At 37.7% G+C, this 288358-nt stretch overlaps 1 protein-coding gene across 44 annotated transcripts; it reads right to left on the bottom strand.

Annotated features, from left to right (window-relative positions):
• Positions 1-71696: 71696 nt before the first annotated feature.
• IKZF2 (IKAROS family zinc finger 2) lies at positions 71697-259537 on the bottom strand. Of its 44 annotated transcripts, none has more exons than XM_070070240.1 (9): positions 259240-259537; positions 256955-257054; positions 238676-238724; positions 237762-237869; positions 129967-130233; positions 122160-122327; positions 94837-94974; positions 85528-85671; positions 71697-79984 (listed from the first exon to the last, which is right to left on the bottom strand). In XM_070070240.1, exons 3-9 carry the CDS (start codon positions 238707-238709, stop codon positions 79260-79262), a joined length of 1584 nt encoding a protein of 527 aa, XP_069926341.1. In that variant the 5' UTR covers positions 238710-238724; positions 256955-257054; positions 259240-259537; the 3' UTR covers positions 71697-79259. The 44 variants fall into 44 exon arrangements, with proteins under 44 accessions (XP_069926341.1, XP_069926342.1, XP_051705110.1 ...); XM_070070241.1 differs by having other exon boundaries at positions 259293-259537; XM_051849150.2 differs by having other exon boundaries at positions 237762-237866; positions 259240-259536.
• Between the last annotated feature and the right edge of the window lie 28821 nt (positions 259538-288358).

Raw genomic sequence — 288358 nt, 5'->3', positions numbered from 1 at the left:
CAGACGGATGAAGTCAAATCTCAAGGGCAGGAGCCCAGGGCAGTGGCTTCTCCTCCCTTGATCTAAAGAAGTACTGAGGCTGGGGGCAGGAGGCTGACAGGAGCTAAGATATAATAGTACAAAAATGTTGGCCAGCATACAGCAGAGAGAATGCAAATAATACAACCCAATGGAAAACTCACACACGTACTACTTAGGTCAGAGAGTTAAGTGCTGCAGTCTTGAGAAATTTCCACACAAATAGGCATGTGGTATTTTCAGCTGATATTGGAAAGAACTCAAGTCCTTCACATGAAGCAATTGGGAAAGACTCCGTATACTTGGTGTCAGATGTATAAACAATAATTCAGACCTTCCTGTGATTTTTACTGACGCCTCTGAAGCAAGAGGCAGTCTCCCAGCATAACCAGGGTAGAACACAAAGAAGAGGGCTATCGAGAAAGAAGAATGCAGACCATCCAAGGTCAGAGACTAGGTATAAGAAATTAGATATTTAGAAATCTAAATCTTATTACAATACATTTTTATCCAAAATACTTCAGATTCTGTTTTCAAAGGTTATAAGCCAAAAATATCAGTATTTAAAAACTGTTAGTGTTATCTTTCAGGCTATTTTATCCAATTAGTTTTCAAAGAATGATTTATTGCCCAGAAAGATAATAAATATAACTTCTGGATTTAGGAATATGGGAAAAAAAATTCTCTCGCACCTGATCAGAAAGTGCTACTTAGCTTTTGCGAATAATTTTGAATGTCACAAAGGCGTCTCTTGTTGATGGTTTTACTCTGGGATTTTTTTTCTGAAACTGCCTTGAGCACCAAATTCAAAAAAACAGGTGTGTGTGCATTTCCTATGGGAATCTGTCATCCCCCTGGTGCTTCTCTCTTGTAAGAAATTTCTAAAAATTCAAATTTTTTCCTTCGAGTCATGCTTCAACACGCCAGCAGCAGACACCACACACCTGCTCCAGTGTCCACACATGTCACTCATCAGCAGTGGGATGAAGGCGTGAGAGGGCTGAGCGAAAGCAAGATCAGCAGCCACCTGAAAAACTGGGCATGGCCTTGATTGTTTTCTGTGTTTGCTGGCACAAAGCTACAAAATTTTAGAAAAGCTAGAACTGCAAACCAGCCTCATCACTCCTTTACAGGGAATAAGGATGAAAAACAGTTTTTATGATTTGTCAGCTTTTAGCACACTTTGGAGAATACCAAACACGTGTGCCATTGCTCCATTCTTGTTCTGATTTATTTGTACCATCTGTGGAGAAAACCACAGACTAGAAAGAAATTACCTTGACAACTTCTTTTACCTAAAGACTTGGCTGTGTTTTCTCAATGCTCTAGTCTAGACTTGTTCCGAAAACACATTTGTGGAGTTGAACTGGAAAGTTTCTCATCTGAAATTCAGAATTCTGACCTAGCTGTGGTTCATTTGTGTAATGAAAAGTAGATACTTGGATTCCTAATCAAATATAAAGAATAAATTATCATCTTTAGAATATGTACTGTCATGTAGGCACTGATTACTTTACTGTGGTAGCCTTAAGAATGGTTACTCCCACCGCCTAACGTTCAAGCCCTTATTTTCAGAAACTGTGAGGGATTTTGTAGGTGTCACCAAGTTAAGGCTCTTCTGATGGGGAGAATAGCCTGCATCATCCAGGTGTACTCAATGCCATCTAAAGGGTACTTATAAGAGGGAGGTAAGAGGGACAGCGGGAAGAAAGCAGAGACAGGTGTGAAAATATTATCCTGCAGTCTTTTGAAGATGGAGCAAGAAGTCTAGTGCTAAGGAATAAGGTGACCTCTAAAAGCTAGAAAGGTAAGGAAGTGGGTTTGCCCCTAGACCCTCCAGAAGCATGCTGCCTTGCCAGTACCTTGAGTCTAGCCTCGTGAAAGCCACGTCTGTCTTCCAGAATTTTGAGAGATTACATTTGTGTTGTTGTCACTCACTAGCTTCTTATGGCAGCAGTGGGAAACTTGTATTTGCAAGGCAAAGCTCAAAAATCTATCCAATTTTTATGAAAAAAAATCGTATCTGAAGTCTACAAAATCACAGGTCATATGATTGTGTTTTACCACACCTGTCACAACTATAAGCAAACGACTGTCCCTGATTTTTTACCCAAGGTGCTTGTATTTCAATAAGTGTGTTTATTTTAATGCTACAGGATAATTTTTAGACTTGAAAAACATTTGATATTATCAGTAGACATGAACGTATTTAAAATACTAACACAGATTCAGCACTGCTCAACTGAGAGGTTGCCAGTTAATTCTGATAACATGACTTTTTGATGAGTAAAATCTCACATTCTGTGGAAATTGAGTTTGTGTGCATGTGTGTAGTTAACTGGAAGGATTATAGGAAGCAAAAGAACCTATTTGAAGAATGTTATCTAAAATGCCAAGGCAAGTGCAACTTGATGTCATCTCCCCCCAACTAAGAAAAACAAAATAGCAGGGGCCCATGCCAGGTGAGGGGCTGAGGTGTGTGGGGGAAGGAGACAGCCCAACAAAGAGGGGCTTATAATCACTGGTGATGAAGCTGTTCAAGCACCAGCAATTTATTTAGAGCAAGCGACAAATGAGCCAGAAACCAAAGAAAACTACTATGGGTTTGAACCATCTTGCCCCTGACTTGGGAAACTACAAGACGAGTAAAGGTTCTAGGAGGAGGAGACCTATCTTGGAAGCTGAGCCAACTGGAGCAAAGTTTGTGGTATTGCTTCCAAAAGGAGGATGGCTATGTATTCACTGTGTTGAATGTGAGGGATGGTGGAAGCTGGTAACCTTGTTGGGGGAGGGGGTGCAGGGAGAGCATCTGTGATGTTCACATGCTGTATTCACCTAAAATAAGAAAAGACTTTTATATGGCTGTTTCTGAAGTCTGCTACCTTGATGGGATTTGGGGAAAGTACTGGGACTTTGAGATGCTGCAGCACAAACCCTGGGTCACTGGTTTCCCTGTATTTAGCAAGTAGAAGCTTAAGTAGGTGACTCAGGAGGTAATTCTTTGTAATGCACAAAGAGCCAAGTGCAACAGTGAATGGGTTCTGACCCATATCCATGTGGCATGGAACTGGTGAGTGAGACGCTTAGGAAAACGGTGCTTATTGTCAATTTTCCAAAATACCAAAAGCTAAAAACTCCTATCTAGATAAATAAGGTGAGAATGTTTGATTTCCTTGCTTGAAAGGACAGCATCAATTTCTCCTCAGTTGCTCCCAACATAGTCTTCTGATCATTGCACCAATGACGGGGGTTCCCTTTCTCTTGTGTACCATGTTCCTAGACACCAGATGAAAGGAAGGTGCATCATGTCAGTGTCTTGTCTCTCTCCTGTCCCACTCATGTTGTTAAACCTGCTCAATTCAGACTCCAGAGTTCTCCAGCAGTTTGTAAAATGTATTGTTCCATAGACCTCTTTAAAAATCTAATAAAAGTGTACTATCCCTCTCTAACACTATGCACATAATCGTACACCAAATGAAACAAATGTTACCAAGACTTCATGTACCTGCCTCACAAAGCCCATTTATGGAAGCCTACGCTTTTTAAAAAAAATTCTTACTATAAAATGTTGTCTCACCCTTTGTGGGGGTTACCAAGAGTTTTTTAAAAAGGGAGAGAGTGCAGTGATGCCTATGTTCCTTTTTTTGAAGATAGCTTGGATCTCCCCATGGGCTGTTGAAGAGTTAAAAAGCAAATAAACGTCAACAGTTCTGAATCCCAACATTGTTTAATGACAACCTTCCCATGTTTGCCAACTTGCTGCTTAACAACAATCCTATTGACATTGTGTAAAAAAAACTTTCCAGGTCCTCCCAGGTAAATAACCCACTCCTACCAATCACCTGGCTGCCCCAGTGGACTCTTCCATGAATACACACAGTTCATGAATCAGTCCTTTTATCAAATGTACCTTGATGTATATTGATAGGTTTTATATTTTCAAGCTACATTTAAAATACGAATTTCAGCAAAGATGATTATAAGGCAGCATTAATTTTAAGTGGAAGTCTATGACTAAAGTGAAAAAAAAATCAAGATTCCACATTTGTGAAAATTGTAAATGCTTAACATTTCTGAATCATTCTGATTTGCATGCATTTCTTCAACATGTTTGGCACATATAGCATGACCTCTTAGAGCAGGGGTGGGGAACCTTCTGTCTGCCAAGGGCCATTTAGACATTTATGACATCATTCATGGGCCAAACAAAATTGTCAACTTAAAAATTAGCCTGCTATAGACTTATTGAATTTTGAATCCTGCCTGTGGTTGCCTTGGCAGGGCCAGACCAAATGATTTCATGGGCCGTATATGGCTCGTGGGCCAGACATTTCCCATGCCTAGTTTAGAGAGGAAAGTGTCCTTTTGTTTTCATCTTCTCTTGATGTGAAGTCTCACCAAATCATGGCAATTTCAGTGATGACAGACTGGGAATAAGGAGGTGAAGGTGTGTATTTTATTAAAAGTTATGATACAATCGTGGCTTCATCATAAATAAATGGGAAAAGCCGTCGATTTTCTTAGGAAGAGAAAGAGTGACTAAGAATCAAATGAAGCAGAACTGATGAAGAAAAAGACAATTGCAGGGTGGAAGGTAGATAAACAGCATTGTGTGGTTGTGGCTGGGCTGTGAAGGTAATTTGATCGCTCTCAGGGCATCCTGGCAAGCAGCCTGGAGGAGCAGAGAACTAACCCATGGAAGCAGGGGGTGGGGAGTGGAATTTGTTGGATTGGCTAATTAGGCCCTTCCCTAACAGCCAAGAAGGAAATGGATTACCTGTGGCTGTGACTAAGAGACCTAAGGCCAACAAGCCTAGTTGCCGGCACAGGATTCTGCCTAGAAGTACAAGGAGAATTCCAACTTTCAAAGTGGTTTTTATGCATTTGGCAACGGGCAGGAATATCTGGAGTGCGGGAAACAAAAGTCAAAGAATAGTTTTCATTTTGAATGGCAAATTAGGACAAAGATTTCCCAAAGTCAAAAGTGATTTAAGGGGTTGGTGCTGTGGCTAACGGCATAGCAGGTAAAGCCACCGCCTGCAGTGCCGGCATCCCATATAGGCCCTGGTTCGAGTCCCAGCTGCTCCACTTCTGATCCAGCTCTCTGCTTTGGCCTGGGAAAGCAGTGGAAAATGGCCCAAGTCTTTGGGTTGCTGCACCCTCATTGCGAGACCCAAAAGAAACTCCTGGCTTCGGATCGGCACAGCTTCAGGGGTTGTGGCCATCTGGGGAGTGAACCAGAGGATAGAAGACCCCCCCCCCCCTGCCTCTGCCTCTCGTAACTCTGTCTTTCAAAAAAAAAAAAAAAAAACTTTAAAAAAGTGATTTAAGTAGTTAAAATGAATTTTAGGCGCCCGATTTCAGACTGGAAAGTGGCAGGTCCCCTAGGACAGGGTTTTACAAGAGGTGCCTGACTTAGAATTGTAGTAAAATGAAATTTTAGAGGGTGGACATAGTGAAGATAACAGATACGATTTCATTCTCCCACATTTTACATATGAGGGAACTCAGGTTCACAGAGCTACCACATCACCGTGTTACTCCGGATCCTAAACTTGGTAACAGATTTAATAGGCTCTTGAGTCCCTGAGAAAGTGTTGGGGGCCCTGAAAATAGAGAAATGGAGGTAGGAGGTACTACAACAGAAAGATCATTTATGAATTAACAATCATTGAAGTTACAAATTAGTAAAGACGACTGTAAATTATAATCACATTAGCATAACTTGGAACTCATTTTACTGCTCTTTCATAGTTCTGTTTAGCTTTTTCTTGAGCTAGAAACTTTATTTTTAAAATATGTCTCTTGATCACTTCTTCTCTAGTTATGCCTATAGCCAAAAACAGGAGATGGGGTGAAGGGGTTTTACCATGATAAATGTCAAGAAAATGACTTTACACTGTTCCTCTTATTTAAACAAATTCCTGGAAATGTTGTTCAACTATCTGTACCTATCACGAGTGATTTTAAAGGAAGGCTTTGAATTATTTCTACTTATAAATTGAGAGCAGATTTTCAGCTAGGCAGCATTACTCAATTCTAGTATCCTCACCAACTTTATCTAAGGAGCTGAAGGTCTAAAAGCTTGCAGTAAAAGGAAAGAACATCTTGACTGTGTGCATGGTGCTTGTGTGAAGTTTTAACTCTTCACCATTGCCAAAGCATTTTGATATATCACACAAATGTAGGGGGAATCTTCTGGGAAGTTTTCTGCTGTTTAATAAGGACTACATCTACTGAAGCTTGTAACTATTATTAGTAAAACAAAGAAAATTTGATCTTTCTAGAGGAGCCAAAAATTCTCCATTCTGTATACTTGAAGTTTACTTAACAACATTATCCCAGATATCATTCTCTTGAAATTTACAGTAATGAAACTGCCTCACAACTACTACTCTTGATATTTTGTGCTCATGGATACAGAAAGAATGATTAAGATGGACTTAAGAATGTGGATCCTGGGGCTGCCACTGTGGCACAGCGGGTTAAGGCCCTGGCCTGGAGTGCCGGCATCCCATATGAGTGCTGGTTCTAGTCCCGGCTGCTCCTCTTCCAATCCAGCTCTGTGCTGTGGCCTGGGAAAGCAGTAGAAGATGGCCCAAGTCCTTGGGCCCCTGCACTCGTGTGGGAGACTAGGAAGAAGCTCCTGGCTCCTGGCTTCGGATCAGCACAGCTCTGGGCATTGTGGCCATCTGGGGAGTGAACCAGCGGATGGAAGACCTCTCTCTGTTGTCTCTACCTCTCTCTGTAACTCTGTCTTTCAAATAAATAAAATAAAAAAGTGGATCCTAACCCAAAAAGACAAGAATGAAGCATAAAACTAGTTCTAAATCATGCTAATACATAATTATAATTTGGTGCCCTTTTTTACTTTTGTACTTTTTTCAATGGCTTATCTGCAATTGGTTTTTCTTTGCCTTGGATTAAAAGACAATACCCATATGACCATCCAAATTGATGATGCAAGGAGCCCAGATATAATTCTTCTGTTAAAAGGAATGACATTCCTTTATATGTTTTATTTTTCATAACTATATTTTATAAGGGAAATTAATTTATTGAATACCTAGGTATTTCCATAATAAAAATTAGTTGAAAATAAGACAGTTTTAGTACATTAAATAATTTTGACATAAGGAAGGAGATGAATTATGTTCTTTGAACTCCTCTGAAGAGGATTATGATAAGTAAAATGATATGGTCTTTGGTTATAAAACTTCATCCAAACATATCAAAAGAGATGGGGCATACAGAAATGCCAGTGGAGTATTTATAAACTATAAACTAAAACTATAAGAATATTTCAGAGAAAAGCATTGAAATATCACTTTTTTTAAAAAAGTCATAATTTGGATTTTCTGCAGAGTTTGAAATGGGAAACCTTGAAAGAGAGGAAGGAGTATTGTGCTGTTAAAATGCCTGTGGATATTTAAGGACTGGGCCTTGTTTCTTAGGCATGAGAAGGCAACAGCAATGACCAAACAAGTGTGGAATGCATTCTGCCAGGTTTTAGGAATACACTGATGAAGTTCCAAGCAGAGTGACTCTGCATGTCACTCCCATTTCCAAGAAACTGCCACAGCAAAGTTTCTCAGTTATGTTTCCAGCTGAATGATCAGAAAGTGTTCATCAGAGCACTAGCTTCAGAGAACTTCCACATTACTCATGGTATTTAGACCATTCTAATCCCAAATAATGCAGAGAAATCGGGAGACAATCGGAGTTCACCTTCAGTCACCGGCACTAGGAAACTTATTGGAGACAGCCAGCAAATGCCAACATCTTTTCTTTGTTCTTCTAAATTTCAAATATGCACTAATCATTTGATCATAAGCAGATTGAATCTCTTAAAACAACACAAATATTTAGGATTTCTGTTTAATTCAGTGAGTGAACTGACTCGCCTCCATCCTATAGTTTTGTGTCTATTTTATAGTTTGATACAATACGAGTTTCTTGTTCTTATGTGCTGAGGCTAGCTGCAGCATTTGTAGTCCTCTGAGGCCGTTGAACTCTTGTGCTTGATGGAAAATGATCTAATTGCAGATATTTCCACTGTACCAACAGTGAAAGAAGAAGACAAAGCCACTTAGGGTTGAGAATTTAAACTGAAATATTAGTAATCTCTAAGTATTAATAACTTTAACCTTCTATGTAGGTGATACAAGGCACATTATCTGTTAAAGTTCCCTTAATGCTACGGATAGTATCTTTCTCTAATCACTGAAAGAAGAAATATTACAAATTCATAGCGCAATGTGAATTTCAAATTTGGTAGGGAGCTGTGTTTAATCACAAACGCACAGTCCCATGAATAATGGTTTGTTGAAAGAAAGGGTGGGGGGGGGTTGAAGAGAGAACTTCCATTTGATCTTGAATAAAGTTGCATTAATGAGGATACTTGAAAAAATTTCAGGGAAAATAGAATAAAAAGATACTGTGCATTTTCCATGAACTTTTAGAAGACACGTTCTACTTAGTATTAGTTTTATGAGGAAAATATTTCATTAAATCAAATTTTATACCATTTATAAGAAATACTTTGAGATCCTCAAGAGAGCACAATGAGAAAAAGTAGTAGCCTGAATTGAGCACGTGATTATTCATTCATATAACCAGTACCCGTCGAACAAAAGGAAGGCACTAGAATGGAGGACAAGTTTCCTTTCCCTTCCCCAGACTTCAAGCTTTCAATCTCCTGAACTAAACCTCTAAAATTCTTTACTCATTTAACTAGATAAACAGTTATATAAACAGACTGGGGTGTGTGTGTGTGTGTGTGTGTGTGTGTGCTTGTTGGATGTCATTAAAGAGGTGGTGGTACAAGTGTAGGAAGAAAGCATTTGGCCAACTCCTTTGAAATCGGCAAATTCTCATTTGTTAGTTCACTCATTGACTTAATCTTTAAGTATTTATTGAAAACCAGGAATGCTCCAAGCACTGCCCTTAGTGTAACTATTCTTTTCTTTTTATTAAGATTTACTTATTTGAAAGTTATTATGGGGAGCTGCCGCCTGCGACACCAGCATCCCATATGGGCCTGGTTCGAGTCCTGGCTGCTCCACTTCTGATACAGTTCCCTGCTGGTGCAACTGGTAAAGAAGTGGAATATGGCCCAAGTTCTTGGGCCCCTGCCATCCACCTGGGAGCCCTGGATGGTGCTTCTGGCTCCTGGCTTTGGCCTGGCTCAGCCCTGGCCATAGCAGCCATTTGGGGAGTGAACCAGCTGATGGAAGGTCTCTCTCTCTCTCTTTCTCTGTAACTCTTTTAAATAAATCAATTAATAAAAAAAAGAAAGTTATATAGGGAGAGAGAGATCTTCCATCCTTCACTCTCCAAGTGGCTGCAGCAGCCAGGACTGAGCCAGGTCAAAGCCAGGAGTTTCATCTGGGCCTCCCACATAGGTGACAGGCCTAAGCACTTGGGCTATCTTCTGCTGCTTTCCCCAGACCATTAATAGGAAGCTGGATCAGAAGTGGAGCAGCCGGGATGTGAACTGGCACCCATATGGGATGCCAGCATTGCAGGTGGCAGCTTTACCCACTATGCCACAATGGTAGCCCCAGCACAGTTATTCTTTTGGATGACTAACTAGAAAGCTGAAAATGAGTTGCTGAAATTCCATGGACAAAATATCTCAAATATACCTAAATTTGGTTCACTAACAACAACAACAACAAAGTGTATGTTTAAAGGAAAATGACACTGAGTGGTGAAACGAAAATACCATCCTAAATATAGATGTCCACCTGAGGGTCTATTAGTTTAAATTAGCAATGATTAAATTGCAGCAGAAACAATCTCCTTGGCAGGCTTACAAAAAGCAAACCGTGAATAAGGAAACTTATCAACCTTTACATTTAAGCTATGTCTAAAAGCAAGACTGTTTGCTTGCACACCTCTTCCCTGTCTTCAAGAAATAAGATGGGGCCTTTAATGAAGTTATGAATCTCTGTTCCCATCCAAACTAGCAGCTTGAGTATGAAATACATATCTCAGCAGCTGACACACATTTGAAAGGAAATTTTGATGAATCTTCCCTTGTGAAGCCAGTTCTCTTTAAGAAACTAGAAGTGTGTTTTATGTGTAAGTACATAACAAATTCAATGGAAAAAAATCTCTTCAAAGATAACTAGTTCCTTCGTTTGCAAGAAGTAGGCTGTAGCCTATGTCCCTCCTTTGCTGCCCCAGCATTTTGCTAAGGGGAATATGATAAGAAGGGCACTAATGCTAGCTCAGTTACTATTTCTCAGCTTTTATGACAAAAGTGTGTTTATTTAAAAGGTAGTGTGAAGGAGAGGTCTTCTTCCACCTGCTAGTTTATTCCCCAAATGGCTGCAACAGCCAGGAATAGGCCAGGCCAAAGCCAGGTCTCCCACATGGGTGGCAGAAGCCCAAGCACTTGGGCCATCTTCTGCTTTCCCAGACGCATTAGCAGGGAGCTGGATCAGAAGCTGAGCAGCCAGGACTTGAATCTGATTTGGGATGCCTGTATTATAAGCAGCAGCTTAACTCTGTTCAAGTGTCAGCCCCCAATCTTTTCTTTTGTTTCTTTTATATACTTGAGAAAAAGGGCTCATCCACTATTTCACTCCTCTAGTACCCTATGGGCCAGGCCAAAGCCATGAGTCAAGAACTCAATCCAGGTCTTAAGGACCCAACTACCTGAGTCATTACCACTCCCTGCTAGGGTACATGTTGGTGGTAAACTGGAATCTGGAGTGGAGGCAGGCCTTAAGACCTAAGCACCCCAAAATATGAGGTGGACACCCAAGCAGCATCTTAACCTCTGTACCAAATGTCCACTTTTTTAATTCATTGGAATGGATCTGAACCTTACTCCCCATGTGGTAGGAACCCAACTTTAGTCTCTCCACAAATTTGGCCAGGCTGGGGAAGGTAAGCATAGTGAATTTCCTCCCTCTGCCATGCTATGGACTATGATGCTGTCCCACAGTGGCTGTGTCTGTATTTCATATCACCCCTTGCAGCAGAATAGAGAATTTTCCCTTTGTTTTCAGCCCTGAAACTATCACTTGCATTAGTCATGGGAGTGTGTAGCACCTTTTATTAAAGACTTGGGGACAATAAAGGAATTCACATAGTTAGCTGAATAGTGCTGCTGCTGCAAAGCTTTCCTCAAATCTCTGCTCTGTTCCCTTTATTTTAAAGAGCAGCTGTGCTCTTCATCCTTGCATAACCAAAGTCATGGCAATAGGCTGGCCTGAACAGTGGGCTATTCCTGCTATTGCCCATTAGCACTTCCAAAGGGTCACTGAAATTCAGGTCTTTACTCTTCCCTCCATTTGAGTCTTCAGGGAAGGGAATGATATTGATTCAATTCTACTGATAGGAGTTTGTTACTCCCCACATAAAGCAAAATGGCTGTTGTTCCTTTGGGTACATTTCTCTCCATTATACTAGATAGTCCTCAACATCCTTTTTTTCCTTTCCTTTCCCTGCCACAGGATCACATATGGGTAGGTTTGGAGACCAGCTATGGTTTGACCCTATTTATAATTTCAAGACTCAAATTTTGTTGGTCACACCAGGGTACTCTAATTAGGGAAGGGAAAGAAACATGTAATTTATCAATTATCTACTTTGTGCCCAGCATGATAGAGCTATGTTTACAACAACCAAGCAAAAATAGGTACTTATATTCCAAATTTTATAGGTAAGGCTACTGAAATTGGAGAAATAATTTATATAAGATCACACAGGAAATGGGAACAGGTCCAGGGACTGAACCCAGATCTTCCAGGGAGCAAAGCTAGGTGACTTTTCCATCGTATCCCAGTTCTAGGAGGAAAAGGCACTGAACTGTATTTTCCAAGTATTTGATTTCTGCCCCTAGGGAACTTGTTCTGAGACTTTCACAAACAGCCTCTCAGATTCTCCCAGCAGGTGACGAGGTCCTGTCCATTACCCAGGGACAAAGAACTTGATGACCTAAAAGTAGCCCTTCCCTATTCCAGCTAGGACAAATTCAGGCCTTCATTGTGGGGTAAAATCAATTGGTTAATTCCATAGTTGATGGAAAACTGGGTGGAAGACAGGTTTGGAGGAGGTGGGAGAGTCATTTGTTAGGAGATAGGAGGCCTCGTCTGCCGGCCAGTGGGCGTGCACCTGCCATGTCTTTAGAAAATGACTTATGCTCTGTTCTCCATTCTTGCCTTGTAGCTATCCTACTATTTGTGTGTTAGTTGGTGTAAGGTATTACATTAAACTACACATTTTTTAAGTGTACAATTCAGTAGCACTCAGTATATTCATATTCATGTACAACTATCCCTTCCATCTATTTCTAGAACTCTGTCTTCATCTCGGATAAACTCTGTACACATTAAAACACTCCACATTCCCCCTTCCCTCTAGCCTCTGGACACTGTCATTTTATTTTCCATCTCTGAATATGACTATTCTAAGTCTTTGAATAAGCAGAGTCACACAATATTTGTCCTTGTGTGACAGGCTTATTTCGCTTAGAATAATGTTCTCGAGGTCTGCCTTGCTATTTCAACAAAGTGTTCACCTCCTTGCATCTGCTCTTTGTTGCTCCTGGCTAATGGCAACATCTCCTCTAGGATGATTTGCTACATATGGTCATGTCTAGAGATACCAGAAACAGAAACTTGGAAAACATGCAAACTTACTAAGCAAGCAATACATTTATTTTCACAAATGTTGGCATTGAAGCACATCAGCAGAATTTGCAGTGACAAAACTTTTGTGTATTTTATGTATTTTGACACCAGGAGTGATTAATTAAATTTAAATGTCTCTTAAAAAAATTGATAAGGTTCATATAATAGTAGAGATATCAAGAGATTCGGATGTCCAAAAATATTATTTTTATTATGCCTTTCATTAGCTAACATTATGAACATCTCTCTGAACTATTAAGCACAATAAGATAACTAAGGGGTTAAAAATAAAGGTTTGACTGGTGCTCACAATGAATATTATTCCTAGAAAAGCGAGTCATTCCTATTAGAGAGGAGGCATTGTGATCTAATATAATGGTGAGTATATTAGGAACAATGCATTCCTGGTGAGTTAATGCTTAGAATCCAGTCACTAAAAACAAGCCAGGCTGTTGAAAAAAATTAAAATATCACATTTCATCAATTTTAAAACACGGTTCAGCCCTCCTTTAGATCTATAAAATTGAAAGGCATCATGCAAACTATAGATGAAATAGGAAAAAGAGAATAAGATGAAAAGTCTCTGTTTCTTTCCCAGGGTTGTTTGCCTATCTTTTCAAGGAAAAGTTTGCTTTTGTGTCTTGTTTTGAACAACTGGTTTATGAATCCTCTCTTTTCTACTATTAATGATGATATGAACCTAGAATTTAAATGGTGCAAAACTCTGACCTTTATTTTCATTCTTTGTTACTGGGAAGTACAGGGCACTGAAACAAACACAGCCTGGAAGTGGTGCTGCGGCGCCTTGCGCCTTCTCTGTGGAAGCCTCTGGAACCTGTCTGGGTCTGCATCTCCCCTCTACTTAGATTGCTTTGTGATCTGGAACAGACTACTGTAACCTCTTTGTGCCTCCATTTCCGTAAGGGGTAAATCATGGGGTCTGCCACACAGTGTTGCTCTGAGGGTCACGTGACTCCAGCGTAAGTAAAATACTGAGAATCATGCCTGGCACGTATGGGACATTCTCTCCGCTCTTATTTCCTCCTTAGCTCTTCCCGTTGAGCCTCACTTCTGTGGCAGTCTCTCTCCTAAGCCCCTGCGTTTCGCGATTCCCCTTTTGGGAGAACTCCCCAAATTGTATCTTTAACCTTTCCCCTTGAACACCAAGTGTCTATAACCAAATATTCTGCTCCATTAAGATGTCTCAAAATTAACAGGTCTCCAAAAGAATTAAAAAAAAAACCTTTTGTTTCTCTTCCAGTTTTTTCAATCTCTGCAAGAGGCCTTAGATAATTCTTAAGCTGCCTCTCGGTCTACCACACCACCTATCTAAGCAATCAACAAAGCCTGCCATCTCTACTTTAAAAATGTGCCCAGATCTTATGATTTCTCATAACCAGCACAGCATTTACCTTGGTTCAAGCCTTGAACTTCAAGCTTGACCACCTGGAGTAGCCTGCAATGATTTCTCAGTTTCCACCTTGCCTCCTATACTTGTGTTCTTTTATCCAGAGAAGTTCTTTGCAGCTGTGAACCGTCTTTCATGTTACTCCTTCACTCAAAGGCCCTCCAGGCACTGACCACCTTGTTCAGAGTAAATACTGAAGTCCTAGCCTGGTCCACAAAACCTGCCCTGTTCCCTCTCCCACCCCACCTTGCTCCTGCGCTTCCTCATCTTCACTCTGCTTCAGGCACTTTGTTGAAGGGCTCATGTCCCAACGTGCTCCTGCTGTCTTCTCTTTCCACAGATAACAAGATGGCTTACATCTTTATTTCCTTCAGGTCTCTGATCAAATTGGGCATTCCTTCCCTGATGGCCATGTGAAAACAGGATCCACCTCCCTCTTCACAGCACACGCTCATTCCTGCTCCACTTTCTTCTCCTTATTATACTTCTCATCAGCTGATACATTATCTATGTATTTTTCATTCTCCTTGATATTGGGGATTTCTCAGGCTGTATCCTTGAGGTCTAGGATGGTATCAGGCATGTAAGAGTGGCTCTGTAAATATTAAATGGATGAAAGAATGGGTACTTTTTGAACAATGGTTTTGTTGGAACCCTCATTTGAGGTGTCTGGAATTCCCAGTGGATTTGCATTTGTTTTATGAATCTAGAAAAAAAATTAACATTGGGCTATCAGGTCCTTTTTATTTTTAAGTCAGCAGAATACCTTTTTTCTTTTGCTGTCTTATTTTCCTCCAGAGATTTGGACACTGTTTTCTCTTACTCACTTGTTCAGAGCAAATGTCACTCTTTAGTCTGGCAAAGTGGTTGCCGAGTGATGAGGCTTTTCATCCCTTTGGGAGCTTAAAGTACCTCCTGCACAGCATGTACAGTTGCTGCTGGCTATGAGCAGAATCTGGGATTGATCAAGCGAGAATCTCCTCCCAGGGAGTGCAGACAGGGGGCCTTCAGCCTCTGGGTCAGCTCAGAGGACCTGTCAAGTCTTCCCTCCAATACTTGTGTGGATTGTTAGTACCCAGAAGCCCAATACACTGAAGGATCCAGCTAGAACTGTGCTACCACCCTGCAGAGATCTAGGCCTCCCTAGTGGTGGAGCTCATCATATCCTTTTTTCTTTTCTTTCTTTCTTTTTTTTTTTTTTTTTTTTTGGATTGGCAGAGTTAGACAGTGAGAGAGACAGAGAGAAAGGTCTTCCTTTTTCTGTTGGTTCACCCCCCAAATGGCTGCTACTGCCGGCGCACTGTGCCAATCTGAAGCCAGGAGCCAGGTGCTTCCTCCTGGTCTCCCATGCGGGTACAGGGCCCAAGCACTTGGGCCATCCTCCACTGCCTTCCCGGGCCACAGCAGAGAGCTGGACTAGAAGAGAAGCAACTGGGACAGAATCCGGCGCCCCAACCGGGACTAGAACCCGGGGTGCCGGTGCCGCAGGCGGAGGATTAGCCTAGTAAGCCTCTGCGCCAGCCCATCATATCCTTTTATAACTCAGTTTCTAGTAAAATATTATTTGAACCAAGAGAAAAATCCTTTGTGGGTTTTACTGCTATACCTGGAGCAGCAAAGAACTTGGTTTTGTCTCATTAAGGTGACTAAGCTTTTCATGCTGTAGGATCAACACAAGGATTCCCCAGTAATGTGGTTAGGAGCTCTGAAGTTAGCATGATCTGGGTTCACATCCTGACCGAGATGATTACTAGCAGAGTGAATTTGAACAAGTTATTTATCTTTTCTAAACTTCTATTTAAGTCTGTAAAATGCACTGAAACCCCATTGGTGAAAACCTTAATAAGTCACCTGACTTAGATGGTTGCTGTCATTTTTTTTAAAAGTGCCTTCCTTTCCATTACTAAATTGGTAATAGTATTCAGGAAAATACTTTACTTACAGCCTATATTTATTCCTGATTTGCAACCCATTAAAACATACAATGTGTTACACCCAAGGGAAAACAGTTTCATAATTGCTAAATTATCTTATTTTAGGGTGCCAAAACTCTAGGTTTTTTTCAAATATTTTATAAACATAAAAGGAAATAAAGTATTTGTGAAAATTCATATTTATTCATAAGTATTATAGTTTATTTTATTGATATAAAAGTGGAAAGTTAACCTCTAGGGGCAAGTATGTATATATATTTTTTTCTTATTTTTTCTAATGTATAGAGCCAAGCTAAATTCCAGGTACATAGTAGGTACATAAGAAACATTAAATTTATCATCCCAACAACAATATAAATTTTATCTAGTGGTCTGTGACAAAAATGTTAGCCCTTTAACTTTTTTAAATATTAGCACAATTTCTATTTTTAATATTCATCTGTGACATCTATCATTTCCAGTGCAGATAAAAATTGTGAGCATTTATAAGGAAACTTTTGGGGAAAAAATAAAATTTATAAGTTTATTTTGGTGCAAAGAGAATAAAATTCCTGCATAGTTTTTTTCATAACAGTTATTTTCCATGAAGCTTTTGAAGCTCCCCTTATGTTCTGTTTATCCAGATTAGTCCCTTTGAACAAAGTCTCTCCTTTGTTAAAATGTTTGCTGTGTGCCAAGGTTCAGGCCTTCATTTATTAATTGAGTCAGTAGCTATGGAGGGCCCACCATGTACCAAGTACTGCTAGATCTAAGACAGATGGGATCTCTCTCCTCAAGGGGGTTAAACTGTCAAGTGGAGAGACAGACAATAAACAAAGACAAACAACAAAAACAAGTTCCAGTTTTCATGAGTGGTAGAGGAAACTGAAGAATCATGAGTAAGGGAAGGGTATGTTCCTTTAAATGGCTGGTTGGTGGAACCCTCCCAGAGGTGGTGCCGTCCTAGCTGAAACTTGAAACGTGTATTGAAGTGGCCAGGTAGGTAAAGAGCCAAGGGAGAGCTCTGCATTGAAGGGCAGAGCCAACCCAAGGACCACAAGGCAGATCGGAGCCTGGTGTGCTCCCATACCAGCGAGTAGACAAGTGCAGTTCAGGGTATAGTGGGTGAACATTCTTTCTTGGAGGAAATGGTGGGTGGGGCAGCCTGAGAACCAGATCATACAGTGTCATGTAGTCCAAGGAATAGGGTTGACATTATTCAAAACTCGGGAGACAAAGAAGGGTTTTAAGAGTAGTAAACATAATTTTACTACCTGTGAAAAAGACAAACTTGGCAAATGAGTGCTTAATCCACTGCCCAAGGGACCAAGGGTGAACTGTGCAAGATCAGATGTGGGGATTTTGGTAACACAGGCTGAAGATGCTGGTGATTTAGACTAAGGTGGTGGTAGCAGAGATAGAGCCACCAAAGAATTCAACCATGACCGATGAGAAAGAAAAGGGGGAAAAAAATCAAAGACTCCTAGGTTTAGCATATGTCGCTCCCCCTCTTCGTGGAGGAACGACACAGGACCCTGCGCTGTTCTTTTGTCTGCTCGGCCCTTCCCGGGTTTGCTGCTGGTTCTTCCCGGGTTGGCTGCCGTCCCTCCACCTCCATGGAGGGGTGGGGGGGGGAGGCGGCCCCCCTGCCACTTTCCCCACTTCCGCGGGGGAGCAGCACACCGCCGGCCGGCTCTCTCGGGGGCTGCTCAGATGTTATCCGGATGTTCCCCTTAGATGTTCCTGGTGCATGTTGTCTCTCTCCTCCTTTATAGTCCTCTTCCACCAATCCCAACTCTGCTACCCACACGCCGAGTATGCTGCTCTCCTCCAATCAGGAGCAGGATCAGCTCCTGCAGGTTACTGGTCGAACTGGAGGCAGCTGTGTAAAAGTTGTTTACTCCTCTCCCAGCGCCATATTGTGGGAGAGCAGATGCATAGAATAAGTCTTAATTCCAGTAACTTAGTCTAGTCCGAGTTGCTCCCCACAGCATAGGTTTTGACAAGATGAAGAGTTAGCAAGAGTTCTGTTTCTAGTAGGTTAAACTTGACATGCTTAGAGTATGCAAGTAAAACTGTCAAAGACACCACTTGACTTAAGTCAAGTCTGAAGAGATGCATCTAGAAGCTATTGACATCTAAGTGGTATATACATTCACTGGGATTGGTGAAGGCAGGCTCTGGAGACCGGCAACATTTAGTGATATTATTTATTATAAGGAACTGGCAAAGAAGATGGAATGCCCAGAGAAGAAACAGGAAGAAAACCAAAAGTGCATGTTTCAGAATAATGATGAGGATGATGATTAGCAATTACTGTGAGATACTCTTCTGATCACCTCAAACTCCATTGCCTCAACTTCAAGAGGTACCCCATTTTATAGGCAGGAAAAGTGGCACAGTGGGGTAAATCAATCTATCTTCACACAGTTCATAAATGGCACATGTACAATTCAAACCCAAGCTATCTAAGTCTAGAAGCAATAGTCTTAACTGGGACATGATATTGCACCTTTGGTTTGTAAGGAAAAAAAATTAAGAGGAAGGAAAATCTATGCCCAATATCACAAAGAGTCAAAATCGGGTAACAAGAAAGTACCCATTGAATTTGTAAAATAGAAGTAGGAAATTGGAAATTTTGATAATAGGTTTTACAGTGGAACATGGGTTAAAAAGTACATGGCAGATGGAAGGGAGTTAAGTGGGCCGGAAGTAGGAAGTAGAAACCACACCCTTAGACTACTTTTGTGAGCAGTTCTATTGCAGGGCAGCAGAAGCAATGAGGCTATACCTAGAAAGGGATCTCAGACTCAAGGGAGGTGTGCTAAAGAAGCACTCTGGAGGGCAGACTTGAAGATGGAGAGAGACCTACGAGAGATTTATTGGGTGATATCTTTAAATGATACTGGTGAGAAGAGGGCATAGATAGGAAAAGCCTTTAGATCACAAAGATATTGGTGAAAGACAAGGGGAAGGAAGGAGAATTAGGTAAGTAAAACCTCTAACCATGGTGCAACTCTGAGAAAGTCTCAGCCTTATCAGAAAGATCTGTCATAAAGAGCAGCCATGGAGAAGCCCTGCAGGAGACAGCATGGCTGGGAGTTAGGAAACTTGCAGTGTTCCATCATTGGCTAGTAGTTATTTTGGAAAGCCTAACCTTACCTTAAATGCTGTGATGGATTCAAAGGTAGCTGTAGCTGGAGGCTACCACCTAATTGCACTCTTTGCAGCTGATCAGCAGAGCCTTTTATTAAAGAGATACTTGAGGGACACACCTTTCTGGCTACCACATGAGGGTTATAAGGTTTGATTGGTGCCTCTAGTGCCAACATTATTTAACAAAAGAATTTTTCCAATGTTCATTTAAAATGGTACCAGAAAGTATTTTTCTAAGGTTTTTATTTAATGAATACAAATTTCATATGTACAGCTTTTAGGAATATAGTGTTTCTTCCCCCCATTCCCCCCTCCCACGCCAACCCCCACTCCCATCCCACCTCCTCCTCCCTCTCCCATTCAATTTTTCATTAAGATTCATTTTTAATTCACAGAAAGTATTTTAATATCAAATTTGGATTCCAAGCTTCTACAACTCAATAGAAAAACAACCAAAAACCAACCTGATTAAAAAACAGTAAAAAGATTGGAATGGACATTTCTCCAAGGATTACTATATAAATGGCCAACAGTTATATGAAAAAGTACCCAACAGCACAGAACATATGAGACATTAATTCACACCTGTTGGGACAGCTATTGTAATAGTAATAATTAAAAAAAGTTGGCAAAGATGTGGAGAAATTGAAACCCTTATATACTTTTGATGGGGATATAAAATGGTACATCTTTCATGGAAAACATGTAAATTCCTCCAAAAATGATAAATACAACTACTAATGATCCATCAATGTCACTTTAGGCATTTTTCCAAAAGAACTGACATGAGGGCCTTGAAGAAATACTTCACTCCCATGTTCATCCCAGTATTATTCATAATAGCCAAGATGTATAAACAACCTCAATATCTACCAATAGATGAATGAATGAAGAAATTGGTGTGTGTATATATATATATGGTAATATTATCTAGCATTAAAAATTAGGAAATCCTGCCATTTGTGACAACATGAGCTCTGATGGCATTATGATAAATGAAACAAGACAATTATAGCAGAACAAGTACTACATGGCTCTACCTACATGAGGTATTTGAAACAGTCAAAACCCATAAAAGCGGAGAGTAGAATAGTGGTTGCCAGGGGCTAGAGAGAGGAGAAAAATGGGAAATTATCTAATGGGTATGAAAAAGTTCTAGACATTTACTTCCCAACTCTGTGTTCATAGTTAACAGGACAATGTTGTACATTTTCAAATGTTAAAAGGGCAGATCTCAAGTTAAGTGATCTACAATCAGGTGTAAAAGATATCTGGACACTCAAGTTTGAGTAAACGAAGGTTCATAAATATAGATAATAAATAAATATAGATATCTTACTTTGAGGCCACCTGAGTGCACATGGCCCTGTAACATAGGTTGTTAGAAGGAAAATTGTGAAGTATAGCATGTCTCAAAACTTTGTGTGATTTGGCCAGATTTTTGAGATGTGACAATCAAATATTGACTTGAAATGCTTCCTGTGAGTATTAAATTTATCCAATGAGCTCAAAACAGTAAGTAAGTAAATGTCATGAAAGCTGTTTTTAAATAAAGAAAACTAGAAACACTTTTTGGCACCAAAATATTAAACCAGTCAACAAATACAAGTCAAAAGTATTGAGAAACTACTTTGTGTAAAGACACTAGGTTTGTTGCTGACATAATGGGATACAAGGTCAACTACATAGGTTGCATAAAAGGGGATTTGTGGTGTTGTGATTTGGCTGAAAGACCAACTAAACATGCTTTGGATGGTTATCAATCCCATCACCCCAGTTAGAATAAATCCCCACAGATTACCAAAAGGAAATAGACAAGATTTTTCTATAGTCGATACAAGCATATACTCATTTTTGTGTCAATATACTGTGTATGAAAAATAATTTATCCCCCTTCAGAGTTAATGGGCTTCCCATTTTAAGTTGAATAATTATTGAGAAGTCCATTACTTAGAGGGTTTCTTGGTGAAATTATTGTAATAATTGGAGGCTGCATTAAGACAATAATATAGAAGCATACAGAAACATTCATACCTATTTCCTGTTCCTATTAGGCAGGTAATACCACATGATTAATAATACTTGTTATGTATGGTAGTGAATGATTCCAAAGCAATAGAAATCACATAGGGATAGGAAGAAGGACTTGGGACTTTGCTTATCTGATAAAAATAGTATTGTTGGTAATTTAGTTCTTTTCAAATCAACTTAGATGCTAATTTTGTTCAATAATCTATGGACAAATTTAGTTTGTTTCCTAACAATTTCAGAACGGATGACATACTTGAGAGTTCAGCTTATAAATGGTTATTTGTGAGGAATTTTAGAAGTAGTTTTAGTGGACAAAGACTGAACATTTAAAACTCTTGAATGTCATAGTTGCAGGCACAGAATTGTTGCCTCCATGCCCCTCAGAGAAAAACAACTTTGGAATAATGTTCCTCTATGTATTTTTTTTTAAGATGTATTTATTTGAAAGAGTTACAGAGAGAGGGAGAAAGAGAGATCTTCCATCTGCTGCTTCACTCCCCAGATGGTTGCAATGGACCAACACTGGGCCAGAGCAAAGCCAGGACCTTCATCTGGGTCTCCCACATGGGTGGCAGGGGCCCACACATGTGGGCCATCTCCTCTGCTTTTCCCAGGCCATTAGCAGGGAGCTAGATTGGAAGAGGAGTGTCTGGGACATGAACTGGCACCCATATGGGATGCGAGCATCACAGGTGGTGGCTAAACCTGTGATGCCACAATGCCGTGTGGGCTTATGTCATGGTCTAAACAACGCCATGAGTGTATCATTTTCATGAGGACCCAAGGAGTGAAATCAAAATGTTCTTATAATCAGAATTAGCGTGGCAGGGGTTGAAGGAATCTCTGGAAAACAAAATCGATTTTGTGCACTCAAGCAACAGGATTAAGTTCATGCAACAAGCTCTTTTTGTGAGAGATTTGTGCAAGCTGAAGAGAGCAGCAATAATTATGTGGAATCATTTTGTCCAGACGGCAAAGAAATCCTGCTTGTCTGGCTTCCACTCCAAACGAGTGTCAAGTTCTTTGACCTTATGAACTCCCCAGAACAACAATCAGTGGAAGCGGGGTTCTCTTTAGTTTCTCATCTATTTTTGTTTTCAAATAAGAGCAGGCAGTGTGGTTCTGTTTGTATTGGCACTAAGGATCACTCCTGAGATAGAATTTCTATATTTGATAATGGAAAAGTTAGTGTTTATTAAAGGAATTCTTCTTTCCTTACAGGTAGGTGGTACTGGGAGATGAGTCAGCCATATTGTACATGCACACCAATAGCTTTTGAAATGTCCTTCTAGATAATAAATACATTATACATGCAAGCCATTTTAGAAAAAAATGATCTAAGTTCAAATAAAACTTAAAATGACCCAAAAGAGAGAGAAGTGGAACTTTTGGAAGTGAAAAAATCAACTTAAATGTTGTTAATAATCTACCATTTTTTCTCTGAGGGAATCAATTAGTCCCAGAACTGAATAAAAGTAAGGAAAGTGATGTAACTATCTAAAACAGTAGCTCTTCAAATGTGTGATGTTACAGATCTTTTTGAAAGTTAGATAAAAGCTAGAAAGGCACACCTTCAGGAGTGGGGAAAAATAAGTTCATATACTCATGACAAAATTTATGTAGAATTTTAGGAATTTCAGAACATGCCTGAAATGACTAATGGATCCTCATCCCAAGGTTTATGAATATCAGGCACGTCTGTATATGGCAAGAGTATAATTTTTATATTTATTGTACTAAGTTTTGAAAGACTGGTGAACCCACCATCCCCAACATATCACTGAAGTCTGGTTCCTCTTAGCTAGCAAGTTGCTTGAACTCTGATGCCATCAAAACACACAAGTGGGTCCAATGAGCAGGAACTGGCTCCTCATAAGTGCTGGTTATGAAGCAAATGCTCCATCAACCCAATCTTCCTCTGAAGGTTGAGTTCTTTAAAACTTCAGCTACACAGTGCATTACAACACTCACTCGGAGAGCTCTAGGAGTTCACTTATGAGATGACACACATGATTTCAAAACTGGCTCTAGCTGGGTGGTTGTGCAGTTGCTTGTATGAAGTGATCTGTCAATTTTTGCTTTGATCTTAAGGGAAACACAGCCCCATCTTGAAATAATCTTCATCAGCTTGGATAATATTGCTTCCAAATTCAAAGATTAAAAGTACCTGGAGAAAGAACTAACCTCTTTCCTCTTGAGACATTTCCTCCAGGGCAGACCACAGGTATATTGGAAAAAGGAGGGAGGGAAAGCATATCATTTTTCTATCCATAGTATCCTAAGCTGTCAACTCAGCAGCTTTCTCAAGAACTAAACCTGCTTTTTTAAAAAAGGACAGCTTGAAAGTGTTGTGCCATTAGCTATTCTGATTCTAGTCCATGCCAGGAAGCAAAGGTTCTTATTATACCATGTTCTATTTTTGATCTAATCCGTATCAACAGCCTGAAGTCTCAGCATGGTAATGCTGGGGAAATTCTTTGATGATAATTGGAAACTGCACTGCCTTGCCCCTCGAGTGATACAACCTGACTGTCACTAGGAGTGTCATGTGGGCTGTAAAGAGACAGGGACAAGAGGGGTGGGCATCTGAAGTCTACGTGGAGGGTGCACTCGCAAGTCAGAGCCTCTTGTGAGAGTTCTGTTGGTTAGGTTGGGATAGAGAAGTAAGAAGATGTGTGTCCCTACCCTGATATTTCAGAGCCTTGTGACACGCAGGATACCATTATTCACATTCCTGGACTGCACTACCTTTACTTTTCTGTACAGACAACCTGATAACGGGAAGAAAAGTCATACTACACACAAGTCATTGCAAACAGTTAAATATAACACCAGGCGTTAAAACCTGGTACCTTCTTGTCATGATAAAGATTGTAACAAGAACAGGAAATGGCACAGCACAAATCCGTTTTCATGATAATGATCTCATGAATGTAAAGAGCATAGGAAATGGAACAAATGTAACCCATTCCATTACCACCTTCAAACGGTAACCTCCTTGTCCTAGTCACTGCCCTACTTAAGGTCCTGATTAAAGCACAAAGGAAGTCACGAGGCTGACTGTGACACTGGGGGCATAAAACAGCCCCCAATCCCTGTGTGCATGTGCGCCTGCAGAGCTTTCCTGCCTCAGAGGCTGTTGTACTTGAGAATCCTCGGAGCTGATTCCTTCACTGTGGCCTGAATAACGCAGGTCAGCCATGGGAGGGACAAAGAAAGCTAAAAACCGAAGAGGCATCTGGGAAAAGGCATTCTCCTCACCAATATCAGGAAACCCTGACCTTCCCCGAAATAGAAGCTGTAAACAAAGAAGACGGCTGAGTGCTTTTCTTCTGTCCAGTTCTCAGGGCTCCTTGGCTCACTGAAGAAAATGGAGCTTGTATCTCATGTTCTCTCTCTCCTATCTAAGGAGGTTGCAACTTGATTAGGGCCCATCTGAAAGTACAAAGGAAGGTCTCAGGGACACATGGAAGCCAGAGACGACTGAGCTCAGGCAAGCTGGGTCAGAGTTAGTACTGCGATGCTGCCTTCTTCTTTGACCTAGGCATGTGTTCCAGGAGGGTCTGTTTCGCCTGGAAAGCTCTTTAAGCGTCACTGTGTGAAATTTATAACAAATCATCTCACCCCAAGATGACTGCTTCAGATACGAGGGGGAGTCGTGAGGCAGGATGGCTGAGTTTGCCAAATAAATACTAGGAACGATGAAAGCCAGATTGCCTGGAGTACTGTGCCCACACCCTGCCTCAACCAAATGTCACTCACTCTGCCCAGCTGGCTGGTTACTCCTCACATGGCATCCAAGGAGCTGCACTATACGTTTTCTTCTACTGGGGATTTGTCCAGGCAAGCAAGACTGAGTGTACTTTTACATTTCAGACATCGTGGATATCTGTTCCTTCCAGATGATATCCCAGTTACCAAATGGCCCTGATTGGTTAATGAGAAATGCAATCGTGTTCCTTGCCCTGGTTATTTGTCAGTTGTTAAGTGATGTTAGGAGATTCCCAGGTGATTTCACATCTTAGGATTGCAATTGGTGGCCTCCTTATCAGATGCCATGCAAAATGTTTTCTGTGGGGTGCATCAATTTCCCAAGTATCCCATGCTGATTCCCAAGAAAGATTACAGTGGAGTTATCTTTTCAAAGAAAAGAAGAAAGCCCTAAATTTCAAATGCTCCAAAGTTATATTGAATGAAAAATAATTATTTGATAACAGTCTTACATGAGAAAAAAGTATACTGGAAAACTGGCTAAGTCATTTCTAATTTCTTTTGGGTTTTAACTGATTGTTTAACTAATTGTATGATTGTAGTAAATCAGAACAATGGGATATTTTACTTATTTCAAAATATTCTATAATACTTTTTATAAAGAGTCAGGATTGTCATGATTGTGATAACTAAAATAGGGGTCAGATTATTCAACAGATCTCAATTCTTTATTTTGTAACTATTGCACTTTTTTTCATTCTCAAATGACTAGCTGATGTGTATACACACCTTTGCAGCACAACTATTTTTGTTTATTTCACTATCCTAGGGGAGACCCTGTGGAAGATTAGGAAGTGAACTGACAGCAGGATGGTGGAGGCAGTGCTCACCAAGTGTGTAGCCTGGGGATAGTCTCTAGGCATTTCTGATCCTCAACATTCTCATTTATAAAGTGAGATTGGTCTGCTTGATATTCAAAATATTTTTCAGCTCTGAAGTCAAAGACATTTAGATTTCTGAAATCTATACTGCAACATAGACATCACCTGTATTCGTTATTATTGATGTTCTGTTGATTTTTGATGAACATGACACTGAATATTTTTAAAGGAGGGCATGATGTTCTCTTCCATGAATATCAGAGCTCTACGATCCCTATTTCTTGCCTATAGGTCTTTAATTTTACAAATAGGAGGTACTTTTATTTAATGTTTGCTTAGTGTCTACTTCTAAGCATCAAAATCACTAGACTAGGAAAGAGTTCATAAAGCCCCAAATGGACCTACAGTAGGGAGAAGGTGGAGAAGAATATTTCCACTAGGCCACTGCATGTATAGTCTCCAAAGTAAGGAGATTTTATTCAGCAACTGGCTGAATGAGGGGATAAAAAAAAATGTGTATACAAAGTTCTGAGTTATACTTGAGAGGAGGCCTTTGATTCCAGTTAAGCTATTAAACCCAACTTTTTGAAGAAATAAACCAACCCCTGTTCATATAATTAGAAAAACAATGTGTGTAACACTTTTCTAACTCAGAAGCATGATCCAGAACTAACATTCCTACTATAGATGAGTACTATCTGTATAAAATCCTAAAATGGCCCTAACTGGGGCAGGTGCCACTGTCTGCTACCATCTGCTCTGCTCCAGCAGTCTCTTGGGTAACTCAAGTATATTTCAAAGGCTTTCATACTGTGGAACCAGAGATAAGAAGTCTCAGCCTTCTGCAGACAATAACTACTGACCACAGCAAAGTACCATTTCCCACTTCAGAAGTGGTATCAACTGAAAAGGGAACTTCTTTGATCTTATCCCTAGTTTAGGCCATTTAAAATTACTCCACTTTGGCATCCTGTTTCCAAATTCCACAGTCATTTTGGTTGGTTGTTCATTTGAACACTCAAGGTCACCTTATTTGAAATTATTTCCCACCTAGAAAAATTAAACAGATTCAAAATACTCACCTTATGGTGTGCAGAGATAAACTGGTAACAATATCATCCCTTTTAGGAGCTTGTGACTAGCATTCTTCTCTGTGAACCAAATATCTTCAAACAATGTTTGAGACTTAAAGTTTTACTCCAACTTGGGCTCTGGTACCAAGGCTACTTTGGCTGAACTAATAAAACGCCAATCAAGTGAATATGACTTTGTTGTCAAAGCCTAGGAGGATGACAGAAAAATTAACCAAACAGTAAAACCTGTAATGTAACTACCTAATACAGAAATATCAATTAAAAGATACAAAAGAACATTTGGAAAAAGAATTTTCCCAAAGCCTGGATTTTACTTGAAAATGCCAAAACTTCAGATTCTTAAACATCTGGTAATCCTCATCAGCCCTTCAGAAAGATAGACAGAGACGGGATTAATATACTAATGTAAGCTGTGGTGTTAGAGCTATAAACAAATAGAAGGTTAATGGTTGTCACCTCAATTACAGATCTATGCACCTAGTCTAGATCAACATATTATTTATTATGAACCACCTAAAATATGTGTATTTGTTGTATATGTGCATTTGAGCTGTGGGGGAAAGTTTAAGGATTGTGCAGGGCAGTCTTCATTTGAGATTATCTGATAAAGCAAAAGTCAAATACATGTGATCCTATGTAAATGATTACATGTAATAATGAAATCCATTTTGGTTAAGGACAAGAGCACATGAGTCAAGCTGGAACCAAGGATGCTATGGATCCCTGAAAATGACCCAACAGCTCCATTTGTGTTACTATCGTGGGAAGGACTTCACAAATAAGGCAGAGTTGAAATTGAGAATCTAATCAAGTTTACAAAGAACTGTAGATTAGAGTTTGGGCAAAGCTTACAGCCAGGTCATGGAGAAGCAGGGATAAAGGCAACAATAGCAAGCTAGTACAATGGGGATGTTGACAACTCAAACCCAAGTTGGGCTCAAGTTAGGCTCTTGAGAGAGTTCCAGAAAAGAATTATATGATCCTAGCAATGGAAACTAGTGAGTAGAACTTAGGTAAACATATCTGTAGAGAAGAGGAATTTGAATATAAATGGGGAACATAAAAAAGAGTAAGAAAAAACAATAACTAGAATGCAGATGAGGAATGTTATAAACACTATGGACTGGCAAAATGTAGTGTTTAAAATCTGGCACTATTAGGGAGTGGAATTTGCTGAGGTCTGACTGCCCTGAACATTCTGGGAATGGGAAAAACTGCTAGGGATGTAAAAGGCTGACTCTGTCTACAGTAAACTGAATGAAATGTCCTTCCTCTCTTTTTCCTCTTTTCTCCTTCATCATTAGAAATGGATTTTTAAATAGCATTTAAAAAGTATAACATACACAAAATTAAATGGTATGGGATGTAATCCCTTTTTTTTTTTTCTGACTCAAAGGAACTTCAATTTCTTATTAAGTTTATTATTGCCAATGTTGGCAGAGATGGGTGAGAGGGTGTACAGGAACAATATTTAACAATTGGGCATCTTTTATGTTGGGTACTATGCTTAGGGCTTTGTATATATCATCCTATACTAAATTATTACCACTTTCTATAGATATTCCAGTTAATCTTGCTTATTCACTAAAAAAATTTATCCGAAAGGTAGATAGAAGGGGGAGAGACAGAGAAATCTTCCATCTGCTGATTCACTCCCCTAATGGTTGCAGATGGGCCAGACTGGAGCCAGGAGCCTGGAACTCCATCATGGATTAAAGCACTTGGCCTATCTCCCACTGCTTTCCCAGGTGCATTAGCAGAGAGCTGGATCAGAAGTAAGGCAGCCAGGATGTGAACTAATGTTCAAATGGGGTGCCAGTGTTTAAGGCGGCATCCCAACTTGCTGTGTCAAAACACTAGCCCAAATCTTCTTTGAAATAATAAAGTCTACTGCTATTGTATTCAATATTGTATATCAGCTCAAATATTTGATGGAAGGAATGATTTAGGACAAAAATCAGTGTGAAATGGCAAAGTCACATAAGAATGGGGATATAAAAAATAAGTAAAAATTAGGATTTCAGTGGCTAGTGCTGTGACATAGTGGGCTAAAGCCTCCATCTGCAGTGTCAGCATCCTATATGGACACTGGTTCAAGTCCTGGCTGCTCCTCTTCTGGTCCAGCTCTTTGCTAATGGCCTATGAAAGCAGCAGAAGATGGCCCAAGTGCTTGGGCCCCTGTACCCATGTGGGAGACCTGGAAGAAGCTCCTGGCTGCAGATTGGTTCAGCTTTAGCTGTTGCAGCCATTTGGGGAGTGAACCAGTGGCTGAAAGACCTTTCTGTCTCTCCCTCTCTCTGTCTGTAATGCTACCTCTCAAATAAATATATAAAATCTTTAAAGAATGTTATCATAAAAATTAAAAAAAATTATGACCTCAGGGAGGCTTTTGACAAGTTTAACATTAAGACACATAGGTTCAGATCGAGACAGAGATTTTATTGTAAAGACAAGAAAATGATCCAGCAAAGGAAGAGTTCAATATTGTCATAACCATAAAGTTCTGTAGATTCACCTGGCTGTATTTCAAGATAAATATTCAGAGACAAAAATGAATATTTTAAAGAGCTTGCTGCATTTCTTAGGTATTATTGCAGTGACTTTAATCTCTTGTTTCCATGGGGTGATGAGCAAAGTTTTTGTGGATGATTAGGAATCTTGAGCAACATTAGCATAGATATGAGATAATCTTAGGCAAGACTCATATTTCTATACAATGCTGAAATCACCAGGCCTTCAGCGTAAAGAAAGTGTCTTTGGAAAGTTCACTAGTCACAAAGGAACTTTGAGTCCACAAACACTTACTGAGAATTGGTAGTATGTAGGTCACTATGTGTATGCCTAAAGGAGCAAAATCTTGAAAGCCCTGAACAAGCATTTCTTTAAGATGCTTCACATTAAGTTTGAAGACAGCTGTTCCAGAAGACAAATGTGCATGCATTACTTACTGTGTTTGCTAGCTCTTTTTGTGGTGTCTATGTAGTATATAGGATTAGAAAAGACAGTAATTCCAAGGCAGGTTAAGGGAGGAAGAAATGTTTGCTGTCTTTCACATTAGATAACAGAACGATAGTTGGCAGGTATTGTCAGGCATTGTGAGTAAAAAAAAAAAAAATTTTTTTTCAACATCTCCAATCTTTAATTTATTCTCTTTTAGGTAATAGGGCGAACTAATTTGGAATTTCTAAAATATCTAACTATGATTAAAAAGAAAAATTCAACTGGTATTACTATTTGTACAGCAGATTTTACATATTTTATATAGCAGAGTAAGTTGGTTTGGAGTATCCTCACATACCAAAAGGAAGAAATTCCCTTTTAAGGGAAGGCTGCAGAGGGTTTAACAAAGTATTCCACATTGTGTGTTAGAATCAACGAATCTGTAATACTAAAACATCCTATAGTTATCTTTTGTGACATTATGTGATATGTTGTATTGAGAATGAATAACGTATTTATAATCAATATAATTCAAAAATTCTCTCTCTCCCTCTGTATCTTTGCTTCTCAAAAAGCGGGTGGGTGGCATTTAGCTTAGCAGTGAAGATGCCCAGGTTTTACATCAGAGTACTAAGTATGATTCCCAGCTCTGTCACCTGGCTCCAGATTCCTGTTGATGAAGACTCTGGGAGGTAGCAGTGAGGTGACGGCTCAAGTAATTTGGTTCTTGTCACTCATGTAGGAGACCTGGAGTGCATTTTGGCTCCCAGTGTCACAGTCTTGGCCCAGCCTGGGCCATTATTGACCTTTGTGGAATGAACTACAGAATGGGAGTACTCGGTTTCTGTTTTTCTCTCAAATAAATGATTTAAAAAAAAAAAAAAACATCCTATTGAATACTCAACTACGAATAGTATCTCAAACAGGAATGAGTATAAAAAACTTTCCTTGAAAAGTCTGATCAGGCATTACTAACTTTGGCAGTGGAATGAAAAGTCCTCTAAGCTTTTCTTTACTACAACGCATCCCATTACTTTTTCACAATGATGATTCCCATGGTGCCTTTAGGTTTAATTGAGCTTAAATATACAATGTGCAAGCCTATAATTTATAACTTGAAAATGTAGGGAAGCAGAAGTTCACAAACTGTGGGGAGAACAGAATATCACTTGGAGTTTGGGTAACATGTTTTCCCTCAGTATTCTTTTCAAATCCATTGCCCCCTGTTGTTTTAATAATATTCCTATGAAATAGGTAAAGTTGGTCATTAAAATTGTTTAAATTTTTACTTTAGGAAATGAACTTTTTTACCTTCCCAAGGAACGCAGATATGGAATTTGAATTCAAGTTAAAACTTGTGTCACTTGATGGTCTTTCCAAGAAAGTTTCTTACCTTTCAGAGTAGACAAAGGATGAACTTCTACAAAGTGTTAAATGGATAAGAAGAAATTAATAAAGGGAACAGGGGGAGGCACTTGGCAGTTGAAGATGGTGCAGAATTATAATCCTTGGAGTTGGTTGTTCAGCATTTGTAATTTAACCACTTGCTTATGCCATAAAGAACAACATTTTCTCTTACAGTACTTTTTACACTCATTATTAGCTTTTGAAAGTATTGTATACCATCTGTCTCAAAAGGAAGCTTAACCTATCTAAATTACCATGGATCAAGCAACAAATTCCTCCTGACTCCTATCTCACTCTGTTTCCCTAAAATCACCAACTTTCTTACCTCCAAATAACATCTGCCAAATGAAAGGATTACGTAGGTGATGCCTTCTATGGCCTTGTAGTATAAATCTGTACCATCTTCTCTTTAAAAGTGATGGTCTTTATGCCAGTTGAAACAGACACTGCATTGTTAAATTATAGTAGGAGTTTTTTTTTTTTAAGTAATTTTGTTTTTTATTTATCTTGAGCAAAAAATAACCTCACATTAAATTTTTTAAAATCCAAAACTATGATGGGGCAGGCAAAGATGCTTCTCGGAATGCCCACAACCCATAGTGGAGTCCCTGGGTTCAAGTCTTGGACCTACTTCAGATCCAGTTTTCTGATAATGTGCTCCTGGAAAGCAGCAGTGATGGCTCTAGTACTTGGGTCACTGCCACCCACAGAGGTGGATTTTAGGGCTCCTGGTTTCAGCTTGGCCCTTCTCCAGCTATTGTGGGCTTTTGACAAGGGAATTAGTGAATGCAAGATATTCTCTCTCTCTCTCTCTTTTCTCTCTCTCTCTCTCCCTCCCTCTCTTCCCTCCCTCCCTCCCTCTCTCTACCCCTCACCTCCAGGCTTTCAAATAAAAGTTGTAAAGATTAAAAAAGAAACAAGAGGCAGTGTTATGTCTTAGCAATTTCTAATTTTGGGTATAAGCTTGTAACCTCTAGAGAGAGACTAAAATTTTGATTATCAACATTTGTTACTGCTTCAAAAATTTCAATTCATTTCTGAAGTTTTAATAATTATTGATACTTATATGATTAAACTTTCTTCATTTAGTTGACAGAATTTTTCAAATATTTTAAAGTAAGGTAAGGCAAATGAAAAAGTAAGTTAAACAAAATGTAAACCATAATTCAGGTTCTAAACCTCCTTTTAGAATTGCTTCATATAGCAAGGCTATATCTTAAGATTTGATGTGGTGATATCTTATATTTCTGTGACCCTCTTCAACATTATTAAAATTCTAGACAAATGATAGAAGTTCTATAGATGCCTAGTAATTTAACAAAACTGTGTGTATCACTAACTTTCTCCTTGTACTCTTAATGATTTATTTTGCTAAGGCACATTGGTGGGACATTATTTCAGTGTTTGACAATTAAAACATTTAATAATTAAATGTTGAGTTTAACACAGAAGGAGGATGCTGGAACTGGCCAATAGGAACAAGTGATTAATTCTGAAATAATGAAAGGGTGCAGTCATGGCAGCAAGTCAGTTTCAGGCTTGCAAGATATGATGAGTGGGAAATTTGTGACACCTGACTTAAAATCAATGCTACTGGAAGGTGATATAATAGCGCAAAGCTGGAAAAAAATAAGTACAGGGGGAAATCAAAGCTGACACAGTGAAACTGCATAGAAAGAAGTGGGTAGAATAATGACAATGTCGAGTAACTAATGGACCTAATGAGGCATAACGTGATGACACTAAAGATTCCTTGTCTTTGAAGCAACTGGTTAATTTAGCTAATTTGCTTACTCATCTTTTCTTCCTAATCTTTTAAGGAAACCCAGGTGGTCAATTTATTTTGTACTTTATATCATTTCTCAGAATCTTCAAAATAGCATTTAATATTGGAAAGATACTATTAGAGGAAGTAAATGTTAAAAATAAGAACTTGAACCTCTTTAAGGAAGTGATGTCCTTCTAATTCCAAAACAAAAATCCAAAGTTGTTTCTCGCAATACAAAAATATGAAGGAAAGAAAAGGAAAGTAAAAGTCCCACTTTCTTGTTCTAGTTGCAAGAGAAAAAAATGTTTAAGATAAAAGAGATTAGTATTTGAAATGTAAACTGTCTATATTGGTGCTATATCTTAAAGTAGTCCTGAATTCAATTCCTGTTTTGGTTGTAAGGAGACTTGTCAATGGCTCCCTTCACATTCTTCTGTCTTAAAAATAGTAGGCGATGGGTGCACGAGTGGCTAAATGAGAACACTAATGAAAGGCCTTCCAAAGACGTTTGGGCCCTGCCAAGAAAACTCCTTAAAGTTACAGTAGAGTTGTCTCCAGTAGCAGCCTTCTCAGAATGATTTCACTCTAGCAGATCGGCATCAGCATCTTTTGGTGAGTTACAGGGTCTCAAACAATAAGGGATGTTTTATCTCCGTGAAGCTGGTAATTTGTCCTACTTAAGCAAGGAATGCAAATTTCCTTGCAAAGCTCTCTGCTCATCAGCTCATAATTAAGGCAATAAATCTGGACTCACCACAGAGATCAGGGAAAACATCATAGTACTGTAAGTGTGGGAGGGAGGTTATCTTATCCTGCAGGAAGCAGCAGAGTTTGCAGAAGGCTGCTCACATTCTGAATGTGACGCTCTGTGTAATTATTACGCATTTAACAACTCGGCAGAAGAGGAGGAAAGCGAAGCTGAGGAGTATGTATTAACTTTAATAGTCAAATGAAACCTGAAGTTTTTGAAGACCTTTCTGACTATGAAGAATACTTAGAATTGTAAAATATGCTATGTTTATGAATTATCTTTAAGTGTGTGTCTCACATCAATTCTCATACATGAACATTTTGCAAGTAAGCACTTCGTAATGCTGCCAGGAGAAATTGGTGACCTGAAAGTACTGCACAATTAGTCAGAAATCACACATTGAGTCAATATCATTTCAAGAAAGTGCAAAGAAGGCTCAGCAAAGTGCAAAGCCTACAGTCTAGCCTTAGTGTACACAATTCTAGTGTGGATAGACAACCTGAACAACTCTAGAGATTGTGAGAAAGAACTTTGAACTCACGAAAAGTCAAACAAGTCTGTTGTCTTTTAACAAAAAATGTTAATTCCACCCAACTTGTATCACAACACACCTTCTATTCTGCTTGCAACTTTGTTTACAAATATGCCCCTTCCTCCCTCAAAATTCACATTAACTGGTATCGGTCTAAATCATGCCTCTACATGCTCTGTGTTTTCTGTTTATTTCTGAGCTCCACCCAACTTCTTCACTTTCCTCGTCACTTGGGATTTAGGAAAGTTGATTCATATAACACAGCATGCAGTTTGACTAACACTAACTTCCAGAACTGGGATAGGCATGTTTTCTATAGAAGGACCTAGAATTGCCTTTGGATTCAATGTGTTGATCCTAATACACATGACATTCAAGCTGAAAGCACTACATTTCTTTGGGGTTTATATCACTATTGAGAATGTTTCTTTTTGCTCAAAAAGTGATACATTGAGAGCCTAAATCTTCCCAGTTTTAGAGGAAACAGGACAGTCATTTACTCCAATCTGGTAATTATTCTCGAAGTGAAACTTTTTCTTTAGTTATATGTTTCAGTTTTACTGAGATCTAAAATGTGTATTTTTAACTAAGATAAAACTACTGGCCGGCGCCGCGGCTCACTAGGCTAATCCTCCGCCTAGCGGCGCCAGCACACCGGGTTCTAGTCCCGGTCGGGGCGCCGGATTCTGTCCCGGTTGCCCCTCTTCCAGGCCAGCCCTCTGCTGTGGCCAGGGAGTGCAGTGGAGGATGGCCCAGGTGCTTGGGCCCTGCACCCTATGGGAGACCAGGAAAAGCACCTGGTTCCTGGCTCCTTCCATCGGATCAGCGCGGTGCGCCGGCTGCAGGGTGCCGGCCGCGGCGGCCATTGGAGGGTGAACCAACAGCAAAAGGAAGACCTTTCTCTCTGTCTCTCTCTCTCACTGTCCACTCTGCCTGTAAAAAAAAAAAAAAAAAAAAAAAAAAAAAAAAAAAAAAAAAAAACTACTAGAATTTAAAAAAATTAGAACTGTGTCCTCTGTCTGAAAAACAAAGACAACAAATAGCCCAATAAAGCAGATGTGACTTCTTTCTGTATTTTATCTCTAGAAGTAGGTTTCTTGACCAAAGGCTCCTGTGGACTCTTACAGAATGCTAATATGTCAACAGGGAGCTATTCGGCACATGACATGGGGTAAAAGAGCAATGTGCAAGGGAAGAACACAATACATTTTAATTTCGGCTTTAGCTCTTTACTGGTCTTCAGTAGTCTGAATATTTAGACTATTTAGAACATTGGATACAGGTACAAAAACGAAGGAGATAAATCTATTCATGAATATTTGAACTCTCATCTTCTTCCAGCTGTTACCTTTAAAAACATCAATTAACACTTCTCTTTGCTGCCTTCCCTGCTATTTAATTTATCAAAAAAGTGCATAACCATTATCCTATGCATCCCCTACTACATGGAATATTTAACACTAATTTACATTTACCAATATATTCATACTCTAATTCTTGACCTTTTGGTAAAGAAAAAAAATCTATAAAATGTTATGAATATAACCTAGAAGTCACCTATACAAACTTGCTAATTTGATAAGCATCAGTGATTTGAACTATGGCAAATGTGCCCTGCCAATTTCCCGAAACAACGGCAAGCAGCATTTCATCTGGTTGATCCATTGTGACCATCTAGTGGAAAATGGGTTACATCCAGTCCAGACTGGCTTTAAACTCAACTGGAGATTGGGCAGTCAAAAGAGTGATATGGTTTTCAGAACTGAAAATATATCGAGAGGAATTGTCTTTACAACTGAAATACTGAAGGTTAAATCAGATGGATAACAGAAACAAAAGTATAATTCTGATAGAAATTGTTTACAATTGTTATAGGTTGCTAAAGGAAAAGAAAAGGAAAACAGGAAGGGGACAAAAGGCAAATAGATAAAATACCAAGATATCCTGAAGCATGTCCCTTGAGGATTTCCCAAGCTTCCTGTTTTATCCACTTCAGAGGGACAATCTACCACTTGGTGCGTCCAACTCACACCTCCATAGCCAACTCTAGATCCCTTGGTCCCAGCCGTGAATACATTCCCCTCTCATTCCTATGTGTGGCCAAAGCTGTTGCTTAAACAAACAGAGGGGCTAACTCCTGAAAATAGACACCTCCTATCCTCAGATACCACCCCCTGTCTGAACTTTCCTTCCCCATAGTCTTGTATGATATGTAATACATCACAGGAAAACAGGGAACATTCAGTTGTTATTTTAAATTTTATTTTTAATTTATTTAAGACATTGTTCCCATCCATTGATTCACTCCTCAAATGCCCACAGTGGCCATGACTGGGCCAGATCAAAGAAGGAAGCTAGCACTCAGTTTAGGTCTTCCACGTGACTTTGATTCAGGCACTTTGATGTGGATGCAGGTATCTTAACTGGTTGGTGTCTTAGGCACTAGGCTAAACTCCTGCCCCTTATTCTAAATTTAGATGCATTATTGTAAGGAATTTCATCAATGAAGTTAAGAAGAATCTGTAGGCTTTTTCTAGAGTCAATCAGTGGCTCCTCTGGCTGCCTCTTCAATGCTAATTATGACATGAAATATTTAATGCATAGGATCTTACTAGTTTAGTAGAGAAAACTAAACATACAAAATTTATGTTTATACAGTGACCTCAATTCTGTCCTTTTTTTCCTACTTTGGGGATCTCAGCTAGAAAATTGTTTTCTCTCATTTATGTTTTCCTATGAGTGTCCAGTCAGTGTACTGCTTTTTTCAGCGTGATTTGTATTTAATCCTTGCATCAAATTCTGGAATGTAAAACTTTGTCCCTAAATCGTTTGTTATGTCATGAAACAAATTCTGTAAGTAAACTTGCTTTATTAAGTTGAAACTGGTAAGGCTGGCACCGCAGCTCACTAGGCTAATCCTCCGTCTTGCGGCGCCGGCATACTGGGTTCTAGTCCCGGTCGGGGCACCGGATTCTGTCCCGGTTGCCCCTCTTCCAGGCCAGCTCTCTGCTGTGGCCAGGGAGTGCAGTGGAGGATGGCCCAAGTGCTTGGGCCCTGCACCCCATGGGAGACCAGGATAAGTACCTGGCTCCTGCCATCAGATCAGCCCGGTGTGCCGGCCGCAGCTCGCCAGCTGCAGCAGCCATTGGAGGGTGAACCAACGGCAAAGGAAGACCTTTCTCTCTCTCTCTCTCACTGTCCACTCTGCCTGTCAAAAAAAAAAAAAAAAAACTGTTTGCTCATTCACAAATTGATAAACTGGGATGAAAGGTGGGGAAGGGAAAAGAAAATACTTGAGAGCTCTGGTATAGTGTGCCTATCTGAGCTTATCAAGCCAAGATGTGGTTAAACATGTTAGTTTAAAAAAAAAAAAAGTTGAAACTGGTAAAAGGGTAGTGGGTGATACTGGCCTCCACCTTTTTCCCCATGCTCTTGTCTTCATGGGAGGCAGTGCACTGGGCTGCCCCAATGGCTGCTGATACATGTCCAGGAGCTACAGATAACAATGGAGCTCAGAGCTTCTTTAAAATCCCATAATCAAAACTCCAAGACAAGAAGCTTGCGGTGAACAAATAGTTTTATTCTGCCTCTAAATCAGGCCTCATCACTTGCCACTCCCTGTCCTGGTGCTCATCTTTCTTCAGATACTGACGCAGTTGGGGAAGATCTGGAATATGCGTGTGTCCTTTAAGAGTGGTGATGCACAGGCCATGGCTAGTGCAAAGGAGAACAATTTTTCTTTCTGACCAATTCAGGAAAAAATAAAATTGTTCTCAGGCTGCTTTAAAATACTCAATAAGAGAATAGCTTCATTTGTGAGAGTAGATACGTTTATTCAACCAAAATTATTCATTTAACATTGGTGGAAAAAAATGGAACCATTGGTTTGTTGCAAACATGCCAAAGTTTGTGGAAATATGGGGCAATTTTTAAACTGCATCCTGAAAACAGGCTCTCTATCACATGGAAAATTTGGGAAAATCGTAATTCTGAGTCAAGGGTTACTCATAACTAACCTGGAACCTTACCATTTTTAAGTCATTCAAAACCTAGAACAATTGGTATTACAGTTTCTATGAAGACACTGAGGACTCAAAGCTTCAACCGTGAACCATCTAAGAAGAGTAAGAACTGAAGATGCAAATCCAACATTTGGTTTTTAGAATGAGGGGCAATGTCAATGTGCATACATGAGGGAGATGAGAATGCACTATCACAAAACAGGAAAGATTAAGTTTGGATTAAACCCTCAATGATTATCTAATTCAACCTCCCATGTATTACAGACAAGCAATTGGATCAATTCCACAGTTTCCCAAAGGGTTTGGTTACAAATGCTTGGGAGTCAGACTTTGGTTTGATTACTGCTCCAGCATTTGCCAGCTTGGTACAGTATGTATGTTAACTATACCTCCTGTGCCAGTTTCTTGACCTACAACAACTTCGATGGTTGTACTCAGGGATGTTGCAAGGAATAAATGAATCTACTCCTACATATGAACCACTTGAAGCATTATTTACAATTGAAATGCACTTGATAAATGATAAACCAATTTCACCAACTAAATCCACATTAGGTATTCAACACTTCCCTCATGACTTTTAGAATAATACAAAGAATATACAGATATATCCTGTTAATATGACATTCCTGAAATAAATAGCTTCCTTACAAATTTCAGAATTAAAAAATGTTCCATTTTGGTGCTTGTCTGATCTTTAAGTGGGTCTTTAGTGTGAACTTGGACCAGACATGAAAACATTCAGTGCCTCAACATGTTGGACAAGCATTTCAGGTCTCACTAAGCCTTGAGGAATGGAAAAAAGGAAATGAAATGGCTCCCTCATTCACAGACAACCCCTCCCCTCCCTGCTCACAACTCCGACAACTCAGCACCTTGAAGGGAAGGGGAGCGGGCTCACAAGGAAAGGACAAGAAACCTAAGACTCTTTTGCAACTCGGCTTTCTTCTCAGATTTTCTCTTACTGTGAATATCTTCCTAGCTTTCTTTCTCTAGCTCTTTGCCTATCCATCAAGGTCAGACTCCACCGGAAAATTTCCCAAGGTTCCCAGCCAATTGCCATCTCTTTTTCTATAAATGATCTGGAGCCCGTTGTCTCTATCCTATTCACTTGGATTTTGATCCTGAGTCACACTCTATAAACTCCTCTGCTGCTTTGCTGTTATGTTCCCTGCATTTATATTTTTCTTTTACAACTAGGTAGAAAGCAACTTGCAGTTCCTGGAAAGTATCTTTTTTTTTTTTTTTTTTTTTTAATTAAGCGGTTGACCAAAGAAAAGGAACAGGCAATGCAGAAAAAGAAAGTCAACATTATAACTCAGAAGAATTCTCCAGAACAACTCAAATACCAGCTTTGCTTCAAAGCCCCACCTAAAAACCAAGCAGGACTAAAAGGGCCAAAGCAAAGCCATACTAAAGCTCAGTAAATATTTAGCTTGTCTCAGACTATTGCAATAGATTCCTACTAATCTCTTTGCCTCCAATCTTTCCTGTCCAATCCATTCTCCAGGCAACTGGTCAAATGATCTTAACCCATGTAAGACACTAAGTAATCAGTTGTTAAACTGAATTTATTAAACATATTTTATGCAAGGCAAAACCGTCAGCTTGGCTGTTAAATAATTATTTCATTATGCATATCATTTCTTATTCTATTCCATGAGTGAGAAGGCACAATTTTGGATATTTAAAAAGTAAGAAATTCAGAAAGCAAGGTGTTGTTACAATATATGCATGTGGTTTCTCAGTTTGTAAGGGTGACTGGAAATGAGAGCATGTTCTTTGTTCATTGCTCTGTCATCAACCGTGACCAAATAATCTTTATATACAACTTGTGAGTTGAGTATTGATTGTTTTACTGGAATGCTACTGATGTTAGAAATTGTAACTCAGGAAATACACATTATAGATTCATTCATTTATTCGTTCATTTATTCAATAAGCATCCAGTGCTTACTACATTCCATGTACGAGCACTGATAAAATACATCACAAGTAAAACAAGAAAGACTGGGATGTTATGATAATCTTTTTGTTAACCATGAAAGAATAAATGCTTATGGGTGAAATCATACCTCTGAATCAGTCAGGGTACAAGCAGGAAACAGATGGCATATTCAAATTAGGAAATTGTGAGAAGAGTTTAATGTCTGTTTTACAAACTGGGTGGAAGGGAATGTCAGGCCAGTGCAGTATACCAGTGAGAAAACAAGGAGCGATGGTGAAAGGGTTGTTTCTGTAACCTTTGAAACCTCAGGAGGATGTAGCTGGAGAAATGTGTATCCCCCTTACTGCCCATACTCCCATCTCTGTCTACTTGGAAGTCCAAGAGTGAGGAAATCTACCAATGCAATCCATGTACTAACATCGGATACACTGCAGAGCTGTGCAGAGAAGAGCAAGACAGATCCAATTGTTTCAACAGCATCCCATGAAAACTTCTACATATCTGCACACTCAACATGGGTCAGGCAAGCTACACAAACTCATAACGAAGGAGTGATTATAAGTACATCTTAAAAACGGCTCAATAATTTTCTACTCGGATTCCCAAGGCAAGGTGTCTGAGAAGCTGTCAATGTTGATAGTCAAGAAGTAGAAAATTAACAAAGCAAGAAAAAGATGGATTTGAAGGTGGTTTGGCTGTGTAAAACTTTTAACTTCAATCATATATATTAATTGCTTACTATTTATACCCAAGTACTATGTAGCACAATAATGATTAACTTTACAGTACTAACTTTGCAGTGTTAATTTTACTGTATTAGCTCAGTTCAAATTTGGACAGGTTTTGTAGGCTTTGACTCTTGGAGCATGCTCTTCCCTCTTTTATCTCAGGGAATATTATTTGCTTCCATGATATTCTGCACAATTGTGTACTCTCCGAAGACTCAGGAATTAAAAAATTGTGGCCAATCTTCCAGAAATTATATATGACTGATTTAGTAGTGCTTAGAGCCAAACTGAAGCTCAGGATTGGGTTATCAACTAATTTCAGCCATGATAAAAAGCAAGGAAAAGTGCATGCCAGCCCCTTTATAGCTCTTAAGTCATGGCACTCAGTATGCAGTGACCTGCCACCAGGAGGATCAGATGGGAGGAGGCTGTGCTATCTTTAGCAAATGTATCCTGATCACCAAGACCACATTCCATTTTGCACTTGAACTAATACTTGACTGTAGCATAAAACTTGAGACAAGCTAACCTTCCACCAAATCACCAATGATTAAGGTGATCAGCATGTGTTCATGCTCCATATTTAAACTTTTAGTCATGATAGGGAGATTTTATTATTTTTTATGCATTCTCCTGGAGAACTGATTTAAAAATTATCTATTGCCTTGATAGATAAGACAGTAAATAGAATCTACAAATTCTATATCCTTTGCATTGCAGGACAGAGAATTCCTGAAATGTCCTAAACATTGTTCCAAAAAATGTTTAATTGTATCAAAAACCCATCAGTGAACCTGATACTACTAATAAGGTAGGCACAATGTGGTATTCTCTTAAAGCATTAATTAAAAGTTATGTTCTTTTTCATCCCAGAAAAGAGTTGAGTGATTTTGCCTTGCTTCTGAATAAGGATCTATAATTCAGAAATTTAGTGGTATTAGTATATACTGGAATATAGGTCCAACTTCATGGCATTACAAAATATCCAGCACTTGAAAGATTCTGTTGGGGATTTATCTCCTTGGGTCTCAGGACACACCTGAGTTATTGTTTTTTTTTTAATGCAGGACTTTCCTGGTGACATAAGGGGAGAAGGGGTGGTGTTAAGTCCCAATATGGATCAAAACATACTGAAGAGGAGAAAGGCTAATTGTTTGCCTTCAGCCTCGTATGCTGATGTGTTACTTGACCCTTAGTCAATTTGCCATTCACTGTTGTACACACAGGATTGCTAAATTAATCACTGAAATGTTCACTGGCATTAATTGAACATCCATGGTAAACAAATTGTCATTAAGATACTTTTAAGAGTATCTACTATACAACACTTTAAGATACTTTTAAGAGTATCTACTATACAACACTTATACGTATAGCTACCTTACATAGCTTGCCAATTTTCTACATAGTTGAATCCATCAGGCTATTTAACTCTTAGAACAACTAAGTCAGCTCAAAGATAACACTATGTGGATGGGGCAATGAGATGGAGGGAAGTAAAGCACGTGTAAGAAGAGGAACTGCTTTTGAGACCAAGTCCAATTCTGAAGCTCTTATCCTTTTCACTATTTAGTAAGACTTAGCAACGCCTTCCAGCCTTCCTGGTATGGTTGTTTTGTTTCTCCATGGAGATTTCTTCCATTATCTGTACACATAAACCTACAGTTTATCCCTGATTCTTCTCCTGCCCTCTTTTCCTTTTGAAACATCTGACTCAGAGTGACTTTCTGGAAGCAGCAACAAACTGAGCTGAACAAAGCATAAATATGAGGAAATGTCACAAAATTCATGGAAAATAGAATTGTTTGGATGCAAAATATTATTGGAATACATGCAGGTTCTCCTCATGATATACTTCCCAGAAACTTTTCGACGAGACCTCATTCTATTGTACACTGGGGCTTAGGACAAAGACCTATGGGATGTGGCTAGTAGATTATGGCAGGGGAATGTCACATTTTGGAGGTTAATGATGATCATGGATATGTCTTTTATCTGTTTTAAGAAATGTTAGAGTGTCTGGCTATCTAAATTTTCCACGAATTATGGTAAAAGAAAACCTGTTTTGCTTTTTCCTCCTCAGAGTTTAATTTAATCTACTGAGATGCACTCTGTAACTAAACCTTTTGAGAGGACCATCAGGAGTTAACAATTAGGATTTCTCCTTTCCAAGGCTCACTCTGGCACCCGTGCCTTAGAGTTCATCACTTCCAAATTCCGCAAGAATCTTGTTCCTACATGTTTGACCTGCATCTCTGGAATCTTCAGTTTCTTCTTCATCCCTCTTTAATTTTTTTCTATGCTTTCAGACTTAACCCAAAAGCCTTTAGTTCACTCAGCTGTCCCCTCTGGCTACCATCTCATTTCTCCCAATTCCATTTCCTAGCCTTCTAAAAAGTGGTCTAAACTCACTGCAGTTATCTCTTTGTTTCATACCACTTTCCTTCAGACTCTGACATTCTGACTTCCAAACCACTACACTTCCATGGATATTCACTTTCTCTTAGCCAAGCACATTAGATTTGCTTTAGTCCTCATTCTAAATGGCTCTGCGTCATGTAACTGCACACTTCTTGAAATGGTTCATTTTTGGCTTGGTCTCTTCTTACAGCTTTCAGTAGATTCTCTTCCTTTTTTCATTTGTTCACTTTTATTTTATTTTTGGGTTTCCATGGAGTAGTAATTTAATGAGTTTATTAATCATTTTAACACCCTTATTGTGATAAAATTGACATAAAATGAACATATTTAAAGTGTACAATTTGAGGTTTTGATATATTTATAGAACTATGAAAGTATCACTACAATCAAGATAGTAAACATGTCCATTACCCCCAGAAGTTTGCTCAAGACCCTTTGTAATCACTCTTTGATTCTTAATTTGTCACTATAGATTAGTTTTCACTTTCTAGAAGTTCTATGAGTAAATGAAATGATACCATATTCACTCTTACGGTCTGTTTTTTCCACTCAGCATAATGATTTTGAGAATCATCATGCTGTTTTGTGTATCAATAGTTCATTCCTTTTATTGCCTGAGGATAAATTCATTGTGTAACTGTAGTATGATTTGTCCAGATATTCAATAGTATCTACCTTTGCATTTCCAGTTTTTGATTATTATACATAAAGTTTCTATGAACATGTATGGGCACTTTTCCCATGAATAAGTGCTTTCATATTTGTTGGGTAGAATGCATATTTTTATATGGTAATATATTTACCTTTTTCTTATTTGAGATTTATTGATTTCTGTGAGAGGCACAGCAACAGAGAGAGAGGGAGAAACAGAGAGAGTGAGATCTTCCATTCACTGGTTTACTCCCTAAATGGCCCCAATAGCCAGGGCTGGACCAGGCCAAAGCCAGAGGTCAGGAACTTCATTCAAGTCTCCCACTTGTGTGGCAAGGACCCCATCACTTGGGCTGTCATTCACTGCTTTTCTAGGTGCATTAGCAGGAAGCTGGGTCAGAAACAGAGCAGCTGGGACTAGAGAGAGCACTCTGACGTAGGATGCTGGCATTGCACACAATGGCTTAATCTGCTGTATCCCAACATTAGACTCATGCCATTTACCTTTTAAAAAGACTGGCAAACTGCTTTTCATAGTGGTGAATATTTTACAATCCCACCAGCAAATTTATGAGAATTTCAGTTGTTCCAAATCCTTGCAAACACTTAATATTATCAATATATAAATTTTAGCCATTCTGATGAATATGTAGAGGCATCTCACTGTGGTTTTATTTTGCATTTCTCTTATAACTAGTGATGTTGAATACCTCATGTCAGGATTTGCCATCTGTATACTTTCTTTGATGAAATATCTTCAAATTGTGCCAGATTTCTTTTTAAAAACATTGTTTGAGAGTTATTTATTTACTCTGGATATAAATAGTCAAAAAATGATTTTCAAATATTTTTCTCCAATCTGTGACTTTCTTTTGTTTTTCAAAAATTTAAAATTTTAATGAAATCTAATTTTTGATGCCTCAGTTGTTGATGTTGTTATCTAAGAAATGCTTGCCTAATTCAAGATGATAAAAATGTTTCCATTTAGAAATTAGAAATGGCATTTTGTAAATACTAAAAAACTGCTTCCTATCCTTCCTTCGCTAAACTTCACCTTTCAAAAATTAAGTGACTCACTTGGCTCTTTTGTCCATTAAAAAACGTTAGGGTTAGGGTTGTAAAGTTTTAAGCTTTATATTTTGGCTTGCAATCTATTTTATTTAACTTTCATACATGATCTGAGGTATAAATCAACATTCCTTTGTGGCATATGTCTCTCCAGTTGTTGTAGCATTGTTTGTTGAAAGACTATACTTTCTCCATTGAACTGTCCTTGTGACTTTGTCAAAAATCTGTTGTCCATGTGTGTCTGGATTTCTTCCTTCTGTTCCAGTGGTGTATTTATTATTAATACCCGTGTTACACTGTCTTCACTGACTGTAGCTTTGTATATTTGGAAATCAGGTGGTGTAAGTTCTGCAAATTTTTTTTTAAATAAATTTTCCAAGTATGATTATTCCTGTTGACTGGAGTTTTCTCCTAAATGTGATTGGCATTAGTGACTTCTGAAACTTACAATTTCTCTAGAGAATTTTATGCTAAAGGCTCTAACAAAAGGAGAACCAGTAGTCTCAGCTTCTCCTTTGAGTCCCAGGACTGTAGCTCTGCTCACACACAGAAAACTGTACTTGGAAATCTCATTTCTTCAAGCACTGAACTTTCCTGAACTTCTCTTGTGAACTCCCTATGAGCTTTTCCCTCTCAACTTTATGATGTCAGCCCCTGTGCTGTTCTCTGATGCCCAGACTTGAAATTTCATCTTTGAATTAGTTCTGTTCTCCTTCTCTGAGCTAACAAATTGCCATATCCTGGCCATTTTCTTCTCTATTCAAAACACCTGTCATGGATGTTCTCTCCGGCCTCACTGTTAAGTTCATACCATTATTTTCTCATGCCTGAGAGGCTGACTGAAAGCCCAACTGTATCCCACTTGCAGAGTCTCCCTGCCTCAAGCCATTTCTGAAATTTAGCAAATTTACACTCCAGTCAAACTCTAGCCCCAAAATTTTCTTTTCTGGCTGTATTTCCCCCTCTCTCTCTTCTTAGAACTTGTTCCAGTCTGGCTGTTTTTCCCCCTACTCTTATAAGTATACAAATCTGGCTAGTCTTTAAAAAAATAATTTCTATATAGAGATATTTTGTTACAGTTACTTGAAGATGTCATAGAAAGGCTGTGAAATCCATGCAGCATCAAGCAATGTTATTTCCAATCTTACTAGCCTATTTAAACTGTATTTCCTAAGTTTTTAGTGGACTTCAAGGCACTTAACCATTTGATTCTGAATTATTTTTATTTAAATATATCTCAACCTATAGTCATTCAAAGACTTATACGGGTTAAAATAAAAAATGTCTAGTGAAGATTAATTTTCTCCATGTCTCTAAGATAAATGTACCAGTTAGACTAGTGTCCTAAAGGTGGACAAAAAAAGGACAAATTCCCATGACATGAAAAGAAACTAGAAGAATTTTCAGAAGTGACAGGCTACTAAAGATCCCCCTTCTTCAATTTAAAGTACAACAAGCTCAATTAGCTGTTAGAATTCCCAGGTCTAATTGAGACTCCTGCGAAAGTCACACTATTAAAAATCAAGCTATAAAAGTTTACTTATGTTTTCCAGGAGAGATAAGAAGTAAAACATTGTATTTGCTAATAAGTACAAATTTCCTTTAAAGAAAGTGTTATTTGAATATCAAGTGTTTTGGTACTAAAAGAAACTCTGGAACCTTGCCAGCACTTATGGCTACTTACAGTGCCTGCTTATGAATACAGGAGGACATGAACTATGAAACGGGATCTTCTCCTGGATTTCAAGAATGTAGTAGTTTCCTGAACATGGAACCATTATAGAATGCCATAGGTAGGGTGGATAGCACAGCTCATCATTATGGCATGCACTTATTTCTTTCAGGCAGCTATTTATCATTTTTTTTTTTTTTGCATTAGTACCTACAGAAATAGCTTCTAGATCTTAAGTATATAATAACTATCTACAAATTGAATTCAATAATACTCTTTTGCCTATGTTGATAATACTGGCATGGTTAAAGGATCACTTTAAAGAATCAGATTCCTCATTTGGAAGAAGAAACTAAAAAAAATTAAAAGAACAAATATGTTGGGGGCCGGTGCCATGGCTCACTTGGTTAATCCTCTGCCTTGTAGTGCCGGCATCCCATATGGGTGTTGGGTTCTAGTCCTGGTTGCTCCTCTTCCAGTCCAGCTCGCTGCTGTGGCCCAGAAGGGCAGTGGAGGATGGCCTGGGTGTTTGGGTGCCTGCACCCGCCTGGGAGACCAGGAAGAAACACCTGGCTCCTGGCTTCAGATCGGCACAGCTCTGGCCGTGGCAGCCATTTGGGGGTTGAACCAAGGGAGGAAAGACCTTTCTCCCTCTCTCTCTCTCTCACTGTGTATAACTCTACCTGTCCAAAAAAAAAAAAAAAAAAAAATGCCTCTAGGATTTAATCTTTTTCAAGTTGAAACAACAGGGAAGATCTGAATCAGAGTACAGTACCCATGAGGCAATTTGCTGATGTGTAAAATATACATAGTTTTAAACACTGGTAAAAATAAAAACAAACTGAAATAAAAAATAAGTTCCAAAACCCCTTGTATTTAATAGAATGATTTTCTTCGCAGGACTTCAAGTTCTTTTGGAAAGACTCCCGTATTTTCAAGGACATGCAGGTTCAGGGACCTGAGTGTGTGTGGGGTAAAGGTGTCATAAACCAGAACATGATGTTTACAACACTGGGCCCTGTGCAATTGCACACAGTTCAACTTAATAGTTGTTTCAAAATATAGGAGAATTGAATTTCCTAGGATTCTCACAAAACACAAGAAGGTTAGCTTATTTTTCGTTTTCTCATTTCATGTGTAAGGAGCAAGGGTCAAAAAGGGATAGTGCTACAGCTAGCCCCACACAGCAAGCTAAAACAAACCTAGTAGTTACCTTGGCTGACTGCTCAAGACCTACATTGCATCAACTTTCACCTGCTCAGGAAAGAGCAGGAAAGTGCAATGCTTTGTTTGTATGGAAACACAAGAATTCATGTAAGCCAAACCAAATAACCTAGATGAGAAGATGATTCAGTTTATTAGGAACTGGGCAAATAGGAAAGAAAAGAAGTCCTACAAATTCTACTCCACAGAAAATCTAACATACACAGAACAATCAACAGGAAATTCTAATAGTTAATAAAAATATATTTGGTGATGTACGGTAGGAAAAGTGAAAGTTGGAAAGGAGATAATTCGAAATTTCTCAAATCACATGCAATGTGATTTTTGAGAATTTTGGAAAGACTTTTTTGTACTTGATGAGATTTGTACAGACTTTAAAAGGAAGGGAGAGGGACATGGGAGAGCAAACTTGTCTATTTCAGCGTGTTTTCCCAACTCAGTCCTCACTGCTCATCTGAAAACAAGAAGTAGAGCGGGTCAGGAAAGGGGTTATGGTTAACACTGCAAGATGAAAGATAAGCAGCCAGGCAGTTAGGAGCCAAAGCATTTTATCTAGAAGAGCAGGTCTGGCCTTGTTTCCATCTTGATAAGGATTAGATTGGAGAGCTTGTTTGTCTATAGACTAGGATGAGGAGTGGTGGAGGGGCTGAAGAAAGGGGACAGGCTGAGCTAGGGAGCTGTGGCAAACCACTAATGTAGTGATAATTCCCTCTTTTGTGTTCCACGTCTACCTGAACTTGAAGTTGCTAGACTTGTCTATTTAGTTAATATGGCTTCGTTTCTTTCTCACATGCTGAGGTAAATATCTCGAAAGTTGAGATGACCTGAGCAGGCTTATTATCCCAGTCTAAAATTTGAAGACATTTGAATTTAAGTTCCTCTTTACATGGTGCATTTATCCTTATTCTGAAGCATATGCACAATGCATTTCTTTCTCTTTAACCTACCCTTGATTTTAAGTTTATTATTACAGAAACTTCAACGTTCATACTACTCGGATTTGATGATATAAATAGCTCAGAAGTTACATTGACAATATTTAAAACTGACAAACTCTAAGGCCACAACTGTTGTTCTGATATGAGCCATGGTTGCAAAAACATCTGGTTTTCCTGGGATTTCACTTTGTATTACTTTTAGAATTTCAGTCTATAATAGTAGCAAAAATCAGAAATCCAAAATGAAAAAGGTCATCTATTTTTTTAAATGAGACTTTATATTTATTTGTTGTTAAATGGAATGTTTTTAATTGTAGTGGACGCATGCTGCTCAGGCCATTAATTGCTCAAGCAGAATTTACTGAATATTATTAGTACAGGAGGGATGTAATCTATAAACCTGTTGGGGTTGACTATACTATAGGAGATAAACCAGAGCATTTTTAATCTAAATGATTAGACACTAAAACAAATTTGTATTACTGGCAGGTGGGAAGAGAGCAACATATCCTTACCTACCTTGGCTACTTAACATGTTTTCTGGTACCTTGAGTCTTCCCAGTGGTCTTGAGGCAACCCCTAGGGATACTTAGCTCTGCACACTGCCCTCAGCAGAAGTATCCAGAATGCTCTGCTAGGAGAGTTCTCTTTCTAGAATCCTCATTTTTTTTTTTTTTTCTTTTTTTAACTTTTATTTAATGAATATAAATTTCCAAAATACAGAATATTGATTACAATGGCTTCCCCCCCATAACGTCCCTCCAACCCACAACCCTCCCCTTATCCACTCCCTCTCCCCTTCCATTCATATCAAGGTTCATTTTCGATTCTCTTTATATACAGAAGATCAGTTTAACATACATTAAGTGAAGATTTCAACAGTTTTCTCCCACACAGAAACATAAAGTGAAAAACACTGTTTGAGTACTAGTTATAGCATAAGATCTCAATGTACAGCACACTAAGGACAAAGATCCGACATGAGGAGTAAGTGCACAGTGACTCCTGTTGTTGACTTAACAAATTGACACTCTTGTTTATGGCATCAGTAATCACCCTAGGCTCTTGTCATGAGTTGCCAAGGCTATGGAAGCCCCCTGAGTTCACCGACTCTGATCATTTTTAGACAAGGCCATAGTCAAAGTGGAAGTTCTCTCCTCCTTTCAGAGAAAGGTACCTCCTTCTTTGATGACCCATTCTTTCCACTGGGATCTCACTCACAGAGATCTTTCATTTAGGCTTTTTTTTTTCCCCCCAGAGTGTCTTGGCTTTCCATGCCTGAAATACTCTCATGGGCATTTCGGCCGGATCCGCATGCCTTAAGGACTGATTATGAGGCCAGAGTGCTGTTAGGACATTTGCCATTCTATGGGTCTGCTGTGTATCTCACTTCCCATGTTGGATCATTCTCTCCCTTTTTGATTCTATCAGCTAGTATTTGCAGACACTATTCTTGTTTATGTGATCCCTTTGGTTCTTAGTCCTATCATTATGATCAATTGTGAACAGAAATTGATCACTGGGACTAGTGAGATGGCATTGGTACATGCCACCTCGATGGGATTGAATTCGAATCCCCTGGTATGTTTCTAACTCTACTGTTTGAAGTAAGTCAGCTTGAGGATGTCCTGAATTGCACATCTCTTCCCTCTCTTATTCCCACTCTTATATTTAACAGCAATCACTAGCAATCAGGGAAATGCAAATCAAAACCACAATGAGGTTCCACCTCACCCCAGTTAGAATGGCTCACATTCAGAAATCTACCAACAATAGATGCTGGAGAGGATGTGGGGAAAAAGGAACACTAACCCACTGTTGGTGGGAATGCAAACTGGTTAAGCCACTATGGAAGTCAGTCTGGAGATTCCTCAGAAACCTGAAGATAAACCTACCGTTCGACCCAGCCATCCCACTCCTTGGAATTTACCAAAAGGAAATGAAATTGGCAAACAAAAAAGCAGTCTGCACATTAATGTTTATTGCAGCTCAATTCACAATAGCTAAGACCTGGAACCAACCCAAATGCCCATCAACAGTAGACTGGATAAAGAAATTATGGGACATGTACTCTATAGAATACTATACAGCAGTCAAAAACAACGAAACCCAGTCATTTGCAACAAGATGGAGGAATTTGGAAAACATCATGCTGAGTGAATTAAGCCAGTCCCAAAGGGACAAATATCATATGTTCTCCCTGATCGGTGACAACTAACTGAGCACCAAAGGGGAAACTTGTTGAAGCGAAATGGACACTATGAGAAACAGTGACTTGATCAGCTCTTGTCCTGACGGTTGATGTACAATGTAATACTTTATCCATTTTAGTATTTTTTTTGTTCTAGTACCATTGGTTGAACTCTGTAATTAACACAGAATTATTCTTAGGTGTTTAAATTTTAACTGAAAAGTGATCCCTGTTAGGAATTTGGAAAACATTATGTTGAGCGAAATAAGCCAATCCCAAAGGGACAAATACCACTTGTTCTCCTTGATAGGTGACAACTAACAGCACCAAAAAGGAAACCTGTTAAAGTGAAATGAACACTATGAGAAATGGTGACTTGATCAGCCCTCACCCTGACTCTTGATGAGCAGCTTAATATGTTATCCCTCTTAGTATTTTTTTTGTTTGTTCTATTTAATACTTTTGGTTGAATACTGTAATCAATACACAATTCTTCTTAAGTGCTGAAACTTAACTGAAAAGTGATTGCTGTTAGAATCCTCATTTTTAAAAATTACTTTTACTTATTTGAAAGGAGAAGTGGTGGGGGAGGCAGGAAGAGAGAGAAAGGAAAGAGCTCTCCCACCTGCCCCATCCGCTAGTTCACTCCTGAAATGCCTGCAACAGCTGGGGCTGGACCAGGTGGAAGTCTGGAGCTGGGAACTCCATCAAGGTCTCTTACATGGGGGATAGGGACCAACTATTTGAGTCATCACCTGCTGCCTCCCAGGGTGTATGTCGACAGGAAACTGGAATTGGGAGTCAAGCCACGACTGACACTGTGCACTCCATTCTAAGTGGCATCTTAACTGCTGTGGCAAATGCCCACCCCAATCCTCATTTTTAATTCTTCTGTGTTCTACTCTGAGCAGAGTTGTGCTAGTGCTGAAAGTCTATGAGACCTGAAGAAATTTACATGATAACAAAGGAGAGGTCATTTATTGGATGCCTCCAGGTAACAAATGCTCTGAAAAACATTCTGTGTACAATATTTCTCCATTGTTTATAAACACCCTCTAGCTCTTATGTCCTTACTCTGCTTCCTTTCATCACAAGTTTTACAAAAGAATAATTATCATTTGCTATTCTATATCCTGACCTCCAGGTTTATTTTTTTCTTATAAAAATGTTTTCAGTATATTTAGCTTAGAAATACATAACAATTCAAATTTTAAAAGGGCCAGCATGTGGAGCAGTAGATTAAGCTGTGCCTTGTGACATCAGCATCCCATATTGGAGTGTGGGGAGTGGAGTCCTGGCTTCTGATCCAGCTCCTTACTACTGACCCTGGGAGAAGGCCGAAGATGGCACAAGTACTTAGGCCATTGCCACCCACATGGGAGTCCTGGATGGAGTCCCTAGCGCCCGGTTTTGCAGCCATTTGGATGTGAACTGGAGGATGAAAAATCTTGCTCTCTGTCACCCTTTCAAACAAAAATAAATTAAAAATTAACCATCTAACCATCTAGACATATTTTTTGGTATATATCTTTCTGAAAATTGTCATGCATATCCAGCATACATACATTTTGCTTATTCACATGTAGAATCACTTTATTAATGTGATTTATAACTTTTCTAATAATCCATTAATATTTTCTCAATATTAAATAGTTAACATTATTTTTCACAGTTGCATGGAATCACATTGAATGAAAATAAAAGGAGTCTTCAAAAAGTTCTTGAAAAATGAAAATGTTTACAGTGGCACAAAAAATTCTAAAACCCATGCATGCTCGGGACCTACACAAGGATCATGGGCAATGCATATTATGAAAAAAATTACACCTGGTTTCCAAAATTATACCACAATAAATTTTTTTTTGACAGGCAGAGTGGACAGTGAGAGAGAGAGAGAGAGAGAGAGAGAGAGAAAGGTCTTCCTTTACCATTGGTTCACCCTCCAATGGCCACTGCAGCCGGTGCACCGCACTGATCCGAAGCCAGGAGCCAGGTGCTACTCCTGGTCTCCCATGCGGGTACAGGACCCAAGGACCTGGGCCATCCTCCACTGCACTCCCTGGCCACAGCAGAGAGCTGGACTGGAAAAGGAGCAACTGGGACAGAATCCGGCGCCCTGACCGGGACTAGAACCCGGTGTACCGGCGCCGCAGGTGGAGGATTAGCCTAGTGAGCCGCGGAGCTGGCCTCACAATAAACTTTGTAAGCTGTTTCCCACAGCCTTTTTTTTTTTTGACAGGCAGAGTTAGTGAGAGAGAGAGGGAGAGAGAAAGGTCTTCCTTCCGTTGGTTCACCCCCAAAATGGCCACAATGGCCCGGCATGCTGCGCTGATCCGAAGCCAGGAGCCAGGTGCTTCTCCTGGTCTCGCATGAGGGTGCAGGGCCCAAGCACTTGGGCCATCCTCCACTGCACTGTCGGGCCACAGCAGAGAGCTGGACTGGAAGAGGAGCAACGGGGACAGAATCCGGCACCCCAACCAGGACTAGAACATAGGGTACCAGCGCCGCAGGCAGAGGATTAGCCTAGTGAGCTTTGGCGCTGGCTCTCACAGACTTTTAAAATGTTGATTATCGTTTGTTTATTTCAAAGGCAGAGTAACAAAGATATTTTGAATCAGCTGGTTCATTCACCAAATGTCTGTAACAGCCAGGGCTAGGCCAGACTAAAGCCAGGAGCCCAGAATTCCATCTGGGTCTCCCACATCGATATCAGGAACACTATGTGTACTTGAGCCATCATCTGCTGCCTCCCAGAGTATGTGCCAGAAGGAAGCTGGGGGCCGGCGCTATGGCACAGTGGGTGAAAGCCTCGCCTGCAGTGCTGGCATCCTAAATGGGTGCCGGTTCAAGTCCAGGCTGCTCCACTTCTGATCTAGCTCCCTGCTAATGTGCCTGGGAAAAGAGTGGAATATGGCCCAAATCATGGTCCACTGCACCCATGTTGGAGACCCAGAAGAAGCTCCTGGCTTCAGATTGGCTCAATTCCAGCCAATGCAGACATTTGGGAAGTGAAGCAGTGGATGGAAGACCTCTCTTTCTGTCTCTACCTCTCTCTGTAACTCTTTCAAATAAAATAAAATAAATATTTAAAAAAAGAAAAATGAAGCTGGACTGGAAACAGAGGCAAGATTCAACTCGGGCATTCTGATGTGGGATGTAGAGGTCCAAACCAGTGGGTTAACATGCTGCACCACAACACTTGTCCAATCCAGGAATTTTTAAAGAACTCTTGCACAAGTTTTTTTTTTAATCTTACCATTGAGTATCTTGATTATTTTTATCTGTTAATTTAATACCCGGCTTGTTCTTTCTATGTCTAGGTACTGTTATGAATACTTAATAGAATTTACTCATTTAATTCTTACAAAATTCAATGAGCCTGCAACCTTATTAACAATGGGAATCCTGTCATTGTCTCTATTTTACAGATAAAGAAATTGAGGCACAGAAAAGTTAAGTACAAGTTCACAGAATGAGTAAGTGGCAGATCTGAGATTCCAACTCAGGCTGACTGGCTCTCTCAGGAGTATACTTTTAACTACTGAGAGATAATAGTTAAGAAAAACAATTGTGTATCAAATGTCCTCATTTGTTACTGCTTCCCTGGACAAAGACCTAGAGTGAAAATGCTGGCTTTTTAAATGCATTGGCGATTGCCCTCTAAAAACATTGTGCTTTTCTTTTCCACAAACTGTATATTCCCAGGCTTTAGAAGATACTGTTATAATTTAAAATGAAATCTCATGCTATTAAACTTTGCTTTCTCATTCACAATCCTCTTAGTCTGCAGGATTTTTAGTCCTCATCTTCCCTGACCATGGCATTGCATTGCATCTGATGACACTCGACCAAGCCCTCCTCTTGCAGCTCTCTCCTGTTGTGGTGTGGTATTACCCTCTGCTACTTCCTTCTAGCTTGTATTAACCTTCCACCCTGTTACCTTCCCTGTACTTCTTTCTTACCTCCTGTTTGATTTTGGAGATTCTTACTTCTTCACTTTATTTGCTTCTCATGTTACAGTCTTCCTAGGAAATCCAATTCATTCTCATGACTTTAACCCCAATTTAAATTCTCATGCTCCATATATCTTTTATCTCCTCCAAGCAATTTCTCCCAAATTCTACACTTACATATGTAACTGTCTATTAGATATCATGACCAGAGAGACACTCCAAGCTTTGCAAAACAGAATATTTTCAAAATTTAACTTGCCATCACCCCACTCCCACCCCGAATTTGACGGCACCAAACACCTAATGCAAAAGTCCTTCTAGATATGGGGGATGACCAACAGCTGCAGTTCTGAATCAGACAGATATGGGCTTGAATCTTAGCTATGTGACTTAAACTCTGGATGGTCTTGGGAAGGATGTTTAATTCTCCAAACTCTAGTTTTGCTCTCTGTAATGGAACTACTTTGCAAGACTGTTGCGAAGAAGTAGGATACTGTTTGGTCCTTTTTGGAGTACCTGACATACCCAAAGCATTCAGTATGAGTACTGCCCTTATAGGGTTGATGTTTCATCTCAATCCAGTTTTTCAATCCAGTTGTTTCTAACTCTGTGACTTCATTCCCACAGTCCCTTTTCTATCCTGCTGATAGTGTCTAAGGGCCATCTCATATATGCTTCTGTGGTTGCAATTTTCTCTAACTCAATCAATGGCCCTTGACCTTTTTTCCTGGTACCAATACCCAGGAAGGATGACGTTCACATGGGGACTTACTCCTTCAGCATACTCCATGTTAAGTATAATTTCATAAACCACTACCACTGTGAAATATATTGGAATGAATGTAACATTAGTAAAAAGATAAATGAGTCTGCTGCAATCTTTTAAGTACATTTGGATATGGTGTTTTAGTGACTGCTTAAGCATTTCCATGTGCCACTGTACAATGATTGAAAAGCTTCACGTTAATTAGCTTTCTTTGCTACTTCTCTTACTCCACTTTAATTCCAACCTCCATACTATTGACAAAGACATCACTATGTGCCCAGAATTTTCTGTGGAACAAAATTCAAGCTCCTTTATCTGGCATTCAAGGCTTTCCAGAAATGCCTTTTCAGCTTTTTCAGGCTTTTCTCTTGTTATATTCCACCTTGCATATGACCCTCAGAAGGGGAAATAATGGTATTTTCCACCTCTATTCCTCATCTCTCCTCATCCCTCATCCTACTACAGTCTACCCAAGTCTCCAGTTACTGTCCTGAAAGTGCTCCCAATTCTGGGCACCCATGACCTAGCTACTGCTAAACCATGGGGACTGCTCATTAAGAAGAAATGAACATTTTGAATGTTCCCTTTCTTCCGAATTCTTTGGCTGCTTTTTTAATCTCATCTCTTGGCTCCCACAGTCCCTTCTACCCATTCTTCAATACTCTGGCCCTAGGACTCTTTCCTAAGCCGTTTTCTTTGTCCTCTTTACAGTCTAACAACTCTTTGGGAGATGTATTCTCTTTATGGTTTCCCTTACTATCCAATTGCAGATGCCAAACAATTCTCTATTACTAAGCCTTATTTCTTTCCTGATTCTTACATATACATTTTCTCATGGGATTTTCCCACTTAATGGTCTTGTGACATAAGTACAGTATTTCCAGAAAGCAATTCATCACCCCCCCACTATGTTTCCCAACCTTTTCTTCATTACAGTTACATAATTCTATACATGGTACAAGTTGCCCAATTTCTTTACCCAGAATATAGGAGATATAATTGGTCTTTCTCACTATTTTTTGATCTCCACATTGTATCTAGTTACCAAATCATGATTATACTCCTAAAATCTATTATATCTCCAATTCCATTCCCATCAACTCAGTCCAGGCTGCAATCACTTACCTAAATTAATTAATCTCTCTTGAGTTTTGCTCCTTAACAATCCATCCTCCTCCACACTCAACTAGATTGCCTCAAATCTGATAATATAATCCCTGAATTTTAAAACCTTCCAAAGATAAATTCAAGGAATCCCCATGATTCACAAGGCTTTCCAAGATCCGGGTCTGTCCCTTTTCCTCACATACCTACCAGCCCAGGTGATTAAATATGTGCTCTCTCAACACCCCACAGCCAGGCTACCATGAACTGTTTTCAGTTCCTCGGGTCTCTCTTTCTGGTCTCTCTTTGCCCCGTACTGCATGCTGTGTTCTCCTACTCCCTTTCTTTGCCTTGCTTACTCCTACTTCAGAATTCCTATTCTCTAGGATTGATTATGTTTGCACTGCAGATTTTAAGGTCCCAGTACTTTCTAGGTCATAACATGTATCATGTTTCTTTATTAGAAGCCCTCTTTCCCCATATGACTGCTAATAACTAAAGTAGATCAAATCCAAGAATCCATGAAATATATATATTTTAACTTAATTCATTCAAATGCAAAATCATTCATCATTTTTTTAAAAAAATGTAAGCTATGGCCTTTAATTTGGATATGGGTCCCTTGGCTAAAGAGCCATAGAGTCTATCTTTATCATAATGGCCCTTCAGTAATTTCTCATTTCATTTTCTTTGAAGTGGAATGAAAATTTAACAACATTTGTAATCCAATGTGAATGTAGAATTTTATGGATTAAGGATTTTTTTTAGTCTTTCCCTACTGAATTTTCTCTACCTAATTTGATAGAAAAGTCTTTAGCAATTCTCCTTTATTGTGTTTCCAAAACATTCAACTTAATTTAAAAAAAAAATTTTCCATTTTGCACTGTATTTTTATTTCAATGAGTTATATCAGCACTATCGAATTATATTACATGATTAATAAGTCAACTGACATAAATAGTTTGGGAATAAATAAAACTAATTCCCAAATTAATTGATAAGTGAAAAAAATAGCTCTGCCACATGGGTATTCTTGTCATATTTAAATTTAGTAATTGAGACTAGAAAGATTAAATCATTTACATAACATTTAAAAAGCAAATAACTCTTGGAGTCTCCTTGGTTTGCGTACTTCAAAGCCCATGCCCTCTTTCAACTCTATTTTGTCTACTTCAATCAGCTTGTAACATAAGACCTTGCCTAGAAATGGATGGAAAATACTTCCTGGCCCCAATCAATTCTTTCCACTTTCCAAGTGTTTGTGAATATTAATGTTCTCTTTGCTTGATTTTTAAAAAATAGACTCATAAATAAATAGCAAGCAAGAGGGGCAGGCAAAGAATGCTTAGGGAAAAGAACAGAAACCTGAACAATAAGGATGATTATGTGGTCTAAACCAGAGGCATATGGAGGTTGAGGTGGGAAAGAGATTGTAAAGCAAACCAAACCCAAGGCTATAGATTTACCTATGGCATTACTTAAACTGTAGAATGGAAACATTTGTATAAATTATCCATGCTATTTCTTCCCCTCCATGGAGGATGCTGCATTTCCATATGTGGTTTGGGAAGACTTGCTGGAGAAGATTGATCCCAAGTGGTATCTTGAATGGTAAGAAAAATGTAACAGTATGTGGAAAAAGAGATCTAATTTGCAGGCTAAAAAGCCAGTGAAACTGACAGAACCTGAGGGAAAAAAAGATAGGCTAATCTCTACAATGAATAGAAAAAAGAAAAGCCATTTTAATGTTTAGTGAGCAGTAGAGAATCTCCATAGAATCATGAGAGGAAGGGCAGAACATCTTATTAATGATTTTGTTGGACTTCCAACTCCAAATCACAAAGGTGCATTTATCTTTAATTTCCTTCAAATCAGATTTGCCTATTATTTATTTTAGTTTTTCAGATACTGTATCTTTTTAAAAAATATTTGCTTAACTTTGGATTTTTTTCTAAGAGATTATTTCTTTGAGTGGCAGACTTAGAGAGATAGAAATCTTTCATCTGCTGGTTCACTCCCCCAGATGGCCACAACACACAGTCCTGGGCCAAGCCAAAGCCAGAAGATTCGTCCAGGTCTCCCACATGGGTGGCAGGGACCCAAGCACTTGGGTCATCTTCCTCTGCATTTCCCAGGCCATTAGCAGGGAGCTAGATTGAAAGTGAAACAGTTGGAAGGTGAACTGGCTCCCATATAGGATGCCAGTGTTGCAGGCAGTGGCTTATCTTGCAGTGCCATAATGCTGGCCCCAAGAGTTGGATTTTTAAAAAAGACATTTATTTAAAGGGGGAAGGATGGAAAGAGAGAGAGAGAGAGAGAGATCGATCAAACATCTGGTTCACTCCCTAAATGTCCACAATTAGCCAATACCAACCAGGCTGAAACCAGGGGCCTAGAAATCAGTCGAGTTTCCTGACAGGGCCAGCATGGCTCCAAGAACTTGAGCCATCATCTGCTTCCCAGGATGCACACTCTCAGGAAGCTGGATTGCAATTGGAGCAGCTGGGAATCAAATGAGGTGCTCCGACATCAGATGCAGAGTGTCCCAAGCAGCGACTTCATGGATGCACGTGCTTGCCCCAGACAAGGTTATCTTATGCAAACTTTCTTAGTTCTCAGACTAGTAACTTTATATTTTAGAAAATTCACACAAAAATCACTTATCCAATTTTCTAAATCCTTACTGGTTTTCCCTCATTTTACTTAATGCAGAGGTTCAAGAACTTTTTGTGTTTTATCACAAATTAATTCTCTTCCACATTATCTCATTAAAACATGTCCAGGATATACCATCATCCTTCCTCTACTTTTTGTTTGATGGCAAAGTTAAAAAGCCCTGTGGCTACTTTCCTTAACATTATTATCTCTATAGCTATTTCTCAACTTTTTTTTTTACTATTTATTAATTTTCCTTATCCTACGAGCAGAAAGGGGGAGCAGTGATCTCTCTCTTCCAAAATATATAGTCATCTCAATAATATTACTGCAAATTTCTTTTCTCCTAAAGCCAAATTGGCTATCTCTACTGAAAATTATAAACACAATACTAAATAAAACAAAAAAATTATTTATCTCATTTTAATATCTTCATGTTTGAATTTTGGATCTATTATTTGTGAACCTCCATAGCTTTAGGTAAGCCATTAAATCCTTATACTTAAATTTCCCATTACTCCATCGGGAAAAGGGGGCTGACAGTAGCATCTTCACCATAACATTTTGAAGATGAAATAAAAAATGTGGAAATCACCATACTGAGTACCATATAACAAGGATACAAAAGGTAGCTGTGATCATTATTATAGCATAGTAGTATTTACAAAGTTGAGTGTAAGTATCATGACAGAACATAGATCTGCTACTGAAGCCCTGAAACACATACAGTCCAAGTTGAGATGTGCTGTAAACATAAAATCCATACTGGAATTCAAAGACTTAGTATGAAAACTGAAGAAGGGAAGGTATTTCATTAAGTTTTTACAGGCTTACATGTTAAAATGATACATATTTTTAAAATTTATTTTCACTTATTCGAAAGGCGTTGTGACAGAGTGGCATAGACATGGAGAGATCCTCACCATGCAGGTTCAGTCCCCCAAATAACTCAACAGCCAGGACTGGGCCAGGGCTCAACCAGGAGCCTGACACTCCATCTGGGTCTCCCACATAGGTGGCAGGGACCCAAGAACTTGGGCCATCATCTACTGCCTCCCTGGCATATTTAGCTGCAAGCTGGATTGGAAGTGGAGTAGCTGGGACTTGAACTGAAGCCATCTGACATGAGATGTGGGGATCTTAACTGCTGAGCCAAACACCAATCAATCCTGATAATGATTTAGATATATAGGATTAAACAAATATAAAGTTATATTTGTTTGTATTTAATATTTAAATACTATTAGAAAATGTTTTAATTACAAATACTGCTCATATTTGTGGTATGCATTACATTTCTACTCTCCAGCCCTGCTACACATAACAGTTCCATGGTCTTAGTTTTACTTCTAATACACTTTTTCTCTGTGAAATGTTGTCATCCAATACTAACCTAAATTCTTATGTAGGCATTTAAAATATTTTAAAATCTTTTATTATAGGACTTATAGAAGAGGATTATAAGATTTTTCAATGATCCATCAATATATTATAACTTGACATAAAACATTATACCATATTTGCAAGAGATCCTCCTTATGCATCCTGTCAAAGTAATGATAAAGATTTATTTGAACATCAGATACTTATATATCCAGTTTACTTATATGTGAGTGAGTATCTGAAGACCTTGATGGTAATAAATGGGAAAACTTAGTTAATTTTACTACAAGGCATGAAGGTTAGCAGAAGATCAGTAATAGATTGTGGTTAAAAAGTGGTCCCAGTGAAGCCTGTGTAAGTAAAGGAGACGGTCTAAAAGCTGTGTGGGGACACGGTTCTATAACTGTACATCCTGTTTCTTCGTGTGACCTTGAGCGTGTTCTGACTATGATGAAACCCTGGTTTCCAGTCATGTGATTAACTAGTTGTGAAGATAAAAGACCATATATATAAATTCACCAAAAGTCTCATGTCAGGGGCTCAGCTTCCATCCTTGTAAATTGAGATAATCGCCCATAAGCTATAGCTCAAAAAAGATGGTAAATGCATAGAACATTCAATTAAGTGAAAACATATCCTTTTAACACGTATATATGCCAAGTTGATAAAGAGAATAACTTCAAATACCAGCCTGTCCTGTATACCACAACGAAAAACAAGAAACAGCTCATTCATGACAGAAGAGACCCCAAGGAATAGATTCCTTCCACCCCCGTCAAAGTTCCGGAGCGCTCTCTGGAATTAGCAGTGCCTTAATTGGCGGAAGTGTGGGTTCTGCTCAGGTTCTCTCAGGTTCTGCTCTTGGTCTCTTTATTAAACATTAAAATTCAAAGAACTGAATATTGAGATATATTTCTCCTAAAACATCTTACTGTAACATGATTTCAACTAACTTTCTGCCTTTCTGAAAACTCCTCAGTAAAATTCCCAAATCCTCCTTAAATATTATGCTTCCTATGAGAGTATTCCCGGCATTCAACCTTTTCTTTTATTACTATTATTATTATTATTTTTACCATGAGCCTGCAGCCAAACTGCATCTCTGTTTTTACTTTGGCAATAGCTTTTCTTGACAGTCATTTTTATACCAATCCTATTCCTTCTGTACTGTGCATCCATTGATTGAACTTTTTTTTGAACTTTAATTCCATGAGTTTGACTCTAAATTTTCTTTACACTTTTCCTAAAACATACCACTAAATCTTGTTTAAATATATTGAATGTGAGTGTACACACATATATACGTATCACTTAAGCCCGGATCTCCATCTTGGTACAGAGCTTGTGTCTCCAGTTTTCTATTAGACACATCCACTTGAATGTCACATTGATATTTCACGTTCAGCTGTTCATTGTATCATTTTTCCACCTCTTAAGTGTGTTTCTCCCTTGTACTTTTGATGGTAGTAAATGACACCACCATGCATCTGCCTGTCCCAGTCATATTCTAGGATATCATTTTTAATTAACCTCTCTTCCTTACCACTTACATACATTCCAGCACATTCTACCTTTTAAAAATCTTTCCTTGAATACAACCAATCATATTTATTCTGTTTCTATTTCTGTCATTGTCTCTCTCTGGCTTCCTTTTCTATCTCTCTATCTTCTTCAGGACTTTATAGATGTTTTCTCTCTGCTTAGAGTACATTTTCCATTTTCATCTCTCTCCTTTCCCTCTTTGCCAAATTTATTGCCATGTATCTTTTTGGACTTTACCTATCAAATCTACCTGGATATATTTTCTTCAAGGCTACATTAGGTTTTCCTTTCCATGTGTTTTCATAGCATATTACTTTTATATATGTAACAATATCATATTTTATCGCACCTAACTCTTTCCTTCCACATTGTAAGATTTAATTTCTTTGAGTACAAGAATTGTGTCCTACTCAACATCATGTTGAAAGCACCCACATTAGCACATTGGAAGTACTAAGTGAGTGAACTCCCTATGGAATTGGATTGCAAGCAGCTAAATTTAAATGATATTTTTCAGTGCACAAAGGAAGAGATAGTATAGAAAAAAAAGGAGCAGAGCTCCTGGTCTCCCCATCTTTCCAAATAGACTTAAATTTAATGTTGGCAACTATTTCAGCTACATGTTTACCCTGTTAAAATCTCTGCCTAGAGGGTGAACTCTGTAGACATTTGCTTAAATTTCTCCAAGGACACAAAGTGACATTGCCAAAAATAGCTCAATGAATAAAGTTCAGAGGACCAGAATCCTAGAATGAAAACATATGCTGTTCCCTATTTGTTGTCTTTTTATTTCCCTCTTCCTCGAGGACAATATACCAAGTAGCTATTTCAGGGTTCTCCAAAGAAAAAATAAGAAATACACTTCACATCTTGAAATGGTAGCATTTCATTCCTTTCACCTTGGATTTACATTAAAATTAGTTTAAATTTAGGTTTAAATTTGGGTTTTAGAAGGTGTATATTCTCTCATAACTTCTAGATACTTTGTTTAGGACTACTCAATAAAATGATCAATGATATCTTTCCATACTTAGATCCATTATGCATTTATCAAAATACCTCAGTGCTTCGTGAATTAGGTGTTGCTACATATAAATCAGGCCTGCTTTGTACATAGTAATAAATGAGGGGGGTAAGTCATTCACTCTTACTGTCACTCAGACAGTCAGTGACATAGCTCTCCTTGTTTCTCCTTGTAATAAAACATTAGTTTTATTGTGGAGTTCTACCACTGCAGTCTGGACAAATGGAATGAATTCATACCTGACAGACCAAAACAAATGTAGAAGGGCAAAGCAGGTACTTGGACAAGTCTCCTAGATGACTGCAATTGCATTTTACATTCTAAAAGAGTGAAATAAGTCTTAATTAAAGATAAGGAGAAAAAGGTTTTACTTCTGAGAAATACAAGTGCTTTTTATAAGCCAGCCTCCAAAGAACTAAAGAACAGAAAGAAGATAAATATAAACCAGAGAGTCTACAGATTTAAAATGCAACAAATGAAAACATTATAATAGTGTTCATTAACCCTGTGGTTTATTGTTATGTGTGACCTCTGCTCTCCAATAGCAGGCTGACAGATTGCTACTACTAACACATGAGACTTGGATGTGCTGAGTTACTTTTGGACACTAGTATTACCAAAAGCTACTTATATAATTCCATGTGGTGACTAACGATTGTACTTGGGTTATACACACATTGCAAATGTGGCTGGCAAGGTCTACTCATATTTTAATATAAGTCATATAATCATGGAACAGAATACTTAAACCCCTCACTATCTTGTTAGTATCTGGGAGTTCTTAATCGCTTTTAAAAATACTGAGAAAATCTTGCCATGTTTTATGTGAGTCAGATATAGGAGCATAATATAACTAATTTAAGTATAGAGTATTCTAACATACTTATGGCAGATTGCTCATTTTAAAAACCCACATCATTAAGATAATCCATGCTGATGGAATGATCTCTTAGTAAATTTTTACCTAGCCCCCAAGTCATCACACCATATCAAACTATTGTGAAGTGGCATCACAATAAATTAAAATTCAAAAATTGTTAGCAAAAATGAGCATTTGATTAAACTCAAGAGAAATCATATTAAATATGATAGCGGGTCTCTCAACTATATTGCAATAAACTTGGTAACCTAGAAGAAATGGAAAAATTTGTGGACACATAAATCTTACCGACTGAATAATGAGAAAATAGAATACCTAAACAGATCAATATCAAGCCAAGATTAAATCAATAATAAAAAACTTTCTGATCCAAGAAAAGCCCAGAACCAGATGGCTTTCCTTTGCTGAATTCTTCACAACTTTTAAAGAATTAACACCAATCCTTTTTTCCTCCAAAGATTCATTCATTTATTTATTTGGAAGGCAGAATTACAGACATGGAGCGAGAGACAGACCTTCCACATGCTGGTTCACCCCCCTAAATGGCCACACTGTCTAAGGATGGGCCAAGCTGAAATCAGCAGCTTTTTCTATGTCTCCCATGTGAGTGGCAGAGACCAAAGCACCTGTGCCATCTGCTGCATTCCCAGGCTTGTTAGTAGGAAGCTGGATAGGAAGTGGAGCAATATGGACTCCAATCAGCACCCACAGGATACAAGCAGTGGCTTAACCTGCTGTGCCACAACAGCAGCAATCTTAAATTATTTCAAAGAAGTAGAAGATTAAACAACTGGGAATTCTTCCAAATTCATTCTATGAGACCAATATTACCCTGATACCAAACCAGGCAAGGACACAACATCAAAAGAAAGCTACAGGACAATATCCTTGATGAACACAGATGCAACAATCATCAACAAAATACTAGCAAACTGAATCCAACAGCACATTAAAAGATCATTCTCCATGACCAAGTGGGATTCATCCCAGGGATGCAGGATGCAAATCAACAAATGTGATATAGAGCATCAACACAATGAAGGACAAAACCATATGATTATCTCAATAGACACAGAAAAGGCATTAGATCATTATCCCTTTTGATTAAAACATTTATATACATAAAGCTCTGAAGATTCCGCCAAAAAGCGATTAGAACTAATAATAAAGAGTATTAATTACAGGATATGAAGTTACCATACAAAAATTAGTAGTGTTGTTATACACCAATAGTGAATTATCTGAAAAAGAAATCAAGAAACCAATCTCATATCCAACATATAAAAGGAAAATACTTGGGAATAAAACTAACCAAAAATGTGAAAGAACTCTACAATGAAAACTATAAATCACTGATAAAAGAAATTGAAGAGAACACAAAGAAATGGGAAGGCATCTCACATTCAGGGATTGAAAGAATCAATATCATTAAAATGTGCATTCTATCCTACACAGTGTACAGATTCAGTGTAATCTCTATCAAAATCACAGTGACATTTTTCATACAACTCGAGAAAAAAAGACTATAAAAATTTGCATGGAACCACAAAAGACTCCAAATAGCCAAAGTGATCTTAAGCAAAAAGAACAAAGCAGGAGGCATTACACTACCTGGCTTTAAAATATATCACAAAACTATAGTAATAGCATGGTATTGGCATAAAAACAGATCCATAGACCAATGAAATAGAATAGACCGTGGAAGTAAAACTCTTGCATCTACAGCCAAATGATTTTTGACAAAGGTGCTAAGAAGATGCTTGGGAAAAGAATAGCCTTGTTAGTAATTGGTGCTGGAAAATTTGTGCATGTGCATTTAGGAGACTGAATCTACACTCCTATTTCTCACCATTTACAAAAATCAGCTCAAAGTTAACCTAAACGTGAGACCTGAAACTTCAGAAATATTAAGGGGAAACACATCAGGACATTGAAATGTGTAAGAATTTTCCAGATCGGACCCCAAAAGCTCAGGAAATAAAAGCAATAATAGACAAATGGATTTCATCAAACTAAAGAGCTTTTGCATAGCAAAGGAAACAAAGTGAAGAGACAACCTGAAGAATGAGAGAACATACTTGCAAGATATACATCTGACAAGGTGTTAATATCCAGAATATATAAAGAACTGAAGGAACTCAGTAACAAATAGAAAAACACTCCACAAATAATGCGATTAAAACATGGGCACTAGATCCAAACAGATGTTTTTAGATGAAGACATAAAAATGGCCAACAGGTATATGAAAAAAAAGCTCAGTATCACTAATCATCAGAGAAATCTAAATCAAAACAATAATGAGATGTTACCTGACTGCAGTAAGATCTGTTATTGTCAAAAATACCAAAGATAACAAGCATTGGCAAGAAGGTGGAGAAAAAGAAATCCTTGCACGCTGTTGGTGAGGATGTAAATTAGAATAGCCATTAGGGAAGAGAGCAGAGAGGTTCTCCAATCCAGCAGTCCCACTCCTGGTTATATATCCAAGAGAAATGAAAGCCATATGTGATCCTATGTTTATTGCAGCACTCTTCAGAATAACCAGGCTAGGATTTTTTGGATGTTTTCATTGAAAAGATATGTTTGATTACATATTTATGTGATTGGACATTATATAATGCATGCATGCAATGAAGAACTACATAGTACCCAATACATATATACAATTTTATGTGAAATTTAAAAAAAATAAACACAAAATGTTTATAATTAAGGTAGAGAGGATGTTCTTCGGCATATTATATGCAGATGATTTGGGGTGCATTTTAGAATTTTAACTTAAGAAAACATAGCATAGGACAGATTTATAGTATGATATCATCATTTTGAAAGAATTAGGCAATGACCCACTTCATATCTCATCCAAAAAATTCAGCATGAATAAGATGTTATTTTCTCTTATGTCTGCTGCAGAGCTTTTTCATGTTTGTTATGTGATCAAGTGATCATAATCCTACCTATTATAATACTTTTCAAAACATTACAGAAGGGGCAGACATGTGACCCAGCAGTGAGGATATCTGTGTGCCTTAGAGAACTTGGGTTCAATACCCAGCTCTGGCTTCTGACTCCAGAATACCAAGTGAAGACCCTGGGAGACAGCGGTGGTGGGCTCAGGTAATTGGATTCTTCCACCCACTTGGGAGACGTGGATTAAGTTCCTGATTCTTATCATTAACCTGGCCCCGTCCAGTCCTGGCTATTGTGGGCATTTGCAGAGTGAACCAGCAGATGGGAGTGCTCTGTGTGTGTGTGTCTCTCTCTGGAATAAATAAGTAGATAAATTCTGAAAAATTACACGAGAAAGCAGAAGATTCTGGGCTTAAACTTGAAGCTTGGAAATGTATAGTGTGACAGTATAGCTGAAGTACTATTTGTTGGAATGACTAAAAAGTAACTTGGCAGGGCTGGTGCTGTGGCTTAGCGGGTAAAGCGGCCACCTGCAGTGCCGGCATCCCATATGGGCACTAGTTCGATCCCAGCTGCTCTCTGCTATGGCTTGGGAAAGCAGTAGAAGATGGTCCAAGTCTTTGGGCCCCTGCACCGCCATGGGAGGCCTGGAAGAAACTCCTGGCTCCTGGCTTAGGATCGGCATAGCTCCAGCCATTGCAGCCAATTGGGAAGTAAAGCAGTGGATGGAAGGCTTCTCTCTCTCTCTCTCTCTCTCTCTCTCTCTCTCTCTCTCCTCTCTCTCTCTCTCTCTCTGCCTCTCTTCCTCTTTCTCTCTCTCTGTAACTCTGACTTTCAAATAAATAAATCTTAAAAAAAAAAAGTAACTTGGCTAGGAGTTTGGAAAAACGTGGGTCAGTTGCTGTCCTAGTTTCCTCCCCTCCCCCACCTTGAATGTTATCAAAAGATAGTTATATATGTGTATGTTACAATCTGATGCAAATAAATAAAGAGAAGCAGAGTGGGATGGAGGGACAAAGGATAGATTGAAGGCCAAAAAATTAGGTTACTTACTCACATTGTAGATGTTAGACAAGGAGAACTCGATGATGGGTGTAACTACAGCAACCCATTCCTGAAGACGGGGAAACTTGTCAGATCAAAGCCGAGAAATTCCAAATGGGAGCACATGCTTTGTTCCTAAGGGCAGAGAACATGAGGTGGATTTTATGGTGAATATATCGTTCACTTCACAATGGATAGTTAGGATTGGAGTGAAACTTGGAACTGCTTTATCCTGCAGAATGAAGAGTAAAATAATAGATAGGTTTTAACACCTAAGAAGCATAGGCACCATCCCCACACTGCTCACTGAATTTGGAATATACAATAAAATACCAGCTCGATCATTGAAAACACTTGGGTGTCATGGCTAGAGCTTCTAGTACTGATGAATTCACATATTCATGATGAATCAGCTCGAAGATTTTAAACGGAGTCAGAAAACAAAGTAGAATTAGTAAACATTGCATCCTGCAATGCAAAGGAAAGTGAATAGGGGCATGTGTATAGAGTGATTTAAAAGATGAAAAATTCCATCCATTGCAAAAAAAAATGTAATAAGCCCCCAAACCTTATAACTATAGAAGGAGTCTCTGGAGACCAATTCAGGGTAATTTCTCCATTTCCAAAATTTCTGTGGCAAAATTTTCATTTTGGGTTATTTTTTATTTACTACTTAACACTATATTTCACAGCCCTCCCAAATGTGCCAATGAGATCACCTAAGATCATTCTGTTTAAAATTTTAAGTAATCAAAACACTTTTTAAATTATGTCTGCTTAAATATTTTTATATACTACTTTGTAATATTTACCCTTTGTGTTTGTGAACCAAGTTTGCTGAGAAAAACTGGTTTAGAAAATAAAACTTACCTTGGAATACTCGGAATTAGAGTCCAGGTTTACCTTGTTCACTGATTTGGGATGCTTGTGAACCAAATCACACTCAAGTTGAGCCTTTTCTTCTTGCCAATGATTTGAAAATAAGACAAATTTGAGAGGAAATTAAAGCCAACAACAAATGTACTCATTTGTAAAGTACTTGTAAAAAGGGGGATGGTTAAAACTCATATACATTCTGACTGCATTAAATTATGAGTAATTGACAGGTTGTATTTTAATCAGAATTGTGAGAGAGTGATGAAGAAAGATAGAAAAGGTGAAACAGTTTACTCAGAGAAGGTTGATGTGAAGAAGGAAAGATGAGGAGGAAAGAGACAGGATCCAGAAACAAACGTAGATTAATTATACAATGAGAAAAGCCAGGGAAAAGAAGGAAATAATAGGAAAGGAAGTGGAGGGAAGACAACTCCTAACTTCCAGACTGAACATTCCATTCCCAATGATATTTTATCACTCTGTCAAATGTTCCAGGTCTCAGCATCTCTGCTTTTGAATTGAGAATGATAGAGTTGGAGGTTCTGACTGTGGGTCGAGTCTTTGAAGCTTTTATGGCCGCAAGATCTGAATCAAATCTTTGGCCCAAATACATATTAATATAATATGGACTCTGTTCCCATTTCCTTAAGTTCTCCTGCTTTCCAATCATATGATATCACTAAGCGCTACCAAAGGAGACCACTGATTTTGGTCCCAGCTCCATCTGTTTATGGTAAAAGGACACCAGTGACTCTTCCCCAGTGGAGCTCAACACTCTTAACCTTCTTTTTATCTTCGTTTCTTCGTGGAGCACTTAGAAAATCTTACTTCTTAAGACATTCCGATCAGTCTGAAAATCAGGTTCATACAGCTCTACTAGTTTTTAGAACAAATAACTCATGACTAACATGGGTAGTATCTCTTTTTACTGTTTGGGGGGACTTGTCCATTGCTTGACAAATCTCATGTGAAGAACCAGTTGGTCTGAGCCAAGACATAGTCCAGGATTATAAAGCAGCAGTAAAGACAAGAAGAAAAAGACTAAAATATAAAGCATATTCTTAGTTTGTAGGATCTCTTTCCACTTTACTCATTTGTATAATCACCTTTATCTTTTTTTGTGAATTTCTCCCATGTGCACGTTAGACAAGTTTACATAGAAGTACCTTCCTCAGATATTGTGCTAAACAGAGAAAAGTAGAAAAATTCAGTTCATCAGTTGTTAATCTTGTTGGAACCTCTAGTGAGAACAAAAATCATACTGGTAACTTTCAGTGGGGTTATTTACTAAAAGTGAGGTTTTTGGGGGAAGTTTTATGGGTTGATCTCAGAACCCTCTATAGCAGGAGGTAGATGTGCTAAAAGAAATTCCTTCATTGAGTAGTTTAAACCACAAGAAATGTCCTTTGGCTTGAGCACCTTTAAATCATAAAATATTTCAATTATTTATATTCTTCTGACATAGTTGCCAAAGAAATAGTCCATTTAAAAAAAAGGTTTATGTTGATCTCATAATCCAGAATTTGCTATTTCTTGTTTATCTTGAAGGGATCCTTCATCAACTTAATACCAGATAGGAAATTAGTCAGTTCTTCTTCTTTTTGCCTTGTTATTTCCCTCATTTGCATCCTCTCCCCCCAAATTAGCTTAGTATTTTGAATTATGAAACAGTCAAGGAGGTTACTTTTTCATTTACATTTGTAATATTTTTCATTTTGTAGCAATAGGAAGTGAAAATATTAGGGAATGTGATAAATAGCCATTAAGTTCTGTAAATACATGTTGATGAAGTCCAGCTCTAACAGCTGTCTCACATGTGATGGTGGACTTTGTTCTGACACAGGAGTTAAACAGAGAATAAGCTTTTTAAGTGAGTTTGCAATTATATGTGACCTTTCACATTTTTGGTTATAAAGATGTTTGCAAGAGAACAAACTTCTCATGGCAAAAGGTAAGACTACTTTTAAAATCTGAGGAATGAGAAGTGTGTGGCTTGTGTGGTGGTAGCACATTGTGGTTGGACAATCTGTGACTTAATCCTTAATGATCTGTTGGTCTGACTGCTAAGAAATGCTTCCCAGTGTGATATCAGCCATTACTGGGACCACTTTTACAAGTGTGCACTGTGGAACAAGTCACAGTGTTCTCTCCTCAGGTCTCATAGGCTATGACTTTCCATACCTCTTACAATTGTCTGACGGGGACAATTATCTGAAGAGCAGAGCAGTCATCTTTAACAAGTCATGGAATACTTTTTTCTCTGTTCTGGTGGACTACGTAGCAATGAGGGAGACAGCTCAGATCGCGTGTTAAATCTGCAACCGGAACTATGATGCATCCCCACCGGGGATGGGAACTGAGATGAGCCTGCTACTGGTCCATGGGTTAGTGTTTTGTATTTGGAAAACGTGTTTGCGTACAGAATTTTCACCAGAAAGTTTTTATAGCAAATATTTTATGTCAGAAGTTTATTTTATTGGTAAAATATTAAATAATATACAGAATTAAAAACTGCACTTACACTTCTGAGAAGAAATAAATCTTGGACAAATTATATGCTTGTTCCTGAGATTCCCTAAATTTATTCCAGTAGCTGTGCACTCAGACAGTACAAACCTTTATAATATAATCCTTTTCACAAAGTATTACAAAGTTTCTGCAGCTTCTTTAGTTTATACACACATACAGACACACACTCACACATGCATATACAACACTCATACACATACACAGTACCCACATACATGCACAAAACATGTATGTGTGCATATTAAAAACAAAGAAAATACAAGTCCCATATTTTAGTCTGCAGTGATAAAACTGTTTAGCGGAGGTCTCCAAATCAGTATATAGCAGAGTGACTTGTCACACGGCTGCAAAGACTGTTTCAATATTTCCATAGTAAACCTCATTTTCTGAGGTATAGTATTTGAGCCTTAAAAAAACTACATTACACTGAGTGAACCTGACATACAAGGTCTGGAATTTTAATTTTACATATATATTTATATATATTTCTGTTTAAACAATAGTTTTTATTTCCCCAAATTATTAGTTTGAAAAAAAATGAGGTTTACTGGTTTGACCTATTTTTTTTTTTTTGCTTCTAAAACTCAAAACATCCTAGAAACTGTCAAGCAATTAGTCTTTAAAATAGTCTAATTACCTTTGGTATTGTTAAAGAAAAATATTCTAAAATGGCCAAGACACATACTATACAAATGCAGTAACTGCCTTTAAAAGAAATGCCAAAGAAATGTTCTCTTTTAACAAAATGTGTATTTACATTACAGCAGTTTTACTACAGGAGTACAGGTATAGAAAAGGAAATCCAGCACACTACATATAAATATGTATGATACGAAAAATACTTTTTAACTTAAATTTGTATGAAAACAGGACAGTTCCAAATATTTTAAAAAAATTTTTCTTCAATAAGTGATGTGTTTAAAATTGAGCTAAGTGCTTTGCTTTTATTTAAGTTCACTTTCAAAAAGAGAATGAAATAAAAATATTAAATATTAGGTTAATTTAGAGCTCTGGTCGAAAGGCCTAAGAAAATTCAGTCTGTAAGAATTTCAACTTTAGGACACATTGCTCAGGCAAAAGTTTACTAATTTCAATGGAAATGTAGCCTAAATAGATGCCATGAGATTAGAACAGTGGTTTCCATATCTGATCTTTTGACTGGGGAGTGTTTTTCACTTTGCTTCTTGTATCCTTTAACACACATCCTATGATCTGAAAGAGTTTCCTTTTGTCATTAGCTAAAGAGTAGGTCAGAAAAGAAAAAAAAAATCACCATAGTTTTAAGACTTTAAGGGGGGTATTGCACTTGTACAGAAAGAAAATAGTATCTTTTAAACTTAATAGTAGAAACAATCACTCTGGGGTTGCAAATAACAAATGGTCTAAAAGGTCCAACTATTAAGAGCAAATAGGTGGCCTGGAGACCCCCTCCAAACCTGGAATAATTTACAGTAATGTTAAAGCATTTTTCTCCAGTGGGGAGAAAATTAAGACTCTTTGCTTTACAACTTTAACGTCTTTTAAAATACTTCCAAAAAAAGATCATCTAATCACTCATGCCAAACATTTTCAGAAGAAAGCCAAACCAGAATGCAAATCCCACAAAAAGGAAGGCAAAAATACCATAATAGGTTCATATAACCTCTGGATTCATAATTTAGTACCTAATGTTGGAAAGTGAAAGTCACGTGTGGGTTATATAGCTTATTATTTTTAATCCAACCACTTCTCTTTTTAATATAAAATTACACTTGAGTATAAAAATATGTCAGCAGATTACACAGCCAACAACAATCACAAACAAAAAATTAAGACATAAGAAATGAATGAATTGGAAATTAGAGTTGACCTAACCTTCAAACTAGTGGGAGGAGGTGAGATAAAGACATCCAGAGACATTTATGAGAGACTGACAGAAGAGAGAGAGGTAGGGGCAGAATTTACAAAATTTAGGAAGCGACAACAGAGAGATTTGTTTACATACAAGGGGAAGTGACCTTTGTTCAAAATCTGAGAGTGCCTGACAAATTTTTTCTAATCACTGTTTCAGAATTTGAACTACTTAAAAAAAGCCCAAGAATATACAACAAAAACCAAAACCCAGATTTTTTCCCTTGTTACAGTGTATTCATTTTGTAAAAAATCCATTTCTAGGAAATTAAAGTCCTGATAAGTGCATAGTAGGGGATTCAGTGACCTCCACCCGTTCAAGAAGCTTTTCTTACTGTATGTCACTTGAGGTAAGCTGAGGGCCCTGTTCACGGCACACTGGCTTATTTGTACCTATATGAAGTTATATGCTGCGCTTTATGTGGCTTAGCAGAGGGCCTCTGAATTTTATATTTTATTCACAATAAAAAGGATATCTTAAAAAACTAGTCATTCATGTACCACTCTTGAGTATGGGACAAGGGTTAATTCACAACCAATTTATACAGAAAATTTACAAATGCAATGTTATGGGAGAAAAACCCCAACAACAGAATTATGAACTTATTTCTAAGAGTGCACGTGAAAAATATTCACAAACTTACAGTACAGCAAGATAAAACTAAAAAGCTAGAAATAGAATGTTACATAAAAACATTATGGAGATTCCAAAATTTTAGGTTTCTGCAATAATGTAAAAATATTCAAGGTATCATTTTTGGCCTAGCAATACACTATGATAGAAACACTAGCATATCACAGCTTCTTGGTCACAGGACATTTGCTTTGTAGAACAAGCAGCTCATTTTTAAAAAAGCTGTCATATCCTAACACATCCATCGCAAGTAATACACAATCATGGTACGAAACCATGTGAGATTTTGCTTTGGAGAATAGCAATGTGATATGACTGTTCATTTTGTTTTGTTCAAGGATTATTGTTTTTTTTTACATTGTTCCATGAAACATTAATAGATTACATGATAGAGGTTCCAGGACTAGAAAAACACTAGTCTGGAGATGAAAATCCCAGACAATACTGTATTTTATTGACCAAAAATTCCACTAATAAATCCTTGTGTGATACAGAACTTATTTTTCCTTAAAACAAAATGAAAATATGTACCATAATTAAGTTCACAGCTAAAATTTCACTGTACCTTATATTTTACCTGCATTTTCTTGTAATGGTATTCAGAAATACTATCAAACTTAAAAAGGTATTAAAATCTGGTTTCAAGATTTCCTTTGAACAGCCAAGCTGAAAGTTTCTGTATTGGAAATCGCTTTAACAGTTTTGCCATAAGAACACCAAGATGAGTTCTATAGTACTCAATTTTAAGTGATTTTTAAAAATACACAATAAAAGTGTTGTAGAGCTACAACAGCTAACCAACACTCTCAATGCATTTTAAAAAGGCACCAATATAAAAACTTTTTATACGTATTTAATACATTAAATCCAAGATTTTAAGAGACCAGTTACTGTATATTTTAATTATTTTGCAGAAACTGGAGAATTAAAAATATTCTAACATAACTTTCATATATACAAGCTTCAATTTCACCCCTGGCCCCACACTTTTTTTTTTTTTCTTTTGGATTTGGGGAATTTTGTTTTAGAATAATCTTCATATACTTAGTACTTATAATATATAAAATATAAATGAAAATGAGCACGAATGTTACTTATCCCTTTCTGTAAAATGACTAATCCAAAGTTAAAAAAAAAATAAAAAAGAGGAACCAGTACATCTTCCAGTGTCAGTGCTGACCTAAAATTAATGGTACAGTTTTTTGTTTGCATTTTTGCTGCCTCTTCTGCTCTTTTTCCACCATAAGAAATCATTTCAGAGAAAAGATGAAATAAGTTTTGGAAAAAAAAATTAAAACTTGATTTTCATTGAAATACTTTGATGGAAATTTTATTAAGCATTTATAAAATACCATAAAGATCTGATGGTTTGTGAGGTATACAGCTGAGGCACAAAAACACAAACAAAAAATTATCAAGATCACTAAAATAGTCTTGTATTTCTCTATTTGCCAACAAGTAAAACTATTCTATATTTTCTTCCTAGTCCACAAGGAATTTATATTTCTTTAAATTTATATCAATCAGTTTTTAATCTTTGTTTCCATTGTTTCATTTTGTTCTAGAAGTAAATAACAATACCCAAGGTTTAGTAGTTGCCACTAGTCCTAAAGGCATACCAGTAACTTCCTTAATATTTCTTAATACAGCCTGGTAAAGTGAACCCACCTAAATGCTCAGGCATTAACTACAATTTTAACTCTTACAACATAGCTGATCACTCTAATTGCTTTAAGAGAATGTATGTGACACACAGACACATAAACTATGATTCACACATATAACTGCCTGTAGATATGTAGGAGAATAACTTCCTACTTTGTAGCCAAATCTAATACTAGTCTCTCATTCTTCAATTTTGTCCCCCTAGAAAATTCCTAATGGAATGTTTCTTCAACTTGAAATCCTTGTCAGTCTGCCTACTAGTCACTTACACTGTTTTGAAAAGCCCAGTTAAATTTTTTTTTTTTTTTTTTTTTTTACAACGGATTAATTACTATTAGAGGCAACATGCCTCTCCAACACAAGCTGGAGATAAAATTCTGGGCAAAATTAGGGCAAAACAATGTGATGAAATTTAATTTTTTTTTTTCTTTTTGCCAGACTAGAAAATATACTGAGTAACCCATTTTCATGTTTCTCAAATACTTCCTGTAATGTGAAATCTCACCTAGATAAACTGGGCATACAACTGTTATGTAAAAGTTGATTTATTTGGTGTCTGACCCTCACATTTATTTTTAGGTTTACCATGTTGCATATTTCCTTTTGTGAAGCAAGAAAATACAGCCATCCAGAGTTTCTCAGAAAGCACTATGTCCACAAAAATTCTTTTTAACCTAGAAATTTGAATCGACCTTGTCCCAATTTTCCTTACCACACTTCTTTCTATTCCTCAAGTCATGAAGCTTAGAAAATACAAGTATACACTTGTAGCAAATATACTTTCATAACTATTAACTCTTTCCAGTAAAATAAATTTCTCAAAAAGATGAAATCAGAGAAAAGGAGAGTGCATTAGTACTGTCTTCACTTGGGAACTACACAACTTTTAGGGCCACCTAAATTCAGTTTCATCCCAGGGCAGGTAGGTACATGATTGTTCATATACTGAAAACAAAATTAAACAGGCAGAAAATTCAAAGATGCTGCCAGCAGAAATTCACACACAGCCAACATTATGAACATACTGACTAGCACTCATATGTTTCCCTAAACTGCTATAAAACATAAAATCATAAATGTTAGAATTATTTACCTTATCCAAAAGGAAAAAAAAATAGCATTCTAATTATTACTGGGGAGACGTTCAGGGAGGTGGGGGAAAAGGAGTCTCAAAACCGTGTTTTACCTTTGAATCAATTGTGTGTTCACAATGCACCAAGGCATTCAGGGGGAAAAAAAAAGGAACAGTTGACATTCTATACACCTCTGTTTTGGTGCATTCTCTTAAATTTGAAAGAAGAGTCTGGAGATTTCTCCAACAGTAATTACAATCAGGACTAGTAAAAGAGAGCTGCATTGTAACCATTTTTACCTAGTTCAGGCTGTGTTAGTGCTTAAAAGTTGTGTAAATAAGCAAATGGTAAACTAGAAAAATGAGTTAAGAGCAGTTTTTGGGGCCTAACTTGCTTCTCTTTCCACTATTCCCTGTTCTTATGACACTGGAGTAAGAAACATCATTTTAGCATTCTATTTAGTGGTCTGTTAGAGCAGTTTTTAACTATTCCACAGAATTCCTGTATTCACAGATAGTTATCAAATAACTCATTGATGGCCAGGCCTGTCCTTCCAAACACAAGTACTGCCTTCCAAGTGTGTTCCCCAAAATTACTCGAATCAGTATCAATCAGTTCTGCCCTCCTCTAATGATGCTGGACTGCAAAGAAAACACAAAGCACCCATGGAAACGAAGTTAAAAGCTGTACATGAAATATGACAACATATATCATGTATGGATTGAGGAAAGGGAAATTTGGTATTAAGGTACTGAGTATTCATTTCTGACAAGGACTTATAGAGCTGAATATTTTTAAAACAGAAAAACTAGGACCTTTGCTTCGGGGTTCTGCCAAGTTCTAGAGTTGATGAAAGGTGAAAGAACTTTGTTGTGTGTCTGTCTGATCTGTTGTCCACTTTACAGGTTACAAAGAAGTTCCCTTGCTTTTGCAGCAGCAGTAGTAAATATTATTATTGAAGAAATACTAGCATAAATAGCCCTAGTTCAATGACCTTGGAAGGGTTCAAGTCACCACATTCAGGTCAAATTAGCAATTGCTCTGAGGAGATTTGGAAAGAAACAGCCTACAGCAAGATTTTTAAGATCTTCCACTCCAAGAGTAAAAGATGAACGAACTATGGAGAGAACACTGGGTGGTCACAGCTTGAAAAAAACAGTGAAAAGAGAAATACCAGAAAAGGGATTTCTAAGTGGGTTTCTCCCCCACCCCACCCCTACTGTTAACCTAATTACATTTTTCTGCTGACTGGTTAACACTGATTAAATGCTGATAAAGTGACAATTGTAAGCACACTTTAAGAAACAAACACATATACTATGCTGCCATCACATCACAATTTTTTAAACTCCCCAATTTATGAAAAGTAGAGTCCCTTCTGGAAATTATTGACTGTCTCTTATTCACTCTTAGACCATATGTTATTCTGAAAACTACATAAAAATACTATTCGTTAAAGGTGTTAAAAGTAAGGCTGCCAGGGTGTCTATAAAATGCCAGTCATCAAAACTATGGAAAACAGTGCTTAAGTTTAGAAAAATAAGATCAGAGGACCTCAGATATGTTGTAGGTGTAACTACCTGTAGTTTAAAAGTTTTGCTGTATGGTACAATGTAAAACATACTGAATTATAAATTCCATAGGGTAAGTAAACATAGAACCCACAAGAACTCAATGCATTCTAGGAGTTATCACTGAAAAATAACAACAACATGTCTGTGTTCCATGATTTCTAAAGAACAAAAAAATCGGTTTACATTTTGAAACAAATTCTTTGCAGAGTATAGTTACTTATACCATTTTAAACTGCCAAAGTTCTATCCAGAAAACTCCTTGCCTCCAATCATAATCCTTGGATATCAGTGGCAAATTAGAATCTCTTAGGTAAATCTATCTGCATCAAATGATTTTGTTTCAAAGCATGATATGCCTTACATCTGTGTGTGGCAGAAATGAACTGCTTTAAATTCCCACCAAATAAACAAGCCAAGATATCAAGAAACAATATTCCCATCCCTTCTCTCTTCTGTTTCTTCCTTACTTTAATTAGGCAGAGCAAATGACATTGTGTCCACAAAATAAAATTATTGACAGTAATAATCTTTCTTAAAAAAGGTATGTCAACATCGGAGGGGAGGTGGGATTGTAAGTGCAGTATTTCTTCATGTGCAGTTCTTTACTTCATAGGGGTCCCTTTGGAATGAAAAGGCCTAGTGGAATGTGTGCTCCCCTCGAACAATGTGTGATGAAAACTCATAACGGTCCTGGCTTCTGTAGCCACAGATGTTGCATTCCAGTGGGTCCCGGTAGCCATGGCAACCCATGTGAATGGTGTACATGACATGGTCTAGGAAAAGAACTCGGCAGTGCTCGCACTTGAAGGCCCTGATCTGTTCTCCTTCTCCATTGAAGACCTTGTAGATGTCCTTCAGAGAGCCCTTAGGAACCTTGGTGGTGTCCAAAGCCTTGACATCCTCCTTCATGTAAGCTGGGCTTTGTTTCCTCTTGGGATTTAAGGCAGGGTTTCCTTGGTAGGACTGGTGGTCATCATGGCTGCTTTCTGAGTCAGTAGAATCCAGGCAGCTATTGCTGGGAGAGGCCTCTCTTTCCTGGGGTCGACTCTTTGGTCTGATGAGAGAGATAGGGCCATCCATGTTGTTTTCATGACTATCAGAGGTTTCCCTGCTAATGGGTCTTTCTATCCTATTTGGATGATAGACCTGAGAATAAGCTGAGCTTATAACCGGGGCCACCTCAGCGATTGTGCTTGGCGGGTGCTGCATCAGAGGGTGAAGGGCCTCAGCTCCAAGGTAGGTGATTGCATTGTTGATGGCTTGGTCCATCATATGAGACTGCATCAGCTCAGCCTCCTTCTCATATGTTAAGTTCATATCAAAATGAATATCTGGGTAACTGAATCGCATGAGCTTTTCCCCTAAAATGGAGAGGGAGAGATAATAGAACAATATTTAGTGATGGGCTAAAAAATATGAAAAAGTATAAAGTTAATCACCTCAATTCTATAATAAAACACATTTTACTCTTCAGATCAAGTATTTGTACTCTTTATTTCTACTGAGACTCAAAGATACTCTTAACATGAAAGGATTAGTAAGAAAAAGTTCATAAAGTATTATTGTTACAATGCCATCACAAGAATGCATCCAGTGTGAAAGGTGTGAGTTTGTCTTATTTTCATTTTCTACTAAAATTCTCATTTGAATAGAGCTCAGGACCATAGGAAAAGGAATAAATACAGGTGGAAATAAATCAGAAACTGTTTTTTTTTTTCATATTTCAGACACAGTGACTAAGTTTCAAAAATCATAAAAGCAAGGGAGGTCTGGTTATAACTTATTGTCCCTTCATTGTATATAGGCTGAATTTGGCAAATTTAGCTTCTATTTTGGAAGAAAATCATAGAACTGATATATGTTATTCTGTATAAATTTTAAAAGTTGGTATTAAATTACCTTTAAAAAATTCTATCACTTGATAAAATGAATGAAATACCAAACTATTTAAAAATAGTACTCATTTCCAAAAAGACTTGCTCATAAACTTGGAAAGTCATATGTTTTGGTTTTTACTGCTTACTCATTTCCACCATATATCATTCTTATTCAGAAATGCTGGTATTGTTAGTTTTCCATATTTTTTCTTGACTGAAGTATGTTTGTAGTTTTTCCTTTAATATTTACTTCAATAAACGTAATTTTGCTTTAACATAATTCCTGAATATTAACAATAAAAGAGTTTTGGTTTAAAATAGGAAGAGGTAATTTTAATTTTTCTCCAGATATGGTCATATCTAGACAAAATATTTCATTTTTAAAAATTCTGCCACCAAACCAATGTGATCCAATTATTTACCCTGCTAAAATGTTACAGATAAATGCTTCTTAAATGCTTCTTCAAAGATTCATGGAAAGTGTGTATTATGCAGAAAAAAACTATGCATAGCTGTCAAAATAATTTTCCATAAACTTGCTGAAGCCCACATGGACTTGTTATAAATGTTTAGTATGTTGTGGTGGTGGAAAGCACATTTGGATAGTTAGTATTATTTCAGATTTACAGAAATGGTCTTAATATGAGATCGGCATAATGACTGGAATAATGACAACTGAAGAAAATAATGGTGAGAATTATCTCATGGTACCCAATTTACAATATTGCAGTGTCAAGAATTTTAAAGTTAAGCTAAATAAACCTGATCTATATTTTCTAAAAGCTCACAGTTTAACAAAATGACAGCAACTTAAGAATCATTTAGAATATAGTGTTATATGTGCTATGGGATCAACTAAGAGCAATATTTAACTCACACTCAGGGAGTGAAGAAAGACTGCTTGAGGAAGTGGTATCACGAATAAGAATGTGATGGTAAACATCACCCAAGTAAAGAAATATGGAATTGGAACAGGCGGGAGAAAGGCTTGGAGGCAAAATAGGATGACTTATGAGTAAGGAATTACTGTATTTCAATACAGGATAGAGTAGAAACAAATGAGAAAGGAGAGTCCAATAACACAGAACAAAATTAAGACAATGCTCCATTTTACAGCTAAGGAATTTTATTCTGAGAGTAACAAGGATTGAAAAGATTAAATAGGGAGGTACCCTGTTATTCATTTGCAAGAGGGTTTAGGAAGTCTTTGGCTGTAGAGGTCATGGTGGCCAGAACTAACTGTAGTGGTAGTAGAGAAAAGTTGATGAAATGTAGAGAAACTTAGAACATAGAGTTGCTAGGCTTGATGATTATCTAGATACACAGATGAGAAAGAGAAAGAAGCATAAAGTCCTGGCTTCTGATCTTCAAAACTTAGTGGAAGACAATGAGATAGAAAAGATGATAAATTCAGACTGGGGACACAATGAGTAATTGCCGTGTCCAGTAAATACTTAGTGTGTCAAACTCAGGAGAGAGATCTGGGCTTATGATATAGATGTAAGAATCAGCAGTTGATAGAAAACAACTCCTGAAGCTGTGGAAATAGATTTCACCTAGGCACAAGTGAAATATGAAGAAGAGAGGGTCAAAAATACAACGTGGAAAGCATTCTTATGCCGACTCACAGACCAGAGCAAGTAGGATGCTTGCACTAAGCACCATGTTTAGAAAGCCCTGGACTTGCTCTTCATGGAATAAGTAGTTTGTAGGGCCAAGGGAACAGGCTGATACTCTGGGTTCTAAGACCCCTAGAATCCCTTCACCATATGGCTCTGAGCCTCATTCCAGAATCTGAACAGTCTTATCCCTGGGGTCCATCTTCCTGAGTATCAACTGTGCTACTGGTGAGCACATAAATAAGCCTGGAGTGCAGCCAAGATACTACTCTTTGTGTACTGTATGTGGGGTGCAATGTAAAAAGGACTTGGATATGCAGGCCTACACATATATGTGAGAGGCCCTTTTCTGTAATGGACAGAAACAGGAACTGGGCCTAAGAGATATCTGTAGGTCAGAGTCTGCATGGAATTTGAGGAATTCTATATTTATTTAAATTTAGCCTTAAGGTGGGATGGTAGAACATAGGTTTTCCAGCTTGATTTATAATAATAAAATATTTAGGCATATGAATGGGAAATAAGGCCATTAAGACTGAGAAGGAGATGTCAGAGAAGCTGGAAGAAATGCAAGAGAGATCAATGCCATACAAACCAAGGAAGGAATGTGTTTCAAAAAGAAATGACCATTCGGTAGAGGCAAATTCTCTCTAGGAGTTTTGTAAGATATATGTAAAAAAATGTCCATGGGACTTGGCGCTACAAAACCTAGTGGTGATCCCATGAGGATAGTTTCAGTGGGGCATGGGAAATGAATAGAAAGAAGAAATCTTTAAACAATTCCATCTTTGAGAAGAAAGAAAGATGTGGTAGTGGCTAGAAGGAGATCTAGATTTGAGAAAAGGTTTTTTTTTTTTTTTAATTAGGAGAGTTTATCACATAAAATGCCAATAGGAAAATGATAATAGAGGGTAGAAGTTAAAAAAATAAGTGAGGAAGAGGAAAAGTAATAATGTGAAGTCTTTGGGAGGCCAGGAGAGGAAGCTTCCAGGGTAAAAAAGCAAAAATTGACCTTAATCAGTAAAGGGATACTCTTTCATTGAAAGAAGGAAAAAATGAACAAAGTTATTTGTTTGAATACACACAGATTGGCGATATTCCATTGAAATGATTAGTTTGATTGAAAGTTGGATATAAGATCAAGAAGGAATGAGATACCATGTTTGTGCAAAGTAGAGAAAGGCTAAAATGGTCGTTGGGGGAGTAAGAGAGAAGATTGTATAGGGTTGGGTTAAAGGGGCACTTCTATATAGCATGGATGGGTCACCTGGTATTTGAGTTCAATTATTTGTATTAACTTATAAGGCCATGGATTTTCTCCAGAGTTACTAGCAACTGAGATATAAATATGGAAAAAAAAAAAAGCTTAGTTTGCCTGATGAGAAAGAAGGGGTTTCACTACTGACAGGCAGTAAGACAAGAGTCAGGAATATCAACAAGAGAATGGCAGAAGTGATAAGCCATGGAATCTAAGCCAGAGGAACAGCCAAATATATCTGTAAAATGTTCGGGGATCATTGGCCTGAGGAGTTGGTAATGTCAAACAGTATTTAAGGGACATGTGAAAAGGAATTTATGATGAGTGTGGAATGATGATTTTCTTTTGTTTTGTTTTGAAAGCATTCATTGGAGTAGTTATTGTTTATTTTGATTCTATTCTAGTAACATATTATAAAGAAAAAATTCTCTCAGATTCTTTTTTTAAAAAGTCATTATTTTAGAACCATACTGTAGTTTTCTAAAACTTTGTCCCTGTTTTGTAAGGAATTCAAGAAAATCAAATTGAGAATAGCCTCTGTAAATCATAGGAAACATGAAAAAAAGTAACAAAGAGATTTTATGAATTTAGTTAGATTTATACAATACATATACATCCATAGTCATCTTTAAAAATGAACTATATTTTTCTTTTTTTAATGGCTATCCATAAACAGGAAGAAATAGGGACATAAAAATGTTCTGCTAGGGTTGAAGGGTAGGCCTTTGAGGCTCACCTCAGGGGCCTTAAACTGACTTTGTATGAACTATGATCATTAGAGTCCTCTTCTAGCTTTCTTTCATTGAATTCTCAACAAATTCCTCCAGCTAGTCTGAAAGTGATAATTTTGGTGATTAGTTAGTTCATCAGCTTTAGTCTGAAAGAACATTTTCTCTGTTTTTTGTATTAAAAATGTTTTATTATCCTTTCATCCCTGAAATAACCCAAGAAAATATTTTCTACTAATCATCATTCAATCAGGATATCCCATAATGCTTTCTGATACTAGAATGTGAGAAGTTTTATATATTTTTTTCTGATACTTCTTGTCATATATTGTCTGTAAGAACAGATATTACATACACAATGAATGAAATTCTTTAATGGTTTTCTTTCTATTGAATCTTTGTTATTCATACATGGCTTTAAAAAAAGATACTTGCTGTATCCTCAAAGACACTTCATAACTTACAGCACACATTCAAAATGATGCCAACATGGGTCTATCAAAGGGCATCTAAGGGTTTGGAAATGAAAAAAGAAAGTTTAAATATATGATATTTAATCTACTAAACATCATAAACTGGATGCAAAAACAAAGATCAAAATAGAAAATAGAGTCCCAACTATGAAACATCTTGAATATAGGATTCTACAGTATTTTTTTTCTTTTTAAGATTTGTTTTATTTATTTGAAAGGCAGAGTTAGAAAGAGGGAGAGAGAGAAGGAGAGGAGAGAGAGAGAGAGTGCCATCTGCTAGTTCACTCCCCAAATGGTAGCAATAGCCAGGCTGAGCTAGGCTGATGCCAGAAGCCAGGAGCTTCTTCTGGATCCCTACATGGGTGCAGGGGCTCAAGTACTTTTGGACTGTCTTCCATAGCTGGATCAGAAGTGGAGCAGCTGGGATTTGGACTGGTACCTATATGGGTGCCGGCACTGCACGCAGTTGCTTAACCTCTATGCCACAGCACTTGTCCCTCTATATTAGTTTTTTAAACAGAATTTAAAACAATTTTTCTTAATTCTAGAACAAATACTAAAAGAATATCATGTAAAGAAAACAGTTAAAAATTTGGCACTAATGCAAATTTAAAAACAGATACAAAACTGACCCAATAGGGTTGGCCAATTCCCCTATGCATTATTATTTTTAAAATAAATTACACTTAGTTTTTACATGCTATTTCATTTTGTATAACATTACATTTTAAGATGGTGACTTAATTACTGCCAGTCTTTATTTTTAAAGATGTGCTCGTGCCTAAGGGTATGTGTGTGTGTGTGTGAGTGTGTGTATGTGCAAGTGTACACATATGAGATGAGTATTTTATGAGCTAAAATACATCATATATATTTCTAATACATGGGAAGTTAATGTTTTCCAAATAAAATGACCTTGTAAAGAGACAAAAGCATCTGTAACGCTTACCCACAAACTTTTGTGGAGTGGAGCTTTTACGTTTTCCCATATTCCCTGTGAGCTTCTCCATGACAGCAGGTCTCTCAAAAGGCACCAGAGAAATATTGTTGTCCATAATAGGCTCTTGTTCCTTACAATCTTCCATAGGAGGTACTATATAAAACCACATAAAAATGCATTCTGATAATGTCTTCAACATTTTGTAAGATACAAAGTTGGATTTGCCATCTAAATACAGGTTATAAAAACATTATCCAGTATGCTTGAATAAACTAAGTAGAAAGAGTAAACTTTGGTGTAAAAGGATATTCTGATTTTACATATACACATGGGATCTGTTTTTATCTGAATCTCTCTCAGATCAATGATTTAAATCATTGCCACTTTTGGTGGCAACACATTCATCTGATTTCTCATCTTATTCCTCTGTAAGTGTTTTTAACATTGATTAAAATCAATAATACTTTAGCACTTCATTATTTCCAAGGCTTTTGGAGTTCAGTTTTTTGAAAACAAGTAAATCTTGTTTTGGAGGAAAACTTAAACACAGACTAGCACCACAATAGTTAAGCATTTTTTCCACTCCCACTTTTTTCTGCAGCAGATTTTCTATTTGATGAGCTGTTAGCTCTATTGGCAGTGCTTAAATACCTGCGTAAAGCAGCCTTCATAAGGAGATCCAATTTTGAACATGTCTATGCATAGTAAACTGTGGCAGCTTTATGATCGTAATTTATTTTAAAACAGTTCTTCAGTAGAATACAAGAATCTATTTCCAAATTGGCACACTGGCTCACTAAACAACTGCTTTAATTCATCTGACATAAACTCTCCAATGCTGCTCTTTCTTTATCTCATTTGTTTAAGTTCTATGGGATAATACGTTAGCCTTTAGATACCAACATTAGATACTGACATTCACATAGACAAAGAATTTTTAAAAGTTGCTTTTGAGTAGAAATACTTTCTTAGGATGTTTAGAGATAGGGTAATATCTCAGAAAGATCAGATCAGCAAATTAAAACCAATGCTTGTTCACAAGAAACCTAGTTTATTAGTTTTGATTGCTGTTGCTTTCTCCAGTTGTACTTGTGCCAGTACTGTTTGGAAATCTAAAGACTTGATGTTGGATATCTTCACTTGTTCAGCAGGCACTGTAAAATGATGGACTCTAATCCATTGATTTCTATAAGACAGTCCCACTGTGTAAAATAGAATATACTCTCATTTAAGGGGAACCTGCAGACGGACATTAGAATAAAATGGAAAGCAAGAGATGAAGGTTAAGAAAATCAAGTACACAATTCAGGTGATGAATTTAATAGCAAATGCAGGCTGCTGATTCTGAAGAAAGGAAAAACAGCAGCAAAATTATTTCCTAATTTGGAGTTGTTTAAAGGAATCAACATTCAATCTAAGTGTTTGCTAAAGTAGTGAATGAGTCAAAAAAAATTTAACATCTAATTTTAATAAGAGGTCCTCTGCCTATGAATAGCAAAGGATTCCACAACTTCTGAGTATTAAATTTGGAGAAACAAATTCTAAGATGAGATTTAGTAACACTTAGGTTATTTTCTGCACTGATATAATTCACGATATATCCAAGTGTGAAAAGTATGTCCCAAGATACATAAAGCTTTATATTCTCTTTTAAAAAACTAGAAATAATACTTAACAGAAAAGGATTTCAAAAGAAAAGAATTTTAAAAAAATGAAGAATGGCCATAGTATTCAGATAAGAGAGACTGTGGGAGATAGAATGGTAGAAATGATGTGGTGGGAAACTGGGTACTTGGATGCAGATTATAGTCAAAACTAACTTTTCTTTTGCACAGTAGATTCACAGGCATTTACTATATTATTAAAGATAACTATACAATTACAAAACAGTCCATGCATTGGCCAAAGATCAAGACCCAAAGTGAGAATTTGGAAACAAATAGTTCTAAAGTTTACTTAAAAAAAAAAGAAAGAAAACTGGTTAACAGGATTTACCCCCTCTCCTTGAATATGCTAATTAGTTCTCAAATGAGTAGTTAAAACTTGGCAGTTTTTGCTCTAAGTACCACCCTGAATTTTCATATTTGCACACATTTAAAACTCAAAACGAAACCTGGGTGTGGGAACTGTCTCACGCCACATCCACCTCAATTCAGATGATCTGTCCCAAGTTCAATGAAGCTCATGTGAACTGAAAACAATAGGTCTGGCAGAGTTTTGTCTGACTTTTTTCCAACAACTCTTTACATGCTAAAAAATCTTGTTTCTACCATACTGGCGATAACTACTTACACATACTAGATGCTAACTACTGTTTTAAAGATTTGCATGTCATAATTTGTTTAACTCTTTCAACAACCCCATGAAATATGTGCCACTACCATTTTTACATTTCATATGGGGAAACAAAGACCCAGACATTTTAAGTAATTTCCTCATGGTTTACATCTAGCTAATAGAGATGTCGTTAGTAAGAGGTCTACCTCCAAAGCCTGGGCTCTTAGCTCTTAACCACTATGCTATCCTATTATTTGTATTTTTAGCACTGCCTTTTAATACACCAGTTTGACATATCTGTAAGATCTATCATTGGGGAAAAGACCTGATTTTATCCACCCCCCAACTATGTAACTAATTTTTTTTTTTTTTTGCTTTGATGGATCTGAGTTCTACTCATAGAACTGTTTCTGAATAAATAGTGCTTAAAACACAAAATTTTGTTAGATATCTCAATACTGCACTAATCACCTCGTGAAGCATTTACCTATGCTAGAGACACAGCAATGTGCTGGCTTCACTTGTTTGAGCAAATTTCGTTAGTGAACATCTTACTTGATCTTATTTTTGAAGTTGTCACCAGGACAAAAATATATTTATATTTGCCTTATATCCTTATCTTATATTAGGAAATCATAAAAGCATAAGAGTATTCCTAACATATCATTTTTTAAACCAAATAATCCATACAAAATTCAAATACTAAGAAGAAAAAGTAAGGGAAATGGAGTGGGTTTGCCCTCTGGACAGGAGAGGCCAGGGTACCCCCATACACATGTGCAACGGGAGAGAAAATGGAGGAATCTGGAAAACATCATGCTGAGTGAATTAAGCCAGTCCCAAAGGGACAAATATCATATGTTCCCCCTGATCGGTGACAACTAACCAAGCACCAAAAAAGAAACCTGCTGAAGTGAAATGGACATTATGAGAAACAATGACTTGATCAGCCCTCGCCCTGACTGTCGAGTAACAACTTAATACTTTATCCCTTTTAGTATTTTTTTTTGTTCTATTTAATACTATTGGTTGAACTCTTTAAAAAAATTACAAAAACAAAGACCTTTTCACTTTTCTTGACTTCTGCTGAAATTTTCTCTGATTTCTGTGAAATCACTCTTCTTGTTACTACCTCCTTTAAACTCACATTCATGACTCCCCCCATCACCAATTCTGGGGTGCTTTTGCTCTTGCAAATGTCTCACTATACACTTAGTCATGTTGAATTCTGCTATGGTTTGGATATAATTTATTCCTCCAAGGTTCATGTACTGTAAGCTTGGTAGTCAATTTAATGGTATTGAAAGGTGGGTAGAACCTTGGAGAGGTAGGGCCTAGTAGAAGGTTGATTTAGTTACTGAGGTCATAGCCCTCAGGAGAGACTTGATGCCAGTCTGGCAGAGTGGGTAGTCTTGCAGGAACAGATTAATTCCTGAAAGAGTAGATTGTTATAAAAGAATGAACCTGGTCTTTCCCTACTCTCTTGTTTACCTTCATGCCAAGTGACATCTCCTATCTCCCCAAGCTCACTTGTGCTGCTGCCATGTGTTACTATCCACCACGAAGATCTTACCAGAAGCCATTGCCACTGCCATGCTCCTTGGCCTCCAAAGCCATGAGTCTAAATAAGCCTCTTTTCCTTATAAAGTAACAGCCTCAGGTATTTTGCTATAACAACACAAAATAGACCAGGACACCTTCTAAAAACCCATTACTTCAGGCTATTATGTATATATTGATGCCTCCCACATTTTTTATTTCCTTCCCAGAACCCTCTCAAGAACTTGAGCTTTGTATATTCAGCTTCCTTCTAGACAGTTTTTATTGGCTGGCTTACAGGCACAAAGAGATAATGTGTTCAAAAACTGAAATTGTCATTTTCCTCCACAAACTTTCTTCTATTATCTTTCTTATCATTCTATTATCTTTCTTATCTTCTATTATCTTTCTTCACTTATCTAACCTTTCTGAATGTTCCAGGCTACTTAACCCACCTTGATCACTGTGACAATCTCCTACTTGGTCTACTTGCCTCTTGACTTCTCTGATCCACTTCCCATATTTCCAGCAACAAAATGTAAATCTAATCTTGTCTTTTTAGAACAAAGTACAAAATTCTTTGCTTAGCACAACAGGTTTTTGATATTCTGTCCAGAGTCTATTTCTCTAGTATTATCACCTTTTGGTTTCTCTCATCCTTACCATCTGGGCTCCAAGGACACAAAGGTATTTTATTATCCTTAATTGTCCATGCTGTTTTAGCTGTCTATTTCTTCCAAAGTTCATGAAAAAATGGAATTGAAATATAAGTTTATTTTGGTGCAAAAGTTTTTAAAATTCATGCATAAATTTTTCATAATATGCATTTCCATAAACTTTTTGAAGACTCCCCATAATAGCTTGCTGTTTTTGCCTTTCAAAAACAGCTCCAATGTAACTTTTCCTGGAAACGCTTCTTGGACAACCAGTCTGATTTGTACTGCTTATTATGCGCAGTTTCAATGTTTAGACTTCTGGGTTATTTCTTCAAATAGGTAGTAAATAACCTTAAGGATTATGTTTTGACTTTGTGTCTCTAGTACCTTTTGTGATGCAAGACAGATGTAATATTCAGCCGAGGTTTAATGAATGACATAACGAAGTCAATGTTTTCACCCAATGGAAATGAATCAAAAACCTTACTAGAAAGTTGGCAAGTTCCCAATTATGCCTCTATTTGTTTGATAAAGAATCACCCTTTCCTGAATAATTTAAACCATAAGCCTAAGAACTTGTCTCAAAGTTGGCTGTTTTACTGATTCACACTTTCATTTTTGTCTTTAGGCAAGGAAGAAAAACGTAATTGCATAATTTGGTTTTAAAATTTTTTCTTTAAGATGAACAGGCTTGGAAAATGAGCATAAAGATAACATTCAAATAAGAATCTGCCACAAAGCCCAGTTCATTGTGATCTTCATTTCCAAAACTGTAAGTCATGAAATTCTTGCCTTTTCCTCAAACCCAATCAAGATTTATAAAATGTTTTATTCAACCTCCTAAATATGTCTTCAGTATGGCATCCTGTTATCTTCTCTTGCCACTGGCTTGTCATCATTTCCTTGGAATTATCACTTCCAGTGTCTCCTCACATCCCACTCCCTACCTCAGGCAGGTACCTATCCCATACTCTACACTGGTGACATTTTTCTTTAGAAGACACAATTTTTTTTCCTTCAGTGGTTCCCCATCAGTTACATTATTAATTGCAAACACTGTACACTGGGTGAGCACAAAAGGTTCTGCCTTTGTACTACAACTTATTTCAGCCTCATCCCTTCTATTCCTCAATGTCTAGAAATCTTGATGTTTTATGTCTCCAAACCTATTCTCTGCCTGGAATTTACATGCTCTGTGTCCTGTTCCATCTATGCAATTTTCTTCAAAAAAAAATTTTTTTTTATTTGAGAAGCAGAAAGAAGGAAAGCGCAGCAGACAGGCAGAGCTCACATTTGCTGGCTCACTCCCTAAATGCTCACAACAGCCTGGGCTGGGCCAGACCAAAACAGGGAGCCAGGAAATCCAAAGAGTATTCCTATATGGGGATCAGGAACCCAACAACTTATTACTGCTCCCTTCCAGGGTCTGCATTAGTAGGAAGCTGGAGTCAGGAGCTAGGGTGGTCACTGAACCCACCAGGTACTATGATATGGGATGTACGCATCCTAACTGCTGGGTTAAATGCCTATTCTCAATTTATGAAATTTCTACTCAGTGCTCATAGGTGGATCAAGCACTGCTTTATACAAGAAGCTTTCTTTGACTTCTCCATACATTGTTAGGTTAGCACTACAGGGAGCTCCTAGACAGTTGTACACACATCTAAACCAGAGCTTTTGTTTCATTTGATTTGATTTTAAAAAGTACCTATTTCCTACCAGACTCTAAGTATATAAAAGAAACTGTTTCCATTTACCTTGATATTCCTAAAATGTTCCATAACTTTGACACACAGTAAGCCCTTGATAAATACTTCCTAAATGAGTAAAAGAATGACTTTCTTCACATGTGTTTTTTTTTTTTTTTTTTTTTTTTTTTTTTTTTTTTTTTTTTTTTTTAACTAGAAGAGTCAATGTGGGCAAGAAGATATTTTGGAAAAGAGACTAGGAAATATAACTATGTCACACACACAGAGTAATCCATTTCATGAAACTAATGACAACCATAATGATGGCAAACCTCATATTATCACTAGAAGAAGAGAAAAAAAATAGGTTATAGCAGGATAGGAGGCAAGGGAAGTGGGGAGAAACACATGGCTCTGTTTAGGGGACACATGCCGAGCCATGTATATGAGACAGGGCTAATGATGAACTGCAGTGGTATTTTACCCATGGATTTCTCTATGTGTCCTTTATCTCTCTTGGCCTTTATCAACTCCTACCTCATATCGTCAATTCTCCATTAAGCTTGTTAAAAGGAAAAGTGGATTAAGGATAATCTCAGGTTATTATGGCAATGAGCTAGATAAAGTACAGTATGAAATGACATTAATATAAATTTATGTAGTTAAAATAATATCTAATGTTTAAGAACAAATATTTGGGTCTAACAAATGATATCAAAACCTACTATAAAACCTACTCCTCCTTAGTTTTATTCATTGCTCTACCCCAATGTCCCAGTCTCTTTCCAACTTTTCCTCACTCTGTTCCAACAAAGGCATTGCCCATAGAAGGCCTGTTTTTGTCAAGGGGTAAGCAATCTGAGGAACCAGGAGGTAATACTGCAGCCCCAGTTCTTTGAATATATGTCTTTTTCGCCCCCTACGATACACTATTTATTTTTTTGTCAGTGTTTATAACAGGTGAGCCTGCTAACAAATAATGCTAATTAAGATTACTCATTTATAACTTAACTCTTTCATGGGAGACGCTATTGCCTATTCAGGTATGTATACAATGTAGAATTCCATAAATAACTGAGTAGAAAAATAAATTAATCAACAATATTTGCATGTTTATGATCCAAATAAATGGCAGAACTACAATGGGAGAATATAAGGAAAACTCAGCAACAATGCCATGAGGTGTCTGAGGATCTCTGGCATGTTCTCAAGCCTCCCTGGGCTCCCTGCCTTAAATAAGACACCCTTAAAAACAATTTAAACAGAAACAGTGTGTTTGGTAGGCAAATAAATCCGTAAATCCTCTAATGCTTAGAATGTAAGTAACAATTTTCCCATTGACTGTTTCTTAGTGTTTAATGCCCTAAGATGTAACAGTAAAAAGAACCATCTATTGGATATTTTTATACCCCCAACACATTTAATTCTCAGAACAAGTCCATGAGTAACAACACATTCAGACATCACATAGTCAGGCTCTGGAACCTATGCTACCCCCACAAGCCAAGGGAAAACAAGCTTGAAATACTGAATTTACTAAAACTTGAAGCACTCACAGATTTGTAGTAATATTAGTTAATAATGGCAATATAAAATAGGGTTTGGCATTTGGCTTTCAGTAAGATACTCCTTTGGATTTCTGCATCCCATATTTCAGTGATTAGGTTTGAGTCCTGGTTGTGTTCCAGATTCCAGCTTCTTGCTAATCTAACACCCTGGGAGGCAGCAGGTGATGGCTCAAGTACTTGGATCCCTGCTACTTACGTGGCAGATCCAGACTGAGTTTCTGGCTCCTGGCTTTGGGCCTGGCCTACCCCTGGCCACTGGGGACATTTTAGGGCGAACCAATGGAGGGGAGAGTGTTTTTTCTCTCTCTTTCTTTCAAATAAATACATAACTACATAAATAAATAAATAGATTCAATCAAGGAATGAATTAAGTTATAAAAACCATTCTCAACACAGGGAAAGGCTCCAATAGTTCAGGATAACAAATACTTTAAAATCAAAAATTTCAAACTTAACAAATCAACACTAACTGTCCAATGAATACAATTCTGCAGTATGTACATGAGACAGAAATCCACAAATAATCCTTGAGCTAGTTATATCTAAATTAATAAAATGAATATTTATATTTTAAAAGTGACTATAGCAAATTCTACTATTTTTATTTAACATTTTATTTGAGAAGCAAAGTGACAGAGAGGGACAAAGAGAGATCTTCCACTGGCTGTTTCTGTCCCCAAAGTGTTGCAATAGCAAGGATGGGCCAAGCCACAGCCAGGAACTCCATCTGGGTCTCCCACAAGTTGGCAGCTGGAAGTGCTACCCAGACTTGAACCAGCACTCTGATAGAGGATGTGGGCATCCCAAGTAGTGGGCTAACTCTCTGTTCCATAACACCTACCCCAAACCATACCATTTAAGAGTGGCTAAATATTTTTAAATAAAAGATATAAATGCATTAATTAAGATATTTGTGTGAATAAGATCAATTAGTATTAAATATAATTAATAACAGGATAGACAATTGTTACTTTCCTTTGTGATGCTGATTTACCAAAAATTTAGGAATGGAGAATTACTGATAAGCCTTAGGAACTGGCTTTCTATGAGTCATAGTGCATTGCAGAGATTAGGATGTTTGGGAGGAGTTTTTTTGCAGAGGGAGATGGTGTGAAATTTTGGTGTGTTCTGATTCTCACACTCGTAGAAAGTAAAATCAGTAATTTCTCAGATAAATTAAGAGATAGATTAGAGACATCTAGAATTACATCACTGATCACCTAGCAAATGCAGATGAAATAATACAAATTATCAATTCATCCTTTTAGAAAGCTAGATTTGTGCAGAACCATGTCTAACTATGTGATTAGAGAAACAAAAGAGAAGAGTCAATGGTCGATTCCTTAGGTGTATTAAGTTGGCTGCTGTTATTATGTAAATCCAAAGTCTTTACCAGAAATACTCTGGGAGCATCACAAAAACTCAGTCTAGCTTGTCTGCAGGGTATCCCAAAACTCAATTCACTTCAAATGCTTACAACGCTAAGTTAATGTGACCCGAAATCGAAGAGTGGACGGAAGCCAGGCAACCCGTAAAGAGCCAGCCAGGCAGTGCAGGCGTGCACGAAGGTCAGGACCGTCTTTTACCCACCATGGTGACTCACGACCTGGCCCGCAGCCTCCATGCTGACGTTCTGCAGATAGTTGTGGCAGCGCTCCTTGTGCTCCTCCAGTGAACTGCGCTGCTTGTAGCTCCGCCCACAGTAGTTGCACTTGTGAGGTTTGCCCACTGTGAAGAGAGATCACGGTTAGTGTGCTGTCGGCTGAATCCACACCCAGAGCAAAATGAAGAGCTAACTTTGGACAGGACGGGGAACCGGTTATATGCTTTTTAAATGCAAATCTCTTATTCTACCACACTCTGAATTAGGCAAGAAAAGAAAATAATTTGCTAAGAGATAGCAAGACTGAAGGCAGACCATTCCTCTGAAAATCTGTGAGAAATACTGAATCAAACTCATGCCCTGACTCCTAACACATTTACTGTTATATGATCATCAAAAAGTTTTGAATCAGTTTTTGACTGATTCAAAAAAATAAATCACAAATATCATAGATATCGTTCTCTTTTTTTCAAGAGATCAGGGAATTTTAGTAAAGAAAACCTAAATGCAACAACTCTAAATGTCATTGTTTAAATAAAAACAGACTATTCACAGATACCAAGAAGATTAAAAAAAATCAAGTGGTGAGAAAAAGTACAGATAAAAGCCAAAAGTTTCTCTTTACTTTCCACCTTGGTAATAACTATTCACACATGCAAAACTTTGCGGCTGATAACCATGTTCCCCCTCAGCAGCACTGCTTTTGTAATACCAAGAATTACCCTACCAGGTGCTTTGAGTCATGATTAACAATAACTACTGAAGCCATAACGTACCCATGTTTAGTTATACAATGATGACAATTCCAAGGCATCTCCTATTCAAGAAATGAATTCTTCCCTAATAACCAAGGAGCCATTATTTCAGTCTATTTATTATTATAATACCATAATGCTCATGTACCAAACTTTAAAAAATTGATTAAAAAAAGAAAAAATGGGAAGAGGCATGTTTTAATATATGGCTTTATATGGATATCATAGAGAACATTTTTTCCTAAAGATTTATTTATTTATTTGAAAGACAGAGTTACAGAGAGGCAGAGGCAGAGAGAGGTCTTCCATCTGCTGGTTCACTCCCCAAATGCCTGCAATGGCTGGAGCTGCGCTGATGCCAGGAGCCAGGAACTCTTCCAGGTCTCCCATTTGGGTTCAGGGGCCTGAGGACTTGGGTCATCTTCTACTGCTTCCCTAGGACATAGCAGAGAGCTGGATCGGAAGTGGTGCAGCTGGTTCCCAAACTGGTACCCATATGGGATGCCAGCACTGCAGGTGGCGGTTTTACCCACTAGGCCACAGCACTAGCCCCCTTTTATTTATTTAATAAATGTTTATTTTCATTTACTCGAAAGGCAGAACTACAGGGACACAGAGAGATAGTCCATTTGCGGGTTACTTCCCAAATGCTCACAATAGCCAGGGCTTGGCCAGGCCAAAGCCATGAGTTCAGAACTTCATTTGGGTTTCCCATGTGGGTACCTGGGACCCAAGCACTTGAGTCGTCAGCCTCTGCCTCCCAGGATGACTTAGCAAGAAGCTGGATCTGAATTGGAGGAGCTGAGCCTCCAATGACACATGGGATAGGGCTGTTCCAAGCAGTGGCTTAATCTACTATGAAACACACCTGGCCCAGTCTTTGGTCTGGAGTGGACACAGAACACCACAAAGCACCAGGTGGTATGTACCAAAGCTGTTGGTAGTAAAGCACAATGTGATTCAGGCCAGTGTCTCTCACAGAACTCCCATAGAAATCCTTGAGTTTTGCCCAGAGAACAGACAACTTTTTCATAACCAAAGATGGCACTCTTCAGTCCAATCACCTTATAAACAAACCCGTGTCATGACACTGTAACTGTAACATAGCAAGGTATTTAGAGCTGCCTAAAAGCTTCACGGATTAAATTTAAAAACCACCCAAACTTTAGATTGTATTTAAAATACACAAATTAAAATTACTTATTTCAGAATCACCATTTTTTGTAAACAATCTTAAAGGCTGTCTAAGATCTGTTAGTAAGCTTTAAGAATACTAAGCAGGGGCCGGTGCGGTGGCATAGTGGTAAAGCCACCGCCTGTAGTGCCGGCATCCCATATGCACCAGTTCAAGACCCAGCTGCTCCAGCTCTGCTGTGGCCTGGGAAAGCAGTAGAAGATGGCCCAAGGCCTTGGGCCCCTGCACCCGTATGGGAGACCTGGAAGAAGATCCTTGCTCCTGGTTTTGGATCAGCACAGCTCAGGCAGTTGCGGCCAACTGGGGAGTGAACCAGTGGATGGAAGTCCTCTCTGTGTCTCTCCATCTCTCTGTGTAACTCTTTCAAATAAATAATTAAAAAAAAAATACTAAGCAAAGTAGCCTCTTCCAGAACCCAGAATTTCTGGAAGTAGCTGTGACTATTGTGTACAATTTGTAATACTACATGATGGCATTAAACATAGTAGTAGATATTTTAGTAGAAAAATTTACAGTAAATAATATAAGCATATTTATATGTAATTTTATCCTAAGACATAGGGCTACGTAACAAACAATCCTTATTTGCTATAGCATTCCTCACTTTGGAGTACCTTCATACTATTTCTCTAGAAATGGTGATGAATTTACACTGAATGAGCTACTAACCAGTGAACACTTACGCAGCATTTACACTGTAGTTAAGTACCCATTGTAAGACAGTTCATTCGTCTCCAGGTCTTCCCTAGCATTAGTCCTGTCACGCTGTATGTTATGATACCTCTCTTTTCCTGTGAACACACTCTCCAATATTTTTTTCCCTTACTTCTATAAGCAATCTGTATCTTAACTTAATTGAAATGTTTTGGGTCCATTCTATTGCCCTTGGCTCATAATCCTCTACAAAGTCTCATTCACCTGATAAGGAACAAAAGGTAGTATCCTACTTTCAATTCATGTTTTCCACTACTCTAATTGTTTTATCCCAACTGCTTTCTTTCAGCTTTCTCCCATTTTGTCATCTACTTATTTTAAAATATCAGTCTCTGCTTTTCATTCTTCCCACCCTTGTTCCCAATGGGTCCAATAGGGATTTGAGTAATTGTTTTAAAAGTATAACTTCAATTTTCCCAAATCTTCATCAAAAATCTACATCAGTGACCCACATCCACAGTTGGATTCTGACATTCTTGTAACTATTCTATCTCCAAGAAACTGGCTATGGAACATCACATCTTATCCTTCTTCATAATTCATTCGATACATGCTTCTTTAAAGACACCTATGTGCCAACACTGTCATAAAACTGTAATGTAAAGTGGAAAGCAAATTTTCATGGTGCCTATCCGCAGTCTGGTAAGGAAGATAGACGTTTAATAAACACATAAGCACCATAACAGATTCTGATAGGCTTTTATAGAGCAAAACAATGGTGTCTTAGTATAACAGAGGAACCTATTTTAATTTGAGAAGGTTGGCCAGGAAGGTCTGTCTGGGGTAGGAAGTTTTAGGCTGACAACTGAAGGAAGGAAGAGCAGTCAGATAATGGGGCAGCTTTTGAAGGAGAGGCAGAGTTTCTGAGAACTGCTGTTATCTTTTTCTACTTTCTCTCATGTACTTAGATCCTTCTGAGTTTAACATTTTGCCCTTAGTACTCTTCTGAAAATGGTTTTCAAAGATCACCATCAACCTCTGCTTAATCCAATGGCTGAACTCTATCTCATGGGCCATTTCCTGAGTTCCTGATAATATTTCTTAAAACCAAGTTGGGGAGTGGGCATTTGGCTTTGTGATTAAGCTGATTTAGATGCCTGCAACCCACACTGGAGTGCCTGTGTTTGAATCCTGGCTCTGCTCTGATTCCAGCTTCCTACAACTGCACCACCTGGGAGGCAGCAAGTGATGACTCAGTTTGTTGGGTCCTGGTCATTCAAGTGGGAAATGCAGATTGAGTTCCTGGCTTCTAGCTTCAGCCTAGCACTGTCCAGGCTGATACAGGCATTTGGGAGTGAGCCAGTAAATGGGGGCTCTCCCTGTCTTTCTGCCTCTCAAATAAAAAAAAAAAAATTAAGTTCATGAAAATATTTATATTCACTCTATGTGATTGAATTTCTCTGTAAATTATGAATTCATCTGTATTTTATAAGTAAACACAAATTAAAAGTTAATGTACATTATAAAAGACCATTGTTTCTTTTATTTTTATAATAAATATTATTATACATTTTCATGAACTGAAACTCTTTCATTCTGATACTGAAACACTTTTGAAATGTCAATAGTCTGAATCACTAAACTGAGTGGACTTTTAGCAATCCTAAATCTTCCTAAGCTCTTGGTCACTCTCAAACATTTTTGTGTCTTGAATCTCCTGTTTTAGTTTCTGGGATCAGAGTTTGTGTTCTTCACTGCCTTGCCAACCTTTTCCTATCCTGTAAACATATATGTGCCTTGAGGTTCTGTTCACAGATTTGTATTCGCCCCTTTGTTCCCTTGATTAAGTCCTCATTTCTAAGAAACATCCCCATCGTGCCGGGAATAATGTCACAGGTTTATATGGTTTTGGTCACTTAAACTTCCTTTTAATAGTCTGGGTGAATCCCTTCTATATAACCATATCAAAGATACGGACATAGCTTTCTCCTCTGTGCTCTCACAGCAGCTGCTCATACTCTGCTGTTACATTACTGCTGACACATGCCTTGTAATTACACATTTGAGGCCTATTTATTTCCCTGGTTCAAATGCCGAGCTCCATAAGGACAGAAGTCATGTTTTACTCAATTTTGAGCTGATAAAGCACATGGAAGTTACTAAACATAGGAGACACTCAATATATATTTATTGAACGACTGTTCTTCAAACCCATACTTGCAACTGCCTTTTGAGTATTGCTTCATGGATATTCCCCTGCAATCCAATCTGACATTAAAGATATTCGAAACCACCCTCCTCCACAAAACTTCCTCTTTGTCTGACTGCCCTTTTGTGCTAGTAGTGTTATCACTGTTCGAACAATCCAGATTCATAACAGCACAGCCACTTTGGTCACCTCCTACCTCTATTTCACCACTTCCAAATACTTGCTAAATTCTATATAGGTAACGCTTTCACTGGTTATTACATTTATCCCTCCTTTTCATTCCTCCAACCAACGTCCATACTAGTTCAAGAACCTTCACTATCACTAATCTGGGCTAGCAAAACAGTCATCAAATAGACTTTTCTTTTCCCAAATGTAATTATTTTACTGCCCTTTTTAACAAGCTTCAGTGACTGTTAACTTCTCTTGCACAAAGTCCAGATCTCTCTACCTGGCACTCAGTACCGTATACAATCTGGCCCTGGAGCACACATCCCATTTTCTATGTGGGGTTTGAGCCAAAATTACCTGGCACTAACACTTCTGAGTATTTTTGGTTTCTGGAATGGCTTAACACAATTTCTACCACTTGATATCTTCTATATTCTTCCACTCTCAACCTCTATAACTCAGTTCCATCTAGAAGTGATTTTTCTTGCTAAAAAATTATAACTGTACTGGTATTCACACTAAGGCGCTTCTAACATTCTACCTGTATTAGCTGTGATTTTTAAATGGCATTTAAATACTCATTTTCATCTCCTATATTACAGCATACTCTCCTTAAGAAATTAGAACAATATATTATATACCATTGTAAATTCCAAAGAGGTTTGTTCACAGAAAAAGAAACTAATACATGGAGCTTTCCTTTCCTAACTCTTTAAATGGTCTTCTCAGTTTTTTCCTAAGTGATTTTCTAATTCTAAAAACAATACATCCATAAAAATACAGAAAAAAATTCACTGAAAGAAAAAAAATAATTTATAATTATGCCATGAAGAAACTAACTTTCTTTGGCATTATTATATTCTTACATTTTTTCTATGCATACAAATATAAATTTTGTTATGAATATAGGTTATTTTAGACATTGTATTGTATAATCTGCTTATTTTACCGTATCTCAAACTCTTTCCTATGGTATGAAATGGGTGTTTTTGTTCCTGCTGTTAGGTAACATTTTCCCTCCAGATTCTAGAATTATGGTAATGTGAACTAGTCTGCTTAGCATTTTAGTCCTTCTATTTTTTACTTTAATGATTATTTTCCTTTATACCATAGTTGTATATGCCTATGAAAAAAAATCAGTGTAGTCCTAAAGGCATTTAATGAAACATAGTCTCTATCCCACTCATTGCCCACCAACTCACCTGACAATTTAAACATAATTCCAAAAAGCAACCATTTTCAATTCTTCCTTTTGGTGCTTATAATCATAACATTTTAAAATAATACATATATTTTTCTTTCTTTATCAAGTTTGGAGATAATCTACTGCCTTTCTGTCCTGGTAGTTAAGGGATGAATTCCCTTAGCAAACATCATTTCCATTCTTCTTTCTGCTGCCTTTTAATAGTTACATAGTGATTTCTGATTGATAGTACAGAAATGAAAATCTCTAGTATTAATGGAAATATTAATTATAAAATACAACTTGGCTCAAGAGTGATTAATTTCCTTTTTTTGTACAACTTTTAATTTTTCCTAGAGTTAATAACTGTTGCATTTTTACTTTTGCTTATGTTTTTGTACCTAATGATACTACTCTCCTGTCGAGTTCTCCTATTTAATAATTATTTTTCTAATCACTCAGAGTACCAAACAATCTCTCGGGTCAATGCTACTTCTACTTCTCTCTTATCTTCTCATAGCCATTGGCATTTGGTGCTCCAAGTGCAACTGATGGTCCCCTGGGTTTTATATAATTGTTGTCTTGGGACTCTTCTTTGTTTCCCTAGTACCTGAATCCCATGTTCTCTTGGATATGAAATTTTTGGGTTGGAAATAGTTTTTTCTTAACATATTTTTTTAAAGATTTATGTTATTTATTTGAAAGGCAGAGTTACAGAGAGGAGAGATGGAGAGAGAGAGATCTTCCAACCACTGGTTGACTCTCCAAATGGCAGCAATGGCCCAGGCTGGGCCAGGCCGAAGCCAGCAGCCAGGAGCTTTGTCTGCATCTCCCATGTGGGTGGGAGGGGGAGGAGCCCAAGGGCTTGTGCCATCCTCCACTGCTTTCCCAGGCACATTAGCAGAAAGCTGGATTGGAAGTGGAGCATCCAGGACGTGAACCGGCGCCCATATTGCATGTGGCAGCTTAACCTGTTACACTACAATGCCAGCCCTTTACATTTTGAAAGCTGCATTCCACTTAGCTACTAATCTCCAGTTCCTCTACAAAGTATGGTGCAAGTAGCTTTATATGTGGCTTGTTTATCTGAAAGTTCTTAGTGTATCTGTTTGTCCTTGATATTTTAAAATATCTGAAATATGAGTTGCATGTCTTTAATTCACAGTTCCTTTAGCTCTCAAGAAATGTGTTTATATTTATTTTATATTTCACAAAATATATTCACACAGATAATTCATGAAATATATGCATAACATGTATACATATTACTGTATCTATAGATAGGTATAACTACTAACAATTTCTGGATGTGATATAAGGAAAGAGATTGAAACTGTTTTTGAAAATATGGATATTTAGTCATTCTAACCTCATTTGTGGAAAATATTATTCTTTCAGCCTGAAATTATCTCAGTATCTTTGTTAAAAAATCAGCTGATCATATATTTTGGGGTGTTTTTCTGGATCTTATTCCATTAATCTATCATACATTTACCCAGAGTTAGTCTTTAAATCAAGTAATAATTTAAACTCCTGACTTTGCTTTTGCAAGATTTTTGGGGATGGGGGGCAGGGCATCTAGCTTAGTGCCTAGGACAGTTGTGTTTCATGTCAGAGTGCCTGGGTTCAATTCCTGAGTTCAGCTCCTGATCCCAGTTTCCTGCCATTGCAGACCCTGGGAGGCAGCAGGTTATGGCTACAAGAGTTCAATTCCTGCCATCCACATAAGAAACCTGAACTGGGTTCCTATATCCTACCTTTGGCCTGAACCAGTCTTGGCCTTTGCGGGCATTTGGGGAATGTACTAGTGCAGAGGAGTTCTCTGTGACCACCTCTTCCACCCTCTCTGCTTAGAATTAAATAAGTTACTTAGGTAGCCTGCATTTCCAAATAAATTTTGGAATGAGTTTGCCAATTTTTACTGAAAGCCTTGATGGGATATTGATTGGTTTTTGCATTGAAATGACAGGCTGAATTTCAGGAGACTTAATACCTTAAGAGTAGTGAATCTTTTAAGTCACAATTGTGTTATATCTCTGCATTTCTTTAGGTCTTAAAAATTTCTCCCAGCAATGTTTTCTAATTTTAAATGCACAGCTCTTACACATATTTACTTAAATTTATCTCTAAGTTTTCATACATTTTTAGATGCTGTAATAAATAGCATTGCTTCCTAATTCTAATTCCAACATATATTTCTAGCACATGGAAATATACTTGATTTCTTCCTTCTCATTATGTTAAAAAGATATCTGCCCTTCCATGTTCACTGCAGCGCAGGTAGGGATGGAGTGTGTGTAGAGGTATTACACAGATGTTGGTTAAAGTAGAATAAAATTTCATAAAGGCAGAATAAGTTCAAGGTATCTGTTGTTCAACAAGGTAACTATAGTTAAAAAAATATATTCTCAAAAATCATTAAGGAAAGATTTTAAATGTTATCATCACAAAAAAAATGGTAAGTAGGTGAGCAATGAATACATTAACTAGCTCATCTTGGCCATTCCCCTATGTTCACATATATCAAAGCAACATGTAGTACATGATGAATCTGTACAATTTTTGTCAATTTAATAATTTTCAAAAACATACTTGATTTCTGTATGTTGATCTTGATCTTGCAACCATGAGGAAATTACTTATTAATTTTAGTTTTTTGGTAGATATGTTGATATTTTCTAAATAGGTGGTCATATCACCAAAAACTAAATACAGCTTTACTTACTCCTTTCAGATCTGCATGACTTTATTTCATTCGTTTGCATTGCTACATTGATTTTTTTAAAGATTTATTTATTTATTTGACAGGTAGAGTTACAAACAGTGAGAGTGAGAGAGAGAAAGGTTTTCCTTCCGTTGGTTCACCCCCAAAATGGCTGCTATGGCCGGAGCTACGCCGATCCGAAGCCAGGAGCCAGGTGCTTCTTCCTGGTCTCCCATGCGGGTGCAGGCGCCCAAGCACTTGGGCCATCCTCCACTGCCTTCCCGGGCCATAGCAGAGAGCTGGACTGGAAGAGGAGCAGCCAGGACTAGAACCTGGGGCTCATATGGGATTCAGGCACCACAGGCGGAGGATTAGCCAAGTGAGCCACAGAGCCAGCCCCATACTACATTGATTTTTAGTATGATATTGAACAGAGTAGCTCTGATCTTAAGGGTTAACGTTTATCATTTTATTATTAGTACAAAGTTAGCTAAAGATTTTCATACATGACCTTTGCCGCTTTGTGGAAGTTCTTGTTTTCTATTGCTGAGAATTTTTATCATACATGAATTCTGAATCATATCAAATGCCTTTTCTGCAACTATGAAGTGGATTATATAGTTTTTTATTAGTCTATTAATATTTAGATTGCATTTTCCCCCAGTATTAAACCACCTTTAAATTCCTGGAATAAATCATGCTTGTTCATGAAATATTATTCTTTTGTATGTACTTCTAGGTTCAGTTTATTGAAATTTCATTGAAGATTTTGCATTTGTGCTCTGAGGGTATTGCTATATAGTTTTCTTATAATGTTCTTCATTTTTGTTACCAGGGTAATGCTGAACCTCTGTTATCCCTTAGTTAGTGTTCCTCCCTTTTCTGTTCTCCAGAAGAATTTGTTTCTCAAGTGTTTTCCCCAAATTATATTTTCCTTGAATGTCTGGCAGAATTTACCAGTGAAGTCATCTGGAATTTTCTTTGTGGGAACGTTTTTACACTTGAATTTCAATTCCTGGAATGAACAGATGGTTATTCAGAGTATTTCTTTATGAGTGACCTGTGTTAATTTCTTTTTCTCAAGAAATTTGTTTATTTCATCTAATTGAATTTATTGACATAAAGTTGTTTATAATATTTTTGCGTTATATTTCCAAGGTCTATAGGATTTTTAGTGATGTTCCAATTTCACTCCTGGTGTTAACTTGTGTGTTAAACTGTAGTATATGAGAGAAACATTTCACCGTACAGTCACTAAGAATGAGAACTCTTTCTATTAAAATAATAATTCTCCACTAATTGCCTAACCTGTATCCTTGGATTATAGAGAGGCATTTCAGGCCACTGAAGCAAACTCTTAGGGAGATCACAGAATATTTTCCATTTTTTTGTGGGAAATGATAATATTCAAAACTTCTCAGACACTATGCTGACTACTTGCTCTGATTATATCATACCACATTCCTTTCAATGATGTCCTATCTTTGTGGTGCTCACTTTTGGTTGCTGCAGTACAAAGCAAGTGCTCTATGGAAACCAGTGTCAAAAAAAAAAAAAAAAAAAGAAAAAAAAGAAAAAGAAAACCAGTGTCCAATCTTATTCCAAAGTGTGGGAAGTCGTACATTGCCCAACAAGGCATACAATCAATCCCATTAGTAAGTGACCTTGCATAGTCAGAAATGAAATAAAAATTTATGTATTTTTTTTCAAATGGCTTATAATAAACTGTTAGGATGCAAATACTTACTGTTTGGGCCTGACTACTTAATAAATGAAACTATTAGGTATTTTAGGTCTAAAGGCACTGTGAAAAAAAAATTTAAGACACTAAGGACAGCAGACCAAGAAATTTAGGAAGCTCTGTGAAGGTAATACAATGTAATTTGAATTAATTTTAAATCCGAATTAGTGAAACAATATTATTATTAGCAATTCATATGCCATCCTTTCAACATTATCTATTCAAATTCTATTCAAAAATCTATGTTCTTATTGCTATAAATTTTCTCAATTTGATGAATTAATGCAAATAATCCTGACTTTGTTTTCTAACACTATTTCTTTGAAAGGCAGATAGAGATAGGGAGACAGAAAGAGACAGAGACAGAAGAGATCTGCCACATGCCAGTTCTGTCCCCAGTGAGTCCCCAGACTCACAACAGCTGAGTCCAGGCCAGGAAAAAGCCTGGAGCCCAAGTGACCTAAGTACATGGGATACTGCTGTTGCCTCCCAGGGTGTGCAAGAGAAGGAAGCTGGACTTGATAGAGGTGGGTTGAGGGACATTGAGAAATAGCACGTAATGCCCAGCCTGTGATGTAGCATCCCATATGGGCGCCAAGTCGAGTCCTGGCTGCTCCATTGCTGATCCAGCTCCCTGCTAATGTGCTTGGGAAAGCAGCAAAGGATGGCCCAAGTGTGGGCCCCTACACTCATGTGGGAGATGTGGACAAAGCTCCTGGCTCCTGGCTATGGCCTGGCCCAGTCCCTGCCATTGCAGCCATTTGAGGAGTGAACCAGTAGAAGGAAGATTCTCTCTCTCTCTCTCTCTGTAGCTCTTCCTTTCAAATAAAATTTTAAAAAACCCAAAACTTAAAAAAGTAAAAAAAAAGCTGAATTGGGATGCAAACCCAGGTACTCTGACAGGGGATGTTGGCATCCCACATGGTCTCTTAACCACTGTGCCAAATGCCTGCTAAATGCCTGCTTCTACCCCATTGACTTATTTCTTTCTTTCTTTCTTTCTTTCTTTCTTTCTTTCTTTCTTTCTTTCTTTCTTTCTTTCTTTCTTTTTTTTTTTTTTTTTTTTTTTTTTTTGACAGGCAGTTAGACAGTGAGAGAGAGAGAGAAAGGTCTTTCTTCCGTTGTTGGTTCACCCCCGAAGTGGCTGCTATGGCCGGTGCGCTGCACCGATCTGAAGCCAGGAGCCAGGTGCTTCCTCCTGGTCTCCCATGTGGGTGCAGGGCCCAAGCACTTGGGCCATCCTCCACTGCCTTCCCAGGCCACAGTAGAGCAGCCGGGACAGAATCCGGCGCCCTGATGGGGACTAGAACCCAAGGTGCCGGCGCTGCAGGCGGAGGATTACCCTAGTGAGCTGCGGCACCAGGCAACTTATTTCTTATAACTATTTAACTTATTTTTAGTTTTTGAGGTTTTTAATTTTATATGGTCAATCTTTTGGCATTTCCCGTTATTTAAAATTATTCTTGATATAGATTTTTAAAGAAATGTCCACATTTATTTTCTACATCTTTAGAATTCTAAAAACATAAAATGCTTAAGTAGGATGAGAATATTGTAGAAGGAAAACAGATCCTTACCTGAAAAACAAACTAATTTTCAAAGAGAATCTCTGTTGTGATAAATCACTTCAGTATATATAAAAATTATCACAGCAAAATAATTTTCACTTTTTAATTTAAAGAGAGGTTACCAATGTAGTTGAAGTGAGAATATAAAATTTTTAAACAAATTGGAAACAATATATTTAGTGTAGATTTCTTAGAGATTCCGAACATATATATGAGAATACCAAAAGTTCTTTTAGATGTTTTAGTTCAATAACAAAACAAAAAAGCAAACAAAATTTGTTTAACCAATGTTTCCCCAAATTACTGTAAATATAGTACTTTTTACTTAAATTAAGAAGCTATGACTTTCTTAACTATGAATATATTTTGAGAAACACTGCTCTATAATAATAGAGGCACATGCTGTCAGCATTAATACATTTTATTGTTTTTTTTTTTCATATGATTTGCCAAGTATTCATAGAGAACATAGAGTTCTTTTTAACAACATTCACTAATTAACTAGTGAGTGCCTTCACTACTCACATACTGTGTTCTAGGTGCTCTGTATACAGCATTGAACAAGACACATTACTGCTGTACACACAGGACCAGCTAACCACTTCACCATCGAATATCTCTGTTTTATAATGCAATAACATTTATTTTCAAACTAAAAATCCTACAAATAACAGAAACCCCAAGGTAAATCATACATAAGAATTAGGGAGGGTCTTTTAAAAACATCACATTTGAAAACACACACACATACACCCAAACAAAAAACCTCTAGTTTTAATTTTTAGCTCACTGTGAAAAAGATAGGTGTAATTCAGCAAAGAAATCATTTAAGATGATTTTCATAAGAACAAATTTTTGGCATCTATTTTTCTATTTCTTTTTAAATACTAGAATTCCCAGATTTCTTGAACTGAACACCTGAAATAAGGAAGTAAAATGGAATTAAACAGAATACGTATTGAAAAGTATTTTGGCAGCTTATCAGTTATGCTTCCGAGGCTTTTCTTTATGACAGAAATTGTCTCATTTTCTTGCTTATTTTTATATTTTCTAATAAAATAATTCTTTAAACAAAAAAGTAAAAATAGATGCTTAAATCTGTCAGAATGTTCACAGCTATGTTACAAATAAATACAAGTAAATTCTTTATATGACAGCTGTTTACCAACTGCTTAAAATTTGATATGTACAATCATAATAAACATAATAGTCATAAAGCACTATAATCGGGATGATCATGGTAGCTATAATATAAATGATTCAACTGACTGAGGAATGTAAAAACAAGCTACAAAAGTTGTAAATGTGCAAAGAGTTGTAATGGCACAAGATGGTCCAGAAATATCTTAAACCAGAGACAAACAGCAAATACATCTGATACTATTTCATTTTTACAAGTGTGCAAACCTTCAGTATATGGCATACAAAGAAAGAAAAACCAAATAAAATCTTCCTAGGTATACAGAATAAATGAATCATCCAATAATCATAAATTCCGTTTGTCATTTCTATTTTTCAAGCTTTTTTTCTTCATTTGATTTCTTAACACTATAATAACTCAAGAAAGGCCGGCGTCGCGGCTCACTAGGCTAATCCTCTGCTTGCAGCGCTGGCACCCTGGGTTCTAGCCCCGGTTGGGGCGTCGGTTCTGTCCCGGTTGCTCCTCTTCCAGGCCAGCTCTCTGCTGTGGCCTGGGAGTACAGTGGAGGATGGCCCAAGTCCTTGGGCCCTGCACCCGCATGGGAGACCAGGAGGAAGTATCTGGCTCCTGGCTTCAGATTGGCGGCAGCGCGCCGGCCACAGTGGCCATTTGGGGGATGAACCAACGCCAAAGGAAGACCTTTCTCTCTCTCTCTCTCACTGTCTAACTCTGCCTGTCAAAAAAATAAATAAATAAATAACTCAAGAAAGAAATTTAGATAGCACATAGGACCAAAAATAATCAATATGGGAGCAGATAATCTGCTCTAGTGTACAGAAGTATCCTATAAAAGCAGATATTACATAAAGAATAGAGTTTGTGGGAAACTGGAATTAAATGAAGTTTTATTTTGGTATAAAAATTTTTGAAATCTGTACATACTTTTTTAATATCTATTTTATATAGACTTTTTGATGGCTACTTTGATCTATGCATAATATGCTTTCATATTTGGATTTCAAATTCTTGCCCTAATGCTAACTGCCAACTGTGTATGAGTCCTTGGTTAAGTCAAACAAGGAAATAGTTGTATGTAACTCACAGCATTTTGGGGAGAAATTTTTAAAAGATAGTTGGCACAAAGTCAATGTTCAATAAATAGCAACTATTTTGTGTTTTTCCTGTAGCAGTGTCACCCTGAATATTCTCTATCACTCTCTCACCCTCTCCTCTCTCTCTCTCTGTCTCTCTCTCTATATATATATGTAATAAATTTTATTAGGTATATTGATTAGTGCTAATCTCTTATTTATTAAGTTCCATATGGACAAGATCTTTGTTTCTTTCTTGCTGTATCTCAAGTGCCTAGAAAAAAATGCCTGGAACATAGTTACTCAGGAAATACGTGTTCCATGAATAAATCTGATTGCATTGTGACACTTTCTGGGGCATCACCACATGGCACCAAGCATTTTCAGCAGGAGAAGCTAGCACCCATGTGCACTGTGTGTATTATCCTGCAGTGAGCGTAAAAAAAATAATCCTGAGAGCTATATTCAATTTCAGAAGAAAAAAATGTATATCCGTTTTTGCGATTCACAAATTTGAATAATGTAAGCTGACTCTAAAAAATTAGGACAGTGTTTCCCTTTTCTTTCCTTTTATAGGGATTTTTAGAACACATACATTATATCTTAATGGCCTCTCCATTCAGTTCTTACTAAATACATTTAGATTACCTATTATGTGCCAAACATGATTCCCAGAGCTGAAGACACATTAATAGGTAAGACAGAAGAGGCCCGGTATCTCTCATTTGAGTTGGGGGAGACAGTCACACATAAACAAAATATTAGGATAACCACAAATTCTTACTTTGGGTTTTAACACATTAAGTTAGAAGTAACAAAATTGAGAGCAATTAGGAGAACGTTTTAGGGAGGGTGCTTAAGGAAGACATTATTTCCAAGGAGATGACATTTAAGCTAAAATACCTATCTGAAGGATAATAAAGCAACTGTGCCAAGTACTAGGGAAAGAGCTGAAGATGGCAATTCTTTGAATCATCCATCAGAAACAAATCTGAAGGTGAAAGAAAGAATTTGAGTAATACTACAAGAGCTTCATGGAAAATGGAATAAAAAATGTTTATTTTGGTGCAAAATTTTTTGTACTCCACACATACAAGAAATCTTCAAAAAGCTCAGAAAAAATGCATATTATGCAAAAAATTATGAATTTAAATTTTTGATCAAAATAAACTCATATTTTATTTTTCCATAAAATGTTTGAAGTACTGTACTTTAAAAAGCACATAGGGTGGCAAAGAAATCTGAGTAAGGGGTAGAGACACCTTAGGAGAGGTGGATGAACTTCCATTGGCCTTGATAAGTTGCTTGATTTCATTAAACTTGTAAGAGCAATTGAAATTTAAGCAGGGGAGTGATATGATTTAAATTGGGTTTTAAAATGGTATTCAAGCATTATGAATTATTTTTGCTTCTAAGAACATGAAACAATTCTTTAGTTTTTTGATGCTGAGTTTGTATATGTGTTGAAAACCTAATCCAAATAATATATTTAAAGATAAAGAAGGTAAAAGTATAATCTTTGTGAAGTAAGGGACCATTCATAGATTATGTAAAGTTATAGAAGTTATAGATTGTGGAGGCATTAGGTGACACACTTTTTTTTTTTTTTTTTTTTTTTTTTTTTGACAGGCAGAGTGGACAGTGAGAGAGAGAGACAGAGAGAAAGGTCTTCCTTTTGCCGTTGGTTCACCCTCCAATGGCTGCTGTGGCGGGCGCTCTGCGGCCGGCGCACCGCGCTGATCCGATGGCAGGAGCCTGGTGCTTCTCCTGGTCTCCCATGGGGTGCAGGGCCCAAGCACTTGGGCCATTCTCCTGCACTCCCTGGCCACAGCAGAGAGCTGGCCTGGAAGAGAGGCAGCCGGGACAGAATCCGGCGCCCCGACCGGGACTAGAACCCGGGGTGCCGGCGCCACAAGGCGGAGGATTAGCCTAGTGAGCCGCAGCGCTGGCCTTGACACACTCTTTTTAAACTTGGCTTTCCTTATCTATAAAGTAAGACCCTAAAGATGATGCTTGTCACAAAAATTCCACTAAATAGCCATAATTTAAAATTTTTATAGTAAAAATTCCGTGAAGAAACATATCCAACTACCACAAACCTGCACTAATCTTTAACTTTCTAGGTAGTGTAAGAATATTCAACTGAAAGCATCCACATCTAGCCACCCATTTAATTAATATGGAGATGGAGACAGAATATAATGAGATCTCTTCTTTGTGATGCTGAATTTAGGTTATTTCATGCTTATCTATATGCTTATTATCAATATGCTTCTGTATGATATCTTCAAATGTAATTATATTCTAAGTATATTTTGCATGCTTACAGTGTGTGATATTTGGTTCTTATTTGCACATTTGTCTTACTTTATGCCATTGGGGAGTTTTTCACAAGATATGAAAAGCCACTACACCCTGTGGATGAACAAGTTTGACTCATACACAAGGACGAAGTAGGAAAAATTAAAGGGTGGAGGTTAACTTATTAAAAAAAAAAAAACACCCAAACAAACCTGAAAACCACTTCATAGTGTGACGTATGCTTTTGGACACTGGGTGAGTAATGAAGTTGGCATGCAGTTTCTCCACTCCTGTCACGGAGTGCCAAACATACCAGAATAGCAGACTCATAGTGCAGAGGGCAGAATGTGAAATGGCTACAAGTTAAGACGTCTACACCAACATCCATGCATGATGCAAAAACTGTGCTAGTCAACTTAGACATGACAGCAATGTCTGCAGACATTCAGAACACTGAGAAAGAGGCCCATGGATCTTGCCCATTTCTTTAGACCTCTTGTAAACAGAGAAAAGTGCGGGAAGAAAAGTTCCTGCATTGATCTAATGCTTCCACATCAGAGTGAGAAGAGTTACATCAAATGAGTATGCAGTACATCAGAAAGACTTCTTAATAATTCCTGCCAGAAATGTGTTGGAAATGTTTATGACTGTCGCTATTTCTAAACTTGAGATGGTTTATGCTTTTAAATTTTTAATCTTTTATAAGGAGCGTGTGTGTGTGTGTGTGTGTGTGTGTGTTGATTGATATGTCATGATTATTTGGAGAACAGAAAGGCAGTGTCCTACTGGATGGAACTCACATGAACTATCTTACTAGCTGGTCTGACTCAAAGTAGATTTTTCCTCTTAATAAACTGTCATGACTAGTGCCTTAAGTTTGTGCTTTAAGAGACAGGAATGAAGATTCTAATCCTATCCCCCTTCCTCAGTATTTATTGTAAAGCACACAGAGAAGCACCAAGGGCATCAGTATCAGGACTTGATAGATGAAATCAGTCCAGGACAGTTATGTAAATCATGTGTGCAACTGACATTGCTTGTGTAATTATCGGCGTAATCCACCCCTATCAACCACCTCCAGGAAGGAAAGGAGGGGCTGAGGGTGGGGAAAGTTCACACTTGGGAGATCACCCAGAAAGTGGGCCCACAGCCAGGTCTACAATCAGTTTAAAATAGTTCCTTCGCATGGGAAGCCTGCAGGACAAATTATACTACACTCAATGTACTATCACTATTATGAATGAGTAGCACAAGATTCAGTTTCTGAACCAGCCTATCTTAATCCTATGTGTCCATAATTGCCCATGAAATTTTTCTTATTAAAAACAGGTATCCTGGCCGGCGCAGCAGCTCACTAGGCTAATCCTCCGCCTTGCGGCGCCGGCACACCGGGTTCTAGTCCTGGTCGGAGCGCCGGATTCTGTCCTGGTTGCCCTTCTTCCAGGCCAGCTCTCTGCTGTGGCCAGGGAGTGCAGTGGAGGATGGCCCAAGTCCTTGGGCCCTGCACCCCATGGGAGACCAGGATAAGTACCTGGCTCCTGCCTTTGGATCAGCGCGGTACACCAGCCACCGGGCCGTGGCGGCCATTGGAGGGTGAACCAAAGGCAAAAGGAAGACCTTTCTCTCTGTCTCTCTGTCTCTCTCACTGTCCACTCTGCCTGTGGAAAAAAAAAAAAAAAAAAAAAAAAAAAAAACCACAGGTATCCTTGGCAATTCTGGTGCAGAAGTCATGGTGGTCTGGATTTAAAATAATGATAACGTGAAACTGATTATTATAATCTTTGGCCAAAAACTTAATTTTCAGAAAATTTTTATTCCTCATTTCACAAGGAAATCAGTACTACTACCGCCCAAAGGTCTATTTCTTGAAGCAATTCCATGTTACACAAAACATTCTACATATCACATAAACTGAAGTATGTTATTTATGTACCTTTTTTTCCTGGAAGTCACTACAGAAAATAAAAATGAAGTAGTGTTGAAGTAAATGGCTAAGAGATTAGGGAAAATACTTATAAGAAATACAAAAAAGGGAGAGTAAAACATGAGAAGAATCGGAGACAGCAAAATAAATCAAGATGGAAGCCAGATACATTAGAAAAAAAAGTGACTTAAAAGGCTAAATGTATGCTTGGATAAATTTTAGTTTATGGAACCACTGATGAGTCAGTAAAGAATTGATATGGTTATGGTGTTAATTCCTTCATAAAGATGGCAATATGTTTGAGGCCATACAGCTCTCGTGACCAATTAAGAGAGTATCCCAAATGAGAATTAAAACTAGAGCAATTGACATCAAGTTGTTTCTTTAGCAATATGGTCAAAGTTAGCTGCATTTCCATTGGAGCCAGATAGAATCTTTGAAGTTAACTTTTTCTACATCTTCAAATTTCTTAAAAGTAATCTTATATTCAAAAGCAAGGTGGGTTATAACCATTTTAGTGTATAAGGATTTTCTCATATCAGGTAAGAGCCCAACTGAACAAAAGTTTTAAAAAAGGAAAACTCTTGAGTTTTCACTATTTAATTGGTCTGGTTTACAAAATCATTAGGAACTAACATAAACATTCAATGTATCTGAGCTACTTTTGTGGATAAAATATAGTTCTTGGAATTACTGGGACTTGAAAAATAAAAGTCTTTCTATCAAAAAAACTAAAAACGTCGAACAGGGAGGAAGCTGTTGTTTCAACAGATGGGGATTTATATAGCACATCTGGTCTATTTCCTTTTTATAGGACAAAATAGCTTTAAACTGAAGATTAAACATAAACAACAAACTTCTTAAGCCAAAAACTGTCAAACATTGAATAGGTTACAAAGTATTGTTGTAAAAAAATCAACATTCCTAAGTTGTGTGGAAATAAATTAGATACCTGCTCAGAATAATTTAGACTTATTAACCCTAAGTAAGTAAAAAGAACATTGGCACTAAAAGATTCCTCAAATCTCATACTCCAGAGTTATATGACACAGATACATTACATAAACAAATGTTGGTGTCTATTTTAAGTGATAAATATAAATAAAATATTATATGGTTTAATTAAACATTTTACTTAGAATTTAATAACATGTATTATCAAATACATGAAGTAATTCTTAAAGATAAATAACAAAAATAAGAAAAAAAACTTCCACTGATCTGTTTACTAAAGGATATTTTACTTACATATGTTTGAAAAATAAGCTAGTATTAGAGCTAACAAGTATCTTTAGAATATAACACATAAGGGATATTTGGCTGCTTTACAAAACAAGAGACAATAAATATCCTTGGGGTACTAGGATTTTTTTTTAATTTCAAATGCTCTTAAATGAGTCCATTTTTAAGTAATAAATACCTTTTCATAATCTGAATCTATATAGTATAATTCCATGGCCAAAACTGAATTTTTGATATGACATAAAAATATCTCAGATTCTATGAGAGGCATACTTGCTCATGTTTTCCTCTTCACAATTCATAAAAGGTTATGGATAACACATTTATATCCTCCAATATTAAAAATACATATTCATCTGTTTTCAGTCTTTAATTTGGGTACCTTAGAGTATGTGGGAAAAAATGAAACTACTTCAAAAAAGCTTGTGGAAAAATGGAATTAAAGTTCATTTTGATAGAAATAATTTTTAAAGGTATACACAGCATTTTTAAAACATTATTTTGCATGAACTTTTTGAAGACTGTATGATTTTCAACTTGTACACCGAAATAAACTTATCTTTAATTCCATGTTCCATGAACTTTTTGAAGTACACTTACATATCTGAAATGTAATTAGAAAATATACAATTAAAGTTCCTCCTAGAATTTTTAAAATAACACCTTAGGAATCATTTTGATTAACAGAGGTCTAGGGTTTAATTAATACACTACTTAGAATATTGGACAAGCAGACTAATCAAGTATCTAAGAATGAAAAGGCTACAAATCACTTTTTAAACTGAAAATATAAAAAACAAAAACTATAAAAATCACTTTTGTTGCAGGAACACTGATCCATCAATAAACAATCATGTAAATACTGTTATAAGTTAATATAAAGCAGATTAAATGATGTGTGTGGTAAATCTCAAGGTTGATGAATAGCAAGAGTTTAAATTACAAATCAATACCGTTGATAACCCTACAATTGTACATAATATATATCTGGCAGATATTTTTTTTAAATTGCAGCTCATTTTCTCACTGAGTTAAAAGTTTGACCATCAGCTTCAGCTGATTAGTTGTTGATGATACATTTCAATTCTTTCCCCTTTCTATTTTTTCTTTTCTTAAAATCTCATTTATATTTTACATGGGAAAAGTTCTCTTCAACACAGATCAGCAGAATCAGCTGAGCAGAGAAATATATTGGTGCTGTCAAAGCACAATGAACACTTTAAAGCATTAACTGCGTTTCAAACACGTGTGTTTTAAAAATTAAACTTTTTGTTTTTAAAAAAGTCAAGTTTGAAGGAATGAGGGACTAATCTTAGGGCTGATAGTAATCAATGATTAGCAGCAAAAGTCCAAGGGGAAAGATAACACATTGCAGCATGTTAGCAACACAGGAGATTTAAAGAGCAAATTAAGTGACTTGACAGTCTCATTGCTGATCTGCAGTAAGCCCATTCTGCTACCCAGATGTCTTGACCTCTTCACTTCTGGATAGTATTCTTTCTTCTTTACCACTAGGAGTTGACGCTGAGAGTTCAGGTTTTATAGAATAAACATATGGGGCTGTATCATTCATCCTGCAGCACTGCAGTCAAGAATTGATCCTGGAGTTGATTGCTTTGATTTGAATCCAGGCTCTATGTGGGTGACCTCTCCCTGCCTCAGTCTCCTCACTTGTTCAGGAGGAATAGTAATTAAATGAGAAGTGCTCTTACCTGACCTCCTCTTCACTGACTGCTCTCCATTCCCTCTGGAAAACATACTGATGGATAACCTGAAACACTGCATTCCTGGAGCTCACAGGTGCCTCTTTGGTATGCCCAAGTACTTCCTAGCAGTTGAACTGTATAGTTACTAACATTCATATATGATTATAGCTGAACCTATTTATGCCTGGTGTACTTATTATAATTATATAAATTATTTAAATTTTCAATTTCCAATGAAATAATTAGAAAAAGAAGTTGCTTCATTAAAATTTAATAGATGCCTGATTGGTTCACAAAGGTCTTCAAGTTCTCAAAAAAACTGAAGATGAAACCAAAGATGATGTGTTATGGGTGGGGTTTAGGACTGAAAAAATTATATAGTATACAAATAGCAATTGCATCACTGAATAAAAAGGGCCTGGCCCTATATTAAAAGATAACTAAATGTATATATTGAACTTACATGTTTAATGTGAGGACATTTAAAATCTAAAGCATTTTTCATGTTACTAGACTTGCTATTATCTATAAACTAGTCATTTTGCTATTGTTATATAAAAGGGTTTTAATTAAATAATCCATGGGAAGTGCTTAGTATACTGCCTACTGTCTGGAGAAAAGTCAAGAAATGCCAGCCACCCTTTGTTGGTTTCCATTATGCCTAATCATTCTTTTGTGAATATTTATCCTTTCATGATGTCCTCAAAATTCCCCCATTTGAGTGTTTCACTGCTTTACTGTCAGGAATCTGACTGACAACAGCTATTGGTAGCAGGAATGGCCTAAGGCTGTGGTCATAATGGAAGTCTGGAATTGGACTGCTCATGTTTGAAGACTGCAGGATTACCTCCTTACCAATGCCAAATAAAATGGGCAATACAAAAACAAGTAGCTAGGGCAGCAAGGCAATGACAGGGAAGAAATAACACAGCTCTTTGAATTACAGATATTGGTGAGGCCATCAGACAACTGAAAGATGTTGGGGTTGTGATTAATACCTTATGCCCACTTAAGCTGTTTGTTACGCCAATGCACAATCCAGATAGTTCTGAGATAAAGACTTATGATGCCAACTGCAAATGCACTTCTAGTTGTAGAATCTTTACTGGAACATATTAACATAGCCCCTATCACCTGCTATGGAGCTGCTGACTTGATTTCTTTCTAAAATAACTCCTACCAGCAAAGATAATCTGAAGCCATTTGTCTTGTCATTGCAGGGACAGCATACTTTTACTATCTTACCTTAAGGCTAAGACACTGCCCCTCTTTGTTAAAACATAGTCCAGAGAAATCTTGTTCATCTTGATTCCCACAAAGCATCAAGTTGGAAGGTTAAATTCATGGCATTGCACTGGTTGGATTTGGTGGGCAGAAAGTAGTAATAAACAACAACAACACCTCAGAAATATAGACACTTACAGGACAGGAGATGAATCCCATCAAAGTTCAGTTTCAGGGCTTTCAGCATTGGAGAAATGTTATGGGCATGCTGAAATAGATCTTATACAATAAGTGATATACTGCTGCACCTTGTACCTTACATCATGAAGAATGAGGCATACGATGTGGTGATCTCTCTGGATTTCAGAAGTGACATGGGCTACATCTGGTTATGCTGCTTCTATGCATGTACTAGATAAATCTACAAGGCTAATGGTTTCAAGAGGTACTTGAGGCAAGAAAATAATCTACAGGATATCATACGGAAGCTTGCCTATACCTCTAGCTCTAAGATCCAGCAGATGCAATGATTTCTGGAAAGTGTAGAAACAGAGACACTGTATAACATCTCTGTCAATGGAAACCTCTGAGGGAATCCCCGAATGGTTTTGCAGTAGATGCACGTGATCAGCCAGTGCTGGCACTGTGGCACAGCAAATTGAAACACCATCTGCATTGCTGGCATACCATAGTAGCCACTGGTTCAAGTCCTCGCTGCTCAAGTTCCAATCCAGCTCCCTGCTAACGTGTCTGAGAAAGCCGTAGAGATGGCCCAAGTAATTGGGCCCCTGCCACCCAGGTGGGAGACGGGGATGGAGTTCCAGGCTTCTGGCTTTGGCCTGGCCCAGCCCTGGCTATTGTGGCCACTTGGGAAGTGATCCAGTGAATGGAATCAAGTGCTCTCTCTCTCTCTCTCTCTCTCTCTCTCTCTCTGTGTGTGTGTGTCTGTCTGTCTGTCTTTCTCTAACTCTGCCTTTCAAGGATCTTAAAAAAAAAAGACATGCTCATATACCCACAGATATTCCTTATTTGAAAGGCAGCTTCTAACTTGCTATTGAACTCTGGTTAAGACTGAGTACTTTGTGCTAGGTGACTCCAAATGACTATGGAACTCCAAATTATGCATCAAAAACGAGGTGTCATCTGACTCAACATATGGTAAAACAAGAGGTACAACATCATTTCTTTGTTAAAGGGTACGGGGACCAAGTATACTTGGGAAGTCCAAGTATACCTTATGAGCAAGTGGCTCAGGTATCTCTAATACCTGATACTATTGCATCACAATAAGTACCCCACAACCCACACAAATGGCCCCATGGTATGTTTTGAATGATTGATTAATGGAAACAGTGTAGATGAAGATCATAGTTCACATCACTATGATGATTGTTTATAGGTTTATTAAAGCAGGAGGCCCTGAGATGTAGTGGTAAAAGTCTATCACCCTCGCAGTTACAATTGCAGCTAGTATATCTGATTATGTACTTTGTATGGAAGGAGAGATTGCCGAGGTAATGATATGTAGTGTACCATGTAGAAGACTGAGGAAAAAATTTCAAGGGGCAAGTGATGTGGATGAACCTTTCAAATTCATATAAATTGTGATAATATGGTGTCCTATGCGAATTCCCTCTAGAGAGCATCCACTGGAGAAGGTACAGGTAATCTGTGTTATACCTATCGCTCATTACCTGGATATTCTGCTCCAGGGATGGAAACGCCATGAATTCAGCTACACGGACTTTCTCTCTTCTGACTGATTTAACTGCAACCACTGTTGGGTTCACATTTCCAATGCTGAGACTTTGATATGGCAGCATTTCCCAGAGACATCAACCAATCAGTTGGTGGCAAGTAGATTACATTAGATTTCTCTCAACACGGAGGAAACAAATTTATTCTGATGGACATTTATAGATATTCAGGATGTGCATTTTCCTTCCTCCCCACACTAATACTTTCACAAATCCCTTCACACGTGGATCTATCAGATTGCTCTGCCAATTACCATGGCATTCCTTGCAACATTGCTTTCAACCAGGAAACTCATTTGAATGGCAAAGAAAACAAAATGGGCTCAAACCTATAGATTTCATTGGACATAACTTGTGACCTATTATCAAGGATCCGCAGGCTAAATGGAGTGAAAAAATAACCTTGCAATGGAATGGCTCATGTATGGTTCCAAGTTGGAAGAAGTCTGGATGTATTCTACAAGATATGCCAAAAGTCATCCCCTCCATTACCAGAATCCTGTAAGTTTGAGATCAAAGATGTTAAGTAGAAGTGGCTACTCCAATATAGCAAATAATCCAAGTAAGTATTTTTTCTCTGTCCAGAAATCTTGGGATTCATGGTTTCAGAAATCTGTTTCCAAGGAAGAATATTTTAGCCAGGTTTCAAAGTCCCGATATTGTTGCAATGAAAGTTGAGAATACTTGGTATTTTGGACATTTCAAGCTGCTGAACTAGTATAGAAGTAAGCTACTGGCTGACATTTTTTTCTCCAATTCTCAAGGTGATTTGGGGATTTTTTGGGAGTACATGGAAAACTATGTTTGAAAGTTGGAAATTCCCTGAGGAATCTCTTAAAAAACAAATAAAAAAACTTGTCCAGTAAATTTTGGATGGAGAAAGTAGAGTAACCTCAGAAATACAGGATCATCAAAGATAGAATTTATAGGAATTAGAATTTGGGCTTGCTATGAAATCGAAGAGTCTTGTCTAGTGTACATACTCAAAAGTTGTAAGTAAGGGAACAAAGAACCTTAGTGGCAGAATGATATGATATAATATAATATAATATAATATAATATAATATAATATAATATAATGATTGATTTTGAGCTTTCCGAGCAATTTGAGAAGCATGGGCTTTAAGAGCTTTTTAGTCTCTCCCTATATGAAGGCACTGGTGGTGACAGTTTACATTTAAGCAGGAAGTATGACCAAATTAATATCATCACCCCTTGATGATGTTAGTAGATGGATACCTCTCCCCAACAGTCACTATATTGAACTCTCTTTAATTGCCCAGTTTGAGGATACAGTTTATATATGTGGCAAAATTATGATTTGGTATATTACATTATAAAATCAGCTAAAAGCTGTTATAAGAACCTCTTCTTTATTTATCAAGAAAGACAAAAGATGTACACTAATCCATGTTATTAAAAGCAGCACAATTTTGTAAAAATAAAGTAGATATTTAAAGCTATTTATGGAATGAAATTGAGGCAAAAATATGTATTCATTAAAAATCTATGTGTGGTATAATCCTTGGACAACTTAAGAATATTTTAAAAAGCTCTCATGTCTTAAAAATATTTTTCATAAATAATATTCTTAAATAATAAAAAGACACCACTTTAAAATATAATTTTCAGAGAATAATTTTAAAACAAAGTGCCATAGTTGGAAAGAAGTGAATTACTTTGTGTCAGGGAGGAAAGTAAAATATATACTTAAACCATTTTATTTTAATGTTTGCATTAATTTCATTTTTGTCACTGCCCCAAGTTTAAGAGTTAATGTTTAAAATAGTTTTACATAATTCACATTCATGTTAAAAATTAAGAACAGCCTTAAGGATAACAGGGAAAATGTAAAGAAAGATAATACAGGCATTACCTCACAATCCTTAGCACTTTCTAACACAATTTGTCAATGTAGATGAAAATGTCACTTCCATCATATCTTCATATTAAAATTAAAATTTAATATGTCATTATGGACAGAAGGAGCATATAAAACTGGCTTGAGAGTATTCTATATTAATTTTCCACCTTTAACTTCTTGGTTATGGCAATTCATGCTAAAAGTCAAATGAGATTCATTCAGATTTCTGATCATTCTTTTTCTTTTATGCACTATATCCTGGCATTTTTATAAAAATCAAACTTGTTCTCAACTGTTTAATGATTTATGAAGCAGAGAAAAGTTGCAGATAGTGTGCAATGACTACAGTTTGAGAGCTAAAGCAACAAGGAGAGTTAAATTGGAGTATAAAATAACAGACCATTTCTAGAGCGTATAATATTTTCAAGTTTAAAAATAACAATGTTTGATTTCCCACAGAAATCTTGGCCTGAGTACTATGTCAGTCAAAATATATCACAGCTTTTATCTCCTGTATAGTAACTTTAGAATGTAACTCATATTTTTCTAAATCTTTAATTATCCTGGATTAACAGTACTTACTATATGAACAACTGCAAAAATTAAAAAAAAAATTATATAACAGCTGTTTTCTTATTTCACTGTATTGCAATAAGAAACACTGTTAGTTGACAGTGTTCCTTTTTGCCAAGTTCGTCAATCTAAAACAGGTCACATGTATCCTAAAAGATTTATCAGTTATTTACAGTATACAAATAAAATATTGTTTAGGTTGTTCCTAGCTAAGCACCAAAACTGTAAGGTATTTAATACTATTCTATAGCACTCCTTTGAATTTTCCTAGTTTATCTTTCTCCTCAAAGAGTTTGGTGACACTCACCAGAGTGGGTCCTGAGGTGGCCAGTGAGGGCGTCCCTTCTTCTACAGGCGTAACTACAGAAAGGACATTTGAACGGCTTCTCTCCAGAGTGTAACTTTATGTGTCTCAGAAGGTTGCCCTTCTGAGTAAAAGAAGCTCCACACTGGTTACAGTGGAATGGACGTTCACCTGCAGAAGGGAGAAGGAGGAAAGATCAAGTAGGTTATCTGCAAGGGACTGATTCACCATCCACTGTTAACCAGAGCCAGATCTCTATACTAAAAATGTTCTCTCTCATAAGTCTTCTAAACACTTATCTTCCTAGAATTTGTTCTGATCAGAATACCAAGGCTGAGCTTTATAGTGGGTGGCTGTTTCCTCTCTTCATATAAATTTGACAAAATTCCTGTAGTTGACTCAAAAAAGTGACAATATTAATTACATTTCAATAACTAAGTTCCATCGTTTAACTGTCTTACAAGTTGATTTTCATGCGATATTTCAGTTTTACAATGTCATTAATAATTAGCTATTAACATCAACTTGCAAATGAAGAAATCAAAGTTCATGTATCAAAGTATCGGAATATAGTCACAGAGACAGCAAATTCTGAGGCTGAGACTTGAATCTGGTCAGTCTGTCTTCTGGTAGTCAACCTTACTGTTCTCTTTATGTTACCATGTTATTGTCTTAAAATTCACAGAAATTCTGTGTTGGAAGGGACCTTTTCTCTGATTCCTTCATTTAGATGATAAAAATCAAGAGGGCCAGAGAGACTCAAAGAATGAACTAGCATAAAAGCTCATCATTAAAAGATCTCTAAACACATGCCCTGTATTTTGACTTTCCTGGCCACTAATAGTGAAACTTTGGCCAAGTGTTTGGAAAAATCCAAAGAAAGTTATCCTTCTAGGCATTTCCTGTGTATTCTTTTCATTTTGTGAAAATCATGTTTGGCAGGAATCTTTTCTTTTTGTTTTCCAGTTACTAATATGGCTATAAGATTCTTTAAACCTAAAACATCAATTAAATCTGTTGCCATTAACCAATCAACATCAATGTCATCAAACATAAAAATATGCGGATAATGAAAATGTAAAATTGACAAGCAGATCAAACTGCTAACATTATCAAATAATGAAGACTATATCAGGTTTGTCTATCTATAAAGATAAACGAGCTATATTACAAATTAATATATAAATAATAAAAGTGTATCATACTAAACCTCAAAACTTAGAATGAAAAGAAAACTGGGGCTGGCGCTGTTGTGCAACAAGTTAAAGCCCCTGCTTGCTGCGTTGGCATCCCATGTGGGCACCAGTTCAAGTCCCGGCTGCTTCACTTCTGATCCAGCTCCCCGCTAATGCACCTGGGAAAGCACAGAGGATAGCCCAAGTCCTTGGGCTCCTGCACCCAACTGGGAGACCAGGAAGAAGCTCCTGTCTCCTGGCTTTGGATTAGCTCAGTTCTAGCTGTTGTGGCCATTTGGGGAGTGAACCAGCAGATGGAATCTCTCTCTCTCTCTCTCTGTCTCTCTCTGTGTGTGTGTGTGTGGGTGTGTGTGTGTGTATCTGACCCTGTCTATACTCCTCTTGTAACTGTCTTTCAAATAAATCTTAAAAAAAAAAAAAAACAATTATCTTTTGATTGAACTGAACCATTTCTATACTTAGATAATTATTATAATGTTAATAGTTTTCTTTAAAAAAATTACATTGAATTGTCATGTTTTATCTATCTTTAAATGAGACATTCATAATACTAGTGAATAATTTCTTGGCCCTTTGATGCCACTCATTGATCCTTTTATTGAAGAAAGTTCTGAGGCACAAAGAGGATAAACTGGTCATTTTCTAGCAGTAGTTACTACAAATTATTATGTAGATTTGTTTTAAAGCCTAAAGAAATCAAAAATTTTATAGGTAACTGTATCTCAAATTTTGTAGTACTTAACTTTTTGGAAATTAATGAAGTACATGCAAAAAAGAGAATAATCTGTATGTGTGGTGGGATTTAAGGATTTCTTTTTTTCTTAAAAAATCCAGAACTCTTACGAGCTAAGTTTACAAAAGGTCCTATTTTGATGTAATACATTGGGGAAAAAAATGTTGAAATTATTTTGAATTGTATCTTATTCATCTAATTTGATTCATTTGGCTAAAATCCTTCATAATAAACCCGAAAAAATGATCAAATTTTAAAATCTAACTTTGGCAGATTTTTTAATTTTTCCATACACATAAAAAACTTGATTCTTTATTTCCAATGAAATAATAGTTTACAACTTTTTAAAGATTTATTTATTTTAAAGGCAGAATTAGAGAAGAGAGAGAGGGTGAGTCACAGAGAGAGGTCCTCCATTGTTGGTTCACTCCCCCAAAGGCCACAATGGCTGGGGTGGACCAGGCCAAAGGCAGGAGCATGGAACTCCATTTGGGTAACCCACATGGATGCAAGGGTCCTCCACTGCCCTCCCAGGTACACTGATAGGAAGCTAGATTGGAAATGGAGCAGCCAAGTCTCAAACAGGTGCCCTAACGGGATGGCGGCATTTTTGCAAGTGCCAGCTTAACCAGCTGTGCCACAATGCTGGTCCCAATTTACAGCTTTTTAAAATCAGAATTATCTACTTACCACCCCCACTATAAAGTCTATAATAGAAGATGGGGGCATTTCCTTCACAAATTAATGGTTTTTAAAAGGAAGAAAAGAGCGAGCATAAATTATGCTTTTCACTCCAAATATTTGATTTTTAGTTTTGTAGTCTCTCTATATAAGGTTTCTCAGGCATATAACAAGTCAGGATGCCATAACTTTAAAAGGGATTTAAATGCATGTGGTGACCAAATAAATTTGAAATTATGTGGGCCTTTGGAAAATATTCCTGTAGTATGCTCGGATATTTTTAAACCTCCTGCTGAGTTGAAAAATCCCTAATTTAGAGTAGTTTCTAAAAAAGAAACAGTAATAAGGATAACCCTGTTAAAATTTTTTTAAATTCGTTTGAGTTTTACAAGACAGGATAATTTAGTTTTCACATGTATAAAATACTGTAAACATCTTTAAATTTTTAAAATAAGAAACTACTGGTGAATTTATATGGTCATCTCAAAGAATGAAAGAATGGTCCAGGGGTATGTGTTGTGGCATAATGGGTTAATCCACTGATTGCGATGCTTTTTTTAAAATTTATTTATTAGTTATAGACAGAGAAAGGGAGAGACAGAGAGAAAGGTCTTCCTTTTTCCATTGGTTCACCCCCCAAATGGCTGCCACAGCTGGAGCTGTGCCAATCCGAAGCCAGGAGCCAGGTGCTTCCTCCTGGTCTCCCGTGCGGGTGCAGGGCCCAAGCACTTGGGCCATCCTCCACTGCACTCCCAGGCCACAGCAGAGAGCTGGACTGGAAGAGGAGCTACCGGGACTAGAACCCGGTGCCCATATGAGATGCAGGTGCCACAGGGGAGGATTAACCAAGTGAGCCACTGCAACAGCCCTGATTGTGATGCCTACATACCACATCTGAGTGCAGGTTGGCGTACCTGCTACTTTGGTTCAAACCCAGATTCCTGCTAATGCACCTGGGAAGGCCACAGAGGATGGTCCAAGTAATTGGTCCTCTGCCACCAATGAGGGGAGACCAGGCTGGGGTTCCTCACTCCTTGCTTTGCCTGGCCCAGCTCTGGCTGTTGCAAGCATTTAGGGAATGAACCTTCAGATGGAAGACTGCACATGCTCTCTCTTTCTTGCTGCCTCTCAAATAAATAAATCTTAAAAAGGTAGAAAGATGGTTTTGATGTAATTGGAAATACTGCCATGCTGCTGAGTGTACAAACTACAGTGTGGAGGCCTTTGGAGTTTTGTGGCCATAGGATGTAAAGAACAAGGCATGATGAAGGTAAGCAGTCATATTCCTTTTTTTGATAAAAGGGATGGTTATCACAATTCATTTCAAATTCAGCCAGACAAGGTCTCAAGAAACACTGATTTGCTTAACTAACTCTATTCACTACGATAACCATCATGTCCACAATCCAGTTAGCTGGAATTACAGTGACACTTTCAGAAACACTACTTTCAGAGGACAAAGTTGAAATCAGGTGGTAACTTAAGGAATTTTTTAGTTTGTAAAGGTACATTTCAGGAATAATCTAAGTACAGGAGTTATCTCTATATCTGTTTAGTAATAAATAAAAGCTAAATGAATTAACCTAATTTTGAAAGCCATTTCTGTAAAATATCAGCAAACATTTTATTCAATGTTGATGGGTATTTCTTTGCCTAGGCATTACAGATAGGTGTAAAGTTATCTGGTAGTTAAGTAAAAGATTCAGTTAACTGCATTTTTCTCTATGCAAAAGTTACATATGCAAAAAATGTTCATTGTCTATGGAACTTTAACAACACATCTTAATTATTTCTTTTGGTTTTTCTTCTCTCAAGATGATCAACTGGCCCTTCTTGATTCAGCGTGGACTGAAAAAATGATCATGCTCTTCAAAAGTAAATCAAATATGAAAATTTATCCCACAAATACACTAACTACAGTAATGATAGTATAAAGTAATCCAATTTAAAAAAACTAAGTAGCTTGTTGTGCCTGTGATAGCTACTGTTCCCACTGGTGAACACAAAAATCTGGAATAAAAACTCTAGATCCTGGAGAACAATGAAGGCACGGTTGTGGTATCCTCCATGTTCACTCTCAACCTGCATTTAAAAAAAAAGTCATTCTACCAATCTATTGGTCTATTTTTAGTTTCTCACGAATAAGAGTTAATATTATTTTTGTTATGGAATAAAGGGAATTTCCATCTTTTATGTACTTTATAAACATGTAGTTCTAGATCTATGTTTAATTATTCAACAGAAATGTCAATATACACGAGTGCATTCCCTTTGGCTGATTAGACAGTTGGTGTTCTTGTGTTAGATGGAGTATCCACCCGTAACTATGCAAAATCCCAAACACCTGTTGAGGGGTCTTGGAGCAAGATAATGGCTTAACAAAGCTGCAATGTACAAGATAGGGTGCTAAAAGCTTAGTACAAAGATGGGAGTATGCGGCCCCAAATGGGGAAAAATTATGAGTATCTTCTATGTAAACCATTCCCATCCATTTATGCTCACATATGAATTTATTTACTACCCCTACTTGCTTTGTTCTTCCTATATTTCCAGTGAAGAATGCCTGGAGTATCCAATGACAATATTACCTGATCATTTACTAAAGTAGCAATGCCAAAGAAATAACACCAAGCCATTAATTAGTCATTAGAATTGGCATTCTAGTAAAGTATGAAAGAGAAAGAAGAAGCAAATTAGACCTGATACTCTATGTTGTTATAAATTGGTTGGTTGTACATCTTTCTTCACCATCAATTTTATATTAGATATTCTACAATCTAAAACTATGCGAAAATGCTTCCCAAAGGCTTCATAAAGATTGAGGACAGTCTCTTTTATATTAGTTACAAATAAATGGTAAAACCGGGAAGTTCAAAATGAAGGCAGTAGTTCATGATATTGAAGAGAAAATATTTGGTTAACAACTACATTTTGATTACATTTTTCTCAATCTAGTTTAAAGAAATACAAATAGACCTTGTATTCTCAAGTAGTATAAAAATGGAGTTGAAAATGTCAGGATCCTCTCAGATAAATAAACTTGGTGATCAAAAATACTACTTAAATAGCTAATTTAAAGATATCATAGCTACAATTTCAAAATCAAAAAGGCATTATAGATATCCCAAGCTCCTCCATGAAAAGCTATTAACTTTAACCAAGAAATTCCCAGGTTTGAAGAATGGATAATAATTTTCACAATACTCCAATAAACATTTATTTTTAAAAGTGCCATTGCTTACTGTTATATTCCTAAGACTTACGAAAATCTGCATAACTTTATAAATATTTTCCATGCCAATTAGATCTCAGAATTAAAAAAAATTCAACTCTACCACAGTAGTAAATACCAATCGGATAGTAGAGTAGGTTTCCAGCTATTGTATTTACAACTAACAATCCTCATGAATATCACTGTAGACACAGTGAAACATTGATTAACCTAAATTTTAAGGAATGTATACTCTGGTTCTTTGAATTTTTTAAACTAAAGACATAAAAGGTTTTTAAAAAATATTCCGAAAATTGTTTAGCATACTCCTCTGCCTTAAAATCAACAGCATATGCAATTCAACTGCACAGTCATTGGATTGATTTTGGTTTTTGAAGGAATTATACATTTGAATGGATATTATATTCCTTGACATAAAATATGATAGAATGAATATATAACACTATGAAACTCATCTTAACTACACCTAGAATTACTCTATGAGCACTGATAAAAGGTAGATTGATTGTTTTGTAGTCTTTCCTTTTTTTTTTTCTTATTAATTAGATCTCAAGCTTGATTTTTTTCAACTTTTCCCAGAACCTTTGAGAAAACTATAGGGAGAAAATTAGCACTGCTAATGTAAATCTTAAAATACACTGCTATTTAAAAAGGAAATTTTAAACAAGACAAAAAGCAAAAATGTGACTATATGGTTGGAAAAGATATATAGAGGTCTAAAGCTGATATTTTGATTATGATACACTGCTTTTAATGTATAATTTCTCACAGTAATCTAAATATCAGCTTTATGGTTATACCTCATAATAAGCTCTGGGTATATGAATACACCACACCAAACAGGGCATATTAAAACAAAACCAGCCTGAGCATCAGGAAATCTTGGATCAATCCTTAACAAAGCATTATCTCAAGCAAGGGGACAATGGACAAATCATTGCACTCTTTCTTTATATGTATAATAATGAGAGGTTTGGTTTAAAAAGACTTCAATGTATCCTGTATTGCTCATGTTTTAAGCATCAAATTATTAAATTGACTATTTAGAAGAAAAATTGTGATTTATCTCTTTTCCAAAAGGGTATCATATTTAAAATTCTGAGAATATTAGTTATTGATATTTTGCTGTATAACACTACTTTGAACTAGACAGAAAGCTACCACCACCTCCAAATCAATGATCCTTCTCTGTTACCACAAACTCATTTCTGTTGCTTTTTGTTTTTCAATTTAGCTAAAGATGTAAGGATGTGGAGATATCCTTTTCCTCATTTGGTGGGTTTTCATGAAGGAAAGACTTTCCACCTAATGTCCAAAGTGTCTGTTACTCTGAGGGCTTCTTCATCCCATTCAATGATTACCTAACCCTACTTGTACACCTAGCACCCTTTGAGATATTTGACCCTACATATCTTCTTGCAGGAGTTATAACCAAAAATTACAGGAAATTGGTAATATCCCTGCATGAGGGAAAGTACCTGCCTACTATTACTGTGATCTGTGGTAAGCAAAGATTGATTGGAAATTGTATTTCAACAAGTTAACTAGATAAATTGAAAATGATTCACCCCTATATAAATGCATGAGTGCCATTTTGTAGTATTAACTCTTGGCTAGCAAACTATATTACCTGCCCATGGGTATGGAAAAATATGTATAGAAATATAAAAAGATTAAGTTACACAATGAAATTCTCCTATACCTTTTGAACCCTTATCATATTATTGCTATATTAAGAACTGTGGAAACTGAATCCCAAACTTCTTTTCTGATATGCTATTCAGATTTGAAGGCTGGAAGTCAAGACCCAGGCTACTCTCTGCTTTTCAGCAATCCAATACTAGCAGAATTCTGAAAAGGTAGTTTCACCATTGCCACCCCTGAATAAAAAGGAAAGAGAATAGATGTCAGGTAATATCAACATCAGATGTCACAGGCAGTCATCAGGTTATTCTTTCAGCTGCTTACCAGTGTGACTCCTTTTATGTACCATAAGCACATTGGGCCCAATGCAAACCATGCCACAGACGTCACATTTCAGTTTACCATTCGGAAGCCGGATTCCTCCCTCGCCTTGAAGCTCCTGGACTTTCCTGTTGTCAGCCACCTCGCTGCTCTCAATTAGGGGTTCTTCTAGGCTGCTACCCTCATCATGGCCCCTGATCTCGTCATCGCGGCTCAGGGGTTTCCTGTCACATTCTTCATCGCTCTGCATTTCTAGCTTTACTGAATTTGCTGGAATTTAAAAAGAAGACATTTTGAGTACATGTTCTGTGCTCTCACCTTCTCTCTTCCACTCACTACCCATCTATTAAATAGGTGAAAATGACACATGAAGTAGAATATAGTCCATAACCGAATGCCATATGAATATGCACTGTGGTGTATTGTAGTCAAGCGTGGCCATAAAGGTGAAGATGACTCAGGAAAGGTGTAAGTAAACAGCATAACCTTTTATTTAGTTTCTTTCTTTAACTCAGTTATGTCATTTAAACAGTAAAAAAAAAAAAAAATTCTGAGATTGGCTTTTGTACCTAAGGCTACTGAGAGTGAGATAGAATTAAGAACTCTTTAAAAATATTGCTTAACCAACTGAGCTATGCCTCTTTTTACTTTAACAATCATTATAAATACTTCATATTCTCTGCTTCACATCAGAATACTTGTGTAAACCTGCTTCTGAACAGGGCAAGAGAAACAAGTCAGGCTCTTAATCCAGCAAATGTCTTTGACATATGAAAGGCATACTGTTAAGGCAAATGTCCTAAAATCAGAGTAAACACATTATACTCAGTTAAGAGCTGTATAAATGTAGGGCACAGTGCACAGATCTCAACTACTTTTGAGATATCTGGGCTTTCCTAGCCCCCAACCCCCAATCATCAATATATACAAAAATTCTCCATGGAGCATATTAATCTGCAAATCAAGGTTTTCTAAGTCTATTCTCTTTTTTTAAAAAAAGATTTATTTATTTATTTGAAAGACAGAGTTACAGAGAGAAGTAGAGAGAGAGAGAGAGAGAGAGAGAGAGAGAGAGAAAGAGGGAGGGAGGTCTTCCATTTGCTGGTTCACTTCCCAGATGGCCACAATGGCTGTAGCTAAGCGGATCTGAAGCCAGGAGCCAGGAATTTCATCTGGGTCTCCCAAGTGAGTGCAAGGGCCCAAGGACTTGAGCCATCCTCTGCAGTTCTCCTAGGAGCATTAGCAGGGAGTGGGATCAGAAATGGAGCAGCCAGGACTTGAACTGGTGCCCATATGGGATGCCAGCACTGCAGGCTCAGGCTTTAACCCACTCTGCCACAGCGCTGGCCTCTCGAAGAGAGTTCTAATATCAAATAACAGCTAATAACAGGAATGGCATAACTTGCATGTACACACTTGTGACTCTTAAGAAATGCAATGCCTTCTGTTTGCTGTTTTTGGATCATCCCACAGAAAAGTTGGAATTCTGTTAGCACAGCGTTCATTCTGTATTGCGACAAAGTCTTTTTTCATAAAGTGTCAGCAAGCTTTAAATCAATATCAACTTTTTCAATGGATGATGTCCCAAGCACTTGGGTCCCTGCCACCCACGTGGGAGACCCAGATGGAGCTTCCAAATCCCAGCTCCTGCTCAGCCCAGCTCTGCTATTACAGGCATTTTGGGGGTGAACCAGGGAAGGGAAGGTCTTTGTTTCTCTCCATCTCTCCCTCCCTCTCTCTGTCACTCTCCTTTTGCATGAATGAATTAATAAATAAATCTTTTAAAAATAAATATCAGCTTTTAATCCAGTGATGTCGAGACTTTTCTTAAGAAATCATATCAAAGTTACTGAACAAAACAAATTACTTGGCACTACTTGAATAGAGGAAATATTTTCATAAAAAGAAAGTTCTTGTCATTGCATTTGTTTTGTTAGAGAAACTACACAGTCTGCAATTTGTCATTGGTACTTATCATGGCAGGCAGTAATAGCAAGGTGGTTCTCCCCCTACTCCTCTCCTTGAAGCACCCCTATGAATTAGAGAGAGGCAGACAAGTACCAGCAAACTTAAACACAAGTAACTAACTTCTGAATCTTATCTGCATACTGGAGATGAAGTTGGATGACTGAAAAAAATTTGTGCAATATAGTTTATTAAAACTGAGGATTCTTAAGTTCTTGAACTTAAGTTCTCCATGTCTTGTATAAAATGGGAATGATAATGGTCCCCATTTGGTAGGGTTCATGTGAACATTAAATGAGTTTATACAGGTAATGGGCTTATCATTTTTCTCATAACAGACAGTACTATTTTTATTTCACAGTATTTTTGTGAAGAATAGCTAACTTACAATACATAAACTATTCTGTGGTCTACAAAGGGACAGAATAGTGCATGTTGAGTTTTATCCTATTTACATATAAGTAATGAATTACTGGTTTTTGAGAAGAATGAGGACAATATTATATACATTTTTATATCTTAAACATGCTTAAGAACTTTTTTTTTTTTGACAGGCAGAGTTAGACACACACAGAGAGAGAGAGAGAGAGAAAGGTCTTCCTTCTGTTGGTTCAACCCCCAAATGGCTGCCATGGCGGGCATGCTGCGCCGATCTGAAGCCAGGAGTCAGGTACTTCCTCCTGGTCTCCCATGCGGATGGAGGGCCCAAGCACTTGGGCCATCCTCTACTGCCCTCCCGGGCCAGAGAGCTGGACTGGAAGAGGAGCAACCGGGACAGAACTGGCACCACAACCGGGACTAGAACCCGGAGTACCGGTGCCGCAGGCGGAGGATTAGCTTAGTGAGCTGTGGCGCCGGCCACATGCTTAAGAACTTTGAGGTATATAGGAGGTGGACAGGCACTAAGATGTTCTGCAAATTTGTTTAAAAATTGTATTGCTTTGGGGTTGGCCTATGTACAGATAGTTAAGCTGCTGCCTGTAGCACCAGCATCCCATATGGGCACAGACTGAATACTGGCTTCTCTACTTCTGATCCAGCCATCTTGGCATGCTTTGGCCCCTGTCACCCACGTGAGAAACCCAGAGGAAGTTCCTCGCTCCTGCCTTCAACCTAGCTATTGCAGCCATTTGGGGAGTGAACCAGCAGATGGAAGATATGTATCTCTTTCTCTTTGTGTCTCCCTCTCTCTGTAACTCTGCTTTTCAAATGAATAAATAAATCTTGAAAAAAATTTTTATTGCTTTAAGCTTGTTATTTTATAATACCACAATGATCTGCCTGATAGGTAAAACAGCTATTTTATTATATTCTTAAATACACGTTTTGAAATTCTGAATGCAGGGACTGGTGCTGTGCTGCAGCAGCTTAAAGCCCCGGCCTACAGTGCCAGTATGCCATGTGGGCTCCAGTTTGAGTCCCAGCTGCTCCACTTCCAATCCAGCTCCATGCTAATGCAGCTGGGAATGCAAAGGAGGACGGACCAAGTCTTTGGGCTCCTGCACCCTTGCGGGAGATCGGGAGGAAGCTCCTGGCTCCTGGCCCCTGGCTTCAGATCAGCTCTGCTCCAGCCGATGAGGCCAAATGGGGTGTGAACCAGCGGATGGATGACCTCTCTCTCTGTCTCTCCTCCTCTCTCTGTAACCCTGTCTTCCAAATAAATAAAATAAATCTTAAAAAAAATTCTGAATCAAGTTGGGCACATTTTCTGTCTTTAAATATGTGTATTTTTTGAGCCGGAAACTATAGGCCTCAACTTGAGACCAGCATTTAACTATAAAAAATATAACTTGATGCTACAATATTAAATTTTAACTTTTTCTCTAGTAAAAATACTAAAACAGGGAGATCAAAACAATTTTGCAAATGATTTAAAAATGTAATTTAAAATTATGAGATATTACAAATATAGTTAGAAGTTTCTATCCATAAAGAAATATATTTTAAATTAATACTAGAAAAGTACATTTTTGCAAGAACTGAAATAAAGAAATGATAAAGCCACAGTAATTTTTTCTCTCACAATCTTATACTCCAAGAAATATGTTCAACATGTATGCAAGTAGATACTGTACTGCTGTCTTCAAACAGTAAACTGATAAAATTCAATAGATGAGGTCTTCAAAAAGATAATGGAAAGTATGTATTATGAAAAACTACATGTGAATTTCTTTTTTTGCAATAAATTTGATTTTGATGAACTTTTTGGAGTACCCTCACATATGTATGGTGGCCTATGTACAAACAAAATCCCATAGACAGTAATTTCATTCCATTTCACTAAAATTAGAAAGATCATCCACCCAGACAAAGTGGGATTTATCCCTGGTATGCAGGGATGGTTCAATGTACGCAAAACAACCAATGTGATACACCACATTAACAGACTGCAGAAGAAAAACCATATGATTATCTCAATAGACGCTGAGAAAGCATTTGATAAAACACAACACCCTTTCATGATGAAAACTCTAAGCAAACTGGGTATGGAAAGAACATTCCTCAATACAATCAAAGCAATCTATGAAAAACCCACAGCCAACATCCTATTGAATGGGGAAAAGTTGGAAGCATTTCCACTGAGATCTGGTACCAGACAGGGATGCCCACTCTCACCACTGCTATTCAATATAGTTCTGGATCTAGCCAGAGCTATTAGGCAAGAAAAAGAAATTAAAGGGATACAAATTGGGAAGGAAGAACTCAAACTATCCCTCTTTGCAGATGATATGATTCTTTATTTAGGGGACCCAAACAACTCTACTAAGAGATTATTGGAACTCATAGAAGATTTTGGCAAAGTAGCAGGGTATAAAATCAATGCACAAAAATCAACAGCCTTTGTATACACAGGCAATGGCATGGCTGAGGAAGAACTTCTAAGATCAATCCCATTCACAATAGCTACAAAAACAATCAAATAACCTTGGAATAAATTTAACCAAGGACGTTAAGTATCTCTACCATGAAAATTACAAAACCTTAAAGAAAGAAATAGAAGAGGATACCAAGAAATGGAAAAATCTTCCATGCTCATGGATTGGAAGAATCAATATCATCAAAATGTCCATTCTCCCAAAAGCAATTTATAGATTCAATGCAATACCAATCAAGATACCGAAGACCTTCTTCTCAGATATGGAAAAAATGATGCTGAAATTCATATGGAGACACAGGAGACCTCGAATAGCTAAAGCAATCTTGTACAACAAAAACAAAGCTGGAGGCATCACAATACCAGATTTCAGGACATACTACAGGGCAGTTGTAATCAAAACAGCATGGTACTGGTACAGAAACAGATGGATAGACCAATGGAACAGAACTGAAACACCAGAAATCAATCCAAACATCTACAGCCAACTCATATTTGATCAAGGATCCAAAACCAATCCCTGGAGTAAGGACAGTCTATTCAATAAATGGTGCTGGGAAAATTGGATTTCCACATGCAGAATCATGAAGCAAGACCCCTACCTTTCACCTTACACAAAAATTCACTCAACATGGATTAAAGACTTAAATCTACGACCTGACACCATCAAATTATTAAAATTAGTTTGAAATTCTAGGCTAAAATATGATTAAACGATAGTCTTTGAATATCAACTACGAAACAGAAAGTTTACTCAAACTCTCTGATGATTTATTTTCTTTTTTTTTTTAAACTTTTATTTAATGAATATAAATTTCCAAAGTACGACTTATGGATTACAATGGCTTCCCCTCCATACCGTCCCTCCCACCCACAACCCTCCCCTTTCCCACTCCTTCTCCCCTTCCATTCACATCAAGATTCATTTTCAATTATCTTAATATACAGAAGATCAGCTTAGTATACATTAAGTAAGGATTTCAACAGTTTGCTCCCACACAGAAACATAAAGTGAAAAATAATAGATGATTTTTTTTAAATGATGAAATCAGAGCAGACCTATTGTCATGTTTAATCCCAGTGAGAGTCAAGTTGGGAATTGATAATTTCTTTTTCTTTTCTTTTCTTTTTTTTTTTTTTTTTTTTACAGAGGATCAGTTTAGTATGCATTAAGTAAAGATTTCAACAGTTTGCACCCCCATAGAAACACAAAGTGAAATATATTGTTTGAGTACTCGTTATAGCATTAAATCTCAATGCACAGCACATTAAGGACAGAGATCCTACACGAGGAATAAGTGCACAGTGACTCCTGTTGTTGACTTTACCAATTGACACTCCTGTCTATGGCATCAGTAATCTCCCTATGCTCCAGTCATGAGTTTCCAAGGCTATGGAAGCCCTCTGAGTTCTCCGACTCTTATCTTGTTTAGACAAGGTCATAGTCAAAGTGGAGGTTCTCTCCTCCCTTCAGAGAAAGGTACCTTCTTACAGATCTTTTGCCAGAGTGTCTTGGCTTTCCATGCCTGAAATACTCTCATGGGCTTTTCAGCCAGATCCGAATGCCTTTAGGGCTGATTCTGAGGCCAGAGTGCTATTTAGGACATCTGGCATTCTATGAGTCTGCTGAGTATCTCACTTCCCATGTTGGATCACTCTCCCCTTTATTTATTCTATCGGTTAGTGTTAGCAGGTACTAGACTTGTTTATGTGTTCCCTTTGACTCTTAGTCCTTTCATTATGATCAATTGTGAACTGAAATTGATCACTTGGAATAGTGAGATGGCATTGGTACATGCCACCTTGATGGGATTGAATTGGAATCCCCTGCTATGTTTCTAACTCTACCATTTGGGGCAAGTCAGCTTGAGCATGTCCCAAATTATACATCTCTTCCCTCTCTTATTCCCACTCTTATGTTTAACAGGGATCACATTTCAGTTAATTTTCAACACTTAAGAATAACTGTGTATTAATTACAGAATTAAACCAGTCATATTAAGTAGAACAGATAATAAACTACTAAGAGGGATAATGTATTAAGTTGTTCATTAACAGTCAGGGCTTATTTAAGATGTTTATAATTAATGTGGAGCTCTTAATGATGAAATTATGTTTGGCAAGCTTAAGTATATTCTAAATTATTATTCAGTATTTTTGAGTTTTTTTTTTTAATTTATTTGACAGGAGAATTAGAGAGAGAGAGAGAGAGAGAGAGAGAGAGAGAAAGGTCTTCCTTTCTGTTGGTTCACCCCCCAAATGGCCGCTACGGCCGGCACTGTGCTGATCTGATGCCAGGAGCCTGGTGCTTCCTCCTGGTCTCCCATGCAGGTGCAGGGCCCAAGCACCTGGGCCATCCTCCACTGCCTTCCCGGGCCACAGCAGAGAGCCGGACTGGAAGAGGAGTGACCGGGACTAGAACCCGGCGCCCATGTGGGATGCCGGCGCCGCAAGCAGAGGATTAGCCAAGTGAGCCACGGCGCCAGGCCCAAAATTATTATGCAGTATTATCAAGAGTTGTAATATGATAACTAGGGCCAGTGCTGTGGCTTAGCAGGTAAAGGTGCTACCTGCAGTGCCGGCATCCCATATAGGTGCTCGTTCGAGTCCTGGCTGCTCCGCTTCTGATCCAGCTCTCTGCTATGGCCTGGGAAAGAAGAAGATGGCCCAAGTCTTTGGGCCCCTGAACCCATGTGGGAGATCCAGAAAAAGCTCCAGGCTCCTGGCTTCAGATGGGCATGGCTCCAGCCTGGAGTAACCAGCAGATGGAAGACCTCTCTCTCTTTCTCTCTCTCTCTCTCTCTCTCTCTTTCTGCCTTTCAAATAAATAAATAAATCTTTTTAAAAAATATGACTATTTGTAGCTATAATATATGAAGCAACTACAACTTCTATACATGGAACAATAAAATTCATAGTACTTTACTTTTCAAATCTTTGAAATCATGTTTTAATCTTCATTACACATAATTTTTTTTACAATTCGGTAATAGGAGGACATTATCATAAATGATTTAATTTCACTCTCCAATTTGAGTGAAATGAAATCTTACTTTTAGAAATCTCAATTCCAATAATTATGTCTCAACTTCTTTCCCTGACATGCAATGAAGGGTATATATATCAAATATAACTTTGGGAATTCAAATATATTACTTTATATTGACAAGCAATAATGGTTTAGTAAAAACAGTATCCCTCAGAACAAATTAGCAATGAAAAGGGCATATGAAATATAAGTGATGAATTTTTTTCTCTCTTATTCAATGTTATAGCCACCAATAATTGCAATGTACAAACAGCCAAATATGTTAAACAAATAAAATAAAGATGTTTAACATAAGCATCTTCTATTTTCTTAATTTCAAAGAGTTGACATAGTTTATATTTTAAAACAAAAGGGAAGTCAATTTTAAGGCAATAGTAACAAAGAAAAAGTGATTTGTGCATACTCAATAATGGTAAATTTTTTAAACTTTTGTTGTACTTCTTGTCTTTGTTGTATTTAGAACTTACAACTGATTGTTAGATCCATTTTTAGGAATATTTTTAGGAGGTTTGTCAACACAAGCAAGTAATAGTTAACAGAAAAATCTTTGATCAAGTTTATATGGCATGTATTCCAGGATAAATAGCTCCATATGTACTTTTGCAAAAAAAGATTTATAATGCAAATGTACTTAGGAGTACAATCTTCCCCTCTTCCTTTATGATTTCTTAATACTATTAATGAGCTTTAAAAATTCAGCTCATAGATGTCATAAAACACATAGTTTAATCAACTGCATTTGTAAATGACAGTACCTATGCCAAGAATTACAGAGACTACATTGGAGCTCTTTTTAAAAGTGACTTCTAAGCCAATTTCCAACTATAAAAGTGTCTTCGGTAAACATACTTGGATTTCTATACTTGTTCATAATTATCAGTTTCCAGATAGATAATAGCAAATGCTTTTACACTAGACTTGCCTTCAATTCACTAATAAGTGAGGAGATAACTAAAAAGATTTACAGATAGAGATAAAGCACTGTAAAATAAATAAATAAACTGCTAGATCCTAAATCAAATGGAGAGAAACTATGTTACTTTACGAATGTGTTGAAAAAATTAACCTATGTCACAATGGAAATTTACTATAATTCAAACAATCCAAACATTACTACATATAAGGATGAATGGAAAATAAAATGTAAAATGTTGTTATATGTACTCATAGACCTCATACTCGCAGAATTTACCCACATCCACCAACAATAAACAGACAACACTGAATACTGTGAAAGTCATTAAAACAGCAAGTTAAGCACCTGCTGCTTGCCTGACACTTCCCTTACAATTTTAGTTAAGGTTTAAGACTAAAAATAAAAGAATATTATTAACTTAAAGAAGAAACCTATATTAACAGGACAGCATACAAACAGAAATAGGCCATGAAATAGTTCATGAGTAAGAGTATAGAAAATATTTTACTAACATAATTTGGTTGCATAATTTATTGAACTACATAGTATATAAAGAGGCTTTCCACAGAAACTGGAATTTTACTATTTTAGACTGTCATTTCACCTAGTTGCCCATCTATTCAAAGCAGCATAAAAATTTACAAAATACTTAGAAACTAATTTCTTTAAATAAAACGAAATTCTCCATTTAAGATTTTGGGGGAAAATATAATTTTTATATGCTTGTGCAATACAGTTACTTTTGAATTGTCAAATTAGGAAAAATTATCCCCATCATTAGAATTTGGTTTTCAAAAATATGCCTATTATTTGTAAATGTCAAGTTCTGGAAAAACAATCATTAAGATATTTTTGATCATCTAAATTACACTTGTTATAACTTAATGCTTTATAATTAGTATGACTTAAGTTTACTAACCCACCAACAGATAGGTCAAGTTTTCTAGCCAGGAAAATAGAGGAATTATTACATATTTCATTTACATATTTCATATTACATTTTCTCTATTTAAAATAATACACTATTAATGATGTTAGAGAGTAGAAAAGTTTTCTAGATTACTTTTAATCAAATTAGTGATTTATTTCTGCTTAGTTTTCCAATTATATTTTAAAATTTAATTTTTACAAGAAGTAAACAGTATGCTAGCTAAAGAAATATTTGTTTCACAATGCTGAATAACAGCTAAGATAGTATTCTTTTCTTGCCAAATTGGAAAAAAAAAAAGAAGACTTTCACGTGCTATGTGTCTGTGGACTATCATATACTTGGTTTCTGTTGTGTGAAAATTCAAGAGGATATGACGAGATTTTATTACTTACAAGCATCAATTTCTCCCAGTCTATTCCAGATACTTAAAATGGTGTTATATGAACTAATTGAATCAATATACCTATCAATCTGTTGAAGTTGTTTCTGCACTACTACAGCTCTCATTTAAACCCTCAAAATGGAAACATCAAATGTGACTAAAACTGTCTTAGTAGCACAGCAGCTATTTAAATTGTGTGTTAGAAAACAAACTATACTCAAAACTGTAAAGCCAAATTATTTGCTACAAACTTAACAATGTAAACAAATAAAATCATTATGACAAAAATTATTTTCAGGTATATCCAACCATTTTTAGTTCCTTAACAAAATTTCATTTTATTTTTAATTGTGGATAAATAAACTGGTAAGTCTTACAAAACAGCTCCCTCACGACAACCTTAAAGTATTTGTTTTATACATGGTTAGGCAAGTCCAGACACTGTGTCACTGAACTGCAGCTGAGCCACTTGTGGGTAGCATTATCAGTCTGTATATCACATTGTCTCATTTTTCTCCCTCATTTTCTCCCTTTTCTTTCCAATGTAGTCAGGTTATGGATGTTTTAAGTGATTCTAGACAAAGAAGTATTGATTTTCATAATACCATTATTCCAACAACAAACCCTGCACCTGAAAGCAAGAAATCAGGCTTCCCCTCACCCCCCACCCCAACCCTCGTGTGGGATCTTGGAAAATGTGTGTATCTTGACTCAGCCAGCCACCTGCACCTAAAGTATTGGGGAAACACTTGGTGTTTCTGAAAATAGAAGGTTGATAAGATCATTTCTTGTAGACTTAAGAATTTGGGTCCATTTAAATAATTATGATAATATAATTCATAAATTTGTGATTTGTCAAATAGACTGCTTCATTTGGTGCTCAAAATGACTGAATTGCAGGTAGGGCAGCCACAGGTAAACACTGAAGCATGATTTTTAAGTGATGATCTAAAGAATACAACATTAGTAAATGTGGACTTGATATCAGCTCAGGATCTTGGGCCTCTTAGCCTACCCATCCTTCCATGGTGTGATACTGGAGCTCCAATTAAACAAATAACTGACACTAATACTATATTAAGAACAAAAATCAACTGTGGGCAAACGAGTCTTTGAATTACTATAAAACTGCTACAGAATTATAACCATTAGCTAAAGAAGATACCAGGAATTCAAGATCAGAATGGCTAGATATCGTAAAGATACTACAAGTTTTCATAAACCACAGTTACGAATTAATACTTTCTATCAAAACTAGAGGCCATGTCTCAGTCAAAAGAAAAACCTTTTATTTTAAAATTTGCTTTGGTCTTAAGATCCCTGTAGTCTACTTAGTTGCTAAAGAATCTGTCAATTTACAATCTTCTCCCTCCTCCTATTTACTTTTGCCACTTATTTCTATATTACTTATTATGGTATGATTTATCAGTGGTAAGTAAAGGCAACCATTAGAATAAAAATATTATCAATTTCAACATTTATGGAGAATGGCATTTTAGGACTTCTGTGACCAATTTTGACAGTCTTGTGTTAGGTAAATCATATCTGGGATCAATATATGTAGCACTTCATTTAGATTTACACATAAAAACAAAAAATACCAAGTGTTGGCTCTACTTTCTTGAAAAAAAAAAAAAGTAAAACAAAGGAGGGCAAATCATCTAGCTCCTTGATGAACTCTCACAATGTAGAAACCTAAACCAGCACGCCCATGATCAAAACACCTTTATTACCCAGCACAGTGGCACCATTGTAGACCAGAGATGAAGCTGCTATTTTTTGGCAGACAACTAGTTCATGTGAAGTACATAATGTGGACAAAATAAGCCTAGTTCAAATAGAAATGCCATAGGCAAACAACAGTCTATCCCTTTACCCATCCTTTAAAGGTGTGACTTCATTTGCCAAGTTCAAAAGATTCAGTATCTGCCATGTCTTGCATATCCAACTGTTTTTTTACATCTTCTTGGGCAATACAACTACTTGAAGATCCCCATGTCCTCTCACCTGGAACAATTTCAACAGCTTTCTAACTGGTCTCTTTTCTTCCATCTTTTGCCACACCCTAAATTCCCCAATTCATAATCTCCTAAAGCCCAGCTCAAATTAGTCTTCCAAAGGTCTTCAGTGACTTCCCACTGCCTAGAAACTAAATACAAAGGGGTTGGTGTGGCATTTGGGGATGTCCGTAGCACAGACTTGAAGTAACACCAATCGAATGTCCTGTTAGTCTTCCTCCATTCTTTAGTACCTTCTCCAGTGAAAAGCTTCTCCTCATTCCATGGAATACATCACGTACATCTCCATTTTCTCTTTCCTCCCCTGAGCTCCTGTTATTATTTTCTGGAATTCTTCCTCTATTTCTATCAAAATTAGTACTCCACTCAAGTCTCAACTTACCTCCTGCCTTTTCCCCCATGACTGACTGTCATGTTACGTTACAGAGATTTCATTATGTGTCTCTCTACGCTGCCTGTAGAGTTGGGTGCTTGAAAGGACCCTGCCTTCATTCACAGTTGTAAAACCATCCTATCCTCACACTAGGCACCCAAAAGACATTTGTTGAAAGGCTGGTGCTGACTATCATGTTATATTCCTCTTTCCAATTTACTGAGATGCTGCACTACAAGTGACAAATATATCAACAGAGTTACACAAAACATACTAATTAAAGGACCACTCAATGACAGGAAACTTTTACGCACATTATAGGGATCACCTGATTTAATCATGACAGCCACTCTGAAGAATGGAATCTTCTCATGTTACAGAGGAGTAAACGGAAGCTCAAAATGGGTGATGCAGTATGTCCAAGCCACACAGTCATTCAGAATCTGAGCTGCAACACTGCAACCCAGAACTGACGACCAAACTCCTACCGTTACCCCTATTTCCCCTAAAGAAAACAGTTGTTATCAATAAAGAAAAAAATGGATGTCAATATATTAAAGAATGATAATTTTGAATCAGTTAGTACAATCTGGTATTCTTTTTTAAATCCGTGTCTAGTACAGGTATAGCAGTTGGCCAGTTGGGGAAAGAGAAATCCATCTGCATTTGTTTTGGAAGGAGACTAGCTTATGTTGCCAAATTTTCTGAGCATGTATTTTATCTCCTGTAAGAGCAATCTACTTTGCACTGGTGTTTGGCAACCATCAGCTTAACATAACTGTGGGAGGCTATGAAGCAAATTACATTGTGAAATTATCTCTTTAATAAGGGGAGTACAAAATTCTTAATCTAACTTCTAGAAGTAAAATCGTTACCCTAAGAGAAGCCAAGTGAGCACACTCTCGAAGGGACCCAGAGCACAGGATTGCCACAGGTCACTAAGGACACTTAAACCAGGTCAGAAGGCAGCGCTGCCGGCCTCGCGCTGAAGAGAAGCAGATAAGGAATGGAGCGGGGTGTCTGTTACAGGGCAACAGCAACAGAGGGAGGAACCAAAGCCCTGCGCCTCACTGCAGCGGCTCTACTAGGCTCTGAAGTGAAGTGACGGGCGAACCCCACAGCTTTCATCCCCGGCCTCAGATATCCTTGGCTCACACATAATGAGATCAAGGCGACAGAAGCTCTTTCCTGGTGTTCTTCCATAAACTCTTCACCATTTGAGTCAAACAGAGTGCACATTTGGCCCTGTGATTCAGGATTGGTTACTTAAAAATATATATAACCAACAAAATGTAACAGGTAGTGACAGAAAACTCGGGGTGATTAAAGGAAACGGCTCTGCGCGGCACCAAGCAAACTTTATAACAGATCACGGTCAGACTTATTACCCACTATGTAGCAGCAGCAATTTTTAAAAAACACAATGTTCATTTCTAGTTGCCTACCCCTGAAACGAATGAACACTTTCTGAAGGAATATACAATGCCTATATTATAATAAAAAAATTACCAAGCAACACATGAGGTATAAGGTAAATAACGAGAACAATGGAGTAAAACACCGGGGTTCAAACTCTCACCCTAAGTGAATGTTCAGGCGCTCGCTGTTTTCTGCTGTATAAAGTAAGGATACTATCCTTCACGTAAGAATCGCCAGGTTGGGAAAGCATGCCATCAGTTACAGCAAGTAAGATAGCCCTAGGGTTAGGTGGTGAGGAGCATGGGCTCTTGGTCCAATGCCCTGGGTTTTAAGGCCAAGTTCTTTCATTTATTAGCCACATGACCTTAGGAAACCTAAGCCTCAATCTTCTCATCTATAAAATCAAGATAATACCAGCTTCCTAGGGTTGTTCTCAGTATTAAATATGAGGACTCTAAAAAGTTAGTGGCATACGCATATTATGAAAAAAGCATGGACTTCAAAAACCTTTACACCAAAATAAATTATCATTTAAATCCATTTTTCCTAAGCTTATACTCATATAGTTGTAACTATAGAACACATTAGAACTACTTTGGTTCTTATTAATAGATCCATATGAAAGCATTTCATAAATGCAGAAGATAAAACAAATGTAACTAAGGATCAGAACACTACAGGGAAATACAGAAGGCTTCCTGAAGGAAGTGGCATTTAAAACTACTATTGCGGGGGAGTGTTGTGGGGCAACACGTTAAGCTGCTACTTTGGATGCCTGCATCTCACATTGGAGTTCATGGTTCGCGTGCTGGCCACTCTGCACTTCCGATGCAGCCTCCTGCTACTATACCAGAGAGGCATCAGACGATAGCCTAAGTACTTGGGTTCCTGCCATTCATGTGGGAGACCCAGATGGAGTTTCCGGCTGCAGCCCAGCCCTGGATGTTGTGGACATTTGGGGAGTGAACCAGCAGATGGAAGATCTCCCTGTTTCTCTCCCTCTCTCTCTTTCACTCTGCCTTTCAAATGAATAATCTTTAAAAATCCAGTGTTGCAGTTTGTAGGATTTATATGATGGTAGAAGAAACAAAAGGACCAAGCATGGAGAGATGATAAAGGCAGGAGTACATGTTGGGTTTTAGTTACATCATTTTTTTCTGGAATCCAGAAAAGAGAAACAGAATGTATTCTAAAACCAAGGAAGGATTAAAATAGGGTAACACATACAAGCAATAATACTTGAATAGTAGTAATTTGAAAAGACAAGTGCTGTCAACTTACTAGCAGACCTGTATTTCAACATCTGAAGTATGAGGGAGGAAACGTCTTGGAAATCATTCATTCAAAATTACTCACTCAGTGCCTGCTCTGACCAGGCACAGCGATGCAGCAACTAACAAGACAGATATCGCCCTGCTATGACCATGGTGAAATATCTGTGTATTAAGATTACATACACATGTATTCTTCTTTTATATATGGGCAACAAGCACTATAAAAGTAATGATGATAAATACAGTAACTCAAACATTCACCCCCACCTCTGAAGATTCAAGGTGCTATAAAATCTTTGCAAAATGTAGAACATAATCAAGGTATATTCTCAAAAGCTAATTAAAGAGATAACAGATCCTACTGAATTATAAGTAGTTGTCTTAAGCACGTCAGCTTTCTATTTGTAAAGTTTTGATTATTCAATGAGCTGTTTCCATTTCTAAATGACCCTTTAGCCAGCTTTGAAAAACTCATGATTATAGATACAGGAACAAGTGTTGTGACACAGCTGGTTAAGCTGCCACTTGGGACACCCGCATTCCATTTTGGAGTGCCTGGTTTAAGTCTTGGCTCCTCTGTGCTTCTGATCCAGCTTCCTACTAAGGCACTTGGGAGGCAGCAGATGATGGTCCAAATACTTGGGTTCCTGCCACCCGCATGAAGACCTGAATCCTGAATCCAGACGGACTTCCTGGCTTCTGGCTTTGGCCTAGTCTAGCTCTGGCTGTTGTGGGAATTTGGGGAGTAAATCAGCATGGTGAAGATCGATCTCTCTCTTTCTCTCTCTTCCTCTCTCTCTCTCTTCCCTTCTCCTCCATCCCTTTCCCTGTCAACTTTGTATTTCAAATAAAAAAGTCTTTAAAAAATAAAGTATATGAATACAGTGTTAACATAGTTCTACGTATCATAGAAAGCATAGACAGATATGTCCAGTATAGTTAAAGGGTATATAAATGGCTTTAAATAAAAAGCATGTAAAGGTAAGATATAACATTTGTCAGAATGAAAAGAGTTTTTTATTGATTTAAAATACTTGATGTTTTATGGTGAGATATCTAGAGTAAAACTTGTACAAACTTAGTTTTATTATTTCTGGTATTAACTTGTAATGTAGCATCGAAGATCTCACATACATAACCTATAATTGCACTGATTACTTTCTAATAGGCTTAGCCTCCCTACCTGTGAAGTAAAGGTAATGCCATTTGTTTGTGCAGAAGAAATTATCAAAAGTTTGCCTTAAAGAGCCAAGGCTCTTAGAATCCCTCCAGTTTGTGTTACTTATGATTCTGAGTTATAATCAGATTATGATTAAAATTTTATACAAATAACATTTTGTGTAATTGGTAATTGATATTATTTAATCAGTTTCATAAGTTATTGACATAAAATCTGTACTGTGGTTTGTATAAAGATCTTTTAGATCAAATATTTGAAATTTCTGGCTTATAAACAGCATTCCTAATTCTATGATTTAATGTATTTCTGAAGGTCATAGGTAAGAGCATCTTTAAATGTGACTGTACATTTACACATAGGCATGATATATACTGGAAACCTAGTTGATAGTTGTGCACGGTGTTCTTAATTAAACAGTCAATGTTTACTATTGAAGCAGAAGACAGTGCAATGTGATTCAGGTGCCATCACGGTGTGTTTCCTTCAGCTCAATGTTGGCTGGTGTCCAAAGGGGGGAAAAAGGCAAAACAAACAGAACATACTTGAAACTTTAAAAAGAAGAAAAAAAAAATGCTACAGCCTTCATAAAAAAGTATAAAAACCTCGACTCAAATGTTATGAAGATTCATTTGAATTTCTACTTTTTTTCTACTTTGCCCCTGTCAGGATGTGAACCCTGCTGTTATATATGGCTTGCAGCTGTTTGTGAGTTTCCTCCTCATCTGGGACTAAGGCAAATTGCAGGTTTCCAAGGCGGGGAATGCTGTTACAGTAGGGATCACTGCCTGAGCACCCCAGATGGATTGTGCCAAGCCTATTGATACCAGCTACCTTGCTCCTTGTGACAACCTGGCCACCAAGCTTTATATTTTGTTACGGAAAATATTCAGGGTACTAGTTGCAGAAGCTTAGAGTCTTTCTTGGCTTGAAGACCATGAACACTGGAACAATCATGAAAAGTCATTTTACTTCTTCCCTGCCTTCAAAATGAATGTAATTATTTCAGGGGCACAAGAATGCCCAAATCCACATTTTGTCCCTCTCACTGTTCACTTTCATGTTCCTGGTAGGTTGCCTTTTTTCACTACAGCACACAGCCTTTACTAAAAGTACCTCTCATTCCAGGGAAGCTGTCAGCAATTACTGCAATGAACTTTAAATCTTTTCCCTCTAACTGCTGTGGTAGTCCAGAAATAATGACACAACTTCTCACTGCTTTAAAATGTCAAGCTGACCACTCAGAGATTCAAGTTAGGTTTCTTCAGAAAGGACCAAACGTTAAAGACATTTTATAAGCCTTCCATTTTATCCCCTGTTCCATGACTACACTGCCTCACACCTTCACAGTATAGCAGCACCTTCTGGGACAAGATGAAATCTAAACAAACCAGAAAAGTTGAACAATATGTGCTGGCAAGAGTATCCTATTTTTTTTTCTTTCCTTCACCTAACTATCATTTGGATTATTTTTATTTTTTTCCCCTCATCGTGCTTTTCTAAGCAGTTTTAACCTGTTGCATGACTAATTTGCCTAATGGCAAGGTGGCCTTCCTTTATTTGTGTAATAGTAATTAAGAAATACACACTGAGTAAATGATGCTGTTTTCAAGTATTTCAGGATTAACGTGTTTTCAGTGTTTCAACTTTTATACTCAGAGGAAAAAATTACCTCCAATTTGAACTGACTTCCTTAAAGTCAGCAAGTTTAGAAATCATGACACCAAAATTATGGATTTATAAGGTTAATGGAAATACAAAAAAAAATCCCGATATCAATCAATAATATTGAAAGCACAGGACTTAAATTTTAATGTTGTTCAAGAAAAGGAAAGAGAAATACGTTATTAAGAAACAGATCAATAAAGGCTTGTGTCTTTAACCATACATAGGAAAACTAACTCAGACACAGGTCCTGAAGAACAGCTTTTACAGGCAAAAACACTTAGTTTCTCTCTTCGTCTACGGAAGCGCTCATTGCTCTAATCTATAAATGCTGTGTGCGGGGGCAGGGCAGGTACTGGGCTGTACTCTAGGATCTGGGAATTCCCTGGCTTTTTACTTTAAAATAAATCATGATAAATTAACAAGCACATCCATCTACTAATTCAATACATATTCATACAGTACTATCTGAACACCAGATTGGAGGCCCAGGGATAACAAGATATAGGGTTGTGTTTATAGTCTGGTTGTGGTTAGGGACAGCATAGGTTGCCAGAAAAAAAACCAAGTCTGAGACAAAATACACACTTTGAGAGGAGGGAGAAAAAAAGATAGGGTGGGTGTCCAGGTCTCTCAAAATAGTATTGCTGGTAAAGATTTAAAGCTCTTAAAGGATAAATTCAGGGCCAGTGGGGCCAGAGTAATTCATTAAGTTGGCCAAACCATACACAGAGAACAGGGGGTTTCTATGAATACAGAAATTCCACGTCAATGATCCATTGAAGGCACCATTCATATTGTATTAGCTATTATACAAATGTTTATTAGTGACATGTCAGAATATTACAGCATAAAGAAAACAAGATCATTCATTAAGTAATACACAAATGAGTGAAATGCAACAAACTAAATCCACAGGTGTGGGGAGCAACTGGGAGCCACTCGGACTAGACTAAGTTACTGGAATTAAGACTTATTCTATGCATCTGCTCTCCCACAATATGGTGCTGGGAGAGGAGGAAACAGCTTCTACACAGCTGCCTCCAGTTCAACCAATAAACTGTAGGACCTGCTCCTGATTGGAGGAGAGCAGCGTACTCGGCGTGTGGGTAGCAGAGTTGGGATTGGTGGAAGAGGACTATAAGGGAGGAGAGAGACAACATGCACCAGGGAACATCTGAAGGAACACCTGTGCAGCCCCCGAGAGAGCCGGCCGGCGGTGTGCCGCTCCCCCGCGGAAGTGGGGAAAGTGGCAGGGGGAACCGCCCTTCCACGGAGGTGGAAGGGTCGGTAGCCAACCCGGGAAGAACCAGCAGCAAACCCGGGGAGGGCCGAGCAGACGAAAGAACAACGCAGGGTCCTGTGTCGTTCCTCCACGAAGACGGGGAGCGACATAATGGTGCCGTGACTCAGATATGAAGCCTAGGCAGGGTTTAGTGTCGTTCCTCCACGAAGAGGGGGAGCGACACACAGGTACAAAGAATTTTCAGAGAAAAGTATCTGAATAGTGGGTTCAAAGATGTACTTTTATGCATAGTTTCAAGATGGCAACATATGAATGTTCAGCCACATCACAATTTTTTTAAAGATTTTATTTATTTATTTGAGAGGTAGAGTTACAGACAGTGAGAGGGAAAGACAGAGAGAAAGTCTTCCTTCGGATGGTTCACTCCCCAGATGGCCGCAACGGCTGGAGCTGCGCTGATCTGAAGCCAAGAGCCAGGTGCTTCTTCCTGGTCTCCCATTGTGGGTGCAGGGGCCCAAGGACTTGGGCCATTTTCTACTGCTTTCCCAGGCCACAGCAGTATTGGAAGAGGGGCAGCTGGGATTAGAACCGGTGCCCATATGGGATGCCGGCACCACAGGCGGAGGATTAACTTATTGTGCCAAGAGCTGGCCCCAACACGTCACAGATATTTATAGGGCACAACTTTTATAGCAGACACATGGCTAAACACTAAAGCTACAACTGATAATCAAACTAGACATAGTCCTGCCTTAATATTCTGCTTACCTCAGATGGAAACAAGGAGAGGCCAGAATCCTGCAAAAGTCTGTGTGGAAGGAGGAGGCATAAAGGGACAGAACTAGCAACAAGAAAGGCTAAAAGCAATTCAATTATTCCTGAGCTAAGGACTTGAAGCCCTATCCTACATCAGAAATAGCTTCATTTCTTTACTGCTTTATAGTGAATTTCTAAAATGATGTAAACAACAAAGCAGAATATTTACTGTTGAAAATGTACACATCAGTATCAACTGGAAGTTCCCACTAATAGTTGTTAGGTTGTCTCCACCACAAATATAAAAAAATTAGTCCTTTAAAAACTAAGTAAAACATGTACATATACAAAGTTAGAATGAAAACTTGAAATGAAACATCTTCAACACATTATATTTTCCATCATTAGATACAAGATCACTATGACAAGTAATAGAACACTGGCCAAAAATAATAGCTTGGTTAAAATTTCTAAGCTTTCACTATGCTGCCATATTATCAGTCTTAATGAAATACACTTGTCAGTTCCACTTTGAAACAGTGAATTCTCACCCTGCATGACAAGGGGAAAATTAAAATCTCGTTTCTTTACCAAATCAAATCAGCTAACAATGAAAAATGCTCATGATCACTAGCCTTCAGGAAGATGCAAATCAAAACCACAATAAGGTTTCATCTCACCCAAGTTAGAATGGCCCTCATATAGCAAGCAACAAACAACAAATGCTACCAAGGATGTGGGGGAAAAGGTACCCTAATCCACCGTTGGTGGGAATGTCAACTGGTACAGCCACTGTGGAAGACAGTATGCAGATAGCTCAGAAAGCTGAATATAGGCCTACCATATGCCCCAGCCATCCCACTCCTGGGAATTTGCTCAAAGGAGATAAAATCAGCTTAAGAAAGAGTTTTCTGTACCCCCCCCATGTTTATTGCAGCTCAATTCACAATAGCTAAGATATGGAATCAACCCAGATGTCTATCAACTGAAGACTGGATAAATAAATTATGGGCTATGTACACCATGGAATGCTACACAGAAGTAAAAAAAAATGAAATCCTGTCATTTGCAACAAAATGGACACAACTGGAAACAATTATACTTAATGAAATAAGCCAGTCCCAAAAAGACAAATATCATATGTTCTCCCTAATCTGTGGCAACTAATAGAGTACCTAAAAAGTAATCTATAGAAGTGAAATTGATACTTTGAGATGTGATGATTCTGAACAGACCTTACCTTGACTGTTGAAGAACAGTTTTTTTTCCATACTATTTATTGAACTCTTAGTGTAGGGTTAATCTTATGAGTATAAAGTTAATTAAAAATAGATTGTTGTAAAACCCAAGAATGGGATAGGAGAGGGAGGAGAAAGAAGGGTGGGAGTGCGGGTAGGGTGGAAAGAAATACTATGTTCCTAAATTTGTATATATGAAATGCATGAAGTTTGTATAGCTTAAATAGAAGGTTTCTAAGTAGAAAAAAAAGAGAAAGTATAGTATGTATTTGTCTGTGTTTCCTCATGTTAGGTACATTAGGCTATGTTTTATAGTGTTCTTATTTTAAACTTTCACTGAGAACCATGAAACATGGAATCATAAGTATGGCCCAGAGGACAATATGAAAATTAAATTCAAATGACACATACACAAGAAATTTACAGCACCAAAACCTGTTCATTGGGAGGCTCAATTTAAGCTCTAAGTGTGCATAACCTTATTTTGTACTCTCAAATGATGTCCAATCAATATTTTCAATTTTTCATTCATTTAATCTGTATCCAACACAAGCACAATACTGTGTTGGGTAGAAGAAGGCAAGATGTTAATATATATAAATACTTAAAAACCTAAAAATTCACTTAAACAGTAATATATCCTAAATCTATATTCTTCATAATTTGGAGGAAGTGGAAAATGATAATTCTAATCATTGAGAAATATCACAAATAAATGTTAGTGATGGAAACTAATGTTTCCAATGATGCCAGAAACTGACATACAACAAAGGTAAGATTCCTAGATTCTACTGCTGGTTAGCAATGGAATTAAGTGAGTGAAAATGGAGGCAAATATTAGTATCTCAGTTTCCTAATGTGTAAATGGAAAAAAACTAACTCTGCATTTATGACAAAGAAAATAACAAAAATTAAGTAGGAAACACTTTTATGGAAGTATTATACAAAGGATATTTATACATTATTCATATCATCTATTTTCTCACAATCATAAAACCATTTTAGAGTGTGACAGAAAATGATTAAAATGCTTGATGGGCAACTGATAGCAAGTTATACTCTTGAAGGATTTACTTTTTATAACTATAAGAAAAGCAGCAGAAAAGCAACATATATTTCTGTTTTTAAAAAGTTTATGAGAAATATACAAATTGCAAATCAGGAAATTGAAAGGCATGTTAACTTGAAAGAACTAGAAGTGTGTGTAGGGGCCGGCGTTGTGGCATATCAGTTAAAGGGGCTGCCTGCTTTAAATGTATTTTCATATCCTCTCAAACTTACAAAAGTTACAATATTCTTCATTATCTTGTTGCAAATGTCGACAGCATTAATCTAAATATCAGACGAATAAACAGCAGAGGAAAATAGCAAATGTGTGAAAAAAAGGTCTTTGAAGAGAAACATCCATATCTAATTAAAAACATGAGCACAGTTCTAATATTTGTCCATGATGTTTGGCCCTTCACTAGTAACAACAACAGCCAAGTCAAAGAAAGTAAATTATTCTGATGTGTTTATAATTTATATACAAATATTTATGCCAAAGATTAAAATTCAGATTCAATATTAATTAGAATTTACAAAAATATAACAAAACTATTAATTTCTTCTTTTTTAAGATTTCATTTATTTACTTGAAGGTCAGAGTTACACAGAGAGAGAAGGAGAGGCAGAGAAAGAGAGAGGTCTTCCATCCACCGTCCACTCCCTAGAAGGCCGCAAAGGCCGAATCTGCGCCGATCTGAAGCCAGGAGCCAGGAGCCAAGAGATTCCTCCGGGTCTCCCACGCGGGTGCAGGGGCCTGAGGACTCGGTCCATCTCCTACTGCTTTCCCAGGTCATAGCAGAGAGCTGGATCAGAAGAGGAGCAGCCTGGACTCGAACCAACACCCATATGGGAAGCCAGTACTGCAGGCAGTGGCTTTTACCTGCTACGTCACAGCACCGGGTCCAAAACTATTGATTTCAAACAACTAGCTGTGCTCATATGAGTGCTTCAGAAAAAATTAAAGGAAAATACGCATCATGAAAGAAATTAGGCATGAGGGCTGGTGCTGTGGCACAGTGCGTTAATGTCCTGGCCTGAAGTGCTGGCATCCCATATTGGGCACTGGTTCTAGTCTTGGCTGTTCCTCTTCCGATCCAGCTCTCTGCTATGGCCTGGAAAAGCAGTAGAAAATGGCCTAAGTCATTGGACCCCTGCACCCACGTGGGAGACCTAGAAGAAGCTCCTGGCCCCTGGCTTCAGATTGGCGCAGCTCCAGCCGCTGCAGCCAGCTGGGGAGTGAACCAGAGGATGGAAGACCTCTCTCTCTCTCTCTCTCTCTCTCGTCTCTCTGTGTAACTCTGTCTTTCAAATAAATAAAATAAATCTTCAAAAAAGTTAGGTTTGGATTTCAAAAATTTTTATACCAAAATAAACTTATCTTTATATTCCATTTTCTAAGAACCTGTTGAAGCACCTTGTAGGGTACTTTTTGAAGCACCTTTATATGTAACATATCATTAGTTACTACATAAAAGCTAGGATTGAAATTTTTTAGAATCCAGATTCTGTTCTCTACTTCAGTGTTTGCCAAGTTTTGCAAGAATAATAGAATATGAAATTTTCTGAGCTTTGGAATACTCCCCCCCCCCCATTCTGTAAAAATTTCACTCATCAAGCCTTTTAGTACATAAATACAGGGATACAGAAACTTACTATAATTTTAATTAAAAGCCTAATTTACTCATAGAGATTGTCATGGGTCCTAATCACAGAAACAGTTTATTTTCTTAAAGTGATTTTCAGTGATTTCAGATGTGTACTATTTGTATACTTTTCTAGAAATGAATTCTAAACTGACATACAAATTAATTGATCCATAACTATATGTGAAACTGATACTCTGCTATTATTATCAGACATCTCATATAAAGAGCAGTTCAGGGGTCCGGCGCTGTGGCATAGCAGGTAAAGCTGATGCCTGTAGGGCTGGTATCCCATATGGGCACTAATTCAAGTCCCAGCTCCTCCTCTTCCGATCCAGCTCTCTGCTATGACCTGGGAAAGCAGTAGAAAATGGCCAAAGTTCTTTGGTCCCTGCACCTACGTGGGAGACCCAGAGGAAGCTCCTGGCTCCTGGCTTTGGATTGGCGCAGCTCCGGCCACTGCAGCCAATCGGGGAGTGAACCAGCGGATGGAAGACCTTTCTCTCTCTGCCTCTCTTTCTTTCTCCTCTCTCTGTGTAACTCTTTCAAATAAATAAATAAATCTTACAAAAAAAAAAAGAATAGAACTAAAGTCTACACTGACTTATCCTGTGCAGCAAATGTTTTATTTTGATCTGCTGGCTTAATACAGCCTTATCAGTATTTCAACATATGTCTCATCCTCATTCATTAACATTAAAAATAAAACCATAAATCTCATTGGGAAAGGTTTCTAAACGTCATTCCACGTATTAGTGAAACATCTCTTCTTGCCTGTTATATGTGTTTATGTTCATTAGTAAATCAGTCATTTAAAGACTTAAAAGTAGGGTATCAGCAGAAATATTTAAATTAACCACGATAGGCATCTGATCTAGTGGTTAACATGCTGCTTGGTATGCCCACATCCTATTCTGGGATGCCTGGGTTTGAGTCCCAGCCCTGCTCTTGATTCGTTTTCTGCTGAGGCAGACCTTGGAGGCAATGGCAATGGGTCAAGACGTAGGGTCCCTGGCACCCACATGGGAGAACTGGATTGAGTTCCTGGCTCCCAGCTTCAGCCTGGCCTATTTCTGTCTGTGGTGGACATTTGCAGAGGAAACCAGTAGATGGATATACTCTGTTTTTCTGTCTCTATCATTTTACCTCTCAAATTAATAACAGATTAAAATGCCAACTACATTTGGGTTACATTCAATGAAAAATACCTATCTCTTATGTGTGTTTGAATTCAAATGTGGAAGATTTTCTCTTAAAAATGACACATGGTTTGTTAGAAATTTCAGGTGAATACTTGTTATTTATCAGCATTTGAAAACTGTAAGACAAATATTGTTTTTCTGAGGTAGTCTAAAAGTTTCCTTTAAAACTGAAACTAGTATACTCATAGGAAATAATTATATACAGACATAATAACCATAATTAAGTTATCTATATTAATACATTAGGTAAATTTTAGGCATTCTCATCTGATGAAAAAAGAAAACATTTTCATAGTTTAAGAAAGTGTTTATTTATTTGTTTTTATTCCGTGAATGAGCCAATCCAGAGTCAGGATCCTGGAGTTCAATCGGGTCTCCCAAGTTGATGACAGGCACCCAAACTACTTGGGTCATCATTTAAGCCTCCCTGGCAGCTCATAAGCAGGAAGCCAGAATTGGGACCAAAACTGGGACTTGAGTGGGATGTGGGTATACCATGCAGGCCCTGAAACTCTGCACTAAACAAACATCCAACCTCAAATAAAGCATTTTCATGTGACCTCTATATTGATACAACTGAAACAGTGACATGTGATCTGAAGAATACAGAAAGAAGATTCACGATCTTTTCACACCCAAAAGCAATATTAGCAAAGCATCCTTAGGCCTAACATGCTGACAATAAAAATATGGAACCACAGAGTCTTCAGACTTTATCAAATTTAGGTTACTCGCACACAACAAAGAAAAGTATAGATACAGCACCACAGAGATTCAGAGATTGACGTACAAATTTTTCTATTTATTTACTTTATTGGAAATAGATACACACACACACATACACACACACACATCATAACTGACAGTCTAGTCTTCAAGTACCTCCAATAGCTGGAACTGGGTCAGGTTGAAGCCAGCAGCCAAGAACTCACTCAATCTGGGTTTGCCAAGTGGGCGGCAGGGACCCAAGTATTTGAGCCATCACTTGCTGCCTCCCTGATGTACCTTAGCAGGAAGCTGGAATTGGAAGTGGACCCCAGACTCAAACCTGGGCACTCTGAAACGGGAGGTGGGCCTCCCAAGTGGCAGCTCAACTACAATGCCAAACAACCTCCCCATGATTTAAATATTTTAAAACAAACACATTGACTATATATGTGTGTATATATATATATACACATACATATACACACATAATTTAATTGCTATTTATACAAGTAAATTTTTTGAAGCTTGCATATGTAATCATTTAAATGAAAGCTTTTTTAACACATGCAGAAAAATAACTGAATTAAGCCTCCTAAAATCCCATTACAAAATCTATAATTTTTCTAGAGATGAAGGTATTATATGGATTACCACATAAATTGTTACTTGCATGGAAAAATCAATTTATATATACATCCCATTTATTCAAAAACACTGACAGTATTGAAATACTGCAACTACTATATGGTCTTGTTTTATAAAATAATAGTTTAAAAATTCCCAAATATATATAAATAACATATGAATGTGGCAGAGAACTATTTAGAGAAAAATAATGGTTATTAAACATATAATCCTGATATACAAATTAGGAATGATAGTTTGTAATATTGTTATTCTGACATTGCATCTATCAATCTATCTAGGCCATTTGATTCTTATCCTTTATTTAAATTCAGTGACATAATGTATGTGAAGTATTTTTTAAACTCTAAAGTCAAATGCATGTATTATCATGGTTATTATATTTGACTAAATAATATATAAATAAAAGGGACACTGTCATTTTCTCATACTCAATATTATAGAATGATTATTTCCAACTGCTTAGGAAAATTTACATCTTTTGTTTTGAATTAGAAGAAGTTTCAGAGATATCCCACTTCTTTATCTAAATGGTACAATTTACTATTAGGAAATCAAAGTATGTGAACTTAGAAAATTAGGAGGCATGCAACTAATGTATGGCATTATGAATACACAACTCTCTGAAAATCTGTTTTGTTATACCTATAACATAAATGTGGTGGATTAGAAATTGTATTCCTTTCCAGGTTTACAACTTTATGATCCCACTAGGGATCTCATTAATAAATGTTCATACTTATATACTCTCAAATCTTCAACTGTACTTACTACTCATGTAGATACACTGAACAAAGGGATGATTCATATCTTGCATGGGACAAAGTGGAATGGCATGAGATTTTATCACGCTATTCAGAATAGTGTGCAATGTAAAACTTAAGAATTGTTTATTTTTGGAATTTTCCATTCAATATTTTTGGACTACAGTTGACAGTAGGTAACTGAAACCACAGAAATCAAAACCTCAGATAAAGGGTGTCTACTGTACTACGTTTGCTGCTTAGTTGGGGAGGGAAAGAAGGTTCTATCAGGAACAGTCTCCATTTACAGATCACCACCAAAATTTCCTTCATACCATTAAGACAGGAGGTTGGTATTGTCCTGCCACAACTGAACAGAACATGTTTGCCAGTCCAGGTGAAACTATAAGTAGAAAAGACCATGTTTGTCATCTCCTGCTTTTTTTCTTTTTTTCTTTCTTTCATTCTTTCTCCTTTTGTTCCCTAGTAACATCTTCAATATTTCCCAAAGTACAAGCCCCTTTAAGGCATTTATCATTTATTAAATTTTGGATTAACATGTAATACTTATATAATTTTAAAGGGTACAATGCAACTTTTATATCAGGCAGAGTTAGATAGTGAGAGAGACAGAGAGAAAGGTCTTCCTTCTGTTGGTTCACCCCCCAAATGACCGCTATGGACAGTGCACTGTGCGGATCCGAAGCCAGGAGCCAGGTGCCTCCTCCTGGTCTCCCATGTGGGTGCAGGACTCATGCACTTGGGCCATCCTCCACTGCCTTCCCGGGCCACAGCAGAGAGCTGGACTGGAAGAGGAGCAACCGGGACAGAATCCGGCGCCCCAACTGGAACTAGAACCCGGGGTATCGGCGCCGCAGGCGGAGGATTAGCCTAGTGAGCTGCAGCGCAGGCCGGGTACAATGCAACTTTTACACACATATACATAACTTAAGCTGACCATACCCAGTAACAAGTCTTTCCATTTCCTTTCTTTGTGTTTGGAGGTTACCAGCTCCTCTGTTACAGTTTTTTATACAGAATATTATGCTTCATTGTGAGTCATAGTCACCCAATTGCTCAGTAAAACACTAGAACCTATTATGTAATTTGCAATTTCCACATATGCAAGAGGACATGAGGCATTTGTCTTTCTGCGTCTGGCTTACTTTGCTTATCGTAATGATCTTCAGTTTCATCAATTTAGCTGAATATTTAAGTATATCATTCCTTTTTATGGCATAATAAAACTCTACTGGGTATGTGTGTGTGTGTGTGTATATATAAATATATATATATCAAGTTTTTTTTATCCATTCATCCAATGATGGACACCTACACTGATTCCATATCTTGATTCTTACGAATAGTGCTGCAGTGAACATGGAAATACATGTATTTCTTTCATATGCTGATTTAATTTATTTCAGCTATATACCCAGAAGTGGAACAGCTAGATCACATGGCTGATCTATTTTTTATTTTTGAGGAACTTCCTTTCTGTTCTTCATAATGGCTGTAATAATTTAAATTTCCATGAGCAGTATGTGAGGGATCCCTTTTCTCCACATCCTCATCAGCACTTGTTATTTTTTGTCTTTCTGATATTAGCCCTTCTAATTTGAGTGAGGTAATACTTTACTTGTGATTATGATTGGCATTTTCTTAATGGCTAGTGTTATTGAACCTATTTCATGTATTTGTTGAAACCTTAATTTCCTCTTCTAAGAAATATCTACTCATATCATTTGCCCATTTCTTAACTGGACTGGTTATTGTTTTGTTGATTTCTAAGATTTCTAAAATTCCATATTATTCAAAGTAATGTATAGAACCAATGTAACTCCCATCGAAATAGCAATGACAATTTTCACAGAACCAGAAAAAAAGAAAACAGAACTAAAATACATATTGAAACACAAAAGACACGAATAGCCAAAGTGATTTTGAACAATAAAAACAAAGCTGGAGGCAGAATAATACCAGATTCCAAGGCATACTATAGAGTTATTGTAACCAAAACAGCATGGTACTGGAATAAAGTAGACACCAGGACCAATGGAGCAGAATAGAAACCCCAGAAATAAAACCATACATCTACAGCTAACTGGTCTTTGACAAAGGAGCTAACACATACTCTGGAGTAGAGACAATCTCTTCAAAAACTGGTTGCTGGGAAAACTGGATATCCATATACAAAAGATTGAAACAATGCCTCCGCTTCTCATTCTTCTACTAAAATCAATTTAAAATACTTTAAAGATATAAATGTAAGACCAGAAACTATGATACTATTAGAAGAAAACTGAGGAAACACTTCAAGACACTGGCATAGGTTATAGAAAAATTACAGAACACAAAATAAAAAATAGACAAGTGGGATTATATCAAGCTAACATGCCTCCACACAGTAAAGGAGACAATCAATAGAGTGAAAAGATGATCAACAGAAGGGAGAATATATTTACAGTATATTATGTATTTATAAATAACCCATAAGGCATTTAATTAATGCCGTTAAGTTTTTCCTCTCTCCACCATGACATCCAGGTCATCCTTTCAGGACATAACCCAAATCAACAACACTTTGCATATACTTTCCTTTTCCTGCCCCAATCAAAATTCACCTATCATTTCTCATCTTACTTGGAACCCTGCCAAAACTTTTCAAGAAACCAACTACCTAATCTGATAAACTGGTGAGAAATTTCAAGCACAGAACTTGATCAATACTTTAGAATCATATAGAAAGATGAATATAGATATATATGCCAATACCACTTCCTATTACTTATCACCAGACAGTTCAATGGAACGAAAGAAATAAAAACACTCAAGAAAAAAGACGTAACCACTGAGCTCAAGCTCCTATGTACCCTGAAGTAACTATAATAAAAAATAACAATAAAGAAGCTAAATGTTTTATCTAAAAAAAACCATCCATAAGGAGACAGATATAGATGTCTTGTTATATTATGTTCTCATGAGATAATAGGAAAAGAGTCTTTTGTTCACCCAATAATTTACAGACATCCAGAGAGGTTGGGAATTTGCTTTAAAATAATGTGTGAGGGAAAGTGGCTTGAAAAATAACTTGGAAATATGGACTATGAACTAACAGGTATTTTGGTTAGGTGATGGGTACACAAAGGATCATTAAATGTCTACTTCTCGATCTCGTCAAAATGTTCACATTAAAAGCAAAGGGGCAAAAGGAGAGGAGATTAAGTGATCTGGAATAACGGACAGGAAAGGACAGGAACTGATAATTGGAATAGAAAATATATGATCAAAAGATACCCTCAAATATATGACAGTCAAAGATATGGGTAAACCCAAATGATAGAAACAGTAAAATATAGAAGAAAGAAATGTTTAGAAAGTATTTCAAATAATTTCTTACACCTAGTAAGTTTTCCCACATTTAGTGAATATTTTTGAAGAGACAACATTAATTTTCATTTCAATGGTAATTAAAGTATATATTACCAAACATATCACTAACTCATAATCTAAACTAATCCCAGTAGCCTTGACAATTGTAATATAAATAGAAGAACAAAAGGCCACTTACAAAGTTCCCTCTATAATTCATTTAGCAAGAGATGGAATACTTGGCATAGTCTTTACCTCTTCTTAAATTGGCCCCAATCATTAAATATCCCTTTCGGAAACAGTATTTTTTTTAGGGTTAGGTTGAGTTTTCTTTTGAGTATAAACCTATTAAAACTACCCATGTAGGATCTCTGTCCTTAATCTGTTGTATTATGTGAATTAACAGTATAACTAGTACTCAAACAGTACTTTATACTTTGTGTTTCTGTGTGGGTGCAGTCTGTTGAAATCTTTACTTAGTATATACTAAATTGATCTTCTGTATATAAAAGTAATTGAAAATGAATCTTAGGCCGGCGCCGTGGCTCACTAGGCTAATCCTCCGCCTTGAGGCGCCGGCACCCCGGGTTCTAGTCCCGGTCGGGGCGCCGGATTCTGTCCCGGTTGCCCCTCTTCCAGGCCAGCTCTCTGCTGTGGCCCTGGAGTGCAGTGGAGGATGGCCCAAGTCCTTGGGCCCTGCACCCCATGGGAGACCAGGAGAAGCACCTGGCTCCTGCCATCAGATCAGCGCGGTGCGCCGGCCGCAGCATGCCAGCTGTGGCAGCCATTGGAGGGTGAACAAACGGCAAAGGAAGACCTTTCTCTCTGTCTCTCTCTCTCTCACTGTCCACTCTGCCTGTCAAAAAAAAAAAAAAGAAAAGAAAAGAAAAGAAAAGAAAAGAAAAGAAAAGAAAAGAAAATGAATCTTGATGTGAATGGGATGGGAGAGGGAATGGGAGATAGGATGGTTGCGGGTGGGAGGGAGGGAATGGAGGGAAAAGCCTCTTTAATCCAAAAATTGTACTTTGGAAATTTATTTTTATTAAATAAAAGTTAAAAAATTTTAAAAAATAAAAATAAGTAAGCACTACTGTTATAGTAATACTGTTGTAATCCCATGAGAAAAAGATATTAAGGTGATTTGAGACGTTCATTATAAAACTTTATTCATGTCTGGTTTCCATGACTTCTGAAATTCAATCTTAAAAACAAAAATTTAAGAAAATGTTAATAAACCTTTTTAAAAGAAAAAAACTGATAAATGGCAATTAGAGTTTCTCTTATTTGTTCAGCATTACATCTGTGTTCAGTATTACATCTGGTGGAGCCGTAAAAATAGAGGTTAGAAAGAGTAATAAGGCAGCACTTACTCCCTGGAAGCTTAAGTGGAGACACACCAGACCTACGAAGAGCACAAAAGATAGTTGAGGAGACTTACAGAATACAGAGCTGGCCAGTGGCTATCCCAGTAATCAATAAAATGTAACATGGCCTAAACGTACACTAAGATCAGGGAATTAGCCAGAAGAGAGGGAATAAAAGAACAGATACGTGAGTATGTCATTAGTAGATTCAATTCAACTCCAGTCTCCACAATATTCTCAAAGTAAATGAAGAAGAACAGGTGATTGGCAATAATCCAAAACAAAGTAGCAGAAGTTATTCACTCTCAAACATTGACTGAGGTATAAAGAGCTCAAAGTCCAATACAGACAGAAAGTCAACAAATAATGAGAAAAATAGCATGATGAGTGCTCTAATAGATGTGTGGACTTAGGTTTAGGAGAAGCATAAAGGAGATGACCACAGAAGTTTGATGGTTTGGGAAAGGCTTCTAAAGAAAATGACAAAACTTCATCTTCAAACATGAAGAGGGGTTCACCAGCCAAACTGTATGGGAAGATAGTCAGGGAGAGGAAATACCATATAAAAATGCAAATAGAATATTAAGAGTTATCAGCACCCCTAAGTTCATTGCAGCTCAATTCACAATAGCTAACATATGGAATCAACCCAGATGTCCATCAGCTGAAGACTGGATAAAGAAATTATGGTATATATACATTATGGAATACTACTCAGCTGTCAAAAAAATGAAATCCTGTCTTTTGCAGCAAATTGATGCAACTGGAAACCATTATACTTAGTGAAATAAGCCAGTCCCAGAAAGACAGATGTTATAAGTTTTCCCTGATCTGGGGTAACTAGCAGAATATGTCAATGTAATGTATTGGAGTGAAATTGATTCTGAGACTCAATGATTATTTACAGGCCTTATCTCTTCTGTTCGGGAGCAATGTGTTTTTTTTTCTTCTTCAATCTTCTTCAAACTGTTTATTGAACTTTTCACTTAGTGTAGGGTTAATCATTCGATTATTAAGTAAAATAAAAATAGGTATTTGTAAAAATTAAGAGTGGGACTAGGAGAGGAAGGATGAAGAAGGGTTGGAGCATCAGCAGAAGGGAGAGTAGGATGAGAAGTATCACTATGTTCCTAAATCTGTATATATGAAATACATGAAACTTGTATAAACTTAAATAAAATTTAAAGAAGAAAAAAAGGTAGGATATTACATTTTAATTTTTTGAGTTCAAAAGGACTTAAAAATAAAATGCAGAAGGCCTAAAAAATGCAATGTATACAGCTGGTGGCCAACAACTACTCATGTGGAAAGTGGAATTTAAGGGCAAAAATCTCAAAATCCTGGGGGAAAAAAAACCATAAAACCCAGACCCGGAAGAAATGTGGTACCAAGAGCTAACTCCAATGTATCTGTACTAAACTAGGGAGCTACCACATAGCCCCAAATATCCTCTTTGTTTAGGGTTCAAAATCTGAGTCTGTTAAGGATATTCAGCTGTAATGTTCACAGATTACACTGCAGTGTTAGGCAGATTATTAAATATATTTTGAGAAATAAGAACTAAACTAGTTATATTTTAGTAAGAAGGTAACATACCTAATAAAGTCTGTAAAGAACTAACAGAACACATGATCAAGCCAAGGCCAGTAAACTGATCATAAGCTACCCAATAATTATGAGAAATCCAGGGTTTTGGGTAACATATCAAATAGGAATTGATTTAATTTTGTTCTACCCAGTGTTAGGCATTATAAATTGACAAAATTTATTATGAAATCCTGCAGCAATAAATATACACTGAAGAACTGCTATATAAAAATTATTGGGCTAAGTTTTGGTAAAGAATTAAGAATGATATAAAATGATCCTCCTCCTATAGAGGTTTATACCAAATTACTGAAATAAAATAGCTACCTAAAAATGAGAACAAATATACAAGGAGGAAGTATCAAAGAACTGCTTTCTTTTATTTATCAGTGTACTAGCAAGGTTATTTCAAATAATTTGTGGAAATATGAAATTAAAACATAAGTTTATTTTGTTGCCAAAAAAATGTAAAACCCATGCAGTTTGTTCATATGTATTTCTACAGACTTTCTGAGGTGCTTATGGAGAAACAGCAAGTATCAGATGAGTGCTTTCTTTTATTTTTTGAAATAAAAGAATACTTTTTACCAGCTTATCCTATTACATTATACTTATGCTGCAAGCAATGAAATTCATAATACAAACGAATACTGGTGAGCTCACAGTGGCAATGGAGCAAAGCCTCTGATGGAGTCAGTTCTAAAACTCTAAGTATAAAGTGTTTGGATCTCAACACATATACATTCAGTATCTTATGCCATTCAAAATTTTCAAAGCACTTGGTATGTAAAATATGTGCAAGAATATCTAGACTACCCGAATTTACCAACTATGAAGCAAGAGTTAAAAAAATATCTTCCTTCAAAGTTTGGAGTATTTGAATAAGAACTTTCTGTTGTCAACTCTACACAGAAAGTGAAAATTGTTTTGGTTGGGGTTTCAGGCTAATTATCGTTTGACATACTTAAAAACGGAGGGAGGGCATTTTCACTACTCTTGACAATTCAAAATTCCCTTTTTTGATTATGAAGTATGTTTGCAAAATAGAAGTTCAAAGGAGAGGTTTTACTTTGCTTTGCAGGGTTACTTGCAATTTATTTAAGTTCCAGAAAAGCATTTTGTATTCACTTTCTTCTATGGATCTGCTTATAGATTAGTAACTTTACAACTTTGATAGACTTTTCAAACCTTCAGCTCAGATGAGCCAAATAGGTGAAAAAAAAAAAAAAAAAAAAGAACTATTAACGCTATGGCAAGAGGCAAGACATATAAAATTAAACACCAATTTAAGTAATAAAAACACTTCGCTTTTACTATGTTTGGAGTTTAAATAACCTGTATAAGATCTAGTGGAATGAATACAGATTTTGGAGTAAGTGAAGACTTGGTTTAAGTACTCAAGCAGACACTTATCACTTACCAATTATTCAGGCACCTCTGTCTAAGCTGCAATTAAGCATGCACATGCTATGGAATCCAATCATCTTGATTTCAAATCCCAAAGCTGCCACTTACCAGCTGTGTATCACCCGGCACAGCCTTTAGTTTCCCCTCTCCAAGAATGTTCCCCTGGTTTAAAAAACTGAATTAATAACAGCTACATTCTAGAGATACTTTAAGGAGTATGGTACAAAGTATATCAAATATATGGTTCTGGAGAAACACCAGTTCCATTCCTCAACCCTCCTACAAAAGTGTGCGCTACACTGCAGTATGCTCACAGCAATACTAACTAAAATCCTACAGTCAGTGTTAGAAAAGTTCTTATAATTATTATAGCTTGAAACAGGAAACATAAATGAGACCTTGTAAGTAAAATGTCTACACAAATCTTTTGGAAATAATAGTAAAATGACACATCTATGAATGAAAAAGGATCTATGTCATTCTAAAACAGGAATATTCTTGAACAGAAAAAAATCAGGACTTTCTCCAACACCTTAAGTTCAATGACAGCAGACACTGTGTCTATGCTGGTCACCTGATGCCTTCGGAACACCAAGCACAATACTAAGAACAAATACTATTGTATGTATAAACAAATGAATGTGCAATTGTCATAATAATACACTTTTCCCATCAAAACTTCTGTAATCTGAAAAACTGCACTAGCATCAACCTTTGTTGAAGTCATATTTTGCAACCTTTGCAATTCTTCCTTGTTTCCCCATCACAACTGGTGTAACTCTCTGGTCCCACACAAAGTAGCCCTTTACACCACATGCCTCTATTCTGCTCATTTTCCAACTTCCGTCATTCAAGAGTCCTGACTGCCTGAGCAGTCCCCAATTATAAGGGGACTGATATGCTTTAACCATCTGTTTTATTACATTGTACTCTGGTACCCAAGACCAATCTTACTCATCTCTGCATTTGAGGTGCTTAACATAGTGGCTGGCACTATGTTATGTTCACTGAATCAAACTGAAGTCATTTTTCTTTCTTTGTGTGTTATTAAAACACTTAGAAGCAAATGATATTAAAAGGAAATATGGTAAGCACTTTTAAAATAAAAAAGTGATCTCAATTTATTAAAAGCTACTACAAAACAACTAAAATATTTTATAGAATATTTTACATGTATGAAACAGAAATTTTTAGGTACATGTTCTTGGTACCAGCCAAATTTGCCAGTCAGGTAAGTGACATCATTGTTTGATGGTGTGTACATGTGTCTGTGTATAAACACATTACTATTAAATATTAACATATCTCAATATGATTCCATTTAAATGGGGCCTTGTTAAAAATCTGGTTTAGGACTTTAGTCAACATATTCTTATTTCAGAAACTATTTTTAAAGTTTTATTTACAAAAGCAGTGTTACCAGACTTTATTCAACGGCCCATGAGAGTTAGCAGTGCTGGTTTCACTGTGGTGTAATAAAAGAATGAGAGAGTAGATATCTACTCAGCAAAGGTGTTGCAGCATTAATGACAGGGAAACTGACCTGAGAAAAACACCTGAAACCCACAACATACTTTGAAGAACCAGAGGAGGCAACATGATGTAGGGTCAGCCTGCTCTTAGATGCTACAATGCACTCCACTTAAGAAGGATCTTACCCTGGTACATAACCTCTTTTATGTTTTGCTCTAACACAGAAGAGCAGTTTTCCTTTCTCCATTATCCTCGAGGAGGTTGCACTCTTGTTAACGATAGGTGTCAAGATCTCCAAAAGAGATGGACTTCACTCACTGGAAAATGTTGAGACTTTCCGGGATCACTCTGGCCAAGTTCTTAAACTTGAGAAGGTGGTGATTAAAAGTTAGCAAGTGGCTCTGCAGTGGTGAAATGCAGAGTAAAGAGTAACTGCTAACCCAAACTGCATGCAGCACCAAATGCCTTCAACAATTACAGAATACAAGACTGACTAGTTTAGGAATCGCTACTCCTGAAAACACGACTGGACTTAGAAAAAAAGAAAAAACTTTTGAATTTTCATCTAAACACTATGCTAGTGGATCTTACATTCAACAATACGTAGCAATACTTCTTAGTGCTTAACTACAACTCCAAATGTAAGCAGGAAGAATCCAGGGAAAGAATCTCTGGAATGTTGATACTGTTTGAATAGTTCATATCCTGCAAATACCTGCATCCAAACAGAGCAAAAGGGGGGGAGGCTGGAAGAAGGTCATAAATGTTACTACCTCACCAAGACTGAAGTCATCCAAAATAGAATTTAAAATGCAAAACAACACAGGGCGTGAGATACGGCTCATGAAAAACACAAAAATAGCTCTAAATTTCCAATGACAAGAAAGTCACACGTGACTGAAGGAAGCAGAGGTGATCTTGATTGCATGGTACCAAGTTCGTCCAGGTGAGTGAGAGGAGGACAACTATTTTTCACACATAAACTCTAGAAGGGAAAGCTCACCTTTCTTTTATGTCCCTAGAGATGTCTGGAGACTGCTAGGCTTCCTCAGCAGTAACTCCAGGGACTAACAACTCTTTCAGAGAGGTGCCCTAACATCTCCTCTATACAGTCAGGCATCAGTCCAGCAGCCCCTGGCTGCGTTCAGGCGAAGAATTTTAGGAATGGGGAAAGGAATCGCATATTCCCTAGAGAGGTTAGTGTGGAATGGGAGTGGAGGGAGGAGGAAAAGAGGGCACCCTTCACATCCATGTCAATCAACTATTATTAACTATTATGCTGATGGAATGGAATCCAACTTTACACTGCCTACATCTGGCTTCCCTCCAGGTCCAACAGGATTGCCAAAGAAGAGACTGTGGTTTTATTAAATGACCTAGTGTTTTCTCTTTAAGGATCTGTTCTTGTAATAGACTTCCTATATAATATTCTCTAGTATACATTTACTCTGTACTGAAAATTAAAAACATTCATAATATCAGTATACTTAAAGTAATAATGTTGGCTTTGAAAACACTAGGTAAGGGAAGTCAAATCAAAGTAAAACCTGTACAAATCAAAGGTATTGATATGTAATGCATGGTAAGATTAACCAGAGCAGAGCTTAGAAAAAATGGTGATATAAACACTGCCTATGGCTGCATGTTAACTCATTATTTCTGTGGCAGCTCTGATTTGTGTAAGGTATGTCAGCTCTTAGGAGGCAGCAAATAATAACCCCATCACTAATCATTTCAGAAACCATGGTTATAATTCAAAGAGTTCCCCACGGCTGGTGCCTCCGCTCACTAGGTTAATCCTCCATCTGTGCAGCACCCCGGGTTCTAGTCCCGGTCGGGGCACCGGATTCAGTCCCGGTTGCTCCTCTTCCAGTCCAGCTCTCTGCTGTGGCCCGGGAGTTCAGTGGAGGATGGCCCAAGTGCTTGGGCCCTGCACCCACCTGGGAGACCAGGAGAAGCACCTGCCTCCTGGCTTCAGATCAGTGCGGTGCGCCGGCCACAGCGGCCATTGGGGGGTGAACCAACGGCAAAGGAAGACCTTTCTCTCTGCCTCTCTCTCTAACTGTCCACTCTGCCTGTCAATAAATAAATAAATAAAAATAAAAATAAAACAGAGTTCCCCACATGTGCTTATAAGATTATAATTCATTAGTATTTGTATATCTTCCTATGAGACACAAAACATGTAACTCATTTAAATAAGAAAAATCATTTTACACACATACATATGTGTGTACACATGGATCAGTAAAATGACTATTCTTTATTATCAACTAATTTATACCCTTTTGAATATCTTTATTATCTATTAATTTATATCCTACCACTTCAAAATATTTAAAATCAGCCTTAAAAGTAATGTTTCTGGCTGGCGCCACGGCTCACTAGGCTAATCATCCACCTGCGACGCCAGTACCCTGGGTTCTAGTCCCAGTCGAGGTGCCAGATTCTGTCCCAGTTGCTCCTCTTCCAGTCCAGCTCTCTGCTGTGGCCTGGGGAAGCAGGGGAGGATGGCCCAAGTGCTTGGGCCCTGCCACCCGCATGGGAGACCAGGAGGAAGCACCTGGCTCCTGGCTTCAGATCAACGCAGCACCAGCCGTAGCGGCCATTTGGGGGGTGAACCAATGGAAGGAAGACCTTTCTCTCTGTCTCTCTCTCTCACTGTCTAACTCTGCCTGTCAGAAAAAAAAAGTAATATTTCTTTCACCAAAAGTAGTAACAATAACTGAAGATATTTATTGGGTGCTAATTACATGCCAGACACTCTGCTAAGGGTTTCATAAACATTATCTAATACAATAATCAAAACAACCCAATAAAATAAGCAACACATCCCCACTTACAGATGAAGACACCAAGTCTTTAAAGATATCTGGCAGCTTTGGCCCTCCACTGCATTGTAAGCAGTTTCCAGGCTACTACTGTGCCAAGCATTCTGGCTCTCTGATTATTTGGTTAAGATACTTTGATTAAGACTCATTCATCTGCAGGTCTTCTAGAAACGAATCTCAAATTTCACTTGTTCAAAACACAGTTCTTCACTACAATTCCCAAGTCCATTTCCCCTCACTCCTATCATGAAATGGCATTACTATTCACTGAGTTGTTTGGGCCAAAAAAATGTGCAGTCATTCCTCACACTTCTTTTTGCCTTCACAAAGCACTTCCAGTCCGTCAGCAAGTCTGATAGGCTATGCTCACAAGACACTGGAGCTCTTCTCCTCACCCCCACTACTCCTGCTCCAATTGGATACCCCGGATCACGGGCACACAGGCCTCCTCAGGCATCACTCTGCTGGAACCACTGCTTCCTTTGTCCACTTTCCAACGCGCCCAGAGGGCAATTCTGAATTATATATTTCCCTGAGTAGTCTTCTCCTTCACATCACTATAACCACACATCTGATCCTGCTGGTCCTCAAATAGAATAATTACGCAACTGTTTACAATCCCCAAGAGTGATTCTAATTAAGTAAATCTAATGCTTTTTGAAACAGAACATTTTTGGTTGACAGTTCTCGCGCCTCAAAATTAATCTCCACTCCAGACTCAATTCTGTTTGTAACAATGTATATGCATGACAACCTTATTCCATAAAGAGGAGAAGGAAATTGAACTCCATATTAGCAAGAGGTAAGCATTGAGAAAAAAATGCAGCCTAGCTAGAATCTATTCTCCATTGGACGCCTTGGCTAAGATGAAATGCTTACAGCAGAGGAATGGGGGCCAAAAAATAATGGAATTGCATTTCCATTAAACTAAATTCTGGAAAGGAGATTATGGTGAGAAACTGTTCAAGAGGTACTTCCTGACATTCATAGCACGAGAACTTCTTTAGGGCTCAGATGACAAGATATGACACAGAGCTGGGAGAAAGTTCCTTCAAAAAAAAGAAAGAAAACAAACCAGAAGTCACACATGGTACCGCTGGCTTTCTCCTTATAGTGGCCAACAGAGGGTCTCTTCCAATGGTTTATCAAGGTGTAGATGTAGACACTAGAAGCCAGAGAAGGAATATAGGCCATGCATAGTAGTGGCAGTAAGTGAGGGGTTCTTGGATGTATGTGAGGTGATGGTGGGTTCTCAGAGGTAACCAGGAACACTATGAGGAAGACTCATTTCCACGAAGCAGGCTAATTTCCATGAACCAGGCCAGTGAGGCTGGAGGTCAGGGAACAAGTGCTACCACAATCTTTTCACCATCATATGTGTGTCTTTATGTGGAATCATTGGCAGGTGAAGTCTGTGAAATCTAGGTACTGCCTGGATTCAAGTCATTTTTTTCTCTTCTTCTAGGCTTTCTAGTGGAGACTAAACAAACATGGTTTATGGTTGTCACTAGCTCATTCACTTAAGCATTCACACTTCCATTTGATGCTGTAACCATACAAAGACAGAAGAGTATTTACAATGAAATGGGCTCATATTCTACCTCATTTTCACAAGGAATAAAATCAATTTAAAAATTAAAGTTTTCAAAAAATCACAGATATAGTTATGGTAAGATGAAGTCATACTAGAGTAGTCTGGACTACTAAGTCTCTGACTGATAACATTATAAAACAAGAAATTTGAACACAGACACTCATACGCCAAGTGAACATAAGAGCAAACATCAGGGTCATCCATCCCCAAGGCATGAGAAGTCAGAGCGTCGGCAACTCACCAGAAGTCAGGGGAAAGGCACAGACCAGATCCTGCCTCAGTGCTCAGAAACCAAAGCTCCTGACAACCGAATCTTGGACTTCTAAGCTCCAAAACTGTGAGACAGTGATTTCCGTGATTCAAGCTACCCAGTTCGCAGTGCTTTGCCATAGCAGCTCCAGGAAATTAATACAGGCTTAGATGAGATGTATTTCAGGAACCTCAAAGGAGATGAGAAGTGTTCAATAAACTGTGTCAAGAGTCTTTTGAGATGCTTTGAAAAGGAAAAGTACCAAAACACTAGAGATGGGCTGATTTATAATTTCAAAAGGCAAACTATGTGCATTAATCAAATCTCAGAGAAGTAAGCTTAGAAAGAATCCACTAAAATTGGTAAGCATGTGTTTGTATCAGAAACATCAAAATGTATGGTCCAATATGGATTCACCGATATTTTTGCCATTGATGGAATTATTACACTCATAGTTACAAAAATGTGCACTGGGCTCATCATAAATTATTTACATATTTGAAGAACCCACTCATAATATTCTTTAGGTCAAAGTGGAGAAATATGTTGGTAATAATATGACAGGTACAGTCACAACAGATTGAACAACCAAACTCAAAACAAGTTGATGAACAAAAAGATATTAATTTAAAAAGAGGTCTCAAGTTGTATGCCACAAGGCTCAGGAGAAACAGGCAAAGCATATTTATCAAACATGTGGATAGCATATAGCTGACAAGATAGATGAACTAAATAGCTGTTTTTGGACTCCAGAAATTATCTCTCCGAGGCATCACTGAAGCAGAAGAGATGTTTACCAGCTGGAAAAGAACAAGGAAAGTTAGATATGAAAAGCCAAGGCTAAGTATACAGAAGACAGGGCATCAAAGTAGCATGTGCAGAAAAGAGCTGAAGTCTTCATAAAGACCACTTCACTTCTCTCTACCATCACTCTAGTGCTAACATAGGATGTTACTTAGCTATTGCTTGTCTTGTCATTTCCAAACAAGTCCCTCCATTTCTTCTCTTGCATTTTCCACTCCATTCTTTAAAAATACAGCACAAACTATCTTTCATAAACTATAACCATAATGATGTTCTCCACCATTTCAATACCCAATTATGGTCATATATAAAGTTTTGTTTTAAATATAGCTGGCTACAGCTGTCAATCGCCTCAAAATGCAGTCTGTTTCTCACAATGCAAGCAGGGGTGGCAAGTCAGATCAGTCTGCTTTGCCAAGGCTACTGATCTTTTATCCCCCAGCAACAGTAATCCCCTCTGTGATGGTATCATCCTGGGTCCCTGTGCAAGCCACAGTGGTTTGACGATCTCATTTCCTCTGGTACCCAGCTCAGACAATGGTGCTGCACGTCTGAGGTTTATTCTACCATATAAGCTGGTCTACCTTAGGATAGATACTACACTGAGGACAGCACCTACACAACTTGGCATTAGCCCCAAGAGCTCAAAAGCTCTCCTCTTGAGTATGAATTCCCAGTCTGACGTCCTCATACCTGTCCTCAAGTAAACCAGTCTTTAGTTCTTTTGCCCCCATAAGGCCCTGGACATCTTATGCAAATGAATCTCTTCTCCAAGAACCAGCTTTACCGAGCAGAATACACCTGCATTCTCAAGAGTGGCAATTCTATTCATGAAGTCAGAAAATTTTCTGCTTGAAGACAATGAATGTGTATCTGTTCCACATTTGCTTAACAAGAAAGTTATTGAAGTAACAGAATTAGCCTTTCCAGATTTAAAAGCCTACCCTTAACCCTTCAAAAAGAAAATTCATAAATCAAATTCAACCAAGTGTTCAAAAATTTTTGCATATTCATTGCATTTAGGATAAAACTAAAAATTTCTTCCCATGACTTAGAAGAATATATATATCATCACAGGGCTTCTTCCTACTTCTCCAGACATACCATGTACCACCTTTCAACATACTTCTTTTTATTTGTAAAAGATTTATTAATTAATTATTTGAAAGGCATAGTTACAGAGAGAGAAGGAGAGGCAAAGAGGGGGAAGGGGGAAAGAGAGAGAGAGAGAGAGAAAGAAAGAAAGAGAAAGAGAAAGAGAAAGATATCTTCCATGCACTGGTTCACTCCCCAGATGGCTACAACAGCCAGGCAGAGGCCAGGAGCCAGAAGCTTCATCTGGGTCTCCCACGTCAACAACCCTCCTTCACTTCTCTGGTGAACACGTGACAAAGTCCAAGTTCTTACTACCTTAGGGCCTTTGCATACATACCATGGTCTCCCATACTCTGGTGCTTACTGAGTAGTTATTTCCTTATCCACCCTTCAGCTTAAATTTCACTTCCTTTAGATATGCGATATAAACTTAAGGCCCTAATGCTGTTTTTAGTGAAGATAAGCTATTCCTTTCCTTTTATAGCATCTATCATAAATTATCTCCAATTTATATGTGAACTTATATTTTTAATAGCTTCTCTCACACTAATCTGTGAGCTCTACATGGACACAGTGAAGTCTATTTTGTCATTGCTATAGAGGTAACTTGGTGCCTGACACATTAAACATTCTCAAGAAGTGTTTCATTAAATAATTGAAGGAAAAATGAGAAGTGCCCAACAACAGAACCACCACCTTTATAGCCTTGGAAGAAATCTTCATTGTATATCACATATTTTGTAGAAAGGGTTCCTTATTCAGGAAGCACCAACTACATGAAGTAATTCATTCATTTTGAAAGTAATACTTTTAAGACACAAGCTTCTATATGGATTCTGAGACAAGATCATTATAATCTAGGAAGTTAGCAGAAGTTTCAAGGAGAATCACCTGAAACAAAAGTGAGATAGAATGTAAAGGAAATATTTGACTTGAAACAGCAAAAGATAACTTCAGAGTTGTGAAAAATGAACAATGGGAAACATAAAAAGGTAAATGAGAGCATCTGTTGTGAGAGGATCAATCGTATGATGGAGGGATAGAGTAACAGGTTAAGCGGATACAGTAAATTGATAAAAGATCAATTTGAGTTCTAATTTCCATCTCAGAGGATTAAAAAAACTAGGGAAATTCATCTTGTTGTACTGAATATATTAGAGGGAAAAGCTAAAGGCCCAATAAGTGGGGAGGAATACTACTGATTTCCCATAACAACTATGAAGTTGAAGTAAAGACAGGGGTCATGTTCTATAGATTTGAGGCTGCAATTCTCACAAGCAACGGTAGGTGACAGCTGGCAAGGGACTACCACAGCTTCAGGAGCCCAGATGGGCATTCAGCATTTGTTGCGTGCCAGCATTACCACCAGGGTACCATCTTTCTTAAGGAAGATGGGAGCCCCACTGGCCTGGGAGACAAGTTCTATAGGAATGGGGAGGCTGAGATCCAAGAGCAGAGACAGGAAGGTTAGTCAGTTGAAAATATATTAGGCAGAAGTGTACCCATGAAGCTGTTGGGATGGATGGAGTTTGGGTATTCAATGGTCTTGAGAAAAGAGATATTTCTCAAACCTGTAAAAAAGATATTAACATTTTCTAATTAATTGCATCCTTAAGTGCTGAGTGAACATCAGCCTCAGATAACAGTTAGATGAGACAAGGACCAATAGGAAAACAGAAGTTAGAATTAAACCTCCATATGCATTTCTGATTAGTTTCTTAAGATGAGAGTCTTAGGGGCCAGCACTGTGGCACTGTGAGTAAAGCCACTACCTGTAATGTCCATGTCCCATATGGGTGTCTGTTCAAGACCTGGTAAAGTAGCAGAAGATGGCCCAAGTTCTTGGGCTCCTGCATCCATGTGGGAGACCCAGAAGAACCTCTTGGCTTCTGGATTGAGCTTAGCCCAGTCCCGGCTATCGCGGCAATTTGTAGAACGAAACAGTGGATAGAAGATCTGTCTCTGTGTCTACCTCTTCCTAGCTCTGTGTAACTCTTGCTTTCAAATAAACAAATAAACAAACAAAGCTTTAACAAAAGAAAGATGTAGGGACCACCATGGTGGTGCAGTAGGTTAATTATCTGCCTGTGGCGCTGGCATCCCATGTGGGTGCTGGTTCTAGTCCCGGATGCTCCTCTTCCAATCCAGCTCCCTGCTATGGCCTGGGAAAGCAGTAGAAGATGGCCCAAGTCCTTGGGCCCTGTACCCACATGGGAGATCGGAAGGGAGCAGCTGGCTCCTGGCTTCGAATCGGCGCAGCTCCAGCCGTTGCGGCCATTTGGGGAGTGAACCAACAGAAGGAAGAACTTTCTTTGTCTCTCCCTCTCACTGTCTATAACTCTGCCTCTCAAATAAATAAAAAAATCTTTTTTTAAAAAAATATGGAGTCTTGAAAGAGGTATCGTTAGGTAAAAAAATGATATACATACTATAAAGCTATTGATACATAAAATGTCCTCATGAAATGAGGTGCCAATTTACATTTCCCCAAGTTCTATGGAAAAGCATCAATACTACAAATGAAATGCTATTAATGAAACCAATCAATGTTATCAAAGTAAAACACCTTTAATAGTTTTAATTTTTTAATAGCACAGATAAAACCTGGTATTTTATTGTCAATCTGTATTTCATTGATTGCAAATAGAGACAAATATTTCTTTTTCTCTTATATTTAAAGCATTATACATGGGGCCGTCACTGAGGCATAGCAGGTGAAGCCGCCACCAGCAGTGCCGGCATCCATACTGGGAAAGCAGTAGAAGGTGGTCCAAGTCCTTGGGCCCCTGTACCTTCGTGCGAGACCTGGAGGAGGCTCCTGTCTCCTGGCTTCAGATCGGTGCACTCTGGGTGTTGCAGCCAGCTGGGGAGTAAACCAGTGGATGGAAAACCTCTCTTTCTCTGCCTCTCCTTCTGTGTAACTCTGACTTTCAAATACAAATAATAAATGGGTCTTTTTTTAAAAAAAAGCATTATACGGACCAAGTTTATTGTGAAAGCTCTGACTCCTAAAATTAAAAACTATTTTTGTAAAACTGATTTATAATCAGTCACTAAAAGACTGAACTGTTGTCTTTTTATTTAAAGGCTAAGAGCCAATACATTAAACATGCATTAAAATCAAGGGTGATAGTATTCTATATAATAAGTAGTTTATTGTGCAGTTAATACAGGTAGAAAATCACCATAGATTTTTAAGTTAACTACAATGCGTCTAAAAACATCCTGTACTTTAACATCCTGTAATTTAAACTGATCATAATCACCCCCCATCCACAGTCTACTTCCTATAGTCAACCACAATACAAAAATATTTAATGGAAGATTCCAGAAATAAACAATTCATAAATTTTAAGTTGCACACCATTCTGAGCCACATGATGAAATCTCACACTGTCCTAGCCGGTCCTACCAAGGAATCCTCCCTTTGTTCAGGAAGTCGCTGTTGTATATGCCACCTGCCCATCAGTCACTTGGTAGCTGTCTCAGCTATCAAAGCAACTGTCATGGAATCACAATCTTCTGTTTAAATTCCCTTATTAATAACGTCCCCAAAGTGCAAAAGTAGTGATGCTGGCAATTCATATATGCCAAAGAAAAGCTGTAAAGTGCTTCAAGTAAAATGGTAAAAGTACAATAAGCTCTTTCTTTAAAAAGATCTATTCATTTATTTATAAGTCAAGATTACAGAGAGGGAGGCAAGGAGGGAGGAGAGGCAGAGAGAGAGAGAGAGAGAGAGAGAGAGAGAATGAACATCTTCTATCCATTGGTTCACTCTCCAAATGGCCACAATGGCAGAGGCCAAAGCCAAAGCCAGGAGCAAGGTCTCCCACATGGGTTCAGCGGCCCAAGCATTTGGGCCATCCTCTTTCCCAGGTTCAGTATCAGAGAGCCGAATCAGAAGTGGAGCAGGGGCTGGCACTGTGCATTGCGGGTAAAGCTGCCGCCTACAGTGCCGGCATCCCATATGGGCACTGGTTCAAGTGAACCAGCAGATGAAAGACCTCTCTCTCTCTCTCTCTCTCTCTCTCTCTGCCTTTCAAATAAATAAATAAATCTATAAAAAAAAAAAGAAGTGGAGCAGCCAGGATTCAAACCAGTGCCAATAGGGGATGCTGGCAAAGCTGATGCTTAACATGCTGCACCTCAGGGCCAACCCCCAATAAGCTCTTTTGAGAAAGAGACCGCATTCATATAACTTTATTACAACCTGTTGTTTTAATTGTTGTATTTTATTCCTGTTGTTATTAATCTCTTCCTGTGCCTAAGTCATAAATTAAACTTTATCAATAGTCTGTATGTACAAGAAAAATCATGGTATTTATAGGGCTCAGTATTACCTTCAGTTTCAGACATTCATTGGGAGTCTTGGGATCTACTCCCATGGATTAGGGAGGACCATGGTATAATATTTTAAAATATTTTAAATATTTAAAATATTTTTTAGATACAATGTTTTATCTAACAAAGTAAAATTTCATTTCTGTTTAATTACCCAATAAGCAAAATAAAAAAGTGAGTAGTTATACTATGTAATGTGTATAATATATTACCACATCTCTCTCTCTCTCTCTCTCTCTCTCTCTCTCTCTGGACAACTTCTTCCTGTATTACTTTTCTGCTGGCATTTAAAATCTCATGGTTCATTCCTGAATTCACATTTTTAAAATACTCAAAACTGTTCACATTTAGCCTGTATGTGCAGTAGATGAGTTATTCAGATGACTTTTAAGACGAATCATACCCTGGAGATTCTATGACTTGGTAAAATATAATTAAATTTAAATTAGCAAATGCTTTCAATCCTGATTCCTGATTCCTTTATTAGAGGTTCTGTACTATTGAACCTGGCCAAAGCACACAAGGTGCTCAAGAAACAGCATTCCTTGGCCCCTGACTTCCAGCCACCCTCCCTTCTCTCCATCAGTATGTATTTGTTGACACAACAACTTTCTATTGTAACTAAATGTTGACACAATATGATACAAGTAGCTTTTTTAAAAAAGATTTATTTATTTATTTGAAAGGCAGAGCCGGCGTCATGGCTCACTAGGCTAATCCTCCGCCATGCGGCGCCGGCACACCGGGTTCTAGTCCCGGTCGGGGTGCCGGATTCTGTCCCTGTTGCCCCTCTTCCAGGCCAGCTCTCTGCTGTGGCCCCGGAGTGCAGTGGAGGATGGCCCAAGTACTTGGGCCCTGCACCCCATGGGAGACCAGGAGAAGCACCTGGCTCCTGCCTTCAGATCAGTGCAGTGCGCCGGCCGCAGCACGTCGGCCGCAGCGGCCATTGGAGGGTGAACCAACGGCAAAGGAAGACCTTTCTCTCTGTCTCTCTCTCTCATTGTCCACTCTGCCTGTCAAAAAAAAAAAAAAAAAAAGAATGGCAGAGTTACAGAGAAGCAGAAGCAGAGAGAGGGAAGGAGAAAGAGAGAGGTGTCTTCCACCTGCAGATCCAAAGCCAGGAACCAGGAGCTTCTTCTGCATTTCCCACAAGGTTGCAACAGCCCAAGGACTTGGGCCATCTTCCACTGCTTTCCCAGGCCAAAGCAGATAACTACATCAGAAGTAAAGCAGCCAGGATTTGAACCAGTGCCCATATGGACGCCGACACTGCAGGTGGCACTTTTACCTGTTATGCCACAGTGCTGGCACCTATAAGTAGTTTTTCATGATATCCATCACCAAACATCTTACTCTCCATTAACGGCCTAATATAATCTGCTAAAGTACAGGATCATATCATTTCAATCTCAATACTGAAAAATAGGTGTATGTGACCAAAACAGTTACTATGTATTGAAAAGGTTCAGAAAAATCACAGAAGTTAGGGTAGCTATATCATTCTATATTTGTAGTTTTAGACCTCCAGGGCATCATAATTATAGGGAATTAAAAATGCCCGGGCCCACCCTCCAATATTTTTATTAAACTGCTATGGGATGGAACAGAAGCATCTGTATTTTTAAAAACATTCCGAGATAGCTCTCTCATGAATCACAGTTAAACATTACTGATCTATACATTAAGAAGTAGAGTGACTGGAAAAATTTACAAAAGAAAACAATGAAGAAGTCCAGACCTTAACCCAAGCTGTCCAGTTTTAGGAATTATAAGAAATCTCACTCTAGCATCAGAAATTTCAGTAACTCAAATTACAAAACCTGGAAATATTTAGACACATTGCTGAGGCAGCTGCCACATAAAGTTTGATTTAACCTTACACAAAAATTAATATTAGTGACCATTCAACAAATGGTCACTCTTATCACTACCCTAACCAGCCCTTCCATTATGCTACCTTACTTTAAAAACTAACAGGTCCAGGCCGGCACTGTGGCTCACTTGGCTGATCCCCTGCCTGCGGCACTGGCACCCTGGGTTCTAGTCCCGGTTGGGGCGCCAGGTACTAGTCCTGGTTGCTCCTCTTCCAGTCCAGCTCTCTGCTATGGCCTGGGAGGGCAGTGGAGGATGGCCCAGGTGCTTGGGTCCCTGCACCTGTGTGGGAGACCAGGGGGAGGCACCTGGCTCCTGGCTTCTGATCTGTGCAGCGCCAGCCGTGGCAGCCACTGGGGGAGTGAACCAACGGAGGGAAAACCTTTCTCTCTTTCTCTCTCTCACTGTCTATAACTCTCTCCCTGTCTCTCTCTCTCACTGTCTAATTTTGCCTGGCAAAAACAAACAAACAAACAAACAGGTCCGTTGCTTCTTATTCTGGAAAAAAAAAAAACTTAAAGTCCAAAATAAAAATTAGCATTTAATTTTGCCATATGTAAAGAGAAGTACATTTTCATAACAGATTTATTACAAAAATGAACAGATAGCAGGAAACAAATGTGAAGAGAATTCCTATCTTGGGTGATGGGCAAAGAGTTTCCAAAGCAAAGCTCTCTCTTGCTCCGGCCTGGTTAAAACCTGTTTGTCTGGGGATTGGCTCAGCTGCTCTAGTTCCAGCTTCCCAGCCTTCCAAGGTGTTGACATGACCTGGGTCGTCTCTTTGCTGGAGCTGGATCCAACTAACAAAATCCAACACATGCAGGCACTTGTTTCCCTATTATCCAGTACTTTCAAGGGCAGCAGAGAATCAGGGAGTCAGTCACCTCTTCTGGTCTTGCCCTTGATAGTTTTATCCTTAGTCATTAAACACTGTGCACAGTTTATCAGGCTGATGGATAGCAATGATCAGCCATCACATTAACCAAGCGAAGACAAACAATAAAATATAAATATAAAAATTAGCTAGTTATTTCAGAATTTTGCAGAAGGAAAGCACTTTAATGAACCGAATTTCCTTATACACTGATAAAATCCTGAAGGATTTTAAATGAAGAGAGTTCTAAATGAAGAGAGTTAGTCTGCCTGCCCCTCCATCTTTCCCTCCCTTTCTTTCCTGCTTCCCTTCTTTCTTTCTTTCCCTTTTCCTCCACTTTCCTTTTCATTTCCAAAGATAACTGAAGAGGTTACAGGAAAAAATACTTAAAGTATTATTATTAGATGCAAATATTATATACATGCTTCCTCAGTGTTGATTACCTATGTTCACAGAAAGTATAGGATGCCATTCAAATATTACATATCACCTACTTTTTGGGAAAAGAAATTCAAAGCTGTAACAACTATAGAAATTGTAACAACTATAATCTGAACACTTTATCCTTAAAATGTTTCTCAGAAATCTGTAGTAGGACTCCAAGGGCAAGATCAACATGTGCAATGAAGCCCGATTTTCCTCTCCTATACCAACTTACCACTGAAGATCTGCAAATATTTGAGTTTTCCTCTTCTGCCCCCAACTAGATCTTGATGTTATACAGCATGATACATATAAAAATATTGAAGGTGGGCATTAGCTGGGGGTAAAATTGCTTATACCACATATCAGAGTGCTGGGTTGGATTCCTGGCTCCAGTTCTTGTCAATGCAGACCATAAAAAGCAGCAGTGATGGCTGAAGTAATTGGTCACTGCCACCCACACAGGAGACCTGGATTGTGTTCTAGAGTCATCGTGTGCATTTGGGGGTGGTGGGAACCAGCAGTTGCTTCCATATGTGTTCTCTCTCTGCACTCCTCCCCTCCACACCTCTCAAACAAATAAAAATTTTCTAAAAATCTGGTAAAATTTACACAGACACTAAAACACTATATAATCACTTCCCACCTTCCATTCCTAAAAAGGAAAGTGCTAAAAATCCAGAACATAAATTAGAAAAAAAATAAAAAATCTGCTGTCCTAGCACACAAAATTAACAACCCCTACATCCTCTTACATTAAAGGCACACGACATGCAAAAGTACACAATTCTGTGTGAAGTACAGAATTGATACAAATATTCTAAAGGGCAATTTGGCCAGGCCCGCCAAATCTTTAAGATGATTTACTGTGTTGAGTTCATCGTGAGGTAGTAATATGACTTGAACATTAACGTATACAAGCAAAAACACTTAACAATGATACATAGCTAGAAATCACCATCCTAAATACATCTTTGACAGGTTAAAAGTACAAAACAGACTTTTACTGGATATCATACACAGGATGGTAATTGAGAGTAAGGACTCCACAATCACACTGAATAGGTTTCTATTTTGGCTCTGTCACATAGAAACTAAGTAACTGTGGGTACTAATCTGCTTGAACCTGTGTCTCATCTAAAAACATGGGAGAATAATGGTCATCATCCTTCAGACTCTAATGAGAACCAGCAGATAATGAATGAACAACAAACATGTGGTATTAGGATGATTGTTGTGTAGGCATTACATAAAGGCTATAAATGTATATTTAACTATAAAGCTAGCAACACTGTAAATCAGTAGATAAGTTTCCTCTCACTTATGTAAAAAAATCTACACTTACATGTTAATAAGCCTGGCTAATGGACTTATCTATGAGAAGTGGAAGTAGATGCTTTTTACACTCTGTTCCATATTTTTCCCTAATTAATTATTTTTCAACGGGTTAGGATTTCTTTACAATAAGCAAAAAAAAAAAAAAAGAAATGAAAAGGACTATAATACTGTTTGTACTCTATTACAGAAACTTTTATCGTCTCGAAAAGTAAATGATCATCTGGAACTCTTGAGGTAAATCTACAAAATGCCTATGAGGTTTATTACTACTAATTATGCAAACTATTTAAAAATTTACCTAATAATAAAGTAACTCAATCTAGTTATATAAAATAGCTTAGAAATGCCTTCTATCTAAAATTACTCAACTAGTTAAAAATATATATCAGAATCTATGTGGGGTAAATTACAGTAATAAATTTCTAATGCAAAAATCAGTATTTTTCTTATAATTAAAACAAGTAAAGGTCTACCTACAAGCACAAAGCAATATTTTATGTTCAATACATACTAATATTCTCTCTTTGAAAAGAAAATAATATTAAGTATAGGAGACATAATCATACCATGATTAAGGCATGTGTTAATGTCAGCTTTGCTAGTTAGCTGAGTGGCTATCACAACCTTTTTTTAACCCATCTGACCCTTAGTTCCACATCTTTCAAATGAGGGTAATAATATGGAGCCTACTCCATTGCACTTCAAAGGACTAAGTGAAACAAATTTTTAAAAAACAATGTTGCACACTGTAAGCACTTAACAGATGATACTTATTAGGCATCTGCATAAAAGCTCTGATGCTTTAGACTCAATAAAGAGTTGGTTTTCATTTGCACTTCAGTTTTCTTTATAAAAGTAAATAATTATCTACACAACAGGTTAATAACGTGAGTGGGCTTTCGATTTATTTATATTTTACTGTGTAATATTTAAGCTAACCGACTCTGCATATTGATAAATCTTCTCTAAGTATTCCAATGCAGTGCTCCTAAAATGATCTGTGGGGAACATTTTTGTAAAATTTCCAATTCATCACAAATACATTTATATAAAACAACAAAACTGAAATTTGACAAATACAAAACACAAACTCTCACTTTTTATTACTCTGTCAGATATCTATAAAAGTCTTAAGAACTTACTCAACTTCTATATTTACCCTAACAGAGACTGGTAACACATTTTCATCTATTGACCACATGTTAAGACACATTATTCTAAAGAATACTTGAAATTAGGAATGAATAATGTCTACCAATTGGTTTATAATAAAACAGATTAAAATCATCCTTAACAGCTTACAAATCTCAATTCAAATTAGATATCAATAAAGAAAAGAAAATAGTCAACCTAATATAGTGGCCTCTGTGAAAAGTCATACTTTTAATAGTCTTGAGGCTATTTAAGGAGGCAACTCCATGTTAACACTGAGACTTAATACAAAACAGCATAGAGAAATTGTCACGCTAGAGAAGCATCATTAACTAAACTATGAAACACAGGAAGAATAATTTCACAGGTTTACGTCTGAATGATTACATGAAGCTTCTTGCACTGATCTGACTACAAGGGAACACATGGCAACTTTAAGAGAACCTGTTGTTACTCCAGGTTGTATTAAAAGAGGGGGGGCGGGAAGAGCAGACATGTTACAGTTAGAAGCTCTGACAGTGCAAAGCCATCCAAGTCAATAATATACTGAGATGAGGGCCGGCGTTGTGGCTCACTTGGTTAATCCTCTGCCTGTGGCAGCGCTGACATCCCATATGGGCGCCGGGTTCTAGTCCCAGTTGCTCCTCTTCCAGTCAGTCCAGCTCTCTGCTGTGGCCTGGGAGGGCAGTGGAGGATGGCCCAAGTGTTTGGGTTCCTGCACCCGCATGGGAGACCAGGAAAAAGCACCTGGCTCCTGGCTTCGGATTGGCGCAGCACCGGCCATAGCAGCCATTTGGGGGGGTGAACCAACGGAAGGATGACCTTTCTCTCTGTTTGTCTCTCTCACTGTCTATGACTCTACCTGTCAAATAAAAAAAATATACTGAGATGCTTAGTTTTTAGTTTCTCTTAGGAAGAATATAATACTCATCAGGTATTTCCTATTTAGTGCTTTTTTAAACAACCTCATCATTTTCATGTTAATGCAAATTAATAATATAGACCCTTCCTACACAGTTGAATTCTATTAGTGCTGACATATATATTCATTCAGCTTTTTTCATAATACATATTTTACATGAACTTTCTGAAGACCCCCTCATTGGTAGGGATTTCAACATTTTCTGTACAAAATTTATCTTTCAGTTCCACTGTTCATGAACTGTTTGAAGTACCCTCCACATATACCCACATTATATATGAAGACACAAACATCCCTTTATTGATGAAACAAAATCATTCATATTCCCTATCACTAAGAGAATAACACTACAAAGAAACAAAGATGGCCAGAAAAAAAAAGTTGTATCTGTAATGATAAAATGTGGCTAATCTATGAATCATTTCATTCTTTTCAAGTTGTGTTTTTAAAAATTTTAGAAGCCATGAAAATGTTTTCCTTGGTTATTTTAGAACACTACAGGACTACTGAAACTAGAGAAGGTAGAAAGCAGTCCGTAAGCCAACATGATTGATTAATTCTCCAACATGGAAGAAATGTTCTTTCAGATGTTAAACTGAATGTGTATGTACTAAAAGTAGGCCAAAAAAGATATCAGAAATAAAATGGAGTAGAAACCTTCACTCCAATCTACCCTAAGAATGCACTAGGAAAAAGAATTATGATTACAGATGAGGTTTTTCAGGCAGCTACTATCTACTATTAATAGATGATTCTGAAATTATAACAGCAAATTCATTGAAATGAAGAAAATCCTGTCCAAGGCCCCAAATTAAATTTACATTTATAAAAAGCAATCATCTCTATTTATTTAGTGGAGCATTAAGGCCTTGACTATTATGTTAATTAAAATATTTTATTTTATGTTAATAAAAAATATAAGAAGGAAGGAAAGAAGGAAATAAAGGAAGGAAGCGAGTGAGGGAGGAATGGAATATCACTGTATTCTTAGAATTGTATCTATGAACTACACTGAATCTGTTCTATGTATTGGTATTTCATTAACATGAAAAAGGAAAACATCAGAAAAACTTTTTTAAAAAAGCAATCATCAATGCCTAATATCCACCATCAGCTAAATCAACAGAGTTACCCAGTGCCATTCAGAGTATTTTTAATCAGTCTTCTGGATTCTACTATACATGAAATACGGTACAGCTTGTTCCATGTTTGGTCCAAGATGCTAATGATAGTAGATGTGGCAATCAAATCAGTACTACAAATGATAGTACATTCACACCTAAAGTGCAAAAGCACAGTCTTTCTTACTACTTTATTCTCACTGTAGCCCTGTTTAAAAGATAGGAAATAATGTCATTCCTCCCTTAACAAATAAACCTGCCATTTCAGATAACTGATGCATGACAGGTTACTAGTATTCAAAACTGGCACTCCGTGCAGTGCAGCCATGCAAGCCAACAGGAAGCGACCAGCAGGCCGCGGACCTGAATCTGCCACTTAGATTTATTTTTCTCACTTTTTTATGGTTAGCCAGAAAAGAATCACATACAATAGTTTTAAAGCTGCAGTGATTTTCGTTCTTTCAATCATACTGTATTTTAATTGGAATTTGTAAGTGGCATCTTTCGGAAGGGAGAAAAGTTTAATCCCCGAAATACTGACTACTATCTGTACCCAGGGAAGCCAAGGCGTGGTATTGTTGGCAGTTGTCAAGGTATCTGTTTGCCCAACTTTTATCCAGCTGGAGCAAAGGTAATAAGCTACTAAGAAAAAAGAGTAAGGAAAAAAGAGAAAATTCGAGACAATTTTCAATACTGAAACAAAATACATACTAGAGTACAGTACTCTAACCATTAAATGCAACACAAACAAAAATAAACCGGAGCACGTCGCAATTCACCAAGAGATTAGAGGTTGTCTTCAAACCTCTTCTTTGTTACCAATGTGCAATATGAAAGTTGGAAAAGAAGTAAGATATAAATCTTTCAGATTCTGATAACTCATCACTGGAAATTAATAAAGGAATAACTAAAAATTCACATCACGCAGTAAAATGAGTTTTAATAAAACTAAATAGAACACTTAAAGGAAAGGGGTCTCAACTGTATTATATGTATAGAAGACCACATAATGTTGATTTAACTAATAGTCACATATCCCACTCTTTCTGTCATTCTCAGTTGCACAGGGAAAGGGAAAACATGGAGTGCTTTCTTGGCAAAACTGTGTTGCTCGACAACAGTAAGCACACAGCATGCCATGAGGGTATCAAGACAGAGACAGGAACAAGAAAGGAGGCAACCAAAGTTGGCTTTAAAATTTTTCAAAACATTTTAATGGATACATAAAAGCTGCACGTATTTAGGGGGAACCAAGTGATATTTTGATATATCTCGCCATAGTTTAAAGTTGAAATTAGGACAAATGTATTTATCTTCTCATTCATTATTTCCAAAAAAAAAAAACTTCTTTTTTTTTTCTTATTCTAGAACACTGTGGGGTAAACAGTAATGGAAAAATTAGAGAAGTAAGATGGCACAGGACAAAGAAGAAATTAAAGGCTCCATTACAGATGGGAGTCCAGATAATAATAACAGTAAGTGACTGAGATCCAGCAACTTCCAAATACTATTTGGGGGTTATAATATACAACTAAGCTAATACTAACATGGTAACAAATGTTAATTATTCTTGTTTCCTAAGTAAATTGAGGTTCAGAGATATTGATTGAGCCTTTTACCCAAAGTCAGCAGTTAGTTACTCCTTTGGGTAAACAAATATAGACTATGTAAATGATGATAGCTATACACATGTTAATATTACACTGTATGGCAGCACTTGAATTTGAACCCAAGGGCTGACTATCTCCAAAGCTTGGATTGCCAGTTTAATAATCATAAAAGGCTAATCAAAATATTTTATTAAAAATTTTACTAATGCATACAAAAGATAGCCTTCTGATGTATCAAATCAAAAAACTGAAAAGGGAAGGCTTACTAAAAGTTTAATTAACGATTTCCGCTGACCGAAAGAGTAAATGTTAGAGTAAGTGATAATTTAATTTAATTTTTTTTTTAAAGAAAAGAAAGGGAAATCTCTTTAACCTTTCCTATGACTATTTCCAGTCCCTGAAAGGAAATGTTTTCTTACAATAAAACCATACACTTGATCTTCAGTAAATGTTTTCTGAACTTTGGATAATGAGGGGAAATAAGAATTAATTACAATATTTGAAAGCAGTTCAAATTAAGAATGGTATATTTTAAGGTATGCTAGATATATTAACAGTTGTAATTTAGAACAATTATTACAGAAGTGCAATATAAGTAATTACATTGTAAAATTTTTAGTGACAAATAAAATGACCACATTTTTAAAGAAATGTTAAAATTACTTAGAGGGGTGAGTTTTTGGAGTAGTGGTGAAGACATGGCTTGGGACATCTGCATCCTATATCAGAGTGAATCACAGTTCCAGTTCTGGTTTCTTGCTAAGGTGCACCCTGGGAGGCAGCATGTGATGCCTCAAATACTAGGGTCTCTGCCATCCATACGAAGACCCAGATGGAGTTTCAGGCTCTTGGTTTCAGCATGGCGTAGCCCCGACTCTTAGGTATTTGAGGAGTGAACCAACAGATGGGAATCTCTGTTTCGGTCTCTCTTTCAAATAAACACAATACTTTAAAAATTATTTCGAATGTTCTAAGAAGTACTATATTTTGTAACACATTAAGAATGATGCTAATTATGCTACATAAACAGCACATTCAGAAGAGTTTTGGTATTCAAAGATAAATATTTTCTGCATAAAATTGTGTTCTTTTTCTTTAATGTTCACACACTTCAGAATGTAGTGGAAATATAGATAAAATAGAAGGAGCAGAAGTGTTAACTATTATTCTATGCCTAGAGGTATTGTAAACCTCAGAAAAACATTACTGGTACAGTTAAAACAGAATGTGTTAACCTGTCTTGTTAGGTTACCAACAAGTGTTTGAAAAGTTTTGTTCTGCTGTGGTTTTAAAGCACAGTGTAATCTCTCTACTACTGCTTACAACACAGGAGGAAAAAAAGCTAAAAAACAAAGAGTTAAAACTCAAATACAACAGTATACCACAAGGCATAGAGAAGGCTGGCTCAACCCATTCCTTAACAAACTTGTTGCTAGTTTTGTCTGCACCATCCTAACCGGTCTGTTTCCTTGGCCTTGATCCAAAAGTATCATTTTACTCTGAGTGAAGAAAAAAAGAGTTTCATTCTTCCAATCTTGTACTACTTCCACCCTGACCTTGTAATCTTGTTTTTCCACATTTTCTAACTATTGAAAGGAAAGCCTTCTCCTCGCCCCCCCTAAAAATACTTATAAAGCAGAGGGAAAGGAAAGAGAATGGGAAGGAGGTGTTCTCTGTCTAGATCGTACTCCCAGTACTGGGCACTATTTTAAACACTGATAGCGGCATGCATGGAAGCAGGGACTCTGCTTGCAACCAATGAATTCAGGTAATGCATCCATTGTTCCACACTGCTACGGTCTGGTGACAGGAGCCCCAACTAGAACAAGCTTGCCCTGCATTTTCCTTTGCATTTAGATGCCACGCTTGATAAAGTCACACCCTAAAAGATCCACATAGCATGCAACACACAGATAGCAATGAAGCCTTTAGCCATTCCCATACTCAGATAAGGCTAAAAATTAGAGGAAATCAGAATGACATTCACACACACAGACTTACACAGCCAATGCATTTATAACTACAGCTATCTAGATCCTGTCACACAACAGGGACCCAAGTGGAGTCAACAAAAAAAAGGCAATTGAGAGATATCCCCTCTGCTCCTATCCCGCAATTTTCTCTAGGGAACTCTTTTGCTTGTCCTCACTGGCTTCCTTTGAGGAGTATCCAAAAGACTTCAGTGCTTGGAGTGCTTCTTTCAATTCCAATGACTCCCTTAAACGCCTAATTCCTCACCTTGTACTGCATTAACCTCCCAAAAGATTAGACTCCTCTTCTACTGCAAAGCTCTCTCCCTTGAGCTACCCATAGAAACCAATTCCCTAGTCTGCCTTCCCTCCCAATCACTCCCCAAAGATCCAATCTTCTCCCTCACTGTTTTCCTTTTCAAGGGCTCCCAAAAGAACCTAACTTGACATCTCCATTAGTGAAAATACACTGGAGACTTGAGGGGAGGGAGGGAGGGAGGAATACCACTAAAGCAAAGGAAAAACATCCACCACCCCCATCCCCCAACACAGGCATGATGAAGGAATGACATTCTAACTCCTGAACTAGTGTCCTCTTACCTTTGTCTAAACACAACACATAGTATCACCTTTGATATGCTTGAATATTTCCAAGTACTTTGAAATTTAATGATTCTGCCTCAGACATTTAAAGACGTATTGTGTATGTGTGTATGATTTCCTATAAAAACAACAAATGTACCACCTTATAAAATTGTGACCAAAATCAAAAGACAAACACAAACATCCTTCTTTTTTAAACTTCCTATCAAAAACTTAAAAATCAGAATTTGGCAACAAAACAAAACCCATAACCAAGAAAATTATTCAGTTAATAATATTGATAGGTTGCCATCTTGCTCAAAATCTTACATCTCTCCTGTACGAATGCTATGCTCTAGCTCTCTGCTTAACCAAACTCTTTCTGAAAGCTCTGTAACTTCTTTGGAATGTACACACTAAGATTCAAGAATTTCCAAACAATTCTTTTTACACTATTTTCATTTTTGCATATTTCAGATAACAATAATATTTCTGGCACAAAAGACCAATGTATAATATGTTTTAAAAAGTTTTCTTCAGGGTAGGCATTTAGCCTAATAATTAAATTGCCTGAGTGTCACATCAAGTTCCTGGGTTGGATTCCTGACTCGGTCCTGACTCCAGCTTTCTGTCAAAGCAGAAACTAGGGAGCAGCAGCGATCGGCCAAAATGCTGTGTTCCTGTCACTCACGTGGGGGATCTGGTTTGAATTCCTGGCTTAGGACTCCAATCCCTGCCCAAACCCAGCCGTTACAAGTATTTGGGAGTTGAACCAGTATACAGAAAATGCTGTCTCTGTCTCTCTTTGCCTCTCAAATAAATATTTTTTTAAAAAAATACCTTTTTTTCTATCAAGTATGTTCTCGTAGTCAGAACTATAGTAACAAGAATTAAGTGACTTTATTTTTGCTTTTAAGGTATAAATGTACCCAAACTATCTTTTTTTAATTATTAACTTCAAAATTGGTTATGTTTTTAAAAACTAAAGGTATAACTGTAATTATTGAAAACAATTTACCAAATAAAAAATCATAATTAAAATTACTTCTTCAACAGTTTAAAAATAATTTATGCAGAGGATGAACTATTTTTCTGTTTAATTTAGGAGATTATTACTTTTTCTGAATGAAAGATAGCCTACTTTTTAAGTAAACATACTTGTTTTCAGATTTTCTTATTTTTTTGACAGGCAGAGTTAGACAGTGAGAGAGAGAGAGACAGAGAGAAAGGTCTTCCTTTTTCCGTTGGTTCACCCCCCAAGTGGCTGCTACAGCCGGTGTGTTGCAGCCAGCGCACTGCTCCGATCTGAAGCCAGGAGCCAGGTGCTTCCTCCTGGTCTCCCTTGCGGGTGCAGGGCCCAAGCACCTGGGCCATCCTCCTCTGCCCCCCCCCACCCTTCGGGCCACAGCAGAGAGCTGGACTGGAAGAGGAGCAACTGAGACAGAATTTGTCGTCCCAACCGGGACCAGAACTTGGGGTGCCCACACCGCAGGCAGAGAATTAGCCTAGTGAGCCACGGCGCCGGCCAAGATTTTCTATTTCTGATATGTAAAATAAAAATATGTAAAAACCCATATAAAATATGTAAAAAACCCATTGCCACATGGAAAATCTAAAAGTGAAGTGTCGCAAACCTCACTTTCCTATCTCTGTTGCTCATATTTAGTGCTATGATGTACCTGTTAAGCAATGCATATGCTTAAAGAGTTTGGTTAATATGAGTCTATAAGACTTGGACAAAGGTATTAAGATGTACCTCTCCAATTTAAAACTAAAAGACTGGGTCAGTATTGTGGTGTAGCGGGTAAAACTGCTGCCTGAGATGCTGGCATCCCATATGGGCAACAGTTTATGTTTCGCCTACTCCATTCACTTCCAATCCAACTGCCCTGCTAATGGCCTGGGAAAAGCAGCAGAAGATGGCCCAGGTGTTTGGGCCCCAGAAACCCATACAGGAGACCTGGAAGAAGCTCCTGGCTCCTGCCTTTAGCCTGGCTCAGCCTCAGCCTTTGTGGCTATCTGGGGAGTGGGCCAGCAGATGGAAGATTACTCTCTCTCTATCACTCTGACTTTCAAATAAATAAACGAATTTTAAAAACTAAAAGACTGCAAGTTTTTAATGTAACTTCAAACTATCTCATCATTTTACCTGTCATAGAACCATTACATGATAAAGAAGAGATATATCACGCTGTTGATTAATTACCAAGGGCAAAATCATAAATCTAGAAATTACATCACATATAGGAGGTTGGGGTGGGAAGAATATATCCATTTTTTTAACAGGTCCTGCATCAATTAGGGATGAAGTGGCCCATACAGATTCAAAAACAACACTTGAGAGCCTCAAAGCACTTGGACTATTAATAAAAGCAACCACAGGTCTTCAAAATATACTTTCTAATCACTTACCCATGAGAAATACTGAGAAAAATAAAGAATTACATTTTACTTGAGCAAGACTTATAAGCTTTGTATCAAAGAAGAGCTGATAATTGTAAGGTCTCATGGTTTCACAGTTTGTAGTTTATGAAGTGGATATCTTTTAACTTCCAACCAAATGTATGGCTCATTTTAAGTAGTATGCATGCATACATATTCCCAATGTCCATTAGAATCCAAAATCCTAATGGTATAATTGTGTCTAAAATGTGTTTTTCTTGCTATAGAAAGAGCAAATCTGTACACGTGGAGTGAGAATCTGACTGAAACTTAATAGGTAAAAAATGTAAATCAGAGTTCAGTCCAGTCATGACTACAATACTATACATATACCTTCATATATTGGAGTTTTCAGTAAAATTAAATTTTGTCCATTTAAAATTCATATATGTAAGTATACATATATGAATATATGTTATGTATATTTATATATCTTACAGATATGCTTAGAGTGAAAAACAAATACACATACATATTTCTAAACTCTTTGGAAAGATAACACAAAAATCCTAGACTCTTCCTGACACCATTTAGAAAATTATCAACAATACTAGAATGTAGTAGAGTGTAAAACACACTGAACTGGAAGTCAAAAGACTTGATAGAAGTCTCTACAAGGGGACTTCAAAACATTCATGGAAAATGAAATTAAAAGTTAAGTGTGTATTGGTGCAAAAAAATTTGGAAATCCAAGCATAGTTTTTTCCTGATATGCCTTTCCCATGAATTTTTTGAAGACATCTGTACGCAGGGATTTCAAAACCTTTTGCACCAGAAAACTTAACTTTTAATTTCATCTGTCCTCAATCATATGCGCTAACTGTGTAACCTTGGATGATTCATCAATTTTCTGGGGGTCTCACTTTTGATATCCCTAAAACAAAGGGATTTTGATGCATCCCAAAGTTACGATTAAATGGAATGAAGAAGCAGGACATGATGCTAAATTAGATGATAAAAATGTTACAACAGCAGCAATAGTATACTGTATTGTCAGGAGAATAAAATGAATGTAAATTGGGGAAAATGACCCAATTATTACATGGCAGACCACAAGGCATTATCTGTTCAGTATTTGGTGAGATTCCCCAGGGTATTCAAAAATGGATTCTGGGGCCAGCGCTGTGGAGCAGTGGGTTAACACCCTGGCCTGAAGCACCGGCATCCCATATGGGTGCCAATTCTAGTCCCAGCTGCTCCTCTTCTGATCAAGCTCTCTACTATGGCCTGGGAAAGCAGTGGAAGATGACCCAAATCCTTGGGCCCCTGTACCCACATGGGAGACCCGGAAGAAGCTCCAGGCTCCTGGCTTTGGATTGGCAGCTCCGGCCATTGCAGCCATCTGGGGAGTGAGCCAGTGGATGGAAGACCTCTCTATGTCTCTACCTCTCTCTTTAACTCTGTCCTTCAAATAAATAAAAATAAATCTTAAAAAAAAAAAAAAGGATTCAGGCCGGCACCGCGGCTCACTAGGCTAATCCTCCGCCTTGCGACGCCGGCACACCAGGTTCTAGTCCCAGTTGGGGCGCCGGATTCTGTCCCGGTTGCCCCTCTTCCAGGCCAGCTCTCTGCTGTGGCCTGGGAGTGCAGTGGAGGATGGCCCAAGTGCTTGGGCCCTGTGGCCACATGGGAGACCAGGAGAAGCACCTGGCTCCTGGCTTCGGATCAGCACGGTGCGCCAGCCGCAGTGGCCATTGGAGGGTGAACCAACGGCAAAGGAAGACCTTTCTCTCTGTCTCTCTGTCTCTCTGACTGTCCACTCTGCCTGTCAAAAAAAAAAAAAAAAAAAAAGGATTCTTTGTCTGATGGCAACTGAGATAACCTCACATACTATGAGATGGAGTAAAAAGACTATCGAAGACGTGGAACGTGGAAGTGTTTAATGGAAAATAGGTGAGTGTTGTTAAACAAACGTATGTCAGAGGGCCGGAATTATGCTGCAGCTAGTTAACACTGGTATCCAACATCAAGTGCTGGTCTTAGTGCTGATTGATCCAACTTCACGCTAATGGGCCTGGGAACAGAGTGGAGGATGGCCCAAATACTTGGGCCTCAGCCACATTTGTCGGAGACCAGGATGGAATTCCTGGCTCCTGGCTTCAGCCTGGCTCAGAACTTAACTGTTGTGACCATCTTGGGAGTCAATCAGTGGATGGAAGATCTTTCTCTCTGTCTCTCCCTCTCTGTTTCTCTTTCAAAGAAATTTCTTATTAAAAAAAAAAAAAAAAAAAAAAAAAAAAAAGGAAGTATGGAAGAAAGCTACAAATTAAAAAAAATTTTCTCCTACATTTACACAGCAGAAAATAATACGCTGACATTAATTTAATATATTACTTTTGTCATCTATAATGCCTAATGTCATCTATAATAGTCATGATAAGCAGATTTATGTGCATAAAAAGATGCACAGGATCAACCTCTAAAAAGCACCCTTCTTAGTGAGGCCCACAAATGCAGAGAGCTGAGCTACATGCTGAGCTACTGAACTGATGTGACCTGAGATCTGATTCCACTGCAGTAGCCATCGGGCTGTAGTGGTAGTGTTACTTTACCAAAATAAACCCCTCCTCAATAGGAAAAGGTTCCAAGAGGGCTTCCAGGTGCCAACTTCTACTCTTCTGGAATAAGATTCCACTAACAAAGTTAAAATAGATTTGAACTGGTTTTTTTTTTTTTTTTTTATGTATATCTAAATTCTACTCATCTGGAAATATAAACTCAAAAATTCAGAAAAACACAGGCTTTTTTTCTGATACAAAAGCAATATATGTTCACTGTGAGAACTTTTAGGAAGATCAAGGAAACAATATAGATATACAAAATGAAAATTGCATAGAATCTCAGTTTTTAAAAACGTGACTACTACTAACATTTGCTGTATATTCTTCCCATCTTTTCTCTATAAAATATGTATTTATATAAGCCAGGACTTCATTTATAAATTTGAGAAAGTACTTTATTAACTTGTACATTTTTTTAACTTACAAATTTTGAAAATTTGTATGCCATGATTATTTTTAAAGTATGTAGTTTATAATAGACAATTCTTATTACACCAAGTGGATATACCATTTTTCACATAATAAAACATTACTTTGAATATTTCACAATAACAGCTAATTCTCCATATTAAAAACCCACTTTGTGGTGATTATTTTAATATACCTTAACAGATGAACCTAATAAAGCTCTCAGTAAGTAAAAATATGAAATTACAACAATGAAAATTTTATAATCATCCCACTTTTTAACTTAAATAAACCAAATATTATAGGCAGTGGCAAGCTATGCATTCTGTTAATATCCATCTTGAAATTCTAGGGCTACATATCATGATTAACACAACTGCTGGAATAATAAATGTTTATATTCAGCATCTATTGTGAACAAGGTATTGTGCTAGGAATTTTAATGACATTCACTTTAAACTTGACCACAATTGTGTAAGGTAAGTATTAATATTTTTTATACAGCTTAAGGAGCCAACTTTTGAAATGTTAAACAATTCACACAACTACTAAATGAACCCTACCAAAATTTAAGATATAATTACTGGTTCCCATATCAGAAGAGATGATCAATCTTATCAATTATAGTTAAGTACTATATAGTTATATTTATTAACTGTATGATAATGAAAATCAACTCCTAACACTGCCACTATTACCATCATGTCACATCATAACAATTTGATAATGTTCTATTTCAAAGAGCTAAATACAAACAAGGTAAAATGTTTACAAGGATTTTAAATAATGTTATAGTTCCCAAAGATGTATGTTGCATAAAAATGTCCAGTAAATTCTAACATGAATGGTAGCCTTGATTTTTGTACAACTGGTGTTTTGAACCATCACTTACACACTTTTGGATAACAACTGCTTGATGAGACTGAAGTGTAAGTCATAAAATGCAATTAAAATTATTAAATGCACAAAAGAGAAGAAACTACCAATAAATGGTTTGAGTGTGAGAAACCCAACATTTAATTTTTTTGTAAATGGAAGAAGCAAATAATGGATTAAGTTGGTTTCTTATAATCTCAGTGGCAAAAAACCAAGGGACTGACACTTTTAGTCTCATGCTACAAAAATATTATGTGGCTGATTTGTTATTTTTAGAGTCTGTTTCCTTTTGTTGTTGTTGTCAAAAAGGTATATATTTGCAGGGTTAAAAAAAATCAGGAAGTTTACAAAGCTACCTAGTGCAGTCCTGCTTTCACTTCAGTAATCCTCAACTCTTGGTATGCTTTCCCAACATACCCTCACACTAGTAATCATTTTACTATTTTCTTGTGTATCTTCTATGTTCTTAATGTAATTTTCAAAAAAGTTATGTTTTATCTTATTTTGGGAATCTTTCCAATTTATAAGATTCCTCACTTTATGTACACCTTTATATTTCATGATTGGATGTACCTAATTTATTTACACAGTCACATAATTAATGGACATTGTTTACAAAATGTTTCCCATCTTTTGATATTTAAAACAATACTGCAATGAGTAAGTTTGTGCATTTCACATTTTACAAATATATTACACAATATTTTCTTCAAAATCGGAGTACTAGGTCAAAATATATGTGTTTGTTCTACTTTACATTATGTCAAATAACAACACTTCCTTCAACAGTGAAAGAAAGCCCTTTTTCCTTGTAGTCTTGCCTCCAGAGTATGCCATAAACTGTTGGGTTTCTGCTAATATAATGCATCAAAGATGCTATATTAATGTAATCTTACATTTTTCCCTTTTTTGAGTAAATGTGAGAAACTCTACATGTGTCAGACCCAGTGATATTTTCCAATCAACTGTGAGTTAGAATAATTTGACCAAATTTCTATTGGATGATTACTCTTCTTTGTCAATTATTTGATCTGTTACAGAGAGATGTTAGCAAAATTAGCTCTTTATTCATAAAATGAATTGCAATTTTTACCTCCAACTTATCATTTATCTTCTGGCTTTACTCATGATGTTTTGACATATAGAAATTGTAAACTTTTATCATTTCAAGGGTATTAATCTATTAAAATTGACTTCTAGATATTGAATTTTATAAAAAAGGCCTTTCCACATTAAGACAATATTAAGACATTTATGTTTTCTTCCACTACATTTATCATTTCATCTTATATATATATGTTTATATATTCTTGTCATAACTCACAACTTATTCTGAAGTTCAGTATGAGATATAGTTGATGTGGAATCCACCAGTATTCTTTTTGTAAATTCAAGCAAAAAAAAGTACAAATCTTAAACAACTAAATGAAATTTGTGTATTAATTTTTGAACTCCTCTATTATAGAATTATTCTATTATTTATGAAGTGTATGATTTTTAACAGATTCTCTGAAATTCAGCAGTATAAAACCTATCAACTATAAACAATGACAGTTTTACCTCTATGTTTCAAATGTTTCCATGGCTATATTCCATAAAATTTCATTGGCAATTTTTTTCCAGCACAATATTAAAAAATAGTGAGGAGAGTAAACACAATTTGTCTTGTTTCTGACATTAGTGACCATGCCTATGTGTTTTCCCACATATCACAGCAGCTTTTAGCTTGATGTAAATATATTTTATCACATCAAAGAAGTCACACTTCATTCCCATCATAGTGATTGGTTGTTAATTTTTGTCAAATGTCTTTTAGTGATTATAGAGATAATCATGTAGTTACTCTCCTTAGTTTGATATGATGAATATTAGCAGAGTTCTTACTATTGAACCATATTTGATTGTTGAAAGAGACCTAAGTGGTTGATAAAGTACTGTCAGTTTCATTTCATGTTTTAGAAATTGTCACTTATTTGGGGACTATGGTTACTTGAAGTATTAAAGTCAAGAAGGAAAGCCTTAAAGCAATACAGATTACCAACCAGAAAGATTTGGGAAGGACTTCAACTTAGGTTGGGAGAGTATGTATAAATTTATGCTTACTGTTAAGAGTTCTATTGGTTAGGAACTGTAGGGCTAGCATTTATAGTCCTATACTAAATAGAAATGATATGCTTTGCAGAAGCATTTTATCCTTAACACTGTTTATGAGGTTTTAAAATTTTATTTAACAATACATTTTATTTAGCAATACATTATTTCAAGTTAATACTTACTGTACACTTACAATTTTTAAGGCTTTGAGAAACTATATAGTGTAATTCAGTGATTTGCAAACTTTTTAAGACCCAGATAGACAATAAATTTTTGTTGCAACATTATATATATATATATATATATATATATATATAGCTACATGTGAAGATTCACATTTATGAAAAAGGTTTCATAAAACAATACTTACAATTACTATATGCAGTATTTCATATTCTATTCTTTTGTATTCTATATCATTTACTGAAAAATCTGGTTGCTATACAATATTAATTTGCTAACCCACAATATGTTAAGTTTTATAGTTTTGGCAATATTTTCATAATAGCTAAGAACAAATATTCTGCAGCCAACCAACCTAGGTTTGAATGACACCTTTACATTGAATTGCTTTAGATGTGCCTTGGTTTTTATCTATAGAACAAGGGCATGTATAGTATCTACCTCATAGGGTTTTGTGGGGATTAAGGGAACTAACAAACGTAAATACATACTTGAAATAATGTTTTTGACTAGTTTGATGAAACATTTTCCTTTGACTCTAAAGTTGCTAAAAGAAAACTAGCATACGTAAAATATACTAACTGAAGACATCATCATTAAATATAGACTTCCTGTTATCTAATAAAAATGAGCATGTCAGTAGAATCTACTTGTCTAATTAACCTTAAAGCTGGTTCTGGATTAGATCTCCCTTTCTAAGGACTTGTATGTAGTGGGTAAATATTTTCTGGATTAAATAAACATCAAGGTCTCCTTCTAGTTTCCCTTTTACCCATATACATTTCATTCCTTTTTGAATGACTTCATTAAACCATTAAGCAAGCTAAGAAGCATAATTTCTAGTAATTCTTAAATCATCATATATTATGACTATAAATTATGTAATTTTCATCTATTCCACAGTAGCATAACATATCTCTGGTATTTACTGTAATATACTCCACATTTTCAAATCTGTAAGTTTGATAAAGAAATAATTTTATGCTATGTTTCTTAATGATACCTGAAGAGACCTTTAAGCTCACTGCCGATTCTTACTCCTTTCTGGCTTCTGATTGAGAAATGAAAGAGGTAAAGAATGGTGGCATCAACATGACTACATGTGTGCCATATGAAACTCAGGATCCGACTTCTGGAACCATAAGCACAATGCTCCTGATCCAGAACTCCTTTTGGAGAAGTTGGTGACACTGAAAGAGTTGGTGTGAACAAACTCCTCCTAGGGAGTAGAGGCAAGCTTTACTTTACAAATTTAGAAGCTAATACAATACTTAGGGATTCAAACAAATGGTAAAGATGCATATGAAAGTATACAAATCCAGTATTCTCTCAGTACTAGAAAAACACGTTTTTTCCATTTTGTCTATCAAGACTAAAGTACCTCCATGTTGTCTTTGGCCCAACTGCAGTCAGGGAGTATCCAAGAGACCTACGATGGCACAACTCTAACTCAATCTGAAATGACAGGTATTTAGGGATATGAACTGAACATATTAAATCCAGCCCAGAGGAAAGAGTATTTACAATCCCTCCTTAACTCCCAGTATTCCAGTTCTCTCCAAAGTGATCTTTAGAGCCAATGAACAGCAGGTTTTTATTAGATAAAATTTCACTGCTACATTGACTTGCTGGGATGTATTCATTACCATACAGCAAATGGTATTAATATGTAGGTTATCTCTAGTAAACACATCACTTTAATTCCAGGTAAAATCTCAAAAAATCGCTAACTTAGCTTTTGGGTTTCTCTAAAAACATAAAGAGCCACGACTGAAAGTTAAATTTACTTTGGAAATAAGAAGTTTTGTTGCTCTCTCTCTCTCTCTTTTGTTTCAATTCTACCTATTAATATTTAGCAAATTTTTTCCTGATTGTGGTGGGGGTGGAGTAGAAAAAGAGGTTTGTTTTCTTTTCTTTTATCATATCCTAAACTTGACTGGGATTATATTCTTAAAATAATAGTCTCATTATAAAGAGTGACAAGGTACAGAAGTTTGGCAGAAAAAAGGTAAATAGATATTTTTATATTTATCACAAAGACAGCAAATGTTAGCAAGCTGTCAGAATAACTATCTCACTACAACATCCCCTCCCACCTACTCCTAATTTACCTATAAAAATCAGTCTGCATAGTATCTTCCCATCTGCTTGAGTCTTGTTCTCTGCTCTTAAATGTCTTCCTAAACTCCTATAGCAATCATACCCCACTCCAAATTTTAGGTTCAAATAGCATTTGACTAAAAGTTTTCAATATATTTTCTGTGTTCACATTTGCTGATAAAAAATAGGATTTCTTGAAAATATGTCTTCTCCTCAAAGAAATCTAAAATTTAATCTTACTCTAAATAAAAGGATTTATGAGTGTGTGCGTGTATCATACATGTGTATAGTAGGAGTAAAGGGCTTCTGGAGTTTTGGGTTTTTTGTTTGTTTGTTTGTTTGGTCTGACAAGCTCTTTGATAATTGTACTTTTTACTTTGAAAGAGAAATCTTGAGGCAAGCATTTGGGACTGGGTTAAGATGCTGTTTTGGACACCTGCATCCCAGCTCACAGAGCCAGGTTTCAGTCCCAAGTTTCTCAAATTCCAATCCAGCTTCCTGCTAATGTGTACCCTGAAAGACAGGAGATGATGGCTTAAGTACTTGGGTCCCTCCAACCCATGTGGGAGCCCATTAATGAGGTCTCAGCTCCTGGGTTGCACCTGGCCCAGCTCCAATGTTGTAGACACTTAGGGAGTGAACCAGAGAATGGAAGATGTCTCTCTGGCTCTCTGCCTTTCAAACAAATCAGAAAATAAATTGTAAAACATAAAAAAACACCTCAAAGGATATTTTGAGTCAAATAAAACATAAAAACCTGAGTTTTTATTTTATTCATATTCCATCCACTTATTTACTAATAGACTTGAGAAATATAATTGGTAATGATCATACTAATTGCAAATGTGATGTTCAACACTATGTATTAACCAAATGCCTTCCAAAAATACAGTCTATGAAAGAGAATGTGAGAATGTGAAACACAGAATAAGTTTCCCCCAATAATTCCCCAAAAAGTGTGAAAATATGATCCTCTTCAGGACCATTTCAAAGCATGAACTGCTTAAGAAACAAAAATGAGGCATGCAGTTGGCACAATTAACATCTTCATCCCATACCAGAGTGCCAAGGTTCAAGTCCCAACTCTAGTTCCAACTGCAGTTTGCTGCTAATGCACACCCTGTGAGTCTGTGGGTGATAGACCAAGTACTTGGGTCTCTGCTATTCACATGGAAGATTTGGATTTTTTGAGTTCTCATCTGCTGGTCTTGGCCTGGTCCAACCCTGCCACTGTAAGATTTCAGGGAGTGAACCAGCAGATGAGAGCTATCTCTCTCCCTCTACCTCTCTCACTCTTTCTCTCTCTCACTTTCAAATAAAACAAATTAAATTTTTGTAAAGTTTTCTTCAAAAAAAAAAAAAAAGCATAAACCTATTGAGGGAAAGCTTTCTAGAATTAAAGGAAATGCATGTTAACCATTAAAAGTTGCAAAGGAACAGTTCAAAGACAGCAAAATTGCAGCTAAATTAGATAATATTAGGGTATGGTGGCTGTGAAAAAGCTAAATAATAAATATGGAAGATCATATATGTTCTAAGAAATAATATTCCATGTTGTTATATAGGGTTTACCCTAATACTCATTCAATATTCAATACATTTATGACTTTTACTCAATGCTAGATGCTAGCCAAAAGAACATAAAGTATACATTTGAATGCCTTAAATATGAAATCATCTAATATGAGTAGGAGGAAGGGGAATGATGACCAAAATGGAACATAAAACTGCTAGGCTCTTCCTGAACAAATATGCCATGCTATTAGATGAAATTCTATAGGCCTTAAACAATGGAAAAATTAAAGCCCATATGGGATATTTGCTTTAATTTCTCTACCACCCTGAGAAAATGTCTCCTTTCATATTGAAGTTTCTCAAAGTGATAGCAAACTAATCAGTACCAGTGCTTAAGATAATGGAAGCTTGCCTGGCTAACCAGGCAGCCTGCCCATCAACTTCAGATCCACCTATCTCCCGAATTATAATCAGAGACTGGTGTTCACACCCTGAAACCAATCCATCATTCCAATCTTCTGCCTTAAAAATAAATCAAAGGGATAGGTGGAAGTACCGCATGACTCAAACCATGTGGATCTCAACAAATAAGTCCCATTTAACCATGGATAGTCATAATTAGGTTAAGTTGTTCTCATCAAAACCAAAGACAACAGATATACTACATCCCAAATGTCAGTAAACAAAGAGAGCCAAATTATGTTTATGATGTAATAAATACCTAGATCTTACTTTACTTTAAAATATTTAGGTAAAAAAACTTTTATGGGTGTGTGAGAGAAAAAAATAGCTGTAATATCAGAACTGTCTTACTTGTTATACAGGGTAAAACTCTTAGAAATATGAAAGCATCACCTGAACTTCTTTAAACAGAAAGGAACAACAGAAGATACTTCACTAACTTTCTAGTTAGTAACAGTATTTGCAGAAAAACAAAATCAAAATCACATCATAAACATTAAGCTCTCCCTTTGTTCCAGGGGTACAAAATTACCATAGAATGATTACCATAGAATGAAATACTATGTAGCTGTTAGAAATCGTAAGTATATATGTGACCTCATGAAAAAGTGCTTAGAATACAGGGAAAATTAATGGTATCATAGACAATTTCTATTCTCTAATCCCATTCACCCTAGTTTATATTGACAGAAAATAACCTAAATGAGGTACTTTAAGTGAATTATAGGCAAAGCATTTACAGCAGTACCTGATACAGAGTAAGTGCTACAGAAGAATTTCTGCAATTATCATTTTGTCTGGTAAATAGCTCTGATTGGGAGATTATGAGTACTTTATACCTGACCTTTCTGCTTATGTATATTCTCTTTTCCTCTTAATTAAACTGCATTCATTTTATTAGGATTTATAATAAAATACATATGAAAATATAACTTAAAAATCATAATTTTTATAGCCAATAATCACGATCCATGAAAATTAACCCATATAAATTCTTCAAGTAACTTATATACCTAGTAAGCTTTACTTCATACCACATAAGATAAAAGCACATAGGAAAAAAGTTCAAAGCTGAAAGTATGTAAAGCACAGAAGAAATAAACATTAAAATTTAAGACATCTAATTGTTTTCTGCTGTAGTGGGAAGAAAATTAATTTCACAAAAAGCTCCTGATCTCATTAAACAAACATGTAAATAAGCAACTGTCATTTAACAATTCCTCCCAAATGTATCAAGCCACAGGAGATACTACATTCAGTCAACGGTTACTTAATAATATTTCATATTTACCGGAACACTCACTATGTGACACTTATATGCTCCATACTCTACTAAGGGCTTTAAATACTTAGTCTCATTTAATCTTCCTGACAACCTTAGGAGAAACAGGCCCTTCACACTGGTTAAGGCCAAGGAAAATGAGGCATAGAGAGGTAAGTAACTTACCTAAGTTTCCACTGCTGCAAAATGGAGCCAGGATTTGCACCTAGGAAGAACCTAAGACCCAGCTTCTAGTCACTGATTACTGAGCACCCACTGTAGGTAAAATGGAAGGCACATCAAGGACCTGAAACCTGCACAACATTCAAGAGACCTGCTGCGCTAAGGTCACCATCTCTAACAATTACTCAGTTTACCCCCTCCAATTCTGCATCTATCATGGCAGTTACTGTAAATGCACTTACCACCACCACCTCTGGAACTCTAATTACTACAGCTCTGGTTCCTCACTAAGAATGAGGAAAAATGTATTATTCCAGTTCTTATTTTGATTTGAAATGCATTTCCTCATGAATGGTGTTATTTTGCATAATAATATCAATACATACTTCCAATCAGATAAATATCACATTAACTAAGCATTTTTATTGGTTATTCTGGGAATCTAACTACCATTTTTTATCACTGTTTGTTTTTATTTTTCTATTTTAAAGATTTTTATTAACATAAATAGAACATGTTTCATGTATTTCATACATAAAATTCTAACAATATCATGATACTTCTTCCCTTCCTCTCTCCCTCTCTCCTCCTTTCTTTTTTTTTTTAATTTTTGCAATAATATACTTTCAATTTACTTTCTAATCACAGATTTAATGGTCCACTAGGTCCACTAAAAAAAAAAAGTTCAGCAAGTAGACCACTGTTCAGCAGGATTATAGACAAGGGCCTTAAACGATAATCAAACTACAAGATGCCAATTTCACTCATATACTTCAAGGGCTTTTTTTTTTTTTTTTTTTTTTTGTACTCCATATATCAGCTACCACAAATCAGAGAAAGCATATGACACTTGTCTTTTTGGGTTTGGCTTATTTCACTAAGCATAATGATCTCTAATTGCATCCGGTTTGTTGCAAAAGACAGGATTTCATTCTTTTTTTACGACCGAGTAGTATTCCATTGTGTGTGTGTGTGTATCACAATTTCTTCATTCGGTCATCAACTGATGGACATCTAGGTTGATTCCATATCTTAACTATTGTGAACTGAGCTGCTGTAAACATGGGGGTACAGGTAGCTCTTTCAGAAGCTGACTTCATGTCCTTTGGGTAAATTCCCAGGAGTGGGCTGGCTGGGTCATATGGCAAATCTATTTTCAGATTTTTGAGGAATCTCCATACTCTCTTCCATAATGGCTGTCCTAGTTTACATTCCCACAGTGTATTAGGGTACCTTTTTCTCCACATCCTCACCAGCATTTGTTATGTTTTTGACTTTTGGATGATAGCAAAAACAAAAAAAATCTCTGTTTCTAATGAAAAACTGATTTCTTCCATTGTTTCATTTTTAAAATTATCATATAGGAAAAATGAGCTTTTTCTTGCTGATAACATTGCAATCCATATTGTGATGTCACACCAAGAGACCTGAGATTTGGTAATTATAGAGAACAGAGTTCTGGAGGGTGGGACATTCATTATCAAGACAGCAGCACCTGGTGAGGGCCTACTTGCTGCATCATCTCATGGTGCATGGCATTGCACTGTGATAGTCTGGGAGCAGGAAGACTCAGGTCTCTCTCTGTTTATAAAGCCACTAATCCCATCCTGGGAACCCCACCCTTATGACCTCATCTAACATTATTTTTCCTCATAATCCCCACCTGCAAATCCCATGATAATATGGATTTGAAGATTAAGTTTCCAACACAGTAACTTTTCGGAGACACAGTCAAACCACAGCACAGTTCTATAACACATACCCAACACTAGAATTAGGATACAGAATGAAAGTGTGTTCCTAAAAAATAAGAAATGTGGGGGCTGGTGCTGTGCTGCAGAGAGATAAACTGCTACCTGCAGTGCCGGCATCCCATATGAGTGCCAGTTCATGTCCAGGCTGCTTCACTTCCAATGTAGCACCCTGCTAATGCTTCTAGAAAAGCAGCAGAGGACGGTCCAAGTGCTTGGGCCCCTGCACCCACATGCAGGAGGAAGCTCCTGGCTTCAGCCTGGACCACTACTGGCCATTGTGGCCATTTGAGGAGTGAACCAGCAGATGGAAGATCTGTGTGTGTGTGTGTGTGTGTGTGTGTGTGTGTGTGTCTCCCTGTCTCTCTGTAACTCTGCCTTTCAAATAAACAAATAAACCTTTAAAAAGAAAAAAAAATAGAAAAGTAGCTCATAAATGAATGTAAAGAGAATCTCTGTTAAGTCAAGACTTTTTATGTCTTCCAACCTACCAGGTTTTCTTTCCCTCCAAGGATAACTGCATTGGATACCAAAATAGAAAGATTTGGTATATTTTTGAAACACATCTTTTTATACCTGTGGCATTTTCATCAATAATATTTATACGCTATGGTTTTTGTGGGTCCCTTATCAAAATAGTTGAAATTCTTTTCCATGGTAGAGTTTCAACAACTGCAGAAATTATTAAATGAGCACTTTTTCAACAGTACTCACAAGTCAGCAGTTCTTATTCAAAAGAGCCGGGGTGAGATTATCAAGCCCATATTTATGTTGTATATGAAGACATCCTTATGTAGTATTTGAAAAAAAAAATCTTTACTTATAAAACTAGAACTAGAAGTTGTATATTTGAACAAACCAGAAATAAAAATAATAATCCCATCAAACTGCAAAAGGCAGCTGCAAATTTAATTAAATCACAGCTCTTGCTTGGCTTTACAGTTGCCACCTGAGACTTTTTTGCCCTAAAACATTAATTGGCACAATGTCAAAGACCCTAAGATCCTCTGATACTTTTGTTACGAAGCTAGTCATTAACGCTGATATTTTGTACTCATGAACAAAAAGGGTTGCCTCAGGTCTGGTAACACCTGTGGGCTGGAAAGACAATTACTTTAATATTAATTCCATAGAAGACAAAATAATAATAACCATTGCACTAAATCTCTCCATACCCTCCAGCATGATCTGGTGCCTGAAATTCTCATAAATGAGAGATTTACCCTTTACGATTTGAGACCAAATTCCTAGAGACACATCTATTAAAGTATTTATGATACTATAAGACAACAGTAATCTATTACTTTATGTCACTCTCTGCAACCTCAGCTTCAATCAGTTTACTTGAATTTTTCTATGACAAGATGGAAAGCTGACAAAAAAGTTCACGGTGCCCACACACAAATCTTAGTTAATTTGGCTGAAGAAGGATTGTGATGACAATACAGAATCACGCAGCCCTTAAAGGAAGGCAGGAAAGAGTAGGACAGTGAAACACCAATGCAGTACCACAAGGGAAGTGGGTTTGAAAGGAGAATTATTTTACTATTCATATACTTCTCTAAAGCCAGCACTATGTATATAACCTTTGCTAGGACACTGGTGGCATGCCCCTTCCTGCTTTCTAAGTACTCATCCCACCACAACCTCATTTTTGTTTAATGAAATAGGTCAGCTTCAAAAAGGGCAAATGACTGAGCTGAAACAAACTTCCCTAAGTTTAGCCAGAGGAAGTTTCATTAGAAGTCTAAAGCCATGAGCCAGCACAAACAGGAGAGATGAAAGTGCAGGAGGGAAGAAACATGAGAAGGACAAAGAAGAAGGGTGTACCACTGTTATTATTCTGTTACAGATGACACATATAAGGAAGTCCACACGGATTTTGCTTATTAATACTCAACTGTACTATGAGGCACAGGATAGACATATCCATCTTGGTCAGCTCCAAATTACAGGAATGAGTGTGAAGCAAGGCCTGAATAAACTTGCACACAAGTAGAAGACTATTTCTACAGATCTGGGTTCAGAGGTCACCATAGTACACGGATCCCTACTACATCCTCTTCATATAAGGCCAGGCAAAATCAAATCAAAGTGACCTTTACTAGTAACCCTGAAAGAAAATTAATTAATTAATTAGTACTATATGGATTTAGAGCAAGGTACATGGCAAAGGAAGGTGCAGTCTAACTTGTTTGACCTTAGTAAGATGGTATCTATTTGTGGAGGAAGAATTTGCTGTTAAAGGTAGACTACATGTTAATATGAGCCTGGATCTCCTGTCCTTGTGGCCTGCCTGCCAACTGAGGGTGCTACCTCCATCTAGTTTCCTTCAAGGCAGTTCCTATTCCCACCAACTTTGTTAAGTCCACTTAGTCTCTCTTAGTCATTTCATCATAAAACACTGGGAAGGGACACCCCAAATCTGTTCCAGGTACAGAGGCAAGATTATGGGTACAAGGGCAAACAAGACACAGTCTCTGTTCTGAAGGATCTAAGTCTAATACAAGAGTCAGAAACAAAAAATAAGAATCATATTTATCTTTTTTTAATATTTATTTGACAGGTAGAGTTACAGACAGTGAGAGAGAGAGAGAGACAGAGAGAAATGTCCTCCCTCCGTTGCTTCACTCCCTAAATGGCCTCCATGGCCAGCACGCCATGCAGATCCGAAGCCAGGAGCCAGGTGCTTCCTCCTGGTCTCCCTTGTGGGTGCAGGGCCCAAGCACCTGGGCCATCCTCCACTGCCCACCCCCCCCCCCCCCCAAAGCCACAGCAGAGACCTGGACTGGAAGAGAAGCAACTGGGACTAGAACTGGGCGCCCATATGGGATGCCAGTGCCACAGGTGGAGGATTAACCAAGTGAGCCACAGCGCCAGCCCCCAAAAATAAGAATCATAACAATACAATGTGGTAAGCAGCAGAAAAGAGATATGTATATCCTCACTGCATTAGGAATATGGGGAATAACTGAAGCTTCAAAGAAGCAACATCTGTTCTTTTAGGATTGGGATTTTCCTGCTTGAGAGAGAAGGGCAGAAATTCAAGGAAAAGGGAAGGGTTTATGCAAAATGAGGCAATATGAAAGAACATGTTACATTCAAGACATGGCAAGTATTTATGGCTGAAGCACAGCATATGTGAAAGGGAATTCCAGGAGATAAAGACAAAAAGATAAATCGCATGGTTTAATAAAGGGTGTGGTATAAAATACTAAAAAGCTTATTATACTTTGTTCTACACATAAGGGGAGTCATTAGTGTTTTTCAGAAAGGGGTATGGCAAATAGATTTGCATCATATCAAAAGGTAAAAAAATTACAGAAAGAAAATTATTAATTCTACGAATCTAACTAGAAGACAGATGACCTCCCATCTTCCTAAGATTCATAGCATCCTGTGCTTTAGTTACACGGACATGATTTGGAAAAACTCTTATGTCTGCCTGAGTGTGTCAAATTTAAAATACCCAATTCAAATTTAATTGTTAAAATGTATTTATGTTTTCATTCTACTAAATTTCATTCCCTTTAAAGGAAAGCTGTAGTCTTCTCATTCTTATGCATAATATCTTTTTCTATTCAAATGAACACTTGCTAACTTATTAAGATGCCCAATATAATTATCCTATAAATTCTAGAATCTTTTTAGAAATCAGTTTTATTCTTTCTGATTGGTTTCTAGTCTTTAGCTCATTTTTATAATGTTCTCTGATGCTATTGGTTGGCTATTTCTGTAGAATGTTGGATAAACATATGGTCAACCAAGTAAATGTTTGCACAGGGCATTTAAACTGTTCAGCTCTTCTTCCCCTTTGGCTGCAGGTCATGGGGATACAGCTTCCTATCGCAGGCAAATCAGTACTTGGGTGCCATGCTGAAACCATTAGCTATATTTCTGAAATTCAGTAGTAACACAAGCCAGGGTTCAGGAGACTGTACAGCAGATCACGTAGGATATTCCTGGAATTCTACCAATATTGGGGTTGCTATAAATGAAAGATGCCTAATGAAATGTTTGTGACTACTTATGGAATACCACTTTTGGAATACTGGTCAATATTTTGACAGTGTCTCTAAGGTACAATAAAGCAAAATGTAACCTTATCTAAGACCTTTTGTAACCACAAAATTAGATTAAAAAAGTTACCACATTTTAGCACAGAAAATTAAGTACAATAATATCTGTTACCACTCTTGAGAGTTCCTTCTCAGTTTGGTTAGAACAGAGCACTAATCAGCTGTTGAAATCTAAACTGATAATTTCTGAAGTGTCAACAGATGCACAAGCTCCCTGGCTGAAACAGGAACAAGTGTCTATTTTGCACAAACAAGATGAAGTAATACAACTGAAAGAAAAGTGGAGAGAAAACACTTAGTTTCCTGAAATGGAGTGAAATTATTACAAGAGAGTTCACAAAATATCACAAACAAAAAGACCTGGGAGCGCCAAGAAAAAAAGAAAATGACCAAAATCAGGTAGAGAGAGAGAGAGAGAGAGAGAGAGAGAAAAGAGTAAATATCTTTTTTTTGTGCTGCAATAAAACTATGTATGTGATATATCTTCACAAAAAAAAAAAAAAAAAGAAAAAAACAGCTACTGGAGTAAGCATTGTGGCACTGTGGGTTAAACTGCTACTGGGGATACAGGCATCCTACAGAGAGCACTGACTGGAGTATCAGTTCGAGTCCCAACTGAAGCTCTGGCATGTCTGCTTCTAACCCAGCTCCCCGTTAACGCATCCTTGGAGGCAGCATATGATGGCTCAAGTGCTTAGTCTCCCACCACCCAGCTCTAAGACCCTGGCTTTGGCCTGGCCTCCTAGACTCAGCTATTGCAGGCATCTGAGGAGGCAACCAATAGATGAAAGATTTTCTCTCTCTCTCTATCTTCCTCCCTCCCTCCCTCCCTCCCTCTCTCTCTCTCTCTCTCTCTCTCTCACACACACACACACACACACACACACACACAATGCCTTTCAAACATTTCGAAAAGAGCTACAACTTCCCCAAGAACCATAAAGATACAATTCAGGCTTATTTTTGACAGTAACATCCTATTATCCCCCAGCTCCTTCTTTCTCACTTTCTCAGCTTCCCCCGCACAGTCCTTTCCGATTCCCTGTGTGTGTACCATCTGACAGTGCTTCCTAAACTTGCCTGATCATCAGTATCAGCGTCACAGGTTCCTCCCTTGAAGACTGAATCAGCACACCTGCAATGAGGTCTGGGCCTCTTTATTTTTACAAGCACCCCAGATGAGTCCTATGATCAAGCATGTTTGGAAACAAAGCTCTATGACATAATTATTTTTTAAATAACCTGGTTGTAAGGATTATTCCTTCTCAAGAATTTCATAACATCCTTTGCCATAATGGGAGGCCTTGAGGGTACTGTGTGACCTTGCTAAAGCACCCTTACCAAATCTGCAGTGACATAATTAAATGGGTTAACGAATCTTTTAAACCTGCATCCAATCATTTCTCAGCCAGTGAATCTCCTAATTAGATAATTCTCCAAATGGAGACAAAGACATGCATGGCAAAATCTAGCCTGGCTAATCAAGAGAGGCTCCAACCCTCTACACAGCTAGCTTTGCCACAGGTGACCTGGAGCCCTGGTTCTATCTGCAGAGAGGGTCAGCTCCTCCCCAAAGGTTCACACAAAGACAGAGCTAGCTAATTTCCCTGTTAAATGTGTGTGAGTCACCATGCTAACAATTTAGATTGCTAGGGTGCACGTACTGAAATATATGCTTCCCGGCACAATTCCATATCCAATTACAATAGTAAATCCAATAAAGGCACAGTAAAACTGCCACTCAGGAAATGGAGAAATACGAAGTCATAAGCCAATCAGATGCAGCTAATATCCTCAGAGGAACAAATGTGGACACCTAGAACTTTGAGCAGATTCCCCATCACCTTCTACACCTTCGGGTCTTTCATGAGAAATGCTAGCTGGAAAATTGGGGTTCATCTTTACATCTTAAACTAAATGAAACTCTGAAAGATGGTCCCGGTTTTCCTGATACGAGTTTCCCTTTTAAGATCCACTTTTAAGTCTCAAAGCATCAGGTTTTATAGAATAAACAGTAACCACTCAAACTTCTAAGCACGCAGTTTAAATTTTGCATTGTATTGAAATGGCGATATAGTCAATAGATTTTTGTCTTCAAAGCATGAACAGTTTCCAGACAGAATATTATTTAAACTAGAATTTAATATGAATGCCTAGTAAAAAAAAAAAAAAAAAACTTGAAAGATTTTTAAAGGTAAAACCCTTAGCAGTAACATTGATAAGATGCAAATTTCAAAAAATAAATTCAGGATTTTGTTTTGTTACTTATCATATTTATATAGTTTATTTGCCGCTGTCTGGGCAAAAGTGGAAAAAACATGTATGCTAAGCTTCACACTGAGGCATTATTCCTATGAAGACATTATGATAGCCTTTTGAACAAAAAGGCCAAGGCAAAAATTTCAAATTCTCTAAAAACTTGCATGAAAATTTAATCTACAAGTACTAACAAAGAACAAAGCACCTACAGTTCCCATTAGATGTGTAGTTTGTGTCTTACTGAAAATGCAGCAATACTGCAGAGAGGCAGATGAGAACTTGGTAAAAATCAGAGCTCATCAACAATGCAACCAGAGCTTCCTTCCTCTAGTCCTGGATGCAGTCAAACAAAATCCCAGTGACCACCTGTCACATACACTCTCAAGGATAGCTCTTGCTTTGTTTGGGAAGTTGTTCTAAATGACCTTTGGGGTCACTTCAAAGTAAGTATTTGCTTCAAGGGTTATATTTAGTGGTGACATAAATGCAATGGGCACATATAGACACTCATCCAGTTGTAGCACCAGAGGAGAACTTGGAAGTCCAGTATTTTAAAAGTGGTTTTAGACAGGAAAAAATAAATAAATAAATAAATAAATAAATACAAGGAGAATCACAGCTATGTCCTCCAAATGCCATTTTAGGGAAGAGGAAAGAGAAGGAGGTACGTGTTTTGCTCTCCCTCGGGATTCTCTTTAGGTCAAAGAACAGATTCAGGTCCTTAGTGACCTTTCGCATATTCTGTAACAGTTTGCCAGCAATCTAGTTCTTGGGACAGACTTGGAGCTACAAAACCACACAACACACTTGGATGCATAATTGCTCATGTAAAAACATGTCATGCAATGAGCCGTCTCTGCTCTCAAGTACATTTCAGTTTCCTGTGTGAGCAGAGCACAAGGCGAGTCCCAACCTGGTGGCTTCCTGAACAAGTGTGTAAGGAGAAACAAAGTACTGGACTTCAGCTTTTCTCAGAAGTAGGCACACCCCGTGAGTTTCTGGGTAATTCAATGTGCTTATCAAATCCTTGAAATAGGAAAAAGAGAGGAACTGGGTTCCCACCTAGCCCTTAACACCCTGCTCAAGATATCCACCCTCTTATACATAATTTAGGAAGTTAAATGTAAAAATCTTTAAGCAAAGTCTTGCTTTCTTTCTGTGTTCTTCGTTTGCTAGTTCTATTGTCTGTACACACACTTCTACTTCTGAGTCGTCATTTAGCTAAGATGCCTGCCTCCCACATCGCAGCACCTGCGTCCCAGTCCTGACTCTAGGTCCTGACTCCAGGTTCCTTCCAATGCAGACCCTGGGAGGCAGCAGTGATGACTCAAGTCATTGGGTTCCTGCCATCCACAAGCAGAAGGCTTGGATTGTAATCCCAGCTGCCGGCTTTGGCCCTGGCCCTGGCCCAGGCCCTGCTGTTGTGGGTATTTTCAAACTGAACCAAATGAGAGTGAATCGTCTCTGTCCCCCCCACCACCCAAAAATAAATAAATAAATAAATAAATATTACATGGATGACCAGGATTCTTAGTATAATTATACCAAGATGAACCAATGCAGTAAAAGCAGATACTGGAATAAAAACTACTTCTCTCCTCCAACATTTATAACCTTTGGAAGTTTCTACTTTGAATGAGCAGTGCCCTCCCATTATCCTTTAATAAATATGATTCAAAACATGGATCACATAAAATATTTTTCCTTTTTTTAGTTCTTAATATAGTATTTGATTAAAATTTCTCCTAGACAACAAGGAGAAATGATCTTCATACTCAAAAATTAAAACACTAACTTTCTAACAAACATATAAAATAATATTTAAATATCCATAAATAAGAAACATGAAATATACATGGATACCATTTCCCCTTCTCCCCTACCCCATCAGATTAACCAAAATTGATAAAATGTACTGTTATCAAGGTGACGAAACAGGGACTCACACACTGTTGGCTGTCGCGTAAACTGGTAACCTTTTCAAAAGACAATCTGGTCCAACTTTTATCTACCAAAATGGTTTCTGCATAGACTTCTTGATGTAGCAAATCTACAACTAAGTTATAAGGATGTGTATAAAAGTAAATGGGTATACCAAGATATCCACTCTAATTCCGTTCATGAAATAGCAAAAACATAAAAACAAACTACTTCAGTGAAGTAATAGCTAAATAAATCACCATGTGGGGCAGGCATTGTGGCAATTGGGTTAAGCCACCGCCTGAGATAAACACACCCTATACTGGAGTGCCGGGGTTCAAGTCTCAGTTACTTCACCTGTGATCCAGCTCCCTGCTAATGTGCTTGGGAAGCAGTAGAAAATGGCTTAAGTATTTGAGTTCCTGACACCCACGTGAAAGACCTGGATACAGTTTCTGGCTCCTAGCTTCAGCCTGATCCAGCCCAAGCAGTTGTGGTCATTTGGGGAGTGAACACGTAGACTAAAGATCTCTCTTTCTCTGTCACTCTGCCTTCCAAATAAATAAACAAATCTTTAAAAAAACATCATGTATAATCAGCATCTAATGGAATTATTGCAGCCAAGTACAGAGTATAGACATGAAATTTCCTAAATACAAAAAAAAAAGCAAGCCGCACATCAGTATACATAGTGGAAACTGGAATGAAAATGTTTGTTTCAGTGCAAAAATCTTGAAATCCATGCACATGAAGGGTCTTTAAAATGTCCATGGAAAATATATATTATGAAAAACATGGATTACAATTTTTAAAAAATATAAATCAAAATGAACGTCTATTTTAATTCCACATTTTCATGAACTTTTTGAAGTACCCTCACATTAAGAATAGGAAAGCACAAACATCTATTAGCTGCCTGGACATTGCAGAATGTATTAAAATATTACGGAAGGATAATGAAGAGACTGGTCATAGAAGAAGCAGAGGACTGAGACTACTTGGGATTTTCCTGTTTATTTTGTATCTTTCTCCACTAGTTTAACTTTATACTACGTTCCTATATCGCTTTTATTTAAAATTTCTATTTAGACTGCTTTCCAGCACCAGACCCTGCAGAGGTATGTAATGCTGGCCACATCCCCCGTGGGATGAAGTTTACCACCCACGGCCCAGCACTGCCAGCACTACCATGCCTCAACACCAAGGTTTCAGTTGGAATTCATGTAATGGATAGCTTCAGAGCTGACATTTCCTCCACCACATTCCCCTTTCTTCTCATCCTTATGTTATTGGTGTTGATTTCTACCTCTGCCTCTAAAATATAAACTCTGTTGAGAATAGAGTTGATGCTGTCATAATCTTTGCTTCCATCAATGACCTCACCGCAGTGGTTGCAAGATACTGCTAATAAGTAAATGATAGATTCGTTTTTATAAGATTATAAGTACAATGTTAAAATTTTATTTAAAAATGGAGAAAAGGAGACAGAAACATTAAGAAAAGATCCACATAAGCTTTCTAAAATGTTGGGGAAATAAGCAGACTCCATAAGTATACGACATGGAACGAGAGAGTATAGGCAAAGAAAAATGGAATCTGACTGAAGAAAGAAAATATTATAATGATTTCTTCATTTCCAATACTGTCAACTACAATCTCCAAACACACACACACACACACACACACACAACATTGAGTTTAGCTTCTGGTACACATTTATAACAGTGAATAGGAACTACACATCAGAATGGAATGATTATTGATTTCTTAATGGATTACTGCTGCACAAATTTACACTCACCAAAAAACCATCAATCTTTGGGTAATAATTATAAACCTATCATAGTACATATAGCATTCTGACTGAATTGAAACTTACTGCTATCTGCCGGGAAATGACCAATTTTCTATTTCTCCAGCTCAAACCACAATACAGAATGGTGAGCAGCTACTTACATCAAATGCTATTACAGGACATGTTTGTAACAGCCACAGCATGTACCACCTCTAAATTGCTATTAGAGAGGTAAACAATCAGGTCCTGGTGGACTTGTTCTTATTATTCATTAGCTATGAAAACTGCAAATAAAATGGGTATAAGGCAGTTATGCCTATCAAAGACCTTTCATTACTGGCATATTGTGGATAAGGGGTCAAAGGCAAACAGTACATTAGCTGAAGTCATGCTGTTCTATCTTTACAAGCTAACTTCAAAATCACCAAATCTGTATCATAAGCTTTGCAATGACCCGGCTACAGAGTTAGTTCTGTTTCTCTTTTACTGGTGTTCTCAGTAAATATCACTTTTACTAAATACCCAGTGGAACATCATTATAATTAAGATATTATTTTTCAAAAGAAAGCCTCAATATGGCAGTTCCACCCAGCAATCCTTAACCATTGGATAATGATGTGATACAGTATTAATCAATTAAGTTTTTAAATCTCCAATTTTCCAGCAGTAGGGTTTAGAAAACTCCACGTCCTTCCAGATAGTAATCCCATTCTGAACACCTTATTTGATTTATATTATGTACAAATAGTCATAAAATGAAGGCAGTCAATCCAATCAAATAAAGGCAATTTGGAATCAATAGCATACTTGCTTTCATTTTCTCATTAGGTTTTAATCTATCATTAAAGTTTTTAGTTAGATACATCAATTTTCTCTCCTAAAGAATTATAACATGCAATTTTCCCACCCAATTAACTAATTTAAAAATATGTATTTCCAAAACATCCTAGGAACTAAAGAAATGAGATTTGATTATTTTTATAAAGCACTTCCTTTTTTAGGTACTAGGAGACTATTAAATTACCATGGTAATCAACCATAATAATTAAAATACTATTAAGCATAATATAAAATAAAATAGGAAAGTAAAAAGAAACCATAGTACTATAAAATAAAACAGATTTGTGAAATACCACAATAGACTTGTGAAACACTAAAATTTGAGGACAGCAAACTTGCTTTTTCTATATATAATGGAAAATAATATTCTAAATCTTATACCAAGTAAGAAAAATAAATATTCTCTAGAACACAAGTTGTTAAAACTGAGTTGGTCTTCTTTTTCAAACCTCAGGAACCCCACCCAATAAGTATAAAAAATGTAAATATTTATAGCCTATAACCAATAATAGCAAATTGTGCCAGAAAATAAGCTAAGTGTTTCATACAAGTTGCTGCACTTATTTCTTAAAATCTTATGACAGTTATTGTTATTATACCCATTTTACAGCTTGAGGGAATTGAATTTAGAAAACCTTCCAAGGTCACAAGCCTATGAAGCAGAAAACCAGTGGAATATCAGCAATTTCCTTTGGTATAAAAGAAAGGACTTGAACCTTTGTCAATCTAACTTGAAAGTCAGTTCTAACTACTTCTACAGAGCCTCACCTCGAAACATAAGAACAGCTGCTTCCATAGGGTCTGTCAATGGTTCAGAGCAAACAAGTAACCAGATTTGTTAGAAATGGAGTAAATAAATAAGTGAAAAGGAATAAGCACGTCATACAAAGGAAAGAACACCAGACCAAGAGCCAGAAGGCAAAGACTTTTAATCGCTGTTCCATTATCCTTTCTCCCCATGTGACCTTGGGCCTCAATGTACACATTTCTAAAATCCAGACTTTGGAATGGGTATTATAATACTAAAGACTGCTACACAGACACAGACACACAGAGAATTCAATTTACAGATATCAAAGGACAGGGAGTCAGGCTGTGTGTCCACATTTCTTGTCTACTGTGATCCTGGCCCTATTATGGGTATTGGGGCTCCATGAGTAAACAAGATAAATGTTCCTTGGGGCCAGCATTGTGGCAAAGTGGGTTAAGCAGCCACCAGCAATGCCCATATCCCAAATGAGCACCAGTTTGAGTACCGGCTGCTCTACTTCCTTTCTAGCTCCCTGATACTGTGCCTGGTGAAGCAGCCACGGATGACCCAAATATCTGTGCCCCTGCCACCCATGCTGCAGACCACGATGGAATTCCTGACTCCTGGCTTTGGCCTGGTCCAGCCCTGGTCATTGTGGCCATCTGGGGAGTTAACTTTCAGATGGAAGCTCTGTCCTTTTACCAGTCTGTCCTTCTCTCCCTCCCTCTCTCTTTAACTCTGTTTTTCAAATAAAACAAATAAATGTTTCTTTTTTAAAAAAAAAGATAAACATTCCTCAAGTGTGTGGTGAGAGAAGACACAAATAATTAGAGAATTTCAGATATTATTAAGTATTATTAAAAAAACAGAGTGGAGTCAACGCTGTGGCATAGTAGGCTAAGCCTCCGCTGGTGGCCCTAGCATCCCATACAGGCAATGGTTCCTGTTCCAGTAGCTCCTCTTCCAATCCAGCTGTCTGCTATGGCCTGGGAAAGCAGTAGAAGATGGCCCAAGTGCTTGGGCCCCTGCACCCATGTGGGAGACCCAGAAGAAGCTCCTAGATCCTGGCTTCAGATTAGCTCAGTTCTGGCCATTTAGGGAGTGAACCACTGGATGGAAGACTTTTCTCTCTGTCTCTCCCTCTCTCTGTAACTCTACCTCTCAAATAAATAAGTCTTTAAAAAAAGAAAAAACAGGGTAGTATCATAGAATGTGTAGGGAAGGTTTTTTTGTTTGTTTGTTTGTTTTTTTGTTTTTTGTTTTTTTTTTTTTTACCTAGGGTGCTCAGAAAAAGCCTCCTCAAGAAGGTAACAGGTGACCTGAGTTAAGAAAAAGTGGCAGGGCCGGCACTGTGGCGCAGTGGGTTAACGCCCTGGCCTGAAGCGCCAGCATCCCATATGGGCACTGGTTCGAGACCTGGCTGCTCCACTTCCAATCCAGCTCTCTGCTATGGCCTGAGAAAGCAGTAGACGATGGCCCAGGTCCTGGAAGAAGCTCCTGGCCATTGTGGCCAATTGGGGAGTGAACCATCGGATGGAAGACCTCTCTCTCTCTCTCTTTCTGCCTCTCCTTTCTCTGTGTAACTCTGACTTTCAAATAAATAAATAAATCTTTTTTTAAAAAAAGTGGCTTTCATTCAAAGTTATAAAGAGTGTGCCACAAAAAGGAATGGCACGTGCAAAGGCCCTAGGTTGGGAATGAACTTGCTATGTCAGGAAAAAAGAAAGGCAGAAATGGAGAGAGAAGTCACAGTCTTAAGTATCTTACAGAACTTGGACAGGAATTTTAATTTTAGTCTAATTTCAGGAGCGAGCTTTTGTATTGAAAGCAATGAACCATTATAATCTGACTTAGGTTTCAGAAAGTCTAGTTCTGTGTACAGTGAAGATTATTTGCCATAGAGGAGCAAGTACGGAGGCAGGAAGACCAGTTATAAATTGGAGTTACATTTGATGTTTAGGGTACTAAGCAAATGATGGTAGTTCAGAGTTAGAAGACTGGACATGGTAAGAACTGCTTAAAAAATGGATGTATTTCAGAAGTGGAGCTAACAGTTTCTGGATGTGGGGTTTTAGGTAAGGAACAGTAGTACTAGATACAGAATCAAAAGCCATCAAAGCATCAGAGGTATCTAAAGGAAAAAACTGAGAAAGAGGATCTGTAGATGAAAATACTGGGTTGCAGCCGGCGCCGCGGCTCACTAGGCTGTTCCTCCGCCTGTGGCGCCGGCACCCAGGGTTCTAGTCCTTGTCAAGGTGCAGGATTCAGTCCCAGTTGCTCCTCTTCCAGTCTAGCTCTCTGCTGTGGCCCAGGAGTGCAGTGGAGGATGGCCCAGGTCCTTGGGCCCTGCACCTGCATGGGAGACCAGGAGAAGCACCTGGCTCCTGGCTTCAGATCAGCGCATCGCGCAGGCCACAACGTGCCGGCCGTAGCAGCCACTTGAGGGGTGAACCAATGGAAAAAGGAAGACCTTTCTCTCTGTCTCTCTTTCTCTCACTATCTAGCTCTGCCTGTCAAAAAAATAAAAATTAAAAAAAATTTTAAAAAAAGAAAATATTGGGTTGCTAATGAAGGAAGGTGAGTGTGAAATGTTCCCATTCAAATAATTGACAGCAATTGATTCAAATGTTTCTAATGAAGCTCTCCCCTATTTCTTTCTCTAAAGCAGGATCTATGAAAAGCCTATAGTTTAGTTTTCTGATGTCGACTAATTGGATCATTTCCTTTATCTGAATAGCCAGTAATCTAGAAAATCACAAAGCATAATAAAAATAGAAACTCAAAAACTCATCACCAAGCTCAAGATCTCTCATAGACAGTTAAGCAGTAAAAATACCAAATTCAAAACATAACCACATTTTAAAGCAATGTATGCTTTGGTACAAAGTGATAAATTGATCAATCACCAGAGTTAGGTCTATCAGACAAAAGAGCCTGAAATTAAATTAAAATCCAAAATCTACATAAACTCCATGTTTAAAAAGGAAGCACTGGGGTGAGTTTTGTGTCACAGCAGGTTAAGCTGCCACTTAGTTCCCGTATCCTATATCAGAGTGCCTGAGATAGAGTCCCAGACATTCAGCTGCCTGCGAATGCACTTGGGAGGAAGCAGGTGATGGCCAAAGGGCTTGGGACCCTGCTACCCACATGGTAGACCAGATGGATTTCCCAGCTCCTGGCCCATCCCTGGCAATAATAGGCTTTTGGGGAGTGAACCATTAGATGGAGAATATTGTTTTCTGTCTCTGTCCTCTACCTTTCAAATAAATAATACGTATTTTTTTAAAAAGGCATTAGGGGGGATTGTTGAAGTGCAAATAGGTAAAAATACATTTTAATTGCAATTTAAAACAAAACTTCCTAACAGTTGAAAGTATATTCCTGTAATTCAATCCAACAACTCACACAATACAGAAAAAAATACGTCAAATAGAAAGTTACAGATTGATTCTTACAATGGGTTCCTTTCAACATAAAAATTCATGTTACCTGTTATCATTAGGTTGCTATGAAAGATATATAGATATAAGCTTGTATTTTCAGTTCAGTTAGGGTTAAGTACATTCTTCTACATATTTGCAGTTAAGTATTATGAGCATAACTCCCAGAATCTTATGCCAAACAAATTACATTTCATGAGCTTCCAAATAACATACAATTTTGTTGTTAACCTCTTTTTTAAAATAGCAAAGCCAGGGGTAGAGAAACATAAGAATATGATCTGTTACAATTTAAACAATAAGAAAATCTGGTATTCTAGGAGCTATTACATATACTGCCTCATTTTGGCAGCTATAGGAATGATTACAAACAAATGTTTGCAAAATCTAGATAATGATTTCTCATCTAACAAGCTGCTTGGACACATTTAAACAATATGGTAAGAAAGGATTAAATTAGTAGTGAAAACCTTTATGAAGGTTATATATCTGATCCTTGGTACTGTAATAGTAATGATATGTCACAGATAAATATGCTAATTACCATAATTGCTCTAAGAAAATTGACATCTGGCCTTATAAACTGGCATAAACACTACTGTCTAACGGGTTTCAAACCACTTGATACATAAAATTCTAAATGATCTTTCGATTTAGTTACTGAATAACCAGCTACCTAAAAACAATAATTTTATTGCATGCCTTTAAAAATGTTTCTATCAAATGACCAGTTTATGTTTTCAGAGGTCTTGGATCATAGAGATCAGAACCATTCACTTATAAATAATAGTAAGAACTATATAACTAACTCTAAACTCTCCTACTTCTTATCTCTTACTAATTATGAAATTGCCTTATGAATTTCAACCCTTTCAATTAGCGCATGTTTAACTGCATATCAAGATTCTTAATATATCCTTTAAATTCTTGTGTAAACCTAGCTGTAAGTTCTAGAGTGGCTCCAGTGGAAAGGTGTACTGTTTGAAGCCATGGGAAGTTTCTAACTACTACAAGCTTTTAGTCCAACTTACAAATACACTTCATAAGTTCATGAAAGGGTCCAGCATTGTGGCATAGTGGGTTAACCAGCTGCCATCGATGCTGGAATCCCATATGAGTGCCAATTTGAGTCCCTAATGCTCCACTTCTGATCCAGCTCCTTACTAATGCACTCAGGAACACAGCTAAAGATGGCCCAAGTGCTTGTGCCACCCACATGGGAGAGCCAGAAGGAGTTCTAGGCTTCTGGATTCAGCCTGGCCCAGACATGGGCATAGTGGGTGGCAGGGACCCAAACACTTAGGCCATCTTCTGCTGCTTTTCCCAGGCTATTAGCAGGGAGCTGGATTGGAAGTGGAGCAGCTGGGACATGAACCAGCACCCATGTGAGATGTCTTGTTGCAGACGTTGGCTTTACAGGCTATGCCACAATGTCAGCCCCAGAACATTTATTTTAAAACTGCCCCACTGAGGTGGGCATTGTGGCACAGAAGGTTGGGCCACCACTTAAGACAGCATATCCCACATCACAGTGCCTGGGATCCAGTTCTACCATCATTTCCAATCCAGCTTCCTGCAATGGGCCTAGGATGCAGCAGATAGCCCAAATACTTGGGTTCCTGCCACTCACGTGGAAGACCCAAATGGAGTTCCTGGCTCCTGGCTTCAACCTGGCCAGCCCTGGCTGTTGTGGGCACTTGGGGAGTAAACCAGCAAATGTAAGATTTCACTCGCTCTCTCTCTGCTTTTCAAATAAATAAATAAATTTTACAAATAAAACTACCTTGTAGGTAAGAATAGTTGGGCAGTTTGATCTCTGGTCTCCTCAACACACCCAGTATTTTCCCTTGTGCACATGGAAATACCTGTTTATGCACATGAAAATATGTTTATATGCATTCTGCAATTCCATCTTTTAAAAAGACACTCAAGTTTTTTCTTTGATTTTTTACAGGATGGGGGGAGAGGATATCACTGGTATCTGCTACAGACTAACTTGTAGGGTCAATCTGAGTAATAATATTGGGAATAACTAAAATATATTTCCAACGCGTCCAGTCAGATACTAACTTACAATGTATTTATAGGTGACATTCTTTTTTTAAAAAGATTTTATTTATTTTATTTGAGAGGTACAGTTACAGACAGTGAGAGGGAGAGACAGAAAGAAAGGTCTTCCTTCCATTGGTTCACTCTCCAAATGGCCACAATGGCCAGAACTACGCTGATCCGAAGCCAGGAACCAGGTACTTCTTCCTGGTCTCCCATGCGGGTGCAGGGGCCCAAGCACTTGGGCCATCTTCTACTGCACTCCCAGGTATAGGCGACATTCTTAAGTAAGAGATTATGTGTGTCATATTGTGCTAGCTAACTTTCCTGTAAAGGAGAAACTAGTATCTCTTGAATTACTTAGGTCATCACAGCTATCTATGAGAGACCCTGAACTTGGTGATGAGCTTTTGTTTCTATTTTTATTATGCTTTATGATTTTCTAGATTTTAAGACTGTTTTTAGAAAAGAATTAGGCACGGTGAAAAGATTTATTTAAGTTGTTTTTATTAATCCTCACAAGCCAGAAACATGCACTAACTCTTCCTATTATACAACTGAGGAAATGAAGATGAAAACACAGCACAGCCAAAACCTAAACCCAGCCTATTCTGTTCCAAAATTTATGTGTTGTCCATCACCCTTGGGCTACAGAGACTATAAGGCTATTTTTCGCTGCCCTCGGGGAGTTTCCAGTCTTAAAGAAGAGATAAACTGTACTCAGGTAATCCAGTAATGGTAAAAAAAAGAGAGGAAATGATATAGGGGTTGATTGCACTGTGATTATGGTGATAAGTAACTCTGACCCAAGAAAAGTTCAACGTTATACATTAAAATATCTGTTTATATGCATTCTGCCATGATCTTTTAAAAAGACATTCAGGTTTTGTTTTTTTTTTTTTTTCTTTGATTTTCTTTACAAGATAAGGAGGGGGAAAGGATACTACTGGTGTTTGCTACAAAGTCCTGTGAATTACATACATGCAACAAAGAGATGAGCTATGACGTATGACAAACAGCAATATAGAAATCTGTGAAATTTCAGAGTTGTACTGGAAACTCACAAACCAACATATCCAGTGCATGAGGGGAAATAAAATTCATGCTTAAAAAACAAGTAAACAAACAAAAAGAACAATGACTCTAGGCTAGGACAGTAGGGAGGTACACATACCATGCTGCCAAAACACACCACTGAACACATCTTCTGAACTGTCATCCTCAAACGAAATGCATTACTACTGCACAATTACCATTTCAATTATACCCCCTCACAAACAGAGCAGGTTTATTTGTGATTTGCTTTAATTGGGTAATTTTACTTTCATTTTTTCAGTAATTGATTTGAAGACAACAGAATTAATAACTGTTTCATAGATACACACACTGCTTTTCAAACAAGAACATTTGAGTCTATCTACCTCACAGACCTCAGACAGATGAAATGCAAAAATACTCAGTAAGTGATCTAGACAGCTTGTGTTTTCTAGGCAATGCTTTGGACCACTTCTTATTGATAATGATGATGATTAAAAGCAGACTAAAAGAATGTCCTTCCTAGAAGACTATTTGGTAAAACATGTTTTAGGGATCTGTTTCTTAGTTATTACTTGATTCAATTTTTTATATCTTTGGGTCTAACAATCAAATAATAGCTATTATTCTGGCTAATTTACCATATGCCAGTCACCATTCTACTCTCTAATGCTCATCACTCCTCTGCCCCTGCTTTACAAATAAAGTGGAGATTCCAAAGATGAAATAGTTATCTAGGGGCCACACATTTGAAAAGTATCAGAATTCACTTTTCACACTATATAGGAAGGGGAAGGAGAAAACTCAATTAATTCTATAATTTAAAAAAATACTCATTTTCAAATACCAAATAGAATGCTAGCTAAGTACCACCTGATAGAGTAGATTCCTCTCAGACTGCTTAAATAGACAGCAGGCTCCAGTTTTACTCAGTACAATATATGGTAGAGATGAAAGCATTTTGAATACTATAAACTGTCTTACAAATAATGTTACTCTGAATCGACTTAAAAACAGTTTGTTCTCCTGAACAAGTTAAACTTATACCCTGCTCTTTTTATTATGTATGGACTTTGAAAATCTTTTCTTCAACAATAATATTCATGTCTGATAAACTTTTACCGAAGCATTGTCACAAGGTTAATTTTATAAAGTGTTTCAATGAATACAAGCCAACTTGGGGCTTCTAACTCCCTGATAAAGTATGATCTCAAGAAATGATTTTGAAACACTTGATGCCTAGTCTTAGATACTTCATGAGTTAAATGGAAAAACAACATATCAGAGAAAAAAAAAAAAAACTGGATGCAAAACCCTATCTCTTCAGCTCAACATCAAGTTCCTTCTTCATTGCAACTTCCCAAGAAGACCAAAAGAAAAAAAAAAGCCAGCAGAAAAAGTTCCTGTTTCTAGCACGCTTACAGCCTCCCTAACTCCACAGGCCACTGTCCACTAACATGAAGTAAAAAAGGAAACTACTGCTAAGGAACAAAACCAAAGTTGTTATCATCATTGACGAGTTAGGATACAACCAGTAAGGGCAGCTCATATACAAAGCACATTACACAGTCACTTGTGCAGAAGATAAAATATTAAATTAGACCAAGGTGGCCACTAGCAACAAGATGGTTTATTAGAACCATCTAGTCTAGGTACTATTGACTTACTGCTTTTTTTTTTTTAAGATTTATTTATTTATTTATTTGAAAGAATTACAGAGAGAGAGAGAGAAAAAATCCTCTATCCGCTGGTTCACTCCCCAGATGGCTGCAAGGCCTAGGGCTGGGCCAGGCTGAAGTCAGAAACCAGAAGTACCAGGTCTCCCATGTGGATGCAGGGGCCTAGGGAGCTGGGCCATCTTCCACTGTTTTCCCAGGCAATCAGTCAATCTTGTAAGCTCAACACCTTAGACCCCAGGTTTCCTATGCAAGCTACCCTCTTCACTCCTTGGCTTTCAGAAGAAAGTCTGCTTTTTCTTCTAGTGAATCCTACTGATCATTCATCTACCTTCTACCAGAAACCATTCCAGTCATTATCAAGTACTGGCTGGTAAATTTGATTTCTCTTTATATTTCCTAAAATGAAGAAACATGGAAAGAAAGATCCTACTTTTCATTTTTCCTGTTCCCCTCTCTAGTAGACACACTAACTCTAATCAAGTCTGTGACTATCCTCACTTTTGGATTCATTATCTTGACTCATTCTTTCTTCTTGAGCTAGTCTCTTTTGTGTTCTCCATACCCCACCCCTCTGCACTTTTTTTCATATACCTAAAGTCACTGCCACAGGTCCTGCTCCATTAACAACATATCACAGTTGTCTGGCTAAAAAAGTCCCTCTTTAAAAGTTTCAATGTAAAAATTTAGCAACACTCAGAGTTTTAACCAAGTTTTAAACTAATGAACAATAAATGGAGATTATGGCTGTTTTTTAAAAAGGAAACTTGTCTGTCACATACAGGACAGAATAGAAAACCTAAGTGAAGTTTTAACTCATTTAACTCAGATTTTGACATTGTGTGCTACAATGTCTCCTGACCACTGTGGAAAGTCAATTAACATTACTAATATGTACATTATTTAGTTTACAGCAACTCATGATAGGAATGAATATCTGCCATAAAACAATTCATTGCCGGCATCCCTCCCATATGGGCGCTGGTATGAGTTCCAGCTGCTCCATTTCCAATCTAGCTCCCTGCTAATGGCCTGGGAGAGCAGTGGAGGATAGCCCAATTGCGTGGGCCCCTGCTCCCATGTGGGAGCCCTGGAAAAAGCTCCTAGCTCCTGGCTTCAGATCAGCTTAGTTCCTGTCATTGAGGCCATTTGGAGAGTGAACTCAGTGGATGGAAGATCTCTCTTTCTCTCTCTTTGTAACTCTTTCAAATAAGTAAAAATAAATCTTTAGAAAAGCTTAAAAACAGAAGACTCACAGAAAAACATATCATTTCTTTTTCTAGTTCTCAGTATGTCCAAACAAAATGTATAACTGCTTTCAAATACTTTGGAAAAATTTAACAATATAATAAAATATAGTTGATACTTCAAAGTAGATGTGTTTGCAATTTTAAAGGAGCTCCCCAAAATAATTATGTATTATCTACCTATTTACACACCTAAAAACTCTTGAAAGCCAAATTTCCAAGCTTTAAATGAGATATGAATAATCTGAGCAATCATTTATAATGGAAATAGATGAACTGTTTGCAATCAGGAATCAAATCAAACAGAAATCCTTAGTTCTAAAAACTATAGAAATACCACTAATAGTCTAAAAGGTAGCAAATGTTTCAAAAATTAATTAATCTATATCACATTAACTAGATAACTAAGATACTGACAGACATTTGATTTAAAAACCTATGACATGTTTTATAAAATAAATGATTTCCATGTGTAAATATTTCTTCTTAAAATATGTATGTTTCAAACAATAAGAACAAAAAAGGATCTTTATAAAAATGGCCATAACAGAAAATGTTTTGTGTTTTTAACAGAGAATGTCTTGTATAGTTTCAGAAGAAATTATGCCCCTTTAAGACTCAACCAGAAATTCTCCCTGCTAATTTAAATGCAATAAAGCAATATAGTACCCCAGCACTTCAAAATACGACCAAGCCCTGCATGTCGATGTCAGAGTAAGAAACACACTTGATATAGTCAGTGTAAGAACTACAGCTTTGATGTTAATAAGAGAGCAATGACAAAAATGTCAAAGGTGTAGACACCCAGAATGTTAATTTATTAGAACGTGACTTTACACTGATTAATTATATGCTCCTCAAAATATCTGGAGTGCATAAAGAAAAGCTAATTGAAGTGTTCCATCTTGTACAAGCTACTAAAAACAGTTTTAAATAGGTGACAGAGAACTTGGTCTAAAATTACATGTACATGAGATTCAATTTGTAAACTCTAAACAGTACCATATAAAGAAATTAATAGTAGTAGAATAGTAGTAGTAGAAACTAATAGTTGTAGTAGTAAAGATGATGATGATGGCTCCCACCGATCATCCAGTATAGAATCAGAAAACTTAAGAAGCTGTTTAGAACCTTAGAGATCACTTTTTTGAGATTGATTTGCAGACTCTAAAATGTTTTTTAAGAATAAAATATAAAAATGAACATACACCCAAACACAGAAAATCACAAATAATTAGGGTTTCAAGATTATTTCAGCATCTAAGAAAATAAGTTTCCAAATAGGTCAGAAAGCATATTATTTAAATAGATACATATAATATGCTAATCATAAGTAGTTTATTCATTCAATAAATATGTATTAGGTTCCAACAATGCATATGTATGCTAGAGATAAAAATATAAATAAGATAAATCCATTGTTCTCAAAGATTCACATATAGAGAATCTCAGATTAATTTCTTTCCTATCAATTTATGGCCCCAAAATAAAGCTAATATGCCTTGAAAATATTTTGATTAATATTCAGTAATTAAGTTGTCTTTCTTATTAACTAATATGAGATATAATTTTGCTATGAAATCTCATTTGCTGTAGTCAGATTACTTCAATGATTTCATGAAACTTCTGTGATATTTTTGCTTCTGACCTATTAACTGTAAGCTCCTCCAGATCTCCTGCTACCTTAAGGTGTCTTCTCAGGTGGCAGTACTATTTTCAATCTTCATCTAAAATAGATATTAAGACATCTTAAACTGATGACCACATAACGTCAACATTTCTGTGAATGGAAGTTTGAATTTATGACACTAGTAGTCTAGGGATTCTTTATAGATGTTACAAGATTATGTTCATGGAGTGAAGCTATAAAACTTATATTTAGCAAATGTAAGGCAGAACTACATATCACACTAAAGACAATGAATGGATCATGGGCCAGCAAGAATTGGTTGTAATGGGCCATCATCGTGGCATAGAGGGTAAAGCTGCAGCCTGCGACTCAACTTCGTCATCCCATGTGGATGATCATTCATGTTGCAGCTGTTCCACCTCAGATCCAGCTCCCTGCTAAAGCACCTGGGAAGGCAATGGAAGATGGCCTAAGTACTGGGGACCCTGGCACCCATGTGGGAGACTTATATGGAGTTACTGGCTCCTGGTTTCAGCCTGCCTCAGCTCCAGTCATTATGCCCATTTGGTGACTGTAACAGCAGATTGAAGAATTTGATCTTTCTCTCTTTATCTCTCTCTCTCTCTCTCCCTCTCTCTCTCTCTGTAAGTCTCACTTTCAAAAAACTAAGTAAAAAAATTGGTTGTAACCTGATTTTATTTATTTTTATATATACAGATTATCTTTTATATATTTATTATATATGTATATGTAAGTACATATATGAATGTGAATGTGTATAGACTAAAGACTGTATCCAGGGGATTTAACCAAGTAAGATGAGAGAAAGAAAAATAAAGGACCCCTAAAAGTATTTTGGTTGAGCCTGGACCTAGAGAATCTAAATCCATGTCCATTCAAGGGAGAAGGAATTGGACAAAGGACTTCAGCCCAGGAATGGCAATGCTATCTCTATTGTGATTCTGAATATATTAGGCTCTCTTAGTCTGATGCCATTAAACATTTGAGTTATATAACTCACTCCCTTTGTTCAGATTCCTTGCTCACTAAATGACCTTCACTGATTACCCACATAGGTCAGTACACAAGAACAAAATGATCTAGTCAAGCCAACTAGAGTGATCCATATCTATGTTAGTTGGTTGAGGTGGGTTTTTTTTGTTTTGTTTTGTTTTGTTTCTTTGGTTTATTTTTAATCAAGGTATAGACATAAACTGGCATTCTGATTTTAAATTTCAATTCTTAATACTTGTCTAATAGGAGTCAACAATGAGATAGGGTTCCAGGACATGAGAGTCATAAATTATGTTCCAGAAGTTGCAAGGATGAGGGCCAAATCCTGCATTACAAATAATTTCATAGGGAAATATTATTCTGTGGGAATCTGGTTGTCCTTTTGTCCCTGTTTCACTGTATACTTCTAATTTACATACTTTGTCAAACTCTTGAGAGATAAAATAGAAGCAATAAGTTCACCTATAGTGGATATAAATTGTGGTGAGCACATCATGCCTATTTACTTCTAAATGGAATAAGCAGTATTATTATCATCTCAAATAAAATGTCAATTCATTTGGAATTAACATCCTTCTCTTCAAAAAATCCAAACATACTTTTGTACCCCAGCATACCAGCACTGTATGAGACAAAGTAAATCTTCACTGAATCAATGATATAAAAAAAAAAAAATCTCTCTAGAGAGTTCTGAATCTACACACAGGAAATCTCAGAAGAAGTATTTTCATCATTAAAATCTATTTGGAATTCCATGGTGTCTTGGGTAATCAGAACTTATATTTTTATGATGGAATTCTATAATAGATGTTTTAAGACAGCATACTAATTAAGATATTTTATATACCATACTTTCCCTTCTAGGTTATTTTACCCCCAAGGAATACTATATGTTTATTTTTAAATTAAGCATATACCAAATCATTTTTAAATGATATATATCATGTCTATGTATTTATCTCAAAGTTTTCAGAAAGGCTCTAGATTACAGTATTAAGTTCTTTGATTATTAATGTGGCGGAACTCACTAGTATTAGCAATAAATATACCACTGAATTTTAAAGAGAAGGACCAGAAAACTTGTTTTAAAAAGTAATGAGTTAGTCACACCAATTAATCCAACTTCTGAGACCAACATAAAAAATTGTTAAATTTGTGCCCATATACTTCAATACAGACTCTTTTTTATTTCAGACTTTTAATTTAATGGAGCAACCAGGGAAGTAACACCACTGATCAAATGTTGAGAATTACTTAAGAATGAATTTTTAAGAAGTACTAAATGATTGTTAAAGTAATATAGGAGGAACGTGACCTAACCCACCACTGACTACACATTACGTTTCATTAATTAAGAAAATTCACACTTCAATCTTGTCTATCTGAATGTATACCTGATTGCTATTTTCTTCCAAACTCGACCCTATAAGGGCTTTAAACCTGGAATCCTGATTTATACTAAATTAACTCTTTTCCTGGAAATCTGTCCCGGTATTTCCTATCCCTGCTAATGGAGCCTATCACTGTCTACCCATTAATTTGGGAATCATCTTCCTTAGCTACAGCATCCAAGTCCTGCCCACTTTAAGCTGTTAAATATTACCCAAAACTTTCTCTTCCTTTTTAATCCCTGGCACCACTAGCTCTCATGATTACTCAATCTATCACTGCAACAGCCTATTCAAGATGCCCCTGCCTATAGACTGCTCCCCATCCACAACGGTTTCCCCACATTTGATCAGTGTATCAAAACTGATATCATAGAGCAGACATTTAGCCTAGCTGGTAAGACACTGGATTTAAATGCCTACAGCCTATAACGGAGTATGTAGGTTCAATACCCAGTTCCAGCTCTGACTTCAGCTTCCTGCTAAAGTAGACCCTGGGAACTAATGGAGATGGCTCAAGTAACTGGGTTCCTGCCACCCACATGGGAGACCCGAATTGAGTTCTCAATCCCAGCTTTTGAGGGCATTTGGGGAGCAAGCCAGCAAATGAGAACACTCCTCTCTCTCTCCCTCCCTCTCTTTCTCTCTCTCTGCTTCTCAAATACATAAATAAAAATTAAATTATAAAAGACTGAGTCTTTACCTGCTTTGATAAAACCCTTGGCTCCCTTGAAAACAAAAGCCAAGTTTCCCTTCATACAGATATTCCATCTTACCTGATAAACTGTCAACTCTGGCATCGAATTCCTAGACTTTAATTTTATACCCTAGAGATTCCAAGAACATTGCATGTTATTTCTCACCTCTCTTTGTGGGTGCATCATTTACTGAAAAAAATTTCCACTTCTCCCCTAAATCCTATTCATTGTATAAGTCTTAGCTCAAGTAGTCTCTACCTCCAGGAAATCCTCCATAATGATCAAGGCAATGAGCTTACTAGGGTAGAATGCCGTTTAGATATCTGTTCTTACACTCCTGGAGGACAAGGATGTAGTACTATTCACCTTTGGACTCACCTTACAATGCCTGGCACAAAGAAAGCAGATCACAAGTAGTTATCGAATTAATCAACTAGAATGAGATAGCTAAGGGTCAAATGCATGCAACTAGTAATTATATTTTAAGCCTACTTTGAATTTAAAACACCTAAACTATTACTCCAAAATGCACAATTAGCAACAATCATGTCTACACCTTGACTAGGTATCTTCAGATAAGAATTTATCTGAAGCAGCCAAGCAGAATACATTTTTTTATTTAAAAAAAAAAAAAACTGATTTACTTATTTACAAAGAGAGAGGCAGAGACAGACAAAAAGATTATCCACTACTTAACTCTCCAAATGACTGTTCAATTCCAGGGCTGGGCCAGGCTAAAGCCAGGATCTAGGAACGCCATCGACATCTCTAATATGGTAGCAGGGACCAAAGTACTTGGTTCATCCTCCACTGCTTTCCCAGCACATTAGCAGGAAACTGAATGGGAAGTGGAACAGGCGGGACTCAAACCAGTGTTCTGATGAGAGATACCAGTCTCACAAGCAGCAGCTTAACATGCTGCTCCACAATGCTGGTTCCAAGAGATTAAATTTTAGGTGGGACTCTCAAAGACAAAAACTGATACTCAACGTGGGTAGGTTATTCCATTCAGAAGACATTTTCTTAAAAAAAAAAAAAAAAGAAGAAGAAGAAGAAGACATTTTCTTTTTCCATTCTTAACAACCAGCATCTTTGGAACACTAATGGTAAGCAATGATTTTCTTTAGATATTACCAAAAACACAAAACTGTACTCAGGAACACTGAAATCCCCCAAAAAGGAAATTCTGATGTATAGACAAACTTCTTTCTTAACCACAATCTTCAGAGTTTAAATAACAGAGGATAATTTTCTTTTTTCTTTTTTTTTTAAGATTTAATTTATTTATTTGATAGAGTTACAGACAGAGAGGGAGAGACAGAGAAAGGTCTCCCATCTGCTGGTTCACTCCCCAAATGGCGCAACAGCCGGAGCTTGGCCTATCCAAAGCCAGGAGCTTCTTCCAGGTCTCCCACGTGGATGCAGGGGCCAAGCACTTGGGCCATCTTCCACTGTTTTTGCATGCTATCAGCAGGGAGCTGGGTCAGAAGTGGAGCAGCCGGGACTCGAACAGGCACCTATAGGCGCTGTAGGCAATGGGTTAGCCTACTAAGCCACAGGGCCAGCCCCAGAGGATAATTTTCTTAAGAATTTAACCCTAAATTACCAGAAACCCACAGTTGTGTTCCATGGACCTATGTAATAAACAGGTAAAACCAAAAGACACAGATTTTAAAAAGATCTGAATCTGAAAAAACCCTTTATTTTATGAGTCATGAATCCATGAAAAACTAACTTGACCTTGACGGCTCTGAGTAATAGCAGCAGTGATTATTTATTGGGTCTCAGCATCTGCCAAGAGTTGTGCTAGCGTTTACAGACATTCCCTCATTTATATTCATACGACTGTGCAGTGTGGTATGAACTGCTTACTCCCATTCTACAGATAAGTAAAGTGAGGCTCAAAGCTTTCAGTAAAATGCTTAAGACCACACAGGAAGTTAGTGGCAGCACAGGGATTTCAACACAGGCTGCTACAACTCCAAAGCCCCTTCCAAGTCTCTCTCTCTCTCTCTCTCTTTTTTTTTCTTGATAATAAAATAAAGTGCTTATCTATCCCATGGAGTTTTTATGTAAAGGAGTAATATGGAAAGTCTAGTCTAGCATGGTATTGAGCACCGTATGTGCACTCACTAAAGCATGCTCCTACAACATCAACAGTACAGGAAAGAGTTCCTAAAAACACCTTACCTAACACAGATATTCTGAGTCTCAATTCATGAACGGAAAATAGAAATAGATCAATACATTTATTTTATATAAACAGATATAAAGGAAAGAAGTAAAGAAAAACAACATATCCTGTCTCATTTTTGGACTCTGTCCCAGGCCATCTTACGATCAACGTATATAAATATTCAAAATCTATCAATATATGAAAAGTAAAGAAAGAGCACGGGACCTAGAGACCTTAATTCACTATGGCTTAATGGAAAACTCCAATAGAATCTAATCAATCATATTACATTAAAAAAAAATCCAGCAGGAAACACAAATTTGGACAACTATAGAGGTAGTCAAGCATTTATTTCATTGGCTAGATTTTCAATTGTAAACCTTAATTCTCACTTGTAAGTGGCCTAAATACATGGGACAATGGGACTAGGGGAGAGTTGCGAAGAAAACAATACAGCATTTTTGCTGTTGATTACGTATGAGTATATACTCCCTTTTAGTTTCCTTGTTTTTCCTTTGCTACACAGTCTTGACACTACTTCTGATAGCTAGAAAGAAATCAAATCAGACCTTTTTCAATAAGAAATTTTTCTAACAAGTAAGAACTAAATGTACAGTACTTCAGGTATATACACAAACATAACTACCATGATTCAAAACGGAGCAAGATTTTACATCAAGGCCATCTGGTGTTATATTAGGGTGTGTCTTCTGGAAATCCAACCAAGGGTGACGGCCAACTAAGCCATGGAAGACAGCTCAGAATTACGGTGAGTCCCATAATATAAGCTATATTTGAAAAAGCACATTAGAGCACCTGCTTGACAGGATTATCTGATATTGCTCCACCCACGTAATAATTCTCTTTTATTCCTGTAATACTGTTTTTGTTACTAAAACATGGGTCAGTCTGAGAAATGGCGGTCACCCTGAGGTGATGGTACTGTAGAGACACCAGTTATCTAACAAACCTCAACGTAGTATCAAGTTTTTATGTCTCAATCTTGTTAACTTCTTCTCTCTGCTCTGTCATCTAATATGTCAACGGATTTCTTTAAGGCTCAATTTTCTTTTTTAAAAAAAAAAGAAACCAAAATATCCTTTCTCTTCACTAGATTCTAAAAATGAAAACCAGCTAAGAAAAAGTGAATATGAAGCTCTCTGAAAGTAATAAACTAGATTCCCCGACGTGATTATTGGTCAGAGCCTTGTAAAACTAGACTTACTCCTTCCTCCAATTCCATACATGCCACCTGGCCATCAAACTGACTGCACAGTTGATCCACATAAAAGTTTTAAAGTAATAGAAACAAATTTCGTGGCATGATGTATGAACATTTTCATATCATTTAATTACGACCTGCAAAGATTGACTTACTGGCATTATAAAAGGAGAAGATAAGAAATACAAGATTAACCTCAAGTTTAGGAACCTTACAAATTTTCAACATAATCAGCTGCAGACGTAGAAGTGTTTGAAACCAACACTGAAACAACTATGCAGAAAAGGAAACACAATAACCCAGAAACAGAAGGACTCGAAAGTAAATTTCATCTGATGGGCCAAAATACAATATGGATTATTATTTTACAGTCTTCTCTCTGAGTTGCCTATCTGAGATTCGTAACGTCCAGATTCTATTTTTAAAATCACTTAACACTGTGCATTTCCAGTAGCCATCAAGGCGCACACTGCCATCCCTGACACCGAAGATTGTCAGCAGACTCAATATGTGCACTAATGATCTCAGCCAACAATGCCCATCTTCTTATCAAAGAGATCCTTATTCCAGAAGAACAAGTCTAACCTTCTCTATGAAGATTCATTCTAAAAAATAGGAAGCAGTCATTATAAATTGTTGGGATCACTAATATCTCTGAGGTCATTTTATGGTGATTTTCTGTGTTGAATTTTAAAACCCAAAACTGTCAGGCATTATAACATTTTTTAGTTCTCTCCCAAGTCCCTGGTTCTCTATTCTAGTGCTGTCAAATAATGATAGCTGCTGTCATGGTTTTTTTATACAATAGCTGGCAGCAAGTTGCACAGACACCCTTCATCTTACAACAGTCACCAAATAACCAAAACAACGACCAGGACCTTAAAGTAATACTGATCACTTTCCGAAAGCCAAAATATACGGGCTATCACACCTTATACTTACTTGATGACTTTTACTTTATAAAAGTCGTTTTATTTATTTTGCCACACTGTTTAAAAATAACTTCCCCACTTACACACATACTCTTATCCTCTCCTTCCCACCACTAGAGAGTATCGTATCATAAAGGTTTTCACATTTACTTTTGGCTTTAATATTTTCAACCAAAATTGTCATTCTGTTTTTACAAGCATCAGCCCTCCAGGAGGTACATTTGAAGATACATTTTAAATGCAGGAAACAAATAGATTATTTTCATTTACAAAGTCAACAGTGCATGTAAAGGGTTAGGGGAAACCAGTGATCTCAAACACAAGTGATTTGACAGGCCACACATACACATAAAAATTATTCCAAGTGACAGAAAAACAGCTGAGTGACCAATTCTGGGTCTCTGTTCTAATTAACAGACAAGAGTCCCTCTCTGCCTCTATTTGCTTTGGCAATCTAAAATGCTGATATTCTCCTAGATCTCACAGAGAGGAAAAATGGGTATCTTCTCCATCTAACACCTAAGTGGGTAACCTAGATACTGTAAACAGAGGCTACATAAAGGATGCAACAGACAACTCTGAAGCGACAGCCAAAATATTTAACCTGCAACTCTTTGGAAAAGAACCTGAAAACACATGCTGCTTAGCCAAAAGCTGTACTAACATGGAATTGCCACAGGCCAGTAAGTTAAACAAAACAAAACAAAACACAAAAAGCTCTTTACCAAACATAAGTTTACTGTTGTTGGGTGAGAAAAGCTCAGACTTCAAAAGCACAGTTCTTATTTGTTCAAATTAACCATGCTTATACTCTGCACTGCTAAATTAAAGATGAGTGAACTGCTCGTTTGAAGCGAGTATTTGCAAAAGTCAAGAAAAAAAAATCTCAAATAAAGGAGCCAATTAACCAATTAAATAGCATTTTCCTCCTGATATTCTGTTGGGTAGGGGATGACAGCCAAGTTTCTGATTAACAGTTACCCTCTACCACATATATTCAGTGTTTCTAAAGCTAACAGCTAAATAATTAACTAACAGAAACTGTGCAAAAGTCTGTCTTTACCTTTAGAAAATTATGTGTAAAAGTTGTCTGAAAAATAAAAATATACCCTATCAAAGAACGTTAAATGCTAAAATGTAAACGTTCTATTGCCTGCATTGCAATAGTAACATAACTTTTATCAAATTAACTAGCAAAGAAGTAAATTAGTGCTACAATTTCCATTATAAGAGATTACCACTATAATCTAGTGTACAGTCACTCACTAACTTTACTCACTTCCTCTTTCTAAATGATAAAAGAACTTCAAGACTACTTGAAGAATGAAATTTTCTTAGGAACTTCTCCTCATTAATAAAAAGAAACAAAACTTTTAAATAAATAAATTAAAATAGTTCAACCCTAATTTCACGTCAGTAGCTAAAATCACTTAAAGTTAATGAAATGCAGGATGTATTCAATAGTAATCTATATACCATTGCCTAGATCTAGCAGTCAACTAATCACAAAGCTTGTAGCTTTATATTAACCTTAAGTTTTCAAGGCTGTAAGAGGGACTGAGAAAGGGAAAGTTATTCTCCCCAGATTATCAAAATTAAGAATATTCTCATAATTAAGTAGGGGACTATAAGGGGAAATTAAGTAGGTGACTAATTTTAAGGGAAATGCCTTTGCTTCATATATTACCCAAATAGAAAACTTGTAAATTTTATTATAGAGATGTCCTTTCTATATAGGAATATAATACACATCAAAAGATAAGGGAAAACAAGATCTCAATTAACTTTTGATTAGAGTAATAGAGTACTTGTATTTGATAACTAAACTGAAACACTGTAATTAAGAGAAAACAATATCCTTAAACATGAAACTATTTTGTCTTCTGTCAATGACAGCATGTAAGTTGCTTTTTATACAAAACACTGTAGACTACATCATTGAAAGACTCTTTATAAAACAGTAGCCAAACTATTATCCCAAGCGCAAAACATTCTTCCAAATTTTCTCATTCTCTAGACAATCTAAAACAAAATGCTTTCGAGTTTCTTAGAGAAACAGATATAAATGAGTTTCATAAATTTCAATTACACTTCACTTCCAATGCTTTGGAGGAGAAACCTTCACTCTTTTTTAAACTAAGTAACACTGCAATACTACAACTGATGGTTTAGCTTTATACAAGACAGCATAAAATTATTTAATTCTTTTTACTGCAAAGAGTCCCTTGGAAGTGACAGTTTCCATATTTTTTTAGCCAACAACAACAACAACAAATCCAGTCATAAACCTGGCAAGACAAAACGATAATCAACAAATCCTAACATTTCTTACCTGGTACAGGTAAGCACCAGCTCCCAAAAGCCACCTTGGGATAGTTCAAACTAGTAAGCAGGCTCATGTTTTATGATACCAGAATGAACAGGAATAAATCTGTGTTGTTCTTTCTTTAGCAAAATCTATAGCAGTAGCTCTACCACAATGTGAGAGAACACAAACCTAACAAATTCAAGTCTGTTGCGCGAGAAATAGAAAAAAAATCATAAAATGAAGACTTACTGCTTGTCATGTGACTTGGTGAGGCATGCTGTCCATTGGGTGTGCTTGAGGTGAGGTCAATTGCCATATTGGAGTGCTCCCTTTCAGGTGAAAGCTCATTGTCACCTGCTTCCACAAAATAAAAGCTTTTGGTCTCTATTCATTCTCACACAAAGTCTAATTACTAACACTGCTTCATATACACAGTGGTAAGCTTAACTCTTGTGATTTTAAGCAATACATTTTCCTTTAAAAAGAAACTATAAGGAAATATCATTTAGAAATACACAATAAATGAATGAAATGACAAAGAACCACAATCAAGCTGCAATAAAAAAATTAACAAAAGTTTATTATCACAATACTCTTATGTGTAAAATAAGGGGAAATGAGGTAGGTGATTTCTAAAGTGTCTTTTAGTTGGAAAAAAGTAGGTTTTTTAAACACCTAATTGAATTATTAAGCATATAGTATTTTTAATGCGCATTTCCCAAAACACTGGCTATCAGTTTGAAAACAGACTTGGCTAATGAAATATAAACTTAAGGCAGATGCTTTTCTTTCACATTATGTTTTGAAAAATTAGCCTACTGAGTAGCAAGTATTTAGTACACGCCATACTAATATATATATATATTTATATATGCAACTTGACTAGTCTAAATTTACAATAGATGAAAAAAATCAAGCAGGATAGTCTTGATCTGCTAAATTACTACTGACAAACACTATCCTTAACTTAGTAAGTAGTAAGTATATTTCTAGATTTCCTTATTTCTTCTCTATGCTATTATTTACTGAGACACATTTAAAGGTGACATTGTGAACAAAAAAAAAGGACAGAATTCTAAATAAAATCTTGTAACTCAGCAAGTAATACACAGGTAATAATAAGGTAACTTTATTACCAATAACAAATACAGGAAAATACTTACATGTTATATAGCCATCAATAGCCTCTGTTTCCATAGTCAAAGTGCAGTGCTACAAAATAAAAGATTATACCCTTAGCACAATGATTCCTTTCAGTATCTGCCATTAAATTCTTAACTTATTTGAAGCTCCAGTTAGTCCATGTTGCTGCTGCAACCTGTGCCCAAGAAACATACTACAGCGTACTGTATGTGCTCATTTGCAAGTCACTGAACTCTTTCTGCAAATGATCTGATTCCTGCTGGAGATAGGATAGGACAGATAAGTGTGCGGTGAGATGGGCTGTAACAAGAAAGGAATGACTGTCTTAATCAAAATTTATGTGGCTGAAAGAAAAAAATGGGGAGAGGGTCTACACCTCACATCGCCAACTTTAACTGGGATTTAAGTATTTTACCATTTACTACTTCCCACAATCACGCTGCAGTTTGAGGACTTCCCCAGTGTACAGATAGCTCTATTCACAATTGTTGCAAGTTGGTTCATCATGTTCTAATAGGAAGGGGAGGACAAACAAACATAAAAAACAAAACAAAACAAAACAAAACAAAAAACTTAGTGCCCAACTGTGTCTCTGAGACTTCTGCAGCCGTTGGCCAACTACTCCCTGACTTGTATTGACATTTTAGCCTACCCCAAGTTCTGTGTAAGCACCTGTTCAATGTAACCTTAATTTCCTGCCAGACCATGGTTGGATACAAATGCCAAGCCTACTTAATGCATTCTGAATTTGAAAATTTCATAAACTTCTGGCTGTGCAGGAGGGAATCACTTTTTTAAAAAAAGTTTGGGGAATATTTTCATGCCCCAATGACACAAAACAGAACTTAGTTCTCTGAAACAAAAGTAAATTGTATGAGATGACACCCCCTAGCTTTGATTCACATAATGAATAGATCAATAATCGTAACTACTCTTTGAATCAAAAAGTTTGGGAATTGACAAGTCCTGAGGAGATTTTTACTTATTTTATTTTCCACTGGCCCTGGTCCTTTTTGCCTTTAGTTTCAAAACTCTCACTGCACCAGCAGCTAAATTATTCACAATGAGCCATTTCTGTATTGATCGCCAAGTATATTTAGCCCTGGCTCCTGGAATTTCTCCATTACTTACTGGAAAACAGGCAGCTTCACTTCTTGTCTCCAAAACCACTTCCCTTCTCCCTCCCCTCCCCTTCTTCACCACCACCCTCCCAACACCCCCCCCCCAAAAAAAAACTTTTCTTTCTTTCTTTATGGAATAATCAGATCAAATTCCCAACTCAGCCACTACATTGCACTTAAATTTCAACCTGCTGTACTGTTATCAAATTCTTTCAAATTATGATTACATAAGGCTTTAAAGAAAGGGATCCGTAAAGTTTAAAAGGGGAGCAGTTTCTTCGGATATTTTACAAATGAGTTTATCTCTTTAAAAATGTACACATTTAACACACATATATCAAACAGAAAGACACGTCAAAGAGAAGCGAAAGAAGTCTGCCCCATCAATGAAATGGTTATTAACCCTCAGATAAGGAAAGAAAGAAAAAGGAGAAAGAGAAACGAAATGTACATACAAAAGAAATTGTCCTTTGATTAAAAAAGATTCATCACCATTTCCAGCTCTGTCGGGAGATCTCAGCTTCTTCTAACCCCTCAAAGAGGAGGTGACAATGTCGGGCTGAAGATAAACGGAGAGAGAAAGAAAGAAGTTTTTTGTGTTTCCCCCTTCTCTCTTTCCCTCCCTTGCCCCCTCCAAGCCAAGCCCCCTGCAGAGTTCAAGGCGAGGAGGAAGGAAAAGCACTTTACAGGTGGGTCATTCCAAGCCCAAATCCAGCAAACAGATCGGCTGATAAACAAAACCAAGAAATGAGAGAGAAGGAACACCCCCCTTCTCCTCCTCCTCCTCCTCCTCCTCCTCCTCCTCCTCCTCCTCCTCCTCCTCCTTCTACCCCTCCCCCTTGTCCCTTTGGGATGGTCTAGTAGGAAAAGTCACTCAGGAATGGCACCACGTACTTTCAGGAAAGAGGAAAAAAAGAGAGAGAAAGAGAGAGAGAGAGAGGTCAGTCAGTGCTACAGCAATGCGATTAACAAGAAGAGAAAAACTTGATCCACCGGTTCCTTAAGAATCGACCAAAAGCTAAGACAAGAAAACTGAAAGGAAGGGGGGGGGGGTGGTAAGAGAGAAGGGACAGTCAGGCAGAACCAGCAAGGAACCTAGGCCAACTTCACAGGACTGGTTTTGGCCTTTGGCAAAAAAAAGGAAAAAAAAAATTAATCTTAATTCCATCTCTTTCGCCCGTACCAGAACCTGTCAAAGTGATTTAACTGCTGCCTTTTCACATGTGTCATACCAGTTTTTTTTTTCCCCTTAATTCCAACAGGATCTGGATTTTACCTTCTATCTGGACAGCTGCAATTTATTCCAGGCTACCCAATCTTCCTTCTTGGAATTCAAGTTAAAACAAAGCAAAACAAGTCCAAATCCATGACAGCTACTGAGATGAGAACTGATTAATCCATTACCATCCCAGAAACAGACTACAAAAAAACGGGGCGATACATGAAGGCAGAGGACATCATCTTCGACCCGATTCCCTGAGCGTCCTTTACAAAAAATCATTGCCCTAATCGTAACCACAATCCATTCCCTCCCAGAGGAAAAAAAAAAAAGACCCCTATTATTATTACTGGTTAACAGCAACAAGTCATTTGATCACATCACAGTGCAAAACGAGATGCTATATAATCACACTTAACTTTGAAAGCACTCCCACCCCCCGCTTTGCAAACCATACACATATTTATATAGAATCTATGAATCCGAAGACAAATAAAACAAGAGCTGCTCTTCACCACGCAAAAGCCAAGCGGAGATTTACCTCAGCAGTGCATGCAGTAAAATAATCCCATCACCCTTTTGTTTGTGTTTACTGTTAGTGTGTCCTCTCTTTCTTTCTTTCCTGTGACTAACGTGTGTTTGTGCACTGCAGTTGGTGGTGGAAACTAAGGCAGTGGATCTGTAGCTAAGGGTAATCCTGTTTTTACTTCCTCCATCTTCAGCGAGGAGCAGGGTTAGCCCGGGACAGCTGGTCAAACCCCGAGAAACCGATCCGGCGCAGCCCGAGCACATCTCCCCCGCCGGCCGGGCTCGCGCAGACGCCCGCGGGCGGAGGGCGGGCTGGCGGCGGCGGCGGCGGCGGGTGGCGGGGCCCGGGGCGCGAGCGAGCAGGCGAGCGTGCGCGCGCCGTGTGTGCGTGCGTGTGTATGTGTGTGTGTGTGTGTGTACGGCGTGGGGGCGTACGGGATCTGAACGCCAGTACGTGTGTTTGTGTCTCTGTGCGTGTCTGTGTGTGTGCGTGTGTGTGTGTGAGCGCGCGCGAGCGGGCGCGTGTGCGCGTGTCTGCGCGCTCGGCCGCTCGGCGCGCTCGGCAATCGATTACAGGACAAGTGCTGCCCGGCGGCCCCGCGACGCGCGCACTCCCTCGCGCCCACCCGCGTGCCCGGCCGCGGCGCCCCCGCCCGTCGGCCCCGGTCGGCGGACCCCGCCCCCCCACCCCACCCCCGGCTACCGCGGCGGCGGCGGCGGCGGGGTAGGGGGAGGCAGGTAGCCCGCTCCCCAGGGCGCCGCGGCCACCTCCACCCGCTCCTCCCGCTCCTCCCGCCGCGGTCCTCATAAATCTCACGTTTGCTGCCGGCCGGGGAGGAAGGATTGCAACGGCGAGGGGAGGTTCATTTCGGCCGCGTGAAGTTTTCTTTCAAACTGGGGTTTGTTGGCTAGGCGGCGCGCCGGGAGCGGGGCGGCGAGCCAGGCGCCCGGCGCGGAGCGCGGGGCTCGCGTCCTGGCCCGAGGCCGGGAGAGCGCGTGCACCCGGCCGCCCACCCGCCCACCGGGGCTTCGCGATCCGCTCCGCTCCGCCGTTCGGGGTCAGCAGGCGGCACCCGGTGGACCCGGGCGGGACGCGAAGCCGAGTTCAGGGGCCCTCGGGAATGGGCTGAGAAGGAAATTCAGGTCTGACGCGAAGCTCCACTATTACTATTTGGAAAGTGCTTTACAGTGCAAGTTTAAAATTAGAGTGTTTACTTGCTTTTCCCCCTCCCGGGCACATGCCACATCCACCCGAGTCAGGGCGCGATGAGGGTCCGGAAAGTTGGGACAGACCTGCGCGAGCGCCCACCAGCATCGCCCCTCACGGCTGCTCGGCTCGGGAAGAACCTGTGCTGTCGTCCGCAGAAAAACAAGCGCAGATTCTTTCTACAAATAGTAGCATTTAGTATCTGTCTTGACCACATTTGCGAGAAAAAAAAAAAAAAAAAAGAGGGAATAGAGACTTCTATAATTAAAGGGAACAGGAAAATGAAAGGAGCTGAAAATACTGAACTGTGTAGTCTGGGTGGCTTAAGTTTGAAAACACATGAAATTATCAGGACTGCCAAACAGCATTTCTGAGAAACCATATCACAGATTGTGAGGAAAATCAATGCTGAAAGAGTAGGAGCAGGCACCGTACTCCTCCTACTCCTTTCAAGAATCCCAGAAATAGTTGCTGAGGGTTTTTTTTTTTTTTTTTTTTTTTGATCTGCTGAGGAAAGAGAAATGAAACATTGAAAATAAAATAATCAATTATATCTTAAGCACCACTCCCTATGTCTGGGAAATTTTGCATGTTGTTTTTTTTTTTTTCTTTTTTGGCTTGGGAAATGAATTCATTCACATTGATATACGCTAAATAATGAATACCATAAATCTTGTATGATACTATATTTAAGTTTTATAATGAATTACTTTTAAATGTTTATTTTGTACTATGTGTTAAAGAGTATTACCGATAGATTCCTCTTTTTAATTATGGAACATGATTGTTCATACCACACAGCAAACAAGATTAACCTATTTTCATCAAAGAGGTATCATTTGGACTCGTGCTTGCAACAACTTTCTGGTGATTTTAAGAAAAATTGCAGTTTTTGTGAGTGATGTTGGTGAAGCAGGTTTTTTTTTTAAAACCCAGCTGCCAATTAGCTAAACAAAACTAGTTATCCTAAAAGTCTTCTATGGGAAAGACTGAGCTAACTAATCTTTCTATGTATTCCAATAGAGTAAGATTTTTCATCTTAAATTATCTCAGAAAATAGGAATGGTATTCATAATATGTAAAAACCTAATATGTAAAATGTAAAATCTCTTAAGTTGTAAAAGGTAAAATCCCTCCTAAAAACTAAGGCTAAGTGTTTATCTGCAAAGTTATGGAGGTCCTCAATGAGAACAGATGAACTATCTTGATAATTTAAGCAATTTAATTCTTTGGTGGAAGAGGATCCCTTGAGAAGTCTTAAGGGTTCATCCTCAGGTTCCCCAAAGCTACCATATGCAGTTGATACAGTCCCTGCCCCTGGCTGATTAGAGCTTAATTTAGCTCCCTTGAAGGCTAGCCTTTCCTTCAGTTACTTCCATTGGCTCCCTAGACTCCAGAGGCACACTTTCTCCCTCTAGTGGCTGCACCTTCAGAGAGTCTACATTTGGTCACCCTCCCTTTCCACCAATGGGTCTGGACAGAGTGGTGGATTCCAGACTGTAGAAGGACTAAGATCTCACACCCACTTGTGAGAAGCAGACCATCTTGGTCACCAGTTCCCGATTTTTAACATCCCTGTCCCTTTCTCATTCGCAGATCTACATCCAACTCATCTAGGAGAGTTAAGACTGTTTACATGCTGAGATTGGAGATTCTTTTTCATGCCTCTGGAGATAGTCCTGGCAGTAAGATGCAGAATGAAATACACTTGTGGGAAGGAACCATTCTGTAAACTATAGTAATTTGCTTGGTTCAAAATTTCTCTTGACAATATTTTGATAGTGGTTAGAGGGTGCATTTATTTTTGTCCTTTACTGTAAATACACTGTATAAATGTTTTAGAGTGTATGTAGTATACATGAAAATGCTCTAGTAGGGAAGTGAAGTTCTGTGTCCTTTGGCCACTGTGTTCAGTTGAAAGTTATTGTTCACTTGGGAGAGGTGTGGCACCGTAGGGAGCAGACATCCTCCACCCTTACCATTTTTCAACTACCTGGAGTCTCGTCCTTTCTGTCCTGTCCTAAGAACACTCCTCCTTCCTCCTTTCTACTACCAACTCTTATCAGACTATTTTGCATATTTCCTTCTTCACACGATTGTTAAATATTTTACTTATGTATTGAGTTTTAAAATCTGTCTTTCCAATTAAAATATGGTCTTAAGGGCAAGAATTGTGTCTGTCTTACCAATCATTCTTTTCTCAGAATTTGCACAGAGCTTGTTTGGGACAAATTTGTTCTCAAAAGGATATATACTGAATGAATGAATATTGAGGAAATCACATATTCACTTAGCTTCCATGTATTATACTATTGTCAAGGAATAAAAAGAGTAGGTTATCAGATACATTCTGATTCCAAATGAATTTGACTTGTGAGTCTTGTTACAAATATATTTAACAAGTCAGCTCTGGTTTATGGTCCACATGAAGGATGTGAACTTTTTGCTGGATATTATAAAAAAAAAAAGCTTAGAAAATACACAGTGAAAGTGGTTAAAATATATATACATTTTAATTTCAAATAAAATACAGTTTATGACACACTCTCATAAGTTGTTTCATATTACTACCTGACACTCCATGAACCAGGGGGACCATCATGGAATACAAGTTTAATTTTGGAATCATTAAGTGCAATTACTGAAAGAAAATTTTACAAAGCACTATAGCTAAAAGTTCATTATGGAGTATTGGTTTTGTTTTCTTTGGATGGTTTGTTTTATCTGTTTTAGATTTAAAAGCCCTAAGTACCCCTTAAAGGAATTTTGATAAAATCTCATTTTTACTTATTTAGGGAATTAACTACATATTTTAAAGTTTGGTTTTGTTTTCAGTAGAGATTGGGAGGGAAAATTTGTAAAACTGTAATTCTTTCCTAAAACTAGGGAAGAAATTTTTGGAAAGTATGTTTTTTAAAAAAAATTTAGATGGTTCTATTATTCTAGATGTAGAATGTAATCACCCAAAGTAGGTGCCCTAAAATAGCTTGAGTACCTGAAAAAGTTAAGATTGTCAACACACACAGGCACAATGTTTTAAAACTGATCATTTGTTTTATTTTTGCCAGGTGTTCTTTTTTTGAAGTAGCCTTCTCTTTTTAAGCAAGATGTGGGACAATGGTCTCTGTCAACCTAGATTGGCACTATGAAGAAGCAAGGAAGCCAGAAATGGAACCGTAGTTTCAAAGAAAACATTGTAAAATACCAAATGCAGTTCATAACCAGGGTATATTAATACCTCCCAACATTGCCTCCCAGAATACATTGACGGTCTGGATTCTGTCCAGCTGGCATGCAAGTACTACATGGAAAGGGTCTTATCCATCCACCTTGAACAGTAGTTTCTTTTAACAATTCTTGAGAGTGTCACTTTTCAATTAGAGATAAGGCTCTTGTACAGATACCCATATTCCTAAAAAGGTAACATTATGATTTAAATTCACACTTTGATAGAATGACATCAGATTTCTTTGAGAGAGCACATTTTGATGTAGAGCAAAAGATAGCCTAACTCTATCCCAAATAAGAATTGGGGGTGTTAAACTTAGATCAAGAGGGGAAAGACCAGAAAACTTTCTAAATAAAAATGAAACATTTTTTTCAAGATGTCATTAAAATCCATCATGGAAGGTTTTAGGATGCATTTTGCAGGGCTAGCACTGTGGTGCAGAGGGCTAAAGCCCAGGTCTGCAGTGCCGGCATCCCAGTGAGTGCTGGTTCAAGTCCCAGCTGTTCCACTTCTGATCCAGCTCCCTGCTAATGCACCAGGGAAAGTAGTGGTGGATGGTCCAAGTCCTTGGGCCCCAGCATCTACGTGGGAGACCCAGAAGAAGCTCCTGGCTCCTGGTTTTGGTTAGCTCAGTTCCGGCTATTGAGGCCATTTGGGGAGTGGCCAGCAGTTGGAAGACCTCTCTCTCTGTCTCTACCTCTTTCTGTAACTCAATCTTTCAAACAAAAATACATCTTAAAAAATGCATTTTGGAAATAAGTTCCGTGAATGCAAAAATGAAGGAAGTTTGAGCTGGGTAAAGCAGTAATGCTCATGAACCAAGTCTAAAAGGCACTGGGAAGAACATTCTAAGAAATCTGAAAATTTTAGTACACAGAAAATACAGTGAATTTATTGGAATTCCTAATAACTTGTTAATAAGAGGAAGGGTATTCAGCTTTGGGAAGACATGCTTAAGAATAGAGGACAGCAACAAAAGGAGAAGACATTGTCTAATGAGTATAAATTTAGGTACAGGATAAAGAACACTGTCTAGCAATGAAATGCAAGAGACTAATAGCAAACTTATTTTTCTGGGGATAAGACGGAAAACCAAAAATGATCATTTGACTCCTTGGGAGGCAAAAACAGGCAGACAAGCCTACAGATCCATAATACCAAAGATTGGATTCTGCTAGATAGATCCATACTCCAGAACAGAGTGATGACAGGTGGCATCTCAAGGAAAACATTTGGTAATTAAACCAGTGCCAACAGCAGTATGATCCTGTCTTTTTAATCCTGTGAAAAGCTCATGGAAGTACATGCCCAGTGTTTGTGACAAGCTTCAATTCTTTGTAAACCAAAATTCTTTCACAGCATAGCAAAGTCTAAGCACTTGCTTAAACAATCCTGCATAGGCTGAAGAAATAGAAGAATGTATTACCAACAGAAAGAGAAAAGAGTTCAGGGATTCCATCACCCCCCTTTTAATCCTCAGATGGTAGTAATAACCTGGGAAATTAAGAGCCGTACAGGAATAGGTCTGGGGAACCATTTCTTGTTTGGAAACTCTGAAAAAGGGCAGATGATGTGGAAAAGGGAATTGAGTCAAAGAAAGGTCATTTACAGGTAGTAAAGTCAAATGTCACCTCCTCCAATTCTCATGACTGCGGTTTAGAAAAAGGTTACCTTAATATAGAAGTTAGTGTGGCATTCTGAACTGTCTCAAGATGTGATGTATAAAGTATCTCTCCCTCTAGAAAATATGTTCAAGCTTCAAAATGGTACTTGAAATTTGACGTCACAGTGAGGTACTGGACACTTGGGAAAGTCCAGCATAGTAGATTATTACTAGAAGTCCTATAAACTATATTCCAGAAACTCCTATATTAGAAGACTGTGTTTTTAAGTGCATCCTTATTGAGAAATAACTCTACATGCAGCATCTGTAACATTTTAGATTGATTTTATAAGTGATTTCAAGGAAGTAGGAGTGCCACCAGGACCAGAAAAGCCATATATACCATTATTATCTTTATAGGCATTTATTTTGTGCCAGGCATCATGGTAGATGTATTATACACATTATTTCATTTAACACCCATTATCATTTTCAAAGTGACAGTATGCATATTTTTTTAAAGATTTATTTGTTTATTTGAAAGAGTTACACAAAGAGAGGAGAGGCAGACAGAGGGAGAGGTCTTCCATCTGATGGTTCACTCCCCAATTGGCCACAACAGCCAGAGCTGTGTCAATCCGAAACCAGGAGCCAGGTCTCCCACATGGGTGTAGGGGCCCAAGGACTTGGGCCATCTTCTACTGCTTTCCCAGGCCATAGCAGAGAGCTGAATCAGAAGTGGAGCAGCTAGGTCTCAAAACAGGGCCCATAAGGGATGCTGGTGCTTCAGGCCAGGGTGTTAACCCACTGGGCCACAGCACCGGCCCCCAGTATGCACATTTTTCATGTGAAGAAGTTGAGGCTTCAAGACTTTATTATTTTTTCTTTTCTTTTTTTTTCTTCTTGACAGATAAAGTTAGACAGTGAGAGAGAGAGACAGAGAAAGGTCTTCCTTCTGTTGGTTCACCCCCCCAAATGGCCGCCACGGCTGGATCTATGCCGATCCGAAGCTAGGAGCCAGGTGCTTCTTCCTGGTCTCCCATGCGGGTGCAGGGCCCAAGAACTTGGGCCATCCTCCACTGCCTTCCCAGGCCACAGCAGAGAGCTGGACCGGAAGAGGAGCAACCAGGACAGAAACGGCGCCCCAACCAGGACTAGAACCGTGGGTGCTGGCACTGGCGCCGCAGGCTGAAGAATAGCCTAGTGAGCTGTGGCACCGGCCCGAGGCTTCGAGACTTTATTAACTTGTCCTGGGTCCCAGAGCAACAGAGCTGGACAGTATCAAACACATGTTTTTAAGTTTGGGAAAGCACATATTCATAACCATCTAGCTATACTGTCTCCTAAATCACCCAGTATCTTTAGGTCAATTGGTGTAATTAAATCCAGACCTTTGGGTAACAGACTGTCTAATGTTGAATCTATTAAAACTAATTGTCTAAGGTATTCTTAGATTAATTTAATGTGGTATAAGCATAGACCCCTCTACCCAATACTTAATCCATGTGAGAAGGGTGACCTATTTGACAGTTGACCACTGAGAGTGAATTATAAGATAAATACCCTATGAAGAGTTGATTAGCAATTAATAGTGACAATCAGATACAGACTGGAATGTAAGTTAAAATTATAATTCACTAAGTATATTTGGTACTCCCACTTTTGTAGAACTATGTGTGCGATGAATGAAAGAACTGCTTTCTCTGATGTCATTGTCATTTATGGTTATGGCCTTGTTAAGTGATATTTTAGATCCTTGTAAAACATTTCTTTCCTAGTGGAGAGCAGCCTTCAGTTTATAATAAAAGTCAGTTTGAACCTTTTGCTAGAGTCTGTTAAGCCTGTGAGACTAAGATTTTTTTCTCTCACCTTCAATTTACAATTATAATGAATACTTGGAGTACAGAAGGGTAACTGTAGTTTTTATTATTATTATTTTATTTGAAAGATAGAGTTACAGAGAGAGGGAGAGAGAGAGAGATCTCTTCCACCCACTGGTTCACTCCCCAAATGGCCACAATGGCCAGAGCTAAGCCAGGCCAATGTCAAGAGCTAGGAACCAGGTCTTTCACATGGGTTGCAGTGGCCCAGGAAATTGAACCATGTTAGGCTGCTTTCCCAGGCTCTTTAGCAGGGAGCTGGATCGGAAGTAGAGCAGCCCAGGGCACGAACCAGGTCCATGGGATTGGCACTGACAACTGGCTCCATAACTATAGTATTTTAATTAGGCTTTTGTATCCCAGTTTGCAAAGGTGTGGAAGTTGTACATTTGCTCTCAGCAGACTTTTTGTGGGCACAAAAAGAAGTAATGCTTTAGTTTGGTAAACGAAGACACTATTGGTGAGGGAAGCTCATCAAGGGCTTTGGGGGAACTTTGCCCAAGATTAGTTAGAAGTAATCTTCCTAATCTAGAAGAGTTCCCCTGAACATCAAGAAGTAACCACCAAATAAATTAACATAATGTTAGGTATGTTCATAACATATTCTTTAAAAAGTGTTTAATTTCCAAATATTTTATGTTAGAGAATGAATGCTAGATATTAGACTGGTGAATATTTAAGTAGGAATCATGTATATTTACAATCCAATATGGATGACAAAAGGATATACCTTCCTAGGTCTTTGGAAATATTGTCTGCAGACTTTATTCCTAATGTGGAGGTGTACGCTGCAGAGGTAAGGCCTGGTGCCATTAGACAGTCTATCATACACAAAAATCCCTTGACTGATTCTAAACTCAGCAGCTTTCTGATATTTTATTTTCCATGTGATTTTCCTATGCAGAGAGAATATGTTTGATATTTTTCTTTATAAATAAATGATGTTTCTGAGTTTTTAAACATCCATTTCTTATGAGTTTAGGAATTTATAGTTGTGCTTTCTAAGAGCAATACAGTAGTGTACATATGAACTTGAATTTCTATAGCTTTCAAGGCTAATGGGCAGGCCTGGAACAGTGGAGCTCACTAAGGTAATATCATTTGGCAATGTCCCTTGTCATCTGGCCAGATTTTTCTCCTGACCCTCAAGAATAACCTGTCCTCAGTCTTTTGCCTGCTTTAGGAATTCAATGGATCACTCAGCATCAACCAAGACATCCTATTTGCAGAGACTGATGAAGTACAGCTGTTTTATTGAGGTAGGCTGTCTAACTGGAGCCCATTAGAGATCTCACAAGGAGAAAGGAGAGATTAACAGTATTAAATGCTGCCAATCATGATGACAGCAAAAGACAATTTAGAGTTGTGTGGAGAAAATAAGAAGTGAGTGAATGCAAGCTGTGAGTGTGGACAATAATTCCAAAAGATTAACCATAAAAGAAAAGGTAGAAACTAGCAGATAGAGGAGGATGTGGGATTGAGGGAAGTTTTCCTTGGTTTTGTCTTTTAAGTAAGATTTCAGCATGCTTCAATGCTGTTGAGAAACGGTCAAGAACAAGGTTGATGATAAAGCATTGGTGAAGTCTCTGAGGGGATAGGGAAGAAAATATATTCCATTGTGTAGGCGACATGATTAACTTCACATAGATGAGGCCATACCTTTTGTACCTGACAGCTATGAAGAAGGCTGAGTACAGATACAGGTGAATTTTTTAGTCTTGATGGAACAATAGAGAAAGGTTTGAAGAAAGTATCAATGTCATTTACTAAGGGCAAAAGGAAAAAAGTTTAGAAAGAGTAAACAACTTTGAAATAGTTGCTAAGAAGAATGTGAGAGAGGCTAACTCAAAAGATGTAGAAAGGCCGGCTCTATGGCTCAGTAGGTTAATCTTCCTCTTGTGGTGCTGGCATCCCATATGGGATCCAATTCTAGTCCCAGCTGCTCCTCTTCTGATCCAGCTCTCTGCTATGGCCTGGGAAAGCAGTGGAAGATGGCACAAGTCCTTGGGCTCCTGCACCCGCATGGGAGACCCGGAAAAAGCACCTGGCTCTTGCCTTTGGATGGCCCAGCTCCAGCCATTGCAGCCATTTAGCGAGTGAATCAGCAGATGCAAGACCTTTCTCTCCCACTCACTGTCTGTAACTCTATTTCTCAAATAAATAAATAAAATCTTTTAAAAAAAGATATAGAAATATTGGAGAATAGTAGAAGACCCAATTGAGGATGGTGACCACAAATAGTCAGTATACTCAGTGCTGTTGCTACAGCTGAACTTACAGTCCAGTTGATTCTAGAATGAATCATGGAACTGATGCACTGTGAACATTTTACCAAATGGGGAGCTAAAATCATGTAATCAAAGACGTTGAGTTTAGTTCAGAAAAATAAATGGAAGCATTGGACCACAGAGTAAACTACATAAAGGATATTGATAGGATATTGGCAGATACAAAGAAGGATTATACAGATTTGGGGTCCTAATGAGGTTGAAGAATTTGTGTGAAAGAGAGAGGGAATAGAAAATTGTAAACAGAATACAGTATTTCTAATGCATAGCAAAGTGCCAGGATCCATAAGGTAGGTGAAGAAGTCATGCCCAGTAAGAGGTAGATTACCAGAAAAGTGATAGAGTGATTAGGCAACGTGATTCTTGAGGCATAAAGGCAAACATCACTCTAGAAGTTAATGAAGGAGTCCCCGGGAGGCTGATAAATAGCAGGGAGGAACGGTTGTGAGGAGTCAGCTGTAAAGAATGATTATTAGAGGAACTGAGGTTGTGCACAAGAATAAATGCTCTAAAATATATTTAAATTGTGTGGAAGATACTGACCCCATATTCTAACCCTGAGCAAAGTGAACCGTAGGAAAATGAATAGTCTGTATTTGAGAGGACTATAGGTAGGATGACCTCTTACTAGCTGGTCTGCCAAGAACAGTCCCAGTTTATACCTGTGATCCTGACATAATTATTAATAGTGCCCCCTTTTAGTCTTTAAAAATGTCCTGGTTTCTATATCATATTATATGTTCACTCTAGCTTAGAGGAACGTCATGTCCTCAAAGAAGGGCTCTTAAATTTAGGAAAATGTTTTTAAAGAAGTACGAGGATGTAGGGTGGATTTGCTTGTTTATTTACTTGTTTGAAAGAGGTATCCCAGGTTTGGGAAGGGTATTGAGCAGTGGGGTACTTAGTAAGGGGGAGGAGGTGCTAATTAGTGTTGAGATGGAGAGTACAAAAGAAAAGAGTTGACTTTAGCCAAAGTACCCCCATCTTCCATTTCAATCTTCATGTCAACTTTCTCATTCATTCAGTCTGGAGCCAGGTGCACACCCACACCTTTAGAGGTTGAATATGCCTGCTATTATTTATTTCTTTACAGTGTGGCCAGTGATTGCAGCAGTTGTTGTACCACAGGTGAAAAGATTCCAGTAAGAGACATTTACAAAGCTTATCAGAATACAAGTTCCTGCAGGTTATTGACATATAATGCCTTCTATATGGGATGATGACTTCCTAACGTTGCTTTCCCTTGCATTTATGTTTTGAGTGCTCTTTAACCTGAACTTCGGCAGATTCTATTTTTTCTCTGCCAACTCAACTTCATTACTTCCTTCAACATCAGGGTTAAATAACTAGGTAGCCTAAGGCCCCTGGATAATATGAAGACTTTGGTTTATTCATGGAAGTCACTAGATTTTCCCAAGTATTGCATACCGAGAGCTGATGACAAAGGATTCAAGTACTTAAGTCGAATGGCGATGCCAGAATGCAAGTAGAAATTATCACCCTTGCTAAGAGCAAAATATTCTCTAGTCATGGCCACAGACTAAAATGCCAATTCAAGACCAGTATAATATATAAGCATAATGGAATTGAAGACTCTTTGCTTAAAAAAGAAAATAGTCTCTCCTGCTAAACACAGAAATGCCCTTTGCGACATCATCCTACGTAGGAGAACTTTAAATCAATGAAGTCCTTTCTATTTAAGTCTGCGAGTAATACACTGTAATGTAATTAAGGAATAAAGCTTAATGATATGTGTAATATATTAATAATATTAATAATATATGTAATATATAAAAATGCACATAAAGCTCCTTTGAGTTATGGGTATTCTTCTATTTCCATGATAAATACATGTATAAGTTAAAAAGTGATTTTTATTCACTTTCTAAAAAAATTCATATTCCAAAAATTTACAGATAGGATTGTCCATAGAAATCCTCAAAGTAGCAAGCATACATTAATACATACAGCATTATTTCAAAAATATGAATCATTTATTTAAAGCTATAAATGCGATTTTTTAGAATTATCTCATAAGAAAGAAAGAAACCCCATTGCCTAAAACCATGGTTCATAAACATGTTTCTGCACCTAAGCAATCCACATATTTAATATATTCCTATTTATTTACATTTCTCATTGCCTGAAAAAGTTCTAAGCTGAATTCACCTAGTTGCCAGCTCCACCTTATAGGAATATCAGAGTATGAGAAGTGTTGTAGCAGAATGAAAAATATTCCCTTACAAAAGTGTTTCTCAAATACCTGATTATAACCTACTATAGGCTGTGTATTTAATGAGTTATAACCAGCATCTAAAGAAATGAAACAGAGCTATAGAGTACATTCACATAACAAATATGAATTAAAAGGGAATTTTTAAAAAAGATTTTATTTACTTATTTGAGAGGTAGAGTTACAGACAGTGAGAGGGAGAGACAGAGAGAAAGGTCTTCCTTCCACTGGTTCATTCCCAAATGGCGTAAAGGCCGGAGCTACGCCAATCCAAAGCAAGTTTCCCACGTGGGTACAGCTTGGGCCATCCTCTTCTGCTTTCCCAGGCCATAACAGAGAGCTGGATCAGAAGAGGAACAGCTGAGACTAGATCCAATGCCCATATGGGATGCCGGCACCTCAGGCGGAGGATTAACCCACTGCGCCACGGCATTGGACCCAAAAGGGAATTTTTAATTTCAGAAATATGCACAGCTATGTACTAGGTTACCCTGTAAAATGTATTTTACACCTATGGATTGTATGGTCAAAAATGTTGTATGTATAACAAAGATAATGGGTGGAAAAACTGGAAAAACTGAAGGGTTTCACTTCATTGTAATACTATATATCAGCTATATACTACCACATATATCAGTACAAACATATATACTACATATATCATACATGTATAATAATACTTGAATCTCTAAATACTATAAGTGTGAAGTAGACCAATTTTAAATTAATTCTCATGTTGTTAATTTAGTTATTAAAACATGGAAAACAATATTATATAGTATTTATTTATATATTATTTGTATATAATAAAAATATAATAAAAGGGGAAAGAAAGGCATTGCTTTCAGAATAGCAGTAAGCTCTAGGGTGAGTGGGAATAGGATGACATATAGTTGCAATGCTTAATTTCTTCATAAACTCAGTTCTAAAAATCAGGAGACCTTTTTAATTTTGACTCAGCCATTAGCCACCTATTTTACTCTGACGGGGTCACTTCATTGTGCTTGTCCTTTGTTTCTTGGTATGTGAAGTTAAGGAATGATACCAGAGAGGGATCAGAGTGTCAAATGTGAAGGAGAGCTAGAACTGGGCACTGAAATCGCAGGTTAACCATGTAGCATTCCACCCATAAATTTTAAATGACGTCTCCACAATAGTCAGCGAGGTGGTGGCAGAGCTCCAGCCTGGTCATCTGGAATCCCAGCATTTCATTCTCTACCCCTTAACTCTGTCTTGGTGAAAGTAAAAGGACATGGCCTCATTTCTCTAGGATGGTAAAATCAGGAGGTCACCATTATCCTAATTTTCACTGTAGGAATTGGGCCTAGTGATCAATGGTTCTTCTAACCTTGCTGAAGAAGAGAATGAGTGTTTTGAGAAGGCCAACTTTAATCAAATGTATTATGCTTTTCATTGTATCATATTAAAAGATTTAAGACTATTCATAGCAAGTGAAATTTCGGTTCAGTTTGATGCCTTATTTTAAACGATTGATAGTCCTTTAATTTGAAAATTGGAAAACAGGAAGTTCCATTCAAGACTGATTAGTATTTGGTTAAAAAATAGGGGAAGCTGCGTGTTCATTAATTGTGACAGATACTAATATGAAGTGTTAACAGGGAAAATGAGGTGAGGGGTATTTTCACATCTAAAATTTCTGAAATAAATGTTTTAAAAAAGACTGATTTGTGGCTACTGTATGAGGTCAGTTTATTGATTTATTTATGAATACTTCCTAAAATCATTGAGCTAATATTACATTCAATAGTAAGATGAAATATATATATGAAAATAAACTAAGAAGCAAAGGGGAAAGAAAAAATATCAAAAAATCTTGCTTATGGAAAAGCCACAATTGAACCCAAAACTTACTTCTGAAATCATAGTAACCAGACAAAGGAGGAACCATACTGTCACTTACAGAGCTCTAATTGTTAGGAAGCCTATGAAATCATCAGCACAAACAAAAAAAATATTTTTTTCCCAGATCAGTGCTCCAAGAGAAATTTGACCCAGGGGATACAGACGGAAGCATCAGGGTGATAACAATCAAATCCCAGCTCTACTTGCTGGGTTATCTACTGATTAGACAAATTTGTTAATCTCTTGGTTTCAACTGTTAAAAGTGGATGTAATCAGCCGGCGCCTTGGCTCAATAGGCTAATCTTCCACCTTGCGGTGCCGGCACACCAGGTTATAGTCCCGGTCAGGGCGCCGGATTCTGTCCCGGTTGCTCCTATTCCAGACCAGCTCTCCGCTGTGGCCCAGGAGTGCAGTGGAGGATGGCCCAAGTCCTTGAGCCCTGCACCCCATGGGAGACCAGGAGAAGCACCTGGCTCCTGCCATCGGATCAGCGCGGTGCGCCGGCTGCAGCACGCCGGCTGTGGCGGCCATTGGAGGGTGAACCAACGGCAAAGGAAGACCTTTCTCTCTGTCTCTCTCTCTCTCTCACTGTCCACTCTGCCTGTCAAAAACAAACAAACAAACAAACAAAAACTAAAAAGTGGATGTAATTTACTTCATAATATCTTGTAAAAATGGAGACTAATGAGTCAACATCAGTAATTGATCAAATCAAGGGAGAGGACAAGGCGTGATCTATGTTTCTTTACTAACTTAACCAAATACATGAAAAGGAGTTTTTCAAAGGAGATACCTAAATTAGTATGCTTAATATTACCACAGCTAATTGTTGCAATGATATATGTGACCATTGCTTTGGGCCTTATTTTTCTATTGATTATCTTTCCCAAATTTTTAAATCTTTCTACAAATATCTGATGTGATTGAAAAAGAAAATAAAAACCTCACAAAAAATGTATCTCCTGCCACCTGGATCAGAGCACCCATTTCTCATGATTGCTCTTCCAGATCCTACTATAAGATATGTCAGATACAGATTTTTCTATCCAGAACTTAGCTAATTGTAAATCGAAGCAGTCGTATTAATTCCTAGAAAAACCACACATAGAAATAATTAGTTCAACTCACCTGTGTTCATGTAGAGAGAGCAAAGTTTAAGACAATTTGGCAACTAAGTTGTCTTCCCCCAAAACTGTCTAGTTTTTGTTTAGCTTCCTTTGTTGGGAATCTTAAAAATGGAAAATTATGGTTTAATCATTTTCTAATAATATCAGTTCAAAGATACAAAAACCTCAGGTTACAGACAAAACTTTTGTATGTAAAGACAGCCATCTATCACATATTTCCATGCAGATTTAGATCTGTTATATCACTGCAATATTTTTTCTGCCCTTGAAATATGTTGCACCATTCATTGTAAATACATACTTTGTAATTCCACTTAAATTATTTAGCACCTAGTATCTATGTCATTAATATTATCAATTACCTCACAATATAATACATATTTTCATGCATTTGTACCCACTATGTTAGAATAACTTTAGAGAAAAACACAATCATCAGTTTTTTACAATGCTCTTGTTTCTTAATATAATGTTTTACACAGATTTGGTGCTATATTTGTTAGTAAGGATTACCCTAGAAATGGAACCCTTCTTCAAAAAAGTGCTACAAAATATTATAGTGCTAGCTAATTTGTGTTTTACTTCATTAATTGAAAAGCACTTTTAACACCTTCCTTTTTCTTTTTATATTCAAATACCTATGTTATTTTTTTAATTTAGGCTTTGTAATTGGTTAACCTCAATTCACGTATTATCATCTTCTGTAATTCTTAAACAAGCATTTCTTTGATTCCTCCTAAATCTTTTCAGTGTTTGTAATAAGTGTGTTTAGCCCTCTTGGTCAGAAGTTATGTTATGATACTCTCACAGTTCTCAACACATACCTCAAACATCATTGAGTGTCCATTTAGAGTACTGTATTCATATTATGTACTTTTAAAAAGTGAGCTTATATCTTAAAATAGTATATGATTTCAGTATGAGCCCAGAACTAAAACTAGGATTAAAGTCTAGCTTTCAGAAACACCTGTTAACTTATTCTCAATTTCTTTCAACTCAAGATAGTAGACATAGTGGGTTTTTATTTTTTATTCTTTGATTATTTTTACTAATTTCTCTTTAATGTAATTCTTTCAGTATTTTTCATTTCTTAAAAAATAATTTGGACATTAAATTGAAAGTAAAATTAAATGTATATGCACTTCATAGTAATGAAAATTCTAAACATATTTTAATCTTTGTTTTCATGTAGATTATTCTATGGTAGATTGCTTTAGAAATAAAATATCTTGGGAATTGACAAAATGGTTCATTTATTTCCAGTCAACTCAGTTCATATCTCTCATTGAGTTATATGACATATGAGAATGTAATATTTTTGTTGGCAAATTCAAGTTGGACACAGTTTTTTTTAATTTCAGGGAATGGCAAGTTTGTTATAATTTTTTATTATTTAAACTTTGATTAATTCTAAGAAATATTTGAGATTACTGTGAGAGATACATAAGAATCTGAAGAATTGAGCTGGCGCCACGGCTCAATAGGCTAATCTTCTGCCTGCGGGACCAGCACACGGGGTTCTAGTCCCGGTTGGGGCGCCGGTTCTGTCCCAGTTGCTCCTCTTCCAGTCCAGCTCTCTGCTGTGGCCCAGCAGTGGTCCAAGCTCTCTGCAGTGGAGGATGGTCCAAGTCCTTGGGCCCTGCACCCACATGGGAGACCAGGAGGAAGCACCTGGCTCCTGGCTTCGGATCAGCGCGGTGCGCCAGCTGCAGCACCCCGGCCTCAGCAGCCATTGAGGGGTGAACCAACGGAAAAGGAAGACCTTTCTCTCTGTCTCTCTCTCTCTCTCTCTCACTGTCCAGTCTGCCTTTAAAAAAAAAAAAAAAGAAGAAGAAGAAGAAGAAAAGAAGAATCTGAAGAATTAATTTAGGAGAGTATAAATGACCATCAATGTGTATAGGATTAAATTCAAAGTGATGTAATGGAGACATTGTAATATATTTTGACACAACCAATTCATTTGATATATTGTTTACCATATCTATGTATTTCAGAAGGTCATGGCCATAAACTTGAAGATCCTTTTAAAACTTTTAATAATGGAAGGGAAATTAATAACAATATAGAAGAATAAAACTGTAAAACTTATTGTATCTTGCATATTATTGTCACTGAACTTTGACTCTTTACTAAAAGTTGGTATGTCACTACCCATCTCCATAGATAGAATAACATGTGTTTTAGAGAAATCATCCAAAGTATCTTATAAGAGTAAAATTACATTTTCAATAGAATTAATCATTGCTTAGAATTATTTTTAACAAAGAAAATTTTGCCAGGACTTACCTAGATAAATACAATAACAACCAGAGAAGGAAAATCAAAATTTCTCTCATTACCTGCTTCTATAATTGTGCATGCATAAAGTATGCATGAAGGCTTTGAAAGGAGAGATTCTGCAAGCTGAATACTAATTTTGTGAATACTGTAATTTCATGTCTGCTACCCATGTTCAAGCTGGTTGTGCTTCGAAGAACAGCTGAGGCTTTATGGAAAACTTTGTAAAACATTCTATTTAGAAGCAATTCTTTTTCTTTGCATTATGTGCTCTGGGTATTTTTCTTTCTTTGTGTTTCATTTTGAGTACATTTGTATGGAAACAAGATCTTTGTTTCTTACAAGCACATCTGCTCTTGCTGCTTATAGATTATGAGAAGTCATCATCCTCTGTGACATCATAATCATCCCCATGGCAACCATTCGGTTACTTTTTTGGAAAATTTAATAAAAACTTAGGGAGTGTTAGCAGCAGCAGTCTGTACTTCAAAACAGATACATAACAACTTTTCCATAATCTGTACCCATAGCATATGACCCACTCCTTTCTAAGCACCAAACCTTAAACCTATTGCTTTTCACTCCCTTGAAGGCCATGTGACTGCCAATTTCAGTTAGCCACAATTTAGAGAACCAAAAATAGAATACTTAAGGAAACAAATTCTGAGGTGATCAGCTTTATTGGACCTCAATACCTTGTCGCATGGATCAGCTGGTGTAAGTTCAGTAAGGGAGAAAATATATGAGACCTTGATATTTTATGTTCTATAGTAAATAATGATATAGATTTGAATAACAGCTGGAAAGATCTTGAAGCCCTTTACTTGAAATGATTTTATGAGCAGGCACTACATTCACTCAACCACTTCAGTGCTGTCAGTAGTGTGATGAAATGTGGCTATGAGAGACCTCCGAACATAATCATTTGGATAATGAGCCAAGGCTGCTAAAGAGAACGAGAGCTAGGAATGGACTTCATGGCATGTTGTACTACATCAATATTTGTCAAAATCATGAATTTTTAGATGCAATAGCCAAGCAATTCATAGACATATTTATTGACTACTTGTAATGTGCATAGTACTCTACTGCGGATCATGTGTTCAAGAAGGTAGTACAGGCAAAAACCTGCACTTCTTAAGCCCTTTTTTGAGATGAATTGTTGCTGTGGATTAGTTCTGAGAGGAGGAGCATGGTGGGGGCAAAAGGCACAGAGTCACGACACAGACACTGGCAGTCAGGTGAAAGCAGGCCAGAGGCTACCAGCTCACTGACTCATTTATTTTGGTTGGTACAGCAGCTTATATAGCAGAGGCAACCAATCCATTCAAGGGGCAGTTTATGCTGTAACCAATCCCTGCCTGTTAACAGGCAGGCTCCTTTGCCAGGTAGGTTCTGAAGCCATTTCCTGAGTAACTGATGCTTGCTTGCCAGTGGCCATCTTGGCATAGCCTTCTCATTCCACCACAATGAATAACTACTGATTATTATCAAGTGTTTTCAGCACTACCACAATATTTTAATTAAATCTTACCCTTTTTAAAAATTTAAACTTCCTAAGTAGATTTCACCCACAAAGAAACACAAAGTATAAAGTACTGTTTGAGTACTAGTTATACCCTTAATTCACATAGTACAACACATTAAGGACAGAGATCCAACATGCAGAGTAAGTGACTCCCGTTGTTGATTTAACAATTGACACTCTTATTTATGATGTCAGTAATCACCCAAGGCTCTTGTCGTGAGCTGCCAAGGCTATGGAAGCCTCTTGAATTTGCCAACTCCTATCTTATTTAGACAAGGCCATAGTCAAAGTGGAATTTCTCTCCTCCCTTCAGAGAAAGGTACCTCCTTGTTTGATGGCCCGTTCTTTCCACTGGGATCTCACTCACTGAGATCTTTAATTTTTTTTTTTTTTTTTTGCCAGAATGTCTTGGCTTTCCATGCCTAAAATACTCTCATGGACTCTTTAGCTGGATCTGAATACCTTAAGGGCTGATTCTGAGGCCAGAGTGCTGTTTCGGACATCTGCCATTCTATGAGTCTTCTGTTGAAATCTTTCCTTAGTATATACTAAATTGATCTTCTGTATATAAAGATAATTAAAAATGAATCTTGATGTGAATGGGATTGGAGAGAGAGTGGGAGATGGGATGGTTGCAGGTAGGAGGGAGGTTATGGGGGGGGGAAGCTGCTATAATCCATAAGTTGTACTTTGGAAATTTATTTTTATTAAATAAAAGTTAAAAAAAAAAGCAAACATTAAAGACTATCTCCATAAAACAAAAATAAATAAATAAAAATAAAAATTTAAACTTCCATTTTGTTTTTAAAAGTTGTACTTTTGGGGGGGCTGGTGCTGTGGCTTAGCAGGTAAAGCCACTGCCTGCTTGCCAGCATCCCATATGGGCAACCAGTTCAAGTCATGTCTGCTTCACTTCTGATCCAGCTCTCTGCTATGGCCTGAAAAAGCAGAAGATGGTCCGAGTCTTTGGGCCCCTGTACTGACATGGGAGACCTGGAAGAAGCTCCTGTCTCCTGGCTTCAGATTGGCTCAGCTCTGGCCATTGCAGCCATTTGGGGAGTTAACCAGCAGGTGGAAGCTTGCGCTCTCTCTCTCTCTTTCTCTCTCTCTGCCTATGCTTCTACCTCTTCCTCTACCTCTCTGTAACTCTGCCTTTCAAGTACATAAATAAACCTTTAAAAAAGAGTTGTGCTTTTTACAATTTGATATAAAACATAATTAGTTCAGGACAGTTGAACCCAAGGAAATGGTTCTGTGTTGAATACTAAGAAAACTGAGAGATAGCACTCAGAAGCAGTTGCTGATGGGTGCACTTGGTTTCCCAATGGCAGCAATAAGATTGTGATTTCAGATGGGGTCTGAAGCCAGGGTTAGTTATACTGGAAACAAACACACAGAATTGTGAATCTGAATTTAAGCCAGGAATGAGAGAATCGACACAACTACCAAAGACAAAAAGTCCAGATCAGAAGAAGAAAGCGCAGGCAACCTTTTAAAGAAGAGGTGGGGAAAGTGGTGGGCAAAGGTCAAAACGGCAGGCGAATGACCCCCCCTCCCTGGGGGGGGGTCTCAGCAGTGGAAGAAGTGTTATAGAGATCCAACTGCATAATCAGCCACCCGGTGAAGAAGGACTGAGCTGGAAAGTAGGAGATCCATTCATTGCATAACCAGGGAACTGGCAAGAGTCAACTGAAAATAGTCTACAGTAAACCGGGCGTTTGGTGCAGCAGTTAATTTTCTGCTTGGGACTCCTGTGTCCTATATCAGAGTTTCTGGTTTGAGTTCCAGCACCTCTGACGCTCAAGCTCCCTGCAACGTGCAGATGATGACTCAAGTACTTCTCTGTCATTCTCATGGGAGATCCGGGCAGAGTTTTGGGCTGCTGGCTTTGGCTTGGCCCAGCCTTGGCTGTTGTGTTCATTTGCGGAGTGAACCAGTAGATGGAGGATCCCTCTAGCTCTCTCTGTTTCTGCCTTTCAAATAAAATTTTTAAAAAAGTTAAAAATTTTAAGGAGTCTGATTTATTCAATGTTCCCATGAATCAGCATGGTTTATGAATATAAATATTTGTGCATCTTTTCATTTAGTTAGTCATTTAGTGCTAAGCCCTCCTGGAGATACATGGTTAATAAAACTGACAAAGTCAATTTTAAAAAAACCCATTATACGGGATGAAACAGACAATGAAGATGTATTCCAGCAAATTATAACATGTTCTGTGTAGCGGAGGTGCCTTGATATGGAACAAAGCAGCTGGATAGAGAGGTGCTTCTGAGGTATTGCTGAAGACTTCTTGGAGAATATAACACTGAATTTTAAATAAAATCTTTACCCCACCCTTCACTCCATGCCAATGTGGTATACCGAATATAAAATTACAGTTATTTAATGTGCACATCCAGAGGAAGACCCATTCCCGAGTTTTGTAATCAGCCAGTGGCCCCTGTGGACCCACTGAATCCCATCACCAAATTCTCCTTCACATTCCTGAGTCACCCCCTGAGTCTGTCCAGTCTACATGATTCAGGTGACATTCTTGACATGATTTCTCTTGCTGCCATTTAAGGGAGATAAGTTCCTGAGTTACTAATAGCTTATTTTTGGGGTAGACTCTTCTTTTTTCAGAAGAAACAAACATTTGTTATATACAAGCCTCAAAATTCAATTGTCTTAACACAGTTAAAACATTTGGTTAGTTTTTTTTTTAAAGATTTATTTATTTCAAAGAGGTACAGAGAGAGAGAGAGGTCTTCCATCCACTGGTCCACTCCCCAAATGGCCACAATGGCCCAAGCTGAGCTGATCCGAATCCAGGAGCCAGGAGCCTCTTCTGGGTCTCTCACATGGGTGCAGGGGCCCAAGGATCTGGGCCATTTTCTACTGCTTTCCCAAGCCACAGCAGAGAGCTGGGTCAGAAGAGGAGCAGCAGTGACATGAAGAGGGGCCCAAATGGGATGCTGGAGCTGCAAGCCAGGGCTTTTAACCCACTGCGCCTCAGCACTGGCCCCTGTTTGTTAAGTTTTAGGACCTTTCTAAAGTGTAGTTCAGTATTCTCGTTGGGGAATTTCAGTTCTCTGCTGGTGCATCTGCGTATACCCAGTTGACAAAGGATGTAAGAGGGCAGAAGATCATGGGAGAAGTTTCTACAAGTCAGGCACGGAAACACTGTGCATCAATTTTGCCCAAATGCCTTGGCATGGAATTCAGTTACATCTGGGAATCTAGTCAACTGTCTTCCTTGAAAAAAAAAAAAAAAAACATAGGTTTTGGTAAGTCAATAGTTTCTCTCTCTCTTTCTCTCTCTCTCTCTCTCTCTCTCTATATATATATATATATATATATAGAGAGAGAGATAGATAGATATGTGTGTGTATGTGTGTGTGTATTACTCTTTACTCTTTCCAACAGAAATAATCTACCCATGCCCAAACCAAGTGAAACCACGTTTTGCCCCATTTTTTAAGGATTTATTTTATTTATTTCAAAGACGGAGTTACAAAGAGAGGTAGAGACAGTGAGAGAAGTCTTCCATCCGCTGGTTCACTCCCCAGATGGCCGCAATGGCCAGAGCTGCGCTGATCTGAAGTCAGGAGCCAGGAGCTTCTTCCAGGTCTCCCATGTGAGTGCAGGAGCCCAAGGACTTGGGCTATCTTCTACTGCTTTCCCAGGCCATAACAGAGAGCTGGATCGGAAGAGGAGCAGCTGGGACTAGAACCGGCGCCCAAACGGGGTGCTGGTGCTTCAGGCCAGGGCGTTAACCCACTGTGCCACAGTGCTGGCCCCCGCTTTGCCCCATATAATCCCAGATCTAGCTCCAAGTCTAGGATTTCCAGCTCATGTCACTGTGGCTGTCTTGGACCCAATCAGTAATGACCTCATGAGCATGAGAACTTTACAGTTGCACGGGGTGACTCACTCAGATGGGCCCCATTATCGTTATCATTGTCTTGAAATGACTAACAATTTTATCTTTGAACTTGTGTTTTTGAAGTGATATCTGAGAGGGTAATGGGGAACAATGTGAGAGCAGATGTGTGCAACATCTGTGCCCCCTGTCCTTGCTGCCCCAGGCACGTAGAGCATTTGTCATGCCCCATGAATGCAGAGTTCCAGTAGACCTATGAGGCCTGGGAGTTTAGCATATCTTAACCATGTCATATATACCACTAAGGTACAGGTCTCTGACAGTACTGAGAATCTACATTTTCATTTGAACGAAAATATCATTTGAATACACAAAAAGGGACAATTGTGTTCTAAGAAACACAAAATACCAAAGAATCTCATTGTATTCTTTTTCTTGTGCTATCTTTCCCTGTATGAAGCCATTAGTTACACTAAAATTATGTCACAGAAAGAAAGGTAATAATAGAGCAGTATAATTTTTTCTTTTATTCCTTTCTTACTCATCAGTAAGCTAATGGTAGAGACTAGTGCTAGAATGTGCACACATTAAGAAGCAAAATGAAAGCAGTTGAATTAGTTGTGAGTAGCATTGCTATGTTCTGGGAAGAACAAAATACATATGTATGTACAAGCCACAAAATAAGAATTGTGTCATTTCAGTAATTATGCTTTATATTTGCATTCAAAACTAGCATTGCACAATATAAAGATGAACAGTAAAATTAAATCTTTCTTTATTTAGAATGGCATTAAATTGCAAATACAGTCCCCGATGACAAGTCAAAACACACGTGGAGGAAAGGAACAAGCTTGACATTTTAGTACTTTTAATGGCTGGCACATTTTCTATGCTTCTTTGAACAAGGAGTCCTACATTTTCCTTCTGTACTGGACCCTACAAATTCCATACATAGTTGGCCCTGTCTGGTGATCTGTGTCATCGCGTGGTCTAACTATAGTACAAGCTTCCATTGAGAAAAGGAAAGAATAAGGTACACACAGTAGTCAATGACCCTTAGAAATTATTAAATCCGTCTGGATAGGTACTGCGACTACCCAAGCTGTAGCCTCTTGTCTGTTCTCTGAGAGTTTCTTCTCCCTTAATCATTATCTTTCATGACAATATCTGAGAAGATTGTTACGAAACCTCTTCTCGTTATGGGTTGTGCAGCTTTCACGTCTCTCTTCCCAATGGTTGTTTTAAGGCTTTTTTTTAAGTCCTAGTTCAGGTGTTTGTTTTTTTTTTTTTTTTTTTTTTTGTCATTATAATTTCTTCAAAAATGTCTTCATCAGTTTCTGGTCTTCTGATCTGTTTGCTTCCAATTAGCTCCACGTGTCAAGATTTTTGTTAGCCATAGTTATGAAGTCTGCTTACTCTTTGTCTCCTAGACCTCCTGTTTTTTCTTCTATTTACCGGCAGATACCCTGTAGCTATGTAAAACAATATGCTATGTGGAAAAGTAGCCCCCTTAATCTGATGTTTACTAAAGAGCTGAGTTATGCGAGAAATCCTGCTGACCCATTGACATTCAGGGCCAATTTTTATTCCAGTTCCAAAATCAATCAACTTTTCGACCATGAAAGACCCTTGTTCACTAAACGTTTTTCTCTCCATTCTCTGCTTGGAAATCAGCCCAAATTCACCTATGTGCAACTCTTTCTTGCTTTAAGTTGTGAGCAACACGTGATCCCTCTGACAGTTCCAACTAGTTCCCCTAGAGCTCCACATACAGTGGATACGTGGATATGTGGTCTGCTACCCAGGTTCCTCCTGACAACTGTACCGTGAATTCACTGAGGCACAACAGCGCACCCCAGACACCCAGCCCACGAGGTAGATCCTTACTTCCTGGGGGCCATTCATTCCATCAATGCCTCTTATTTCTGAGTATTGTTACCACAGTAGCAAATATCAAAGTATAACTTCTGTACTTATCAAGGTGGACTAACTACTACAACTAAACAATATATTAAAACCTCAGTGCCTTAACATACTAAGTTTATTTCTGCTCACCTGACATATTACTGTGAGTTTATGATGAATGACATACAATTCAGTGAGTAAGAGAACCAGGCTTATTCCACTTTAAATTATTTTATTTTGTCTTACCAAAATGGATATTTTGGAAAATCTTGATTTGAAGTAACTTAAAACAATTTAAAAGCTTTCTTTTAATAGTTTAATTTATCACAGAACTTGGATTTAATGATTGTCACACTTGAAGACCCCTCACATTTAGAGGTAGAACCAGATGGAGGAAATACAGATTTCACAGCAATAAAAAAAAAAAAATCAAGACACTCAGTTTTCAGTCCTGTTTACCAATGAATGCACAGATTCTGTCAAAATTTTACTTTTAAATTTAAATTTCCAGTCTCTCTTATGTCAATTAGTAGTTTTTGCAAAGTAATCAAAGGATTGACTGTTTTAACAAATGCACTTCAAACCCATGAACTATTTTTAAGCATGTTAAAAAAATTCCGTTTTAAAATATTCTAAGCTATCAGAATATGAAAAGTGTTTTTTAAAGATTTATTTATTTATTTGAAAGGCAGAGTCACAGAGATTCAGAGGCAGAGAGAGAAAGAGAGCGAGAGAAAGAACGAGAGCAAGAGCGAGAGCGAGAGAGAGAGGTCTTCCATCCACTGATTTACTCCCCAGGTAACCTCAAGGGCCAGAGTTGCACCGCTCTAAAGCCAGGAGCCAGGAGCTTCTTCCGGGTCTCCCACGTGGGTGCAGGGGCCCAAGGACTTGGGCCATCTTCTACTGCTTTCCCAGGCCATAGCAGACAGCTGGATTGGAAGTGGGGCAGCAGGGACTCGAACCAGCACCTGTAGGGGATGCCAGCAATGCAGGCAGTAGCTTTACCCGCTACACCATGGCGCAAGGCCCAAAAAGTGTTTTTAAAGATGGCAAATGTATTGACATTGTTTCAAGTACCAAAAAAATTACTGTAGAAATAATTTCAAATATCTTTTTTCAAAATACACCCTCCAAGCATACAATTATTTTAAAAAGTAATTACTATTTCATTCATTGTTAAAATGTTACCTCTCCCATAAAGGGATTGATTACTCTGTTTTTACATGCTTTTATTAGCCAATATAAGTCACTGATTGTCACAGAAAATGTCCCCAATCATAAGCTGTTAGTCAAGGGAGTCCTTGGATGTAGCCCATATCAGGGCTAAGAGGAAGAAGGAAAGGGGTGAAGAATAAGTCTAGAAGGACCACCATATCAGGGCTAAGAGGAAGAAGGAAAGGGGTGAAGAATAAGTCTAGAGGGACCAAGGAAAGATCCGTGACTCACCCATCAGCCACTCAGTCACACATGTGTGAGCTAGAGGAGCGTGAAGTGAATGAACGAGTTAGCGTACCAGCATCAAGCTCTCCAGGTGTGGAACGCCTGCGTTTCCCTCAGCAAATCTCATATTGCCGCATGTCACAAGACTCTTGGAGTGTCTCATGGGGCCTCTTCTCTCAACAAACTGACAAATGAAACATATGGCATATGAAGACAAATTATTGTTCTTATTAAGAAATTGAGGTTAAAGAGTGTGGTATAAAAGGAGAGTCAATGAGGCCTGCTAAGGGAACCCAAAAATTCTGGTGTTGCTAGCTAAGGACAGGCTTTCCCAAGGGCTAAGACTGCTGAACTGAGGGGTAGAAGGAATGAGCTGGAGGGGTAGAAAGTCCAAGAATATGATAGGAATATGCCTCCTAGGAGGAACAAGGTGTGTGAAAACGATGTTTCCGTCTACCAAAGATCACTCCAACAGATCTAGTGAGAGAACCAGGGTCAATTCACATATTAAATATCAGTAAAGTTTAACATTATTTTTATAGATAAAAATTAATTCAGCCATCCCTAAGTATTCTCAAGGGATTGGTTGTAGGAACCCTGCGTATTTAAAAAATCCACATGCTCAATCAATTCCCTTATATAAAATGACATAGTATTTGTATGTAACCTACAAACAACATACTAGATTCTTTAAATTATTTCTGGATTACCTATAATACCTAATATACAATGAAAATTGCTGTTATACTGTATTATTTAAGGAATAATAACAAACTGTAACTTCTAGTGGTTTTTTTTTTTTTTTCCTTTCATACAAGAGAGATTTCTCTGCAGATCTCTTAGGGTGCACATATAACACGTTTTAAAACATTGAGCTAAGCATACAATATTGAACAAGTAATGGCAAATTTAGCCTTTTCTCAGTTCCCAGTTATCTTTCTGGCCAAAAGCAGCAAGAATTTCACACCTTGGTAAAATTTATCTTTAACACTCTTTTGACTCTTGTTTAGGTACAATGCAAGCAAGTTTTGCTCAGTCCTATTTCCTGCCTTGCTTAAAGTCCAAGTTCCACTGAATATGTTCTCAGGCTCTCTGGGAATAACGCAGCATCAACCTGTCATCAGTGCTCAGCTCGAAGCTGAGTGCTATTGACAGTATGTCAGCCTCATGATGATATATGAAGGCCAACACATTATGTCAATGCACTTAAGTCTGTTCTTTATCTGTTATGAAGGTTAGAATGACTTATTTTTTTATTTGATTGACTCTCAGAAAATCAAGCAAGAGGTTTTAAAAAGAAAAGAGACATGCATCTTACTATTCAATTTATATGATGAATAAGACTTAAATTTTTTTCTATTCATTGAAATTAGGGGGACACTCCCATCTTGTTAGTTCACTGCCCAAATGCTTGCAACATCCTAGGCCAGGCCAATCTGAAACCAGGACCTGGGAACTCAATGTGGATCTCCTGCAGAGGTAGCAGGGACACAGCCACTAGCTGCTCCCTAGGGTGTATGCATAATCAAGAAGCTAGAATCCTGAGTAGAGCTGGGACTTGAAACCATGCACTCCAATATTGGATGCAGGCATCCCAAAAGGTGTCTTTAAGTGCTATGTCAAATGCCTACCCAGTGAACAGGGTTTTATGTTTCTGCCCAATGGCTTCATAGTAAGAAGGGAATCTGAAGCAATGGAGAGATTAAATGGGAGACAAATGGCATCTGTGTACTCTTCTATCCGCTTGTGTCAGAAACTACTTTAAAAACATTTGCTTGTTTATTATTTATTTATTTGAGAAGGAGGGGGAGAAATAGAGAAGGAGAAAGAGAAAGGGAGCAAGATTTCCCCATCCACTGGTTTGTTCCTCAAATACCCACAAGAGCCAGGGTTGGGGCCAGGCTGAAGCCTGGAGCCAGGAACTTAGTCCAGGTCTCCCATGGGTGGCAGGGTACCAAATACTTGAGCCATCAACTGCTGTCTCTAAAGTATATATTAGCTGCAGCTAGAGCCTGGGTATAAAGTCAGGCAGTCTAGCATGGGACAAAGGCATCTTAACTGGCATCTTCAAACTTTTATTTATTCTTTGAAAGTCAGAGAACTCTTTCATCTGCTGGTTCATGCCTCAAGTTCCTACAACAAGCTGCGTTTGGGCCAGGGCAATACCAGGAGTATGGAAGTCAATCTGGGTCTCGCAGATGGATGGCACAGAAACAAATACTTGAACCATCGCCTGCTGCCTCTTGGGGTTCACATTTAAGGAAGCTGGAACCAGGAATGGAATTGGGACCTGAACCCAGATATTTGGATATGAGATACAAGCATCATCTAAACCACTAGGTCAAATGCCTGCCCTAGAAACCTCTTTTTAAAGAAAACTTTTATTTTAGGGTAGATTTAGATTCACAGGGAAAAATCTTGTAAAGATTATACAAAAATTTGGCTATGTAATTCAAACGCAGTTCCAAACCTATTTAAAACCATTTTTGTTTGGCTGGTTGGATCAGTTTGCTTTGTATTTTTAAAAATCATGTGCATAATGTTACTTCAACATATCAAGGCAATAATTCCAAGATTTGTGTAAGGCAATACCACTGCCACATCCAAGGATTTAGGAAGTAAAAACAGCCTGCTTAGAAAGGATAAGAATCCAGACGACTGACCTCTGGCCTTCTTAAGTAAATCCAGGAGAGTTTAAAGCTGCCCTCTAGGTAAATGTTTTAGGAACTGATGAGCATTCAGCTTCATTTAAGATACAGCTTGCCATCAACATACTCAAATGATGGACAATTTCTACTTATGGTTTAATGTGAGTGAACCTGGAGTCCATTGAAGGTGCTTGTCAAACTCAGCAAGAAAGGAGATACATCTTGAGGAGAAGACCAATATTTGAAAGATTGTCTTTTGATGAGCTTACAGTAGCTTGGATGCTTGTTACCCAGTTGCCCAAAGTGCGACTTAATGAATTCAGAATGAAGGAATGTGACTACCCCTTTGCCACTCAAATCCTGTGTCTTTAGAATGTAAGTCCCTGGGTGACAGAGGACCTAACTGCATATTTTGAAAACATGTTAGACACATCGTTGTTGCTCAACATGTATTTGTGTATCAGCTGACTTTGAAGAGACTTGATGGTTCCCACTCTGCTGTATAAAGAGTAAGAAGAAATCATTGAAGAGAGAAACCTCAGGAGGAGGAAATTCATGATCTAGAAAACAGAACCAATGGGGTGTATGTGTGGGTGAGGGGGAGAGGAGGAAGAGAGAGTGAGAGAGGGAAGGAGAGAGAGGGAGAGAAAGAGAGATTTATTTTGGGAATTGGCTCCTATGATTATGGAGGCAGAGAATTTTTCCCATCTGCCATCTGCAAGCTGGGGAATCAGGAAACCAGTGTTGTAATTTGAGCTTGGTCAAAAGACCTGAGACCTGGAGTGGAAGTGGTGGCTGGTGTAAGTCCCAGAGTTTAAAGGCCCAAGAACCAGAAGCACTGATGTTTCAGGGCAGGGGAAGATAGATGTCTTAACTCAAGAAGAGAAAGAATTTGTCCTTCTTCTGACTTTTTTGTTCAATTCAGGTCTTCCAGGGATTGGTGAGGGTGATTGTCTTTACTTAGTCTGCTAATTCAAATGCGACTCTTGTCCAAAAAGACCCACACAAAAATGCTCAGGCATAATGTTTTGCCTGGGTATCCTTAGCATAGGCAAGTTGACACATGCAAAAAAAAAACCATCATAAGTATACTATTTTTTAAAACCTATATTTTAAACCATGTACTGGGGCAGGCTCTGTGGTACACCAGGTTAAAGCCCCAGCCCACAGTGCCAGTATCCCTTATGGGTGCCAATTCAAGTCCCAGCTGCTCCACTTCCAATCCAGCTCCCTGTTAATACACCTAACAAAGGAACGGAGGCTGGCCCAAGTCCTTGGGCCTTGCACCCAAGGGGTGGGAGACCTTGAAGAAGCTCCTGTCTCCAGGCTTCAGATTAGCCTCCGGCCATTGTAGCCATTTGAGGAGAGAACCAGTGGCTAGAAGACCTCTCTCTCCCTCTCTCTCACTCTTTCTCTCTCTCTACCTCTCTATCTTTCAAAGAAATAAAATAAAAAACTGTATATATGAAATGTAATATATATATTCAGTTTCTTATATTAAAATATGTATTTTCTGCAGGGAAAATACATAACTGGTCCAAGAAGCCAGCAAAAATCAATAGCCTCTACATAGAAAATGGAAAATCATTTCTGAATGGAAACTAGAGCATCCAAATAATGTGCATTTGAGATTGACCACTGGAAGGGGAGATTCAAGATAGAAAGGGGAGAGCAGTGAACAGTCATCACCATAATTACCTAGGATGACCTGGACAGAAACTTGTAGTGAGGGGATAACTTTGGTGTAAAAATTCTTATTGGGAAATTCTCATTGTTTGACCTCATGGAATTTCAGGTCTTTGCAAACTATCCATAGCAAAACAAACATGTTGATATTTCATATAATAATAATTGTTTTTCTTATAAAGAGACAGAGAGAAAGGTCTTCTACCCACTGGTTCACTCCTCAAATCGCTGCAACGGCCAGAGCTGAGCTGATCGAAAACCAGAAGCCAGAAGCTTCTTCTGGGTCTTCCAGGTGGGTGCAGGGGCCCAAGAGCTTGGGTCAACTTCTGCTGCTGTCCCAGGCCACAGCAGAGAGCCGGATCAGAAGAGCAGCAGCCGGGACTAGAACCAGAGCGCATATGGGATGCCTGTGCTGCAGGTGGAGGATTAAGCTACTGCACCACAGCATTGGCCCCAGTAATAATTGTTATTCTTTGGGGTCATTGTACTATACTGAAGAGTGTTTTTCTATTTCTAAATAGCCATCTAATCTCACAGTGTCCCTTAGAGCCATTAGTTCCCTTAAATTTACAGACATTTAATAATATTTAGTATTTCTTGTTTCTTTTAAAAAATGCTTATTTATTCATCTTATTTATTTGAAAGGGTATGGGCAGTGTCTTTCATCAGCTGGCTCACTTCTCAAATTCCTGCAAGAACATGGCTGAGCCAGGCCACAGCCAGGAGCCAGGAACTCAGTCTGAGATTCCCACATGGCTGGCCGGTACTCAAGTACTTGAACAATCTTCTTATGCCTCCTAGTTGCATTCACAGGCCCCTGGATCAGAAGCAGAAGTGGAACTCAGCCCCAGCCCTTTGAAATGGGATGTGGGTGTCCCAAGTGAAGGCTTAACTAACTGTGCCACAACACCTGCACCAGTGTTCAGTATTTCTTGAGCATTTACTATGTGTTCAGCAGAGTGATAAGTACTTTTTTAAACAACCTTATATTACTGGTAGCATCGCAATCATTGTAATGAGGAGGAGGAACTGGATCTTTGAGAAAAGTTAAGAAACTTGCCCGTCCTAACATTTCTAATATGATTGGATTCAACCCAGGTTTGGTTGATTTTAGGGCCTGCATGCTTGACCCCTATGTTACCCTCTTACAAAGTGGAATAAGAGTAATTTATTTCCTTGCTATTTACGCTGCCTCGTTACTTTTCAATAAGCAATGTAGTTTAAACAAAATGTTCCGTAATCATGATAGAAGGACTGAGTTGGGGTCTGTAACTTTAGAACAAAGGTTTTCTTTTACTTCATTGGAATGCTCTGTCCTATGCTCTTCTTGTGTACTTAGCACTGTGAAGGACATATAAACTTTACTTCAAGGATCTTATATTCTTAAGAATGAGAATATGACTATATGAGGGAATCTTCATCTTATGGCAAATATGCATCAACTTTTAATTCTATTTCCATCAACTTTTTGAAGGCTTTGTTATATATAATAAATTACATGTTCTAAAACCTGTATGATAAACTTGTAGATGAGCTGGCAAGTTATGACAATGTTAAAAGAGAGACAGACTGTGCGCTTCATGGGTAGGCAAAGTATTGTAGAGGTGGAAGTTGAATGATTCCATAAACACTGAGAAGATTTTGGCAAATATAGCATTGGGATAATTATCTTCCTTTTTTTTTTTTTTTTTTTTTTTTTGGACAGGCAGAGTTAGACAGTGAGAGAGAGAGACAGAGAGAAAGGTCTTCCTTTTTCCATTGGTTCACCCCCCAAATGGCTAGTACAGCCGGCGTGTTTCGGTCAGCGCGCTGCACCGATCTGAAGCCAGGAGCCAGGTGCTTCCTCCTGGTCTCCCGTGTGGGTGCAGGGCCCAAGGACTTGAGCCATCCTCCACTGCCTTCCCGGGCCACAGCAGAGAACTGGACTGGAAGAGGAACAACCAGGACAGAATCTGGCGCCCTGACTCAGACTAGAACCCAGGGTGCCGGCGCCGCAGGCGGAGGATTAGCCTTGTGAGCCACGGCGCTGGCTAATTATCTACTTCTACACCTACTTTTCTCCTACAAGAAAGAAAGTGAACACTGGTTATAAGGTTGAAATTATCACTGATTTGTAGCAGTGACAAAAAGGTATAGCAATTAAACCAGTTTAAATGAAATGTCCAATTCTTATTGGAGAACAGTGAGAGAAACTGAAAATTCAAAACAGATTAAACAAAGCCTTGAAGGGCTGGCCAAAACTTTTTCTGTGTAGGACCAGGGAACTGATTCTCCGTTCCCCATTCACTAGATGTAAAATACTAGGTAAGCTTTTAACTTCTTGCTAAGCTATGCTTTTCCACTCATACATGTCATGTTTTTGTGAGTACTGTATTATTACTAATATAATACAGCATGCCACACACTGAGTGACTGCTTAATAAATGGTAGCTAGTATCATTTCAGACAATGAAGTGTCATTTTAGAGCTTTTGATGATTAAAGTTTTAAATCAAGCAGGATTTCCCATGAAACAATTTTAGAGAAAATGAGATGGAAAGAACAATTGAAGTGATTTTAAGACAAAGGCTAGCCCTGTGGAAACCTTGTTCCTTAGGTCAGCATTGAGGGGGAGTGATGGATTCAGAATTAAAAGATTATGGCAACTATATTGTTGGAAGTAAAAGCAATCAAAGGATTGAAGTTCTGGATGGAGAGAGGGTTTGTTGCAGTGGAAGAGTTGTAGGCAAGTTCATGGGCAAAGAGGGAAAGGATCAAGGCTGAAATTCTAATGAGTCTGGACACTGTGCTCATTTTGTCATGTTGGAGGAGAGCCGTGATGGAGAAGCATAGGTTAGGAGAATTGAAGAAAGCAAAGTATCTTAAATTCATTATATGTGAGAGCACTCAACAGAGTAGAAAGTGTTGAGTAGATAGCACCTAAATTTTAAAGTCCAGGTGAGGCAGATTCTGAAATTCTGTAAATAATAAGGAACGGCCAATGCTCTCTGAGGGTAGGGGATGTGAAGGCAGAAAGAACAAAGAAAATGAAAAAAGGCCATAAAGTGATATATCTGGATATGTAAACATCAAAGGAAGAGAAATGAAATGCTAAGGATGGGTTAAGGACCTGGGGACCCAAGAGTCAGTCACTTTCTTTTCTACCCCTAGTAAGTAGATATGAGGATGCCAAGCAAAAGTTCAGTCTCTGATAATAACTAAGTATTGTGCTATTTTTGGAAGAAATCCAAACTCATTGGAGGGGAATGAGTAATGAAACAGGATCAGAAAATGCTGATTCTACTCAACATTTAGTTTGCAACAATTATAAGTGAGGAAGTTTGTGACAATTATAAAGAAGGACTAATAGATGAAGTGGCAGTCTTATAGGACATAGTTGGGAAAAAGGAAGTCTTTCATTGTGGGAAATGGAAACAAGATAGAATCAGATTTGAGAGGTGGTGTCAGGGGAATTTTAGGTCTCAGCTGGTGTGACTAATGGGAAGCAGAGGTAGAAGTAGATTCAGACCTCTGAAGATCCTGAAAGACATTTCCAGGCAGCGGTTACCAGGAAAGGAAAGCCTCTCCACACACAAGGGCACACATCATCCGCATCTACAACAGAATGCTTCCTGGTGTTTGCAGCATCCACTCAAGGAAGTGAGCAGGCTTCACTCTCGCAAATTTTGATTTTAGAGGTTACTTACAGAATTGGAGAGAAGTGGAGATTGTTTATAGGATGTGGGTGCCAAAACAACCCCGCATCTAGGAGCTTCCTTCTCTGTTGGAAAACTGAATGACTGCTTGAAAGAACTAATATTTCATTTCTTCACTTCAGCAAATGGAATACAATGATATCCTTAACTAACTGTAACAGAGACTCCTGAATCATCAAGAAATAATTAGTTGTTGTGTATTTATTACCTGTTCTTCAATGATTACTTCACATCCCACCTCTTTCAAGAAAGCTTTTGTATGGATGCTTGGAGTAGATCGTAGTAGGCATAGTTGGTTTCTTCCCAATTTATTTTACATCATGCTTGTTGTCTTATAGCCACATGCTTTGGGAGGAATCAGTTCATCTTTCCCTAGATTGTACCCTGATTAACTGATGCCAATTTAGTGTCCCAAGCATGGGTTCCCTTGTGGTAGAGGTTTGTTCAAGGATGGGTCATGTAAAACTGGGCTTAGGCCAACTTAATACGTGGAATTCCCCTGGTCAGAGGGATTAGTTGAAGGTCAGCACAGGACTTACAGGGTCCAGTTAGAAGGACACACAAGACTCTTGTTGATGTCTGGGGTAAGAAATTGAATGAATCAACCATGTCCTCTTTCACTCTCTCTTTCTCTCATCCTTACCGTGCATGTAACCACTTGGTTAACCAACCTTGGAATAAATTTGCCACAATAGAAAGAAAACTGTTCCTTGGTGAATATCATAGAGCTGCTGGATCAAGCCTTGCTTGCAACTTCAACTATTAATGATCTTTTGAGTTTATTTTTTTAAGATTTATTTATTTACTTGAAAATCAGAGTTACACAGAGAGAAGGAGAGGCACAGAGACAGGTCTTCCATCCTCTGGTTCACTCCCCAGTTGGCTGCAATGACCAGAGCCGCACCAACCCAAAGCCAGGAGCCAGGAGCCTCTTCCGGGGTCTCCCATGAGGGTGCAGGGGCCTTGGGCCATCTTCCACTGCTTTTCCAGGCCACAGAAGGGAGCTGGATTGGAAGAGAAGCCGGGACTGGAACTGGTGCCCATGAGAGTCTCACAGGCATGGAAAGCCATGACACGGTAGCAAAAAACAATCTGAATGAAAGATCCTGGTGAACAAGACCCCAGCAGAAGGATCAGGCCATCAAGGAGGGAGGTGCCTTTCTCTGAAGGGAAGAAGGAACCTCCACTGTGATATGGCCTTGACTAAACAAGTTCAGAGTTGGTGAACTCAAGGGGCTTCCATAGCCTAGACAGCTCATAGCAAGAGTCTCAGGTGATTGCTGACGTCATAAATAAGAGTGCCAATTGTTAAATCAACAACGGGAGTCACTGGGTACATGCTCCCCATGTAGGATCTCTGTCCTTAATGTGTTTTACTATGAAACTTAAAAACAACACTACTAGTTGAACAATACCCTATACCTTGTGCAGTTGTGTGAGTGCAGCCTGTTGAAATCCTTGTTTAGTGTATGCTAAGTTGATCTTCTGTATATGAAGGTAAATGAAAATGAAACTCGATGAAAGGCGAGATGGGAGAGGGAGTGGGAGAGGGGAGGGCCACGGGAGGGAGTGAGGTTGGGTGTGGGAAGCCACAACAATACAAAAGTTGCACTTTGTAAATTCACATTTATTAAATAAAAAAAAAAAACTGGAAAAGAAAAAAAACAATTAAGTGTAAATTTCAGAATCATGGTGAAATATTTAAAAAGTATTTTTGAAATACTGAATTACAAATAATAATTGAGTGAAAGTAAAACTTACTGCTGTGACAGCTTGTTATTATTGCAATATCTGGGCAATACTATACATTGCTATGATAGAAGCCAAGTTTTCCCCTGGTCTTGATGATGATTTTCTGATTATTCCTCAAATGTTTTCTGAGATTTGAAATGTATTTTTGTTTTAAATGTTTATGCCTTTTAAGAAAACCTTATATTAGACAATAATAGTAAAAAAAATAATTGTCCTATTATTTCTTTAGTATGGGGGTTGCAGAGACTCCAAAATCCGGCAAATGGATTGTTCTTTTGGACACTAATGTAAATAAAAATTTTGTTGTGTTTTTCTTGAAAAAAAAAATACCTTGTGTCAATTAAGTATCATAACTGAGAAAATTTTCTGAAGTACATTTAATACTCACCTACTAAATATTTTACTTTTACCATTTATTTCAATCTTGCCACGTGCTGTCTCGTACTGAATTTGCTGGCCTACATTTCTTATCTTTCCTCACAGATTTTGAGCTCCTTGAGGACAAGGACTACAATTTACATATTTTCATGTTTCTCCTAGTTTTCAGAATATAGATTTGCATATAGCAGTACTTATAAATATTTGTATAATGAATAAATCAAACTCGTGAACTTGATCATTTGAGCTCATTAGCACCATGCTGTAGTTAATACACATTAGTAAGTGTAAAACCATTGAATAAATTGAATATGAAAATGTTGTTGTTTTATTGCTTGATTTTATTTGATGCTTGCTTGTTTCTCTTCTTGGCTATAGGAAATACTCTAACAACGCCTTCTATTTTGTACTTTCTTCCCTAGAGACAACAGTTACTCCTAAGGTGTCATGACAGATCATCTAAAGTTCTAAAGATTAGGAGAAATAATCAAGTGTTAGGAGTTCTCTTTATGTAATTCTCACCAACGCTGGGCATCTTGACATTTTCATTGACTAATACAACCTTATCTTGGGTAAAAGAGAGATTTACACTAGTATTTGGATACCTTGAAGATGGCCAAAGGACAAAAGAAACCTGCCTTACTTTTTTTTTTTTTTTTAATTTATTTAGCAGATAGAGTTAGACAGTGAGAAAGAGAGACAGAGAGAAAGGTCTTCTTTCCGTTGGTTCACCCCCTAAATGGCCGCCAGAGCCAGTGTGCTGCACCGATCCAAAGCCAGGAGCCAGGTGCCTCCTCCTGGTCTCCCATATGGGTGCAGGGCCCAAGCACTTGGGCCATCCTCCACTGTACTCCCGGGCCACAGCAGAGAGCTGGACTGGAAGAGGAGCAACTGGGACCAGAACCTGGCACCCATACTTTTAATCCAAGTCTAACACTTACTATAGTTGATCTTGATATTCTGCAAGTATATTTTACCAGATTAACTTTACATATCATATATATTTGTATTCACAGGATTATTTCATTTCTCTTGGTCTCAGTTTTCTTATATAAAAAAGGGGATGATCATAATATTCATTTTACAAGATTATTATAAAAAGTAAGTCAATAATATTGAAGTACTTTTATTAATATACAATATAATAAAGCACAATATGCTTTTCTTTTCCTTCTTATTCTATAATATTATTGTGATATTATTGTTATTACCATGAAGATGAAGAAATAACTGTAGGTTTTTTTATGTAAAATTAGTTTTTCTACAATGACATGCAATAAGACATATTTGCTGCTTCATAATAAAAAAAATCTTACCAGCTATCTGCTAGAAATAAAACCTACTGGTCTCTTTTTCAGATTACATGCCCATGCAAAAATATGCATGGATATGATAAAATTACCAAGGAGACTTACCCTATAGAAAGTATGTTAAGAAGTTATTGAAAACAAAATAATTCCATAAGTCAAAGTACTTTTAACATGAGGTACATATGTGGCCTTTAAAATGAATTTATTAACGAAAGGTAGGTTTAAAAATAATTTTATTTTCATTTTTATTCACTGTTTAGTAAATTAATTTAAAATTACAGAATTACTTTTTATTGAAATTTTCATTTAGTAATTGTAGTATATTCACATGCTACTGTAAGATATAATATGGAACGAGCCCTTGAACACTTGCTCACTTTCTCTAAGTTATAACATTTTGCAAAATCATACTTTAATGTCACAAGGATCTTGACATTGATACCATGCACCAGTATTATTCAGACTTCCCAATTTTATTGTTACTCATGTGTGAGTATGTGTGCATATATGTGCATGTTTTCATGTGTGTGTGTGAAATTCTTCACAGTTTTTATCACTTGTGTTCCTTCCTGTATCTATCACCACAATCAAGAAATAAGAGTTCTAATTCCACACTCACCTCCCTCCTGTCCTTCTCATATTTACTCTTTGAACAAAAAATTATTGTAAAACAAACAAACCCAGAAAACCTTATGAGACAAACCCTATACCCAAACCCATATTTCCAGTACTGTGTTGCAAAGGACTTTTAGTACATCAATCAAGGAATAAGAAATTAAAGAAAACTGGAAATTTAGGGCAACAAAGGGAAAACATAAAATGATGAGATTAGAAAGTTTTCTGTGCACACTTTAAATAATCTCAGTGCAAAGAGACCCGGCACTCAGGAAGTGCTTGGAGGTACTTGACCTAGCTGTGTTCCCTTCCTAGTCATCAGCTCTGTCAGCTGAGCAGGCCTCTCGAGGCTTTCTCACCAGGAAATGGAAATAAGCCCATTATTTGTAAGAGATTAAATATTGATCACGATTTTATATTTATTTCATATTAAAATCTATATGTAAGTGCTTCATTATTGAGTTCAGTTTCTGTATGGTTGTTCAGTACAAAAAGCAACACAATAGAATTTACTTCTACTGAAAATATAGAAACATGAATACTGCATCATATAAAATGATGGTGATGATTCTCTGAGTGAGATTTATGTGTAACCAGAAAATAAATGTTGGTAAGTGAATAGTGACATAATGAAATATTGGAGACAATGTAACTGAGAGGAAATTGACCATGGGTGCTAAAGTCAGATTATAAAATTTCCTACCTCTGCCACTAAACAAACACTCAAACTTTCTGGGTCTCAGTTTCTTCATTTGAAAAATAACGCTAATAATAGAATCCACTTTCTGGGGTTGTTTTACAGTTTAAATTACTTGACACTTGTATTGCACTTAACAGATTCCCAAGTATATTATAATTGCTCAATAAATGTGAAGTTGTTACTATGCAAGATGCATTTCCAACAGTACTTTTCAACTTTTATCCTAAGTACCCTATTACATAAAATTATATTGGAAAACTCGGCATTTACAATGGTTAAAACAGCAACCTAAAAGATCTTAGAATAATCCTCTAAAAATTAGCAGATTTTGCCATTAGAACTACTACTGCTTTATCACAAGAGTTAGCAGCAACATGACTGGCTATGTAGAATAAATTTATAGTGAAGCTCATATAAATGTTTGCTAACTAAAGATACACACTCACACATACATGCAACACACATATTGAGAAGGAGCAGTCTCTGGAGATTTCAAAGTGCCGCATGATTTTACAAGTCAACATTGAATGTAGAGGGAATACTTGTGTAGAGTGAGCACATAGGCTGTTCGCCTTGCATGATACTTCATTTACCCTTCTTTTATTTCTTCTGTCATAATTCCTCTACTCGACACTTCCCAGCACCTTGCTATCCGTTATTGCTTATTTATCAGATACCATATTTAATACCAAGCATGACATTGTATTGATCAACCCATTATGTCTTTTCAGCTTCTCTGTCTACTGTGTTTTGATGGGTTTACACATTAGCTCTTTTGAAGGATGTTGTAATTTGATTCAAACTCTCCTGGTGAATACAACTTCTTTTTAAATTTTTAACTGATACATTCAAATTATACAGGAATGTATTAGGCACTTATTGCTTTAATTCTTTCTGAGCAAGTAACTATACATATTGATTATACCCACTAACCAATCCTTCTTATTCTCCTTTGTAAGCTTTTGATCCTCTGCCTGTCTCTTACATTTTTTTTCTTCACAATTCTATCCTACATTCTCTTCAGTGCTCAGTCTTCATGATCTACTAGGAAAATCTCTTGTTCAATAGCTGCAATTGCAAACTAGCTATTATTTAGTGACTCCAAAATCTAAGTCCCCATGTTAGACCTGTATATTGAATATTTCTAATTGGACGTAGGATTTCTCCACACGGAGGGGCTACTGACACCAACATTCAACACTGCCATAGTGAACTAATGATTTTCCCAAACCTTCGAGGACCAATTACAGAGAAGAACACCTGTGAATTATCTTTCACTCTTCACTTACCCTGCACAGTTAATCCATCATCAGTTCCCGATGAATCCATTTTTTAAAAACTATTTATTTCCTTTGTTTGAAAGAGCTACAGAGGGAGAGACAGAGATCTTCCATCTACTTGTTCACTATTCAAATGGTTGCATCAGCTGGGGCTAAACCAGGCCAAAGCCATGAGCCAGGAGCCTCTTTCAGGTCTCCCATGCAGATGTGGGGGCCCAAGCACTTGGGCTGTCCTCTACTGCCCTCCCAGGCATGTCAGTAGGGAGCTAGAATGGAAGTGGAGCAACTGGGACATGAACCGGCATCCATATGTGGTACCTATGTAGCAGTCTGGTGCCCTACCCACTATGCCACAATGCGGCCCCCCGAATGAATCCATTTTATAAATAACTTTCAAATCAGTCCTTTTCTCTCCATCTCTATCGCCAGGAGCTTATGCCAGGCCACCATTAACGTTTACTAAGATGATTGTAAATCTTCCTAAGTGGTTTCCTTCTCTAGAACATTCTCCTGGATGTTGTCAATGCAAGATTTCTTAAGTGTGAAAATGACATTGCTCTTCCATTTAATGCTTTTCAGTAACTTCTTACCCAGAGAATCAACACTCTCTATTGTGATTCTTAAGGTCCTTTATGACCTATCAGCATCCTAGAAGTCAACTATTTAGTGTCAAAAATATGAGTTTTGAGACTACATGCCTGCATTTAATTTTTTAAAAATTTCCATTCATTTGAACAGAAAAGAGGGGGAGAGAAAAAGAGAGAGAGAGAGAAAGAGGGTGAGAAATTGTCTTCCATCTGCTGGTTCACTCACCAAATGCCTGCAACAGCTGTAGCTGAACTAAGCCAAAGTCAAGAGCCTAGAACTCAGCCCTGGGCTCTCATGCGGGTATCTCCCAGGGTGAACATCAGTAGGAAGCTGGATTAGTAGGAAGTAATGCAGGGATTTGAACTCAGGCACTCAAATACAAACTATTAGTTGTCCGAGTGGTGTCTCATCAACTATGCTAAATGCCTACTCCTAAAATCTTCACTGTCCATTCGTTCATTTCTGAGCAACCATGGTTGGTTTGCCTGGCACAGTTCTTTCTTCTGTGAATACACAGCAGTGAAGAACACCCGAAAACCTGCCCTCCGGAGCTTTCATGCTACAAACGTAAGATGAAGCATTAACGAGCTATAGACATGATCCCTGAAAGTACAGTCTTAAGATGAGCCATTAACAGTAGAACAAACCCAACATGGAAGACCCTCCCATATCTGTTGGGGCATATGCTAAGAACCCAGCAGATGCTTGAAACTGGTAATAGTATCAAACCCTATGAATACTCTATTTATTCATATATATAATATATATTTATGATAAAGTTTAGTTTATAAATATCCCCAAAAGTGATTGACAACAACTTAATAAAACAGAACAAATATAACAATACATTGTAAAGAAATTGCTACCATCACCGCTCCTGCAGTTTGGGCCATTAATAAGTAGAATAAGCATTACTTGAACACGAGTACTGTGATTCCCAGTAGCCAGTCTAATCCTGAAGAAGCCTAACAAATGACTACAGGAAGGTAGTGTGTACACTGTGAATACAAAGAACCAGGGAATGATTCATGTCCTGCCTGAGTGGGACGGATTGACATGGTGTGAGAATAAATTCTGCTACTCAGAATGGTACACAATTTAAAACTTATGAATTGCTCATTTCTCAAATTTTCTATTTTGTTTTTGAACCATTTTTGGCCATAAAACCATGTTTGATAGTTGAAGCCAGGGAATGGAAAACCATGGATAAGGGGGAGATATTGTATTGTATGTTAGGTAATGATAAAGCACCCCAAAGCATATTTTGTGGCATTCAGAGAGATAGGAAAAAGAGTAATCCTCCAAAGCAGAAGAGTATTAAATAGCCTTTTCACCTCTACCAAGGTCATCTCAGAGCTAGATGTTTTTGAGGGATTTACATTTAAATTTCTTGTTTATTTTACTATCTAAATCTCTACCTACTATATAGAGAAAAGGCTATGAGGTAATATGAGTGGAAGCAGGAGGAGAGTTAAGAGACAATTTATAATCACATAGGGTAGAGCTAAAATTACAGTTGTAACGGTGGAAGTGGTGAATAACAGTTTGCCAATGAGCTTAATTCCAATGTGGAGCCCACAAGTCTTCCCTCTGGATTTGAGGATAGGAAGAAAGGAAGCATCAAGAATGATGTCAAGGTTTTGACTTAAGAAACTGCAAATGGTGGAGACATTCAATGGTATGGGAAGGAACGAGAACGATCCTGTCTGGAGTTCAGAAAGGCAAGTGAAGAATTTATTATTTTTCAGATGCCTGCTAGAGTTCCAACTGGAAATGTCAAAGTAAGAAGCTGGATATGGAGTATGGAGTTCAGGCGAGTAGTATGAACTGGGATATAACATTTTCTGTCACATGCATATCATTTTTTAAGATTTATTTATTTTCTTTTGTTAAAAAAAGATTTATTTATTTATTTGAAGGCAGAGTTACAGAGAGACAGAGGCAGAGAGAGAGGGAGAGGGAGAGGGAAAGAGAGTCTTCCATCTGCTGGTTCACTCCCCAATTGGCTGCAACGGCCAGAGCAACATGATTCTGAAGCCAGGAGCTTCTTCCGGGTCTCCCACATGGGTGCTGGGACCCAAGGACTTGGGCCATCTTCCACTGCTTTCCCAGGCCATAGCTGAGAGCTGGATCAGAAGTGGGACAGCCAGGACTCAAATGAGCACCCATATGGGATGCCAGTACTGCAGGCGGCAGCCTTACCCACTACACCACAGTGCCAGCCCCTAGATGTACTTATTTTCTTGAAAGGCAGAGTTACACAGAGAAAAGGAGACACAGAGAGAGATCTTCCATCCACTGATTCACGCTCCAAATAGCCACAACGGCCAGAGCTAGGCCTGGCTGAAGTCTGGAGCCAGAGTTTCATGCAGGTCTTCCAGGTGCAGAGGCCCAAGGACTTCAGCTATCTTCTGCTTCTTTTCCAGGCACATTAGCAGGGAGCTGGATGGGAAGTGAAGCAGCCAGGACTCAAACCAATGCAGACACTGCAGAAAGCTGCTTAACCTGCTACGCCACAGCACAGATCCCTATAGTGGTTTATAAATCTATGAGACTGCATGAAGATCCTTGAGAGTAAATACAGATGAGCGATATGCCCATAAATACTTAGTGAATGGCTCTGCTCTAAAAATAAGTATGGGTCAGTCATTTGGTGTTAGGGGTTAAGGTGCCACTTGGGACACCTGTGTCCTACATCAGAGTGCCTGGATTTGTGCCCCAGCTCCACTCCGCATTCCAGTTTCCTGCTAATGTGCACCCTGGGAGGCAGCAGGTGGCGGCTCAAGTACTTGGGTCCCTGCCACCTGTGGGGGAGACCAGAATTGAATTCCTGGCTTCTGGCTTCTACTTGGCCAAATCCAAGCTGTTGCAAGCATTTGGTGCAGTGAATCAGCACATGTGAACTCTGTCTTTCTGTCTGTCAAATAAATAAAATACAAAGAACATTGTTCTCCCTAATTTGCCACGGTCCTCTGTAATCACTCAATTATGCACCTTTCTTAAATGGGGCCTGTTCACTTATTTGTGTTACCTGCCTGGCCGTTTTGACACTGAAGTTTGTTACCCGGCAGTCTTTCCCTTCTGGATCCTCCATTCAGCCTATTCACTCCATGTTCTATTCCACACTATCTATCTCAAACACCACATTGCTGGTCCCATCCATCGTTAGTTCCATCCTCCTTAGATACAAGCCTAGCATCACTTGTGGCAGTGAAGGGAGGAGCTAGAAATATTCCAGTTTCTAAATATGTTTTTCAGTGCATGTAAAGACTGTTCTTCATCAAATGAAATTCTTCTTGTTGAACTATGAAGCTGGCATACTTAATGTAGCTCCTAGGGTATATGGGGCTCAATAGCTGTAATTTTTTAAGGGAAATTACCAAGTTCTCTTGGATAATCATATATCTGTTTTGGGTGTCTTCTTGGAGATGGGAATATTGGCATATAATGAATGTCAATACTTCAGTTTTGATTAGTCTTCAAAGTTGAAAACAACAGATCAGAAGAGAGTTTAAGAAATCCTCTACGGCCGGCGCCGCGGCTCACTAGGCTAATCCTCCACCTTGCGGCACCAGCACATCGGGTTCTAGTCCCGGTCGGGGCGCCAGATTCTGTCCCGGTTGCCCCTCTTCCAAGCCAGCTCTCTGCTGTGGCCTGGGAAGGCAGTGGAGGATGGCCCAAGTGCTTGGGCCCTGCACCCCACAGGAGACCAGGAGAAGTACCTGGCTCCTGCCATCAGATCAGCGCGGTGCGCCAGCCGCAGCGCGCCGGCTGTGGCGGCCATTGGAGGGTGAACCATCGGCAAAGGAAGACCTTTCTCTCTGTCTCTCTCTCTCTCACTGTCCACTCTGCCTGTCAAAAAAAAAAAAAAAAAAAAAAAGAAAGAAAGAAAGAAAGAAATCCTCTACAAAATATGGTAAAGAAAACTAGTTCTACCTTAATTTTTTTAAAGTAAAGCAATAATTTCAGATATATTAAAAAGTCACAAAATTAATTTATTATGGAAATGATTCAGTATAGAAAAATTACATACTCAATAGTCATGGGCAAGATTTGTCAGTAGTTGAATGTAAAGATCACAAGGTTATAAGTGGATGCTGAACACTGTCTGAATTAATTGCCCTCTCACTCAGGGCATAAGGTTAGCTTTCAGCCATATGCCATAATTTTAAATTATTTTTTTCTTCTCTGGAAGCTGTATAAAATATAACTAAAAAGTAATGAAAAATATTTCACATTAAAACATGAATCGTTACTTTATGGCCAAGTAGCTGTCATAATTTTCTATTTTTAAAAATTTTATCCCTTTTTCTGTTCCCTTTGTTCTCTGTGCTGTACCTCTCTTCCCTTTCGTGGGTTTACACTTCTTGTGATATTTTTTTTCTTTTTTTCCTTCAGAGCATAGATAGAATTTCCTGTGTGGCATTCAGTATCTTCAAGACCTTGGATGTTCCTTGAGAAGTATGGTACTATTTTGAGGTAAGTTATAGCATAAAACTGCATTAGCTGTCTCATTTGTGAAAATTATACCAAATTCCCAGATATGTGGTAAGCAGTTGCTGGTAAAAACACAATCCTAATGGTTTTCATAATTGATGTTTGCAAAACCAGAAATGATTCTGGCCATATTGCATCCCCCTTATAGGACTCCAGTGGTGAGAAAGAATTCTGTGTTTTATGAGGTTTAGTAGACATTCTATTTAGACTTTTTTTACTGCTATATTTCTGAGACAGAAAGAGACTTTGGAATCTTTTCCTTTTAGTTATTTGTGAAATGTTAATGAAATGTGTATATATTTCTATTTTTCTTAGTAGAATTCCAGGGATGAAGTGGCAGATAATTCCCTTTGGAGTAGGAATACTCTTCACTGAGCACTTAAAAATTAAAAAAAAAGGAGACAAGATCATCAAAATATTCTCTTCACTCTTTTCAGTAAAATGTAAGGTACAGTCAGCACTCTTATAGTTAATTTTTAAATTATCTCATCCTACATTGATATAATGTTTGGGATTAGATTTTCTGCAATGCTTATTGACCTACACATTAATTACAAACTGTTTGACCTTAATCAATTTCTCTTCTATCTATTAGTCCAAATTCATACTTAGTGTTTAAATAACTAAAGGAACATGATCTGACTCATGCAAAGCTTCCATTGACTTTTACTGGAGTCGGTAAAATGTTGTCAGACATCCAGAATCTAAATCACTGCTGCATCCCAGAATGCAAACTACAAACGAGAAACTGGTGAACTTTGTGCCATATAGCCACATAATGTTCTTTTAATGTTTTTCCTGATCTCAGTGGGATTTTTGCTAAATATGTAGCATTTGTAATGGCATTTTTATTCCTGGTAGGTAAGTATTCACTTACAATATCTACAGATACGTAATGATTTTGTTGTATAAAATATTAACATTACCATGTATTATTATCTTTATTGTTATTCTCCTTTAAACTCACTTCTTCTTCGGCACCTTAGTTAAAAAGAGTCTACGTACAGAAACGATCAAATTTTCTTGGTTGTTCATTTCCAAAATTTCTTCGGCAATGTTTTCATGGTGATATTGGATAGCCAAAAATTTTCCCCAATGTAGATGGGATGAATGAAAAGATCACCTAAAATAAGATGAGTTTAAACGAAATAAGTAATTCCTCAGCCTCAATTGAAATCGGAGATGATCCCCTAAAATCTATACAAAAATCAATCAAAGGAAAGCAAAGACAGGTAGAGGAGG

This window comes from Oryctolagus cuniculus, chromosome 3 (assembly GCF_964237555.1).
Source record: "Oryctolagus cuniculus chromosome 3, mOryCun1.1, whole genome shotgun sequence".
In the NCBI taxonomy this organism is placed as follows: Eukaryota; Metazoa; Chordata; class Mammalia; order Lagomorpha; family Leporidae; genus Oryctolagus; species Oryctolagus cuniculus.
Note: the sequence above shows the minus strand (reverse complement) of the source record. Positions and strands in the feature narration are given on the sequence as shown.

Bases quoted from the DNA above. Each gene is read 5' to 3' on its own strand.
- IKZF2 (XM_070070232.1), bottom strand. The intron at 85,672-94,836 runs GTGGGTAAAAGA...GGTTTTATATAG, and splicing joins CCAGGTCGTGAGTCACCATG to TACCTCCTATGGAAGATTGT. The intron at 79,985-85,527 runs GTAAGCGTTACA...TCTCCATTTTAG, and splicing joins CACTCCACAAAAGTTTGTGG to GGGAAAAGCTCATGCGATTC.